Here is a 288,358-nt window from a genome sequence, read left to right as displayed (position 1 = left end):
CATACGGAGAGATTCTGAGTTGAACAATTACTTCAGGGAGTGACAGAATGGGCAACGGACGGGCCTTACTTTCGTTACAATCAAAGGTTTGTAATTCTACTGATTAATCTTGCCAACGACTTGTTTCCTAATGCTATAAAGTCGCTAAGTTATATACCGGGAAAGTTCACTCATAGATAATCCGTCCGTTCATAGGACAGGTAATTACATGTGATGGTGAACGAGCAGCGGTAAACCTATATATTGCCAAGTGTTCGTGGATAAAGGAGAGTTGGATTCGCTAAGCCAGTTAAGTAGGTTATCCCAGTTCCTAAAGAACCTATAATGGTATCTAGAGATTTTCCAAAGTATACCCATTACTTTTTCTACTTTTAAGATCACCTGCATCATTGATCGTACCTGAGGGAGTGTTCTTCATGCTCATCACAGTTACCTGGTCAAAGAATTTCTATTTGGTGTGATTTTTCTTGCTGGTGACCACGAGGCAATAAAGTATACATGATATAGTACCTTGTATATTGTAAATCGCGTAGAGTAATCTGTGCATTGTTATTCATATAGAGTAATCCATATACATATTTAGTATTCATATAAGCTGAACATGTATTCGCGTGTAAGCATCGATTATTTCATTAATGAAATGAGGTTTATCTTGCAAATGGTCATCATTGCGAGTACCAAGAAACAGGTCTCAAAGACTACAGAGAACGTATTTTCTAAAATGAAATATACAACACTTGTGACAGACGGGCGAGAAATCCTCTCTCTCTCTCTCTCTTTCTGGAAGCAGGAGTTCAACACACCCTCGCCACGCAGAGCCTCTGGCTCAAACTGGAACGTTATCCAGACCAGTCCTGGATCATCTTGAGTCTTCATGCTACTAGAGACTCGCAAGACAAGTCGTCAGTCATCATCAACTGACTTGAATCAACCGATATGTTGCTGGTTTAATTTCAAGATGAACTGCCGATATTCCTGCCGGAGAGCGGGGTCTCTGGGGCACCACTCCGGGGTTGGTCTGAAGGTGTTTCTTACGGCCTCTCAGAGTGTGGGGGCGTCGGCGTATCTCTGCTTCACCTCCAGCAGGAAGATTAGGGGCACCAGCAGCACCGCCAGCGCTGCCAGACTTATCCCAACACCTGAGACATGAGAACACGACATCGAATATATCTGTTGAAGACAACCATTCACTTACCACAAACTGTTTCCTTGTAACTGTAGGTATTCCGTGTACTGTGTAATAATCATACAACCCTTAAGATGTTTTCTTGAACTAATGAAATGCTGTGATATGAAAAGGAAGAAAAAGCTAAATGACTCTAAACTGATAAACAAGCATAAATTTTTTTGATACATAAACGATTATCTTTCTTCAAATGATTAACTATGAACTCTGTAACAGCTGAGACACTGAAGTGTTCTGGACAGTTGTGAAAACTTGGGGTGTTTCCATGATGGGTTTCTTGCAACAGACAACAAAATAGTATATCAATTCTGATAGAAAAGCACGGTCTTTCTTTTACTTTTCTTTTAAGGCTAGACACTAGGTAGTTAGGAATCAAAAACATGCATACACCTGCTGTCACCTACCTCGCTCTCAGGGAAATAAGTGAGAAAATTGGATTTTTGTTGAAAGTAGAGCGTAAGAATTCAGAATGTTGACAACAAAAATTAACCTTGGACTAAGGACCAATGATCTTAATGAGGTGGAAAAAAAAGAGAAATGTTGCTGTTGATTCTAACTCCGTATAATAATAAGTATAGTTATTCATCTTGTCGAGTGGTCTTACCTGTAGCTACGGTGCCAAACACGTATGAGCCGTAGGTGAGAGGTTTGGCCTCCAGCTGACTGTAGACAAACACAACACTCAGGAACAAAGGGTTGACGACGCCCCAGCAGATCTTCCAGTAAAGACCTGTCTTCCTCCTCAACATGAACTCGATGTCGGCTTTGAATTTCCTGATGCCATACACCCACATGATGGCTACCACTTCAAACACCATCAACAGGATGATGGACACTCCCTGTACAGGATAAAGGTCGCTGTCATATCTCGATCGTAGAACACCATCAACAGGATGATGGACATTCCCTATATAGGATAAAGGTCGCTGTTATATCGGGAGCATAAAGAAAATTACTTCATGTCTCTAGCTGTTAAGAGAGAGATAGTATAATGAATACCACGAAGGTCCTAACCATAATGATTAGTCGCTCAGACATTAGAATAAACAATACCCCAAAACCTCAGAAATATTACCATCAAACTCGCTGGAAGATGAATATGTATATCATTATCTCTTATCTGTATAAGACTACAGAAGTTGTCAGAAATTATCAGGTCATGAATCCCTGTGAATCTCTGTAACATTAGAAACGTTTTACGAAGCTCCTGAAAGATAAGCTAAGTTTGGCAAAAAATATTCAGGTGTACGCGACGAGTGCCCAAAGATCTGAAACACTGTCTCAAGTTACTGGGAAGCGTTAGAAACTATATCATCCATCCCTGGAAAGTCAGAGCTATTGCCATTAGCGACTGGAAGGTAAGAAATGCCCCCGTGAAAATAAGAAAATATTTGAAAATTTCTTGGAAGGCGTGTATTTCTTGTTTATTTGCTCGAAAAAGTCCCACAATACCATTTTGTCTGGAGGGCCAGGCAGAATCTCGAGTCTGGAAAGTTAAATATAAAGGGTTGATGTTGTCACACGAAGAAAACAAAAACATATCACTATAACAAACAAGAATTTACGACAAGCTATATATATATATATATATATATATATATATATATATATATATATATATATATATATATATATATATATATATATATATTTATATATATATATATATATATATATATATATATATATATATATATATATATATATATATATATATATATATATGTTTGCTTTGAAGAATATATGTGAGAAATACTTAGAAAAGCAAATGGATTTGTATGTAGCATTTATGGATCTGGAGAAGGCATATGATAGAGTTGATAGAGATGCTCTGTGGAAGGTACTAAAAACATATGGTGTGGGAGGCAAGTTGTTAGAAGCAGTGAAAAGTTTTTATCGAGGATGTAAGGCATGTGTACGTGTAGGAAGAGAGGAAAGTGATTGGTTCTCAGTGAATGTAGGTTTGCGGCAGGGGTGTGTGATCTCTCCATGGTTGTTTAATTTGTTTATGGATGGAGTTGTTAGGGAGGTGAATGCAAGAGTTTTGGAAAGAAGGGCAAGTATGAAGTCTGTTGGGGATGAGAGAGCTTGGGAAGTGAGTCAGTTGTTGTTCGCTGATGATACAGCGCTGGTGGCTGATTCATGTGAGAAACTGCAGAAGCTGGTGACTGAGTTTGGTAAAGTGTGTGAAAGAAGAAAGTTAAGAGTAAATGTGAATAAGAGCAAGGTTATTAGGTACAGTAGGGTTGAGGGTAAAGTCAACTGGGAGGTAAGTTTGAATGGAGAAAAACTGGAGGAAGTGAAGTGTTTTAGATATCTGGGAGTGGATCTGGCAGCGGATGGAACCATGGAAGCGGAAGTGAATCATAGGGTGGGGGAGGGGGCGAAAATCCTGGGAGCCTTGAAGAATGTGTGGAAGTCGAGAACATTATCTCGGAAAGCAAAAATGGGTATGTTTCAAGAAATAGTGGTTCCAACAATGTTGTATGGTTGCGAGGCGTGGGCTATGGATAGAGTTGTGCGCAGGAGGGTGGATGTGCTGGAAATGAGATGTTTGAGGACAATATGTGGTGTGAGGTGGTTTGATCGAGTAAGTAATGTAAGGGTAAGAGAGATGTGTGGAAATAAAAAGAGCGTGGTTGAGAGAGCAGAAGAGGGTGTTTTGAAATGGTTTGGGCACATGGAGAGAATGAGAGAGAAAAGATTGACCAAGAGGATATATGTGTCGGAGGTGGAGGGAACGAGGAGAAGTGGGAGACCAAATTGGAGGTGGAAAGATGGAGTGAAAAAGATTTTGAGTGATCGGGGCCTGAACATGCAGGAGGGTGAAGGGCGGGCAAGGAATAGAGTGAATTGGATCGATGTGGTATACCGGGGTCGACGTGCTGTCAATGGAATGAATCAGGGCATGTGAAGCGTCTGGGGTAAACCATGGAAAGTTCTGTGGGGCCTGGATGTGGAAAGGGAGCTGTGGTTTCGGGCATTACTGCATGACAGCTAGAGATTGAGTTTGAACGAATGGGGCCTTTGTTGTCTTTTCCTAGCGCTACCTCGCACACATGAGGGGGGAGGGGGATGTTATTCCATGTGTGGAGAGGTGGCGATGGGAATGAATAAAGGCAGACAGTGTGAATTGTGTACATGTGTATATATGTAATTGTCTGTGTGTATATATATATATATATATATATATATATATATATATATATATATATATATATATATATGTGTGTGTGTGTGTGTGTGTAAATTGAGATGTATGGGTATGTATATTTGCGTGTGTGGACGTGTATGTATATACATGTATATGGAGGTGGGTTGGGCCATTTCCTTCGTCTGTTTCCTTGCGCTACCTCGCAAACGCGGGAGACAGCGACAAAGCAAAATAATAAATGAATAAATAATAATAACATTACACTTTGATAATTATAACGGGCTTACAGGCTTACAGCACAGTACTCGGGTAACGGGCTTACAGGCTTACAGCAGCGGAGAACCACTTACCTCGCTGGGCTAGAGAGAGAGGCCTCTCAGCGGGTGTCATGGGTATTTATTACAAAGACGAGTCTCCGCCCTGCTCGCTATAACGCCACCCTTGATTGGCTATGGGACTAAGAGCACTTGTGGTTGGTTGGGGTATTCTAGCGTCGCACATTCTGGGCAGCTCACACTCCGTAATTAATTGACAGCTCAAGGACAAATGACCATAGGCTTCAAAATTAAATCATTAAGCCTAATGCTTAGTGGGAACAGAAGCTCCGAGCCATTCTCAGAGGAAGACATCTCTATACGCAAGGGCACACACATGTTATATACACGAACATGTGGGCACACGCGCACACGTTCGTAACAATATATATATATATATATATATATATATATATATATATATATATATATATATATATATATATATATATGGAGGGAACGAGAAGTGGGAGACCAAATTGGAGGGGGAGGGATGGAGTGAAAAAGATTTTGAGTTATCGGGGCCTGAACATGCGGGAGGGTGGGGGGCGTGCGGGGAGTGGAGTGAATTGGAACGATGTGGTGTACTGGGGTCGACGTGGTGTCAATGGGTTGAGCCGGGGCGTGTGGAGCGTTTGGGGTGGGCCATGGAGGGTTCTGTGGGGCCTGGATGTGGAAAGGGAGCTGTGGTTTCGGTGCATTGTTGCATGACAGCTGGAGACTGAGTGTGAACGAATGGGGCCTTTGTTGTCTTTTCCTAGCGCTGCCTCACACACATGGGGGGGGAGGATGTTGTTGTTCCATGTGTGGCGGGGTGGCGATGGGAATGAATGGGGGCAGACAGTGTGAATTGTGTACATGGGTATATGTGTATATGTCTGTGTGTGTGTGTGTATGTATACGTTGAGATGTATAGGTGTGTGTATGTGGTGTGTGTGGACGTGTATGTATATACGTGTGTGTGTGGGTGGGTTGGGCCGTTCTTTCGTCTGTTTCCTTGCGCTGCCTCGCTGGCGCGGGGGACGGCGACAGGGCAAAGTGAATAAATAGATAAATATATATAGGGGAGAAAGAATACTTCCCACGTATTCCCTGCATGTCGTAGAAGGCGACTAAAAGGGAAGGGAGCGGGGGGCTGGAAATCCTCCCCTCTCATTTTTTTTTTAAATTTTCCAAAAGAAGGAACAGAGAAGGGGGCCATATGAGGATATTCCCTCAAAGGCCCAGTCCTCTGTTCTTAACGCTACCTCGCTAATGCGGGAAATGGCGAATAGTATGAAAAAAAAAAAAAAAAAAATATATATATATATATATATATATATATATATATATATATATATATATATATATATATTCTTATGAGTCCACATATACATGTGTATGTGTGTGTGTGTGTGTGTGTGTGTGTGTGTGTGTGTGTGTGTGTGTGTGTGTGTGTGTAAAGAGAATATCAACAAATTGAACTGAGTAGTGACAGAACAGCGTGGCAGTGACATACAGGCATGGGAAATCTATTCGGTTACGACGCCTGAAGATAGTAGGTTAGTCGTACTGGTGTAAGATGATTTCAATCGGAATTTGAACGTAAAGAAATATTAAATACGCATACAACCAAGTTCATCTGACAAGTCATTAAGAATCAGATCCATTTCAACTTTTGTAAAGTGTGAGGATTTTAGTGCTATGAGTTATCCCATTACACCAATCATCAAAGGATCAGTAAACAAAACGGTAATACGCTTGGTTGACTCACCCCACAGTAGTGGTTGACGAGGGTGAGGACGTGCTGGCCTTGTGGGATCACATACAAGTCACCTTCCACGTCCGTACGTGAGGGAACTGGTCCATGATGATGGTTATGGCCACATTGCTGGTGTGCATGTTGCTGCCCAGACACAGTGTGAACATCATCAAGAAGAACAGGACGGAAAACACTTGAGGAACGTACTGGAACCTGGCTAAGACGTCAGGGTAGCTGATGAATGCCAGGGAGGTGCCACCACCCTTGATCACCTGCGACACCTCAACACCCAGCAGCTCTGCCAGGTGACCCAGGATGGAGAAGGTGGTGAAGCCAGCCAGGAGTGAGGTGAAGGTGTCAGCGAAGGAGATGATGGTAGCGTCGCGGTACACATCATGGCGGAAGGTGTTGTACGACGCTAGGACAGTAATTACCCCAAACCCAACAGCCAAGCTAAAGAACGCCTGCTCTACCGCCGCGTACCACACCTGCACACCACGCAAGGGAGGATACGCATCATAGATCAGTTTTCACGTAGTGTTAAAGGTTTTAATCATGATATATATATATACATATATATACAACATACAAACCTCAACAGCCAGGTTCGAACCCGGGACCCCTGCGTAACAGGCGGGAGCGCTACCGCTAAACTATGATCGCGCCTAATAGGGAAATGACTATTCGAACACTATGTACTCGAATACCCTTCCTCTGACGTTGGTGAACAGCGGGGTTTGTATGTTCTATGAAAGTGCGCGTTCATATGCACTTCGTTCATATATATATATATATATATATATATATATATATATATATATATATATATATATATATATATATATATATATATTTATATACGCCCATACACGTACATATACATACATACACATACACAGACATACATATATATTCACTTGTACATATTCATACTTGCCTCCATCCATTCCTGGCGCTACCCCGCCCAACAAGAAACAGCATCACTCTTCCCCCGCTTCAGCTAAGTAGCACCAGGAAAACAGACAAAAAAAAAAAAGGCCGCATTCGTTCACACTCAGTCTCTAGCTGTCATGTGTAATGCGTCATACTGCTCTTTGATAGCCCGCCAATAGGACACAGACTTAATGCAGTTTTGAGACAGGTGGGACACGTCGCTGACCCACCCGGTCCGATGTTAGGTTACGAAGATCAGAGAGAATCAGACGAGCCTGATCTAACCTCAATTCCACATCTGGTCAATGGTGGTATCCCTTGGCCCAACTTAAGTGTACTTAGTGATGAACTTTCTATATTCCTACCTCGCTTAACACTGTTCCTGATATTGCTTCTGTGAAGGCGAAAGCTTGATTGAAATAAAATGGATATTTTTGGACAACTGGTGTTTGAGCACCCATGTAATGGTAGAATGATACTGAGAAAATTAGAGAACATAAGAAAAATGATTAATAATTCTGAATATGGTATCATATTCAGTTCTATGTGCATTTGAGAAAACCTGCTTCCAGCTTCACTAATATTATATATATATATATATATATATATATATATATATATATATATATATATATATATATATATATATATATATATATATATATATATATAATGTATGTGAGAAATACTTAGAAAAGCAAATGGATTTGTATGTAGCATTTATGGATCTGGAGAAGGCATATGATAGAGTTGATAGAGATGCTCTGTGGAAGGTATTAAGAATATATGGTGTGGGAGGAAAGTTGTTAGAAGCAGTGAAAAGTTTTTATCGAGGATGTAAGGCATGTGTACGTGTAGGAAGAGAGGAAAGTGATTGGTTTTCAGTGAATGTAGGTTTGCGGCAGGGGTGTGTGATGTCTCCATGGTTGTTTAATTTGTTTATGGATGGGGTTGTTAGGGAGGTAAATGCAAGAGTTTTGGAAAGAGGGGCAAGTATGAAGTCTGTTGGGGATGAGAGAGCTTGGGAAGTGAGTCAGTTGTTGTTCGCTGATGATACAGCGCTGGTGGCTGATTCATGTGAGAAACTGCAGAAGCTGGTGACTGAGTTTGGTAAAGTGCGTGGAAGAATAAAGTTAAGAGTAAATGTGAATAAGAGCAAGGTTATTAGGTACAGTAGGGTTGAGGGTCAAGTCAATTGAGAGGTGAGTTTGAATGGAGAAAAACTGGAGGAAGTGAAGTGTTTTAGATATCTGGGAGTGGATCTGGCAGCGGATGGAACCATGGAAGCGGAAGTGGATCATAGGGTGGGGGAGGGGGCGAAAATTCTGGGGGCCTTGAAGAATGTGTGGAAGTCGAGAACATTATCTCGGAAAGCAAAAATAGGTATGTTTGAAGGAATAGTGGTTCCAACAATGCTGTATGGTTGCGAGGCGTGGGCTATGGATAGAGTTGTGCGCAGGAGGATGGATGTGCTGGAAATGAGATGTTTGAGGACAATGTGTGGTGTGAGGTGGTTTGATCGAGTGAGTAACGTAAGGGTAAGAGAGATGTGTGGAAATACAAAGAGCGTGGTTGAGAGAGCAGAAGAGGGTGTTTTGAAGTGGTTTGGGCACATGGAGAGAATGAGTGAGGAAAGATTGACCAAGAGGATATATGTGTCGGAGGTGGAGGGAACGAGGAGAAGAGGGAGATCAAATTGGAGGTGGAAAGATGGAGTGAAAAAGATTTTGTGTGATCGGGGCCTGAACATGCAGGAGGGTGAAAGGAGGGCAAGGAATAGAGTGAATTGGAGCGATGTGGTATACTGGGGTTGACGTGCTGTCAGTGGATTGAATCAGGGCATGTGAAGCGTCTTGGGTAAACCATGGAAAGCTGTGTAGGTATGTATATTTGCGTGTGTGGACGTATGTATATACATGTGTATGGGGGGGGTTGGGCCATTTCTTTCGTCTGTTTCCTTGCGCTACCTCGCAAACGCGGGAGACAGCGACAAAGTATAATAAAAAAAAAAATAATATATATATATGTATATATATATATATATATATATATATATATATATATATATATATATATATATATATATATATATATATGTGTGTGTGTGTGTGTGTGTGTGTGTGTGTGTGTGTGTGTGTGTGTTATAAAGTACATCATCAAAAGTACAAATATGTTCAGTCTAGAAGCGTCACTCTGTAGCTTCAAGATGAAGAAACAACCTGGCGTGAAGGGCCGAAACCCTGCCTTGATGTGCGATGCGCTACTGTAGGTGAGGGGATTATGCCTCCTGCACCGCACCACGCAACCAATGCTCTCCTGAACCAGAATGTTATGTACAGTTGAGCCAGGGTGTCGAACAGGTGTGCTGGTGTTGGCGAGGTACTGATAACGAACACTTCGCCTCAGACCAGATGTTTTGCACACGTGTTACTCCACAGATGTTCGCCACGTGCCGCACGTGCATGTGTTCGGTATGGAGAGAATTGAGGGAAGGGTAATATATATATATATGTATATGTATATATGTGTATATGTATATATATGTATATGTATATGTAAGGCATGTGTACTTGTAGGAAGAGAGGAAAGTGATTGGTTCTCAGTGAATGTAGGTTTGCGGCAGGGGTGTGTGATGTCTCCATGGTTGTTTAATTTGTTTATGGATGGGGTTGTTAGGGAGGTGAATGCAAGAGTTTTGGAAAGAGGGGCAACTATGAAGTCTGTTGTGGATGAGAGAGCTTGGGAAGTGAGTCAGTTGTTGTTCGCTGATGATACAGCGCTGGTGGCTGATTCATGTGAGAAACTGCAGAAGCTGGTGACTGAGTTTGGTAAAGTGTGTGAAAGAAGAAAGTTAAGAGTAAATGTGAATAAGAGCAAGGTTATTAGGTACAGTAGGGTTGAGGGTAAAGTCAATTGGGAGGTAAGTTTGAATGGAGAAAAACTGGAGGAAGTAAAGTGTTTTAGATATCTGGGAGTGGATCTGGCAGCGAATGGAACCATGGAAGCGGAAGTGGATCATAGGGTGGGGGAGAGGGCGAAAATCCTGGGAGCCTTGAAGAATGTGTGGAAGTCGAGAACATTATCTCGGAAAGCAAAAATGGGTATGTTTGAAGGAATAGTGGTTCCAACAATGTTGTATGGTTGCGAGGCGTGGGCTATGGATAGAGTTGTGCGCAGGAGGATGGATGTGCTGGAAATGAGATGTTTGAGGACAATGTGTGGTGTGAGGTGGTTTGATCGAGTAAGTAACGTAAGGGTAAGAGAGATGTGTGGAAATAAAAAGAGCGTGGTTGAGAGAGCAAAAGAGGGTGTTTTGAAATGGTTTGGGCACATGGAGAGAATGAGTGAGGAAAGATTGACCAAGAGGATATATGTGTCAGAGGTGGAGGGAACGAGGAGAAGTGGGAGACCAAATTGGAGGTGGAAAGATGGAGTGAAAAAGATTTTGTGTGATCGGGGCCTGAACATGCAGGAGGGTGAAAGGCGGGCAAGGAATAGAGTGCATTGGATCGATGTGGTATACCGGGGTTGACGTGCTGTCAGTGGATTGAATCAGGGCATGTGAAGCGATTGGGGTAAACTATGGAAAGCTGTGTAGGTATGTATATTTGCGTGTGTGGACGTATGTATATACATGTGTATGGGGGTGGGTTGGGCCATTTCTTTCGTCTGTTTCCTTGCGCTACCTTGCAAACGCGGGAAACAGCGACAAAGCAAAAAAAAAAAAAAAAAAAATATATATATATATATATATATATATATATATATATATATATATATATATATATATATATATATATATATATATATATATATATATTATCATTATCATTATACTTTGTCGCTGTCTCCCGCGTTAGCGAGGTAACACAAGGAAGCAGACGAAAAAACGGCCCTACCCACCCACATACACATGTATACATACACGTCCACACACGCCCATATACATACCTATACATTTCAACGTATACATATATATACATACACGGATATATATATATATATATATATATATATATATATATATATATATATATATATATATATATATATATATATATATATATATATTCTTACTTGCTGCCTTTATTCATTCCCGTCGCCACCCCGCCACACATGAAATAGCATCCCCCCCCCAACGTAGTGCTAGGAAAAGACAATATATATATATATATATATATATATATATATATATTGTCCCTGGGGATAGGGGAGGAAAAATACTTCCCACTTATTCCCTGCGTGTCGTAGAAAGCGACTAAAAGGAGAGGGAGCGGGGGGCTGGAAATCCTCCCCTCCCGTTTTTTGATTTTCAAAAATAGGGAACAGGGAGGGGAGCCAAGTGAAAATATTCCCTCGGAGACTCAGTCCTCTGTTCTTAACACTACCTTGCTAACTTGGGAAGTGGCGAATATGTATGAAAAAATAGTAAGTTAGACGCGTTGGTACACGTGTTTGTGTTTTATGATTTTCGGGTCTGGCACTGCGTCTCTCGTAAAATCTATTGTGTTCAAGACTACAAACGGTGTACAAGTTTTGTCTCCTTCAAAGGTATTTAGTTATATAGACCTTCACTGATATTCACGTTACAATTATTTGTATATCTAATAAGGGAAGATGCAATGATATTTCAGTTGATCAAAGAGGTACAGGTTATACTTGTATTAGCACTACTGTAATGAAATCAAGACAACTGATCAAAGAGTAACAGGTTATACTTGAAATATCACTATTATCATGACCATTGTATTGATTACATATCAGTACAAGTCATGATTCCTAACATGAATACACTGGGCATTAGAAACCTGTCTTGTTCTTATGCAATATTTTTGTTGCTAAGTCTAATAGAGAAAGCCTCATGAGTCAGCCCAATATCAAACATATTACAGCTTTTACAAGGTTTTCTGCAAACACAACTCGCAGAGTTTTCTGGCGAGTTTCTGATTAAGATATTCTTACCGGTATTGTTATTGCTAGAGGATGCATTTATATCAGAGGCTCTGAATAGGTTGGAGTCTGCAGTAAAATTATCACTAGATGGCAAAACTAAAAGATTCTTGGTATCAAGGTGAGGTTTGGGGTTAACTCGAGAATGAATGTGAGCAGATGTGGCCTTCCTTCGTCTGTTCCTGGCTAACGCGGGAAAAGGCGGTCGAGTAAGAAAGATAAGAGTAAACGAGAGTATCAGCAGCCTTCAGAAGATAAGGAATACAAGAGAGAACCTTACTCCTGGTTCGAGTAGCTTCTCCCATCTTGGTGTGATGAAGAAGAGGACGCCCTTGTACGCGCCCGGGAGTGTGACCCCGCGCACCAGCATCACAAAGAGCACCACGTAGGGGAAGATGGCGGTGAAGTAGGCTGTCTTGCCTGAGCTTCGGACACCCTTGACCTGCACCAGGAAGACGGCGACCCACGACAGCAGCAGACACAGTGAGAGCCGCCACTCCGGCAGTCCCACGCCGTTTTGGAAGCCCAGAGGATCTAGCTTGGTCACCTCGTTCCTGGCCAGCAGGAGGGACCGAGTCAGACACTGACAATATGTATGCCATCCAAGGCCACTGTTGTGTGTGTGTGTGTGTGTGTGTGTGTGTGTGTGTGTGTGTGTGTGTGTGTGTGGTGTGACCATATACGAACAAAACAATGCACCAACAACACGTATGACGTAAGAGGTAAAATCAGACAAAAGAATCAAGCCTGACACAGGTGGATGGTGGAAATCAAGTGCTTGAACTAAATCTTACATTCTAGAAGCAAAAGATTCTTGATAGTTTCAAAGATTCTTTGTTCACTGATGTATTTATATATCGGTTTAAGTGACAAACGCCAAGTCATTCAAACTGAATTCCAAGCATCCTCAACCACCCTGTCAGGAAGGTTACCTGTTATCAGATGACTCCAAACTTATGTGTCAGCCTCAGGAATCATGCAGGAAGGGTGATAGTAATCATCAAGTTGAAGAATCAGGCGTGAGAGTACCATGCTTACTGTACATAATACTTGTGTACACAGTGTCTTGTACGGACTGTGAGTGTACCCAGTGAGGAGTGTGGGTGAAGGGAAGATTAGCTCGCCAACTTCAGGCCATCTTACCTAAAGTAGTCCTCGGCCGCCGTGGTGAGGCCCCTGGTGTCGTTGGCCAAGCTGATGTTGGTGCTGGCGTCCACACAAGTCTCGTCGGCCCAGGCACCACACACGGCCCAGGGCAGTACACTGCTGAAGGAGGCGAAGAAGTAGAAGATAGAAAGGGCCATCAGAGGAGCACAGTACGTTGACACAGTCCATGAAACGAGCGCCTGTCCGTAACCAACACCTGAGGAGAGGCCAGTGCTTTGTGAAGAAATGTTATGAGATTGAATATTGATTTCTGTCTTTTATGTCCCTCTAAGGCTCGGGCTTGCACGTGTGGATGTAATCAAGACGAGAAGAAAGGAGAGACAGGTAATACGTTTGAGGAAAAACCTGGATGTTCAGGCTCTGAGTGCAACAAAACTCAAGGGTAAAGGGGAAGAATGAATTGGAAATGTCCTAAGAGTAATGTCAGGGATTGATGTGATTGCAAAAATTGAGGAAGGAGTAGCAAAACTGCTGAAGCAGGAGCTGTGGAAATGTGTAAAAGAGTGTGAGGAAGTGAGCTCCAGACTGATGTGGGTTAAAACGAAATTACATTGCAAGAGATGAGTGATTACTAGCGCTTATGCCCTTGGTCATACAAAGGAAGATCATGAGAGGCAAGGTGAATGAAAATGGCGAGAAGCTGAAAAATGACTAGTGATTGGGAATACCTAAATTAAAAAGAATACACGCAAGAATAGGTATGCGAGTAGGAAAGATGGTCAGTGGGCATGACTGGATTACAAACTCATAGATAGGGATGCCAAAAGAGAGAAAGTCTTGGATGTGTGGACTCCCGTGGTGTAGCGGTTAGCGTTCCTGACCGTGACGCATTTATGGGTCGCCCAGGTTCGAGCACATAGGTTCGAATCCTGCTTGCGGCAGTCGGTCCACAGTCAACCCAGCTGCTCATCCATGCCCAAGGGGTTGGTCGATAAAATGGGTACCTAGCTCTTTGTTCTTTCTCTTGACCTCCTGCCTCTTTCTTTTATACATCTCCCACTCATTTGCATTTTTTCCCTGCAAAAATCGTCCAAATGCCTCTCTCTTCTCTTTCACTAATAATCTTACTTCTTCATTCCACCACTCGCTACCCTTTCTAATCAACCCACCTCCCACAGACGAAAGAATGGCCCAACCCACCCTCATACACATGTATATACATACACGTCCACACACGCAAATATACATACCTATACATCTCAACGTATACATATATATACACACACAGACATATACATATATACACATGTACATAATTCATACTGTCTGCCTTTATTCATTCCCATCGCCACCTCGCCACACATGAAATAACAACCCCCTCCCCCCTCATGTGTGCGAGGTAGCGCTAGGAAAAGACAACAAAGGCCACATTCGTTCACACTCAGTCTCTAGCTGTCATGTAATAATGCACCGAAACCACAGCTCCCTTTCCACATCCAGGCCCCACAGAACTTTCCATGGTTTACACCAGACGCTTCACATGCCCTGGTTCAATCCATATATATATCAACAAGGATAGCGCAATATAGAGTAAACCATGTTCTGGATGTCCGTTCACATACTATGAGGAAACAGGGCGAGGTATTGCTAAAAGGATCGGCGAACATAAAGCTGATATACGTCTTCACGGGACATCGAATGCATTTGTCGTCCACTTAGACAAGTACGGACACCTACCCAAGCGGCAAGAGGCGAATATAATGCATGAGGGATTGAACAATCAAATAAGAAAAGCGTGTGGAAGCTGAGAACGGCGGAGGAATGAGAAACATGGCCAGCTGGGAATAAGGAACGCGGAGGGGCGTCCAATGGGGCAACAGTCTCTTGCTGGGATATACATAAACGTGTATCTTAGCAGTCTCTTGCTGGGACGTGTATCTTACCAAGTGTCTTACTCAGATTCTCTGAAGAAGGCTTCTGCCCAGAGCGAAACGTTCGAACAAAACTCAGAAGCTCTCTCCTGTGTTTACTCAACATCACAATTTACACATTTACACGAAGGTTGGATGTGTTTATGGGTTCAGGTGGTTGGTTATAGTGTGGACAGACTCAGGACCTGCCTAGCATGGGCCAATACGCCTCTTGCAGTGTCCTTACTTCTTATGTTCTTCTGTAGTATAGTGCACCATGATTGCTCCAGATACTCTTGTTTATCTTGGGAAATTTGTAATGTGCTTGGGTCAGGATGACGCAAAACATGGCCCCTTTTTTTTTTTATTTGTGTTCACAGATCCTTACTCGAGCATCGGGCACTCATCACTGTAAATACTGTCATAAGTTTGATTCGATACTCACTGAAGGTCAGTTTAAATTTTGTTGATTCCAATATCAAGCAATATCATCTCCCACTACCTATACTTCTTTCACTGCTCGTTGATCGCCTTGTCTGGTTTGATCTGATAGATATTGATAGATTATTGTATTATTATTACCCTATGATGATATTCCTTCATAAAGTATGAGAGATTATATGTTGACAAATTTAATTGTGCCTTTTGTGCTTTTAGGTCTTGAAACCCAATACAGAATGATCTTTGAATGTAGATATGTAAATGTTGTAGTATGAAAACAGAAGCCGTTCGCTAAGACCTTCCTGTAGTAGATAAAGTGACTCACGTGGGTGGTGAGGGAGGGTCGCGGGTGCTCATCCTTGGGCACCCCGCCAACTGGCTCATCCTCGAAGGCTTGGTTGACCGCGCCCTGCAACACACACTGTCATTATATACTTCTGCTGGGAAGAAGACGGAAGAACAACATATATTTAGACACAATACCTAATTCTAGAGCTAACATACGTTTCTACGTACAGAGGAGTTATCGATCAAGTTATAAATCATACAAATATGAAAATGTACAATTATGATCAAGGTAGGAGAATGATTAAACTTGCGACGGCGTTAGACTTACATGCCTGATGATTGCTGATAATTTCCGACTCTATGTACATTTGATACCTGTCTTATCTTTCATGACTGCTTGTATGTCATGGGTTTACTGATTATGTTTCACACTCATGTGACACGAGCGGAGGAGGTGTGAGGAAACCAAACATCCCTCACCTCTCTTGTAAGTGGAGAAGTTAACACTTGGAGAATGGAGAAACCCCTCACTCAGTCACGACGATAGTCTCACCCTGGGCGGCTGCTGTTACGACCCCTACTTCACTCAGAATAAAATCTTTACCTGATTCTCCGCGGTTGATATAAAGGACGGTACGGTGTCCGGTATAATTTGCATTGTTGTGTACCCAGCAGTGATTCCCAGCAGTAATGGTGTCACTTCTCATGTACATTCCCTTGAGATGCACTGACTCACTAACCACCAGGAGGGGCCGCCTGGTGTAAGCACCTGTACATGGAGTTGCCAGGTCTTGTTATAATAAGGCAAATCACCGCATACCGTAAACATCACGTCCCGCCTGAACAGCTGAAAAGGACGAGCGGTTGCTGGCCTTGTGGTGGATCGTAAATGTTATGGTGTTTCGTGGTAGGACGTCAACAGTAGGGAGCTGTGGTTTCGGTGCATTATACATAAGAGCGAGAGACTGAGTGTGAACGAACGTGGCCTTTGTTGTCTTTTCCTAGCATATATATATATATATATATATATATATATATATATATATATATATATATATATATATATATATATATATATATATATTATCCCTTATATATATATATATATATATATTTTTTTTTCATACTATTCGCCATTTCCCGCATTAGCGAGGTAGCGTTAAGAACAGAGGACTGGGCCTTTGAGGGAATATCCTCATATGGCCCCCTTCTCTGTTCCTTCTTTTGGAAAATTTAAAAAAAAAATGAGAGGGGAGGATTTCCAGCCCCCCGCTCCCTTCCCTTTTAGTCGCCTTCTACGACATGCAGGGAATACGTGGGAAGTATTCTTTCTCCCCTATATATATTTATCTATTTATTCACTTTGCCCCGTCGCCGTCCCCCGCGCCCTTGGGATAGGGGAGAAAGAATACTTCCCACGTATTCCCTGCGTGTCGTAGAAGGCAACTAAAAGGGAAGGGAGCGGGGGGCTGGAAATCCTCCCCTCTCGTTTTTCTCTTTTTTTTTTCCAAAAGTAGGAGCAGAGAAGGGGGCCAGGTGAGGATATTCCCTCAAAGGCCCAGTCCTCTGTTCTTAACTCTACCTCGCTATCGCTGGAAATGGCGAATAGTATGAAAGAAAAAGAAATATATATATATATATATATATATATATATATATATATATATATATATATATATATATATATATATATATATATATATATATATATATATTTTATCCCTGGGGATAGGGGAGAAAGAATACTTCCCACGTATTCCCTGCGTGTCGTAGAAGGCGACTAAAAGGGGAGGGAGCGGGGGGCTGGAAATCCTCCCCTCTCTTTTTTTTTTTTTTTTTTTTCCAAAAGAGGGAGCAGAGAAGGGGCCCAAGTGAGGATATTCCCTCAAGGGCCCAGTCCTCTGTTCTCAACGCTACCTCGCTAATGCGGGAAATGGCGAATAGTATGAAAGAAAGATATATATATATATATATATATATATATATATATATATATATATATATATATATATATATATATATATATATATATATATATATATAATATTACTTAACCGCCCTTCCCCGTGTTAGCGAGGTAGCTCCTGGAAATAGAAAAAAAAAAAAAACCAGCCGCTCACACTCAGTCTCTAATTGTCAAGTGTTGGATGTGACTCTCCGAAATTTGATGTCATGCTTCGCTGCGTTTGTAGCCGTGATAAGGCGCTTTTTTTTTATTTATTCTTTTCTTTTAATCTACTGAAATTTTGTGGAATCTTGCCGTTTAGTTTCACATTTCTCTTAGCGATCATTTCGGTCAAGGATGACGTAAGCGTTTGGCTGGTGCGCACGTCTGACAACAATCTTTCTCGTCATCGCGCAGTAGGTTCCCCGCTTACCGTAGACGTGGTGTGAGTAGTAGTCCATTCGAAGGGCGATGATGCCTACTTTTGGTACTCACCTCCTGTAGCTGTTACTACAAGGCGGGGGTTTACTGTAATCCTCCCGTCTCTATGCAATTGACATGAGTCGTCATAGAGGATTGAAATTTCCGCCTTCTCGTAAGCCTATTCATGTTTTGGGGTTAGGTGACAACTGATTCCAAGATATAGGGATTCTATCTCGTCCTCAGACAATGGTTGCCTTAAGAGATTATCAAAACTGTCTGTAGGTTGAGGGGTGGCAAGTGTGCCTTCATAGAACCTGGATAGTTCTTTCATGATGCCTCTCTGTAACATTGTGAAGCGTCTCCTCCACACGTTGTCTTTAATCGCAGTCAGTTTGAACTTCATCGCATGCCGCAGAAGCTTCCTTCAATTCTTCTTCCACTCTTACCAACTTCCTTTCTTTCAGACTGTCGTTACTGTACTACTCAGTCGTGTAGTCGTAAATTAATGAAAGTTGGGGGAGCAGGTTTTCTCTAAAGCACATAGAAACTGAATACCACAATATATTTACAGTTAATAATCATCTTTTCTTTTTTGTCTAGGTTCTATATCTTTCTCAGTATTGTTTTTCCAGTGGGGTGGGTGCTCGAACGCCAGTTGTCCAAAATGATCCATTTCATTTCAGTCAAACGTCCGCCTTCAGAGAGGCATCATCAAGGCTTCTTCCGCCGTGGATGTCATCTCTACCTTGCGCAGTCAGAGATGGCATCGCGAGCGGGACCTATCACACACACACACACACACACACACGACGTCATAAGAGGCGTTTTCATTCGCGTTATTACAAATGAAGTCACAAGCAGTTCTCTTTATTCGTAGCGTCACAGATGACGTCACAAGAGGCTCTTCCCTCCTGGTTAACGACCCCCCCCCCACACTGACCATTTATCCGGGCTTAAACACCAGGGTCGTTAGGTCACAAAACAGCCACGTACAGACGAATATTCGTGGCAGCATCCGAAGTGTTGTTATATCTGTGTATGATTCGTCTTTAAGTGGCTATTCTGCGACCGAGAGAGAAATATCATTGAATCTTCTCATGTTAAATATACAACGAATTGTAGCATGAATATTAGTGAAGGTCTATACAAACTGGATAACTTTGCTGTAGGCAAAATGTATACAGTTCCCTATCCTGTACACAGAACTCCAGCAACCGAAAACACATCTTTACCAACGGCGTCTTAGCTTCGCCTCTTCTTTGTATATAACTTGACTGTTCTAACTCTTCTATCTCACTCTTGTATCTCTACTGACGAAGTGATTATTACATGAATGTGCACTTGGGAAATTGCCGTATTTCATTTTTCCTCGTGGTAATCAGCAAAACGGTGCCCCGGGACAGCATTCTCTTGAACTTCAGCGAGGCAGTGGTCGTTCATGACTCCTCCTCATTCTCGCTCGAACCCTCGGCTTCATCTGTGGCCGAGTCGTTTCTAGCGGCAGGTACTCATGTCACCAGATCGCGTCGCCTTCTGCGTCGTTCCCAAGTAGCCTCATCCCCAGCCGACTCCTCTACGACTGATGGTTGTGACGTGACTAGCCGCAAAATCACGCACGTGGCGCGGCATGCCGTCCACCTCGACATTCTGCGCAGAGACGACCCTGTCACCGATCCAATTTAGCTCTGAATGTTGCATCTTCTGGGATGGCGGATCCACACTCGGTCGCCGACCTTGAGGCGATGCTGCACGTTCTCTGGCCGATCATGCTCGCTCTCACCGTCCATGCCGGGCAACCTGACTTCGTACCTGAAGATTCGATTTGCAGGAGCGGAGGAAGAGTTCGTCACCTCGAGGCATCACACTGTAGCGATAGACAACCTCTGCAGTAGAGCAGCGCTTCCGCACTGCTATTGTCTACACCGACCGATGCATCGCTCCGATATCCGTTGCCGAAAGGGACGTTAGCAAGCGATATATGACGTTTATTCCCCAGCGGCTGGAGAACTCGCAGAACGTCGAACTGATAAAAGCTGGTGGCGTTATCGGTCAATCATTCTTTCTGTGCACCACGCTCATAAAACACAGACTCCAGCTGGTCAATGACACCAGTCGCGTCTTGAAGTCTGAGTCTCCTCCAAATGGCATATCGTGATGGGTCATAGTTTATCAGTGTCGGATAGTGCTGGTCCTCGACGTGGGAGATGTCCATGCTGACTCTTTTCCAACAATTTGGAACTCCTAACGTCGCTCTTTCGCACCTTAGGGACACTGAGTCATTAGACTGGCACGCTTCGCACCCTCGCACGACGCTGCGCATTTGCCGTCGCATGATCGACAGAGAGAGTCTCCGACAGAAATACAGCGTGCGCTTAATGCCAGGATACCCGCTGGTTTCGTGAATATGAGCGATCTCGCGCTCGGACACGGCAGAGACAGCCACGCAGACCGACTGGATGCCTGCAGAAGACAACCACTTGTACAGCACTCTGGTCAGCGCGTCAGCCTCGTTTTCACCGGAAGTGACGAATTTGACCTCGAGCTGTAAGCCGTACTCACTAATAACTGTTTTTTATCGTCTCCAGACGCCGACGGATAAGCATCTCACTGGCAGTTTTCGTTTTCAGACGCGACCTTCCTGGCAGCGCGCCCATCAACCAGTAGTACACGGTCTTCGAATCATTCATCAACAGCCTTTTCATCTTCCAGGCACGACATCCAGTTCGGCGAGATAAATGTGTGAGCATTCGTTCTGCCGTAGCCAGCAGACGTCCTCAACGATGTTACCGTTCACCTCCAGCACGGCCCTTATCGCAAGAGAACTGGCGTCCACCCAGACGACGGTCTCGTCGGCGAGCATCGAGTACAGCTCCGGACTGTGAGCTCGCTGTCCCATGAGGTGTGACCGCGTTGGCTCTTCTTTTCAGGAAGGAGTCCGCCGCACGCAGCCACCCATAAACAGGTAAGTGACTCGTGAGGCGCCCATACAGGGAAAACACCACGCGCCTTGTCAATTTCTCCGGCACCTCAATAACATCGTTGTCTTGCTTCCAAAAAAGGCCGCATCGCTCCCTCAAGACTCGTATGCCCAACATCGAGCTCCTTCGGAAACTCGCTCAGCGGGCTTGCAGACCAGGCAGTTCTCAGGTGGTTCTCAGCATCCGTCGCAAGCGCCACCCTCTCGTCCACCGGGATGTCACCCAAGTACGAAGAAGCTGCACGATTGATGCTCTCGTCCCAACTCGATACAGTACTCAGAACTTTCTTCATTACCAAAGGCACGATGCTCAGCCATATTCCAGCCGCGTCAAACAGTACCGCCGTTCCTGGGATGCCACCGTCTGATACGGCCATAGCGACTGGCCGACGTGGATCTGAAGGTAGGCTTTACGCAGGTCGACAAGAGCAGTCTCCTCCCCACGACGACGCCACTCAAATTTTCTCGCCGCAGACGTCTGCGTCGGCCGTACATGGACCAAGATGAGAGTTCAGCACCTTCCCTTTGTTCTCTTAAACCACGGCCATCAGCGGGATCGTCCCCTTCACTGCTCCGTGACGCATCTCGTCGAGTGGAACTAGCCAGCCATCCTCAATCCATTGTGACAGCTCGCGTTCGTACTCTTGGCAAGCCTCCGGAGTAGTGTTCAATGGACGTGGCGGCTCCGTACCGTCACACCACTTCCACAAAACCGTCCTCTCTTGAGACCTGTTGCCACAGTCGCTACTGCTGAAGATGGAGACTCAACACCAAACCGCATGCCGTTCGGCGTGCGCACCGTCACACCACGGAAAACGCTAACGCCATTGATGCCAAGGACGGAGATAAGGTTCAGCGACCTTGCGACCACCACCAGCACCTCCACTGGTGACGCAACTCCCGATTGCAGCTGGACGCGCACCACACCCGTTCCGTCACACAAGTACCGTTCACCGTTGTCGTACAGTAATCCTGCCTCGTGCAACGGGAGCACATGAAGACGTGCGCGATGCCCTTCACACAGCCTGTGTCCACCAGAGCGTCGCAGCTCACCCCATCAACGATCAACCGAATCATCTGCAGAGCGCCTGTTAGTGACGAGCCGGAGAGGAGGCTGGCCGTGATCCCACGTCTCCTAAGCCTTTCCCAGGAACGACGAAGCGAGATGCCCTCGGCGGCCACAGCAAATGCAGCGTGTGTTGCCACGTCCACCTCGGCAACCGTCGCGTCAAGCTAAACAGCCACGGGCGCAGTGATTGGATTGGGCTGACCACAGTCGCGGCAGATTACAACAGCTGCTTCGACCTGTTCACCAGCACGAATACGGCGCCACAGCGAAACACCTGCTGCACAGCGCCGCCATTCTCTTCAACACGGCAAGAGCGCAACATACGCTTGTGAATCTGCCATTATTCGCTATTCTAGTATCCCCAGACATGTGAGTTCACCTATGTCCAGCAAATGTCCCCATTCAAGCATAGGTAGTATTATCTTGTCATGATGAAACTTGCGTTTTGCATAAAGTCTTAGGGTTGTATGTTACTCCAGATTCTTATTCTACAACACCTAAGGATTTAGCGAGTAGCACACTATGTAACATCATTACAAACATGGTACAAACTTTTTGATGCGAATGTTTCAAATGAGATATCTATGTATGTAAATTCTAAAATTTACTGACTGCGACATTGATGAGTTACAAGGATTGCCCTCATATTTACAGTCACATGTTCATATAGCTTGTGGCAGCATAACTCGCTGAAAGGCGACATATTGCCGGGAAACGAGAGAGAAACCTTGTAAGGAGTGGAAGATGACATTACCCTTCCATACAGCTGACCAAGTATACTCAACAACCTTAATCCTCTTGAACACTCACCTGTATCCCCCTTCTCTTTATACAGCGGTACTATACATACATTCCGCCAATCCTCAGGCAGTTCACCATGACCCATACATACAATGAATATCCCTACCAACCAATCAACAACACAGTCACCCCCTTTCTTTACAAATTCAACTACCCTACCATCCAACCCCGCGGCTTTGCCGGTATTCAACTTCCCCAAGGCTTTCACCACTTCTCTCTTCACCAAACCACTCTCCATGGGTCTCTCACTTCGGACACCATCCCGACCAAAACACTCTACACCTGCCACCCTTATCATTAAACACATTATACAGTCCCTTCAAAATACTCACTCTATCTCTTTCTCACTTCATCACTACCAGTTACCACCTTCCTCCTCCCCCCTGACCGATGTCCCCATTTGTTCTCTTGTCTTTCGCACACTATCTACCCCCTTCCAAAACATCTTTTTATTCTCCCTAAAGTTTACTGATACTCTCTCACCCCATCATTCATTTGCCCACTTTTTCAACCGCTGCATCTTCCTCTTGACCCCCAGCCATAATAGGTTTGTGTACTTTCCACTTTCACTCGTGAGGTATCGAGATCACTGCAGGTGGCCGGACCCAACTCTTGTGGTGTTTCAATTGCCACATAGCATACAAGTCACGTTCAGGCACCATGCAGCTGCATATGAGGTCACATGAATGATGAGGTCAGCAAGCTAGAAGGCGTGGCCAGCTTGGAGCCAAACCTGGCAGTGGTTAGGTAAAGAACCACGCGTGTTGTGCGTATTGTGTATTTTCATGGAATTTACTCTTTTGAAGTTTTTTCTATAAGTAAACAACTCAACTGGAGCTTGGATTTCACGTGAACTGATGATAACGCTGTCGAACGTGTGAGTTAGGACAATAAGAGATGTCCTGACATACATGTCAAATACAAACACACTGATGATTCTCCTTGACTTATTTGGAAGAAATGAACTGCTGATATTCCTGCCGGAGAGTGGGGTCTCTGGGGCACCACTCTGGGGTTGGTCTGAAGGTGTTTCTTACGGCCTCCCAGAGTGTGGGGGCGTCGGCGTATCTCTGCTTCACCTCCAGCAGGAAGACTAGGGGCACCAGCAGCACTGCCGACACTGACAGACTCATCCCAACACCTGATAAAATAAAAAACGATAATGAATAATGATGTGAAGCCAACCAGTCAGTTATCAAAATTAGAAAGATAATCTAAAATTTATTCTATGTTGAAGGCTCCAGTCATGGACGAGAGTCTACATCGAGGCCGGGACTTAATTGAAATATAGAGAGAATTATGAAACGGACAAAAAAAAAGGGCAAAGGAAAATATTTACGAATTTTTGAGAAAGCGAAAATCTGTCTTTTGAAATGTGTCAAGTCATAGTTACTGGGAAAGACATGAGAGGGCAAAGAGTTCCAAAGCTTTGAGGTGTAATAAAAGAAGCAGGTATCAAAACGGCCCACCCTTGAGTTGCCATCGGCCACACGATGATCATGTGGCGCAGCAGCTTGCCGAGTATTGCGTGGTCTAGCTATCGGTGGGGGCACACAAGCAGCAAGCTTTCGAGACCAAAAACCAAAGTAATACCTATGGAAGAGGAAAGGTGAACCAACTTTGCGGCGTAGGGCATTTGGGGTCAAGTTTGGAATTTAGCCTGGGACAGTTTATAAGTCAGACCACCTTCGACTCAACTCTACAAGTAAGGATACAAAGCTAGAACCATCCCAAATATAAGAGCAGTACTCCATCCATACAAGGACGAATCAATCCCTTGTATAAACGCAGCAGCTGTTCAGGAGAGAAGATTCGACTTCTAAACAGGACACCCAGTCTCTTAGAGGCAGACATAGCTATTCCCGTAAAGTGGGGTTACCAAGAAACAGTGGATGTTACAGTACCACCAAGTATGTTCAATGACTCAAGAGGTGGAATTTTTGAACCGTCAAAGGAGAGACGAAAGTTGTGAGCAGTCTTCGATAAGATGGGTACAAATTTTCTAGCACCTAACTGTCTTTTCCACCTTTTGCAAAGTCAAGACTCACAGATTACTCAGTCCTTTATCTTCACTGCTTCATCTGCCTTGGTTCAACCCATTGCCAGCACGTCGCCCCTATACATCACTTCGATCGACTTCAATCTATCCAATGCACCTCTAAGCAGTACGCAGAGCATGGAGTACTGCTATTGCATGAGTCCAGAGCAATGCGACTTGTCAGCTCTTTTTATCCGACCTCAAAACCTGACGCACTTGCCCTAAACTGAAGTGCTGGTTCTCTTCCCATTTTCCGTAGATATTTCTTTGGCTTCTGCTCCTCAAACCGTCTGCTTTTGATCCCTTATCATCAGCTGTGCCACTGAGTCACACGATTACTAGGAGGCCGTTAACAACTCAAGGTTTTTTTTTTTTTTTGTGTGTGTGTGTGTGTGTGTGATGTCTGTTTCTCTTCTTACGCCGCTTAACTCTGGGACTTGATTTCATCTTAAGTCAAATCTCGAAGAAAACCTCCGTCCTTGACGGGGTCTACGCATAGAAAAACTAATAAACTAGCGCCCCTTTCAGAATCGGAATCATAGACACACATATTACTTATCCCTGCAGCCTTTCCCTGAAATAAACACAATACAGATTTAGACATACGAGAACTGAGATATTCACAGTTATGAGGATTAACAACAAAAAATCACCATGTATCAATCATCTTCGATGGTCAACCTAAATCCATTCAATAAAATCTGTAACTTTTTGTGGTAAAGGCTCCAGTCACGGACAAGAATTCACATTAAGACCGGGCCTAAATTGAAATATAGAAAAAAGAGAAAACATGGAAAAGTATTTATTGATTTTGGAGGAAATAAAAAAACTCTTTTGAAATGTGCCAGGTTAGGTTAGGTTAGGTTAGGTAGAGTGTTTCAAAGCTTCGACGAGTAGGGAAAGAAAGAGGTATCAAAATGGCCCACCCTTGAGTTGCCTATGGCCACACAATAATCATGTTACGCAACAGCTTGCCAAGTATTGCGTAGTCTAGCTTGTGGTAAGAGCACACAAGCAGCCAGCTCTAGAAAGCAAAAACCAAAGTAATACCTACAGAAGAGGGAAAGTGAACCAACAATGCGGACCGCTTAACTCTTTCAAGTAAGGATACAGGGCTAGAACAACCCTAAATGCGAGAGAAGTACTCCACACAAGGACAGATCAATCTCTTGTATAAAATGAGCAACTATTCAGAAGAAAAGAAGTTTCAACATCAAAACAAGGTATGTTTCTTAGAGGCAGACTTAGCTATTCCCGTGATGTGAGGTTTCCAATAAAGAGTGGATGTTACAGTAATACCAAGTATGTTCATTGAGTCAAGAGGTGGAATTACAGAACCGTCAAAAGAGAGACGAGAGTTGCGAGGGGTCTTCGATAGAGATGGGTAGAAATTGGATCTTGGAGGTATTAAACTTATTCATCTTGTCGAGTGATCTTACCTATAGCTACGGTGTCAAACACGTATGAGCCGTAGGTGAGAGGTTTGGCCTCCAGCTGACTGTAGACAAACACAAAACTCAGGAACAAAGGGCTGACGACGCCCCAGCAGATCTTCCAGTAAAGACCTGTCTTCCTCCTCAACATGAACTCGATGTCGGCTATAAATTTCCTGATGCCGTACACCCACATGATGGCTACCACTTCAAACACCATCAACAGGATGATGGACACTCCCTGAGGGACCAAAGAAGGTAATCATAAAAACTTTAAAATAACAATTATTGCCACTGAATCAAAAAAAGAAAAAAAGGGGGGGAGGGATGTCTCCTGAAGAGAAGGGGAACAGGGCTTACCTTAGAACTCTAAAAGTTATCAGAATATTATCATGACATCCAGAAAGGCCATAACTATCATGGCAGATAGCTGAACGGCAGAATTATCGTCAAGAGATACCTTAAAGCTCAGAAATATTAGTATCAAAATCCTGGAGGATGAATTTAATTTTCGTCCATCCCTGTAATACCAAGTTAAGCCGCATGTCTATTGCCTTTACATGGACGATATATCTACGGACGCTACGGACGATGACCAGCGACAACGCCTTCGGCAGAAGATGGAGGATATCTCAGTTCTTCAACTTCACGTCTGGGAAAAGTGTCGAAAATAAGAACCCCTGTCTTGGTGTCCACGTTGACTCGTCTAACCAAGTTTTTCCCACATAAGTATACAGGAAGAAGACTGATGTAGGACGTTGCCTTAACGTAGACACCGAATGCCCTAACATAAGAACATAACATATTGGACTCCGCAAAAGGCCCACTGGCCCATACGAGGATAGTCCTTCCTACAACCGCCCCACACACGGAGCTCATATACCTATCCAACCTATTCTTAAAACATTTTCAAGGTTCCAGCGCCCATCCACTACATCTGGCAAGCTGTTCCAGAGATCTACTACCCTCTTGCTAAACCAGTGCTTCCACACATCCAATCTAAACCTAAATTTTTCTATCTTGACGACATTATTACGAATTCTAACCTGGTTGGCTATCCTTAGAACATAGCCAATTTCCCCCCTATCTAGACCTGTCATCTATCCTATCCCCTTCTGGCCCTCCTCATTTTCAATGAATGTAAATTCAGTCTTGCAAGTCTTTCTTCATGACTTAGATTCCTAATTCCTGGTGTCATTCTCGTCAAACTACTCTACACCCTCTCCACTCTATCTATACCTGATGGTAAGGCAACCAAAACTGTACGGCATAGTCCAAATGAGGTCTAATTATTGCAAGATAAAGCTTTTATATTATTTTAATGGGTTTTGTTACTAACACTTCTAATATATCCCAACACTCTATTTGCCTTGTTCTTAACTTTGATGCACTCTTGCCTAGGTTTTAGGTCTTATCAATACTCCCAAATCCCTCTCACAGTCTGATATCCCTATGAGTTTATCATAAAAATAGGAGTTTGTGTCCACCTCTCCACTTCCCACCTTCCTTACACTCAGTGTCTTACATTTATTTACGCTGAAAGCCATCTGCAACTCCCTTTCCCACAGAGACAGTTTGTACAAGTCCTCTTGTAATTTAACCGCATCACTAGGTGAGCTTATAACATTTCCTATTTTCGTATCGTCCACATATATACTCAAGTCACTGATGAGTCCACAATCCAAATCGTTGATATGAACAATGAAAAGAAGAGGACCCAGCACCGGCCCCTGGGGTACACCAGTGATTACATCGCCCCAACCCGACGAAAACCCTCTGCTTCCTGTCTGAGCCACTCCCAAATCCATTCCAATACCTTTCCTCAATACCATGTGACTCCACTTTTTACAGCAGTCGTTGATGCGGCACTTTATCAAAAGCTTTACTAAAATCCAAATATACAATATCATAAACCTTATTTAAAAAAAAAAATGTAATCAAACTGGTAAGGAATGATTTTCCTTTAGCAAACCCGTATTGTGTTTCTCTAACCAAGCCATGACTATCCAAATGCTCTTTAGTTCTGTTTACTGTTATTGACGCCAGATATTTCCCCACAATAGATGTTAAATTAACAGGTCTATAATGTGATGCATCCGACTTATTCTCCTTCTTAGAAAAGGAACAACATTAGTCGTTTTCCACTGTTCACGAACGAAATCATCTTCGACAGCTTTACTGAATATATGAAGTAATGGAGAGCAAATTTCTTCTTTGCATTCCTTCAACACCCTCGCATATAAGTTGTAGTCTGTCCCTGGTGACTTAGTTGGCTTCAAACGCTTTATCTCTTTAACAATATCCTTCTGAGTTATTTCAAAGTCGCCCACTTCCCATTTTCATCCTCTCTCTCTCTCTCTCTCTCTCTCTCTCTCTCTCTCTCTCTCTCTCTCTCTCTCTCTCTCTCTCTCTCTCTCTCTCTCTCCATTAATCCCATCCAGTCAACGGTTCAGAGATCATTTCTTAATTCCTCAAAATTTGGCCTTAAGGAAGCCGGGAACAATTACTTCACTTTCAGTCATGGAAACTTTACTTTTCAGGAAGATCCAGTTTCATAGTGATCACTATTTCCTACAACACCACCTACATCTACACTTTCCATCATGACCTCCTCATTCGTAAGAAGCAAATCCAGTTGATTCTCTTTTCTCGTCCCTACGTCATTGTGCTGATCTAAAAAAATAAAAAAAAAAGGCCACTCAACAGTTTCGATAAAAAAAAAATCCTGTGGTTCCTGACTTCGTGTATAGTTATCCCAGTTAATCCTAGTGATCACCTACTATACATAATTCATCTTCACAGGCTTTCCACAATAGCTTCCCTTAATTACTATCTAGCTTTCGTGGTCTATGTATTACTCCCAATACCATTTTTTTTTTTTTCACTATTTTCTGCTATTTGAACGCAAAGAGTTTCCGTATCTACAGCTGCCTTTGTGTCATTTCTTTTGTCACACCCAATACCCTCTTTCACATACACAGCATCGTTGCCACCTTTTCTGTTCTTCCTTTTGGTCGTAACTAGTTGGAGTCCGTTAATTAGATTCTCGGCCCCTAACTCTCTGTTTCCTGCAACTGCCCAAGTTTCTGTCAAGCATATTATGTGTATGTTTTCCGAGCTCACCAGTGCCTGTAGTACATTTATCTTACCAAGCAAACTTCTACAATTTGTATACTATACGTTATAACCTACATCCGAGGTCTCTTTATCATTCATATCCTTTAATTTTCTTACGTCCTTTCCCGCACTTTTTCTGTTTTGCATTATTATCATTATTTCCCTCACTCTTCTCATCTTCACTCCCCCTCAACGACGACCCCCCCCCCCCCTCCCAAAAAAAAGCAGCCACCCCAGAAACGGTTCCCTCTAATCCAGCCGCTACAGAACTACCTCCCAACCAGGACCAATGTAGCCCATCTCGGGCATACATGTCGTCACTCCTGCTGTAGACCGAGTCCCACACAAGTTCAGGAGCGGCACGCCCTCCCGCTGGCAACAACTGGCCAACATATGGTGGGGCGACATCCATTATGCCTAAGCGCGCACCATCCCTCCTCCCCTACCCTCACCCCAGGAAGAATGCCACATCCAGCCACCGGGATTCCTCCCTTCTCCCTGACAGATAACAAAGTTAGTGTCATCAGAGCATACATTCACCGAGCATTCAAAATATGTTCCTCCTGGTCCCTGCGACATCAAGAGATCGTGAGAATCAAGCATAATACATGCATAATACATGCACGAGCATGTCCACCAACCTTCCATTCCCAACACCACAGCCTGTACTTTCAAGGCTCTTCTACTACAGAAACACAATGTCTTCTGGATACAGAAAAATGAAAAGATACTCCAAGACATCATTAAAAAGAGAAACTGTAAAACTACGAGACCTGAAGACAAGCTCAAACTCATCATCCTCTACAACAGCCCTAAAGTGTCGTCTCTTGTAAGGAGAAACAACATATATCACAACCCTACAATGCTGAAGCAGACCAAAGTAGTGTACATGTATTAATGCATTACCGGAGACTGTGCACTCCGTCGCAACTGGTCCCACCTGTCAGGATCACATGCCTGCCACCATCAAGACGGAATACCCAGTTGACGCATGAATAAAGAAACACCATTCAACCTTGAGCAGGGAGGAGACCGTGTCAGACATCAAGATATCAGCAACGTGCAGCGACTTAAGGAAGCTGGGAACCCTGCCACTGTATGTCGACCCGTCAGCTACCACGAGAAACACGTGACTCAGCTGCACCAGGCGGTGGGGACGGACGAGGAACGTAACAGCGACCGGTCTACGCGGTAACCACAGCTCAGCGATGGCGGGCCACGGCTGCCAACGTAGACTGCTCCTCGAATTTCCCACATGGCGACCTACCTAATCTACATCATTTTTTATTGTCTCCCTCTGTATTCTTCATCTTCACCTGACGATGGCTACGAGAGTTAGGCGAAACGTTTGTGATTGTTTAAATGTCTAGTGTTTCTGAAGTTTGTCATTAAAATCGAAACTTTTGGAGAGGTTGTGTTCTAGTATCCTTCGCAAACAGCGAAGAGATTAATTAGGAAAATAGAAAACTTACATAAAAAGATAATCCATTGTAAATACGCTGTCATATTCAACCAAAGATGCAAATAGGAAAATATGTCCTTGAAATACACTAACTCATAGGAATATATATATATATATATATATATATATATATATATATATATATATATATATATGAGTCGAAGTATAGTGGTAAGGACACTCAGGATGAAGCATGTTGTACTTGAACCTCTCACTTTTCAGCCACGTCGGCTACCGTGTAAGAGAGTGAACACCAGACCAAAATGCACAACACTATCCATATACCTCACACAGTGGGTTCAGGTCCCTGGCTGGCCAGTGATACATGCATCCTCATGCCCTGCGGACCACCAATGTCATGATGAACGTGAAATTCTCAGCGTACCGGAGACAGAGAGGTGATGACGACATCGCGAATCTTACGTCTTCTGACAGTGAAAGAATAAAAATCTAACGTAGTGATCGGGTTGTATGTAAGGGCTATACGTCTATACAATGGAGACTAATTAAGCAAAGAGTTTTAACGACACTCCCGAAGCCTAAAGTGTCCAGCGAGATTAATAAACAGACTGAAAAGAAAGGGCCCAGGGGATAGGAGGAAGGCAGAAAAATCAAACGTGTAATGGAAGGTGTTTTTATCTAGTGCCGCCTTCAAAGTAAGTTAGGAGTTTGGAGAGGTTTGAAGGGAAAGCAAGTATGAGAATATCGTATGCATCAGGCACGAAGAGGAAAGACTTGGTGAACATGACATGGCGGAAGCACAAATACTGACGAAAAAAAAGAGAGAGCATAGTACTTAAAAACTCCTTGCAGTGGTCTCTCGGTTGCTTATCGTGGTAGGACTTGGCAATGAGTGGAAGTCAGGATAAGTGAACTCAGAGATGACCAAAACTGACACCGGGGATCAGGCTCGTTCGACGTCCACGCCGACAAACATGGATACCTGCTAAAGTGTTCAAGGCAGCAGAGAGGTCCACAGGTGACCAGTCAAGAGGACACATTCCTAACCGGCCTTTGGATGAAACGAAAAAGATTGAAGTATTCCTGATTCATTCTGGGATTCATTATCACCATACTTCACACACACACGCACACACACACACACACACACACACACACACACACACACACACACACACACACACACACACACCTAATAACTTTGCCCTTATAAACATTTATTCTCAACTTTCTCCTTGCACACACCCTTCCAAACTCAGTCTTCTGCAGTTTTTCACTCGAATCAGCCACCAGTGCTGCATCACCTGCAAACAATTGACTCACTTCCCAGATCCTTTTATCCCAACAGACCGCATGCTCACCCCGCTCTCCAAAACTTTAGCATATACCTCCCTAACCACCCCATCCATGATCTAATCAAACAACGATGGGGACATAACACACCCCTGCCGCAGACCGACCTTCACTGAGAACCAGTCACTCTCCTCTCTTCCTACTCGTACACATGCCTTATACCTTTGGTAAAAACTTTTCACTGTTTCCAGCAGCTTACCTTCCACACCATACATTCTTAAGACCTTCCACAGAGCATCTCTATCAACACTATCATATGCCTTCTCTAGACCCATAAATGCCACATACAAATCCATCTGTTTTTTCAAGTATTTCTCACATACATTCTTCAAAGTAAACATCTGGTCCACACATCCTCTACCACTTCTAACACCACACTGCTCCTCCCCAATCTGATGCTCTGCACATGCCTTCACCCTCTCAGTCGATACCCTCCCGTACAATTTTCCAGGTATACTAAACAAACTTTTGCCCCTGTAGTTTGAACACTCACCTTTATCCCTTTGCCTTGTACAATGGCACCATGCATGCTTTCCGCCAATCCTCAGGCACGTCACCAAGATCCATACATACACTGAATATCCTTACCAACAACACAGTCACCCAATTATAAAATTCAATTGCAATACCATCCAAACCCGCCGCCTTGCCGGATTTCATCTTCCGCAAAGCTTTCACCACCTTTTCTCTCGTAACCCAACCACTCTCCCACTTTGCACACCAACCTGACCAAATCACCCTACATCTGGCACTCTGTTATCAAACACATTCAAAATACTCACTTAATCCCCTCCTCACTTCATCATTACCTGTTACCTGTTATATATATATATATATATATATATATATATATATATATATATATATATATATATATATATATATATATATATATATATATATATATATATATATATATCCCTGGGGATAGGGGAGAAAGAATACTTCCCACGTATTCCCTGCGTGTCGTAGAAGGCGACTAAAAGGGGAGGGAGCGGGGGGCTGGAAATCCTCCCCTCTCGTTTTTTTTTTAATTTTCCAAAAGAAGGAACGGAGAAGGAGACCAGGTGAGGATATTCCCTCAGAGGCCCAGTCCCCTGTCCTTAACGCTACCTCGCTATCGCGGGAAATGGCGAAAAGTATGAAAAAAAAAAAAAAAAAATATATATATATATATATATATATATATATATATATATATATATATATATATATATATATATATATATTCCTATGAGGCCACGGGGAAAATGAAACACGATAAGTTCCCAAGTGCACTTTCGAGTAATAATCACATCATCAGGGGAGACACAAGAGAGAAATATAAGTCAGTTGATATATATATATATATATATATATATATATATATATATATATATATATATGCTATAAGTTATACCATTAAGCTGATCATCCATTTTCTAGTAAGCACAACGGTAAACAACTTGGTTGACTCACCCCACCGTAGTGGTTGACGAGGGTGAGGACGTGCTGGCCTTGTGGGGTCGCATAGATATTGCCCACCAGGAACCCCACCACACACACGCCCAGCGTCACCTTCCACGTCCGTAAGTGAGGGAACTGGTCCATGATGATGGTTATGGTCACACTGTTATATGGTGTGGCGCTGCCCAGACCCAGGGCGAACATCATCAAGAAGAACAGGACGGAAAACACTTGAGGAACGTACTGGAACCTGGCTAAGACGTCAGGGTAGCTGATGAATGCCAGGGAGGTGCCACCACCCTTGATCACCTGCGACACCTCAACACCCAGCAGCTCTGCCAGGTGACCCAGGATGGAGAAGGTGGTGAAGCCAGCCAGGAGTGAGGTGAAGGTGTCAGCGAAGGAGATGATGGTAGCGTCGCGGTACACATCATGGCGGAAGGTGTTGTAAGACGCGAGCACAATGATCATCCCAAACCCCAAGCCCAAGCTGAAGAAAGCCTGCTGTACCGCTGCGTACCACACCTGCTCACCACACAAGAATATGGACATGAATGAGTCAGTTGTTACTTACAATATCACTGTGTTTGAACTTTTGTACGCTGTCATGATTTTAATATGGACATGAATGAATCAGTTGTTACTTACAATATCACTGTGTTTGAACTTTTGTCCGCTGTCATGATTTTAATATCATAGAGAGAAAACCACTCAAAACTGGACCGTAAATATTCATGGATCAACCTACGTATATCTTGTTTTCGCATCAACAGCTGTGCCCCCCCCCCCCCCCAAGGCCTCTGTTCTGTCTTCTACGTTCCTCCTGTTCATTTAGGTTATGGGATTATAACTTCTATTTCCTGCTATGTACAATCAATATGGATCAGGTGAGGACAGACCAGCGAGACAGCTGTCTCTCCTTCGCCCATCCTCCACTCCCTCCAGCAACAAAAGCCGTCGGGGGTTAGGAAGAAACACCGAGCATTTGCGAAGTAAGCCAGCATGAAATTGAACCGGAGAGAACAGGAAAATACTAATATGCTTATCGCACTGTCCCACTTTCTGCTGCGTTACAGCACATTTCTAATGTCTGGAATTCATTTAGAAGTACATTTCCCTCTTGCATTTTATCATGAAATACCTGAACTGATGAAATGTTTGTCTCTTACCGGGTTTTGAAGGTTTTCAGGTTTTGTATCATCAACGTTTCATGGTAACTACTGTTTGTTTTATTCCAAACACAGCAACTGTGATTTCGTGAGTCACAAAACGATCTTCGTGATTAACGTTACCGAATTTATTCAACATTTTGGAAGCTTGTTTCATGTCAACGCAAAGTCTAGGCTTCCTAAAGATTTCACTTTCTTGACCTTTCAACTTTATATGGCAGATTTTGTCTGGGCTGGAGTGACTTTTGTCTCCCAGCTTTGTATTTGTTCGCTTTGCCTCATCTTTGGGAAACCAGAATTGGGCTACATATTCAAGGTGTGGTGTAAGACCAGAGTGTTAAAAAGAGTCGGGGTTGTTTCTGATGCTTAACAGTATATGTATGTCCTTAGTTACAACGACTAGCAACCAGTTTTATTTCAACTTTCTGCTTGACACTATTTAAAGCAGTATGCTTCAGCATAGAGTAAGGCTGGAAACAGAGTGTCAGAACTTACCCCTGGTTGGAGTAGCTTCTCCCATCTTGGTGTGATGAAGAAGAGGACGCCCTTGTACGCGCCCGGGAGTGTGACCCCGCGCACCAGCATCACAAAGAGCACCACGTAGGGGAAGATGGCAGTGAAGTAGGCTGTCTTGCCAGAGCTTCGGACACCCTTGACCTGCACCAGGAAGACGGCGACCCACGACAGCAGCAGACACAGTGAGAGCCGCCACTCCGGCAGTCCCACGCCGTTTTGGAAGCCCAGAGGATCTAGCTTGGTCACCTCGTTCCTGGCCAGCAGGAGGGACCGAGTCAGACACTGACACCAGCAATATCTATGCCATCCTGGTCGCTTAGACTGAATTTTCATGCATCCTAAGCTTACCTATCATCAAATGACTCGAAGCTTACCTATCATCATATAAACTCAAGCTTATCTGTCAACAAGTGACCCCAAGCTTACCCATCAAGGTACCCCAGGTCGCAAGCTTGTGCTGATGTATCTGATCGAACGAAGGTAAGGCGGTAGGACGCATAGTGTCCTCCAACCTTGGGACTGCGTCATTATTGTCATTTCTTACTCAAGTAGTTAGTGTGTGTGTGTGTGTGTGTTTGTCATCACTAGCATCTCAATTTGCACTTATAAGCAAACACATACAGTTGCTGCTACATCGTATGTACGCCCGTCACCCTGGGATCTCTCCTAGCCTAGGAACCAATCACTGGGCATCCAGTGACAGTTTTCTAGCAGTGTCGGACTAACTCTGGTGTCACTGTCCCCTGTCATATGACAACCCCCCCCCCCCCAAATCAACCCCAGCGGACCTACCTTCGGGGAGCCCTTATATGAAATGAAACATATGTACTTTACATTCTGAGTTGATCATCTGACCTCAGTAAAAAGGCCATACGAGGTATTTTTAAATGAGTACCAACACACGTGGGATGACACTGCGGGGCCTTTAACGGTGGTGAAATGGTACTGCCCAAAAATAGTGCCCATTCCCAGACTGGTTTCCAGACATTTGAATTTGAATCACAGGTTATTGTCCTCAAAGACTGAAACGCCTCCTCCATGTACACAGTGATGACAGTTACTACCCAGTGAGGAGTGAAGACTAGCTCGCCAACTTCAGGCCATCTTACCTAAAGTAGTCCTCGGCCGCCGTGGTGAGGCCCCTGGTGTCGTTGGCCAAGCTGATGTTGGTGCTGGCGTCCACACAAGTCTCGTCGGCCCAGGCACCACACACGGCCCAGGGCAGTACACTGCTGAAGGAGGCGAAGAAGTAGAAGATACAAAGGGCCATCACAAACACGAAGAAGGTCGACACAGCCCAATTTGTCAGCGCCTGTCCATAACCAACACCTGAGAAGGAGAAATGAGTGTTTTTTACGATATATATATTTTTTAAGATTGATTTACACTAATGAACTTTATATAGAGTCATTAGGAGGCGTAAAAGGAAACTAATGACCTGCTGATGACGGGAGTTTGTGAAGCAGCGATGATCAGATGTCATGGGTGCGTTCCATCCCCCATTACTTTCCTACTGATCACTCATTCATTCCACCAAATATAGCACCTTAACTCATCTAGATGAAAGGGAAATAATCTCTTATTGTGTTCGCCTACGTTTGGCTAAGTCGCGTAAACTTGGCTTCGAACCAAATCAATTTTCCTATACCAACTGTTGAACCTTCGGGTACAAGATCAGAATTCACCCAAGACAGGTGGCTATGCGTCCCCCAGCGGTAGAGGGCGATTCATGATTCTCTTGTCTTTCTATCGTAATCACTTTCTACGTAAATATTTACATCACATCCATCATCATCAGCATTTTCACGTAGTCGGGGAAAAAAGAAAAGACTTCCCCCCCCCCCTTCCCTTTATCGCCCCTGGGGGGGGGGAAGGGTAACATAGATACAGCACCTCACCACTTACAGTAGCTTACAATACGAAGAAAAAATCTTTTTTCATGAATCCGGAACATCGCTAGTCTTAAGTTTCTCACCTCGGAACGCAGGCGACAACTCCCACATCCTGACGTTGCCGGAGGAAGCAAACTGGCCCAGGCAGAACTCCAGGTAGTAGAGCGGCTTCCCGATGAAGATCAGGACCAGGATGTAGGGGATCAGGAACGCCCCGCCCCCGTTCTCTAAGGCCACGAACGGGAACCTCCACACGTTCCCCACCCCGACGGTCATGGCGATGCAGGAGAGCAGGAACTCCCTCGGGTTGGCCCACTTTTCCCTCACCGGCTGCTCTGCTGCCTCCTGAGGAACGGTGTAGAGGTCAGCCAGGCAGGTGCTGCCGCCTAGTGGCAAGAGGTACTTCAATGAATACCCGGAATGTAACCGAATGCCCTCAGGATCCTACGACAGTGTATGACCTCTCCTCAGTGCCACGCTGAAGTTTGAGGAGAGGCCAAGAATCCTCGTTATATCCTTCTCCTCCTCCTGGTAGAGCTACAGCCAGAAATCCTCCTCCGAGCCCCTATCCCGCGGAGGTCCCAGTGTTGAATGTTCCTCTAGTCATCTCAAGTTGAGCTGACGACTTACCTGCCACAGTGTGTCTAGCTATAACCCTTTACTCAAACCCTTTTGTAAATTTGCACCTTACACACTAGCTTTGGCCTATTGGAAATCATGGTCGTCGGGAAATTTTATTTCAACTTCGTGTGTTTCCATATTCCACGCTCGTATTGTTTACAAGTCAAGTCCTCTGTCGGCAGTTCTTGTCATCAGCGATTCTCTCTCTCTCTCTCTCTCTCTCTCTCTCTCTCTTCACCCCCCCCCCCCCCCATTGGAAGGTTATAACACTAATTCTGTTGTGTTGTATTTAAAGAGCCTTACTTAAGGATCTTACAGATGCAGTGCTGAGTGTGAAGGATTGTAGTTGGCGTTTTCTACGTTTTTTTCTTTTTTTTTCTAGCTAGACCCAGGAACGTGCATGCGTGGACGCAGAAACTTCAACGCACTATTGTCGTAACTTGTCTGGGTCCTCGGTCAAGTTCGAGTTAAGTTCTTAATGATTTGAAAAATCTAAACAAATGTTTTCCTAATATCTTTTTCTTCATTGGTTCCCTGAAGTTATTTTCCACCCCCCCCCCTCCCCCTCTCTTTCTCGATCGATCAAATTTGTTGAACGTAACGCTGGCAAAATTCTGAGTGATCACTTCTTTTGTGAAAAAAAAATCAATGAAGAATCAATATTTTCACACTGAGAGATCTACAACGCTCCACGTTGGTTACATGAGAACATAACTCTCGTATTAGTACCAAGGAGATCAAAGCAATTACCACAACAGTAAGTGTCGTAAACAGACTTACGTGGGTGGTGAGGGAGGGTCGCGGGTGCACATCCTTGGGCACCCCGTCAACTGGCTCATCCTCGAAGGCTTGGTTGACCGCACCCTGCAACACACACTGTCATTATACTGACCTGCTGGGAAGAAGCTGAAGTAGAGGCAAATAAGGGTACAATACATCTAATGCTGATGATTTTCTTTACGTTTAGAAACACGAGGGGTTGATGGTGAATGATAATACGAAATCATAAACGTTACGAAACCTAGAGTAGTGACTAAGCTAGGATGCAGTTATAATGATGTGAGTAACTGTCTCTCCCAGAGGGAAGTATATAGTTTTAGTTGAGGGTTTTTATTTCCAATTTATTAAGGTTTACCGACATTACTTCATCTACGGGCCAGACTGACTTGGTAAGGAAATGTACTTGACCATATTTATATGATGAGGTAAGCCATCTGACCTACATGCCTGGCCCAACCGAATATGGGAGGAACTCAGGAGAGGCTGCCTTTGGGAGGAGGTGGGGGGAGAAAACAAGATGTAGTGTAAGCATACTGATATAGTGCAAGTTTAATGATGTAGTGTAAGCATACTGATAAAGTGCATGTTTAATGTAGTGTAAGCATACTGATACAGTGCAAGTTTGATGATGTAGTGTAAGCATACTGATAAAGTGCATGTTTAATGTAGTGTAAGCATACTGATACAGTGCAAGTTTAATGATGTAGTGTAAGCATACTGATAAAGTGCATGTTTAATGTAGTGTAAGCATACTGATACAGTGCAAGTTTAATGATGTAGTGTAAGCATACTGATAAAGTGCATGTTTAATGTAGTGTAAGCATACTGATACAGTGCAAGTTTAATGATGTAGTGTAAGCATACTGATAAAGTGCATGTTTAATGTAGTGTAAGCATACTGATACAGTGCAAGTTTAATGATGTAGTGTAAGCATACTGATAAAGTGCATGTTTAATGTAGTGTAAGCATACTGATACAGTGCAAGTTTGATGATGTAGTGTAAGCATACCGATACAGTGCAAGCGTTAAATCATATTGTAGGCAAACTGAAATAGAAATAATTCAGGCATAATGATAGTGTAAGAATACTAACAGAACAGTGTAGTGAGAATGTGCTGATTTCTTCTCGAACATTTCATCTTCATAAACCTCATCTCACAATGACAAATACACAAGCATGCAGGTTACCTTGAAACACATTCAGGACCTGACTGAGAATTAATACAAAAGATTTATTCACGATCGCAGAACCTTTCAAGCCAGGGGTTAACATTTGCAGTGGTCGAGTGCTCAGTGTTTGTAACACTGAAGTATATCTTGTATCCATATATTTGTCGTAATATTTTCAAAAACCCAGAAATCGCTTGACGGCTGATGCATTCTTGTAGTTCATCACACACAAACACACACACACACTTTCCGTTCAATACAAATACGTAGCAAAAATTAGGGGTACACTCCTTCGCTAGGTTAAGGATTAATTACGCTGTAGAAAAAAAATTAAGTGGTTGAGAGGTAATTTCACAAGAGGGGCTAATAAGAACATAAGAAATAAGGACACTGCAAGAGGCGTATTGGCCCATGCTAGGCAGGTCCTGAGTGTCCACACTACACCCAACCACCTGAACCCATAAACACATCCAACCTTCGTTTAAAGCTACCTAAAGACCCACGTAGCTTCCACTACTGTACTTGTCAGTTTGTTCCATAAATCCACTACTCTATTCCCGAACCAATATTTACCTACATCCGACCTGAATCTATATTTTTCTAGTTTTAACCCATTATTTCTTGTCCTATCCGGAGGCGCCATTCTAAACCTCCCTCCCTGTGATGTACAAAAAGATGATTACACACATACACATGCTTTGTACCAACCAGTGCTCGTACAGACAGTCCTACACCTACTCTTGAGGATTCCATAAACAATCCATGAACAACTGCTCAGCTAAGCAAGCAAACAGCTTAGTTTCCTCTTAGTTATTTGTACGTTAACTACTGTATCACCGTAACGCAACCAACGTGGAAATATTCACCGCATTGTTATCGCGCTTACGGAGTTTTAGCCAAAATATTACTACAATTCAACCCAAGTGTAACTTTTCATCACTGAAATACGTTATACATTAATGATAGAAATTGCTCTATAAAACCTCCTGTACTATGGAGATACACCTCATTCATGTGTTTATCCAAACCGTAGTCGTAGGATCCAGACCCACCTTGATCTAAGATCTTTTGTGATTACTTCAGTAGTTACTATTATGAGCCCCAGCTCTGTACATTCTCAGCCGAATGGCTGCTTAATTTCAATAAAAATGTCTATCTATCTATCTGCCATTCGCTTTATTTATATATATATATATATATATGTATATATATATATATATATATATATATATATATATATATATATATATATATTATATATATATATATATATATATATATATATATATATATATATATATATATATATATATATATATATATATATATATATATATATATCACTATATTAAACTTCAGAACACCCAACGATTGACTCTGGTCTTCTTGGCAGGGAAGAGAAGCAGAGCCCCACCAACTGCCCCAGACTTCTTTCAGTCATAAACAATAGACACGCTAAGTGGGAGGGGGGGAACAATTCTCTATCATGGCACGTATGATGAAGCTTTGCACACAAAGGATTACTTGACTAGCCAACATCCCCTAGTTACCACCAGGCAGATAACTATTCTGAGATGTGTCCCTGACGCATCCGTCACCTTCACACAGAGTACATAGCTGGGTTGTGGTCGGCCGTGTAGAATGACTAAGCCTATGAGGTAAATTAGACAGCAAGGAGTCAGTGAAGGAGAAACCTGGAGTGAAGAACCAAAGCTATTACAACCAGCAGATTCCAAAGAAAAATGTCGATGGATAAACAAGAGAATAACCTCAACAGTTAGGGATTCAGTGGTGTGTGGCTAGAACTAAGAGAACTAGAAAACTTCTGCTTCGCATTTAGAATATATGAGAGACTGCATAATGCTTTTTCAAAATTCGTATCGGAAGAACCGAGCGTCCGCAATGTGGAGATAACAGAGAATTCGTCAGATTTACGTGGCTTCATCGAGACAACTGGTCACTGTTTCATGGATGAGGCAACACGTAAGGTGAACGAGACGGGAGATTGTGGAATACACACCCAAACCCGTGAGAGAAGGGGATGGGAAGGTTAATATAAAATTGTTTTATGTGGATGATGTCCTTCTGTTCGTTGGGTCAGGGGAGATGAGGTACCTCTGGGATGTACAAGAGGCGGGAAGAGGTTAAGCATACACATAAGGAGGAGCGAAGTTCATATGTGTGGGACACAAGGCTCTGTCAGGGGAGGAGTGAGGTACGGGTGGTTGTGGCAGGGAAGGATCGTGATGGGGAGGCTATGACAGTGAGACTGTGTTACAAAGTCTTTGTCTGGGTGACTGAGACAGGGGGACTATACCAGGGCGACAGGCAGGTAGACTCAGAAGGGAGATTAAGGTAGGGAGACCACAGCAGGGTGAATGAGACGGGAACTGTCGCAGGATGACCGAGGCATGGGGACTACAGCAGGGTGACTGTGGCAGAGAGTATAACAGGGTGACCGAGGCTGGGGGACTACAGCAGGGTAACTGAGGCTGGGGTACTACAGTGGGTGACTGTGGCAGGGAGAGTATAGCAGGGTGACTGAGGCTGGGGGACTACAGCAAGGTGACTGTGGCAGGGGGACTAAAGAAGGGGGACTGAGGCAGGGGAACTACAGCTGGGTGACTGAGGCAAGGACACTATAGAAAGGGGACTGAGGCTGGGGGACTACAGCAGGGTGACTGTGGCAGGGAAAGTATAGTAGGGTGACTGAGGCAGGAGAACTGAGGCTGGGGGACTACAGCAGGGTGACTGTGGCAGGAAGAGTATAGCAGGGTGACTGAGGCTGAGGGACTACAGCAGGGTGACTGTGGCAGGGAGAGTATAGCAGGGTGACTGAGGCTGAGGGACTACAGCAGGGTGAGTGAGGCTGGGGGACTACAGCAAGGTAACTGTGGCTGGGGTACTACAGTAGGGTGACCTAGGCTGGGGTACTACAGCAGGGTGACTGTGGCAAGGGTATTATGGCGAGGGCTTGGTTTTTGCCTTGGGACTGCTGGCTTGGGGGAGTGTGTGGATAACTGAACACCCTTAAAATCTTGGGAATAATTTGGAGAGGAAAAAATATCGTTCACAGGAGACTGTGTCGCCTTTAGCCTCACACGTAGCACCATAAGACTCAAGATCTACATTCTTTACCTTGTTTACCATGACTGACTCTTGAGGCGGTGCTGAGGTGGGTAGGCTTATCATAGCTGTTTACTCTGAGGGATTTAGTGCTTATAAACGAGTAATGGAGGCTTCTTAGTGGTGATTCTCAGCAGCGTTGGCGTTGACACAACATCCACCCGCCGTCTGTTGGTCCACTGACTGACCACATGCTAACAAATACTGCCGGATACAGAGGGAGTTGCCAGGTACTGCTTTAACTAATTAACACAGGGGCCCAGCCTAACAACCCCCCCCCCCCCCCTTCAATTCAGCCTCCTCAACCCCCACCCCAGCTTTCCTCATCACAATCCCCATCCTAACCTATCCCATCAAACCCTTACCCCCAGCACAACCCCACTGGGAACCCTCACCCCTATCCCCAACTCTCCCTCCCCACTCCCATATCCCCACTTCCCTTAATCCATCCTATCCCTTTTCCTTAACCCCTACCCCCTAACCTCAACCTCCTCACCCTCAGCGCCACCCCAATCATACCACCCCACCCCATACCCGCCAACCCCTAACCCCTAAGACTACTCCTTCCCCCACACACCTACCCACAGCACATACACAGTACCTACGGTATATACACAATACCAGCAGTACATACACTACCTGCAGTACTTACACAGTACCAGCAGTACACACACAGTACCTGCAGTACACACACAGTACCTGCAGTACATACACAGTACCTGCAGTTCACACACAGTACCTACAGTACATACATAGTACATAGAGTACATACACAGTACCTGCCAGTACTTACACAGTACCTACAGTACATACACAGTACCTGCAGTACACACAGTACCTGCAGTACATGCACAGTACCTGAGTACATACACGGTACCTACAGTAAATACACAGTACCTGCAGCACATACACAGTACCTGCAGTACAAACAGAGTACCTAGAGTACATACACTGTACCTACAGTACACACTACCTGCAATAATACACAGTACCTTAAGTACATACACAGTACCTGCAGTACATACACTGTACCTACGGTACAAACACTACCTTCAGTACATACACAGTACCTTAGGTACATATACAATACCTGCAGTACATACACAGTACGTGCAGTAATACAAAATACCTAGAGTACATACACTTTATATGAGGTACATACACTACCTACACTACATACACATTATCTGCAGTACATACACAGCACCTACAATAATACAGTGCCTACAGTACATACAAAGTACCTACAGTACATACACAGTACCTACAGCGCATACATATTATCTGCCGTACATTTTTGTGTGCTCTCAAGTATTCAGCTAGATGTATATCCCAGTAATGCAAAAAATGGCTGTACATTGCGAGGTAAAAGAAAGCCAAAATTACTCCTTCACGTGTGCCTGAGATACACATTGTCAGGGTTTTGTGGAACATGGAACTCACGTAAGCCTGACATAGTAAGGCAGTGTTATTTCTCTAATTTTCTTTTTTGTGCGTATTATCAATTCACTCACTTCTCAAGACGGAACTTTTGTTCATTTAATCTTTTTTTTTTGCTTGTTTGTCAATTACTTTTTTATATTTTAGTGCTGTGAAGTGACGAAAAAGGAAATACACTTAAACAAGCTTAAAAACTTGTTTAATGCTCATAAAGTCGAAAGTTCGGTGACCATTTTAAGATCTTTTAATAAGCATTACTTCCGGTGAATTATTTCTGTTAACTCCTTCAGTATGTCAACAGAGTTGTGTGTGCGGTGGGAAGTTTGGCATTGTTTAACAATGATCGTGCCCGGCATTTGTATGGACAGACGGACCTTTGGGGGATAAAGCTGATAAAACAACTGTTCTAACACAGTGTTGCTGTCCTTCGGGCCATCTTCGAATGCAGCATTTGAGGGAATCACTGATGTGGGTGTGGAGACACTTCAAAGTAATCCTTCTTTCACATGGGAAAGCCGACCCTTCCAGGTAGAGCGACGGGGTGCAAAACCCCATACGCGTTTACCTTTGATGCCAATAATTACGTAAAATCGGTGTCAGGCTTTGGACGATGTCGAAGACAACCTACACAAGACGATGTTCGTCACTATTCAAACAACAGTAGAGCTCCTCAGGGTGTTCCCTATTCTCCCTCTCTCTTTAGGCAGACTGTCTTCTGTGTTCAACTTCTAATCTTATTTGTTCTTATGCTGATGTATCCATTTTACACATTTTAGCTCATTTTCTCTCCCCTCTTCATAATACCCATTCCTTTTCTTCATACTCTATTCATATCCTCTCAGTTCAGGTTAGTGCGTCATCTCAGAATGGGGAAGCAGTAAAAAAGTTAAATTCAATAATGCTAAACGTAATTTCTCCTTACATATCTATGATTCATTTGTTTTCCACTGTTCCATTTCTGAACACCACAGTTTTATTTAGTTAATTTATAATTACCTCTGGACCAATTTCTGTGACACTGAGTCCTAATGTTTCCCAGGACATTTCTAAACCTTCCTGTAGCCTATGGCTATGCTACTTCCAGTAGCAGGGAAATGTAGACTCCTTTGGAGAGAGTTCTTTGACCAGGCTGTACTTATAATGATACAACCTTGCCAAAGTAACTTTTCACTTGCATTATAACCTACCTAAGTGGGCTGAGTCCGGAAATACCTACACTGCGAGTCAGTCCTGTTTTATAACAGAAACATGTTGGACATAACCATATCCTACACTCTATCCTGAAAACCCCACAAGTATACTTTCCAAAGCCTGAGGCTACTGCAGATGCAGAAATCATTTCTCTTAAGAGGTGATACTTCACAGCTAGAGGTATTATATTCGCCTAAGTATGGAGTACTGTTCACATATCTGGTGTCTCTTACTCCACCTTTCTTCCGGCATCACCTCTTTTCAACCATCCCTCTCAGTACACGGTGACGTTTCTGCTTTCTCTCTTTCTACAGGTTTTATTTTAGCCACTGTTCTCTTGAGTTGTCTGTATGTGTCCCTGCCCCTATGACTTGGACATGAGACATGTATTTGGCTGTTGCTGCCCAGTTTGTGTGTGGGGAACGGCCACTCAAGGACTGACAATTATAACACTTTCTCTTGAAAAGCTGAATTGTAGTATTCTCCTCCTCTTGTCTATCGCTACTATAAGCTTTTTACCTCCAAGAGTCAAGTTTACAAGCACCTGCAGGGCCATGATTAATTTCTACCTTCATTTTCACTCACTTCATCTCTCTCAATTGTATCCCTATCCTTCTAAGTATTTCTCACATTATTCATTGAAAATAAGAACGTTTTGGAAGGTAAAGATCTTACATAATTGTAGTTATGACCTCAACCAAAAATGGTTGGTTTAGCTGACCCTATCTTCAAGTAGTAATAAAACAAGCAAGACATTACTTTCACTAAGGCTGTATTACCATTACCAAGCAAAAGTAGTGTTGCTGAAGACCTTCTGACACCAAAGATATGCATCTTCACCTACTCCCTCAGGGCTCAAAAAAAACTTTAAAAGGGGTTCAAATTTTAAGTTACAATAATAACAAGACAGTCAAATGTGGATCTAAATTTTTCCCTACTGAAGATCCAGGCAAGTTCAATAGCTTAAAATACAAAAACTTAAGTATCCTCTTTCCACTTTCACAGATAACATAGGAACAAACAAACAAACAACAGCCTCATCTGCACATAACACATTTCTATCTTTTTTTCTTTGTACTTGATTACGTTTCCCACATTTGCAAGACGGCACCAGGCTGCATCCGCTCACATTCATTCTGTACTGGTCATGTGTAATGCACCTAAACTGCAGCTCGTTATCCACAACCAGACCCCACAAGACTTTCCATGGATGCTTCACATGCCCTGTGTCAGCCTGTTGACAGCAAATTCACCCCTGTATAACACATCATTCCAATTCAATCTATCCTATGCATGCCTTTCACCCTTCTACATGCTCAGGCACCAGTCATTCAAAATCTCTTTCACTCCACCCTTTCATCTCCAATTTGGTCTCCCCACTCTCCTTGCTCCTTCAACTTCTTTTCTTATTCATGTTGGAGGCTCCAGTTACAAACAAAAGTCCACAAGGCTGGGCCTTAATTGAAATATAGAGAGGATTATGAATGGGAAAAATCAGAGACAAGGAAAAGTATTTACAAATTTTAGATGTGAAAAAACCTCTTTTTAAATGAGCTAGGTCATAATTATTGGAAAAGACATGAGGTGAAGAGTTCTAAAGCTTGGAGGTGTAATGAAAGAAAGTTATCAAAACAGCCTAACCTTGAGTTACCAATGGTTACAGTCATCATGCGACGCAGCAGCTTTCCAAATGTCACGTGGTCTAGCTAGTGGTGGAGCCACACAAGCAGCCAGCTCTCGGAAGAAAAAACCAAAGTAATACCTATGGAAGAGGGAAAGTAAACCAAAATTATGGCATAAGGCAAGTGGGTCACATTCTGAAGTGAGTTTTAAGTTGAAACATATATCCTTTTCCTCAAACTTTCTTGTCTCAGTCTTACTCTATATGGCCAAACAATTTCAGCACAACCTCTTCAGCTCTCTCAAAAACATTCTTTTTATCACCGCATCTCTCTCTTACCCTTTCATTACTTACTCGATCTAACCATCTCATGCCATGTATTGTCCTACAACATTTCATTTCCAACACAACCACCTTTCCACACAGTCTTATCTATAGGCCATGCCTTGCATCCATATAATAATGCTGGGACTACTATTCCTTCAACCGTATCCATTTTTGCCCTCCCAGAGGACAATTATCTTTCCACACATGCTTTCAGAACCTTCATCCCCCTCATCCACTCTGTGACTCATTTCCACCTCCATGATTCTGTTTGCTGACATATCCACTCCCAGGTATCTAAAACACTTCACTTCCTTCAATTTTTCTCCAGTTAAACTCATACCCAGTTAACCTGTCCCTCAACTCTGCTAAACCTAATAACCCTTCTTTTATTCGCATTTACTCTAAGCTTCCTTCTTTCACACATCCTTCCAAACCCAGTCATTAAATTCTGCAGTTTCAGTCATATTTACCACCAGTGCAACATCAGCAAACTAGAAGAGACTCACTACCCAAGCTCTCTCGTCCACCAATAAAGTGCACACTTGCCCCTCAATCTAGGACTCTCGCATTTACCGCCCTCACCACCCCACCTATAAACAAATTGAGCACCAATGGTGACATCAAACACACCTGCTACAGACCAACCTTCACTTAGAACCATTCATTCTGATTTCTTCCTACTTGAACACATGCCTTTCACCCTTAATAAAATCTTCTCTGCTTCTGGCAGCTTTCCTTCCACACCATATATTCTTAAGACCTTCAACAAGGCATCTCTATCAACCCTACCAAATGCTTTCTCTAGATCCATGCCACATACACACCCATCTGGTTCTCTAAGTATATCTCACACACATTCCTCAATGCAAACACCTGATCCACACGTCCCCTACTACTTCTGAGACCACACTTTTCCATCCCAATCTGACACTCTGTACATGACTTCACTTTCTTCATCACTACTCTCCCATACAACTTAACAAGTACAATCAACCTTATACCTCTGCCATTTGAACACTCACCTTTATGCCCCTTGCCTTTACACAGTGGCAGTTTACAGGCATTCTGCAAATTCATAGGCACTTCACCATGATCCATACAAACTTTAAAAATCCTAACTAGCCAATCAACAGCACAGTTGCCAATTTTCTTTAAAAATTCATCTGCAACACCATCCACTCCAGCACCTACGCACATTTCATCTTTCGTAAGGCTTTTGGTACCTCTTCTTTCTTCACCAAACAGATCTCAAGTCTCACACTTCGCACACCACCCCCAACCCAAATACCCTACAAACACATTCAACCGTCATTCAAAATACTCACTTCATCACTACCTGTTACCACTTTATCTTTTTTCCCCTTCACTGATGTTCCTATGTGTTCTCTTGTGTTTTGCACATTATTACCCTCCCAAAACATCTTAGTCTCCCTGAAGTTTACTGATACTCACTAATCCCAACTCTCATTTGCCCTCTTTTTCAACCACTGCACTTTCATCTTTACTTGACACTTTCTTTTATACATCCCCCAATCAATTCCACTCCTTCCCTGTAAGTACCTCCCAAATGTCTACCTTTTCTTTCACTAGCAACGTTACTTCTTCATCCCACCACCCACTATCCTTTCTAATCTGCCCTTCTCCCACCTTTTACATACCACATGCATCTCTTGCACATGCCAGCAGTGCTTCCCCAAATAATTCCAACTCTTCACACACTTCCCTTTCTTCATTTATTCTCACCTTTTGCCATTCTACGCTTAATTTCTCTTGGTATTTTTGTTACACACGTCTTTCAATACACTTTCACCATTCTCGACTCAACAATATTACCTCTTTTCTTTAAACTTCTTCAAACTTCACCTGCCTCTCACCAGCTGCCCCTCTCAGCTTATTTACATCCATAAGTTCCCTTTTACACATCTATCAATTAATAAGTAAACCCATAATGCCCACTGACCATCCTTTCCCACTCACGTATGTATACTTGTGTATGTCCCTCTATTGGAATCAGGTATTCCCAATCACCTGTTCTTTTTCGCACACAACTCCACAAGCCACTCACCAAATCCATTCATAAAAATGAATACCCCATGCCTTCTAATTATACTCTTAACTACCACATCACTCGCCTTTGCATTTAAATCTGATCATTAATACTTGGTCTCTTACATCAAAACTGCCACCACAATCACTCAGCTGCTCCCAAAACACTTGCCTTTCAAGATCTTTCTTCTCATGGCCAGGTGTATATGCACAAATAATCACTCATCGCTCACCATTCACTTTCATATTTACCCACATCAGTCCAGAATACACTTCCTTACACTCTTTCACACATTACCACAACTCCTGCTCTGGGAGAAGTTCTACTTCCTTGGCTCTTGTCCTCTCATCAATCCCTGAATTTTCATGTAAGACATTTCCAGTCACTTCCTCTACCCTTAAACTTTGTTTTAATCATAGTCAGAACATCCAGGTTTCTTTCCTAAAGTACACTACTTTTCCCTCCTCTTTTCTCACCTAAGTTACATCCACACAAATTTAAAACATACCAGCCAGAGCCTTCAACGAGGGTTGGCTCCTTTGTCCTTTCCATAATTTACAAATTGAAATAAAAGAAGGGGCTGGGTTTCAAGCCCCTAACTCCTGCCCCTTTTAGTCACCCTCTACAACACACTGGGAATAAGGAGGTAGAATTCTTTCTCCCCTACCCTTGAGATATATATCTGTCAAGGCTGCCTTCCATAGTCAAACCCCACATACTTCTCCAGTTTACCTTGACCATTCCATATGCCCTAGTTCAGCTCATTTACAGCATTTCACCCCTATATGTTTAATTCATTCTATTCACTATATATCTCTTGCCCTTGTGAATGTTCAAGCACTAATACACCAAAACTTCCTCTTAAACCTTCCCCATCCTCTTTGGTCTTCCCCTCCAAACTCCCTTCACTTCTAACATGTAGATCCTTTTTGTTAATCTTTCTTTATTCATCCTCTTCAAATGTCCAAATATCTGATTGGAATGAAAAAACAAGTTCAGTATTTAAACACACTGTATTTCCATTGTGATACAATATTACCAGCAAACAGACAGCATTGTTTTTTTTACAAAAATTATGACACAGTAGCTCTTTCTTTTAAACAAAATATACATGAATTATCTGAGGACAGTAGATTACTGAGAACTTAACCATATACTCAGAGTGATTAAATGTTGCAAACACAGCATAAGAAGGCAAACAAAATATGGCGCTTGAAATGCTCACCATCATACAAACTAGCTAGCTGGCTCTGAATCAAGTAAATTGTTCCTAAAAATACTTTCATACAGACAGTGCAAATATGCACTATCATTGCAACATGCAATGAAACCATAACTTTCAACTCCCCAAAATATATGTTATAAAAACCCAAATATTGGGTTAAGCAAAAACTGCTGCTCAAAAGTACCAGGTAAAAAGAGTCTTACTGTCCATCAGGTATTCATCAAAACCACTGATGGATGGCAATTTTAAGATTCATCAAAACCACTGATGGATGGCAATTTGAAGTCATGTAACCAATCTTGATATAAAATTTAACTGCATCACCTACAATAACCACTGGTTGAAAATCAGTAATAACAATCACAGGATCAACCAAAAACTGTATTACAACAATTATTTCTGAATGTTTTCTAATGAACCAGCAAACTTAAGAGAATGCATATATGCAACTGATCCATGAATAAAGAAACTGGAACTACCTTCCACCCTTCAAATATTGTGATCTGATATAAAAAAAAAAAAAAAGCATACTCAAACTACACTCATAACACACTTTTCATGAAAACTAGTATATCTCGAGTCATACATTTTTTCCCCTTAGGAGAACAGCATACTTGTAAGAAAAAAAAAAGAACTGTCACATCCAGAAGGAATCTTCTTTCATGCAAACTAGGAAGGGCATAGGATTCAATGTCTAGAGGAACGGTGAGATGAGGATTCCCTTTCTTCTCTTGTCCTCACATCCCGCTCACGGTCCCTTTCTCGGTCACGGTCACGTTCACGTTCTCGAACTGCTTCCCTTACATCTTCACGAGCACTTCGTTCCTCAATGCGTTCACGTACAGGGCGCTCTTCAATACGCTCTCTTCTTGCATCCCGTTCCCGGTAACGTTCATCATAATACCTGGAATTCTGGTCTCTGCAATGGTAACAAAGAATACCATTAGTTACAAATATGTACCAGAAGAGTATAAAGAATGACAAGGTTTTAAAGTCAAAAACCTAAAGGGTGTTCAATCAAACATTTGCGTTACCTGCATTGCAGCACCAACTGAGGGTTAAATAATATCTGCATAAAGTTCCCTTCATCACATCCAGGTCAGCTTTCTCATTCATACTCCACTTACCACATTACCTCTCTTCCACTATCATTTCTTACATGATGAAACCACCTTAAACATCATTGTCCTCAGGCTTTTCACTTCCAACATGTCCAATCTTTTGAATTCAGGGCCCAAGAAACATCCACACACAACTGTCAGGATTACTATACCTTCAAATGTACCAGAATTTGCTCTAAAAGACCATGACCACTCCCACACAATCTTATGCATCCATTAACATAAATTCCCTCCCCCCCCTCCAACCCAGAGACTCATCCACTGTGAAGTCCAATACAAGGAATCTTATGCACTCCACTTCCTTCAAGTTTTCCACATTCACACTTACTTTCAAATAATCCCATCTCATTAAGCATCTCATCACTTTAATTTGTCTGAATTCATTCTCAACCTCCTACTTTCACACACTTTCCCAAACTGTCACCAGCTTCAAGAATTTCAAGTTTCCCACCAGAAGCATGTTATCAACAAAATGATTCACTCCCCAGCCCCCTAACCCTAACTTTGGGTACAACCCTTGCATTCACCTCATCACCCCATCCATAAAAAGATTAAATAACCAGGACGACATCACTAATCCTTGACACAGACCCACCTTCAGAGAGAACCACTCGCCCTCCTCCCTTAAAAGTTACACACATGCCTTACTATCCAGGCAAAACCTCCTCTCCATCTAATAACCTTCCAATTACCCCATATGTTTGTAGCACCTTCAACATGGCCTCTCTGCCAACTCTATCATACATTCCTCCAGAATCATAAATGCTACATACAAATACCTCTCCAAGTATTTCTCCCACCAATAATACATTCAATTCTCAGTTTTTTTTGTTTGTTTTTTTTTCCAAAAGAAGGAACAGAGAAGAGGTCCAGGTGAGGATATTCCCCCAAAGGCCCAGTCCTCTGTTCTAAACGCTACCTCGCTATCGCGGGAAATAGCAAATAGTATGAAAAAAAAAAAAAAAATGAAGAGGACCGATGTGGGTGTAAAAAGGAATTGAGCATGCTGTGGAAATGTGTCTTGATCAAGAAACCAGGAGACTTTTCTGTCACACACCTGCAAAGAATACCTGAAGGGTACAAGTCATAAGATAAATGAAAAGATCGAAGTAAGACAAAAAGAAAATTGCATAAACACCTAAAGTCAGGTATGGCAATGTTTCAAAAGTCTTAGTGTAGAGAAAGCACAATGCTGCACAAAGTCAAAATATATATGCCTACCTTTCACGGTCCCTGTCTCTTTCTCTATCTCGCTCACGGGCACGGTCATACTCCCTTTCCCGACTGTATGACCTTTCATAGTCTCTTTCACGTTCTGAACCACGTTCTGAAGTTCCACGATCCCTATCACTGCGATGGCGGTCATAATCACGTTCACGTGAGTGTGAGCGTGAACGGTCTCGGTAATCTCTATCTCTTGACCGTGACCTCTCATGACGCCGTCGTCTACTAGGTGTTCGAGATCTTTCTCGTCTTTTGCTCGAACCATAGCTCTTAGCTTCAATGCCATGAAGTGTGTCCTGTACAGGTAGGAAAAATTCATCTATTTCAGACTGCTGTATGACATATATTTTTCTTCCTTTTACACATGTTCACCTTCTCACTTAAGAAAAGTATAAAAATCTGAATATGCTGTGTACAAAAAGCCCTCTATAAATACAAAAAAGTGAGTAATACTTACCTGCAGAGAGCTTGTAAGAATCTTGCATCTGTCATCATGAGCTACCTTTGATTGCTTAATAAGTGAAATAGCAGTCACAAGGGTTTCTATTGCACTTGCATATTCACCTGCAAAACAAAATATAAAATCAAAAATCACTTCACACACCTGAGCATCCCAATACATGGCACAAAGATTCTAACCTAATACTCATTACAGAAATACATGCTGCATTTATTTTGAAAACATTACTTCCTTTGAAATAAACCAAATGATGGGAATGAACTAGGTACTGATGATGATGATCACTAAAAGGGAAGCATGTCAAAGACAAAACTCACTACAGTCCTTTCCTTCTATCAGTTCTAATGTGTAGGGTGGCTGTGTTGCTGATGTGTAGCTAGGATTTTTGATGTAAGTATGGATCATGATGAAGTGCTCAGGATCAGCAGACTGCATGTATAATGCCACTGTATAAAGTCAAGGAGGTCAAAGGAGAATGTTCGAACGACAGATGTTTAAGTTTGTGTAATGTACCTGGTATGCTGTGTGGAAGAGAGGTGACTGAGAAGGTGGGGCTTGCACAGAACATCATACTGGAGAAGAACTCTGTGGTTTCAGGAGTGGTAGGGGATATGTGGATCAGGAGTTTGCTTTAGAGAATTTGCATGTGAAAGTGAAACAAAAGGAAAAGTATGTGGCATTTAAGGATCTGGATAAAGCATTAGATAAGGCTGATAGATAAGCCTTGTGGAAGTTGTTGCAAATATACAGTGTTATAGAAAAGCATGAGAAGAAAGATCATGAGAGGCAAGTGTTTTGGGAGCAGCTGAATGAGTGTGTTAGTGGTTTTGATGCACGAGACCGGGTTATAGTGATGGGTGATTTGAATGCAAAGGTGAGTAATGTGGCAGTTGAGGGAATAATTGGTATACATGGGGTGTTCAGTGTTGTAAATGGAAATGGTGAAGAGCTTGTAGATTTATGTGCTGAAAAAGGACTGGTGATTGGGAATACCTGGTTTAAAAAGGGAGATATACATAAGTATACGTATGTAAGTAGGAGAGATGGCCAGAGAGCGTTATTGGATTACGTGTTAATTGACAGGCGCGCGAAAGAGAGACTTTTGGATGTTAATGTGCTGAGAGGTGCAACTGGAGGGATGTCTGATCATTATCTTGTGGAGGCTAAGGTGATGATTTGTATGGGTTTTCAGAAAAGAAGAGTGAATGTTGGGGTGAAGAGGGTGGTGAGAGTAAGTGAGCTTGGGAAGGAGACTTGTGTGAGGAAGTACCAGGAGAGACTGAGTACAGAATGGAAAAAGGTGCGAACAATGGAAGTAAGGGGAGTGGGGGAGGAATGGGATGTATTTAGGGAATCAGCGATGGATTGCGCAAAAGATGCTTGTGGCATGAGAAGAGTGGGAGGTGGGTTAATTAGAAAGGGTAGTGAGTGGTGGGATGAAGAAGTAGGATTATTAGTGAAAGAGAAGAGAGAGGCATTTGGACGATTTTTGCAGGGAAAAAATGCAATTGAGTGGGAGATGTATAAAAGAAAGAGACAGGAGGTCAAGAGAAAGGTGCAAGAGGTGAAAAAGAGGGCAAATGAGAGTTGGGGTGAGAGAGTATCATTAAATTTTAGGGAGAATAAAAAGATGTTCTGGAAGGAGGCAAATAAAGTGCATAAGACAAGGGAGCAAATGGGAACTTCAGTGAAGGGTGCAAATGGGGAGGTGATAACAAGTAGTGGTGATGTGAGAAGGAGATGGAGTGAGTATTTTGAAGGTTTGTTGAATGTGTTTGATGATAGAGTGGCAGATATAGGGTGTTTTGGTCGAGGTGGTGTGCAAAGTGAGAGGGTTAGGGAAAATGATTCGGTAAACAGAGAAGAGGTAGTAAAAGCTTTGCGGAAGATGAAAGCCGGCAAGGCAGCAGGTTTGGATGGTATTGCAGTGGAATCTATTAAAAAAGGGGGTGACTGTATAATTGACTGGTTGGTAAGGTTATTTAATGTATGTATGACTCATGGTGAGGTGCCTGAGGATTGGCGGAATGCGTGCATAGTGCCATTGTACAAAGGCAAAGGGGATAAGAGTGAGTGCTCAAATTACAGAGGTATAAGTTTGTTGAGTATTCCTGGTAAATTATATGGGAGGGTATTGATTGAGAGGGTGAAGGCATGTACAGAGCATCAGATTGGGGAAGAGCAGTGTGGTTTCAGAAGTGGTAGAGGATGTGTGGATCAGGTGTTTGCTTTGAAGAATGTATCTGAGAAATACTTAGAAAAGCAAATGGATTTGTATGTAGCATTTATGGATCTGGAGAAGGCATATGATAGAGTTGATAGAGATGCTCTGTGGAAGGTATTAAGAATATATGGTGTGGGAGGAAAGTTGTTAGAAGCAGTGAAAAGTTTTTATCGAGGATGTAAGGCATGTGTACATGTAGGAAGAGAGGAAAGTGATTGGTTCTCAGTGAATGTAGGTTTGCGGCAGGGGTGTGTGATGTCTCCATGGTTGTTTAATTTGTTTATGGATGGGGTTGTTAGGGAGGTGAATGCAAGAGTTTTGGAAAGAGGGGCAAGTATGAAGTCTGTTGGGGATGAGAGAGCTTGGGAAGTGAGTCAGTTGTTGTTCGCTGATGATACAGCGCTGGTGGCTGATTCATGTGAGAAACTGCAGAAGCTGGTGACTGAGTTTGGTAAAGTGTGTGAAAGAAGAAAGTTAAGAGTAAATGTGAATAAGAGCAAGGTTATTAGGTACAGTAGGGTTGAGGGTCAAGTCAATTGGGAGGTAAGTTTGAATGGAGAAAAACTGGAGGAAGTAAAGTGTTTTAGATATCTGGGAGTGGATCTGGCAGCGGATGGAACCATGGAAGCGGAAGTGAATCATAGGGTGGGGGAGGGGGCGAAAATTCTGGGAGCCTTGAAGAATGTGTGGAAGTCGAGAACATTATCTCGGAAAGCAAAAATGGGTATGTTTGAAGGAATAGTGGTTCCAACAATGTTGTATGGTTGCGAGGCGTGGGCTATGGATAGAGTTGTGCGCAGGAGGATGGATGTGCTGAAAATGAGATGTTTGAGGACAATGTGTGGTGTGAGGTGGTTTGATTGAGTAAGTAACGTAAGGGTAAGAGAGATGTGTGGAAATAAAAAGAGTGTGGTTGAGAGAGCAGAAGAGGGTGTTTTGAAATGGTTCGGGCACATGGAGAGAATGAGTGAGGAAAGATTGACCAAGAGAATATATGTGTCGGAGGGGGAGGGAACGAGGAGAAGAGGGAGACCAAATTGGAGGTGGAAAGATGGAGTGAAAAAGATTTTGTGTGATTGGGGCCTGAACATGCAGGAGGGTGAAAGGAGGGCAAGGAATAGAGTGAATTGGAGCAATGTGGTATACCGGGGTTGACGTGCTGTCAGTGGATTGAATCAAGGCATGTGAAGCGTCTGGGGTAAACCATGGAAAGCTGTGTAGGTATGTATATTTGCGTGTGTGGACGTATGTATATACATGTGTATGGGGGTGGGTTGGGCCATTTCTTTCGTCTGTTTCCTTGCGCTACCTCGCAAACGCGGGAGACAGCGACAAAGCAAAAAAAAAAAAAAAAAAAAAAAATATAAATAAAACGTATATAATATGTAAGTAGGAGAGATGGCCAGAGAGCATTATTGGATTACGTGTTAATTGACAGGCGCGCAAAAGAGATACTTTTTGATGTTAATGTGCTGAGAGGTGCAACTGGAGGGATGTCTGATCATCATCTTGTGGAGGCTAGGGTGAAGATTTGTATGGGTTTTCAGAAAAGAAGAGTGAATGTTGGGGTGAAGAGGGTGGTAAGAGCAAGTGAGCTTGGGAAGGAGACTTGTGTGAGGAAGTACCAGGAGAGCCTGAGTACAGAATGGAAAAAGGTGAGAACAATGGAAGTAAGGGGAAAGGGGGAGGAATGGGATGTATTTAGGGAATCAGTGATGGATTGTGCAAAAGATGCTTGTGGCATGAGAAGAGTGGGAGGTGCGTTGATTAGAAAGGGTAGTGAGTGGTGGGATGAAGAAGTAAGATTATTAGTGAAAGAGAAGAGAGAGGCATTTGGACGATTTTTGCAGGGAAAAAATGCAATTGAGTGGGAGATGTATAAAAGAAAGAGACAGGAGGTCAAGAGAAAGGTGCAAGAGGTGAAAAAGAGGGCAAATGAGAGTTGGGGTGAGAGAGTATCATTAAATTTTAGGGAGAATAAAAAGATGTTCTGGAAGGAGGTAAATAAAGTGCGTAAGACAAGGGAGCAAATGGGAACTTCAGTGAAGGGCGCAAATGGGGAGGTGATAACAAGTAGTGGTGATGTGAGAAGGAGATGGAGTGAGTATTTTGAAGGTTTGTTGAATGTGTTTGATGATAGAGTGGCAGATATAGGGTGTTTTGGTCGAGGTGGTGTGCAAAGTGAGAGGGATAGGGAAAATGATTCGGTAAACAGAGAAGAGGTAGTAAAAGCTTTGCGGAAGATGAAAGCCGGCAAGGCAGCAGGTTTGGATGGTATTGCAGTGGAATTTATTAAAAAAGGGGGTGACTGTATTATTGACTGGTTGGTAAGGTTATTTAATGTATGTATGACTCATGGTGAGGTGCCTGAGGATTGGCGGAATGCGTGCATAGTGCCATTGTACAAAGGCAAAGGGGATAAGAGTGAGTGCTCAAATTACAGAGGTATAAGTTTGTTGAGTATTCCTGGTAAATTATATGGGAGGGTATTGATTGAGAGGGTGAAGGCATGTACAGAGCATCAGATTGGGGAAGAGCAGTGTGGTTTCAGAAGTGGTAGAGGATGTGTGGATCAGGTGTTTGCTTTGAAGAATGTATGTGAGAAATACTTAGAAAAGCAAATGGATTTGTATGTAGCATTTATGGATCTGGAGAAGGCATATGATAGAGTTGATAGAGATGCTCTGTGGAAGGTATTAAGAATATATGGTGTGGGAGGAAAGTTGTTAGAAGCAGTGAAAAGTTTTTATCGAGGATGTAAGGCATGTGTACGTGTAGGAAGAGAGGAAAGTGATTGGTTCTCAGTGAATGTAGGTTTGTGGCAGGGGTGTGTGATGTCTCCATGGTTGTTTAATTTGTTTATGGATAGGGTTGTTAGGGAGGTGAATGCAAGAGTTTTGGAAAGAGGGGCAAGTATGAAGTCTGTTGTGGATGAGAGAGCTTGGGAAGTGAGTCAGTTGTTGTTCGCTGATGATACAACGCTGGTGGCTGATTCATGTGAGAAACTGCAGAAGCTGGTGACTGAGTTTGGTAAAGTGTGTGAAAGAAGAAACTTAAGAGTAAATGTGAATAAGAGCAAGGTTATTAGGTACAGTAGGGTTGAGGGTCAAGTCAATTGGGAGGTAAGTTTGAATGGAGAAAAACTGGAGGAAGTAAAGTGTTTTAGATATCTGGGAGTGGATCTGGCAGCGGATGGAACCATGGAAGCAGAAGTGGATCATAGGGTGGGGGAGGGGGCGAAAATTCTGGAAGCCTTGAAGAATGTGTGGAAGTCGAGAACATTATCTCGGAAAGCAAAAATGGGTATGTTTGAAGGAATAGTGGTTCCAACAATGTTGTATGGTTGTGAGGCGTGGGCTATGGATAGAGTAGTGCGCAGGAGGATGGATGTGCTGGAAATGAGATGTTTGAGGACAATGTGTGGTGTGAGGTGGTTTGATCGAGTACGTAACGTAAGGGTAAGAGAGATGTGTAGAAATAAAAAGAGCGTGGTTGAGAGAGCAGAAGAGGGTGTTTTGAAATGGTTTGGGCACATGGAGAGAATGAGTGAGGAAAGATTGACCAAGAGGATATATGTGTCGGAGGTGGAGGGAACGAATAGAAGTGGGAGACCAAATTGGAGGTGGAAAGATGGAGTGAAAAAGATTTTGTGTGATTGGGGCCTGAACATGCAGGAGGGTGAAAGGAGGGCAAGGAATAGAGTGAATTGGATCGATGTGGTATACCGGGTTTGACGTGCTGTCAGTGGATTGAATCAGGGCATGTGAAGCGTCTGGGGTAAACCATGGAAAGCTGTGTAGGTATGTATATTTGCGTGTGTGGACGTATGTATATACATGTGTATGGGGGTGGGTTGGGCCATTTCTTTCGTCTGTTTCCTTGCGCTACCTCGCAAACGTGGGAGACAGCGACAAAGCAAGAAAAAAAAAATAATAATTGTAGAAAACAGATAATGTACCTTTATGAATTATAGTTTGTATAAGACTTTCAAATTAACAAAGAAAAGTGATGGTTTGTCAAACAAATGCAAAAATCCTATGATTTCATTAATTTTGATGGGGTACCATTTCTTACTTCCATTATGTCATGACACTGTCATCAACCTTTGCTTTCAATACCTGCTTGTACTTTCAACTATCATATCAACAAGTTCATTATTGTATCAGGGAAACTTTAGGAATATTGCTTCATATTCTGAAGTTCAGCCATTGTATAAGTCACAGTGCTATTACCAGGAAAAGGAACTGAAGGGACAAGCACAAGAAGAGGTAAAAATGACTTTACTTTGGTGTACCCCTTAGCATCAGCTGGACTATTTGAGTTGGAACTAATAAAATCTTGAGGCATTATCTTCAATGCATGTCTGTATAATCATCATTGTCATATTCTTCATTACTCGGCATACTGAAGGAGGAGAATAGCGAAGACAAAAATAAACCACACATGTGCACCTCCTCTAAGAGATGATTAACTTTGAGTTCATCTGCTGAACTATCCAAGTCAAGGCTTCTCTCCTCATTAGATGAGGTATTATCTTCATTTGTGTGTCCGCATAATCATTCCAATCATATTTGACATAATCTAGCTTATCAGGGTGAAAAAAAAATGTGGAAAAGCAAGCAAAATAAGGCATACATATGCACCTCCTCTGAGATACACCTCACTATGCTGTCATCTGCAGATGAAAATAGTAATGTAATTTATAGAGAGAAATGACACCTTAAATAGTATACAGTACTGCAATCTATAGAAAGAAATGAAACCTATTATGCTCCTGTATGCTGGGAATGGTAGAAAACATATCTTGAATCCCTCCAGACTTAGCACAGGATAATTTTCTGAAGTGTGAATGGAGTTAACTTGCGATTATCTACACAAAAGTTTGGCCCAAGTTTACTTGAGATAACAGAGAAAGGGGTTGGTCACTCTGTATCTATCTTGCTGAGTTGCTTCAAGGTTTCATATATTAGTCATTATACCTTGTGCTTGTTACCAGGCACAAATTACCATATATATTTCACTGCATCTCTCTATGCTATACAGTTCAAGCTCTTTCAGTTTTTCATGTTTAAGTCCACCTATTCTATTTCAGAAATGTTTCTGAACTCTCTCTAATTTGTTTATTTCCCCTTTCATTACTGATGACTATACAGCACGGTAGTTTTCAATTTTACTTTTTCTATATACATTCAACATTTTCATTAGCTTTCTTTCCTTTGTTTTAAAGGTTCTGAATATCATACCACTCATTATTCTAGTGGATAATATTATATCATCAATATGCTCCTTAAATTAGTGATTTAACATTCGTAATAATCCCCATATATTTGACATCATTTTCACAACCTATTATTTTTCTTCAAGGGCCTTGTATGAAGGCAATAAGAAGCAATTCATTTTTTCTCAGTGTCCTTTATCTACCTACCTATTCATATCTCTGATGTCCATTCCCTACATGAACTCCCTCAAGGAGGTGGCCACAGCAAAAGAGTTTCCATTACTGGTGAACTCCAATGCTTCTTATCCTTTAGCGCCTCACTCTTAACAGGCCACTGGCAGAGGGCTACTTTAGCTATACAAAGTTAGGGGCATTACCTAGCAATAAGTAACAAATCACAACACAGATAATACTCACCAGAAGAAGCATCTGCAACAGCCCTAGCAATTGCTGAACTAGATACTGTGCGATTACGATTCATAATGTCTTCAAACTCAGCCTCAGAGAGAGGAGGTGGGCCTTCTATTCGGTGGTCACCTGCACCATACCCACCATGCTACAAGAAGAGATGGAATACATTACTTGAAGAATCCACAGTACTTAACCTCAAAATACCACTCATTGCGAGATATCTTTTCAGAAAAATATCCTTACCCACTTCTCACTATAAAGTTCCCTGCCACTGTAAAAAGTGCAGCCTTAGTAAAGGGCTTTGTTAACACCAGGACTCTTCCATAGAAGTTGGTCCAGGGGAAATTATACATAAAATAAAATGTATTAATGCTACAATGCAATTTCTCCCAGTATCTCTGACTAAAAGTTACTCTTTTTCTTATATTCAATTTGTGAACACCACAATCCAAACCTATGATAATATAAATATGCGCATAACCATATCCTCCACTCTATCCTCAAAACCCCACATAATCAATATCACAAAGTGTGCTTCCCAAAAGATAGGGGTGTTCTGAAAAGCAGCTTCTCCAAATTTACACAGGTTTTATTTGTCCTAGTATGGAGTACTGCTCACACATCTGGGGTGATCCTTCCTCCAACTCTATTAATGGGAGTGGACTCACAAGCCTTAACTTAAATCAATTCTCTTGGCATCATCTCTCTTGAACTATCCATTTCTGCAAGTCACACTGTTGCTTCTTTGTTTTAAAGCTATCATTATGGCCAATGTCCCTGTGAATTGTCTGCATGTGTCCCCATCCCCAAGGCTTGGCTCTAGACACACACACCTGGCTGCTTCTTCCTATAATTTTCATGTGAAGACTCACCGCTCAAGGAATGACCTCTATGATACCTCCTTCTTTCCTCGAACTGGTGATCTGTGGAATTCTGTTCCTCCTTTCGTCTTTACTCTTTCTTTAACCTTTCAATGTGTGGGGCTCCTCTTTACATCTCTTTTTTCTCGTGCTTTATTACTATTATCTAAGATGACTTTTGATTGGGGCATGTTTCACTCATGCTATGTCAGTCACTTTAAAAGAAAATAAAAGGATCCTCAAACATTTCATTTCCAACACATCCAGCCTCTTCCTTTTATCTTTACCCCAAACATTTCAATTCAAACACATCCAGCCTCTTCCTTTTATCTTTTCTTAAGGCCTAAGACTGGAATTCATAAAATACTGCCAGGACTGCCATACCTTCAAACATACCCATCTTTGCCCTCCCATACACTGACATCTACTACATACTATATAAAGCATTCACAACTTTAGCCCCTTCTGCCACCCTTACGTCTCACTTCAGATCTCATGGTTCCATCTCATGGTTTGAAGTACTCCAACCCCTTCAAACCATTCCATCTTAACCTCCTGCTGCACCTCATTATCTACTTTTGTTCACATTTATTTTCACCTTTCTCATTTAAAGGATGCCACCACCCTTTTGAAGTTTCTCTAAGGAAAATGCCACCAGACCAGTGTCATATACAAACAGAAACTGATTCATATTTTCACTTCCCCCACCCACAGCGTGTCATGAACCCTACATTCACTCTATGATCTTCACATTTACCTCCCTCATCATAACCATTCATAAAAAGATTAAGCAAACATGGTGACATCACACCCTTAACACAAACCCATCTTCATCAAGGCGCATTCACCTTCCTCCCTGCAAATAATCCTCAGTGCATTTGATAACTATCCGTTTACCTTATATATTTGTTATACCAACTACAAGACCTCTTGGTCAAGCCAGTCATTCAGTCTCCTGACCCATAAACTCCAAATACAAATCACTCTCTTTCTTCACGTATTTCTCACACAAAATCTTCAGAGCAAACTCTTGGTCAACACACAATATATCTCCTTAAAGAAAAAAGAAAAAAAAGAAAAAACTATCAAGTGACATGGCCAAAGGTGGAACTTGTGTTCCACACTAAGTTAAATATTAAACCTCTTATGAGGACCATAACACAGACAAAATCTAAACTTGAATTATGGAATTATGCTATTTAGTTTCTAATATGCTGGAAACAAATATCCATGCTGAGAAGGGTTTATTCCTTGCGAACAATGTTTTTCAGGACAAGATGATCCACAGGAATAAACAGTTGATAAATGATGGAGGAAAAAAGCAAAAGGGTTTGACTATGTGGTAGTGGATGAAAGGTTGAGAAAGGCTGTGCTGGATGCTTGAGTTGTGAGAGGATTCTTTGGAGACTGACCATTTTACAGTTCTTGTGGGGGTGAGGATCAGAAGGAAGTGGAGGTATTGTGTAAGGAAGAATGGAGAGGTGAAAGTGTTGGCAAGCGAGAAGATGAATCAGAAAAAATGCAAGAAGGAAAGGTGACTGAAAGTTTAGATGGAAATGCAGCAATTGTATGGATGCAGTCATGAGTGAATGAGGTGCTTAAAATGTTTAGAGAAATACAGTTTAAGGATGAAGAATTAGCAGTTCAACATAAAGCTGGGAGATATAAGAATAGTGTAAAATGCATGATGGACAGATGAGATTAGAAATGCATTGGAAGAGAGGAAAAAGGCATATGGTAAATTGCTCAAAAGGAATGTTGTAGAGAAAGTTTAGTAAAGGAGAAGGGAAGAATATAAGATGATCAAGTGAAATGTTAAGAAACTGATAGAGGAAGGCAAAGAAAGAGTAAATGAAGATCTTGGAAGAAAGTTAATGGAAAGTTTAGGGAAAATAAGAAATTGTACTAAAATTTTGGAGGTGAAAGAGCAAAGGGATGGATTTAGGGTGGAAATGTTAATGTAAGAAGTAAGGAAGGGGTATTGCTGAATCAAAAGGAGAAAACGAAAGGAAGATGGAAAGAGTATTTTGAAGAAGTGATGAATGTGGTAGAAGGAGAGGCAGCAGTTGTCATGTGTGTCTGTATACAGGATGGAAAGAAAAGGATACAAATGCAGGGGCCATAAAGCAAAAATGAAAGTAGGAAGGGAAATAATGAGGTTCAAGGAAGGAAAGGGATATGGAGTGGACAGGATTACAGCTGAATTAGGGAAGTTTGGAGAAAGTGTGGTATGGTGGATGCATTTAATATATAATTTAGCATGAAAACAGGTTATGCCTGAGGATTGGGTGAAAGTTATTATAAGTTTATCAAGTACATCAGAAAAAGTGTATGTATGAGTGTTGACTGATAGAGTGATGGAAATGACAATACAGAATAAGTGAAAAGCAAGAGGGTTTTAGCAGAGTTAGGGGATGTGTGGATCATATTCTTGTGTTCAAAATGACTTAGGAAAAGTATTTAGCATAAGATAAGGAGCCACATGCAGCTTTTATGGATCTGGAGAAAGTGTATGACAGTTGAGTGGAATGCTTTATGGGATATGTAAAGAATATATGGGGTAGGGAGACATCTGTTAAATGGTGTGAAAACTTCTAGTGAGTAGCAAAAGCATATGTAGGAGTGGATGGAAATATGAAGGAAAGTTTTGGTATACACATGTGTGTGAGGCAGGGCTGTGTGATGTCACGGTGTCTTTTTAACATATATATGGATGAAGTGATAAGAGAGGTAAAAGCAAAACTAGGGAAAGGGGGTGCAGAGATGGGAGTGTGGTAGTGAAGTATGGTGGCTAGTGATAGCCTGTTTGCATATGATACTGTGTTGTTTGCTGAGAGTGAAGAGTTGCTGAAGGTTGTAATGGTGTTTTATGATGTGTGTAAGCATACATGACTGAAGTTAAATGTGAGAAAAAAAATGCTGTTTGAAAGGAAACAGTGAGATAGACATGGGAAGAAAAATCCTGGAAGAGGTGAGAGAATTTAGGTATTTAGGACTATCTCGAGTAAGTTTCATAATATGGAAGGAGAGATAAGGAAGATAGTAGTACTGGATGGAAGAGTAATTGGGTCCCATAACAGAATAATGAAGGGTAGAGGTGTAAGTACGGAAGTGCAGAAAGGATTAAGGGACACCATGGTCCTCCCGACCCTGACCTATGCAGTCGAAACATGGACATGGAATGAGCCACAAAGGTCAAGAATCAAGGCTGTGGAAATGAGCTATTTGAGAGGAGCATGTGGTGTGACTAGATGGAATGAAGAAAGAATCGAGGGAGCGTATGAGAGATATGGTACGGCAGGGAATGCATGAGGTTTGTCATGCCACTGGCAGACCTCACCAGAACATTAGTTACATCAACTCAGTGGGGGAGAGGAAAAAGAAGTGGATTGGAAGACCATTGCTGGGAGGGAATAGGTAAGGCCAGCAGTAGGGGAGATGTAGAGTGCATGAAACATAATACTTTGAGGTGGTCTGGGCATATGGAAAGAATGCAAGAGAGGGAGTTCACAATATAAATGTATGATAGTATGATTAAAGGGGCTGGTGTGTGAGAAAGACCAACTGTGACACAGGAAAATAGAGTGGAGGAGTACTGGAGGGAAAGAAATGGTGGAAGAAGCATGGAATGGTATATGCACGAGAGGCATGTAAGGACAGGGATAAGTGGAGACTCTTTTGCTGTGGCCAACCCCTTGATGGGTACTCCCTGAGGGATATAGATAGATAGATAGATAGGCAGATAGAAAGACAGAAATGTTCAAAAATAGACAGTTTGATGCATCTAACATTATCCATTATATAAGCCAGGTGATGTTTCAGGTCAAAATTGAAACAAGAGTTTTGGACTTTGTGCCAATCAGTTCTTTAAATGCTAGGAAAACATTTATAAATTTTATAGTCTGATGCATTTAACCTGACTCATAGGATTACGTTAAAAATATCATCATTAAACCTGGGTATGATTCATGACAACAAAAAGACAGACTACAACAATACAAACATGTCTGCCAAGCTATGCAGGCCACAAAAGGAAGATTTTAGCATTCAATAAGAAACACTGAAACTATCATTATAACTCAGCTGTCTTGGGAAGTTTTTACATCAACTACTGACCTCTAAATGTACTTAATACATATCAAATATTGAGAGAACTTGAAATTGAAAATATAACTGAATTAGCCAACAAAAATTTGTCTGCTTACCTGATGAGCTGGAGGTGGTGGTGCATAGTGAGCAGGAGGTGCAGCTGCACCAGGAGGTGGTGCACTGTGTGGAGGAAAGAAGGCTGGGTTGACATGTGGGGCTGGAGGACCTCCTCCATGTGGGGGAGGAGCATGTGGTGGAGGGCCCCCATGAGGAGGGGGACCTGAAAATACCACAGTTTATTACTAAAAACACCGCATCCGCATTTAACAATCTAGTGAATAAGATAGATTCTTTTTTTCTTTTTACACCAATGACTCAGAAAAAAGCTCTTTCATACACAATGATTTTAATAAATTTCCACAATCAACATAACACTTATACAAGCATTCCCTCAGTGTCATTTAGTTTACCTCTTACCAATTGTCATATCAAGTGCCACCTGCATTCCTAAAATACTCTCAATGTTCATTTTCTCCACTTCTATGCTATCTCAGTGACCCCTCCATCCCCCATTTTTTCTTCACTCCCTCCAAACTCCAAATCTATGTTCTAAAACTGTCATAACTGTTTGAATGCTAGTATCAGTGAATCATTTATATACTCACCAAGCAACAGTATTAAAAGCACCTTTTTTGAAAAGTAATTTATCATAAATGACAATATTTCACTGTCACAAGCTTTGTCATGCCACTGACAGACCTCAACCAGAACAGCAGGTCAAATACCTTGACTCAGTGGGAGAGAGGAGAAAGAGGGAGAGTGGAAGACCATTGCAGGGTAAGGTCAAGTGAGGCTAGCAGTGGGGAAGAGGGGAGTGGAGGGCATGATGAGGGTGAAGGAGGCATGTGTGAAGGTGAGGATGGCTTTAACAGTTTGTTTACATTTAGCAACAGAATCATTATGGGAGATGCTATGCTAAACATACCATTGTTTTGATCTGTTATATCTACTCTTTGTATAACTGCAGCCTGTAAACACTTTCTCTTAATTCTATCAGGTTCTTTAATAACTACATTCTTTAATAATTAGCGAAGCATTTCTTAAAGTCCTTACAACAGCTGTGCTGGTCAGACTGAACTACACATTGGTTCTTTCCATTGTTTGTTCACCAGGTGTATCGGTAGTCACCTTCACCTACTCTCATATTCATATCCCAAGATGTCTTTCCCATGTAAAATATTGCTGCATCCCCAACAAGGGATACTATTAAAGACATCAGCAATACTGTCTCCACTTCATGTGGCTTTTCTGGTGATTTCCATAATCGGTGTGCTTGTTGGGCAGACTGTCTCTATATTACTTTTCTAAATTGTGCATGAGAGGATGGTAGCAGTGTCTCCTTTGGGAGGGTGACATTTCTCAGTCCTTTAGGACTGTCCAAGATTCCCATTGCCTTCTTTCCATATTTGTTGATGACATTCACAAATTTTGAGCAACCCTAAAATACAATGTCAAAATGTACATCACGTCCTTTGGTGACTGCAGCAGAGACATTTTGGGACATGAATACAAGAGTATGTGAACACACATGACTGATGAATACCTAACAGGAACAAGGGGATGCATATTTCATCATGACCAGCATAACCATCCTATGGACTGGAAAAATCCTGGGCTAATTGTCAGAATCACATAATTTTAGGCAGACTTAGAAGTGTTTAAAAGCAGCAAATATACAATATGTAGGTACAACAGAGTAAAACAATATGTTAATCCCTTCATAAATCTGCTGCTAAGTCTTAATAAACTTTAAAACCTGTCCTTGATTCTGCAAATACATCCTCGTCCTACCACACATTCACATCCAACCCCTTCTCCCCTACCATCAACATCACCTATCCCTACTCTGCATCAGTCTTCCTCTTCCCCACTCTTTAACCCCTTTCCCCACAATATCAGGATTTATAACCAGTTATTCTGGTGTGATCTGCCATAAGCTTGAAGCTCTAGAGAGCAAAACATTGCCATTTCTTATACAGAATCCCTCCTCAACAAGGTGATCTAATACTTCTGTCACCAACCCTTGCCTATACTTACAACAACAGTATGCTTTTGCAAAGGCAGCAATACAGGGGGAAACCAGGAGAGGTTTCTGCCTCCCACCCCCACCCATTTTCACTTTAAATTAGATTTCTAGGTGACAAGATTTTTTTGGTGTTACATCTTTTCAGCAAAAAAAAACATTTTGTACTTAGTCACCTCAGCAGATAATAATGCATAGAACGATTTCATTAAATGCTATCTATTTCATCTATAAAAGTCTCTGCAGTCTTTAGGTTACAAGCTAGGTGACCCTCACATCCGCTCAGGACCTAAGAAGTTTCTGTGCATGGCACACTGGTATCAGATATGTTATATGTTTTCTAATACAATACATTTTGAGTCAAAAATACCATTACAAAAACGATACTGAAACATATTTCTAAAATTGTTTAAATTAAAATCAATAAAGAAAAACTGATTTTTCTATATGAAAACAAGCTGATTAAGAAATACATACATATATTTATTCATTTATTTATTTTGTTTTGTCGCTGTCTCCCGCGTTTGCGAGGTAGCGCAAGGAAACAGACGAAAGAAATGGCCCAACCCACCCCCATACACATGTATATACACACACGTCCACACACGCAAATATACATATCTATACATCTCAATGTACACATATATATACACACACAGACACATACATATATATACCCATGCACACAATTCACACTGTCTGCCTTTATTCATTCCCATCGCCACCTCGCCACACATGGAATACCATCCCCCTCCTCCCTCATGTGTGCGAGGTAGCACTAGAAAAAGACAACAAAGGCCCCATTTGTTCACACTCAGTCTCTAGCTGTCATGCAATAATGCCCGAAACCAAAGCTCCCTTTCCACATCCAGGCCCCACACAACTTTCCATGGTTTACTGGAAATGAAGTGTTTTAGATATCTAGGAGTGGACTTAGTAGCGAATGGAACCACAGAAGCAGGAGTCAGTCACAGGGTGGGGGAGGAGGAGAAAGGTTCTGGGAGCAATGAAGAATGTGTGGAAGGAGCTAACGTTACCTTGGAGCAAAAATGGGTATGTTTGAAGGAACAGTAGTTCCAACAATATTATATGGTTGCAAGGCATGGGCTATAAATAGGGTTGTACAGAGGAGGGAGGATGTGTTGGAAATGAAATCTTTGATGACAATATATGGTGTCAAGTGCTTGATTCAGTAAGTAATGAAGGGGTAAGAGAGATGTGTGGAAATAAAAAGTGTGTGTTTGATAGAGCACAAGAGGTTGTGTTGAAATGGCTTGGACATATGGAGAGAATGAGTGAGGAAAGATTGACAAAGAGGATATGTGTGTAAGAGGTGGAGGGAACAAGGAGAAGCAGTAGACCAAACTGGAGGTGGAAGGATGGAGTGAAAAAGATTTTGAGCGACTGGGGGCTGAACATACAGGAGGGTGAGAGGTGTGCAAGGAATAGAGTGAATTGGAACAATGTGGTACACTGGGGTCGATGTGCTGTCAATGGACTGAACCAGAGTATGCTAAATATCTGAGGTAAACCATGGAAAATGGATGCAGACAGGGAGCTGTGGTTTCAGTGCATTACACATGACATCTAGAGACTGAGTGTGAACGAATGTGGCCTTTTTTGTCTATTTTCCTGGCACTACCTTGCTGAAGCAGTGGGTAACAATGCTGTTTCCTGTGGGGCAGGGTAGCGCCAGGAATGGATGAAGGCAAATAAGTATGAATATGTAAATGTGTATATATATATATATATATATATATATATATATATATATATATATATATATATATATATATATATATATAGATCCTTGTATTAACTTTCTAAAATGGGAAACAGAGGAAGGAGTCACGCGGGGAGTGATCATCCTCCTCGAAGGCTCAGAGTGGGGTGCCTAAATGTGTGTGGATGTAACCAAGATGTGAAAAAAGGAGAGATAGGTAGTATGTTTGAGGAAAGGAACCTGGATGTTTTGGCTCTGAGTGAAACGAAGCTCAAGGGTAAAGGGGAAGAGTGGTTTGGAAATGTCTGGGGAGTGAAGTCAGGGGTTAGTGAGAGGACAAGAGCAAGGGAAGGAGTAGCAATACTCCTGAAACAGGAGTTGTGGGAGTATGTGATAGAATGTAAGAAAGTAAATTCTCGATTAATATGGGTACAATTGAAAGTTGATGGAGAGAGGTGGGTGATTATTGGTGCATATGCACCTGGGCATGAGAAGAAAGATCATGAGAGGCAAGTGTTTTGGGAGCAGCTGAATGAGTGTGTTAGCGGTTTTGATGCACGAGACCGGGTTATAGTGATGGGTGATTTGAATGCAAAGGTGAGTAATGTGGCAGTTGAGGGAATAATTGGTATGCATGGGGTGTTCAGTGTTGTAAATGGAAATGGTGAAGAGCTTGTAGATTTATGTGCTGAAAAAGGACTGATGATTGGGAATACCTGGTTTAAAAAGCGAGATATACATAAGTATACTTATGTAAGTAGGAGAGATGGCCAGAGAGCGTTATTGGATTACGTGTTAATTGACAGGCGTGCGAAAGAGAGACTTTTGGATGTTAATGTGCTGAGAGGTGCAACTGGAGGGATGTCTGATCATTATCTTGTGGAGGCTAAGGTGAAGATTAGTATGGGTTTTCAGAAAAGAGGAGTGAATGTTGGGGTGAAGAAGGTGGTGAGAGTAAGTGAGCTTGGGAAGGAGACCTGTGTGGGGAAGTACCAGGAGAGACTGTGTACAGAATGGAAAAAGGTGAGAACAATGGAAGTAAGGGGAGTGGGGGAGGAATGGGATGTATTTAGGGAATCAGTGATGGATTGCGCAAAAGATGCTTGTGGCATGAGAAGAGTGGGAGGTGGGCTGTTTAGAAAGGGTAGTGAGTGGTGGGATGAAGAAGTAAGAGTATTAGTGAAAGAGAAGAGAGAGGCATTTGGACGATTTTTGCAGGGAAAAAATGCAATTGAGTGGGAGAAGTATAAAAGAAAGAGACAGGAGGTCAAGAGAAAGGTGCAAGAGGTGAAAAAAAGGGCAAATGAGAGTTGGGGTGAGAGACTATCAGTAAATTTTAGGGAGAATAAAAAGATGTTCTGGAAGGAGGTAAATAGGGTGCGTAAGACAAGGGAGCAAATGGGAACTTCAGTGAAGGGCGTAAATGGGGAGGTGATAACAAGTAGTGGTGATGTGAGAAGGAGATGGAATGAGTATTTTGAAGGTTTGTTGAATGTGTCTGATGACAGAGTGGCAGATATAGGGTGTTTTGGTCGAGGTGGTGTGCAAAGTGAGAGGGTTAGGGAAAATGATTTGGTAAACAGAGAAGAGGTAGTAAAAGCTTTGCGGAAGATGAAAGCCGGCAAGGCAGCAGGATTGGATGGTATTGCAGTGGAATTTATTAAAAAAGGGGGTGACTGTATTGTTGACTGGTTGGTAAGGTTATTTAATGTATGTATGACTCATGGTGAGGTGCCTGAGGATTGGCGGAATGCGTGCATAGTGCCATTGTACAAAGGCAAAGGGGATAAGAGTGAGTGCTCAAATTACAGAGGTATAAGTTTGTTGAGTATTCCTGGTAAATTATATGGGAGGGTATTGATTGAGAGGGTGAAGGCATGTACAGAGCATCAGATTGGGGAAGAGCAGTGCGGTTTCAGAAGTGGTAGAGGATGTGTGGATCAGGTGTTTGCTTTGAAGAATGTATCTGAGAAATACTTAGAAAAGCAAATGGATTTGTATGTAGCATTTATGGATCTGGAGAAGGCATATGATAGAGTTGATAGAGATGCTCTGTGGAAGGTATTAAGAATATATGGTGTGGGAGGCAGGTTGTTAGAAGCAGTGAAAAGTTTTTATCGAGGATGTAAGGCATGTGTACGTGTAGGAAGAGAGGAAAGTGATTGGTTCTCAGTGAATGTAGGTTTGCGGCAGGGGTGTGTGATGTCTCCATGGTTGTTTAATTTGTTTATGGATGGGGTTGTTAGGGAGGTAAATGCAAGAGTCCTGGAAAGAGGGGCAAGTATGAAGTCTGTTGGGGATGAGAGAGCTTGGGAAGTGAGTCAGTTGTTGTTCGCTGATGATACAGCGCTGGTGGCTGATTCATGTGAGAAACTGCAGAAGCTGGTGACTGAGTTTGGTAAAGTGTGTGAAAGAAGAAAGTTAAGAGTAAATGTGAATAAGAGCAAGGTTATTAGGTACAGTAGGGTTGAGGGTCAAGTCAATTGGGAGGTGAGTTTGAATGGAGAAAAACTGGAGGAAGTGAAGTGTTTTAGATATCTGGGAGTGGATCTGTCAGCGGATGGAACCATGGAAGCGGAAGTGGATCATAGGGTGGGGGAGGGGGCGAAAATTTTGGGAGCCTTGAAAAATGTGTGGAAGTCGAGAACATTATCTCGGAAAGCAAAAATGGGTATGTTTGAAGGAATAGTGGTTCCAACAATGCTGTATGGTTGCGAGGCGTGGGCTATGGATAGAGTTGTGCGCAGGAGGATGGATGTGCTGGAAATGAGATGTTTGAGGACAATGTGTGGTGTGAGGTGGTTTGATCGAGTAAGTAACGTAAGGGTAAGAGAGATGTGTGGAAATAAAAAGAGCGTGGTTGAGAGAGCAGAAGAGGGTGTTTTGAAATGGTTTGGGCACATGGAGAGAATGAGTGAGGAAAGATTGACCAAGAGGATATACGTGTCGGAGGTGGAGGGAACGAGGAGAAGAGGGAGACCAAATTGGAGGTGGAAAGATGGAGTGAAAAAGATTTTGTGTGATCGGGGCCTGAACATGCAGGAGGGTGAAAGGAGGGCAAGGAATAGAGTGAATTGGAGCGATGTGGTATACAGGGGTTGACGTGCTGTCAGTGGATTGAATCAAGGCATGTGAAGCATCTGGGGTAAACCATGGAAAGCTGTGTAGGTATGTATATTTGCGTGTGTGGACGTGTGTATGTACATGTGTATGGGGGGGGGGGTTGGGCCATTTCTTTCGTCTGTTTCCTTGCGCTACCTCGCAAATGCGGGAGACAGCGACAAAGTATAAAAAAAAAAAAAAATATATGCTTAGAAAAGCAAATGGATTTGTATGTAGCATTTATGGATCTGGAGAAGGCATATGACAGAGTTGATAGAGATGCTCTGTGGAAGGTACTATGAATATATGGTGTGGGAGGCAAGTTGTTAGAAGCAGTGAAAAGTTTTTATCGAGGATGTAAGGCATGTGTACGTGTAGGAAGAGAGAAAAGTGACTGGTTCTCAGTGAATGTAGGTTTGCGGCAGGGGTGTGTGATGTCTCCATGGTTGTTTATGGATGGGGTTGTTAGGGAGGTGAATGCAAGAGTTTTGGAAAGAGGGGCAAGTATGCAGTCTGTTGGGAATGAGAGAGCTTGGGAAGTGAGTCAGTTGTTGTTCGCCGATGATACAGCGCTGGTGGCTGATTCATGTGAGAAACTGCAGAAGCTGGTGACTGAGTTTGGTAAAGTGTGTGAAAGAAGAAAGTTATGAGTAAATGGGAATAAGAGCAAGGTTATTAGGTACAGTAGGGTTGAGGGTCAAGTCAATTGGGAGGTATGTTTGAATGGAGAAAAACTGGAGGAAGTAAAGTGTTTTAGATATCTGAGAGTGGATCTGGCAGCGGATGGAACCATGGAAGCGGAAGTGAATCATAGAGTGGGGGAGGGAGCGAAAATCCTGGGAGCCTTGAAGAATGTTTGGAAGTCGAGAACATTATCTCCGAAAGCAAAAATGGGTATGTTTGAAGGAATAGTGGTTCCAACAATGTTGTATGGTTGCGAGGTGTGGGCTATGGATAGAGTTGTGCGCAGGAGGGTGGATGTGCTGGAAATGAGATGTTTGAGGACAATATGTGGTGTGAGGTGGTTTGATCGAGTAAGTAATGTAAGGGTAAGAGAGATGTGTGGAAATAAAAAGAGTGTGGTTGAGAGAGCAGAAGAGGGTGTTTTGATATGGTTTGGTCACATGGAGAGAATGAGTGAGGAAAGATTGACCAAGAGGATATATGTGTCAGAGGTGGAGGGAACGAGGAGAAGTGGGAGACCAAATTGGAGGTGGAAAGATGGAGTGAAAAAGATGAGTGATCGGGGGCCTGAACATGCAGGAGGGTGAAAGGCGGGCAAGGAATAGAGTGAATTGGATCGATGTGGTATACCGGGGTCGACGTGCTGTCAATCGATTGAATCAGGGCATGTGAAGCGTCTGGGTTAAACCATGGAAAGTTCTGTGGGGCCTGGATGTGGAACGGGAGCTGTGGTTCTGGGCATTATTACATGGCAGCTGGGGACTGAGTGTGAACGAATGGGGCCTTTGTTGTCTTTTCCTAGCGCTACCTCGCACACATTAGGGGGGAGGGGGATGTTATTCCATATGTGGCGAGGTGGCGATGGGAATAAATAAAGGCAGACAGTATGAATTATGTACATGTGTATATATGTATATGTCTGTGTGTGTATATATAAATGTATACATTGAGATGTATAGGTATGTATATTTGCGTGTGTGGACGTGTATGTATATAAATGTGTATGTGGGTGGGTTGGGCCATTCTTTCATCTGTTTCCTTGCGCTACCTCGCTAACGCGGGAGACAGCGAAAAGGAAAATTAATAAATAATAAATAAATAATATATGTTATCTCTGGGGATTGGGGAGAAAGAATACTTCCCACGCATTCCTCACATATCGTAGAAGGAGACTAAAGGGGACTGGAGCGGGGGGCTGGAAACCCTCCCCTCCTTGTATTTTAACTTTCTAGAAGAGGAAACAGATGAAGGACTTACACGAGGAGTGCTCATCCTCCTTGAAGGTTCAGATTGGGGTGTCTAAATGTGTGTGGATGTAGCCAAGATGAGAGAAAAGGAGAGATAGGTAGTATGTTTGAGGAAATGAACCTGGAAGTTTTGGCTCTGAGTGAAATGAAGCTCAAGGTTAAAGGGGAAGAGCGGTTTGGGAATGTCTTGGGAGTAAAGTCAGGGGTTTGTGAGAAGACAAGAGCAAGGGAAGGAGTAGCACTACTCCTGAAACAGGAGTGGTGGGAGTATGTGATAGAGAGTAAGAAAGTAAACTCTAGATTAATATAGGGTAAAACTGAAAGTGGCTGGAGAGAGATGGGTGATTATTGGTGAATATGCACCTGGGCATGAGAAGAAAGATCATGAGAGGCAAGTGTTTTGGGAGCAGCTGAGTGAATGTGTTAGTAGTTTTGATGCATGAGACTGGGTTATAGTGATGGGTGATTTGAATGCAAAGGTAAGTAATGTGACAGTTCAGGGTTTAACTGGTGTACATGGGGTGTTGTAAACGGAAATGATGAAGAGCTTGTAGATTTATGTGCTGAAAAAGGACTGGTGATTGGGAATACCTGGTTTAAAAAGAGAGATATACATAAGTATACGTATGTAAGTAGGAGAGATGGCCAGAGAGCATTATTGGATTACGTGATAATTGACAGGCGCGCGAAAAAGAGACATTTGGATGTTAATGTGCTGAGAGGTGCAACTGGAGGGATGTCTGATCATTATCTTGTGGAGGCGAAGGTAAAGATTTGTAGAGGTTTTCAGAGAAGAAGAATGTTGGAGTGAAAAGAGTGGTGAGAGTAAATGAGCTTGGGAAGGAGACTTGTGTGAGGAAGTACCAGGAGAGACTGAGTACAGAATGGAAAAAGGTGAGAACAATGGAGGTAAGGGAGTGGGGGAGGAGTGGGATGTATTTAGGGAAGCAGTGATGGCTTGCGCAAAAGATGCTTGTGGCATGAGAAGTGTGGTAGGTGGGCAGATTAGAAAGGGTAGTGAGTGGTGGGATGAAGAAGTAAGATTATTAGTGAAAGCGAAGAGAGAGGCATCTGAACGATTTTTGCAGGGAAATAATGCAAATGAGTGGGAGATGTATAAAAGAAAGAGGCAGGAGGTCAAGAGAAAGGTGCAAGAGGTGAAAAAGAGGGCAAATGAGTGTTGGGGTGAGAGAGTATCATTAGATTTTAGGGAGAATAAAAAGATAAAAGGAAGAGAGGAAAGTGATTGGTTCTCAGTGAATGCAGATTTGCGGCAGAGGTGTGCGACGTCTCCATGGTTGTTTAATTTGTTTATGGATGGGGTTGTTAGGGAGGTGAATGCAAGAGTTTTGGAAAGAGGGGCAAGTATGCAGACTGTTGTGGATGAGAGAGCTTGGGAAGTGAGTCAGTTGTTGTTCGCTGATGATACAGCGCTGGTGGCTGATTCATGTGAGGAACTGCAGAAGCTGGTGACTGAGTTTGGTAAAGTGTGTGAAGGAAGAAAGCTAAGAGTAAATGTGAATAAATGTGGACAATCGCATGTTTATCAAATGGCGTCCTAGCTACGTCACTTCGTTGTATATCAACTGACTTATATTTCTTGTGTCTCCCCTGATGATGTGATTATTACACAAAAGTGCACTTGGGAACTTATCTTGTTTCATTTTCCCCGTAGACTCTTAGGAATATATATGTGTGTGTGTGTGTATATATATGAGTGGATAGGTCATTCTTCATCTGTTTATTGGTGCTACCTTGCTGATATGGGAAACAGCAATTATGTATAATAAATAAATAAATAAATATAGGAAGTAGGGCTGCTCTTTCCTGTGGGGCGGGGAAGCATCAGAAATGGATGAAGGTAAGGAAGTATGAAGTATGAAAATGTACATGTATATATATGTATATATGTCTGTGTATGTGTATGTATATATATGTATATGTTGATATGTATATGTATGCATATGTGCGTGTATGGGCGTTTATGTATATATATGTGTATTTGTGTGGATGAGCCATTCTTCGTCTGTTTCCTGGCACTACCTTGCTCATGTGGGAGACAGCGATCAAATATGATAAGTGAATATAAATATGCATATGTGTATATGAGAAGACGGGCCATTCTTCATCTGTTTCGTGGCACTACCTCATTGATGTGGGAAATGGCGATCAAGTATAATAATGAAAATTATAAATATTTGCTGATAAACACAAGGAAAATGAAACACAATAAATTCTCTCGTGCTCTTTCATGTAATGATCACCTCGTTAAGGAAGATACAAGAATGAGATAGAAGACGTGTAAGAATCAGTTGATATACAATGAAGAGACGTAACTAAGACACCAATGGTAAAAAAGTGTTACCGGATTGTGGTGTTCGGGATAGTGGTGTATGGGTCCAGCATCATACATATAAAATTTCATTATGTGAACCAGAAAGGGAAGTTTACAAATTTTGCCTATGACAAAGCAATCCAGTTTGTATAGACCTTCACTAATGTTAATGTGACAATTCTCTGTGTATTTAATAATAAAAGACCCAATAACATTTCTCTTGGTACAGGAGTTAGTTAACAACTGAATTAGCATTATTCAAGTCAATACAATGGTCTTAATTTTCAACGTGATTAAGCAAAGCATTTGATTCTTGTCCTGTTCTTATACTACATCTCTGTAGCTTAATTCTAATATAAAAATCTTTAACTGTCTGCACAACATAAAACATATTACGGCTTTTATTAGGGATTCTGTAAACACAGCTTGCAGAATTTTCTGGAGAGTTTTTGATTAAAGTATTTTTCAGAGCATTGTTTCTGCTGAAGGCTACCATCTACATTAAAGGATTCAAGCAACCTGGGAAGTAATGTAAAATTATCTTTAAAAGTAAGAACTAAAAGATTCTTTGTATCAGGGGGAAGTTTGGGTTTAACTCTGTAAAATGATTTCTTTGCCAAATTAAGAAATTTATCATGAATCATTTTGGATTCAATACAATATATCTCCACAAACTTGTCACCAATACATTCAGGACTGCATATACATCCATAATGCCCTAAAGAACATCAATTGGAATGATGATAATTTAACTCTGTCATGTTGAGCTGAGTAATAATGAATAGATACATAAACAAACATTTGTGGCTTTACGGTATATGCTAAACTTAAACATGTTTCTATTCCCGTGGATCATGCAATCTAAAAATAGTAACACATTTATTTTCCACTCCCACAGTAAATGTGATAGAAGGTACTAAATTGTTAAGTAAAGGGAGAAATGTTTGTAAATTTTTGTTTGTTGGCCAAACACAAAGAACATCATCTACATACCTAAACCAAATTGCCTTTGAGAGTAAGATATTCCTTAGTAATTTTGTTTCGAAGGATTCCATGTAAAAATTACTTAATAATGGTGAAAGAGGGTTACCCATCCCCATACCAAATTTCTGTGCATAATATTCTCAAGTAAATTGAAATATACTGTATCATATACATATTCTATTAATTCAATAAACAAAATTTGATACAGGTAAATTTGATACAGGTAAATTAAGATTATCCAAAACATCAACCAAACATTCTAAAAAGCCATCAACTGGAAATTTTGTGAACAAGGATGAAACACCAAAACTTATTAGTTTGAAATCAAAATCAACATGGATGTCATTAAGCTTGTTAACCAAATCTACGTTGTACATGATATCACAACGGTATTTAGGACAGGTGAGCAATGTCTTTCACTCTCACTTATCCATTCCTCAATTTCCTAATTTGTAATCCCATTGTACCAATTCGTGGCCAAGTGCCTCCATAACAGAATGACCATCATTGCAAAACACCAGCCCATCTTCAAGGGAGAAAAATCCTTTGAAAATAGCATGGCAATCACAAAACAAACTTCAGTTCCATTCTGGAGAAGATTCCAGCCCTTTAACCTGGAGCCCAAAAGTTCAACTTGCTTCTTAGACATATATAAATCGAGGACGAGATCATTAAGATCTCCTTGACTCGGCAAATGTGGTTCACTTGAACAACAGCTTGCTTCTAATGTTGGATCCATACTGTCCTCTACTTGGTCTACTTTCTCATCACCAAAGTCATCATCACTCTGGCATAGGTAATTCCTAGGTAAGTCCTAGCCTCATAGCAGATGGTAAATCAAGATATTTAACAGGATGCTTGGTTTTTGTTGTTATACCATTTATATTCATTAGACGACAGAAGTAGCAATCTTAAACGTGATCTTTGGGTTCCCTCCATACCAAAGGAATGGCAAAAGGGCATACAGCATGAACCTTTTGCCCCTGCTTTGAGAAGCCTGACAAATGTGACACAGCAAATACTGGGGGCTCAAATTTCATTCTGGTCACACACTTTATAACCAAAGTAATGCTCATGGCACTTTTTAATGAGGCTCGCGAAAGAATGTTTTGGCAATATTCACTGCAGGTGTAGCAGAAAGAATTCGGACTATTTACAGTTTCTTGGCATTATAATGGTGGATGGGGAATCAGCACAACATCTGAATACACTAAAGCACAATATGTCAACAGATAGGAAAAGACTATTCACACATTCAGTTCTCGCCTGCACCTGAAAGAGAACTGCTACTCAGGAGGATGCACTGTTTGAATGTCCCAACATTTCTAGTCATGTTTCTGCAGGCCCCTGGTGACTCATTTATCTAGGCTTGTGTTTTCAAAAAGAAGCTACTGCACTTCACAAACAATGAGAATAGTTGTTTGTTAAACTTTTTGTTTCAAATGCTCCTTAGAGCAATGGTACATATATACTGTACGTAATATGAGAGTATACTGGAAAAAACAATGGGTGATAGACAAATTCTGAAAATATATCTGGATGCAGCATGCAAAAACACATAAGAAACAGGATTTTCTTTCCATGGGACAAAATCTTTGTTGACCAGTGTAATCTACAGTACTTTTCGAAAATACAAAAATGATCTTGCAATATCAACACAGTTAACTTCTTTGTTTGAGCAAACAAAACTTTATCATAGCCTAGGGCACAAAAAGAATCCAGGTCAAGTTGTTTATTGGGAAAGGTTCACCACAAAGTAAAGGTTTGTGTTCTTACACCACCAATCTGAACACCACCATCTGGTAACACTTGTTTACCAATGGCATCTTAGCTAAGTCTCTTCCTGGTATATCAACTGATTGTTTTACATCTTCTATATCATTCTTGTATCTTCCCTGATGATGTGATCATTACAAGAATGTGCCTATGGGAACTTTTCATATTTCATTTTCCTCGTGGTTATCAGCATATAACAGATCATGCACACCACTGTGACCTCTTGATATATATATTCATTTATCTATTATAATTGATTGCCATTTCCTGCGTCAGCGAGGTAGTGCCAGGAAACAGACAAAGAACGACCCATCCACTCATATACAAATATACATAATAAACGTTCATACACGTGAATATACATACACATACATATACATATCAACATATAAACATATACATACATATACATACACATACACAGACATACACATGTACATATTCATACTTGCTTGACTTCATCCATTCCTGGTGCCATCCCACCCCAGAGGAAACAGTATCACCACTGCCTGCATTAGCAAGGTAGTGCCAGGAACAGACTTAAAAATGGCCACATTCATTCACACTCAGTCTCTAGCTGTCATGTGTAATGCACTAAAACCACAGCTCCCTATCCATATCCAGGTCCCACACACCTTTCCATGGTTTACCCTAGATGTTTCATATGCCCAGGTTCAGTGTATTTAGAGCACATTGACCCCAGTACACAACATCATTCCAATTCACGCTATTCCTTGCACACCTATCACTGTCTTGCATGTTCATGCCCCAATCACTCCAAATCATTTTCACTTCAACCTTCCATCTCCAATTTGGTCTCCTACTTCTCCGTGTTTCCTCTACCTCTGACACAAATATCCTCTTTGTCAACATTTCCTCAGTCATTCTCTCCATATGTCCAAGCCATTTCAACACACCCTCTTCTACTCTCTCAACCACACTTTTTATTACCACACATCTCTCTCACCCTTTCATTACTTACTCTATCATAACACCTCACACCACATAGTCCTCAAACGTTTCATTTCCAGAGCAACCTCCCTCCTCCGTACAACCCTATCAATAGCCCATACCTCACAACCACATAATATTGTTGGAACTACTATTCCTTCAAAGATAACCATTTTAGCTCTCTGAGATAACATTCTTTCTTTCCACACATTCTTCATTGCTCCCAGAATTTTTGCCCCTTCCCTCCACTTCCATGGTTCCATTCACTGCTAAGTCCACTCCCAGACATCTAAAACACTTCACTTCCTCCAATTTTTATCCATTCAAACTCACATCCCAACTAACTTATCCATCACCCTGCTGAACCTAATAACCTTGCTCATATTCATATTTACTCTCAACTTTCTTCTTTCATACACTATTCGAAACTCAGTCACTAACTTCTGCAGTTTCTCACTTGAATCAGCCAGCCACCAGTGCTGCATCATCAGCAAACAACAACTGACTCACTTCCCAGGCGCTTTCATCCCCAACAGACTGCATACCCTGCCCCTCTCTCCACAACTCTTGCATTTACCTCCCTAGCCACCCCATCCATAAAAACTAAACAACCATGGGGACATCACACACCCTTGCCACAGACAGACCTTCACTGGGAACCAATCACTCTCTTCTCTTGCTACTCGTGCACATGCCTTACACCCTTGATAAAAATTTCTCACTGCTTCTAACAGCTTACCTCCCACCCATGTATTCTGAAAACGTTCCACAAAAGCATCTCTATCCATCCTGTTATATGCCTTCCCTAAATCCATAAACTCAAAATACAAATCCATCTGTTTCTTTAAGTATTTCTCATGCACAATCTTCAAAGCAAACATCTCATCCCACATCCTCTACCCTAGCCTGAGCTAGTTACCCATTTTATCGACTAACCCCTATGGGTGGATGAAAAGCTAGGTTGATTGTGGACTGACTGCCATAACCTGCATCTAAATTTATGCACTTGACCCTGGGCAGCCCAAGAATGGGTCACTGTCAGGAAAGCTAACCACTACCCCACAGGAGTCCATCAATCAATACACAATCTATCAATGCCCTATGACCATCTCTCCTACTCACATATGTACACTTCTGTATATCTCTCTCTTTAAACCAGGTATTTTTAATCATTGGTCTTTTTCCAGTGCACAAATCCACAAGCTCTTCACCATTTCCATTAACAACACTTTACTGAACATTTCTGCAACTTCTACTCACACACACTCCTGCATCCCCAAAAAAGACAACTATGAAAAAACATATACACATTGAAATAACCCAACAAGCATTAAACAACCAACCTCCTAACTTATTCTTAAATCCCTAACCACCAGACATACATCCACCAGAAACCACACTCCTTAGATAAACACAAGTTACACTCTCATGCTTACAATCTGAACATCACCCATCGCTACATTCCTAAAAACATTTCATCACAACCCATAACCCTTTATGCCCACAATGCAGCTTTCCTGAAGAAACCCACAACTCAGTGTCCTGCACTCTCCACACATACACACATCACAACACTCTATGACCTATGGATGTGGCCTGCCTCCTGAGTGCTGTAGGAGCCTCCAAGAACAGAAAGGACTCCTACAGAGCAGGGAGGAAGTGAACACATAGTTAGCATGACTGACCATGAGACAAAACAGGCCCAGCCAGGGTCAGGCCCCTATGGGTTTGAATCCTGGGGGCAGTGGTTGGCCCATATCCAATCTCAGCTGTTCATCCTCCCCTCAGGGCAGATTGATAAATGGGTACTTGGCTGAGAATGATGTGTGTGTTTGTGTGTGGATGTGTGTGTGTGTGTGTGTGTGTGTGTGTGTGTGTGTGTGTGTGTGTGTGTGTGTGTTTATATATAAGGGGGAAGAGATGGTACATATACAGAGAGACAAGACCAACAAGCATGAAAAACTCTCCCCATAATGCTAAAAGTAATCACACACACACACACACACACACACACACACACACACACGTAGTACAAAATTTGAAATAATTACAAAGAATGTATTGATCAAGCAAATAAAAGAGGGACCAAGCCCACACACCACACCACACATCCCTAGCCCAGCACATAAAGGGGTGCTCAGAGCATTACCATTGCCATATATGTCTGTGGTGGGTGTACCTTGCATGATAGGCGGCCTCGCAGAGAGTGCCAAGTTGTGGGGAACCGAGGGGGGACTGCTCGTGGCCGGGAAGCCACCTGTTGACAAATAACACCATCAGTTATTTGTTCCCCTCGGTATCACTGATCCCAACTTGCAGGTGAGTCAGTAATATTTCAAAGAGACTTTTCAAGTCTCCTTATACACAACTACACGTTACGACCATTAATTTCTCCCACATATCTTTCCATATTCCATCATTTGTCACCTTTCACTGTTCCTAGTGCCACATACAAACATTCAGGGAAAGACTGCTAAACCTTAAACTTTTTTTGCTGCCATGGATTTGCATCTCAGTTTACTTCCATGATGTAGTCACTAATAGGCAATGAACAATAATTTTCACTAGTTCAATAAGTTCAAATAGTTCAATAAGAGTAACAACCTTGACGCATGGACGTAAAAACCAAGTTTATGTAGATCAAAATAAGTAAAAATACACAACAGTACTGGATAACTTGCAGAGTATTATTGGAAAAAAAGGAAATTGATAGAGTAAATAATCAATGAGTATGAAGCATGTGGAATGTGAAAAATCATGTAGACGTATGGCTGCTGATCTGCTAGTCACGGAGATATGGAGTACTACTGATTACTGTACAAGGAGGAAAGACAGATTACAGAAAAGATGGAGAGATGCAGTGCAAGAACTGATTAGGGCTATATACATTTCATAAGAGAATACCAGAGAAACAATTTGTAACCTGGATGCAATGGAAGCATTTTGCATGTAGAGGTGGTGAGAATAGAGACTTTGGTCTCATCTGATGCATCAACTTGCTGTAGAGAGAGAGAAAGTATGAGGCATTTATACAGTACTAATGAGAAAGTTCATGTTTCATCTTCATGGGTTGAAGGTATGCATAAGCGATTTGAGTGGATGTATGTAGCTGACTTATTCCAAGGAATTAGGAAATGGAAGTGATAGGTAGGGAGGTAGGTAGTAGATACATATATGCATACACAGAGACAAGCATACACACACACACACACACACATATATATATACATACATAGGTTGCACAGATATACAGACATAGAAAGACAAACAGAGACATACACACATACATACATACAAAGCATACATAAAGTGACAGAATACACAGACACACTAACAGACAGACAGACAAAACAGGTAGATAGATGGATGGATAGACATAGATAGATAGATAGATAGACAGACATACATCGATAGATACAGGTATAGATATATAGATAGACAGACAAACAGAACTTTCCATACTATGCTGCCCCAGGATCCCCTTCTATGGGGTTCATGCAACACTCAGGAAGCTAGCAACAATCACCGGGCAGATCCATAGTTCAAGGAGTGTAGTGACATTGTGTGATTGCCTTTGTATATAGTGTAAGTACAAAACAACTGAGGGGTAGGTGTTCAGTATCTTCAGTGTGGAAGCTGCATCTTGGACACTGGGGGTCTTCTGATATTCTAAATCCATATTTGTAATACCGGCGATGAATGGTGTCCAAAACGCAAACTAGAAAGTGTAACTCAAACATGTCTGGGAAGTGTAGTCTCAGATGGGTATACATCTGGCAAACTGGATTTCAAGACTGAACTAGGGAGGTCACTTAGTACTTGACAAGTCATTATAATGTGAGTGTTTTGTCAATGTTGTACTTGTTGAAGGAGTGGGAATCTATAAGTACAGGCTACTAAAGTAAGAGGCATGGGGGGGGTATTCTTATTTCTGTTTGAGAGTTGGCAGTTGGTCATAAAGTGGCTTAGGGTGCGAGGAGTCATGTGTTGTTACAAAGAATTGGGTGCTGTGCATGTTTAGGTGAGAATGCACTGGAAATATTTTTGTTTTGTTGTGCCTGTCTTGGATGTTCATGTTTTCTAGGTACCCAATGATTGTCCTGGGAGCACTCTTTTGTGTGGTTTGTAGTTTTCTTATGTGTGATTTTAAAAGGGTGGGAGATCAAACACGTGATATCAAGTTCATGATGAAGCACAAGAACTGTTAACAGAGGATGCATTTCACACTGCTTAACAACCACAAATACTCAACGTGAACAAAAGGAAAATGCTTCCAATACAATCTCACTTCAAAATGCTCACCATCCAGTTATTTGCTACCTATATATATAACCATCCATGTCTCTGATGCCAGTTCCCTCCAGACGTCTCTTAAGGGGGTAGACACACCAAAAGAATCTCCATAACTATTGAATTCTAGTGCTGCTTCTTAGCCTTTTATGCCTCACTGTTAACAAGCCACTTGCATAGGTCTCCTCTAATGCACTGCTTCCAGAGGCTCCTACCTAGTATTCATACAGGCTTACTTCTACCTAATGTCCCTGCCTAATGTACCAACCTACTACTTAAACCAAATGCTCCTGCCTAATGTTTCTACTTATTACTTCTAACTAATGCTCCTGCTTAAAGTTCCTAACTGTTATTTATATCTATTGCTCCTACCATTTTGCCAAGAGGAACGACTAGTGCATATCATTCACAACAGGAAAATCTAAAGTCACAAAGAACAAGTTGTGTGTTGAGTGTTGTCAAGTGTTATGTATGACAAGGAGAGATTTTATGTTTGTTGACAGAATGACAACAGTCCATGTGTGGGTTAGGAAGAAAGAAAAGACAGCCATCTGAGTCAGAGAAATGCATCCTGAAAACCACTGAAGAGCTGGCTCGATATGCAGCCATAACTAACTCTTCCAATACCTAGGCAGATAATGCCAGTAATATACTTCCCTAGTCGGTGACTACTGGACAAACAACTACTAGTTCTTTGCAAAAGCCCTAAACCCCTCCCACTAAAACTACACCATAACCAATCACCAACCCCCAAATATTAACAAAGAATTTACCTGTGCTTCAAACTTTAGGCCCCTGCTCCTCAACAAACATGGCACTGATTAAGCACATATACACACAGCAATGACTCAACAAATATCAAACAATTGCCCAAACAACCAAGTACCAAATTCGACTCAATAAAACCTACCTGAAACTTCTGAAACTACACTCCTTAAGCATCACATCTACGGTGAGCTTCTCAACTGCTTCTAGAAACAATTCATCTCTACAACACTACAGAAAAAGATTCATTCCATAGGACCCCATCATGTCCAAGATATAACTTCCATTGTGAAGACACTGAACATCTAGTCCTTAACTGTTCTGCATTCATCTCACATGGACAAACACATATCACCACCACACTTCTTGACCTTTCGTCTTGCCCAGTGGAGATGGTCAGCTTCTAGTAAACTTTGGAAGCTCCATAAAAGGGGTTTCTGGAGCAGAAAAGTGGGTGCAATATATATGTATATATATATAAACTAACACGGGAAATGGCGAATAGTATGAATAAAAAAAATAAAAGATATATATATATATATATATATATATATATATATATATATTTTTTTTGCTTTTTCACTGTCTCCCGCGTTTGCGAGGTAGCGCAAGGAAACAGACGAAAGAAATGGCCCAACCCACCCCCACACACATGTATATACACACAGGTCCACCCACGCCAATATACATACCTACACAGCTTTCCATGGCTTACCCCAGACGCTTCACATGCCTTGATTCAATCCACTGACAGCACGTCAACCCCGGTATACCACATCGCTCCAATTCACTCTATTCCTTGCCCTCCTTTCACCCTCCTGCATGTTCAGGCCCTGATCACTCAAAATCTTTTTCACTCCATCTTTCCACCTCCAATTTGGTCTCCCACTTCTCCTCGTTCCCTCCACCTCCGACACATATATCCTCTTGGTCAATCTTTCATCACTCATTCTCTCCATGTGCCCAAACCATTTCAAAACACCCTCTTCTGCTCTGTCAACCACGCTCTTTTTATTTCCACACATCTCTCTTACCCTTACATTACTTACTCGATCAAACCACCTCACAACACACATTGTCCTCAAACATCTCATTTCCAGCACATCCACCCTCCTGCGCACAGCGGATGGAACCATGGAAGCGGAAGTGGATCATGGGGTGGGGGAGGGGGCGAAAATCCTGGGAGCCTTGAAGAATGTGTGGAAGTCGAGAACATTATCTCGGAAAGCAAAAATGGGTATGTTTGAAGGAATAGTGGTTCCAACAATTTTGTATGGTTGCGAGGCGTGGGCTATGGATAGAGTTGTGCGCAGGAGGGTGGATATGCTGGAAATGAGATGTTTGAGGACAATGTGTGGTGTGAGGTGGTTTGATCGAGTAAGTAACGTAAGGGTAAGGGAGATGTGTGGAAATAAAAAGAGCGTGGTTGAGAGAGCAGAAGAGGGTGTTTTGAAATGGTTTGGGCACATGGAGAGAATGAGTGATGAAAGATTGACCAAGAGGATATATGTGTCGGAGGTGGAGGGAACGAGGAGAAGTGGGAGACCAAATTGGAGGTGGAAAGATGGAGTGAAAAAGATTTTGAGTGATCGGGGCCTGAACATGCAGGAGGGTGAAAGGCGGGCAAGGAATAGAGTGAATTGGATCGATGTGGTATACCGGGGTTGACGTGCTGTCAGTGGATTGAATCAGGGCATGTGAAGCGTCTAGGGTAAACCATGGAAAGTTGTGTGGGGCCTGGATGTGGAAAGGGAGCTGTGGTTTCGGGCATTATTGTATGACAGCTAGAGACTGAGTGTGAACAAATGGGGCCTTTGTTGTCTTTTCCTAGCACTACCTTGCACACATGAGAGGGGAGGGGGATGGTATTCCATGTGTGGCGAGGTGGCGATGGGAATGAATAAAGGCAGACAGTGTGAATTGTGTGCATGGGTATATAAGTATGTGTCTGTGTGTGTATATATACGTGTACATTGAGATGTATAGGTATGTATATTTGCGTGTGTGGACGTGTATGTATATACATGTGTATGGGGGTGGGTTGGGCCATTTCTTTCGTCTGTTTCCTTGTGCTACCTCGCAAACGCGGGAGACAGCGACAAAGCAAAATAAAAATAAAAAAAAAATAAAATACATAGCTCAGATATATTGTCTCTCTTCTTTTGGAAGACTGAAGGAGGGGGGTTCCAGCCCCCTGCTCCCAACCCCTTTTAGTCGCCTCTACGACACTTAAGGAATATGTGATAAGTGTTCTTCCTCCCCTATCCCTCGGGATAATTTATATTTATATATTTACTTATTTATTTATCTATTTATTTATTATACTTTGTCGCTGTCTCCCGCATTAGTGAGGTAGCACAAGGAAACAGATGAAAGAATGGCCCAACCCACCCACATTAACATGCATATACATAAAAGCCTACACATGCTTAATATGGGTAAAACTGAAAGTTGATGGAGAGAGATGGGTGATTATTGGTGCATATGCACCTGGGCATGAGATGAAAGATCATGAGAGGCAAGTGTTTTGGGAGCAGCTGAATGAGTGTGTTAGTGGTTTTGATGCACGAGACCGGGTTATAGTGATGGGTGATTTGAATGCAAAGGTGAGTAATGTGGCAGTTGAGGGAATAATTGGTATACATGGGGTGTTCAGTGTTGTAAATGGAAATGGTGAAGAGCTTGTAGATTTATCTGCTGAAAAAGGACTGGTGATTGGGAATACCTGGTTTAAAAAGAGAGATATACATAAGTATACGTATGTAAGCATGAGAGATGGCCAGAGAGCGTTATTGGATTACGTGTTAATTGACAGGCGCGCAAACGAGAGACTCTTGGATGTTAATGTGTAGAGAGGTGCAACTGGAGGGATGTCCGATCATTATCTTGTGGAGGCTAAGGTGAAGATTTGTATGGGTTTTCAGAAAAGAAGAGTGAATGTTGGGGTGAAGAGGGTGGTGAGAGTAAGTGAGCTTGGGAAGGAGACTTGTGTGAGGAAGTACCAGGAGAGACTGAGTGCAGAATGGAAAAAGGTGAGAACAATGGAAGTAAGGGGAGTGGGGGAGGAATGGGATGTATTTAGGGAATCAGTGATGGAGTGCGCAAAAGATGCTTGTGGCATGAGAAGCGTGGGAGGTGGGTTGAGTAGAAAGGGTAGTGAGTGGTGGGATGAAGAAGTAAGATTATTAGTGAAGGAGAAGAGAGAGGCATTTGGACGATTTTTGCAGGGAAAAAATGCAATTGAGTGGGAGATGTATAAAAGAAAGACAGGAGGTCAAGAGAAAGGTGCAAGAGGTGAAAAAGAGGGCAAATGAGAGTTGGGGTGAGAGAGTATCATTAAATTTTAGGGAGAATAAAAAGATGTTCTGGAAGGAGGTAAATAAAGTGCGTAAGACAAGGGAGCAAATGGGAACTTCAGTGAAGGGTGCTAATGGAGAGGTGATAACAAGTAGTGGTGATGTGAGAAGGAGGAGTGAGTATTTTGAAGGTTTGTTGAATGTGTTTGATGATAGAGTGGCAGATATAAGGTGTTTTGGTCGAGGTGGTGTGCAAAGTGAGAGGGTTAGCGAAAATGATTTGGTAAACAGAGAAGAAGTTGTAAAAGCTTTGCGGAAGATGAAAGCCAGCAAGGCAGCAGGTTTGGATGGTATTGCAGTGGAATTTATTAAAAAAGGGGGTGACTGTATTGTTCACTGGTTGGTAAGGTTATTTAATGTATGTATGACTCATGGTGAGGTGCCTGAGGATTGGCGGAATGCGTGCATAGTGCCATTGTACAAAGGCAAAGGGGATAAGAGTGAGTGCTCAAATTACAGAGGTATAAGTTTGTTGAGTACTCCTGGTAAATTATATGGGAGGGTATTGATTGAGAGGGTGAAGGCATGTACAGAGCATCAGATTGGGGAAGAGCAGTGTGGTTTCAGAAGTGGTAGAGGATGTGTGGATCAGGTGTTTGCTTTGAAGAATGTATGCGAGAAATACTTAGAAAAGCAAATGGATTTGTATGTAGCATTTATGGATCTGGAGAAGGCATATGATAGAGTTGATAGAGATGCTCTGTGGAAGGTATTAAGAATATATGGTGTGGGAGGCAAGTTGTTAGAAGCAGTGAAAAGTTTTTATCGAGGATGTAAGTCATGTGTACGTGTAGGAAGAGAGGAAAGTGATTGGTTCTCAGTGAATGTAGGTTTGCGGCAGGGATGTGTGATGTCTCCATGGTTGTTTAATTTGTTTATGGATGGGGTTGTTAGGGAGGTGAATGCAAGAGTTTTGGAAAGAGGGGCAAGTATGAAGTCTGTTATGAATGAGAGACCTTGGGAAGTGAGTCAGTTGTTGTTCGCTGATGATACAGCGCTGGTGGCTGATTCATGTGAGAAACTGCAGAAGCTGGTGACTGAGTTTGGTAAAGTGTGTGGAAGAAGGAAGTTAAGAGTAAATGTGAATAAGAGCAAGGTTATTAGGCACAGTAGGGTTGAGGGTCAAGTCAATTGGGAGGTAAGTTTGAATGGAGAAAAACTGGAGGAAGTAGTGTTTTAGATATCTGGGAGTGGATCTGGCAGCGGATGGTACCATGGAAGCGGAAGTGAATCATAGGGTGGGGGAGGGGGCGAAAATCCTGGGAGCCTTGAAGAATGTGTGGAAGTCGAGAACATTATCTCGGAAAGCAAAAATGGTTATGTTTGAAGGAATAGTGGTTCCAACAATGTTGTATGGTTGCGAGGCGTGGGCTATGGCTAGAGTTGTGCGCAGGAGGGTGGATGTGCTGGAAATGAGATGTTTGAGGACAATGTGTGGAGTGAGGTGGTTTAATCGAGTAAGTAATGTAAGGGTAAGAAAGATGTGTGGAAATAAAAAGAGCGTGGTTGAGAGAGCAGAAGAGGGTGTTTTGAAATGGTTTGGGCACATGGAGAGAATGAGTGAGGAAAGATTGACCAAGAGGATATATGTGTCGGAGGTGGAGGGAACGAGAAGTGGGAGACCAAATTGGAGGTGGAAAGATGGAGTGAAAAAGATTTTGAGTGATCGGGGCCTGAACATGCAGGAGGGTGAAAGGCGGGCAAGGAATAGAGTGAATTGGAGCGATGTGGTATACCAGGGTTGACGTGCTGTCAGTGGATTGAATCAGGGCATGTGAAGCGTCTGGGTTAAATATGGAAAGTAGTGTAGGGCCTGGATGTGGAAAGGGAGCTGTGGTTTCAGGCATTATTGTATGACAGCTAGAGACTGAGTGTGAATAAATGGGGCCTTTGTTGTCTTTTCCTAGCGCTACCTCGCACACATGAGGGGGGAGGGGGATGGTATTCCATGTGTGGCGAGGTGGCGATGGAAATGAATAAAGGCAGACAGTGTGAATTGTGTGCATGGGTATATATGTGTGTGTCTGTGTGTGTATATATATGTGTACATTGAGATGTATAGGTATGTATTTTTGCGTGTGTGGACGTGTATGTATATACATGTGTATGGGGGTGGGTTGGGCCATTTCTTTCGTCTGTTTCCTTGCACTACCTCGCAAACGCAGGAGACAGCGACAAAGCAAAATAAAATAATAATAAACATGCACATATACATACCTATACATTTCAACATATACATATATATATATACATACACAGACATATACATATATACACATGTACATATTCATACTTGCTGCCTTCATCCATTCCCATCGCCACCCTGCCACACATGAAGTGGCACTCTCCTCCCCCGCGTGCATGCTGCAAGGTAGCGCTAGGAAAGGACAACAAAGGCGACATTCGTTCACATCTAGCTGTCATGTGTAATGCACCGTTTTAAAACCACAGCTCTCTTTCCACATCCAGGCCCCACAAAACTTTCCATGGTTTACCCCAGATGCTTCACATGCCCTGGTTCAATCCATTGACAGCACGTCGACCTCAGTATACCACATCATTCCAATTCACTCTATCCCTGGGGATAGGGGAGAAATAATACTTCCCACGTATTCCCTGCGTGTCGTAGAAGGCAATTAAAAGGGGAGGGAGTAGGGAGCTGGGAATCTTCCCCTCTCATTTTAAATTTTCCAAAAGATGGAACAGAGAAGGGGGCCAGGTGAGGATATTCCCTCAAAGGCTCAGTCCTCTGTTCTTGGCACTACCTCACTGACATGGGAAATGGCGAATAGTATGAAAAAAAAATAACAAAAACAAATATCAAAAACAGATTAATCTTCACCTCATATCTCATGATAGTGATAGCTCAGCCACCAAACATGCCATTACTGACTCCCTCCCGGACCCCGGTTCTAACTCCCCTAGTACCCCCTCCCTTCCTTCCCCTATACTGTTCCCATACCAAACATGTACAATCCAAGGTTACAAGTGAAAGTGGATATGTCCATGGATCTTGTTGGTTGACAACTGCCAATTATCTGGCGGGGAAAGAATTCTACTAAGTTTCATGAACTTTATAACTTCTAGGTACAAAGCAAAACAAAATACTTTAAAAAGGAAAGATATAGACATTCTTTTTCTTCCTTAAATTTAACAGTACAACAACATCTAAAAAAGGACAGATTGTCCTTAAAAGGACAGACCTAGCAACCCTGTTACACAGTGTGGATTCGGCCATATCGGCATTAGCCAGTAACGCTTTTCAGTATCATCGTCAACTTGACAGCATTCAGTTCACTAACTTCTCTCTTACAGTCTGGTCTCTACAAGTTAACGTACAACAGTACAAGATTACAAAGGACCATGGTCCATGGAACACCAAGATGAAGTTCTCAACATTGAGACTGCCTCTGTCTCAGGCACTTCTGAGTCTCAACCCGACTATGTCTGTGGTGGTGATTTAGCCATCTGACAGTCAGGACCAGGAGCTTTTCCAAAACCCCTGCTACTTCAAGGTCATCTGTTAGGATAAGGACAACAAGGTACTCTATTTTGAGTGCTAAAAATGACAACCAACCAAGAAAATTGTGAAAGGCTATGTCAACAGCCTTGACAATTATCAAGTCCCACGTCAAGAGGACCCACCCATCCTTAGCCACCCAGTCTGAGGAAGAGATCAAGGCTAGCTCTGGCCATGGCAAGGGCATGCCACCACCACTCCTCTAGAAGCAGCAGCAGTGTGCACAGCTCTGTGGCACCACCACCCTGAGTTTAATAAATGTACTTAAATTTCAAACTTACCTTTCAGTTCCCGCTGGTAAATAAAAATTAGGTTTATGGTATTGGTTTCGTTATAAAGGATTCAAAACTACATTCTTTAATACAAATTCAAAAAATTATTAAACAAAAAAAAACTTGCAAAACTTGTAGAAAATGCTTACTTATTCTTCACTTTAGCATATATTAGCATTTTCTAAGGGTTTTGAAGCTTTTTTTTCCTTGTTTTTTAAAATTCCTACTAAAAAGGTATCATTACTGAAAATCATTAACTTCCAGTAACTAGGCATTAAAATCATCGGATCATTGATAACGGATCTAAAAACTGGGGTTAGCAGATTATCGTTATCAAAGTTAACATTTTAGTTATCGATGCCCAACACTGCAAACATGAGTACATACATTCAGCACACACACACACACATACACTGATGGAGGAGCTTATATTTATATACACAGTTAACACCTACCAAAATGTGGATGACTCATGAGATTTGCATCTAAATTATCATCTTTGAGTAAACATTTAAAACATAAATTAAGTCCTGTCCCTAAGGTAACAAGTCTATAACTGTGGGGCATTCAAGGCAATAATGGTGAAGGGTGTTGGTGTTGGGACGGCTACACAATCAACAAGTGGAGCAGTGATGCATATCCTCTGCCTGAGAGACCTGCCACACTCGCGGTACCTTAACCTAAGTCTGGCATTCACAACATTGTGTCTACGAACCACAGGTCCATGACGATGGTACTTGTGGGAACAAGGAAGAAAGTTATCATAGTGTTAGATTATACATATTCAGTTCCACACCTCTACCTCAAGGCCACACTCCAAACCTGAATGGTGAGTGCAGCAGCAGTATGTGGTAACTTCGGAGTATGCGATAACTTATCTCAATAGCCAGTCATCCTCAAACCAGTGCTAATGAAAGTACATTCTCCTCAGTTTTCTAGGAAGGAAACTAAGTGGCTGTTGCATAGACTTAGATGTCAAGGCAGATGATCCTGAATTATATTTGACAATGATGATCTGTCTGTGGATTATGTGAAGAGTGGTTTCATAGACAGTGACTCTTCCAGCACTGAAAGTTGAACAAGATGAGGCACAGAAATGTTTTGTTACAAAAGTGGAAGCAGTGTGCTAACACCCACCTAAACTTCACAACACTGTATGTGACTGGTGCAGCTAGTAATTTTACAAAGCTTTGCAGTTTTGATGTTCTGAAATATTATTAATGAATTAAATTGATTATAACAAGAGGTTATATGTATTTAGGGAATCAGTGATGGATTGCGCAAAAGATGCTTGTGGCATGAGAAGAGTGGGAGGTGGGTTGATTAGAAAGGGTAGTGAGTGGTGGGATGAAGAAGTCAGAGTATTAGTGAAAGAGAAGAGAGAGGCATTTGGACGATTTTTGCAGGGAAAAAATGCAATTGAGTGGGAGATGTATAAAAGAAAGAGACAGGAGGTCAAGAGAAAGGTGCAAGAGGTGAAAAAAAGGGCAAATGAGAGATGGGGTGAGAGAGTATCATTAAATTCTAGGGAGAATAAAAAGATGTTCTGGAAGGAGGTAAATAAAGTGCGTAAGACAAGGGAGCAAATGGGAACTTCAGTGAAGGGCGCAAATGGGGAGGTGATAACAAGTAGTGGTGATGTGAGAAGGAGATGGAGTGAGTATTTCGAAGGTTTGTTGAATGTGTTTGATGATAGAGTGGCAGATATAGGGTGTTTTGGTCGAGGTGGTGTGCAAAGTGAGAGGGTTAGGGAAAATGATTTGGTAAACAGAGAAGAGGTAGTGAAAGCTTTGCGGAAGATGAAAGCCGGCAAGGCAGCAGGTTTGGATGGTATTGCAGTGGAATTTATTAAAAAAGGGGTGACTCTATTGTTGACTGGTTGGTAAGGTTATTTAATGTATGTATGACTCATGGTGAGGTGCCTGAGGATTGGCGGAATGCGTGCATAGTGCCATTGTACAAAGGCAAAGGGGATAAAAGTGAGTGCTCAAATTACAGAGGTATAAGTTTGTTGAGTATTCCTGGTAAATTATATGGGAGGGTATTAATTGAGAGGGTGAAGGCATGTACAGAGCATCAGATTGGGGAAGAGCAGTGTGGTTTCAGAAGTGGTAGAGGATGTGTGGATCAGGTGTTTGCTTTGAAGAATGTATCTGAGAAATACTTAGAAAAGCAAATGGATTTGTATGAAGCATTTATGGATCTGGAGAAGGCATATGATAGAGTTGATAGAGATGCTCTGTGGAAGGTATTAAGAATATATGGTGTGGGAGGAAAGTTGTTAGAAGCAGTGAAAAGTTTTTATCGAGGATGTAAGGCATGTGTACGTGTAGGAAGAGAGGAAAGTGATTGGTTCTCAGTGAATGTAGGTTTGCGGCAGGGGTGTGTGATGTCTCCATGGTTGTTTAATTTGTTTATGGATGGGGTTGTTAGGGAGGTAAATGCAAGAGTTTTGGAAAGAGGGGCAAGTATGAAGTCTGTTGGGGATGAGAGAGCTTGGGAAGTGAGTCAGTTGTTGTTCGCTGATGACACAGCGCTGGTGGCTGATTCATGTGTGAAACTGCAGAAGCTGGTGACTGAGTTTGGTAAAGTGTGTGGAAGAAGAAAGTTAAGAGTAAATGTGAATAAGAGCAAGGTTATTAGGTACAGTAGGGTTGAGGGTCAAGTCAATTGGGAGGTGAGTTTGAATGGAGAAAAACTGGAGGAAGTGAAGTGTTTTAGATATCTGGGAGTGGATCTGGCAGTGGATGGAACCATGGAAGCGGAAGTGGATCATAGGGTGGGGGAGGGGGCGAAAATTCTGGGGGCCTTGAAGAATGTGTGGAAGTCGAGAACATTATCTCGGAAAGCAAAAATGGGTATGTTTGAAGGAATAGTGGTTCCAACAATGTTGTATGGTTGCGAGGCGTGGGCTATGGATAGAGTTGTGCGCAGGAGGATGGATGTGCTGGAAATGAGATGTTTGAGGACAATGTGTGGTGTGAGGTGGTTTGATCGAGTGAGTAACGTAAGGGTAAGAGAGATGTGTGGTAATAAAAAGAGCGTGGTTGAGAGAGCAGAAGAGGGTGTTTTGAAGTGGTTTGGGCACATGGAGAGGATGAGTGAGGAAAGATTGACCAAGAGGATATGTGTCGGAGGTGGAGGGAACAAGGAGAAGAGGGAGACCAAATTGGAGGTGGAAAGATGGAGTGAAAAAGATTTTGTGTGATCGGGGCCTGAACATGCAAGAGGGTGAAAGGAGGGCAAGGAATAGAGTGAATTGGAGCGATGTGGTATACCGGGGCTGACGTGCTGTCAGTGGATTGAATCAAGGCATGTGAAGCGTCTGGGATAAACCATGGAAAGCTGTGTAGGTATGTATATTTGCGTGTGTGGACGTATGTATATACATGTGTATGGGGGGGTTGGGCCATTTCTTTCGTCTGTTTCCTTGCGCTACCTCGCAAACGCGGGAGACAGCGACAATAATAAAAAAAAAAAAAAAAAAGAGGTTCATCATAGCAATATTGCAGAACATTAAAGTCTTGCAAAAGCTACATTTTTTAATGTTCATATCTTCAATTTATCATTTCCAACATTCATTTCCACTAATAATAAGATATTCAAAAATATTGTGAGTTTTTCAGTTATAATGCCTTGTATAATGATGTCAAGGCTGAATGATATAAGATTCATATCTCACAGGCACTGAAAAAATCTTACTCATGGTCACTGTATAAGAAACACCATCTTTACATTAAGCATTCTTAACATGCCTTATAAGTGAGAACTACCCAACTCTCAACCATCAAAATACATAATAATCATGCCATGATACAATTCATCTACAAAAATAAATATATCAAAATGGGTAAACTAAATTTGGCTTACAATCCTAATCTGCAAATGTTAGTACAGGATGTGTAAACAATGAATGTACTCTTGGGACACAGAACTAAACTTACCTTGGGCTTGGCTGTAGTAACAGTATCACATTGATTACACTATGGCATCATTAAAAGATATGTATCTATCTATATCTCTGACGCTTGTTCCAACTGAAACTCCCTCAAGAGGGTGGTCACGGCAACAGAGTCTCCATAATTAAAGAACTCGAGTGATGCTTCTTAACCTTTACTGCCTCACCCTTAACAGGCTAACTAGCTACTAACTCCAACCATTTTGCCAAAAGGCAGGGCTAGCACATAGTGCTTACCACAGGAAAATCTAGAGTTAGAAGAATGAGCTGCTTGAGATAAGTGTTGTCAAGTGTTACAATGACAAGAAGAGATTGTATGTTTGTTGACAGGATGTCAGTAATCCATATTCTAGTAAGGCAGAAAGAAAAGACAGCAACCTGGGTCAGAGGAGAGCAACTTGACAATCACTAAAGTGTTGGCTCACTATGCAAATGTCACTAACCCTACTGATACCCAGGTGGGTAGTAACGGTAATACCTCCCTGGTAATTGGCTGCCTACCAACTACTACCTACCTAAGAGATATATAATAACTACTGAAAATATCTTCTTTGTTTACCAGTATTCTATTATTAAAGGAAAAGAATACTAGTTCACCACATCATAAGAGCAGAGAAAATTTAATAAAAAACCAGCATTCAGTGTTGTTAACTGTGACGTATTCACAAGCCATCCAGGGTCAAGTGCCCTGGGGCAAATAATGGGGACACAAGTTTTTGAGACTGTCTACAGGAAAATGTCTTACACCAACAAATCAGTGAACACACATCACTGCTTGACCTTATTTTAATACATACTAGCAAAGATACTGAGAATGATATACATGATGCACCAAAAGAGATCATGTAATTCTCAAGTTTAACTCTGTGGTTAATAAGGAAGTTGTGAGATAAAAGGTAAGACAAAACCTAAAGAGGATATATAATTATGGAAACTTCACATACTTCAATAACTGCAATGGCTACAACCACAGAAACTCTACAAACCTATACAATTACTATGGCAACACAGACCAAGAAATGGAGTTCAGTACCCAGGAATCAGGTAACTTTGGAGAGATTCTATGAAATTTACAATGAAGGAGTTGGACCAAGGGTACATCTAACTTTAAATAAGGAGGGAATGTTAAGAAAGAGGGAAGAATAATCTTTTGAGAGATGTTAAAAAGCATAGGCTCTTCAAGATATGCAGTGACAAAGATATAGGCAATACTCCATCGAGCCAGCAGTTGCAAGGTATAAGAGAGTGAGAACAAGTATAACAGGATAAGACAGGATGGACAGGCAGGAGAAAATCGAAAACTTTTCCATAAATAAATTTATTTATTTATTTATTTTGCTTTGTCGCTGTCTCCCGCGTTAGCGAGGTAGTGCAAGGAAACAGACGAAAGAATGGCCCAACCCACCCACATACACTTGTATATACATACACGTCCACACACACAAATATACATACCCATATATCTCAATGTATACATATATATACACACACAGACATATACATATACACACATGTACATAATTCATACTGTCTGCCTTTATTTATTCCCATCGCCACCCCGCCACACATGGAATAACAACCCCCTCTCCCCTCATGTGTGCAAGGTAGCGCTAGGAAAAGACAACAAAGGCCCCATTCATTCACACACTCTCTAGCTGTCATGTAATAATGCACCGAAACCACAGCTCCCTTTCCACATCCAGGCCCCACAGAACTTTCCATAAATATGGAAATATCTATCTATAAATATATCTATATCTCTGAAACTTCTAACTGGAATTCCCTCAAGGGAATGGCCATGAAAATACAGTCTTCATAACTAGTGACCTCCAGTGCCACTTCTTATCCTTAGTGCCTCACCCTTAACAGGCCACTGGCTGAGGGCAACTCTAGTACTAATGTAGTGTTTGTAGAGGTTCCTACTTACTGCTTCTACCTTATGCTCCTGCCTAATGTTCCTACTTACTACTTCTACCTTATGCTCCTGCCTAATGTTTCTATCAATTATTTCTACCCAACATTTATACTTACTGCTCCTTCCTTCAATCTACTACTCCTACCATTTTTCCAAAAGATAGAGCTAGCGCACAGTTCTCACCACAAGAAAGTCTAGTTGCAAAGAATGAGCTGTGAGAGTTAAGTGTTGTCAAGTGATATGTACGACAAGTAGAGACTGTATGTTTTTCGACAGAATGCTGGTAGTCTAAGTAAGGATATGACAGAAAGAAAGAGACAGCAATCTGGATCAGAAGAGTTCAACTCGACAACTACTTAAGTGCTAGCTCACTAAGCAGCCATTATTAACCCTCTTGATACCCAGGTGGGTTGTACAGGATATATACTTCCCTGGCTGCCTACCAACTACTATGTGGAATAAATTACCAGATAATCAAGCTAAGGGACTCTGATGGAAGAACTGTAAGAAATGATGCAAGGACATGTGAGAAACATGATAACATATGCAGTGAGATCCAGTGGAGAGGAGGACTGGACAAAATTGAGATATCTAGAAAACACATTAACAGAGTACTAAAAGTTCTTGACCCATACAATGTTCATGAGCCTGATGAAATTTCATCATATGTGCTGAAAATGCATGCAGATACCCTACACAAGCCTCTCTAAATACTGTTCAACATGTCAAAAAAGAAAGGCAAAGTGTCAAGGAAGCAGAAAAGGCCAAACATCCAACCTATACATGAAAAAATGAGAACACGAAGAGGCACTGAACAACAGCAATCTCAATGATGAGCATGCTATGTAAAGTTTTAGAAAAGATAATCAAAAAGCATAAGGACAACTTTCTAAACACGAGAAATTACCTCAGCAAAAGAGGTCTTGTTTAACAAATTTTGTTTCAAATGGAAAAATTAGGAGGACTATTTGTATCTAGATTACCAGAAAAAATCAGACACTATACAGCATGCAAGCTGATTATGAAGCAGGATCACCAGGCAGGAATATGAAAACTCCTTCGACTGATAAATAAAATCATCTAAGCAAACAAACGATGCATATCAGATGAGCACTCTTCAAATAGGTTTAGATTACCAGTGGAATGCCAGAGATCTGTTCTTGGAACATTACTCTTTTTGATCTATGAAACTGACTTGCAAGAAGGTATATATTCCTGCCTGAATATGTATGCAGATGATCAAAGTAGTGAGGAAGTGAAATGCATGGAGAGTTACCTAAACTTGTCAGGGGATCTAGACATACCCTAAAGTTGGTTTGCTTGTTGATTAAGTTCAATATGAGTTAAAGTAATGAGGGTGGGTCACAGTATGGAAACTGCCTCAACATGATTTTCGTCTTGCAGGAAATAAGCAGCAGGAATCTGAGTGTGAAAGGGACCTGGTAGTCAACATTTTCCTTCATCTGTCCCACCTTCAGAAAATGGTTTACAAAACTAACTGCCTGCTAGCAAATATAAGGTGTAATCTCCAGCAGATGAAGTACATGTGTATGTATATTGAATAAAGAACTTGAGTATTATGAAACATGAAAAGTTCAAATGCCCTGCAGAACTTTTGGCTGAATGTGAAACCTGCAGAAACTTGAAAACTTCCAAAGCTTGAGCACTGGAAAATTCCCTAAGATTGACACTGCCCCTAATCAGTGAATTTTTCTTGCTCTTTCCATCTTTAACACACAAAATTACATAACATAGATATGGAAAAAGTTTTCTTCCCTCTGATGCTTTAAGAATTTGGTACAAAGCTCCAACTCATCAATCCAAGATACAACCCAACACTTTAAACATTAAATTACTAGTACAGCAGGCTTCCCCACCACTGCTGTTTTGTAAACTCTGAGATTATTCTAAAAGGTTTAATTGTCAGCTATCTTGTTTGTTAGATGTGGCAATAAAGATAAAATACTGAAAGCCAGTAATCTTTGAAATCAGGCACTGCTTGGATTCTAGAATCATACATGAACCATAAATTTTGGTCTGAACATGTGATAACCTTATCAGAGTGCTTTGTATACCTAATGCTGATTCCAATGTCATTTGTAATCTTTCTTTTTCTCTCATACTTCATTATTATCTGCATTAGCAAGATAATGCCAGGAACAAACAAAGAAAAGGCCTCATTTGCTAAAATCCATTCTCTAGCTGTCATGTGTTGTGCACAGAAACCATAGCACCCTTTCCACAACCAGGCACCACAGACCTTTCTGTGGATCCCCCAGCTGCTTCACATGCCCAGGCTCAGTCCACTGACAGCACATAGCCCCCTGTATACCAAATTGCTCCAATTCAAGCTATCCCGTGCATGCCTTTCACCCTCCCACATGTTCAGATCCCATGCACTCAAAATCTTATGTACTTTATCCTTCCAACTCCATTTGGTCTACTTGTCCCCATCACTTCTGACACATTACCCTCTTTGTCAATCATTCTATACTTATTCTCTTCACATAACCAAACCAATTCAGCACATCCTCCTGAAATACATTCCAACACATTCACCCTTCCCCTTCTGTACAGACTCATCTGAAGCCCAGCCTTGCATCCATACAAAATCAGCAGGAACAATATACCTTCAAAAACACCCTTCTTCACCCCCCACAGAAGCTTTGCCCCCACCTCAGATTCCATGGTTCCATTCACTTACATGTTTTTCTCCCAGGTATCTAAAACATTTCACTTCCTCTAACTTATATCCATTCAAATTAATTTGTAAAATCCTCCCCTCCTTGTATTAACTTTCTAAAATGGGAAACAGAAGAAGGAGTCACGCGGGGAGTGCTCATCCTCCTCGAAGGCTCAGACTGGGGTGCCTAAATGTGTGTGGATGTAACCAAGATGTGAAAAAAGGAGAGATAGGTAGTATGTTTGAGTAAAGGAACCTGGATGTTTTGGCTCTGAGTGAAACGAAGCTCAAGGGCAAAGGGGAAGAGTGGTTTGGGAATGTCTGGGGAGTAAAGTCAGGGGTTAGTGAGAGGACAAGAGCAAGGGAAGGAGTAGCAATACTCCTGAAACAGGAGTTGTGGGAGTATGTGATAGAGTGTAAGAAAGTAAATTCTCGATTAATATGGGTAAAACTGAAAGTTGATGGAGAGAGGTGGGTGATTATTGGTGCATATGCACCTGGGCATGAGAAGAAAGATCAAGAGAGGCAAGTGTTTTGGGAGCAGCTGAATGAGTGTGTTAGTGGTTTTGATGCACGAGACCGGGTCATAGTGATGGGTGATTTGAATGCAAAGGTGAGTAATGTGGCAGTTGAGGGAATAATTGGTATACATGGGGTGTTCAGTGTTGTAAATGGAAATGGTGAAGAGCTTGTAGATTTATGTGCTGAAAAAGGACTGATGATTGGGAATACCTGGTTTAAAAAGCGAGATATACATAAGTATACTTATGTAAGTATGAGAGATGGCCAGAGAGCGTTATTGGATTACGTGTTAATTGACAGGCGTGCGAAAGAGAGACTTTTGGATGTTAATGTGCTGAGAGGTGCAACTGGAGGGATGTCTGATCATTATCTTGTGGAGGCTAAGGTGAAGATTTGTATGGGTTTTCAGAAAAGAAGAGTGAATGTTGGGGTGAAGAGGGTGGTGAGAGTAAGTGAGCTTGAGAAGGAGACCTGTGTGAGGAAGTACCAGGAGAGACTGAGTACAAAATGGAAAAAGGTGAGAACAATGGAAGTAAGGGGAGTGGGGGAGGAATGGGATGTATTTAGGGAATCAGTGATGGATTGCGCAAAAGATGCTTGTGGCATGAGAAGAGTGGGAGGTGGTTGATTAGAAAGGGTAGTGAGTGGTGGGATGAAGAAGTAAGAGTATTAGTGAAAGAGAAGAGAGAGGCATTTGGACGATTTTTGCAGGGAAAAAATGCAATTGAGTGGGAGGTGTATAAAAGAAAGAGACAGGAGGTCAAGAGAAAGGTGCAAGAGGTGAAAAAAAGGGCAAATGAGAGTTGGGGTGAGAGAGTATCATTAAATTTTAGGGAGAATAAAAAGATGTTCTGGAAGGAGGTAAATAAAGTGCGTAAGACAAGGGAGCAAATGGGAACTTCGGTGAAGGGCGCAAGTGGGGAGGTGATAACAAGTAGTGGTGATGTGAGAAGGAGATGGAGTGAGTATTTTGAAGGTTTGTTGAATGTGTTTGATGATAGAGTGGCAGATATAGGGTGTTTTGGTCGAGGTGGTGTGCAAAGTGAGAGGGTTAGGGAAAATGATTTGGTAAACAGAGAAGAGGTAGTGAAAGCTTTGCGGAAGATGAAAGCCGGCAAGGCAGCAGGTTTGGATGGTATTGCAGTGGAATTTATTAAAAAAGGGGGTGACTGTATTGTTCACTGGTTGGTAAGGTTATTTAATGTATGTATGACTCATGGTGAGGTGCCTGAGGATTGGCGGAATGCGTGCATAGTGCCATTGTACAAAGGCAAAGGGGATAAGAGTGAGTGCTCAAATTACAGAGGTATAAGTTTGTTGAGTATTCCTGGTAAATTATATGGGAGGGTATTGATTGAGAGGATGAAGGCATGTACAGAGCATCAGATTGGGGAAGAGCAGTGTGGTTTCAGAAGTGGTAGAGGATGTGTGGATCAGGTGTTTGCTTTGAAGAATGTATGTGAGAAATACTTAGAAAAGCAAATGGATTTGTATGTAGCATTTATGGATCTGGAGAAGGCATATGATAGAGTTGATAGAGATGCTCTGTGGAAGGTATTAAGAATATATGGTGTAGGAGGAAAGTTGTTAGAAGCAGTGAAAAGTTTTTATCGAGGATGTAAGGCATGTGTACGTGTAGGAAGAGAGGAAAGTGATTGGTTCTCAGTGAATGTAGGTTTGCGGCAGGGGTGTGTGATGTCTCCATGGTTGTTTAATTTGTTTATGGATGGGGTTGTTAGGGAGGTAAATGCAAGAGTTTTGGAAAGAGGGGCAAGTATGAAGTCTGTTGGGGATGAGAGAGCTTGGGAAGTGAGTCAGTTGTTGTTCGCTGATGATACAGCGCTGGTGGCTGATTCATGTGAGAAACTGCAGAAGCTGGTGACTGAGTTTGGAAAAGTGTGTGGAAGAAGAAAGTTAAGAGTAAATGTGAATAAGAGCAAGGTTATTAGGTACAGTAGGGTTGAGGGTCAAGTCAATTGGGAGGTGAGTTTGAATGGAGAAAAACTGGAGGAAGTGAAGTGTTTTAGATATCTGGGAGTGGATCTGGCAGCGGATGGAACCATGGAAGCGGAAGTGGATCATAGGGTGGGGGAGGGGGCGAAAATCCTGGGGGCCTTGAAGAATGTGTGGAAGTCGAGAACATTATCTCGGAAAGCAAAAATGGGTATGTTTGAAGGAATAGTGGTTCCAACAATGTTGTATGGTTGCGAGGCGTGGGCTATGGATAGAGTTGTGCGCAGGAGGATGGATGTGCTGGAAATGAGATGTTTGAGGACAATGTGTGGTGTGAGGTGGTTTGATCGAGTGAGTAACGTAAGGGTAAGAGAGATGTGTGGAAATAAAAAGAGCGTAGTTGAGAGAGCAGAAGAGGGTGTTTTGAAGTGGTTTGGGCACATGGAGAGGATGAGTGAGGAAAGATTGACCAAGAGGATATATGTGTCGGAGGTGGAGGGAACAAGGAGAAGAGGGAGACCAAATTGGAGGTGGAAAGATGGAGTGAAAAAGATTTTGTGTGATCGGGGCCTGAGCATGCAGGAGGGTGAAAGGAGGGCAAGGAATAGAGTGAATTGGAGCGATGTGGTATACCGGGGTTGACGTGCTGTCAGTGGATTGAATCAAGGCATGTGAAGCGTCTGGGGTAAACCATGGAAAGCTGTGTAGGTATGTATATTTGCGTGTGTGGACGTATGTATATACATGTGTATGGGGGGGGTTGGGCCATTTCTTTTGCGCTACCTCGCAAACGCGGGAGACAGCGACAAAGTATAATAAAAATAAATAAAATAAAATAAACTGTATAAAACAGAAATGGTTTGGGCACATGGAGAGAATGAGTGAGGAAAGATTGACCAAGAGGATATATGTGTCGGAGGTGGAGGGAACGAGGAGAAGAGGGAGACCAAATTGGAGGTGGAAAGATGGAGTGAAGAAGATTTTGTGTGATCGGGGCCTGAACATGCAGGAGGGTGAAAGGAGGGCAAGGAATAGAGTGAATTGGAGCGATGTGATATACCGGGGTTGACGTGCTGTCAGTGGATTGAATCAGGGCATGTGAAGCGTCTGGGGTAAACCATGGAAAGCTGTGTAGGTATGTATATTTGCGTGTGTGGACGTATGTATATACATGTGTATGGGGGTGGGATGGGCCATTTCTTTCGTCTGTTTCCTTGCGCTACCTCGCAAACGCGGGAGACAGCGGCAAAAAAAAAAAAATAAAAAAAAAAATAAATAAAAATGTATTAAAATCGTTTACCAGAAACTCATGCTCACAGTTGGCAATAATCTTTTAATGCACTAGAACACGGACTTTGGGAGTTTATGCATTTTAGAAATACAGTTTTTCAAACTCTACCTATATGAGCTGCCTAAATAGGGTGGGGTTACACGACAGGAAGCCTAACTGTAATCATACCTGCTCAAAGTTACTAAGTGGAAGGTTCAAGTCAACTCAGTTTTTTCTTTTTCTTAAAGGCTGCAGTCACAGACAAAAGTCCCCATCAAGGCCAGGTTTTGATTGAAATATAAGGGGGATTATGAAAAGGAAAAAAAGACAAAAAAAAAATACTTATGAATTTTGGAGGAAGCAAAAAACTTATAAAGTCTGCTCTTTGTGACAAGTCACTTGAGGAAGACTAAATCTGTTAGGCAGTATAATTTTCCACCAATAAAGTGTTTATGCTGCATTTTTTTTTTTTTTTTTTGAATTTTCCAAAAGAAGGAACAGAAAAGGGGGACATGAGGATATTCCCTCAGGAGTCCAGTCCTCTGTTCTTGGTGCTACCTTGCTAGTGCAGGAAATGGCGAATAGTATGAAAGAAAAGAAAGAAGTTTTGGAGAAGTCGCATTCATCTGCCTGCAATCTGTCAGGTACAGAATATTCAGCATTTTGTGTTTCTGGGCTTTAATAATATGAACAATATGACATTTGTTATTCTGAAAATATATATAAAACTTAACAGAAATCAAAAATATCTTTGGATGTTTTTAACCACTGCTACCTATGGGGTAAACAGAGGCAATGTTTCACCTGTGGAAAAGCCAGAGTAACAAATAAACTTTGTTATGATTTCTAAACCTTGCTACTGGAACTAACAATTCATGGAGATAAGCACTGACAAAGGTTCCAAGATGATTCTGCTTAATATACTTATGTAAATAACAATAAATTAAGCGTTAAAGAAAATGAAAATCTTAATGGTAATTTTTCCATTCACAAAATACAACAAAGCATTTCAAAATCTAACATAGGCAAATCTCTCAGTGTTCTAGTATCATGACAAGAGTTTCAAATATCATTTTCAACTACAATGTGATGAAAAACTCAAGTCATCATAATAGGTAAGTTTATTCACTGCTTAATTCCTTGGTCTGATTTTGAAATCTCTCCTTCATCACTTATAAAAATGTAATATGCCTGATTTTCCACCACAATGGGTTAGCCCACATAGGTCTTTCCATTATGATGATAAAAAGGGTATACCAAACTATAACCAGGTCCTTTTTTTCATACCAATTGGTTGTTCCCAGGTTTAGCAAGGTATCACCAGGAATACATGAACAACAGCCCCACTCACGCACATCCAATCTCTTGCTGACAAGTAATATGCACTGAAACTAGAGCCCAACATCCACAGCCAAGCCTCACCAAATATTCTGAGGTTTCCTCCTGACACTTCATAAATCCTGGTTCAGCCTACTGACAGCACCTTAAAAATACGAAACAAAATACTGGACTCTAAAGAGAAAGTTTAGAAGCTGATGTCAGAATTTGGGAGGCTGTTCAAAGAAAGTTGAGTTAAAAAAAGCAATGAGGTGGAGCAAGGGGGTGAAACAATAGTTTAAGTTTAAAAGGGTGGACCTAGAGGAAGTGGAGAGCTTAGGGTCCGTAGAAGTGAATGTGGCAGTAGATGGAAACATGGGGCCTGAAGAAATTCACAAGGTAGAAGAGAGGGCTAAGGTTTTCTGTGCATTAAAGAGCAAATAATTTTTAAGGTAAAGACAGGTATGTCTGAGGGTAAAGAGGTCCTAAGCATGTTGTACTGATGTGAGTCTTGAAGACTGAATGCAAAAGATACCACAGAACTGGGTGTATTGGAAATGAATTGTCTAAGAGTGGTGCAAGGTGTCAGGAGAGTTCAACATGTAAAGAGTGACTGTAAAAGAGAGAAAAGCATATCCAAGTGTTGTTGATTGATAGTGTTGAAAGTGACAGAATGATGTATAGGTGATGAGCAGGGGGGTTTTAGAAAAGGCACCAGATTATTACAGTATGGATGATTAGAATTCTAGCGAAAGGTAAGAAGCTATACCCAGCTTTTGTGGATCTAAAGAAAGCATGTAACAGTCAAGTGGAATGCTTTGTGAAATGTGACAAGCATACATGGGGAAGAGAAACTATTGTTGGATGCCATGAAAGCCTTCTATAGAGGAGCAAATGCATGTGTAAGAGTGGATGGAGAGTTGAGCAAAAGTTTCAATATACATCTGGGTCTGAGGCATGGCTGTGTGATGTCCTGTGGCTTTTTAACTTATATATGTATGGAGTGATAAGAGAGATGAAAGCAAAATGGAATGTAGATATGAAGTTTGGTGGCTAGTGACATTCCTGTTTGCAGATGATGCTGTGTTGTTTGCAGAGAGTGAAGATGAGTTGCAGGAGGTTGTAAGTGTGCTTTATGATATGCTTAAGTGTGCTGTATGATGTGTATATGCATAAGTGATAGAAGATAAATGTGAGTAAAATTAAAGTAATGGTGTTGTGAAAGTGATGAAGTTTGGTGGCTAGTGACATTCCTGTTTGCAGATGATGCTGTGTTGTTTGCAGAGAGTGAAGATGAGTTGCAGAAGGTTGTAAGTGTGCTTTATGATATGCATAAGTGTGCTGTATGATGTGTATATGCATAAGTGATAGAAGATAAATGTGAGTAAAATTAAAGTAATGGTGTTGTGAAAGGAAAAAAAAAGTGAAAGTATACATAACACAAAGCGCTAAAGAGAGAGAGATGTATACTAAACTGTGTTATATATATGGGTGGAGAAAGACTGGAAGAGGAGAGAATTTACATATATGGGAGCTATCTTGACTAAGTTTGATGATATGGAAGGAGAGGTATGAGTGGGAGCAGTGCCGAGTAAAAAGGTCACTGGGTCCCTTAAAAGAATAATAAAGGGTCGAGGTAAGTATAAAAGTGATGAAAGGATTAAGGGACAGCATAGTCCTCCCAACCCTGATCTATGCAGCCAAAACATGGAAATGGAATGAGCCACAGAGGTCAAGAAGCTGTGGAAATGAGTTATTCAAGTGAATCATGTGGTATGATTAGATGAAATGCTGAAAGAAATGAAAGGGTGTATGAGGGATTTGGTATGGCAGGAAACGCAAAGGCAAAGATTTGTGGACGGGTAAAGCAGGTGAAACGTAATACTCTGAATGAGAGGTTTGAGCATGTGGAATACAACAGTATGACTGAAGAGGATGGCATGAGAGGAAGAACACCTCTGAAATGAGGAAATACAGTGGAAGAGTACTGGAGGGAGAGAAATGTTAGAAGACTGTGTGGAATGGTGTATGCAAGGGAAGAATACAAGGGCAAGGATAAGTGCAGACATTTCTGCCATGGCCACCACCTTGATGAGAGTTCCTAGAGGGAACAGGTATCAGAGATAGATAGATAGATAAACATTCAAACAGTGAATGGGCAACCAGGTTTTGCTGAAATACTGCAAGCATATGGAGAGGATGAATGAAGAAATGGCTGACACTGAGGATCTACATATCAAAAGAGGAGGGAGCAAAGAGAGGGAGAGATGTAAAAAGGAAACAAAAAGATGGAGTGATGCAGGCTTTGAGGTTATAAGACATGAAAATTCATGAGTGAGAGGCATGCTGTGGACAGAATGAACTTTGTTATCATTATAGATATATACTACTAAGGACCCATTCACGAGGGGTTTCTTTAAGACTGCACTAAAATCAATAGCAAGGAAAGGATGGACTCCCTTAGAATGTGAAGTTCTTTACTGATATTGTACACTGAAGGTGTACATTTGTGGCATAACCACAAGCAGGCAAAGTCTGGTAACACTAAGGAATTGAATTAGTGTGTAGTATCTGGGCAATATGATGTAGAGGGCTAAATCTGAGCACAAAGAAGGGATCAAGATAAACCATGATGTAATATGTGAATGTTAGGCACCAGTTTCAATACATTATATAAGACAGCTAGAGAATGGATGTGTGCAAATAAGGTTACGGTTCACTTGTTCTTACTGCCAAGATGTTAAACTGGGAAAGGCAATTCCAGATGAAAATAAATAATTTTATCAGTAAAACTAAAATGCACAAATTTTAAGTGGGATATATAATATACTACAAACTACAGTAAATTTCATGTTAAACATGTCACTACAAGGATATCTTTTAAGAAAATTTTCCATGCAATAAAACCTCCTCCATCTCCCTCAATCTTGTGACTGTAATGCATAAAGAGAAGCTGCTCTTCTGCAGAAGATAGACTCACCCTGTATAAAGTCTGGCCTTGGTGGTTGTGCCCTTGGGTCAATAGGTGGGGGAGGTCCACGGGGAGGTGGAGGTCCATGCTGGCCAGGTGGAGGACCTATGTTAGGTGGTGGTCCACGAGGAGGTGGCCCACCATGAGCTGGTGGTGGAGCACCTGGCCCTCCAGGATGCATGGGTCGCTGAATGTGAGCCGGAGGAGGAGGTGCTCGTGGTCCAGGGCCTGTGAATAAAAGTTATCAACAATAATGGAAATGGTCAAGAGCTTGTGGATTTGTGTGCTGAAAAAAGACTGGTGATTGGGAATACCCAGTTTAAAAAGAGATATACACAAGTATTCATAAGTGAGTAGGAGTGATGGTCAAAGGGCATTATTAGACTAAGAGTGATGGTCAAAGGGCATTATTAGACTAAGTGTTAACTGATAGGCATGTAAAAGAGAAGCTTTTAAATCTTAATATGCCGAAAGGAGCAGCTGGCGGGATATCTGATCATCATTTTGTGGAGGCAAAGAAGAAGATTTGTAAAGGTTTTCAAAAAAGGAGAAAGAATGTCAGGGAGAAAAGAGTGGTGAGAGTAAGTGACTTTGGAAAGGAGACATGTGAGGAAGTACCAGGAGAGAATGAGTGTAGAATGGCAAAAGGTGAAAACAAATAACGAGAGGGGAGTGGGTGAGGAACGGGATGTATTAAGGTAAACAGTGATGGCATGCACAAGAGATGCATGTGGTATGAGAAAGCTGAGGAGGCCAGATTTGAGAGGGTAGGGAAAGGTAGAATGAAGAAGTAATGTTGTTAGTGAAAAAGAAGAGAGGCATTTGGACAATACTTGCAAGGAAGGAGTGCAAGTGACTAAAAGATGTATACCAGAAAGTGGCAGGAGGTCAAGAGGAAGGTGCAAGGATTGAAAAAGAGGGCAAATGAGAGTTGGAGTGAGAGAGTATCATTAAACTTTAGGGAGAATAAAAACATTGCTTTTGAAGAAAGTAAATAAGGTGTGTAAAGCAAGAGAATAAATGGGAACAACGGTGAAGGGGGCAAGTAGGGGAAGTGATAACAGATAGTGATGAAGTGAGAAGATGAAGTGAGTATTTTGTAGGTTTGTTGAATGTGCTTGATGACAGAGTGGCTGATGTAGGGTGTTTTGGTCAGGGTGGTGTGCGAAGTGAGATAGTCAGGGAAAGTGGTATGGTGAAGAGAGAAGAGGTGGTAAAAGCCTTGCAGAAGATGAAATCAAGCAAGGCAGCAGGTTTGGATGGTACTGCAGTTGAATTTATTAAGAAAGGGGGTGACTGTGTTGTTGATTGGTTGGTAAGGATATCTAATGGGTGTATGGATCATGGTGAAGTGCCTGAGGATTGGTAGAATGCATGTTTAGTGCCACTGTACAAAGGCAAAGGGGATAAAGGTGAGTATTCCAACAACAGAGGCATAAGTTTGTTCATCATTCCTGGAAAATTGTATAGAAGGTACTGACTGAGAGGGTGAAAGCAAATACAGAGCATCAGACTGAGGAGGAGCAGTGCAGTTTTAAAAGTGGAGAATGACATGTGGATCAGGTGTTTCCTTTGAAGAATGTGTGAGAAATACTTAGAAAAACAGATGGATTTGTACATGACATTAATGGATCTGGAGAAAGCACATGATAGAGTTGACAGAGATGCTTTGTGGAAGGCATGTGTACGAGTAAGAAGAGAGGAGAGTGATTGGTTCCCAGTGAAGGTCTGTTTGCAGCAGGGATGTGTGATGTCCCCATGGTTGTTTAATCTGTTTATGGTTGGGGTGGTTAGGGAAGTAAACGCGAGAGTTTTGGAGAGAGGGGCGAGTATGCAGTCAATTGGGGATGAGAGGGCCTAGAAAGTAAGTCAATTGTTGTTTGCCAATGATACAGCACTGGTAGCTGATTCGAGTGAGAAACTGCAGAAGTTGGTGACTAAGTTTGGAAAAGTGTGTGAAAGGAGAAACTTGAGAGTTAATGTGAATAAGAGCAAGATTATTAGGTTTAGTAGGGTTGAGGGACAAGCTAGTTGGGAAGTGAGTTTGAATGGAGAAAACTGGAGGAAGAGAAATGCTTTAGATATCAGGGAGTGGACTTGGCAGCAAAGGGAACCATGGAAGTGGAAGTGAGTCATAGGGAAGGGGAGGGAGTTAAGGTTCTGAGAAAGATGAAGAATGCATAGAAAGAGAGAATGTTATCTTGAAGTGCAAAAATGGGTATGTTTGCAAGAATAGTAGTTCCAACAACATCATACAGTTGCAAGGCATGGGCTATAGATAGGGTTGTACAGAGGAGGGTGGATGTGTTGGAAATGAAATGTTTGAGAACAATATGTGGTGTGAGGTGGTAAATACTCTCCCTTGTCTCTTCTTTTTCCCTTTCATCAACCTCTGTATTTCAATTAAGGCCTGGCCTTGATGCGGACTTTTGTCCATGACTGAAGCCTCCAACATAAAAAATAAAAAACCTGCAGCTATAGAGCTAGTTAACTCTCTACCTGCATAAACTGCTTTTGGGCAATGGCATAAATCATTAAGATGCCCTGGCATAGAACATTTTCCTTCACCAAATTGCTTTATAGCATTAAGGTTTTTCAAAATGAGCACCAAAGATCCAAAAGTGCTGCCATCTAGAAGTACACAGAAGGAATGTACACATACAGCTCACATTGGTGAGTTGCCCTCTACCCTCCATACGTCTTGATCAATCACCATGCCTTTGACCTGAGCCATGCATCTGTCTACTACTTCCCATAGTTTCTGTGATGAGACTGATCACATAAAGTTGACAGCTATGTTACCTCCTTTCCTCATACAGCAATACTTTGGAACTCCTTTCAGTCTTTCGTCTTTCCCTCTTTTCCCATGACCTTTCCAACTAACAGTAAAATCTACATAAACACAGAAAATTATTCATTTCTTTTTTCTTTTTCTCTAGATTTTTTTTTTCATCTGAGATGGCCTTGACTGGGGCATGTTTCACCTGTACCATGTTGGTCACTGTGAAAAAGATACAGAAGGAAAGAATTTCCATTCCCTTACTTCCACTACTACACATAGCAAAAGCACAGGTTGTATTCTCTCTCACCTAATCATAGGGATATAACAAATACAAAAGGGCACACAATGACAATGAGACAAACAAACAAAAACATTTGTGGATATCATAATGAATAATGGGACCTAAGGACCCCAAATACCTCATGCTTCCTAATGTGTGAAGCCATATAGTATTCATAACTTTATTCATGTGCAACCATCTTACAAATGCTTCTGAAAATGAAACCAAAACAGATCTTAACCCTTGAGATAAAGCTAGAATGTATTACAGAGCTAGTGAATGGTAAAGGAGCCTTAGTGCTTGTCAATGCATACACCATCAACAAGTCTATTACCTATATCACCCTTTCCTCAGAAAACAATATGTACTGGTGAGTACAGCATATAAATTCATGATGTTCTTTCAATATCATTCACAGTATTCTGTCCAAGAGCTTTTTTTGTGTGCATGAAAATCTAATACAATAGAAAATCTCTGCCAAAAGCTGAACTAGGGCATCACCTAGGAATGGAGTCCACCTATATTAGTTATTTTCAACTCTTATACACTAGCCTCTTTTAGGGAAAATCCCTTGGCATAATTAGGGCACCTGTAATGTTGCTCCTGAGCTCAAGTTTAGTAATACTGGGTTAAGCAAAACCTGCATTACAAATCCTCAACATAAAGGTACAGCAAGCATGAAAACTTACCTTGCATGGTGTGTGGAGGAGGTCCACGTGGAGGACCTTGATGAGGCCCGTGGGGACCCATGCCTGGAGGCCCATGAGGTCCTGGGGGTCCACCATGGGGACCGTGGGGTCCATGAGGCCCTCCAGGAGGACCATGTGGGCCTGGAGGTCCATGAGGGCCATGAGGACCTCCATGAGGACCACCATGAGGGCCTCCATGTGGGCCACCATGTGACCCACCGTGTGGACCATGGGGACCAGGCGGGCCTGGTGGTCTATGCTCCATCCCTGGTGGAGGCATGCCACGACCTGGTGGTGGCATTCGAGGTCCTCCAGGTCCCCCTGGACCCCCACCTGGGTGGCCACCTGGACCACCAGGGCCGCCACGATGTTGATGCTGAGGACTTGCACGAGTTTTGCTCTGAGACTCAAACTGAAAGTATTAAAATATTATGATCTCAAATCATTGACTGTTCACAGTAAATTATTTACAAGTTGTAAGGGTCACTATCAAGTTATTAACAACAAGAGATACATAATGAAGAATTTTTCCCATTTCATTAGTGGGTAATAAATCTGCATCGATCTCTGACTTCACCTGTCTATTCAGGTATTTACTTATCCTGACCTGGTTAAGGGCTTGCTTGCTGGGAAAGGTGACCACAGGATTCATGCCATGTATTTCCTTACGGGGCAGTTTCTCCATTACTATACGACTGCTGGGATCTGAGCCCAGAGATATGGCACAGAAACCTTTACTCTGACCATTGGCACGGTTTTCAAAGAACTTAACATCCAAAAAGTCATTAACACCAAGGTTCTGGACAGCTGCAGCAATGTCATTATCTGTTGTCCACTGAAAATAACACAGAAGTCATTAGTATATAAGCTTGTGAAGCTGTTCTTTGAATCTAAAGAGTACTGAATAATCTATATCCATTTCTGCTCACACTTACTTAAATTCTATGTATTTCCTCTAAATCCACTGTCTCTATTTCTATGCATTAGATGCTCTGTCTTATGATCTTTCTCTTTTGGATCTACATCTCAGAAGCACATAAGAGGTGTTGCAAAACTGTAAAACCTTGCTACACCTGAATTGTCTTTTTCTTCCTTAAAGGTCCAACAGTTTGCCTCCTTTTACATGAAATATTTCAATACTTCTGCTTCAATTCCACAAACCGAGTTTACCTTCTCAACCAAAATATAAATTCAAAGTAACCTCTCTTATCTTACGCAACTCTCTGAAAGAAAACCCACTTGCATCTGTCTTTCCTACTTCCAAATTTCTGAAACAGTGCATGGAGTTCTTCTTTGGTTCTCCTATCCACAAACATCAGAACCCCTAATCATTAACTTTTTTATTATTATTGTACTTAATCGCCATCTCCCGCATCAGCGAGGTAGCGCAAAGAAACAGATAAAGAATGGCCCAACCCACCCACAAACACATGTATATGCATAAATGCCCATACATGCACATATACATACATATACATTTATATAGGGGAGAAAGAATACTTGCCACGCATTCCCCGCGTATTCTAGAAGGTGAATAAAGGGGACAGGAGAGGGGGGCTAGAAACCCTCCCCTCTTGTATTTCAACTCTCTAAAAGGGGAAACAGAAGGAGTCATGCGGGGAATGCTCACCCTCCTTGAAGGCCCAGATTAGGGTGTCTAAATGTGTGTGGATGTAGCCAAGATGAGAAAAAAAGGAGAGATAGGTAATGTGTTTGAGGAGAGGAATCGATGTTTTGGCTCTGAGTGAAACGAAGCTTAAGGGTAAAGGGGAAGAGTAGTTTGGGAATGTCTTCGGAATAAAGTCAGGGGTTGGTGAGAAGACAAAATCAAAGGAAGGAGTAGCACTGCTTCTGAAGCAGGAGTTGTGAGAGTATGGCATAGAGTGTAAGAAAGTAAACTCTAGATTGACATGGGTAAAACTGAAAGAGGATGGAGAGAGATGGGTGATTATTGGTGCCTATGCATCTGGTCATAAGAAGAAAGATTATGAGAGGCAAGTGTTTTGGAAGCAGCTGAGTGAGTGTGTTAGCAGCTTTGATGCACGAGACTGGCTTGGGTTATAGTGATGGGTGATTTGAATGCAAAGGTGAGTAATGTGGCAGTTGAGGGTATAATTGGTGTACATGGGGTGTTCAGTGTTGTATATGGAAATGGTGAATAGCTTGTAGATTTGTGTGCTGAAAAAGGACTGGTGATTGGGTATACCTGGTTTAAAAAGAGATATACATAAGTATATGTATGTAAGTAGGAGAGATGGATGGAGAGCATTATTGGATTATGTGTTTAATGGTAGGCACGTGAAAGAGAGACTTTTGGATGTCAATGTGCTGAGAAGGGCAACTGGAGGGATGTCTGATCATCATCTTGTGGAGGTGAAGGTGAAAATTTGTAGAGGTTTTCAGAAAAGAAGAGAGAATGTTGGGGTGAAGAGAGTGGTGAGAGTAAGTGAGCTTGGAAAGGAGACTTGTGTGAGGAAGTACCAAGAGAGATTGAGTGCAGAACGGAAAAAGGTGAAAGCAAAGGACGTAAGGGGAGTGGGGGAGGAATGGGATGTATTTAGGGAAGCAGTGATGGCTTGTGCAAAAGATGCTTGTGGCATGAAAAAAGGTGGGAGATGGGCAGATAAGAAAAGGAAGTGAGTGGTGGGATGAAGAAGTAAGATTGTTAGTGAAAGAGAAGAGAGAGGCATTTGGATGATTTTTGCAGGGAAGTAGTGTGAATGACTGGGAGATGTATAAAAGAAAGACACAGGAGGTCAAGAGAAAGGTGCAAGATGTGAAAAAAAGGGCAAATGAGAGTTGGGGTGAGAGCGTATCATTAAAAGATGTTTTGGAATGAGGTAAATAAAGTGCGTGAGACATGAGAACAAACAGGAACATTGGTGAAGGGGGCTAATGGGGAGGTAAATAACAAGTAGAGGTGATGCGAGGAGATGGAGTGAGTATTTTGAAGGTTTGTTGAATGTGTTGGATGATCGAGTGGCAGATGTAGGGTGTTTTGGTCAAGGAGGTGTGCGAAGTGAGAAGGTCAGGCGAATTATTTGGTAAACAGAAAAGGGGTAATAAAAGCTTTGCGGAAGTTGCAAGCCAACAAGGCAGTGGGTTTGGATTGCATCGCAATGGAATTTATAAAAAAAGGGGGTGACTGTGTTGTTGACTGGTTGGTAAGGATATTCAATGTATGTATGGTTCATGGTGAAGTGCCTAAGGATTGGCAGAATGCATGCATAGTGCCATTGTACGAAGGCAAAGGGGATAAAGGTGAGTGTTCAAATTACAGAGGCATAAGTTTGTTGAGTATTCCTGGGAAATTATATGGGAGGGTATTGATTGAGAGGGTAAAGTCATGTACAGAGCATCAGATTGATGAAAAGTAGTGTGGTTTCAGAAGTGGTAAAGGATGTGTGGATCAGGTGTTTCCTTTGAAGAATGTATGTGAGAAATACTTAGAGAAACAGATGGATTTGTATGTAGCATTTATGGATCTGGAGAAGGCATATGATAGAGTTGATGGAGATGCTTTGTGGAAGGTATTATGAGTATATGGTGTGGGAGGTAAGTTGCTAGAAGCAGTGAAAAGTTTTTTTCAAAGATGTAAGGCATGAGTACGAGTAGGAAGAGAGGAAAGTGATTGGTTCTCATTGAACGTCGGTTTGCGGCAGGAGTGCGTGATGTCTCCATGGTTGTTTAATTTGCTTATGGACGGGGTTCTTAGGGAGGTGAATGCAAAAGGTTTGGAGAGAGGGGTAAGTATGCAGTCTGTAGGGGATGAGAGGACTTGGGAAGTGAGTCAGTTATTGTTCGCTGATGATACAGCACTAGTGGCTGATTTGGGCGAGAAACTGCAGAAATTAGTGACTGAGTTTGGTAAAGTGTGTGAAAGAAGAAAGTTGAGAGTAAATGTGAATAAGAGCAAGGCAATTAAGTTCAGTATGGTTGAGGGACAAGTTAATTGGGAGGTAAATTTGAATGGAGAAAAATTATAGGAAGTAAAGTGTTTTAGATATCTGGGAGTGGATTTACTAGCGGATGGAACCATGGAAGTGGAAGTGAGTCACAGGGTGGGGGAGGGGGTGAAGGTTCTGGGAGCACTGAAGAATGTGTGGAAGGCAAGAATGTTATCTCAGAGAGCAAAAATGGATATGTTTGAAGAAATGTGGTCCCAACGATGTTATATGGTTGTGAGGCATGGGCTATGGTTAGGGTTGTACGGAGGAGGGTGGATTTGTTGGAAATTAAATGTCTGAGGACAATATTTGGTGTGAGGTGGTTTGATTAATTAAGTAATGAAAGGGTAAGAGATGTGTGGTAATAAAAAGAGCATGGTTGAGAGAGCAGAAAAGGTTGTATTGAAATGGTTTAGTCACATGGAGAGGGGGGGTGCTGTTTTTCATTTGTGGCAGGGTGGTGACAGGAATGGATAAAGGCAGCAAGTATGAATATGTAAATGTGTATATATGTATATGTCTGTGTATGTATATGTATGTATACATTAAAATGTATAGGTATATATATATGTGCTTTGTTTGTTTATGTATATACACGTGAAACTGGGTGGGTTGGGCCATTCTTTCATCTGTTTCCTTGCTCTACCTCGCTAACACAGGAGACAGCGACTATGCATAAATAAAGAATAAATACATTTCAACGTATACATACATATACATACACAGACATATACATATACACACATGTACATATTCATACTTGCTGGCTTTATCCATTCCCATCGCCACCCCACAACACATGAAATAGCACACACACAAACACACACCCAGAGAGGTAGCACCAGGAAAAGACAAAAAAGGCCACATTTGTTCACTCTCAGTTTCTAATTGTCATGTGTAATGCACCGAAACCACAGCTCCCTACGCACATCCAGGCCCCACACACCTTTCCATGGTTTAACCCAGAATTTTTACATGCCCTTGTTCAATCCATTGACAGCACGTCAAACCCGGTATACCACATCGTTCCAATTCACTCTATTCCTTGAACGCCTTTCACCCCGCTCGCTCAAAATCTTTTTCACTCCATCCTTCCACCTCCAGTTTGGTCTCCCACTTCTCCCTCTTCCCTTCACCTCTGACACATATATCCTCTTTGTCAATCTTTCCTCACTCATTCTCTCCATGTGTCCAAACCATTTCAACACACCCTCTTCTGTTCTCTCAACCACTCTTTTTATTATCACACATCTCTCTTACCCTTTCATTACTTACTCACCTATTGTCCTCAAACATTTCACTTCCAACACATCCACCCTCCTTCGCACAACCCTATCTATGGCCTACGCCTCGTAACCATATAACACAGTTGGAACCACTATTCCTTCAAACATGCCCATTTATGCTCTGCGAGATAACATTCTCACCTTCTACACATTCTTCAACTCTCCCTGAGCCTTCGCCCCTCCCCCACCCTGTGACTCACTTCCGCTTCCATGGTTCCATCAGCTGCTAAGTCCACTCCCAGATATCTAAAACACTTATTTTCCTCCAGTTTTCCTCCATTCAAACTTACCTCCCAATTAACTTGTCCCTCAATCCTACTGAACCTAATTACCTTACTCTTATTCACATTTACTCTCTCTCAACTTTCTTCTTTCACACACTTTACCAAACTCAGTCACCAACTTCTGCAGTTTCTCACCCAAATCAGCCATCAGCGCTGTATCATCAGCAAATAACAACTGACTCATTTCCCAAGCCCTCTCATCCACAACTGACTGCATACTTGCCCCTCTCTCCAACACTCTTGCATTCACCTCCCTGAACACCCCATCCATAAACAAATCAAATAACCATGGAGACATCACACACCCCTGCTGCAAACCAACATTCACTGGGAACCAATCACTTTCCTCTCTTCCTACTCGTACACATGCCTTACATCCTTGGTAAAAACTTTCCACTGCTTCTAGCAACATACCTCCCACACCATATCCTATCAAAACCATCCACAAAGCATCTCTATCAACCCTATCATATGCCTTCTCCAGATCCATAAATGCTACATACAAATCTATCTGTTTTTCTAAATATTTCTCACAGACATTCTTCAAAGCAAATACCTTTTTCAATACTTTTATCATCCTACTCCTACATTTCCTACTTTTTTCAATATTTCATCTTTCATCTATGTTCATATAAACTCAACATAGCACTGATTCATCCTTTTCTCACCCCAACTTAATTCAATTAATACCAGTCACTCTTTCTTAAAAGTGAATGCTATACTCTCTTTTAACCCTTAAAAGGCGACACCCCTCTTGTGAGTTCTTTCATGGGACTGTTCACATAAACTCAACATAACAATGATTCATCCTTTTCTCACCCCAACTTAATTCAGTTAATACCAGTTACTCTTTCTTAAGTGAATGCTCTACTCTCTTTTAACCCTTAAAAGGTGACATCCCTCTTGTGAGTTCTTTCAAGGAACTACTATGTCCCTAATGAAGACTGATGGTTCCTGCCCTCATCTAAACTCCAAGCTGATGTATGATTCTATCTCTCATCCATAAAAGTCACAAGTAACTCAACAACACAGATGGAAAAAATATTGTGCATCAGTCACCCAGAGTGACAGCATCTCCAGGATTGAAATCCAAATTTATGCATTAACCATTTTTGTCTTATTAATATAATAACAAAAACAATTTCTCTTGAATTAGTTTTTATACATTCAATGAAAATATAATTTTTTCTATCTATTCATGTAAACAATGTTCAATGTGTAAACAAAATAAATATGTAAATAATGCATGTTCAAAAATATGCAAAAGATACATATGGGATGTGTAAAATCACAGATTTTTTTTTTTTAAATATGTTTTAACTGTATGTAGAGTGAAATCATACTTGGTAAATAACCACCATCATCGTATATTTACATACACAACAAGCACACTTGCCACCAACCAGGGTTCTTCCATGACAACTCAACACTCTGCCACACCAATTGTGAGGAAAGTATACTTGTTTAAGTATTTTCTCCAATAACATGATATTCAACAATATGTAAAGGAAAAACTTTTAGAAATTTATTTTTGCAAATATGGTGAGCTTCATTTCACACTACAACTGATGCTTAAGGACTAAAAACAATTAATCCCTTAACTCCTACAGAAGCAAATACACAAAGCAATCAACATATTTCATCCCTCTATTCAAAGGTTGCCTACTAAGCCTGAGTGGCTGGCAAGCTAACAGTGCATAATATCAGATCCTCACAGTCAGTCATCCTCTAGTCATGCCAAAGAGAACAATCTCTCACAAACTTTCTTGGGAGGCAAATGAGTTGCTTTTACTCAATTTAAAGGATCAGGCAAAAGATTTTCCTGAATTACCTGACAATGAATATCTGCCTTTGAATTGGGTGGAGTGATAATCTGGACACTGACCCTTCTGGCAGAGAAAGTGACCAAGATAAGGTATCACATGATGTTCCTAGTGCAAGTAAAATTGGTGTTACCAATGGTCACTCTTGAACTAAAGCTTTATCATTTTTCATTGTTCGAAGATCATCTGTATTTTCATTTACCTCTTTCAGTATTATAAGTCTTAATTCAGTTTGTTACACAAGCATATTAAGATCTCTGAAGCCCAAACAAAGAAGATATTGATGCATGTGATGTTTCTTTGCACCCGAATTCCTGCTTCAAGGAGTATCAATTACAAACCATAACTTACCTTACAGTATCACCATAGGAATTAATCTTGTTCATTGACTATATTCTCTTTTATTCATCTGCCTCCCAGGAGAGAGACAATAGGAAGATAAGAGGTATGATCATGCAACCAAAATCATTATTTACCCCGCAGTATTCTAGAGCTGAAACATGTTCATTTTTTCACTAAAATTTCATTTAGTATTTGCCTCTGCATATTACTGACTGAGAAGTGATTCTTATTACTTTATGACATTCTCATTATTAGGTGATCAATTACATATCATTATATACCTTGCAGTATTACTGTAGGAATAAATTTTGTTCATAGATTTAATATTCTTATATTTATCAGAGAGATGTGTGGAAATAAAAAGGGTGTGGTTGAGAGAGCATAAGAGGGTGTGTTGAAATAGTTTGGACATATGGAGAAAATGACTGAGGAAAGATTGACAAAGGAGATATAAGCGTCAGAGGTGGACGGAACAGGCAGAAGCAGGAGACCAAACTAGAGGTGGAAGGATGGAGTGAAAAAGATTTTGAGCAATCGGGGCCTGAACAGTGTAAAAAAGATTTTGAGCAATCAAGGCCTGAACACACAGGAGAGTAAGAGGCATGCAAGGAATAGAGTGAATTAGAACGATGTGGCATACCAGGGTCAAAATGTGTCAACGGACTGACACAGGGCACGTGAAGCGTCTGGGGTAAACCATGGAAAGGTCTGTGGGGCCTGGATGTGGATAGGGAGCTGTGGCTTCAGTGCATTACACATGACAGCTAGGATTTGAGCGTGAACGAATGTGGACTTTTTTTGTCTGTTTTCCTGGCGTTACCTTGTTGAAGCAGGGGGTAGCGATGCTGTTTCCTGTGGGGCAGGGTAGAGCTGGGAATGGATGAAGGCAAGCAAGTATGAATATGTACATGTCTGTGTATGTATATGTTGATATGTATATGTATGTATATATGCATGTATGGGCATTTATGTATATGTATGTATGTATATATGTATATGTATGTATATATGGTGTGGGAGGCAAGTTGTTAGAAGCAGTGAAAAGTTTTTATCGAGGATGTAAGGCATGTGTATGTGTAGGAAGAGAGGAAAGTGATTGGTTCTCAGTGAATGTAGGTTTGCGGCAGGGGTGTGTGATGTCTCCATGGTTGTTTAATTTGTTTATGGATGGGGTTGTTAGGGAGGTAAATGCAAGAGTTTTGGAAAGAGGGGCAAGTATGAAGTCTGTTGGGGATGAGAGAGCTTGGGAAGTGAGTCAGTTGTTGTTCGCTGATGATACAGCGCTGGTGGCTGATTCATGTGAGAAACTGCAGAAGCTGGTGACTGAGTTTGGTAAAGTGTGTGAAAGAAGAAAGTTAAGAGTAAATGTGAATAAGAGCAAGGTTATTAGGTACAGTAGGGTTGAGGGTCAATTCAATTGGGAGGTGAGTTTGAGTGGAGAAAAACTGGAGGAAGTGAAGTGTTTTAGATATCTGGGAGTGGATCTGGCAGCGGATGGAACCATGGAAGCGGAAGTGGATCATAGGGTGGGGGAGGGGGCGAAAATTCTGGGAGCCTTGAAGAATGTGTGGAAGTCGAGAACATTACCTCAGAAAGCAAAAATGGGTATGTTTGAAAGAATAGTGGTTCCAACAATGTTGTATGGTTGCGAGGCGTGGACTATGGATAGAGTTGTGTGCAGGAGGATGGATGTGCTGGAAATGAGATGTTTGAGGACAATGTGTGGTGTGAGGTGGTTTCATCGAGTAAGTAACGTAAGGGTAAGAGAGATGTGTGGAAATAAAAAGAGCGTGGTTGAGAGAGCAGAAGAGGGTGTTTTGAAATGGTTTGGTCACATGGAGAGAATGAGTGAGGAAAGACTGACCAAGAGGATATATGTGTCGGAGGTGCAGGGAACGAGGAGAAGAGGGAGACCAAATTGGAGGTGGAAAGATGAAGTGAAAAAGATTTTGTGTGATTGGGGCCTGAACATGCAGGAGGGTGAAAGGAGGGCAAAGAATAGAGTGAATTGGAGCGATTTGGTATACCGGGGTTGACGTGCTGTCAGTGGATTGAATCAAGGCATGTGTATGGGGGTGGGTTGGGCCATTTCTTTCGTCTGTTTCCTTGCGCTACCTCGCAAACGCGGGAGACAGCGACAAAAAAAAAAAAAAAAAAAGTGTATAGGAGTGGATGGCCCATTCTTTGTCTGTTTCCTGGTGCGAAATTGCTGACGCGGGAAGGAGCGATTAAGTAAAATAATAATACTAATAATTTATTTCTCTTATTATTTATTTTGCTTTGTCGCTGTCTCCCGCGTTTGCAAGGTAGCGCAAGGAAACAGACGAAAGAATGGCCCAACCCACCCACATACACATGTATATACATACACGTCTACACACGCAAATATAATACATATACATCTTCTCAACGTATACATATATATATACACACAGACATATAAATATATACACATGTACATAATTCATACTGTCTGCCTTTATTCATTCCCATCGCCACCTCGCCACACATGAAACAGCAACCCCCTCCCCCCACATGTGTGCGAGGTAGCGCTAGGAAAAGACAACAAAAGCCCCATTCGTTCACACTCAGTCTCTAGCTGTCATGTAATAATGCACCAAACCACAGCTCCCTTTCCACATCCAGGCCCCACAGAACTTTCCATGGTTTACCCCAGACGCTTCACATGCCCTGATTCAATCCATTGATAGCACATCAACCCCGGTATACCACATTGTTCCAATTCACTCTATTCCTTGCACGCCTTTCACCCTCCTGCATGTTCAGGCCCGATCACTCAAAATCTTTTTCACTCCATCTTTCCACCTCCAATTTGGTCTCCCACTTCTCCTCGTTCCCTCCACCTCCGACACATATATCCTCTTGGTCAATCTTTCCTCACTCATTCTCTCCATGTGAGCAAACCATTTCAAAACACCCTCTTCTGCTCTCTCAACCACACTCTTTTTATTACCACAAATCTCTCTTACCCTTACATTACTTACTCGATCAAACCACCTCACACCACATATTGTCCTCAAACATCTCATTTCCAGCACATCCACCCTCCTGTGCACAACTCTATCCATAGCCCACGCCTCGCAACCATATAACATTGTTGGAACCACTATTCCTTCAAACATACCCATTTTTGCTTTCAGAGATAATGTTCTCGACTTCCACACATTCTTCAAGGCTCCCAGAATTTTCACCCCCTCCCCAACCCTATGATTCACTTCCGTTTCCAAGTTTCCATCCGCTGTCAAATCCACTCCCAGATATCTAAAACACTTTACTTCCTCCAGTTTTTCTCCATTCAAACTTACCTCCCAATTGACTTGACCCTCAACCCTACTGTACCTAATAACCTCGCTCTTATTCACATTTACTCTCAACTTTCTTCTTTCACACACTTTACCAAACTCAGTCACCAGCTTCTGCAGTTTCTCACATGAATCAGCCACCAGCGCTGTATCATCAGCGAACAACAACTGACTCACTTCCCAAGCTCTCTCATCCACAACAGATTGCATACTTGCCCCTCTTTCCAAAACTCTTGCATTCACCTCCCTAACAACCCCATCCATAAACAAATAAAACAACCATGGAGACATCGCACACCCCTGCCGCAAACCTACATTCACTGAGAACCAATCACTTTCCTCTATTCCTACACGTACACATGCCTTACATCCTCGATAAAAACTTTTCACTGCTTCTAACAACTTGCCTCCCACACCATATATTCTTAATACCTTCCACAGAGCATCTCTATCAATGCTATCATATGCCTTCTCCAGATCCATAAATGCTACATACAAATCCATTTGCTTTTCTAAGTATTTCTCACATACATTCTTCAAAGCAAACACCTGATCCACACATCCTCTACCACTTCTGAAACCACACTGCTCTTCCCCAATCTGATGCTCTGTACATGCCTACACCCTCTCAATCAATACCCTCCCATATAATTTACCAGGAATACTCAACAAACTTATACCTCTGTAATTTGAGCACTCACTCTTGTCCCCTTTTCCTTTGTACAATGGCACTATGCAAGCATTCCGCCAATCCTCAGGCACCTCACCATGAGTCATACATACATTAAATAACCTTACCAACCAGTCAACAATACAGTCACCACCTTTTTTAATAAATTCCACTGCAATACCATCCAAACCTGCTGCCTTGCCGCCTTTCATCTTCCGCAAAGCTTTTACTACCTCTTCTGTTTACCAAATCATTTTCCCTAACCCTCTCACTTTGCACACCACCTCGACCAAAACACCCTATATCTGCCACTCCATCATCAAACACATTCAACAAACCTTCAAAATACTCATTCCATCTCCTCTCACATCACCACTACTTGTTATCACCTCCCCAACAGCCTCCTTCACTGAAGTTCCCATTTGCTCCCTTGTCTTGTGCACTTTATTTACCTCCTTCCTAAACATCTTTTAATTCTCCCTAAATTTTAATGATACTCTCTCACCCCAACTCTCATTTGCCCTCTTTTTCACCTCTTGCACCTTTCTCTTGACCTCCTGTCTCTTTCTTTTATACATCTCCCACTCATTTGCATTATTTCCCTGCAAAAATCGTCCAAATGCCTCTCTCTTCTCTTTCATTAATAATCTTACTTCTTCATCCCACCACTTACTACCCTTTCTAATCTGCCCACCTCCCACGCTTCTCATGCCACAAGCATCTTTTGCACAAGCCATCACTGCTTCCCTAAATGCATCCCATTCCTCCCCCACTCCCCTTACGTCCTTTGTTCTCACCTTTTTCCATTCTGTACTCAGTCTCTCCTGGTACTTCCTCACACAAGTCTCCTTCCCAAGCTCACTTACTCTCACCACTCTCTTCACCCCAACATTCTCTCTTCTTTTCTGAAAACCCCTACAAATCTTCACCTTCACCTCCACAAGATAATGATCAGACATCCCTCCAGTTGCACCTCTCAGCACATTAACATCCAAAAGTCTCTCTTTTGTGTGCCTATCAATTAACACACGTAATCCAATAATGCTCCCTGGCCATCTCTCCTACTTACATATGTATACTTATGTATATCTCTCTTTGGTATTCCCAATCACCGGTCCTTTTTCAGAACATAAATCTACAAGCTCTTCACCATTTCCATTTACAACACTGAACACCCAATGTAAACCAATTATTCCCTCAACTGCCACATTACTCACCTTTGCATTCAAATCACCCATCACTATAACCCAGTCTCGTGCATCAAAACCACTAACACACTCAATTCAGCTGCTCCCAAAACAATTGCCTCTCATGATCTTTCTTCTCATGCCCAGGTGCATCTGCACCAATAATCACCCATCTCTCTCCATCAACTTTCAGTTTTACCCATATCAATCGAGAGTTTACTTTCTTACACTCTATCACATACTCCCACCACTCCTGTTTCAGGAGTAGTGCTACTCCTTCCCTTGCTCTTGTCCTCTCAATAACCCCTGACTTTACTTCCAAGACATTCCCAAACCACTCTTCCCCTTTACCCTTGAGCTTATCCCTGGGGATTGGGGAGAAAGAATACTTCCCACGCATTCCTCACGTGTCGTAGAAGGTGACTAAAGGGGACGGGAGCGGGGGGCTAGAAACCCTCCCCTCCTTGTATTTTAACTTTCTAAAAGGGGAAACAGAAGAAGGAGTCACGCGGGGAGTGCTCATCCTCCTTGACGGCTCAGATTGGGGTGTCTAAATGTGTGTGGATGTAACCAAGATGAGAAAAAAGGAGAGATAGGTAGTATGTTTGAGGAAAGGAACCTGGATGCTTTGGCTTTGAGTGAAATGAATAATAATAATAATAATAAGTAAATGTGGGAGTACTATATGGAGGGAGATGGAAAAGAGAGACAGAATCACATGTAAATACTGATAAACAAAGAGTGGCGGAGTCTTTTTTTTTTTTTAAGGCTCTAATCACAGACAAAAGTCCACATCAAAGCCAAGCCTAATTGAAATAAAGAGAATTATGAAAAGGGAAAAGTATTTATGTATTTTGGAGGAAGTGAAAAACCTTTCTTTTAAAATGTGACAGGTCATAGTTACTGGGAAAGACATGATAAGGTAGAAAGTTCTTATCTTGGTATGTGCGACTGTAAAACCCAGGTGGCAATGTGAGGAAACATAAACAAATGCCACCTAATGCCAACAAATACTTTTAGCTTCCTCATCAAATAAAAAAAGGAAAATTCTATGCATTTGTACCTATAACTGGTAAATGAAATATTAATTCCAGATGATGCAACCTGTGTGATCCGATGAATAAAGGGTGAAATTAAGACCACACAGATGGACAATGAGAGTTAATAATGCAGATCATAACAGACATTCATCTTAACTATGAACGTAGCCTCAAGTTTTCACAGTTATATGATGACAAACTGCACTATCACTGGGAGCTGTAACTAACTAAGCGAGTGAAGCACGCAACTCTAGATGTATTCTTCATCTCAAAATCTCCCAAACTACAGAATTAAAAAATGTGCTGCAAGTTGCCCAGAGCAATGATTCTCTCCCTCTTTATCCGCATCCTCCTGAGAAAGAAAATGCACTGCTGGGTAAAGCAAGCACTGTTAATAACCCTCCTTCTTTCCAACTATAACATCATCCCATCAGTCCACTGAAACACCAACTCACACACTCAGTCATCACTATTTGGTAAGTATAATCTGATGCAATACTTTATTATTGTCCAATATTGTCTATTATCTTTACATCAGCTTTATCATTGTTTGTAATCACCTTTATGTAAATCAGCAACATGTTGAAGGCAAATATCTTTTTACAGGAACACATCTCCATCATTACAAAGAAAGTCAATGAGAAATTGGGTCTCTTTAAGTGAAATGTCACACAACATAATGATTTCTAGAAAGAGAACAACTTCATCAAACAAAGAAATAGTGGACTCATCATCAAGCTCATCAATATTTCTTCAGCCAATACGATTACTTCAAAATATCTCAAATATTTTTGTAACCCCTATGAAAGATGAAGATGTATACTGCTATAATTTGTTCTTCCATAATGTTTACACTCACATGAAACTGTAGATGTTTACCTTCATGAAATACTCTTAAGAAATCTATAATGCACACACAAACACAAACACACACCAACTTACCAGAAAAAGAGCTCCTGGAATTGCTTCCTGTTTTCTCAAGATCTTGGAGGGTCTTCAGCCTATGAAGCCCATTATGTAAAAATCAATGGGTGAGTGGGGTGGGGAAGGGTAGAATGTGAAGGGGCTCCCGAATGATATATGCATTGGAAATTTTGTTTCAAGGTGTCAAATTTGGGGAGTTTAATATAATATGGCTTGGGAGTGGAAGTTTCCCAGGTTCAAATTAAATGCCCACGAATGCTGCTAACTTTAGTAAATCACTATGAATATTTTGCCGTTCCACCCTTTGAATGCAACAGTCCAGATCTCCCACTCTGACCATTCCCATGAGTGCAACTATCAGAAAGTCTCCATGCCTGATCATATATGTTTACTTTCATATCTCATGAACTACAGTTTTCTCTGAGTTTTGTTGTGGCTTCTAATTATCTTTGGGAAAGTTAATAAAACTAAAGGAAAAGTTGAGAAAAAATTGTGTAATCAATTCAAGGATCATGAAGGGTGTCATAAGATGAAAGAGGAACTCTATCTATCTGTATCTCTGATGTTCGTTCCCTTTGGGAACTCCCTGAAGTGGGTGGCCATGGCAAAAGAGTCTCTACAACTGTTGAGCTCCAGTGCCGTTTCTTAGCCTTTAACGCTCACTCTTAACAGGACACTGGCAGAGGGCAACTCTAGCACAGCATTTTCAGTGGCTCCTATCTAATGTTTCTACCAACTACTTCTACCTAATGTGTTCCTACCTACTTCTTCTATCTAATGCTCCTAGCTAATTCTCCTACCTACTAACTATACCTAATGTTTCTATCTAATGCTCCTGTCTCTGTTTCTACCTACTACTTCTATCTATTGCTCCTATCATTTTGCCAAAAGGCAAGGCTAGCACATAGTACTCACCGCAGGAAAATCTAGACTTATGAAGAATGAGTTGTGTGAGTTAAGTGCTATTCAGTGTTATGTGTGACAAGGAGAGACTGTATCTTTGTGGACAGAATGCCAGCAGTCCACATGTGGGTAAGACAGAAAAAAAGGTAGCTACTTGGGTCAAAGGACTGCAACTTGACAACTACTGAAGTGCTGGCTAATTACACAGCCATCACTAACCCTCCCAGGTGGGAAATACTGGTGAGAGGAAAACTCAAGAAATTAAAATAATGAGTAAAAGACCACGAACACAGATAAGCACCAAGGGAGGGAAACCAGAGGGTATATAACCAAAGGAAAAAATATAGAACAAGAAATATCAGAAGAGGATATTCTAGGTGTACTAGAGAATGCTGATTAGGTGGAACTGTCTAAAATGTCAACTAAAGACACTAATGAAAACAGTGAGCTTGGCCTTCGAGAAGGAGCAATTTCCGGGGCTACTCAACAGACTCTGAACATGATGGCTGAGGCAGTGGGACAGGAAGCTGGGGACACTGTATGAGAAAAGTCCATGGGATTGAGCAAAGCTGCATACAGAATAATATTTACTTTTTGAGATAGAAGAATTAGGAAAATTCATGGTTTCCTTCACCATAAGTTTAGAAAAGTGTAGATCATATGGGATCAGTGCTTGTTAGCAAAAAAAGAAATCACAGAGAAGGCCAGAAAAACTATGGCTGATGAAACAAGTGTATTAGATTTAGCCTTAAAGTAACCAGAGTTAGAAAGATTAATAAACCAAGAGGTTATAGCCATACAGTAGCCAGAGGTAGAAAGCCAAGAGGTTAAAGACATAATTCTTAAATCATTTTCAGACTAGATGAAGGAGATCATGCACCAGATAGACAGGAAATGGGGAAAAATAAAGAAATACTTATCAAAAAAGATTACTGTGGACTACCACATGCAGTTTCAGTGTAACTGAAAAAAGAACAAACTGTGGTGAAAATCAAGAAATAAGAGGACTTCAAATTAATGTCATGTTTGTTTTGGGGTCATCGAGCCATGACGTACGAGGGATGAGATAAGACCTTATCAAAACAGGCCAGATTCAATGGTATGTTCATCAAATGTGACAGAACAAGTGAAGAGAGGGAGAAAAGGAAAGAAGACTACAGTCTGATAGCAAAAATTGGGAGATACTTAACGAGGCAAGAGAAGGGAGCACAAATGCCAGCTCTGAACTCAAATCAGAAATGTTTGGTAATGGAAATGTAACATTGAAAGTAATGAAAACAAAAGATGGATTAGTTGTAAATGGTCAAAAACTGGATTCAAGAATTATGTTATGGAACACAAGCCTGATATTGAATTAAAGAAATAATGCTCAGTAAAGACATAAAATTGCACCTATCCCTAGGGATAGGGGTGAAAGAATACTTCCCACGCATTCCTCACGTGTCGTAGAAGGCGACTAAAGGGGACGGGAGCGGGAGGCTAGAAACCCTCCCCTCCTTGTATTTTAACTCTCTATATGGGGAATCAGAAGAAGGAGTCACGTGGGGAGTGCTCATCCTCCTCGAAGGCTCAGATTGGGGTGTCTAAATGTGTGTGGATGTAACCAAGATGAGAAAAAAGGAGAGATAGGTAGTATGTTTGAGGAAAGGAACCTGGATGTTTTTGAGTGAAACGAAGCTCAAGGGTAAAGGGGAAGAGTGGTTTGGGAATGTCTTGGGAGGAAAGTCAGGGGTTAGCGAGAGGACAAGAGCAAGGGAAGGAGTAGCAGTACTCCTGAAACAGGAGTTGTGGGAGTATGTGATAGAGTGTAAGAAAGTAAATTCTAGATTGATATGGGTAAAACTGAAAGTTGATGGAGAGAGATGGGCGATTATTGGTGCATATGCACCTGGGCATGAGAAGAAAGATCATGAGAGGCAAGTGTTTTGGGAGCAGCTGAATGAGTGTGTTAGTGGTTTTGATGCACAAGACCGGGTTATAGTGATGGGTGATTTGAATGCAAAGGTGAGTAATGTGGCAGTTGAGGGAATAATTGGTATACATTGGGTGTTCAGTGTTGTAAATGGGAATGGTGAAGAGCTTGTAGATTTATGTGCTGAAAAAGGACTGGTGATTGGGAATACCTGGTTTAAAAAGTGAGATATACATAAGCAAATGTATGTAAGTAAGAGAGATGGCCAGAGAGCATTATTGGATTACGTGTTAATTGATAGGCGCATGAAAGAGAGACTTTTGGATGTTAATGTGTTGAGAGGTCCAACTGGAGGGATGTCTGATCATTATCTTGTGGAGGCGAAGGTGAAGATTTGTAGGGGTTTTCAGAAAAGAAGAGAGAATGTTGGGGTGAAGAGAGTGGTGAGAGTAAGTGAGCTTGGGAAGGAGACTTGTGTGAGGAAGTACCAGGAGAGACTGAGTACAGAATGGAAAAAGGTGAGAACAAAGGACAAAAGGGGAGTGGGGGAGGAATGGGATGTATTTAGGGAAGCAGTGATGGCTTGGGTAAAAGATGCTTGTGGCATGAGAAGAGTGGGAGGTGGGTTGATTAGAAAGGGTAGTGAGTGGTGGGATGAAGAAATAAGATTATTAGTGAAAGAGAAGAGAAAGGCATTTGGACGATTTTTGCAGGGAAAAAATGCAAATGAGTGGGAGATGTATAAAAGAAAGAGACAGGAGGTCATGAGAAAGGTGAAAGAGGTGAAAAAGAGGGCAAATGAGGATTGGGATGAGAGAGTATCATTAAATTTTAGGTAGAATAAAAAAGACGTTTTGGAAGGAGGTAAATAAAGTGCGTAAGACAAGGGAGCAAATGGGAACTTCAGTGAAGGGGTCTAATGGAGAGGTGATAACAAGTAGTGGTGATGTGAGAAGGAGATGGAGTGAGTATTTTGAAGGTTTGTTGAATGTGTTAGATGATAGAGTGGCAGATATAGGGTGTTTTGGTCGAGGTGGTGTGCAAAGTGAGAGGGTTAGGGAAAATGAGTTGGTAAACAGAGAAGAGGTAGTAAAAGCTTTGCGAAAGATGAAAGCCCGCAAGGCAGCAGGTTTGGATGGTATTGCAGTGGAATTTATTAAAAAAGGGGGTGACTGTATTGTTGACTGGTTGGTAAGGTTATTTAATGTATATATGATCCATGGTGAGGTGCCTGAGGATTGGCGGAATGCTTGCATAGTGCCATTGTACAAAGGCAAAGGGGATAAAAGTGAGTGCTCAAATTACAGAGGTATAAGTTTGTTGAGTATTCCTGGGAAATTATATGGGAGGGTATTGATTGAGAGGGTGAAGGCATGTACAGAGCATCAGATTGGGGAAGAGCAGTGTGGTTTCAGAAGTGGTAGAGGATGTGTGGATCAGGTGTTTGCTTTGAAGAATGTATGTGAGAAATATTTAGAAAAGCAGATGGATTTGTTCATGGCATTTATGGATCTGGAGAAGGCATATGATAGAGTTGATAGAGATGCTATGTGGAAGGTATTAAGAATATATGGTGTGGGAGGCAAGTTGTTAGAAGCAGTGAAAAGTTTTTATCGAGGATGTAAGGCATGTGTACATGTAGGAAGAAAGGAAAGTGATTGGTTCTCAGTGAATGTAGGTTTGCGGCAGGGGTGTGTGAAGTCTCCATGGTTGTTTAATTTGTTTATAAATGGAGTTGTTAGGGAGGTGAATGCAAGAGTCTTGGAAAGAGGGGCAACTATGCAGTCTGTTGTGGATGAGAGAGCTTGGGAAGTGAGTCAGTTGTTGTTCACTGATGATACAGCGCTGGTGGCTGATTCATGTGAGAAACTACAGAAGCTGGTGACTGAGTTTGGTAAAGTGTATGAAAGAAGAAAGTTAAGAGTAAATGTGAATAAGAGCGAGGTTATTAGGTACAGTAGGGTTGAGGGTCAAGTCAATTGGGAGGTAAGTTTGAATGGAGAAAAACTGGAGGAAGTAAAGTGTTTTAGATATCTGGGAGTGGATCTGGCAGCGGATGGAACCATGGAAGCGGAAGTGGATCATAGGGTGGGGGAGGGGGCGAAAATTCTGGGAGCCTTGAAGAACGTATGAAAGTCGAGAAGATTATCTCCGAAAGCAAAAATGGCTATGTTTGAAGGAATAGTGGTTCCAACAATGTTGTATGGTTGCGAGGCGTGGGCTATGGATAGAGTTGTGCACAGGAGGGTGGATGTGCTGGAAATGAGATGTTTGAGGGCAATATGTGGTGTGAGGTGGTTTGATCGAGTAAGTAATGTAAGGGTAAGAGAGATGTGTGGAAATAAAAAGAGTGTGGTTGAGAGAGCAGAAGAGGGTGTTTTGAAATGGTTTGGGCACATGGAGAGAATGAGTGAGGAAAGATTGACCAAGAGGATATATGTGTCAGAGGTGGAGGAACGAGGAGAAGTGGGAGACCAAATTGGAGGTGGAAAGATGGAGTAAAAAAGATTTTGAGTGATCGGGCCTGAACATGCAGGAGGGTGAAAGGCATGCAAGGAATAGAGTGAATTGGAACGATGTGGTATACCGGGGTCGACGTGCTGTCAATGGATTGAACCAGGGCATGTGAAGCGTCTGGGGCAAACCATGGAAAGTTCTGTGGGGCCTGGATGTGTAAAGGGAGCTGTGGTTTTGGTGCATTATTACATGACAGCTATAGACTGAGTGTGAACGAATGGGGCCTTTGTTGTCTTTTCCTAGCACTACCTCGCTCACATGAGGGGGGAGGGGGTTGTTAATCCATGTGTGGTGGGGTGGCGATGGGAATGAATAAAGGCAGACAGTATGAATTAGGTACATGTGTATATATGTATATGTCTATGTGTGTATATATATATATGTGTACATTGAGATGTATAGGTATGTATATTTGCGTGTGTGGATGTGTATGTATATACATGTGTTATGTGGGTGGGTTGGGCCATTCTTTCGTCTGTTTCCTTGCGCTACCTCGCTAACACGGGAGACAGCGACAAAGCAAAATAATAATAATAATAATAATAATAATAATAATAATAATAATAATAATAATAATATTTTTTTTTTATTATACTTTGTCGCTGTCTCCCGCGTTTGCGAGGTAGCGCAAGGAAACAGACGAAAGAAATGGCCCAACCCACCCCCATACACATGTATATACATACGTCCACACACGCAAATATACATACCTACACAGCTTTCCATGGTTTACCCCAGACGCTTCACATGCCTTGATTCAATCCACTGACAGCATGTCAACCCCGGTATACCACATCGCTCCAATTCACTCTATTCCTTGCCCTCCTTTCACCCTCCTGCATGTTCAGGCCCCGATCACACAAAATCTTTTTCACTCCATCTTTCCACCTCCAATTTGGTCTCCCTCTTCTCCTCGTTCCCTCCACCTCCGACACATATATCCTCTTGGTCAATCTTTCCTCACTCATTCTCTCCATGTGCCCAAACCACTTCAAAACACCCTCTTCTGCTCTCTCAACCACGCTCTTTTTATTTCCACACATCTCTCTTACCCTTACGTTACTCACTCGATCAAACCACCTCACACCACACATTGTCCTCAAACATCTCATTTCCAGCACATCCATCCTCCTGCGCACAACCCTATCCATAGCCCACGCCTCGCAACCATACAACATTGTTGGAACCACTATTCCTTCAAACATACCCATTTTTGCTTTCCGAGATAATGTTCTCGACTTCCACACATTCTTCAAGGCCCCCAGAATTTTCGCCCCCTCCCCCACCCTATGATTCACTTCCGCTTCCATGGTTCCATCCGCTGCCAGATCCACTCCCAGATATCTAAAACACTTCCCTTCCTCCAGTTTTTCTCCATTCAAACTCACCTCCCAATTCACTTGACCCTCAACCCTACTGTACCTAATAACCTTGCTCTTATTCACATTTACTCTTAACTTTCTTCTTCCACACACTTTACCAAACTCAGTCACCAGCTTCTGCAGTTTCTCACATGAATCAGCCACCAGCGCTGTATCATCAGCGAACAACAACTGACTCACTTCCCAAGTTCTCTCATCCCCAACAGACTTCATACTTGCCCCTCTTTCCAAAACTCTTGCATTTACCTCCCTAACAACCCCATCCATAAACAAATTAAACAACCATGGAGACATCACACACCCCTGCCGCAAACCTACATTCACTGAGAACCAATCACTTTCCTCTCTTTCTACACATACACATGCCTTACATCCTCGATAAAAACTTTTCACTGCTTCTAACAACTTGCCTCCCACACCATATATTCTTAATACCTTCCACAGAGCATCTCTATCAACTCTATCATATGCCTTCTCCAGATCCATAAATGCTACATACAAATCCACTTGCTTTTCTAAGTATTTCTCACATACATTCTTCAAAGCAAACACCTGATCCACACATCCTCTACCACTTCTGAAACCACACTGCTCTTCCCCAATCTGATGCTCTGTACATGCCTTCACCCTCTCAATCAATACCCTCCCATATAATTTACCAGGAATACTCAACAAACTTATACCTCTGTAATTTGAGCACTCACTCTTATCCCCTTTGCCTTTGTACAATGGCACTATGCACGCATTCCGCCAATCCTCAGGCACCTCACCATGAGTCATACATACATTAAATAACCTTACCAACCAGTCAACAATACAGTCACCCCCTTTTTTAATAAATTCCACTGCAATACCATCCAAACCTGCTGCCTTGCCGGCTTTCATCTTCCGCAAAGCTTTCACTACCTAATATAATAAAAAATCGCACCTAATCTGCACAGAGAAGTCCATGCTAGTAAGAAGGGATTGAGAAGGCAAAGGAAGGGGAAGTTTGGCCAATTGATTATAGCCATAACTTTCAGGAAATTGGGGAAGATTGTCCATTCAGATAATACATTATGGGAATAGTACTTGTAGGAAAGAAATGCATAATGGCATTGTTATTATATAACATTCTTAAAAAGTACAACAATCTAGAACAAACTTACAAAGACGGCAATGAAGGAACAATCAACATAGTACAAAAAGCAGTAAAACACATTTTTCAAGAGATGTTAAAGCACCAATAATGTGGAATTTCAATTATAAAGAGTAAGACTTGGGGAATTTAGATTCTCATGGTGAACAGGTGTCAGACACAGTTTTTAGTGTATACAGGAAAAATATCCAATACCTACACATCAGTGAATGAGGAACTAATACACCATCATTAGTGGACATTATCTCCAAACATACTAGCATGGATACTGATGATATACAACATGCACCAACTGGAAAAAGTGATAGTATCACCCTAAATTTGACTATGTGATAAGAAAGTTAAAGCCCATGATCTAAAGAGATGTAACTACAGTACCTCCAAAATGGAAATGGATCTTGGTACCTAATAACCTGGGTACAGCCATGAAAGGTCATGTGAAATTTACAAAGGAGTAGGACTGTGGATACCTCTAGCTTCAAATATGGAGGGAACATATTCTTCAAGAGAAAAGAATGGTTTAAATTCATCTTTCACTTACAACTATTCCTAAATTCTTTATGAAATCTTCACTTTCTATTTCTTTTCATTACATATAACACCTGACTCTAGATTTTCCTGTGGTGAGCACTATGTGCTAGCCCTGCCTTTTGGCAAAATGGTAGGGGCAGTAGAGAGCAATAGTAGGTAGGAACATTTAGGCAGGAGCATCAGGTAGAAACAATAGGTGGAAGTAGTAGGCAGGAGCATTAGGTAGACACATAAAGAGGTAGTCAGTTGGATCATTAGGTTGGAGCCTCTGCAAACACTGTGCTAGAGTTACCTTCTGCCAGTGGCCTGTTAAGGGAGAGGCACTAAAGGATCAGCAGCAGCACTGGAGTCCACTAGTTAGGGAGAATCTACTGCCATGGTCACCCCCTTGAAGATTTTCTAGTTGGAAGAGGCATCAGAGATATGGATAGAATACTGTTAATTTTTCCATGCTTATTTGTTTAAACTTATCTTTGTTAAATTCAGTGAGATTTTCTCCCACCAATTCAAATCTAGTGTCCACACCACTTTGCACTGTTTCATGGTCTTCCTCATTTCCCACTGTTCTTACTCTTCCTCACTTTCCACTGTTCTTAGGTACTCATGTCATCAGGTAAGCTCCCGAAAATACTCTAACATTCTTTTATTATATTCATACTACTAGGTCAAAATTAATTATGATCACAGAGAGTATATAAGGCAACACTATTCCTCTCTCAGCAACCCAAAGAAAATTCATCAAACATACTTCCATTTCCTACCATCCTGAACTTTTTGTTGGTTAGAAATTCAATGATCTATTTCCTTATTTTCATTTCATTACTTTCTTTAATAATCCTCCATAACTGCCTGTCACATGGTTTTGCAGATTATAGAATGTATCCATTCTTTTTGTTCTCATCTGAATTTCATATAAACCATTACGGTGAGCTTGCGATTGTTTTTGCATGTTCCTACTACGTAAGAAACCATGCTGGCCTTCATTTACAAAATACCTGTTTAAGTTTCACCATGCATTTCCAAATATCTTTCTCCCATATTGATTATGTTTCATTAGGTTGACAGGTCCATTTCATGTTGGCAATAAATTAGTTTCCCTTTGTGTATTGATGTATGCTATTTTGTCTACATCTGCTATGCTAGATTGTTCTAAGCTTTGTATTCTTTTTTCTTTTGAAGGGGAAGGGTTGAGACATTACTGGGGTACATCAGGTCCTGGTGCAAAGTTCTCTTTTCGTTGGTCAACTGCCTCAATTATGTGTCGTTATTCCTATATCTGTATGTTTATCAGTCATTTAATATCCTATAGTCAATTTCTTCATTCTTTCAACCTAAATACTGACTTAAATCAGTTGCTTACATTCGACATATTTGTTGGGATTCTTTAATTTTCCACCACAGATTTTTTGTTAGTTTTCTTTGCTTATATATCCAAATAGTACTTTCAAATTTCTAAACATGACTAACAACTTTTAATTTTTGCTCTATTCTATGCAACTCTATTTTTTGGTCAGCATTTATCTTTCCTTATCATTCTACTCTTTCTCTGTCCAATGAATATCTTAGTATCTTCTTCCAATCTCTTTTTCTATTCATCAACTGTTTTCTGTGTCTTACTATCTTCCTCTTTTATTACTACATTTCTTTTGAGTGGCACCAAGTCTGCAATCAGTTGATTCATACTCTGGCTGGAAAACAAATGTATTAGTTTTGGCAGTCCTATCATTACGAACTTTTCCCAGCTTGTGGTCTCTCATTATATTATTTGCAATGTCCCATTCTATTTTGTCAGTGTAAAATTGTAGTAGTTTCTAATATTGTAGTTTCATCTTCTATTGTCTTCCTCTTATTTTGTCTTTAGCAGCCCTAAAAGTCTCATATCCTTAAAAATAAGCCTCACTGTTGCCTCTCATTCATCCATGTTTACTGGACAGCTACAGAACTGATGTGAGCAAATGAGGCCATTCTTCATCTATTCCTGATGCTACTTTGTTAACACAGGAAACTGTGGACAAGTTTGAAGAAAAATATTTATAGTATATAAAAGCAACAACCAATGTGACTGGTTGACATAGGGAGAGTGAGCAAGTGTGGCTAAGATTCAAAATGAAAAAGTGTAAATGAATAAATAATACATGATAAAATATCTACATGCAAAAGACAACAATGATAGCTGGTTATTCAAAATATTCCCTGGAGAGATTGAATTGGTTTGCTAACAAGCTATATCATTATTATTCTTGCTATTCTAGGAAAAAACTTATGATCTATAAAACCGCCTGAACCAAGAAAACAGAATACCTTACAAGAAAGCAATGGGTTTATTCCCCATAGCCATAACTGTAGGTACAGTCTAGTCTAACCTGTTATCCAGCAGTAAAAGATTTTCAATTCTCTTCATTTTTATAAGTTTAACATTTATCAGAAATGGATTAAGAGAATTATCAAGAATAGGTAGTTGTGACTAGATCCACAAGAAGAAAACTAAAGGAAAAAGACAAACCTTTAATCACCAGAGATCAATATTTTGGAGATGTGTAAAATAATACATATGATGATGAAGTACAGAAACTAAGGATGCAAGTTAATCATCATGAAAGGTGTCAAGGTGTCAAGAGATGAAAGAAGAACTTATTGATCTGAAATGAATAGTTATTGTGCATGAACAAAGATACAATTCAGTTGGGACAATTTAGATGAGAGAATTCAAAGGATACATAACCAAAAGAAAGCTTGAATTCATTAAAAAAACAAATGAGTTCTAATGGGTCTCTTCTAGGTATCCTATAGGCTGTTTAAGTAAAGAAAATGACAATAACACACAGAAGCAATTACATTAATCAGAGGGCAGAGAGGTTCAAGAAATAATTTTGGCAGCTGATCAACAGATGCAGAGCATAAAGCATGTATAGGAACACAGACCTGAGGTCTTAAAAACAAGGGTACATGGGAAATTATATGAAGCTATAGAAAGAGTATCATGCAGTTAATGATGGATCAATCAAGGAAGTTTTTGGCCTGGTGGACGAAAGGTTTAAAAAAGTGCAGAGCAAAGAGGAACAGCAACTGTAAGCTAAAAGAGAGATATTTGGGAAAACTCACACTGATGTTACCAATTCAATACTGAAGGTTCTACATGAAAAGTGGTGGCATAACTAGAAAATTTAATAAAGCTGGAGGTTGACATGCAAACCAGGAGAAAGGGGAAAGAAAGAAGGAATGCTCATCAAAAGATCACTAAAGCTTATGGAGTTGCCAGATGCAATTTCAATAATAAAAGAAAGGAGATTTGGTAATCATAATCAAGACATGGGCATGAATTAGTTATGTTATGTTTGATTTGGAGTAATCTAGCCAGAATGTATTTAGGCAAGCTAAGAAACTTAAAAACAAGGTGGAATTCAGTGGGGTATTCATCAAAAATGACAGATCAAGGAAGAGGGAGAAAAGCAAAGAATGCAGTGAAGGTAAAATATCTGAGACATCACATGAGACAAGAATAAAGACCAACCCTACTAAAACTACAGGGAATTCAGGAATGTTAGGAGATGGTAATGTCACACCAAAAGTAATGTATAAAAATTTTGTTGGATTACAAGTGAATGGTAAAGAACTGCAATTCAAGGATTTTATAGGAAAAAGTGCACCTGATACTGTTGGGGTCATATGTACACTATATTACCACTATGACTCATGTTGTCTCAGGACTGGTAAGCATGAATGTGAGATTAATACCCTTATAATCTTTCATTCTTATTATCTTTATGGTTACTTCCATCGAAATATGAAATCAACATGATAGTAATTACAGCAAATGATATGAAATATCACCAGTGATCAACATACTACAAAAGCATGAAAGCTGAGCCACTAATGAGAGAACAAACTAATGGCCATTTCAAAATCCTTCATATGTGGTGTCATATTGTTTCAAACAAAAAGAGTTGAGATAAGCTTTATATCATGTGTACATGATATTAAGAAGGGAAATGTTAGACTTTCCTAGGTCAGCAAACTAAAAGACTCTTGCCTTTCCCAGTAACTTAATTCTCTTAATTCTGGTTCAGTCTTTATCTCCCTCCTCTGGACCATCCCTACTAGCTCTCTGTGCTTCTTTAGGTTCGGTGATCAAACCTAAGAAAAGCATTTGGACTTTGTCCTGACACGTGTGAGTGCAGCTATTCTAATGCCATTCTAATATTTTCAAGCAGTCAGTGGGCCTCCTTAACTATTCTCCTAAAGGTGAGAATCTGGCAAGAGATTAAGAAAAATATCAACCACTAAATCTTTGTCAAACTCAGATTCCCGATGCTTGTTACCAGCTAGATGAAGCCTTCTTTTCACTGTGACCTATCCACATTTACTAAGGCTGAACTTCATGTTGAACTTTATCACCCATTCATCACAGGAACATTAAAGTTTCTCAAGGTGCCCTTGTAAGCTGATGCAATCTTCCACACTTTTCATTTCCCTCATAACCTTTGCATCAACATAAAACATTTTCACAAGGAGTCCATATCTTTACTCAAGTCATTTTCATTTCCCTCATAACCTTTGCATCATCATAAAAACATATTCACAAGGAGTCCATATCTTTAGTCAAGTCATCAACAAATATTAAAAAGAGTAATGGTCCCAGAACAAAACCCTGTAGCACTCCACCAATAACTGCAACCCATTTAGAGAAAGCTCCTCTGAAATACATACCTTGTTCCCTTAAACTTAATCTCCTATCCATAGAGAGATTTTCCGATTATTCCTAACTGGTGATCCAGCTTCATATAGTGCAGCGTGAGTGAGTGTGAGTGTGAGTGTGTGTGTGTGTGTGTGTGTGTGTGTGTATTTCTAACAATTCGTATCGTATGTGAAGGGAGTTCTACACTCACAGAGACCTGCCTCTTGATCATACTCAACTATCATACAAATACTGTATGCATTAACCAATATTCAACCAAATCCTCAGTCCTTTTATTACATTCATCCACCACTCTTGCACTACAAAAATTATTTTTTTACATATATTTAAACAAGTTTCTTACTTAATTTCATGTTACATCCTTGGGTTGCTCTATAACTACATCTTCTGAAGAACTGTTTACTGTCTACATAATCAATCTGTTCAAAAAACTAAGGATTTCCCATCACCATCCTCTTTCAAGATCAGCAAATTAAGAGCATCTACCCTTTCCCTGTAATTCAGCTCTCTTAACCCATTCACTACAACAGGCTGTAGATACCAAGATACCAATGTGTGGTGGGATTTCAATAAATTAAGGGGCTAAGTATATCATGTTCAACTTCTAAAATTTATTGAGAACTTATCAATGTATGAATAATCATCCCAACTATCTTGTCCCTCAATCCTACAGAACTTAATTACCTTGCTCTTATTCACATCAACTCTCAACTTTCTCTTTTCATATACTTTTCCAAACTCTGTCACCAACTTCTGCAGTCTCACACTCAAATCAGCCACCATAGCTGTATCATCAACAAACAACAGCTGATTCACTTCCCAGGCCCTCTCATCCCCAACAGACTGCATACTCATCCTTCTCTCCAACACTCTTGCATTTACCTCCCTAACCACCCCATCCATAAACAAATTAAACAGCCATGGGAACATCACACACCCCTGCCACAGACCAACCTTCACTGGAAACCAATCACTCTCTTCCTACTTGTGCATATGTCTTACATCCTTAAAAAAACTTTTCACTGTTTCTAGCAGCTTACCTCCCATACCATAAACTCTTAAGACTTCAACAAAGCATCTCTATCAATCCTATCATATTCCTTCTTCAGATCCATAAACGCTACATACAAATCCATCTGTTTTCTAAGAATTTCTCACAGACAATCTTCAGAGCAAACACCTGATCCACACGTATCCTCTACAACTTCTGAAACCACACTGCTTTTCTTCAATCTGATGTTCCGTATATGCCTTCACCCTCTCAATCAATACCCTCCCATATAGTTTCCCAGAAATACTCAACAAACTTATGCCTCTGTAGTTTAAACACTCACCTTTAACCCCTTTGCATTTGTACAATGGCACTATGCACGCATTCTGCCAATCCTTAGGCACTCCACCATGATTCATACATACATTAAGTATCCTTACCAACCAATCAACAACACAGCCACCCCATTTCTTAATAAATTCAACTGCAATACCATTCAAACCCACTACCTTGCCAAATTTCATATTAATTGATAGACATGTAAAAAAGAGACTTTTGGATGTAAAAATGCTGAGAGGGGCAGCTGGTGGGATATATGAATGCTATTTTGTGGAGGCAAAGGTGAAGGCTTGTGGAGGTTTTCGAAAAAGACGAAACATTATCAAGGAGAAGAGAGTGGCGAGAGTAAAAGATTTTGGAAATGAGACTTGTCTGAAGAAATGTCTAAAGATAATAAGTATAGAATGGCAAAAGGAGAGAGGAAATGAAGCGAGGGGAGTGGGTGATGAATGGGAGCTCTATCTAGGGAGGCAATGATGGTATGTGCAAGAGATGTATGTGGTATGCAAAAAGTGGGCGTTGGGCATATTAGTAAGGTAGTGAGGGGTGGGATGAAGAAGTAAAGTTGCTCGTGAAAAAGAAAAGAGAGGTGTTTGAGCAATACTTAAAGGGAAGGATTGCAAATAATTGGGAGATAAATAAGAGAAAAGCAGCAGGAGGCAGGTGCAGGGGTTGAAAAAAGAGCAAATAAGAGTTAGGGTCAGTATCAGTAAACTTTAGGGATAGCATAACTTACTGGAAGGGAGTAAAAATTAAGCAGACACGAGAACAAATGGGAACATCAGTGATGGGCAAGTAATAACAGGTAGTGATGAAGTGAAGAAATGGAATGAATATTTTGAAGCACTGTCAAATGTGTTTGAAAGAGAGGCAGGTGTAGGGTGTTTAATTTGGGTGGTATACGAAGTGAGAGAGTAATAGAGAGTGGTTTGGTAAAGAGAGAGGAGGTGGCGAAAGCCTTGTGGAAGATGATATGTGGCGAGGTGTCTGGATTGGATGGCACTGCTGTTGAATTCGTTAAGAAAGGGGTGACTGTGTTGTTGACTGGTTAGTAATGATTTTCAATGTATGTATGGATCTGAGGTGCCTGAGGATTGGCAGGATGCATTTATACTGCTGACGTAAAAAAGGCAAAGGGTATAATGGCAATGTTCAAACTACACAGGTATATGTTTGTTGAAAATACTTGGTAAGTTGTATGGAAAGGTACTGACCGAGGGAGAAGGCATGTACAGAGCATCAGATCTGAGAGGAGCAGTGTGGCTTCAAAAGTGATGGACGATGTGTGGATCAGGTGTTTGCTTATAAAACTGTCAGAAATACTTAAGAAAACAGATGGCTTTGTATGTGGCATTAATGGATCTAGGGAGGGTATATGACAAGGGTTGATGTGGAAAGTCTTAAGAATATATGGTATGGAAGGAAAGCTGTTTGAAGCAGTAAAAATTTTTTATCAATGGTGTAAGGCTGTGGTTTCAATGCATATACAGTATATCTTTGATCTAAAGGACTAACTGGGGGTGGGGTGTCCGTTAATGCCAAAAGTCCGTTAAATTGAAAATGTAACCTATGGGCCATTTTTTCATACAATGTACAGTTCACACACTTTCTTGTAACTCCTCTATCACTTGATGCCAATTTGAATTGTAAAGACTGCAAAAATATTTAACAAATTAACCCGCAACCTGACCACACAGCAGCTTGAGGAAGACCGAGACCAAAACAAAGCAAGTATACCCCACACTACAAAAAACAAGTGTGATATGAAATGCGCATAGTGCAGTATTTGAGATTTTATAATCTTTGTTTGATTATCATTAACTGCCCAGTCAGTTAAATCTGAAATCCATTGAATCAGGGTCTTACATCAAAGGTTTACTGTATATACTTTGTTTACCATTTCCTGCATTAGCAAGGTAACACCAGGAAGATAAATAAAATGCTTCGTCTGCTCATATCCACTCTCCAGCTGTAATGCATGATACACCATTACCATTGCCCCTATCCACACCCAGGACCTAAAAAGCTTTCTGTGATTTCCTCTGCCCACTTCATATGCTCTGGTTCAGTCCACTAACAGCACCTCGGCTTCTGCACAACATATTACCCCAATTCACTCTAACTCATACATACCTTTCATCCTCCTCCATGCCCATGCCATGAGTACTAAATATCTTTTTCACTCCACCCTGCCATCTCCATCTTGGTCTGCCACTTCTTTGTCAAATCCACTTCCAACACATATATCCTCTTTGTCACCCTCTCCTCACTAATTCCCTTCATATGTCCAAAACAATTCATCATACCCTTTTCAGCTCTCTTAAGCATACTCTTCTCATTACCAAACCTCTCTTACCATATCATTATTTACTTGATCAACACTCCTCACACCAAATTTTGAGCTCAAAAATTCAATTTCCAAAACCTCCATCCTCTTCTGTAACTTTTCATTAAAAGCTAATGCTTCTAATCCGCATAACACTGCTGGGACTTTTTTTTTCATATTTACTCTCAACTTTCTTTTCATACAATCAAACAAAGCAAACCAACTTCTGCAGTTTCTCACTTGAATCTATCTCCACTGCTGTGTCATCAGCAAACAGCAACTGACACTTCCCAGGCCCCGCCCCTCACCCACAACAGACTGCATCCCTATCCCTTTCTCTAAATACCCTTGCATTTACCTTCAACACCCTATCCATAATCAAATAAAACAGCCATGGTGATATCAACTGCCCCTGCAGCAGTACCATCTTCACTTGGAACCACTCAACTTCCTTTCTACCTACTTGCACATATACTTACTCTCGATTAAAACTACTCTGCTTCATATAGCTTTCCATCTGTAACATATAATTGTAATACTTTTCATAAGGCATCTCTATCAACCCTATTATATGCTTTTCCAGATCCATTAATGACATATAGAAATCCCTCTGTTTTTCAAGTATTTCTCACACATTCTTTAAAGCAAACACCTGATCCACACATCCTCTACCATTCCTGAAACTACACTGTTCTTCCTAAGTCTGATGCTTTGTGCATGTCACCATTCTCTCAATCACCATTCTCCTACAAATTAGGTTTGCTCAACAAACTTGTACCTATGTAAGTTGGACATTCACCTTTGTCCCCCTTACCTTTATACAATGGTACAAAATAAATATTCCTCCAGTCCTCTGGCACCTTCCCATGATCTATATAATATAAAAAATCATAAAATCTATATAAAAAATCATAAAATCTATATAAAATCATAACTAATCAATCATCTACACAGTCACCCCCTTTCTTAAGAAATTCAACTGGAATACCATCAACCCTGGCTCCCTTGCCACATCTCATAGTCACCACCTCTTCTCTCTTTGCCAAACCACTCTTCATACTCTCTCACTTCACTTAACTCCCTGATCTACACACACCTACATCTGCCATGCAATCATCAAACACAATCAACAAACTTTCAAAGTACTCACACCATATCCTTTTCACCTCATCACTGCCTATTACCACATCCTCATTTGGCCCCTTCAATGATGTTCCCATCTGTTTTCGTTTTCTCACACTTCTCCTTCCAAAACATATCATTCTCCCTAAAGTTTCCCGATATTTGCGAATCCTAAGTTTCACTTGCCCTCTTTTTCACCCTCTACACCTTCCTCTTGACCTCCTGCCACTTTCTCTTGTACATCTCCCAATCATTTGCACTACATCCCTGTTAAGTGATGCCCATACACCTCTCTTTTGTCTTTCACTAACAACTAGAATTTATCATCCAACCACTCAATACCCTTTCTCGCCTGCCCACCTCCTTCCTGCCCTAGGATTCCTGTCTGCTTTAATGAGGATCCTATAATACTTAGAAGCAGGCCAAATCCACCAGTTGGGAACACAGGTCAAATGTTTTTTCTTGTGCAGAAGGTACAGGACAATTAAGTAGTAAGTGCTGGTGTCTTCATAACAGCTGCATCATGGGCATGAAGGGTCTTAGGATATGTTGTAAGCATTTGTAGTGTTATAGGGATGAGTGATGTCCAGAATATAGTCACAAGAGTGTGACTCAGGTTTATCAGGGAAGTGTGATTTCTGAAGGGTGTATGTTTGGTGCATTGAAGACTTGCATTGATAGGCCAGCTAATCAGTGTTTGTTAGGTTATTTCAGTGTGCTTGTTATACTAGGGTTATGGTTGGTATGGATGAAGGCATTTAAGATTGCAGTTTACTAAAGTCTGATATGGGGTAAGCACTGAATTTCTACTTACAGGTTGATGATTACTTAATAATAGTTTGGGTGGTCTAGCACTGCTGAGTAGAACTAAGCAATGAGCATGTTGAGGTGAGACTGTAAAGGGAGATCTTTGTTTAATTATGAAGGTGTTCAATGTTTCTGAGTTTGTGAAATATCAAGCAGGTGAGGCATAGTTTAGAATAAAGCAGATACACTGTCTCTTGAGGTTGCTGAAGGATTGATTCTTTCTCTTGTGCAAATCTTCTTCCAGTTAGTGTTCTGAGGACATTACAGGTAAAGAGTGACTGAAAACTTCTGTCGAGAGGAAATGCAAAAATTCTGCTCTGGTTGAGCCACTGTTCCAATTGTGTAATGTAGTGCTGTGTGTCTGATGTTGCTAATGTGGTGTTAGGGTATTGTGATGTGACTGTGAGGTCATTTGCACATGAAAGAACTTTCATATTATGGTTTGCTTGGGGCAACAGATCATTAGTTGGTGAAAGAAGTTGGGGAACCACAAATAGACATGTACTCTTTTTACCATGCTTGTTCACAGTTTCCCATGTTACTTATGTTGTGCCAGGAACTGATCACAAAACAGTACTCATTTTCTCACATCAACTCTCTAGCTCTCCCATATAATGAGACAAAACTGGAGCCCCCTCTATCGACAGCCAAGCCCTACAGTGCTTTTTATGGTTCTCCTTAACCACTTCATATGCCTTGGTTCAGTCCTTATGTAGCAGGTCAACCCATGTATGACATAGCTTCAATTTACTCCATCATGCATGTGTCTCTTGTCATCCTGCATGCTCAGGCAGCAAATACTCTGAGCATCCTTCTGTCTCATCCTTTGTCTCCCCATCCTCATTTCCTTCACTTTTCATGCATACATCCCCTTAAGACAATCTCTCTTCCTATATCCTGCCCTAATGTTCAAACCATTCCAACATATCATGCTTAGCTCTCTCAAATATACTCTCTTTCCACATCTTTCCTTCATAATGTTATCCATTAATCTACCTTTCTCACACCATACATTATCCTCAAGCATTTCATTTCCAATACATCCATCCTCTACCACACTTTTGCACTTTGGGCCCACAAGCAATGTCAGGATTACTGTACCAACATACCCAATGTTACCCTCACATAGTGGCCAACATGGAACAAGCAAAATTCCCCCAATCTTTACAATTCATCAGTGCATCTCCATCTTGAATTCTGTGTTGTTTTGGTAACTTTACCCAGAAAAAAGAGAAAAAAAAAGCAGAGACAAACAGGCAGACAGGAGAGAGTACACCATCAAGCTACCAAAAATTATTCTAAAACTGAGAAACATATCCTATGACAGCAGCTTCACAACTTAAAATCTATTTAACTCTTTTTACCATGCTTGTTCACAGTTTCCCATGTTACTTATGTTGTGCCAGGAACTGATCACAAAACAGTACTCATTTTCTCACATCAACTCTCTAGCTCTCCCATATAATGAGACAAAACTGGAGCCCCCTCTATCGACAGCCAAGCCCTACAGTGCTTTTTATGGTTCTCCTTAACCACTTCATATGCCTTGGTTCAGTCCATATGTAGCAGGTCAACCCATGTACGACATAGCTTCAATTTACTCCATCATGCATGTGTCTCTTGTCATCCTGCATGCTCAGGCAGCAAATACTCTGAGCATCCTTCTATCTCATCCTTTGTCTCCCCATCCTCATTTCCTTCACTTTTCATGCATACATCCCCTTAAGACAATCTCTCTTCCTATATCCTGCCCTAATGTTCAAACCATTCCAACATATCATGCTTAGCTCTCTCAAATATACTTTCTTTCCACATCTTTCCTTCATAATGTTATCCATTAATCTACCTTTCTCACACCATACATTATCCTCAAGCATTTCATTTCCAATACATCCATCCTCTACCACACTTTTGCACTTTGGGCCCACAAGCAATGTCAAGATTACTGTACCAACACACCCAATGTTACCCTCACATAGTGGCCAACATGGAACAAGCAAAATTCCCCCAATCTTTACAATTCATCAGTGCATCTCCATCTTGAATTCTGAGTTGTTTTGGTAACTTTACCCAGAAAAAAGAGAAAAAAAAAGCAGAGACAAACAGGCAGACAGGAGAGAGTACACCATCAAGCTACCAAAAATTATTCTAAAACTGAGAAACATATCCTATGACAGCAGCTTCACAACTTAAAATCTATTTAACTTATAAAAGGTTAAGAGATATCTAACACAGGTACTCAAAGTTATCAAAAGACTTCAATAATCTAAACTTAAGCAGCTACTTGGGTGAAGGCTTGATTCATCTGATTATTCTTACAGTATTGGATACACAGTTATTGCTAAACTTTTTACCTTAAATGAGGCTTAGGACCTCTTTGTCAACAGAATTCTTTAACACATGGAAAGATCTACCAAATAAAGAAGTTAAAAGCAGTACCATAGAAACGTTTAAGAATCAGTAAAATAAATATTTCACTCTGAGTCCAAGACTACCAATATATGCACCTTCTTAGTTACACGTTTGCAGATTTTTCTTTTAGAAACACCTGTACGCCTTTCAACTGCACCATTCTGTTTGGTTCTGAAATCTTCAACTATTGCAAACAGCCTCAAAAAGACCCAATGGTCTTCCTTTGTAAATAGAAGGAAGAAATTAATCATGACTACAAGGGTTTGCAGATGAGCCTCTAAAAGGTAGACAGATTCTAATACAAGAGGGTACAACGTAAAAGGAAGTGAGTTACATAATTCCATTGTCTGAGGAAAGAAGGTGGTACCATTACAGTTAATTCTCATATGGCTCCTCTCTATGCAGAAACTATGGAAAGCAGCAGCCACACACTTGCTATCCAACAAGCTTCTATGGAAATTATATGTGCATAGAGCTCACAGGAGCATTTGCCATCATAATAATACCTGTTTAACATAGAATAGCAACATCACAGTGAACACAAAGGGATGGATGAAAAGTGGCAAAAGAAAGGTGGATGAAGAACCATCCAAGAAATGTGAGCAGTACTCCCATGAATTTTTCTATATTTGTTCACCATTTCCAGAATTACCAAGGTAGCACCAGGAACAGATGAAGAAAAGGCCTCATTTGCTCACAACCATTCTCTACCTGTCATGTGTAATAAACTGGAATCACAGCCCACAAACACAAAGACCTTTATGTGGTTTCCCCTGGCTACTTCATATGCCCTGCTCCAGTCCACTGAGAGCACAACACCCCAGGTATACCACAAATCCCCAAATCAATCTATCCTGCAAATGCCTTTCATCCTCCTGCATTTTCAGACCCCAAGCACTAAAAATCTGTTTTCACTCCATTCCAACTCCAATTTGATAGTCTCCTTTTCCTCTTCCATCGCTATTCTGGCACATCTATCCTCTTTATAAGCCTCTCCTCACATATTTTCTACACATGTCCAAACTATTTAAACATGCCCTCTTCAGCTCTCAGCCATTACTACACCTCTATTACCTTTCATTACTTACCTGATCTACCCTACTCAACCCACTTAATTTCTGTCATATCCACCCTCCTCTGCAGTCTCACCTGTAGCCCTTGCATTGCATCCACACATCACTGGAACTACTGTATCTTCACAAATACTCAATTTCACTATCCCAGATCATGACTTCTCTTCCCACACATTCTTGCATGCCATACCTCTCCAATCCACTCTATCCTGTGCATGCTTTTCATCCTCATGCATATTCAGGCCCTAAGCATTCAAAATCTTTTACAGTCCATTCCATCTCAATTTGGTCTCTCCCTTCTCCTTTTTCACTCCATTTCTGACACAATTCTGCTTTATCAATCTCTTCTCTCATTCTCTCCACATGTCTAAACTATCTCAAAATGCCCTCCAGCTCTATCACACCTCTCTTATCCTTTTATTACTTAATCTATCAACCCTCCTCACACCACTCACTGTCCTCAAACATTTCATTTCCATCACATCCACCCTCATCTGCACAGTCTCACCTGTAGCCCTTGCCTCACATCCATACACCATTGTTGAGACAATTGTATATCGTTGGAACTAACGTATTTTCACACATACCCATTTTCACCATCCCAGATATTAATGACCTCTCTTCCCACACATTCCTCGGTGCTTCCAGAAAATCTGCCCCTTCCCCACCCTATGACTAACTTCTGCTTCCATGTTTTTTTCATTTACTGCCACACACTTCCAGATACCTATATTTTCTCTTCTCACATCCCAACTAACATGTCCATATGCAATACTCAACCTAATAACCTTGCTTCAATTGACATTTACTTTGAACCTCCTCCTTTCACACACTCCCAAACTCAAATGCCACCCTCTGCAGTTTCTCGCAATGAATCTGCTACCAGAAAACAACAGCTGGCTCAACTTCCCATGCCCCCCCCCCAATACAGACTGTGTAAATACCAACTAGTACTCCATACTAGGGCAAAAAAACTGCTCTTATGGGAGCTTTTGGGAAGATTTTGTGATGGTTATGTGGGCTTTAAAGATAGAGTGAAGAATATGGCTTTGCCCAAAATGTTATGTCTTTAAAAGGGCTGAATTATGGCATTCTGAAACTGAACAGGGAGAAAAAAAATAGCACTTAGAAAGAGATAGAGAAATCATGCTAGTACTGAATTTATAATTTTACTGCTTCCCAATCCAAAGATGCTGCACTGGTCCTAATTCTGAGAAGAAATGCATTCAGATTGGAAAGAAATGGGTATTAGAATGTTTCGGAGGCAACTTAACAATTAATGAGCAAAATGGAATCATCAGTGCATGAGTGAATACGTTTGGAAGCTGGAGATCATCTATACTGAGAAGAAAAAACACTATTTCACCCCCTCTGTTTTATGACCCTCACAGGTCTAAAATGTGTTTCTCCTATGCAACTTTCAACCACTAGCTGCAGTTTTTCAGTAACCATTGCTCCTAACCCCTATCAAACTAGTATGACTTATTCAATAATGGAAGACTTACATTATTTCATGCCTCCAAGACTCACTTTCAGCCAATTCTTTGCTGTAAAACCCCCTCACAATTTTCCTATCTGTATTTATGGAACTACAATTTCACCACTAAACATAATGAATAAACAATGTCATTATAACATATAACCCACCTTGGAAATCTCATGTTACATAAACAGTCAAGTCTGCCTCTCAGAAACTGGAGGTCATTCAAAAGACGTTTTTCAACTTCCTCCTAAATATGTAAACTTTCCTTTGTCTTCTTTTCCACTTTCCTTAACCTCTCTATATTCAATTCAAGCCCAGGTTTGATATGGACTTTTGTCCACTACTGAAGCCTTAAAATTAAAAAAAAAAAATCAATCCTTGTGTGGAGCAATGCTCTCATATCTAGGGAGGGTCTCGCTCTACATACTAACAAGACAAAGCTAATTAAAGCGGTTTAACATATTAACTCTCCCAGTCTTCACCTTACAACTTAACCCACTTGCCTGAAGCTTCAATGTAACACTGGCTAACTTTCCCCCTTAAGTATACACTGGGTCTTTGGCTACAATGTGTGCCCCCAGCATTAGTTGAACCCCATATTACACAAAATTATTGTGAGGCCACTGTTAACTGAAAGGTGTGCCATTTTGAAACCTATTTCATTCCTTACACCCCCAAGCTTTGGAACTCTGTAATCCCTCATGTCTTTCATTACCTGACCATTCTGAAATTGCAGGTTCTATATTCATTCTAAAATTCTTAAGAATTTTCCTCATTTTCTTATTTCTCCCACATTAACCCTCTTCACATTTCAGCCTTAAAGCTGAATTTTGACCACAACTGAAACCTCCAATATAAAAACTAAAAAAAACTCTAGGATCAACTAACATGGAATGAGCACACACACACACATAACATAAAACAGTAATAAAAAACTCTGGATCAGCAAATATAGAATGAGTACACACACACACACACACAAACAAATGGAGACTCCATAATCCTTGACAGCAAACAAAAAATTGGGTAGCAAATGATCCCCCCCCCCCCAGTCGCGGACAAAAGCCAACATTAAGGCCGGGCCTTAATTGAAACATAAAAGAGGATTATGAAATGGAAAAAGAAGAGACAATGATAGGTATTTACAAAATTTGGAGGATGTGAAAACCTTCATTTAAAATTTGCCAGGTCACAGCTATTGGGAAAGACATGAGAAGGAAGTAAGTTCCATAGCACCGAGTGGGGAAAGTAACTGTTATCGAAACAACCCATCCTTGAGTTCCAACGGTCACAAAGTAATCATGAGACTCAGCAGCTTGCAGAGTATTGTCTTACCTAACTAGACAGCCAGCTCCCAGGAGCAAAAACCATAGTAAAACCTACAGAAGAGGGAAAGCGACCTAACACTGAAGCATAAGGCAAGAGGGTCAAGTTTGGAAGTTAGCCTGGGTGAGTTTGTACGTCGGACTGCTTTCGACTCAACTCTGTCAAGTAAGGATGAAGAGCTAGAACCACCCCAGATGTGAGCAATACTCCATACAAGGACAAATCAGTCCTTTGTATACATGAAGCAACTGTTCTAAGGAAAAACAAGTTTCAACATCTGAACAGGAAATCCAGTTTCTTTGAGGCAGACTTAGCTATTTCTGTAATGTGGAGTTTCCAAGAAACAGTAGATGTTACAGTAATAATAAGTATGTTTAAGTCAAGAGGTGGGTTACAGAACTGTCAAAGGGGAGACAAAGTTGCTAGGAGTTTTTGATAAAGAGATGGGTAGAAACTAGGTCTTGGAGGCTTTAAACTTAACCACTTTTCATCTACCCCACTGAGATATCCTGTCCAAGTCTAAGCTTATTGAGAAAGCAGTATCCAGACGAGATACAGATCAAGTGAAAGAATGTGCAGAATTGAAGGATGCAGATGAATATAGGGTTAAATCATCAGCAAATGAGTGCATTTAGTTACTTGTGGAAGAGAAGAAATAACTGATAAAAAGGAGAAAAAGTCTTAATAGAGAAAGGGGGGATGGCTGATCCATCTACACATACAGAGACAGATCAGCCAGAAAGGAAGTTAGACATGAAGGAGCAAAGTGAGGAAGGGAAGCCAAAAACTAAAGCTTAGAGAAGAGACCCCCAAATGTTCAAAGCTTTAGGTATGTCAATGGCAACCAAACAAGACTCCCCCAAATCTTTCAAGAATGATAACCAGACATTAGTAAGGTAGGAAAGAATATCAACAGGGTATCTCCTTAACCTCTCTATATCTCAATTAAAGCCCAGCCTTGTTGTGGACTTTTGTTCATCACTGAAGCCTCCAACAAAGAAAAAATAAATACATGCAATGGAATGATCCATCCTTGTATGGAGTACTGCTCCCACATCTGGAGAGGTTCTAGCTCTACATACATACTAGAGCTGAGAAAAGCATCATAACTTAAGACCCATGACTATTCTCCTTCCTCTCTTAGCAATCATCTTCTCACAAGAACTACATAATACCCTTAAAATAAGTAATGATGATACCAATCATACAAAGACAGCCAACATCCTTAGAAACAGGGGCCTTGGTCATCATCTAGTTTGACCATTCAATCTAGACTTTATATTAGAAAGTCTAAGCTGGCCAACACTGAATTGTCCCTAGGTGGAAAAACAGCTAACATTTCTATTTTGCTCTCTATTAAGCCACAACAGTTCTGAAATCAAATGAATTATACTTATGGCATACAGCCAAAAATTTATGATTTTATCAAAATGCCACCTAACCCCTTAGCAAAGGCCTTGCTCAGCCAGAGTATCCTCTGCTGCTGCTGCTCCTTATACCAGTCTGAGACTAGGATTAATTACCAGCTGAAATGCCTGATAGCATTTCTCACCCGTTCAGCTGTAACATTATCAACCATTGTTAACCCAATGACATGCTAATTTAGGCAGAATTAAACAAAACTGAAACTATAGCAAAATCAGCAGGTTTACTTCATGGAATTTACAATCAGCACCAAACATTAGGGCACCAGAGGGCCATCAACTTAACTTACAGCAAAATTCGCTTCATGTCTCTAACCCTGGCAAATGTCGTACATTGAGTCTTGCATCAACAGCACTAATCATATGACTGGCAATAATGTGATAATGCAACACAACTATCAGTCTGTCTCTAGCAACCACGAGGCTCATGTCCGTTTTGCTTGTGTCTGTGTCTTGGGTACGCTTTTCTCCATATTTGTCCACAATTACCTAGCTCTTGTGCCACCCAAGGATAGTTACAATGAAGGACACTGCAGCACTGATAGCTTTCTACAAAGCAAAAAGCATCATATGAAATATATCACTGAGAAAACAAGTGTCTATCAACTAACTGGCGAAGTGGTTAAAAATTTGGGGATTCTGTTTTACTAGCTCCTCTTCGCAAGTCTGGAAGGCCAATATTAACATCTAAAACACATAAACTAACTGAAAGACAAGTTCAGGCCTGTCCATCCCTGATACCATGTGAAATAACCAGATGAACCCTAACTTGCTTGAACATGTCTTCCTAGAAGGACTGTTCAAACGTAATTTCAGATTTAGAAATTTTCGTGCCTGACATACACCTCTAAAAACTGCCATCCAGAAAGATAAACAAGAGAAATTTTGCAAGAAACAGAGTATTTGGGACCAGGAAACACAGAGATCCATGTTGTGGGGTGATAACCAGCCTGTGACTGGAAACACCAGAGGGAAGGTATACAGGCCATCCCACTTGAACCCGCACCTGCCATAAAAAAAAAAATGGAAAAAAAAAAAAAAAAATGAAAACCCCCACTTCTCTTATGGGTCTGTGGCTGCTTCAATTACTATGGCATTGGTGATCTGATAATCTTACCCAAGACAATGTACTTACGTTTACTTACTGACTATTTCCCTGATTCTACTGAAAATGCAAAGACAAAAATATCTATGCAAGATGGGGCTCCCGGCAACACTGCTATGTCTATTGAAGTGTGGCTTAATGACAGTGAATTATTTCATGGACTGGCTAGGAAACAACGCCAACCTAAACCTAATTGAAAACGTGATATGACATGTCTTCTGTAGCAAAGCTTGAGGCAGTAATTAAGAAGCTATAGGATAGTTTTCCTTAAAACTCCTCAAGAATCATGCTGACAGTGTTCCCAACAAGCCACAGGAATTCACCAATGGAAGGAGAATCTAACAAAGTATTAATTTTGTTGGTAAGTGTTAATTATGTCTCTTAAGCCACTTCACCATAAAAAAAATTCCTTTTTCATCAGCTCACACCTAACTTTTGGCACAGACTATACAATGCCAAGCCTCTCACAAACACCTAAAACTATAAAACTTAATGGTGTAAGCTCCAAGTCCACTTTCCTGACATCTAAAATTGGCTTCTGAGAGTCTGTGCATGCAAGGTCTATGGGCACATACACTCACCTGAACATGGTCTTTCTGCTGCTTGTCAGGTAATACAGTGGAGGAAGGAGTGAGCCTACACCAACTGTTTGCAGACAAGCAGCAGGGAATAACTTTTTGACACAGTTCCAATATATTGTTTGTGGCAGCACCAGAACTACTTTAACTGATCATCTGAAAGACTTTCCATATGTTGTTGAAGAGCGTCCTAAACAAAATCCTAAGGGTATTAGTCTCCTTAGCTTACTGCCAAGCTCAGAATAGCTTTGTCAATCACATTCTGCTGCCAAGAATTCTACAAAGCAGACAGAGAACAGGAATATGTGAACTGGTGGCGAATTATACCTGAACATACTAAACCAAATACAAAATGTTCGGTGGAAAAATGCTGTTGTTCTGTAAGTGTCTCTCTACAAAGAGTGATGCTGGATAAGGATTGTTGGCAATGATTATGATTTGAATACAGAAAGGTCTGTAATAAAGCTGAGATGAAAGGCAAGAATCTGATATCTATGGCCAAGAGAAATGGAAAAAAAGACAAAGCATAAATAAACAATAATTACAAAGTCAAAAATGTGCATACTTTAGTCCTACAGTATATCCTTGAGTGTATTTTTTAGCAAGTTTTATGGTGGTTAAATTTCTGGATTATATTTTCCATCATCTGCCCTAATAAGGAAAGAAAAGCTATGTGGATGAGTGAGCTTTTTAATTCAACAGTGTATCCTCACACCAGTTAAGATGAATGAAAAACGAGGTACATCTATATAACTGGAATATATAACCAAACTCTTTTTAAGTAGGAGGATGTATGCAGATTAAAAACATAACAAAGTGAGGTACTATAACCATAAAAAAGTACTATGTTACTGTGAAAATAAAGTAGTTTACAATCACTTTTCTATATATATATATATGAAATGTGATTTTCTGAGAAATCTTTATAATATACACCATGTACAAACATGAGCAGATGAACAGCTGCTACTGGCTGTCTATCAATAACAATGAAAACAAAAACTATTGTATACAAAAATTAGGATGAATGACTTCGCAATCCTAGAGAAGCAAGACAATGCCACTGCCAATAAACTCAATTTTCATGAACAGTCCTGGTGATATCTTGATAAAAAAAAAAAAAGAAATAATTAAAGCCTACTGCATTTTACTTCACAGACTAGTATATTTTCAATCAAAATATATCTTAAGTGTTTCTGAGTATAATACATTTGAAAAAAAAAAAAAATGCTTACTATTCATAAACCAAATTTAGTATTTTGTCAAATCAAGATATCACACATGAAAAAATATATATAAGCAGCCACCTGGGTTTTAAAGCTTTTGAAACTGAAAGCTTACATGATAACACATTTTGATTTATTCATTGCATATAAACATTTGGGGAACAAACACTATAGACTTTAAGTAAAGATCTAACTTGTAACGTTATACTATTTCAATGCAACCTGCATGTCTGTGATTTTTTTCTAGTGAGTAACATGATTTCTAAAGGCACTCTCATAAAAAAAAAAATAAAATCACAATATATGAAAATAGTTTTATTTCTAATAAAACTTATTATAAATCGCTAATGAAGTGCTATTTGTTAGTTCTAGACACTGCGAATAACGGAAGATGTTTCATGGGCAAATAATCATATATTTAGCCATTTACAGAACATTTTTTTACATTTAAATAAGTGAAATTTCATATAATAATGATCTTCACAAAATATCATTTCACATCTAAATCAATATAAAAGTTTCATGAATATGACACAGTCTTAATATATCTATGGAATAAGTAAGTACATGCTTTCCTGAACTGTTACCCGAGTCAGTAATAAAACAATGACAATATTAACAAGTTTTCAAACAGCGCTAACTCACCCACGTCAAGTTGCCCACATAGAGCTGGTATTTGCGTCCACTATGTGGCACAGGGCCAGAGAAGACTGTGCGTTCTTCAGACGACACAGATCGTCCTCTCTGGGACTGAGATGATTGGCGCGAGGGGGCTGAGCCTCCATTGCGTTCTGATGCAGCTGGGGTTGGGCTAGCAGCGGCCTCTCGTTCACGTTCTCTCCCACCACCAGTGAGGACCGCGTCATACAGGTCTCCGTCAGCAAAGTCATCCTACATAACAATGGGCGATCATCCGCCATTAGACTCAGGAGGCCTTACATTCAACATTTTACAATCTTACACACATACAAAGACAAAACTTTAAAGCAAAATTTTTACATTAGGCTCAGTAAATGTCTAGACTCCAAATACTATCAATATCAAAGAGGAACTACACTCCACTGACACTATGTGCATTACTTGGCAAACTAAGATCTACAAAACAAGTGCTAGACATCAGTCAGAGCCTTTTCTTTTATAGTTATTATCATTCTGTGAAAACTGATCATACCTACATTAACTATGTCACAGGAAGATTCAAGAAGTTAAGATCTATATAGATGACAGCCTTACCCTGAGTGTGTGCATTCTCCTCTCTCTCTTTCTCTCTCTGACATCATTCTTGCAGTTACATACACACACCGTTAAGAAATTTAGTGCATATTGTACACATACAAGGACACAGTGTTTGTGTTGAGCATTACCAATGACGCATCATGCGTTACATATCAAAATCCTATATCATAAATTTATTTTATGTATAAAGCTAATATTCTATGTTAAACACTGCTTCAAGAAACCAAGTTTTCTATTTCTATTTACATACATGAGCATAATCCAGCTCTGACAAATAGTTTCTTAGCATCACATGATTAATGGACATAATAAAGCCATCCCTTTATTGCAAGGTAAAAAAAATATATGTGTATATATAGATATATATATATATATATAGATATAGATATTCACTACATAATCATTCAGACTTTTCCTGATACATCACATTAAAAAAAGTTTTAAGCAAGTCAATTTACACTCACTCAGGCTATTCAACAATTACCACAAAAAACTCAAAAAAGTTATATCATTAATGTAGATAACAGTTAAAAGGCTGGGGATACAACCCACACTATTAATCTAAAACCCAAAGATGCAGAACATCTTCTTTTAACAACTTAAAACACATGCTAAGAAGGAGCACATGTTACAACACGAGCAACTGCTTGCTTTCATAGACCTTCAAAGGCGTATTTTCCTATATACATCATGGGGTAAATCAGCCTCGTGAAGTTCTACACAAAGCTACAAAGGGATGATACTCGGTCAAATCTTAACCACTTTAGATTCCTGAAGCAGTGTTGATTTTGTCTCATTGATTAAATCACATAGAAAGCCAATTCTGATAGCTAATCATTACAAATTAAATTTGTATCAAAACTGGCTCTTTGGTCATACTTCAGTAAGCAATAGAACAGAAAAGTATAAACAGGTAGAATCTAATCACTTCTGATGAGCACTTGCAAAAAATTTCAGGAATAAAATTCAAATAAAAAACATGAACTGAGTGCTAAAAATAAGCACAAGATCAGAAGTAAATAAATCCCACATGAAAATTGTACACCATACGAAAAAAGAAAACATGGAAGACTATCATATAATTATATATAAATATATAAATATATTCAGCTGTCTTGCCATTCCTGTAAAGAACAACAATTAGACTGAAATTATGAAGAATTCTCTCTTCTTCAATGATTTTATGCCAAACTATCTACAGAATGCAGCACAACACAGGCTGAGTGAGGTCTCCTAGTAGAGTAGAAAATTCTCAAAATGGGACAAGTGTTTAATATATCAATCTAGAAAAACAGTAAACATTAATAAAAAATCATCAAAATCCAAATACTTTAATAAAATACTTCATAATACTCCTCCCCTTTACTATATCATATCCTTATCAATATTCCTCCCCTTAATAAAGTACTGAAAATAACTTATGCCATATCTAAGCCATAAATAATGTCCTTAGATATTTAAATACATACAGGCTACTGCACATGCCTTTCTACCTTCAGTGACACAGATACACTAACATTTTTCTTTAAACAGCCCTTCTAAACATATTTTGTCCAGGAAATGACAATTAAAACACACTAACTGGACAAAATATAAGACCTACCAAACTTTGCAAATTACATAAGATGTGAATCATAAACAAAATCTCTTAAAATGCAATGCTGAACTGAGCCAAAGAAGGCAGACTGGCCTTTTAGAATGTAAATAGTATAAAAGATCGCCGAAAGTTGCACAAGTACAACACAGCAGCGTCATGTACCAAATAATAAAAAAGTAATAATCAGCCCTTTATAAAATGCATAAGTAAATCTGCACTTCTACAACAATTTGGTTATTTTGCTTAACATGCCTTCCTTTGTACATAACAAGTGCCTCATCCTTGCTGGTCACGTTTAGTCCCAAAACCTCCACTACTTAACTCATTCATTCAAAGCAATTCGCAAAAAAATTTGATTAAGTTATACCTTTGTGCTATCTCACGCATAGAAACTGCATACAGTCTTTCCACACAACTCAAAACTGGAGCTCAAAAATGAACTCCACATGAAAATGTGCAGTAGTAAGGAACACATATTAGCTTACTTAAACACTTGTGATGACGTTAAAATATGTTGGCATCATTAAATGCCTTTCACAGTGGCTGGCTAACCCATAATGTGTATATCATATATAAAGATAACAACCAGCTATATTGTTATATATGCAACTCCTGCAGGGGTATTGGTCTTTTACTATCGAACTCCTATGGACAATTAATCAAGAAGATTAATTCCATAACCTATTCATATTTTTAGAAATAAATAAAATTCACAAATGAAAATTTGTAATTTTGAAGCACTGCAGAATGTGTCAAGTTACTAAATGTGTACCCACAGAGTATAAATATCTAATTATATGTCAATATATATACATCAATAACCAAAATAGCTCTGTGTTATCTCTAAATTTCTAATAAACTAAAATATTCTACGACAAAATCCTATTACCAAATTATATAATCAAATAAATTACACTTCTAGAATCAGAACATGGCAAATTCCCTTTACAACTTTATGACCTTTGTAATGCACCACACTGCTCAAATATCAACAAGCTCATCCGGAAATCATCATAAGCAGAGACAGGTTCCCTGCCTGACTTGCATGAGCTTGCTTTTGGGCATGGGTGTGATCCAACGCAAAACTTATATCTGTTACTATGTATTGTTTTCATTTTCCTCAATCAACTAATAAAGGCATTACAGTATTCTTAGATACTTCAACAATGCCTCTTTCATTTGAGGTCAAATCCAATAATTAACCTTGACATACCACTATGATATATATTTTTGCTTCATGATTTTAAGATATTAAATCCATGAAATCAGCTATATATCAAATAATAAGGTCTGCATTTTCAAAACAGATAACTGGATCATGGATAACTGAGGTACTAGTGTATCGATTACTTGTAAGCATCACAGGTTTGGATGGAAACCTTTTCACATCAACCTCACTCCCGTGTACATTACCCACTAATGTTAAGTGGGTCAAAAAAAAAATATATATAAATATATATATATATATATATATGAAATAAAGGTACTTAGTCCTCATATGTATAACATATGTTCCTGGTAGGCTTTTACATATCTACTCATGAAAAGCTTTAACAACACATGAAAACAGCAATCATTAAACAGGTGACGGATTTCCTCTGACAAATTTCATTCGTAAAATACCATAAATTCCTAATTCTTCAGATGTCAGAAGAGGCATAATCTCGGGAGATGTTCCTACAATGAAAGACAAATGAGTACCTTTGTAACTAAGGTAATCAAATCACACCTAGCTAGCTAAGAAAAAACCAGCAAGGATGGCAATTTGAAACATTTGGCCAGACATAATATCAGAAGGATCGGGTTTTCAGACATTATATAATATGCAGAATGGTGGAGGGTGCAGGACTAAACTTCGCAGGAGTTCGGTTCATACCAGCTCATTTCGCGATCCTGGAATGAACAACACCGAAACTGTCAATCTGAAGGTCACTGTAAACTCTTGTGTCATACCCCTGATCGTCTCAATTGGCACTTCATAAGCAAGTTTATAGATAGGTCTTTTAGTAAATGAATATTTAGTCATTGATCAGCACATAAAGTATAGTGTCTCAATTTAACTGCCCAGTTAACTACTCCCATAACCAAATCAAATTCTTAAAAAAATTCTGGCTCAATTTTCTTTGCTACCAAATTGTTTAAAGGCTTTTTCTTTTCATAGATGATAGCACCATTCACCCAAATTTAGTATCCAGATTTTAGAGTTCATTTGGACAGTATCAGTAGCTATCATTGTTTACTACAAAAGAACTGCAATAGCTCAGAAAATTTACTATTATCACTCCCAGAACTAAAATAAATTCATAACTGTATCAAAGATAAGCACATGAGGAGGATATATCTGCAAGATTACCAATCTCTCAAGAAGTAATTAACTTCATTAAAAATTGAGGAATACCATCAAACAAAGCTGAGCAATATCCTAACCCTCGTGTCTACTGTGCATGTAATCCATCACAAAGCCTATACTGAACAGTCTTAAACTATGCTTCTCTCTGTGTAGTCCTTACCAGGATAATCTAAATAAAAAATCTACAGCCCTCAAATTTGGTAGCAAGATTCAATTTCCTTCATTGGGCAGAAACTTTCCACTGGAAAAAAGGTAACTCATTAGCTACATACAACATTCAACAATGCAATAAAAACTGCAGGTAGTATAGAAATATGGCTCTTAAAATAATTCCACAATGGCTCTTAAAATAATTCTTAACAGTAAAAGGACGAAACAGCAAAATGTATTAATTCTCAGTGAGGCAAAAAATCTGCCTATTACTGTTAACTGGATAACAAGTATTCCTAAGTATCCTAATTCCTGTTAAAATTCCTAATTAAACCTACACCACCAAAAACTTCAAAGGCTGAGTAAACTGCACAGCACAGATGTAGAAAAAGTTAAGACGATCATGAAAGAACTTTAGCATGAAGTCCAACCTACAGATATATTAAATCTAAAACTTCTGAAAAAAAAACAAAAAAAAATATTGGCATGCAGTAAAATGAAAAACTATAAGCTTATCACTGATACCAATATATTTCTTTAATGTGAGAAATAAGTCAACCCCAAAGGGTGATGGGAGAAGATAAAGAAAATATTCTAATTAAATAACTTAGATTTATAAAGCTCAAACAATTTAATGTTATTTAAGATCCATGTTACAATGCCAAGCAATGACACTAAGGGAAATACCACTTTTATCACCACGTGAAATTCGTTTATAACCCAATGCAAAATACACAAAAACCAAAAAAATTCTTAATCATCTAAGGAAACTTTCGACACAAAAAAATAAACACTAGCTATCTTCATATTTACCAATTATGAAACACACATACCAATAATCATTACCCCTAATCTTGTACCTTAAAAATAGCATACTACTTCTATATTTGAAAAACAAATCTCATGACACTTTCCCTAATGTGGTTAATGCAAAAGGAACGATACAAAAAAAATCCAAAATCATAATCAATATCTTATCTATAACTGTCACATGACCACTTTCCTATTTAATAGGGACTCATGTTACTTCTAGACCTCCATTTCTAGAAGGTCCTACAGCTCTACGGATGAGTTACTTCTTGTGCTACTGGACTCTGCCTGCCTGTACTTACATCTTTAAGTCAAAAGTCACTTTAAGCAAAGATACACCATTGTCTGTTGACAATAGGGAGTACATGTACAGTCTTTTCAAAGGAGTACTCACTCTAATGAAGTCCATTATGTCATAATCTATATACACATAACAGCTAGACGTGAATGAATGTGGCCTTTTTTGTCTGTTTACCTGGCGCTACATACCTGAAGCAGGGGGTAACGTTGCTGTTTCCTGTGGGGCAGGGTAGCGCCAGGAATGGATGAAGGCAAGTACATGTACATGTGAACACGTCTGTGTATGTGTATATATGTATGTATTTGTGTATATGTTGATAGTTATATGTGCGTGTATGGGCGTTTATGTATATTTATGTGTATATTCCTGAGTCCATGGGGAAATGAAACACGATGAGTTCCCAAGTTCACTTTCGTGTAATAATCACATCATCGGGGAGATACAAGAAATATGTCAGTTGATATAGAATGAAGAGACATACCTAGGACGCCACTTGGTAAAAGTTTACCAAATGGCATCCTAGCTATGTCTCTTCGTTGTATAACAACTGACTTACATTTCTTTCTTGTATCTCCTCTGATGATGCGATTATTACATGAGTGCACTTGGAAACTTAGTGTTTCATTTCTACATGAACTCGTATGAATATACTTGATCACACGCTAAATTGAGATACTTTCCAATATATGTATATGAGTGAATGGGCCATTCTTTGTCTATTTCCTGGCAATAACTCAAGCATTTTACATCCAACACATCCACCCTCCTCTGTACAACCCTATTTTTTGCCCATGCCTCACAACCATACAACAATGTTGGAACTAATATTCCTTCAAACATACCCATTTTTGCTCTCCAAGATAACGTTCTGTCCTTCCACACATTCTTCATCACTCCCTTCCCCCCACCCTGAGACTAACTTCCAATTCCATGGTTCCATCCACTGCTAAGTCCACTCACAGACATCTAAAACACTTCACTGCCTCCAATTTTTCTCCATTCAAACTTACAGCCCAATCAACTTCTCCCTCAACCCAACTGAACCTAACAATCTTGCTCTTATTTACATTTACTTTCAACTTTCTCCTTTCACAAACTTTTCCAAACTCAGTCACCAACCTCTGCGCTTTCTCACATGAATCAGCCACTTAAGCTGTATCATCAGCAAACAACAACTTACTCACTTCCCAGGCCCTCTCATCCACATCAGACTAAAACTCTTGCATTTACCTCCCTATTTGTATATACATGTGTATGTGGGTGGGTTGGGCCATTCTTTCATCTGTTTCCTTGCGCTACCTCACTAACACGAGACAGCAACTAAATATAAAAAAAAAAGAATTTAAATATATATATATATATATATATATATATATATATATATATATATATATATATATATATATATATATATATATATATTGGAAGTGGAAGGATGGAGTGAAAAAGATTTTGAGGGACCAGGGCCTGAACCTACAGGAGGGTGAAAGACATGCAAGGAATAGATTGAATTAGAATGATGTGGTATACCAGGGTCAACATGCTGTCAATGGATTGAACCAGGGCATGTGAAGTGTCAGGGGTAAACCATAGAAAGGTCTGTAGGTCCTGCATGTGGAAATGGAACAGTGGTTTCAGTGCATTACACATGACAGCTAGAGACTGACTGTGAATGAATGTGGCCTTTTTTGTCTGTCCCTGGTGCTACCTCACAGAAGGGAGGGAATGCTATTTCGTGTGTGGAGGGGTGGCAACGGAATGGATGAAGGCAGCAAGGATGAATATGTACTTGTATATATGTATATGTATGTATATATATATATATATATATATATATATATATATATATATATATATATATTTTTTTTTTTTTTTTTTTTTTTTTTATACTTTGTCGCTGTCTCCCGCGCTTGCGAGGTAGCGCAAGGAAACAGACGAAAGAAATGGCCCAACCCACCCCCATACACATGTATATACATACGTCCACACACGCAAATATACATACCTACACAGCTTTCCATGGTTTACCCCAGACGCTTCACATGCCTTGATTCAATCCACTGACAGCACGTCAACCCCGGTATACCACATCGCTCCAATTCACTCTATTCCTTGCCCTCCTTTCACCCTCCTGCATGTTCAGGCCCCGATCACACAAAATCTTTTTCACTCCATCTTTCCACCTCCAATTTGGTCTCCCTCTTGTCCTTGTTCCCTCCACCTCCGACACATATATCCTCTTGGTCAATCTTTCCTCACTCATCCTCTCCATGTGCCCAAACCACTTCAAAACACCCTCTTCTGCTCTCTCAACCACGCTCTTTTTATTTCCACACATCTCTCTTACCCTTACGTTACTCACTCGATCAAACCACCTCACACCACACATTGTCCTCAAACATCTCATTTCCAGCACATCCATCCTCCTGCGCACAACTCTATCCATAGCCCACGCCTCGCAACCATACAACATTCTTGGAACCACTATTCCTTCAAACATACCCATTTTTGCTTTCCGAGATAATGTTCTCGACTTCCACACATTCTTCAAGGCCCCCAGAATTTTCGCCCCCTCCCCCACCCTATGATCCACTTCCGCTTCCATGGTTCCATCCGCTGCCAGATCCACTCCCAGATATCTAAAACACTTCACTTCCTCCAGTTTTTCTCCATTCAAACTCACCTCCCAATTGACTTGACCCTCAACCCTACTGCACCTAATAACCTTGCTCTTATTCACATTTACTCTTAACTTTCTTCTTCCACACACTTTACCAAACTCAGTCACCATAGTGCCATTGTACAAAGGCAAAGGGGATAAGAGTGAGTGCTCAAATTACAGAGGTATAAGTTTGTTGAGTATTCCTGGTAAATTATATGGGAGGGTATTGATTGAGAGGGTGAAGGCATGTACAGAGCATCAGATTGGGGAAGAGCAGTGTGGTTTCAGAAGTGGTAGAGGATGTGTGGATCAGGTGTTTGCTTTGAAGAATGTATGTGAGAAATACTTAGAAAAGCAAATGGATTTGTATGTAGCATTTATGGATCTGGAGAAGGCATATGATAGAGTTGATAGAGATGCTCTGTGGAAGGTATTAAGAATATATGGTGTGGGAGGAAAGTTGTTAGAAGCAGTGAAAAGTTTTTATCGAGGATGTAAGGCATGTGTACGTGTAGGAAGAGAGGAAAGTGATTGGTTCTCAGTGAATGTAGGTTTGCGGCAGGGGTGTGTGATGTCTCCATGGTTGTTTAATTTGTTTATGGATGGGGTTGTTAGGGAGGTAAATGCAAGAGTCCTGGAAAGAGGGGCAAGTATGAAGTCTGTTGGGGATGAGAGAGCTTGGGAAGTGAGTCAGTTGTTGTTCGCTGATGATACAGCGCTGGTGGCTGATTCATGTGAGAAACTGCAGAAGCTGGTGACTGAGTTTGGTAAAGTGTGTGGAAGAAGAAAGTTAAGAGTAAATGTGAATAAGAGCAAGGTTATTAGGTACAGTAGGGGTGAGGGTCAAGTCAATTGGGAGGTGAGTTTGAATGGAGAAAAACTGGAGGAAGTGAAGTGTTTTAGATATCTGGGAGTGGATCTGGCAGCGGATGGAACCATGGAAGCGGAAGTGGATCATAGGGTGGGGGAGGGGGCGAAAATTTTGGGAGCCTTGAAAAATGTGTGGAAGTCGAGAACATTATCTCGGAAAGCAAAAATGGGTATGTTTGAAGGAATAGTGGTTCCAACAATGTTGTATGGTTGCGAGGCGTGGGCTATGGATAGAGATGTGCGCAGGAGGATGGATGTGCTGGAAATGAGATGTTTGAGGACAATGTGTGGTGTGAGGTGGTTTGATCGAGTGAGTAACGTAAGGGTAAGAGAGATGTGTGGAAATAAAAAGAGCGTGGTTGAGAGAGCAGAAGAGGGTGTTTTGAAATGGTTTGGGCACATGGAGAGAATGAGTGAGGAAAGATTGACCAAGAGGATATATGTGTCGGAGGTGGAGGGAACGAGGAGAAGAGGGAGACCAAATTGGAGGTGGAAAGATGGAGTGAAAAAGATTTTGTGTGATCGGGGCCTGAACATGCAGGAGGGTGAAAGGAGGGCAAGGAATAGAGTGAATTGGAGCGATGTGGTATACAGGGGTTGACGTGCTGTCAGTGGATTGAATCAAGGCATGTGAAGCGTCTGGGGTAAACCATGGAAAGCTGTGTAGGTATGTATATTTGCGTGTGTGGACGGGTGTATGTACATGTGTATGGGGGGGGGGGGGTTGGGCCATTTCTTTCGTCTGTTTCCTTGCGCTACCTCGCAAACGCGGGAGACAGCGACAAAGTATAAAAAAAAAAAAAAATATATATATATATATATATATATATATATATATGGAGAAATGCATATGTATGCATGTGTGTGTGAGCGTTTATGTATATAGATCTGTAGGTGGGTGAGTTGGGCCATTCCTCTTCTGAGGAAGAGCAGTGTGGTTTCAGAAGTGGTAGAGGATGTGTGGATCAGGTATTTGCTTTGAAGAATGTATGTTAGACATACTTAGAAAAACAAATGGATTTGTATGTAGCATTTATGGATCTGAAGAAGGCATATGATAGAGTTGATAGATATGTTTTGTGGAAGGTTTTAAGAGTATATAGAGAGGGAGGTAATTTGCTAGAAGCAGTGAAACATTTTTACCATGCACCATGCATGTAAGGCACATGTGCAAGTAAGAAAAGTAAAGTAATTGGTTCCCAGTGAATGTTGGTTTGCAGCATGGTTGCGTGATGTCTCCACGGTTGTTTAATTTGATTATGGATGGGGTGGTTAGGGAGGTGAATGCAAGAGTTTTGGAAAGAAGGGCAAATATGCTGTCTGTTCTGGATGAGAGAGCTTGGGAAGTGAGTCAGTTGTTGTTCACTGATGATACAGTGCCGGTGGCTGACTCAGGTGAGAAACTGCAGAAGTTGGTGAGTGAGTTTGGTAAAGTGTGTGAAAGTTGAGAGTGAATGTGAATATAAGAAAGGTTATTAGGTTCAGTGGGGTTGAGGGACAAGTTAACTGAGAGGTAAATCTGAATGGAGAAAAACTGGAGGAAGTGAAGTGTTTTAGGTATCTGGGAGTGGACTTAGCAGTGGATGAAACCATGGAAGTGGAATTGAGTCACAGGGTGGGGAAGGGGGCGAAGGTTCTGGGAGTGTTGAAAAATGTGTGGAAGGCAAGAACGTTATCTTAGAGAGCAAAAATGGGTATGCTTGAAGGAAAAGTGGTTCCAACAATGTTATATACTTGCGAGGTAAGGGCTATAGATAGGGTTTTGCGAAGGAAGGTGAATGCGTTGGAAATGAGATGTTTGAGGACAATATGAGATGTGAGGTGGTTTGACTGAGTAAGTAATGAAAGGGTAAGAGACATGTGTGGTAATAAAAAGCGTGTGGTTGAGAGGGTAGAAGAAGGTGTGTTGAAATGGTTTGGACATACGGAGAGAATGGAGGATAGATTGACAAGGAGGATATATGTGTCAGAGGTGGAGGGAAGAAGGTGAAGCAGGAGACCAAACTGGAGGCAGAAGGATGGAGTGATAAAGATTTTGAGCAACTGGGGCCTCATCATACAATAGGATTAAAGGCATGCAAGGAATAGAGTGAATTGGAATGATGTGGTACACTGGGCTTGACGTGCTGTCAATGGATTGAACCAGGGTATATGAAGCTTCTGGAGTACACCAAGGAAAGGTCTGTGGGGCCTGGATGTAAAAAGGAAGCTGTGGTTTCAGTGAATTACACATAACAGATAGGGACTGAGTGTGAACTATTGTGGACATTTTTGTCTTTTCCTGGTGCTACCTCACTGAAGGGGGGTGGATGCTATTTCATGTGTGGCAGGGTGGCAATGGAATGGATGAAGGAAGCATGTAAGAATATGTACATGTGTATGTATGTATGTATGTATATATATATATTTCTTTCTTTCAAACTATTCGCCATTTCCCGCGTTAGCAAGGTAGCGTTAAGAACAGAGAACTGGGCCTTTGAGGGAATATCTCACCTGGCCCCCTTCTCTGTTCCTTCTTTTGGGGAAAAAAAAAAAAAAGAAAAAAAAAATTCAGTCTGCCTTTATTCATTCCCATCGCCACCTCGCCACACATGGAATACCATCCCCCCCCCCCCTCATGTGTGCGAGGTAGCGCTAGGAAAAGACAACAAAGGCCCCGTTCGTTCACACTCAGTCTCTAGCTGTCATGCAATAATGCCCGAAACCACAGCTCCCTTTCCACATCCAGGCCCCACACAACTTTCCATGGTTTACCCCAGACGCTTCACATGCCCTGATTCAATCCACTGACAGCACGTCAACCCCAGTGTACCACATCAATCCAATTCACTCTATTCCTTGCACACCTTTCACCCTCCTGCATGTTCAGGCCCCGATCACTCAAAATCCTTTTCACTCCATCTTTCCACCTCCAATTTGGTCTCCCACTTCTCCTCCTTCCCTCCACCTCCGACAAATAAATCCTCTTGGTCAATCTTTCCTCACTCATTCTCTCCATGTGACCAAACCATTTCAAAACACCCTCTTCTGCTCTCTCAACCACGCTCTTTTTATTTCCACACATTTCTCTTACCCTTACATTTATTACTCGATCAAACCACCTCACACCACACATTGTCCTCAAACATCTCATTTCCAGCACATCCACCCTCCTCCGCACAACTCTATCCATAGCCCACGCCTCGCAACCATACAACATTGTTGGAACAACTATACCTTCAAACATACCCATTTTTGCTTTCCGAGATAATGTTCTCGACTTCCACACATTCTTCAAGGCTCCCAGAATTTTCGCCCCCTCCCCCACCCTATGATTCACTTCCGCTTCCATGGTTCCATCCGCTGCCAGATCCACTCCCAGATATCTAAAACACTTCACTTCCTCCAGCTTTTCTCCATTCAAACTCACCTCCCAATTGACTTGACCCTCAACCCTACTGTACCTAATAACCTTGCTCTTATTCACATTTACTCTTAACTTTCTTCTTTCACACACTTTACCAAACTCAGTCACCAGCTTCTGCAGTTTCTCACATGAATCAGCCACCAGCGCTGTATCATCAGCGAACAACAACTGACTCACTTCCCAAGCTCTCTCATCCCCAACAGACTTCATACTTGCCCCTCTTTCCAAAACTCTTGCATTCACCTCCCTAACAACCCCATCCATAAACAAATTAAACAACCATGGAGACATCACACACCCCTGCCGCAAACCTACATTCACTGAGAACCAATCACTTTCCTCTCTTCCTACACGTACACATGCCTTACATCCTCGATAAAAACTTTTCACTGCTTCTAACAACTTGCCTCCCACACCATATATTCTTAATACCTTCCACAGAGCATCTCTATCAACTCTATCATATGCCTTCTCCAGATCCATAAATGCTACATACAAATCCATTTGCTTTTCTAAGTATTTCTCACATACATTCTTCAAAGCAAACACCTGATCCACACATCCTCTACCACTTCTGAAACCACACTGCTCTTCCCCAATCTGATGCTCTGTACATGCCTTCACCCTCTCAATCAATATCCTCCCATATAATTTACCAGGAATACTCAACAAACTTATACCTCTGTAATTTGAGCACTCACTCTTATCCCCTTTGCCTTTGTACAATGGCACTATGCACGCATTCCGCCAATCCTCAGGCACCTCACCATGAGTCATACATACATTAAATAACCTTACCAACCAGTCAACAATACAGTCACCCCCTTTTTTAATAAATTCCACTGCAATACCATCCAAACCTGCTGCCTTGCCGGCTTTCATCTTCCGCAAAGCTTTTACTACCTCTTCTCTGTTTACCAAATCATCTTCCCTAACCCTCTCACTTTGCACACCACCTCGACCAAAACACCCTATATCTGCCACTCTACATCAAACACATTCAACAAACCTTCAAAATACTCACTCCATCTCCTTCTCACATCACCACTACTTGTTATCACCTCCCCATTTGCGCCCTTCACTGAAGTTCCCATTTGCTCCCTTGTCTTACGCACTTTATTTACCTCCTTCCAGAACATCTTTTTATTCTCCCTAAAATTTAATGATACTCTCTCACCCCAACTCTCATTTACCCTTTTTTTCACCTCTTGCACCTTTCTCTTGACCTCCTGTCTCTTTCTTTAATACATCTCCCACTCAATTGCATTTTTTCCCTGCAAAAATCGTCCAAATGCCTCTCTCTTCTCTTTCACTAATACTCTTACTTCTTCATCCCACCACTCACTACCCTTTCTAATCAACCCACCTCCCACTCTTCTCATACCACAAGCATCTTTTGCGCAATCCATCACTGATTCCCTAAATACATCCCATTCCTCCCCCACTCCCCTTACTTCCATTGTTCTCACCTTTTTCCATTCTGTACTCAGTCTCTCCTGGTACTTCCTCACACAAGTCTCCTTCCCAAGCTCACTTACTCTCACCATCCTCTTCACCCCAACATTCACTCTTCTTTTCTGAAAACCCATACAAATCTTCACCTTAGCCTCCACCAGATAATGATCAGACATCCCTCCAGTTGCACCTCTCAGCACATTAACATCCAAAAGTCTCTCTTTCGCGCGCCTGTCAATTAACACGTAGTCCAATAACGCTCTCTGGCCATCTCTCCTACTTACATAAGTATACTTATGTATATCTCGCTTTTTAAACCAGGTGACGACCCACCTCTCCCCCTCCACTGACCCCGTGGTTGGTCAACAGATGCACGTTTTGGGATTGTCCTTTTCCGACATCACACACGGGTCGACCCTACGAAGGAAGAAAACAAAGCGGCTTTGTCCGCTCTGTGGGATCGGATCTCTAGGACGTGAGTCAGAGGATCATCTCGTCCCCATCACATCATTCAGAGCGATACCAGTTTGCATCAGCCTTCACTCCTGCCTGCAGTAGCATGCTTTCCGACATGTTTCATGAGCTCCTCTTCGCCAACGGAACTACCTTGGCCCACCAGTGATGCTACTACGTTTGTGAATCAAGAACCATTGCAACACAAACCTCGCCTGGTGGTAGAGTGTCCCGCAGTGTATCGAGACAGACTTCCCCAGAACATTTTTTTTTTTAAAGGGGAAGTAAATGTTTATAGTTGTGTTACTGGAGTGATAGTTTTCATACATGGTGCTTTGACAAGAAAATAGTGAAATTGGAAAAAATGTAGCTTAGACATTGAAGCTTATTGATACAGTGGTTAAATTGATGAGAACTACTATTGACGTTTGTGTAAATAAATTAAACATTTCCTTGTTCCATAGCCAGAGGTTGAACCATTATGTGACATTCATTTTTTCTTTTCATTTCAAGCTAGAAGTTTCAGTTTTCTAAATTGTTTCTTACATTTTTCACATGTATATATATGTATGTGTGTGTGTGTGTATATGTGCGTGTGTGTGTGTGTGTGTGTGTGTGTGTGTGTGTGTGTGTGTGTGTGTGTGTGTGTATATATATATATATGTATGTTATCCCTGGGGATAGGGGTGAAAGAATACTTCCCACGCTTTCCTCGCGTGTCGTAGAAAGCGACTAGAGGGGACGGGAGCGGGGGGCCAGAAATACTCCCCTCCTTGTATCTTTTTAACTTTCTAAAATGGGAAACAGAAGAAGGAGTCACGCGGGGAGTGCTCATCCTCCTCGAAGGCTCAGATTGGGGTGCCTAAATGTGTGTGGATGTAACCAAGATATGAAAAAAGGAGAGATAGGTAGTATGTTTGAGGAAAGGAACCTGGATGTTTTGGCTCTGAGTGAAACGAAGCTCAAGGGTAAAGGGGAAGAGTGGTTTGGGAATGTCTTGGAAGTAAAGTCAGGGGTTAGTGAGAGGACAAGAGCAAGGAAAGGAGTAGCAGTACTCCTGAAACAGGAGTTGTGGAAGTATGTGATAGAATGTAAGAAAGTAAATTCTCGATTAATATGGGTAAAACTGAAAGTTGATGGAGAGAGATGGGTGATTATTGGTGCATATGCTCCTGGGCATGAGAAGAAAGATCATGAGAGGCAAGTGTTTTGGGAGCAGCTGAATGAGTGTGTTAGTGGTTTTGATGCACGAGACCGGGTAATAGTGTTGGGTGATTTGAATGCAAAGGTGAGTAATGTGGCAGTTGAGGGAATAATTGGTATACATGGGGTGTTCAGTGTTGTAAATGGAATTGGTGAAGAGCTTGTAGATTTATGTGCTGAAAAAGGACTGATGATTGGGAATACCTGGTTTAAAAAGCGAGATATACATAAGTATACTTATGTAAGTAGGAGAGATGGCCAGAGAGCGTTATTGGATTACACGCGAAAGAGAGACTTTTGGATGTTAATGTGCTGAGAGGTGCAACTGGAGGGATGTCTGATCATTATCTTGTGGAGGCTAAGGTGAAGATTTGTATGGGTTTTCAGAAGAGTGAATGTTGGGGTGAAGAGGGTGGTGAGAGTAAGTGAACTTGGGAAGGAGACTTGTGTGAGGAAGTACCAGGAGAGACTGAGTACAGAATGGAAAAAGGTGAGAACAATGGAGGTAAGGGGAGTGGGGGAGGAATGGGATGTATTTAGGGAATCAGTGATGGATTGCGCAAAAGATGCTTGTGGTATGAGAAGAGTGGGAGGTGGGTTGATTAGAAAGGGTAGTGAGTGGTGGGATGAAGAAGTAAGAGTATTAGTGAAAGAGAAGAGAGAGGCTTTTGGACGATTTATGCAGGGAAAAAATGCAATTGAGTGGGAGACGTATAAAAGAAAGAGACAGGAGGTCAAGAGAAAGGTGCAAGAGGTGAAAAAAAGGGCAAATGAGAGTTGGGGTGAGAGAGTATCATTAAATTTTAGGGAGAATAAAAAGATGTTCTGGAAGGAGGTAAACAAAGTGCGTAAGACAAGGGAGCAAATGGGAACTTCAGTGAAGGGCGCAAATGGGGAGGTGATAACAAGTAGTGGTGATGTGAGAAGGAGATGGAGTGAGTATTTTGAAGGTTTGTTGAATGTGTTTGATGATAGAGTGGCAGATATAGGGTGTTTTGGTCGAGGTGGTGTGCAAAGTGCGAGGGTTAGGGAAAATGATTTGGTAAACAGAGAAGAGGTAGTAAAAGCTTTGCGGAAGATGAAAGCCGGCAAGGCAGCAGGTTTGGATGGTATTGCAGTGGAATTTATTAAAAAAGGGGGTGACTGTATTGTTGACTGGTTGGTAAGGTTATTTAATGTATGTATGACTCATGGTGAGGTGCCTGAGGATTGGCGGAATGCGTGCATAGTGCCATTGTACAAAGGCAAAGGGGATAAGAGTGAGTGCTCAAATTACAGAGGTATAAGTTTGTTGAGTATTCCTGGTAAATTATATGGGAGGGTATTGATTGAGAGGGTGAAGGCATGTACAGAGCATCAGATTGGGGAAGAGCAGTGTGGTTTCAGAAGTGGTAGAGGATGTGTGGATCAGGTGTTTGCTTTGAAGAATGTATGTGAGAAATACTTAGAAAAGCAAATGGATTTGTATGTAGCATTTATGGATCTGGAGAAGGCATATGATAGAGTTGATAGAGATGCTCTGTGGAAGGTATTAAGAATATATGGTGTGGGAGGCAAGTTGTTAGAAGCAGTGAAAAGTTTTTATCGAGGATGTAAGGCATGTGTACGTGTAGGAAGAGAGGAAAGTGATTGGTTCTCAGTGAATGTAGGTTTGCGGCAGGGGTGTGTGATGTCTCCATGGTTGTTTAATTTGTTTATGGATGGGGTTGTTAGGGAGGTGAATGCAAGAGTTTTGGAAAGAGGGGCAAGTATGAAGTCTGTTGGGGATGAGAGAGCTTGGGAAGTGAGTCAGTTGTTGTTCGCTGATGATACAGCGCTGGTGGCTGATTCATGTGAGAAACTACAGAAGCTGGTGACTGAGTTTGGTAAAGTGTGTGAAAGAAGAAAGTTAAGAGTAAATGTGAATAAGAGCAAGGTTATTAGGTACAGTAGGGATGAGGGTCAAGTCAACTGGGAGGTGAGTTTGAATGGAGAAAAACTGGAGGAAGTGAAGTGTTTTAGATATCTGGGAGTGGATCTGGCAGCGGATGGAACCATGGAAGCGGAAGTGGATCATAGGGTGGGGGAGGGGGCGAAAATTCTGGGAGCCTTGAAGAATGTGTGGAAGTCGAGAACATTATCTCGGAGAGCAAAAATGGGTATGTTTGAAGGAATAGTGGTTCCAACAATGTTGTATGGTTGCGAGGCGTGGACTATGGATAGAGTTGTGCGCAGGAGGATGGATGTGCTGGAAATGAGATGTTTGAGGACAATGTGTGGTGTGAGGTGGTTTGATCGAGTAAGTAACGTAAGGGTAAGAGAGATGTGTGGAAATAAAAAGAGTGTGGTTGAGAGAGCAGAGGAGGGTGTTTTGAAATGGTTTGGTCACATGGAGAGAATGAGTGAGGAAAGATTGACCAAGAGGATATATGTGTCGGAGGTGGAGGGAACGAGGAGAAGAGGGAGACCAAATTGGAGGTGGAAAGATGGAGTGAAAAAGATTTTGTGTGATCGGGGCCTGAACATGCAGGAGGGTGAAAGGAGGGCAAGAAATAGAGTGAGTTGGAGTGATGTGGTATACCGGGGTTGACGTGCTGTCAGTGGATTGAATCAGGGCATGTGAAGCGTCTGGGGTAAACCATGGAAAGCTGTGTAGGTATGTATATTTGCGTGTGTGGACGTATGAATATACATGTGTATGGGGGAGGGTTGGGCCATTTCTTTCGTCTGTTTCCTTGCGCTACCTCGCAAACGCGGGAGACAGCGACAAAGCAAAAAAAAAAAAAAAAAGAAAAAAAAATATTATATATATATATATATATATATATATATATATATATATATATATATATATATATTCCAAAACTCTTGCATTTACCTCCCTAACAACCCCATCCATAAACAAATTAAACAACCATGGAGACATCACACACCCCTGCCGCAAACCTACATTCTCTGAGAACCAATCACTTTCCTCTCTTCCTACACGTACACATGCCTTACATCCTCGATAAAAAGTATGAAGTCTGTTGGGGATGAGAGAGCTTGGGAAGTGAGTCAGTTGTTGTTCGCTGATGATACAGCGCTGGTGGCTGATTCATGTGAGAAACTACAGAAGCTGGTGACTGAGTTTGGTAAAGTGTGTGGAAGAAGAAAGTTAAGAGTAAATGTGAATAAGAGCAAGGTTATTAGGTACAGTAGGGTTGAGGGTCAAGTCAATTGGGAGGTGAGTTTGAATGGAGAAAAACTGGAGGAAGTGAAGTGTTTTAGATATCTGGGAGTGGATCTGGCAGCGGATGGAACCATGGAAGCGGAAGTGGATCATAGGGTGGGGGAGGGGGCGAAAATTCTGGGGGCCTTGAAGAATGTGTGGAAGTCGAGAACATTATCTCGGAAAGCAAAAATGGGTATGTTTGAAGGAATAGTGGTTCCAACAATGTTGTATGGTTGCGAGGCGTGGGCTATGGATAGGGTTGTGCGCAGGAGGATGGATGTGCTGGAAATGAGATGTTTGAGGACAATGTGTGGTGTGAGGTGGTTTGATCGAGTGAGTAACGTAAGGGTAAGAGAGATGTGTGGAAATAAAAAGAGCGTGGTTGAGAGAGCAGAAGAGGGTGTTTTGAAGTGGTTTGGGCACATGGAGAGGATGAGTGAGGAAAGATTGACCAAGAGGATATATGTGTCGGAGGTGGAGGGAGCAAGGACAAGAGAGAGACCAAATTGGAGGTGGAAAGATGGAGTGAAAAAGATTTTGTGTGATCGGGGCCTGAACATGCAGGAGGGTGAAAGGAGGGCAAGGAATAGAGTGAATTGGAGCGATGTGGTATACCGGGGTTGACGTGCTGTCAGTGGATTGAATCAAGGCATGTGAAGCGTCTGGGGTAAACCATGGAAAGCTGTGTAGGTATGTATATTTGCGTGTGTGGACGTATGTATATACATGTGTATGGGGGGGGTTGGGCCATTTCTTTCGTCTGTTTCCTTGCGCTACCTCGCAAACGCGGGAGACAGCGACAAAGTATAAAAAAAAAAATATATATATATATATATATATATATTTTTTTTTGCCGCTGTCTCCCGCATTTGTGAGGTAGCGCAAGGAAACAGACGAAAGAAATGGCCCAACCCACCCCCATACACATGTATATACATACGTCCACACACGCAAATATACATACCTACACAGCTTTCCATGGTTTACCCCAGACGCTTCACATGCCTTGATTCAATCCACTGACAGCACATCAACCCCGGTATACCACATCGCTCCAATTCACTCTATTCCTATATATATATATACATATATATATATATATATATATATATATATATATATATATACATGGAGGAAGTAAAGTGTTTTAGATATTTGGGAGTGGATCTGGCAGCTGATGGAACCATGGAAACGGAAGTGAATCATAGGGTGGGGAGGGGGCGAAAATTCTGGGAGCCTTGAAGAACGTATGAAAGTCGAGAAGATTATCTCCGAAAGCAAAAATGGCTATGTTTGAAGGAATAGTGGTTCCAACAATGTTGTATGGTTGTGAGGTGTGGGCTATGGATAGAGTTGTGCGCAGGAGGGTGGATGTGCTGGAAATGAGATGTTTGAGGACAATATGTGGTGTGAGGTGGTTTGATCGAGTAAGTAATGTAAGGGTAAGAGAGATGTGTGGAAATAAAAAGAGCGTGGTTGAGAGAGCAGAAGAGGGTGTTTTGAAATGGTTTGGGCACATGGAGAGAGTGAATGAGGAAAGATTGACCAAGAGGATATATGTGTCGGAGGTGGAGGGAATGAGGAGAAGTGGGAGAAGAAATTGGAGGTGGAAAGATGGAGTGAAAAAGATTTTGAGTGATCGGGGCCTGAACATGCAGGAGGGTGAAAGGCGGTCAAGGAATAGTGTGAATTGGATCGATGTGGTATACCGGGGTCGACGTGCTGTCAATGGATTGAATCAGGGCATGTGAAACGTCTGGGGTAAACCATGGAAAGTTGTGTGGAGCCTGGATGTGGAAAGGGAGCTGTGGTTTCGGGCATTATTGCATGACAGCTAGAGACTGAGTGTGAACGAATGGGGCCTTTGTTGTCTTTTCCTAGCACTACCTTGCACACATGAGGGGGGAGGGGGATGTTATTCCATGTGTGGCGAGGTGGCGATTGGAATGAATAAAGGCAGACAGTGTGAATTGTGTGCATGTGTATATATGTATGTGTCTGTGTGTGTATATATATGTGTACATTGAGATGTATGGGTATGTATATTTGCGTGTGTGGGACGTGTATGTATATACATGTGTATGGGGGTGGGTTGGGCCATTTCTTTCGTCTGTTTCCTTGCGCTACCTCGCAAACGCGGGAGACAGCGACAAAGCAAAATAATAATTATAATAATAATATACATGTTGGAAAGGATCACAATTTTGCATGTGATCAAAATATTCCTATGAGTCCACAGGGAAAATGAAACACGATAAGTTCCCAAGTGCACTTTCGTGTAATAATCACATCATCAGAGGAGACAGAAGAGAAAAATAAGTCAGCTGATATACATCGAAGAGACGAAGCTAGGACGCCATCTGGTAGACAATTATTGCTAAAATCATAACTGAAATGATGAAAGAAGATAACCCAGTCTCATTGTTACTACAACCTGCTGAGAGATGAATTGATGGTCAATACCTATGTCAATGATTCGTTCAATACACAGACTGTTCCTTCTCCCCTATACCTAGATACAGAATAATCTTGTGTAGAATCAATCTAATATATATTCTAAATATATTTTGTATTCTTGTTTATTTAGCATACTTCATGGTAGAAAGGTTTTGTTAAATGATAAATCAATACATTCATTCTCCTTTGATAGCTTAGCAAAAAACAAGACTGTTCCTGGGTTCTTTATAAATTAGTCTACCATAACTAAAAGATGATGGAATGAGTATTTTGAAGGTTTGTTGAATGTGTCTGATGACAGAGTGGCAGATATAGGGTGTTTTGGTCGAGGTGGTGTGCAAAGTGAGAGGGTTAGGGAAAATGATTTGGTAAACAGAGAAGAGGTAGTAAAAGCTTTGCGGAAGATGAAAGCCGGCAAGGCAGCAGGTTTGGATGGTATTGCAGTGGAATTTATTAAAAAAGGGGGTGACTGTATTGTTGACTGGTTGGTAAGGTTATTTAATGTATGTATGACTCATGGTGAGGTGCCTGAGGATTGGCGGAATGCGTGCATAGTGCCATTGTACAAAGGCAAAGGGGATAAGAGTGAGTGCTCAAATTACAGAGGTATAAGTTTGTTGAGTATTCCTGGTAAACTATATGGGAGGGTATTGATTGAGAGGGTGAAGGCATGTACAGAGCATCAGATTGGGGAAGAGCAGTGCGGTTTCAGAAGTGGTAGAGGATGTGTGGATCAGGTGTTTGCTTTGAAGAATGTATGTGAGAAATACTTAGAAAAGCAAATGGATTTGTATGTAGCATTTATGGATCTGGAGAAGGCATATGATAGAGTTGATAGAGATGCTCTGTGGAAGGTATTAAGAATATATGGTGTGGGAGGCAAGTTGTTAGAAGCAGTGAAAAGTTTTTATCGAGGATGTAAGGCATGTGTACGTGTAGGAAGAGAGGAAAGTGATTGGTTCTCAGTGAATGTAGGTTTGCGGCAGGGGTGTGTGATGTCTCCATGGTTGTTTAATTTGTTTATGGATGGGGTTGTTAGGGAGGTAAATGCAAGAGTCCTGGAAAGAGGGGCAAGTATGAAGTCTGTTGGGGATGAGAGAGCTTGGGAAGTGAGTCAGTTGTTGTTCGCTGATGATACAGCGCTGGTGGCTGATTCATGTGAGAAACTGCAGAAGCTGGTGACTGAGTTTGGTAAAGTGTGTGGAAGAAGAAAGTTAAGAGTAAATGTGAATAAGAGCAAGGTTATTAGGTACAGTAGGGTTGAGGGTCAAGTCAATTGGGAGGTGAGTTTGAATGGAGAAAAACTGGAGGAAGTGAAGTGTTTTAGATATCTGGGAGTGGATCTGTCAGCGGATGGAACCATGGAAGCGGAAGTGGATCATAGGGTGGGGGAGGGGGCGAAAATTTTGGGAGCCTTGAAAAATGTGTGGAAGTCGAGAACATTATCTCGGAAAGCAAAAATGGGTATGTTTGAAGGAATAGTGGTTCCAACAATGTTGTATGGTTGCGAGGCGTGGGCTATGGATAGAGTTGTGCGCAGGAGGATGGATGTGCTGGAAATGAGATGTTTGAGGACAATGTGTGGTGTGAGGTGGTTTGATCGAGTAAGTAACGTAAGGGTAAGAGAGATGTGTGGAAATAAAAAGAGCGTGGTTGAGAGAGCAGAAGAGGGTGTTTTGAAATGGTTTGGGCACATGGAGAGAATGAGTGAGGAAATATTGACCAAGAGGATATATGTGTCGGAGGTGGAGGGAACGAGGAGAAGAGGGAGACCAAATTGGAGGTGGAAAGATGGAGTGAAAAAGATTTTGTGTGATCGGGGCCTGAACATGCAGGAGGGTGAAAGGAGGGCAAGGAATAGAGTGAATTGGAGCGATGTGGTATACAGGGGTTGACGTGCTGTCAGTGGATTGAATCAAGGCATGTGAAGCGTCTGGGGTAAACCATGGAAAGCTGTGTAGGTATGTATATTTGCGTGTGTGGACGTGTGTATGTACGTGTGTATGGGGGTTGGGCCATTTCTTTCGTCTGTTTCCTCGCGCTACCTCGCAAACGCGGGAGACAGCGACAAAGTATAAAAAAAAAAAAAAAAAAAAAAAAAAATAACTAAAAAAGCATGGTCAACTTTGACAACACTGTCAGCAACAGGGACTCCTTGCACAAAGGCCCTGATAAACTTTTCAATATCATTCAGATAAGAAAGGCTAATAATAGCCCAATTACATTCTAAGACAAAACTGGGGTCGAAACAAATTGTGAAATTCACTGAATCTCCTCCTAGAGCCTAGGGGTGAAAAATGAAAGCTCATTAAAAAAGGTAAAATATCTATGAAAGAAAGCTCCAACTTGGGCTGCTGGGGAAAAATGGAACTAAATTCCCCAGAGGAGGAACCAGAAAAGAATATTACAAATCAGGCATGCTGGGAAAAACTTCAAACTCAGAAATACAGGCTTTTGAAGGAAAATCTCATGTCGTAATAACACTAGTCAATCTGATCTGAGGTGACAATGGGAAGAGAACTCCAAAGGTGGGGCCACACCATGAATGCAACATTGCTGATAACAACATGCTGGCAAAAGTGTTATCCATATTGTGAAAATTTACATGCAAATATTGGGAACACTGTCAGTGGTGGAAATATGTAAATGTGTTTCCCTAAGATGGCAACAACAGCACTGCCTCTCATCACATAATATAACTAGTGCAGCTCATGCTCGTATGACATCTTCACTCACCAGCATCATGTTATCAAGTTTTCTGTTTGGTGTGGATTGTATGATTATCTAAACTCTCCTTCTAACATTGCCAAAAATTTTACAACATTGTTGTGATTGCGTGGATTCACTTTATTCAACTCTGTTGCCAACAATGTGGGCAACCAATGTTCAAAATATCTAAAACATTCCCAACAATGTTGCAATGATGTGGCCTCCCTTAAGAAAGCCTAAGTCACTTCCATGCCATCAGATTCTTCAACATAGACAAAAGTATTCCAGGCCAATCTGTACTGAAGTTCCACAGTTAAGACAAGGCCAACAGTAGAGCTATGTGAGGTCCCCTTAACCAGGCAACTTGACCTATGTAAGGTCTAGTAAAGGAATATTGATATAGGCTGTCTAATCTCTTACAACTATTTACTTCACAAAATCAATTTCAGGAAGATAATTGTTCTTAGTACTCTTTACCACAACACATCTCCCTATCAGGACCCATCATCACAACTGGTATACAATTACTATTGTATAACAATCACTCTAATTTATCATCAAAACATTTCAGGCTTATGTATGAATCTTTACAATGTTTAAAATCTCCTTAACAATTGCACATTACACGTACCATTTGCCACAGCTTCCATCTTTCAACTTCCCCTATAGCATACAACTTCTACTCTGATGCAGTTTACCGATCCAAACTTTCTGGAAACAGACATAGATCATGCCAGCCTGGAAATGTAGGTTTTAAAACTAGAAAATTCTCCTCTCTATAGACTGTGCTTTGTAAATGGTTTTCAACTGAACCAAGGCAATCAGTGTCTGAAGGAAATATCAAGCTAAACCATCATACTGATCCTTAGATACAAGATGGTACTGTCAAGGAGGGTAGGTACCAGGAGTAACTGGCATGGCCCCATCATCATAAACTAATCAAAGAGCCTTTTCAAAAGATAAAAAAAGGATGCTTCTCTGACACCTAAGTAAAAAGTAACAGTATACCAATAAATCAATCCTCAATCTGCTTCAGTTATGGTCCCACAGAAACATTTAAAGTGGAGGAAACTCTGGAAAAAGGCCTCCTCGTTTGGACCATAGCAGCACCCACAGGAGAGCACATGCCTGTAAGAGAGCAGCATCAGCCCTACTCAGAAAGAAATAGGTTGAGGTAACTGAAAATCAAATTCAGAGGTCCAGCATACATTGTTCTTCAGTCCAGGAAAAGGGGAACTGCCCAATATCTCATGCTACATGATGGACTCTCAAAAGATTTGCCCTTTCTATAAAGACATGCCACAGAACAGAGTATCGAAAAGCCACAGACACAACAAGCACCTATCACAGAAGTGCCATGGTAACATTCTTCACTCCAAGGAACATTTGGCAATGCTACCCTTACAGTAAGAAATACGGAGGTCCCTTGTCTACCACAGTTTTGCTAACCTTGGTTCCAAGTATACATGCTTAGAATATTATACAGGAAACCCCCCACAAAAAATGGGTTCACACAGAAATCTTTCACAATAATATCTGAGAAATGGGGGTGAAATTCATAAAAGGACACTAAAATTTTGTGACATTTAAAGAAGCTCTTTTTCACAAACATTTGTTTCAGTTAATAATGAAGTATTTCGGTATATTGTAAGGCTTTGCAGTTACAAAGCCTTTTAGACTGTCAAAGCAAACCAATATCATATTCCATATACTGAAGGTCACTGTATAAGAAACACCAAATTTTCACATTCTGTGTGCCAAAAGTTAAATCTAACTTGAAAATATCAAAATAGGCAATCCAATGGCCAGAAACATCAACAAACATAAACATCACACAGTGGAATGGATAAACATACTTTGCAAGACTTGACAAACCACTCACTCCATCCCCACCTACATTCATCCCTCATCACCTACAAACTCAGTAATAATTATTAAAAGGCAACAGCTGGTGAATCAGGCTAATTTCCATCATAATAGGGAGTGGTATAAAGATGGTTAGCAGTTTCATGCATAGTCCATACATAAGAATTATATTGGGGAAAATTTTGGTCTGAAATGTAAACTCCCCACTCTTTATACCATGGGTTTCAATCACTCATATAATGACAATCCACTATACTAACAAACAGCCAAGAACGTAATCTGTCATACTACAAGGACACCCTCCAATCCATTTTACCAACCACGGCTTCAAGGCTTGAGTATGCAGTTTTCCATGGCTTCAACAAAATTTTGCAGCACATGAGGTAGGTACCACATGGTCACAGGCTGTTTGTAGCATAGCTTGGAAGACCACCATTAATAAGATGCTGGAGAAGCGTCATAACCAGGCAGTGTTGTTACTGTGTTGAGGTAACCCTTTGTGCAGCATAGCTGGCTAGCTGCTTTGTGGGAGTATCATTTCTTTGTATCTTCATAAAATAAGTATGTCTTTGCAGTCAGCTTGATTTTTAACCTTGAAGTGTTCGTTACGGAACACACACACACACACACACACACACACACACACACACATATACATACACACACACACACACACACACACACACACACACCGATTTCCCATTAGCTCTGTTCCTTGTCATCCAAAGGGTCTTCCGTAAAGTAAACCATTGGTTAGCTGGGTATCTCTGAGCAACATAATTTGGTCTTTGTTGCAAGGAAAGTTAACCCAGAGGGATGCCAAAAAATCAGCTTAGGAAGACTATTTAAAGGCATAAATGAGGAACATTACATCAACCAAAAAAGATGGATAGCTACTCAGGCTTCACCCTAAACTGTGTGAGGCTCCCAAATGTTACTACCTGAGTCATCAGTGGGTAATGAGTGGGTAAGCTAAAAAAAAAAAAAAAAAATAAACCTAAAGCAGTTACAACAGGAAAAAAAAAGATTCCTTGGTCAGTAACAGTCAGGTCTCAGGTGCAAGCCCACATTACAAACAACCTCAAGGGTGCAAAAACAATTCCTCTAATTTGTTCTTAGATTCTTTTGATGAAGCTTTTTTCCCATGTACCTACCAGATACAACTGATACATGATACAGACCCTGAACTTGGAAACAAAAAACATAAAACATTTTTTCATTTGTATATCAGTTTATCATCAGAAGGTTATTTCAGAACTGGAGTACAGTAAGTTTATCATGTTATCCCCAACGATGACTCCTGGATTGAATTGATCTTGTCAAATGAACTGCTTAGTGGCAAATCTAAATCACAGCAACACAAAGTTATGTGCTGATGGCTACAAACACTGGCACTTGGAAGGGTAATGATGGCCAGTCTGCCTGCACTAAGAAAGGATGGCCATGACCAAATCTCCAATAGGATATCACCAATAACCTTACAAGGGATTTTTCAGTTACATTTATGGTTCCTCAATTCATCTTACTCTTTTCATATAAATGTACTTATATCTCACTTACTTATCATATGTGGTCACCATTTCTTGTGTCAGCAAGGCAGCACCAGGAAACAAAGAACAGGCCATCCACTCATGTACAAATATATATTATTTATTTTTTATTTATTTTTTTTATTTTGCTTTGTTGCTGTCTCCCGCATTTGCGAGGTACCGCATATATATATATATATATATATATATATATATATATATATATATATATATATATATATATATATATATATGCATATATATATATATTTATTTTTTTATTATACTTTGTCGCTGTCTCCCGCGTTTGCGAGGTAGCGCAAGGAAACAGACGAAAGAAATGGCACAACCCCCCCATACACATGTATATACATACGTCCACACACGCAAATATACATACCTACACAGCTTTCCATGGCTTACCCCAGACGCCTCACATGCCTTGATTCAATCCACTGACAGCACGTCAACCCCGGTATACCACATCGCTCCAATTCACTCTATTCCTTGCCCTCCTTTCACCCTCCTGCATGTTCAGGCCCCGATCACACAAAATCTTTTTCACTCCATCTTTCCACCTCCAATTTGGTCTCCCTCTTCTCCTTGTTCCCTCCACCTCCGACACATATATCCTCTTGGTCAATCTTTCCTCACTCATCCTCTCCATGTGCCCAAACCACTTCAAAACACCCTCTTCTGCTCTCTCAACCACGCTCTTTTTATTTCCACACATCTCTCTTACCCTTACGTTACTCACTCGATCAAACCACCTCACACCACACATTGTCCTCAAACATCTCATTTCCAGCACATCCATCCTCCTGCGCACAACTCTATCCATAGCCCACGCCTCGCAACCATACAACATTGTTGGAACCACTATTCCTTCATACATACCCATTTTTGCTTTCCGAGATAATGTTCTCGACTTCCACACATTCTTCAAGGCCCCCAGAATTTTCGCCCCCTCCCCCACCCTATGATCCACTTCCGCTTCCATGGTTCCATCCACTGCCAGATCCACTCCCAGATATCTAAAACACTTCACTTCCTCCAGTTTTTCTCCATTCAAACTCACCTCCCAATTGACTTGACCCTCAACCCTACTGTACCTAATAACCTTGCTCTTATTCACATTTACTCTTAACTTTCTTCTTCCACACACTTTACCAAACTCAGTCACCAGCTTCTGCAGTTTCTCACATATATATATATATATATATATATATATATATATATATATATATATATATATATATATATATATATATATATATATATATATATATTATCCCTGGGGATAGGGGAGAAAGAATACTTCCCACATATTCCCTGCGTGTCGTAGAAGGCGACTAAAAGGGGAGGGAGCGGGGAGACTGGAAATCCCCCCTCTCAATTTTTTTAATTTTCCAAAAGAAGGAACAGAGAAGGGGGCCAGGTGAGGATATTCCCTCAATGGCCCAGTTCTCTGTTCTTAACGCTACCTTGCTAACGCGGGAAATGGCGAATAGTTTGAAAGAAAATATATATATATATTTTTTTTCAAACTATTCACTATTTCCCGCGTTAGCAGGTAGCGTTAAGAACAGAGGACTGGACCTCTGGGGGAATATCCTCACCTGGCCTCATTCTCTGTTCCTTCTTTTGGAAAATTAAAAGAAAAACGAGAGGGGAGGATTTCCAGCCCCCCGCTCCCTCCCCTTTGAGTCGCCTTGTACGACACGCAGGGAATACGTGGGAAGTATTCTTTCTCCCCATCCCCAGGGATAATATATATATATATATATATATATATATATATATATATATATATATATATATATTTTTTTTTTTTTTGCTTTGTCGCTGTCTCCCGCGTTTGCGAGGTAGCGCAAGGAAACAGACGAAAGAAATGGCACAACCCCCCCCATACACATGTATATACATACGTCCACACACGCAAATATACATACCTACACAGCTTTCCATGGTTTACCCCAGACGCCTCACATGCCCTGATTCAATCCACTGACAGCACGTCAACCCCGGTATACCACATCGCTCCAATTTACTCTATTCCTTGCCCTCCTTTCACCCTCCTGCATGTTCAGGCCCCGATCACACAAAATCTTTTTCACTCCATCTTTCCACCTCCAATTTGGTCTCCCTCTTCTCCTCGTTCCCTCCACCTCCGATACATATATTCTCTTGGTCAATCTTTCCTCACTCATTCTCTCCATGTGCCCAAACCATTTCAAAACACCCTCTTCTGCTCTCTCAACCACGCTCTTTTTATTTCCACACATCTCTCTTACCCTTACGTTACTTACTCGATCAAACCACCTCACACCACATATTGTCCTCAAACATCTCATTTCCAGCACATCCATCCTCCTACGCACAACTCCATCCATAGCCCACGTCTCACAACCATACAACATTGTTGGAACCACTATTCCTTCAAACATACCCATTTTTGCTTTCCGAGATAATGTTCTCGACTTCCACACATTCTTCAAGGCTCCCAGGATTTTTGCCCCCTCCCCCACCCTATGATCCACTTCCGCTTCCATGGTTCCATCCGCTGCCAGATCCACTCCCAGATATCTAAAACACTTCACTTCCTCCAGTTTTTCTCCATTCAAACTCACCTTCCAATTGACTTGACCCTCAATCCTACTGTACCTAATAACCTTGCTCTTATTCACATTTACTCTTAACTTTCTTCTTCCACACACTTTACCAAACTCAGTCACCAGCTTCTGCAGTTTCTCACATGAATCAGCCACCAGCGCTGTATCATCAGCGAACAACAACTGACTCACTTCCCAAGCTCTCTCATCCCCAACAGACTTCATACTTGCCCCTCTTTCCAAAACTCTTGCATTCACCTCCCTAACAACCCCATCCATAAACAAATTAAACAACCATGGAGACATCACACACCCCTGCCGCAAACCTACATTCACTGAGAACCAATCACTTTCCTCTCTTCCTACACGTACACATGCCTTACATCCTCGATAAAAACTTTTCACTGCTTCTAACAACTTGCCTCCCACACCATATATTCTTAATACCTTCCACAGAGCATCTCTATCAACTCTATCATATGCCTTCTCCAGATCCATAAATGCTACATACAAATCCATTTGCTTTTCTAAGTATTTCTCACATACATTCTTCAAAGCAAACACCTGATCCACACATCCTCTACCACTTCTGAAACCACACTGCTCTTCCCCAATCTGATGCTCTGTACATGCCTTCACCCTCTCAATCAATACCCTCCCATATAATTTACCAGGAATACTCAACAAACTTATACCTCTGTAATTTGAGCACTCACTCTTATCCCCTTTGCCTTTGTACAATGGCACTATGCACGCATTCCGCCAATCCTCAGGCACCTCACCATGAGTCATACATACATTAAATAACCTTACCAACCAGTCAACAATACAGTCACCCCCTTTTTTAATAAATTCCACTGCAATACCATCCAAACCTGCTGCCTTGGCGGCTTTCATCTTCCGCAAAGCTTTCACTACCTCTTCTCTGTTTACCAAATCATTTTCCCTAACCCTCTCACTTTGCACACCACCTCGACCAAAACACCCTATACCTGCCACTCTATCATCAAACACATTCAACAAACCTTCAAAATACTCACTCCATCTCCTTCTCACATCACCACTACTTGTTATCACCTCCCCATTTGCGCCCTTCACTGAAGTTCCCATTTGCTCCCTTGTCTTACGCACTTTATTTACCTCCTTCCAGAACATCTTTTTATTCTCCCTAAAATTTAATGATACTCTCTCACCCCAACTCTCATTTGCCCTTTTTTTCACCTCTTGCACCTTTCTCTTGACCTCCTGTCTCTTTCTTTTATACATCTCCCACTCAATTGCAATTTTTCCCTGCAAAAATCGTCCAAATGCCTCTTTCTTCTCTTTCACTAATACTCTTACTTCTTCATCCCACCACTCACTACCCTTTCTAATCAACCCACCTCCCACTCTTCTCATGCCACAAGCATCTTTTGCGCAATCCATCACTGATTCCCTAAATACATCCCATTCCTCCCCCACTCCCCTTGCTTCCATTGTTCTCACCTTTTTCCATTCTGTACTCAGTCTCTCCTGGTACTTCCTCACACAGGTCTCCTTCTCAAGCTCACTTACTCTCACCACCCTCTTCACCCCAACATTCACTCTTCTTTTCTGAAAACCCATACAAATCTTCACCTTAGCCTCCACAAGATAATGATCAGACATCCCTCCATATATATATATATGTTAGAAGCAGTGAAAAGTTTTTATCGAGGATGTAAGGCATGTGTACGTGTAGGAAGAGAGGAAAGTGATTGGTTCTCAGTGAATGTAGGTTTGCGGCAGGGGTGTGTGATGTCTCCATGGTTGTTTAATTTGTTTATGGATGGGGTTGTTAGGGAGGTGAATGCAAGAGTTTTGGAAAGAGGGGCAAGTATGAAGTCTGTTGGGGATGAGAGAGCTTGGGAAGTGAGTCAGTTGTTGTTCGCTGATGATACAGCGCTGGTGGCGGATTCATGTGAGAAACTGCAGAAGCTGGTGACAGAGTTTGGTAAAGTGTGTGGAAGAAGAAAGTTAAGAGTAAATGTGAATAAGAGCAAGGTTATTAGGTACAGTAGGGTTGAGGGTCAAGTCAATTGGGAGGTGAGTTTGAATGGAGAAAAACTGGAGGAAGTGAAGTGTTTTAGATATCTGGGAGTGGATCAGTCAGCGGATGGAACCATGGAAGCGGAAGTGGATCATAGGGTGGGGGAGGGGGCGAAAATTTTGGGAGCCTTGAAAAATGTGTGGAAGTCGAGAACATTATCCCGGAAAGCAAAAATGGGTATGTTTGAAGGAATAGTGGTTCCAACAATGTTGTATGGTTGCGAGACGTGGGCTATGGATAGAGTTGTGCGCAGGAGGATGGATGTGCTGGAAATGAGATGTTTGAGGACAATGTGTGGTGTGAGGTGGTTTGATCGAGTAAGTAACGTAAGGGTAAGAGAGATGTGTGGAAATAAAAAGAGCGTGGTTGAGAGAGCAGAAGAGGGTGTTTTGAAGTGGTTTGGGCACATGGAGAGAATGAGTGAGGAAAGATTGACCAAGAGGATATATGTGTCGGAGGTGGAGGGAACGAGGAGAAGAGGGAGACCAAATTGGAGGTGGAAAGATGGAGTGAAAAGGATTTTGTGTGATCGGGGCCTGAACATGCAGGAGGGTGAAAGGAGGGCAAGGAATAGAGTGAATTGGAGCGATGTGGTATACAGGGGTTGACGTGCTGTTAGTGGATTGAATCAAGGCATGTGAAGCGTCCGGGGTAAACCATGGAAAGCTGTGTAGGTATGTATATTTGCGTGTGTGGACGTGTGTATGTACATGTGTATGGGGGGGTTGGGCCATTTCTTTCGTCTGTTTCCTTGCGCTACCTCGCAAACGCGGGAGACAGCGACGAGGTATAAAAAAAAAAAGTTTGTTGAGTATTCCTGGTAAATTATATGGAAGGGTATTGATTGAGAGGGTGAAGGCATGTACAGAGCATCAGATTGGGGAAGAGCAGTGTGGTTTCAGAAGTGGTAGAGGATATATATATATATATATATATATATATATATATATATTCCACAAAGGCCCAGTCCTCTGTTCTTAACGCTACCTCGCTAATGCGGGAGATGGTGAATAGTTTAAAAGAAAGAAAAGAAAAAGAATATATACATATATATATATATATATATATATATATATATATATATATATATATACATATATATATATATATATGGCGAATAGTTTGAAAGAAAAGAAGAATATATATATATATAGGCATAAACGCCCATACACACACACACAACACATATACATACACAGACATAAACATATACACATTTCCATATTCATATTTGCTTGCCTTCCTCCATTCCCGGCGCTACCCCGCCCCACAGTTTACAGCATCGCTACCCCCTGCTTCAGCAAGGTAGTGCAAGGAAAACAGACAAATGAGGTCACATTCGTTCACACTCAGCCTCTAGCTGTCATGTGTAATGCATCGAAACTGCAGCTCCCTATCTACATCCAGGCCCCAAATGACCTTTACATGGTTTACCCCAGACACTTCACATGCCCTGGTTCAGTCCATTGACAGTACGTCAACCCCAGTATACCACATCATTCCGATTCACTCTATTCCTTGCAAACCTCTCCCCCTCCTGTATGTTAAGGACCAGATCACTCAAAATCCTCTTCACTCCAACCTTTCATCTCCAATTTGATCTCCCACTTCTCCTTGCTCCCTCCACCTCTGACACTTATATCCCCACTCATTCTCTCAATATGTCCAAACCATTTCAACACACCCTCTTCTACTCTCTCAACCACACACTTTTTATTTCCACACATCACTCTTGCCCTTTCATTACTTACTCAATCAAAACACCTTACACCACTTACTATCCTCAAACATTTCATTTCCAACACATCCACCCTCCTCTGTACAACCCTATTTATAGCCCATGCCTCACAACCATATAATATTGTTAAAACTACTATTCCTTCAAACATACCTATTTTTGCTCTCCAAGATAATGTTCTCTCTTTCCACACATTCTTCATCCCTCCGCCCCCTCCCCAACTCTATGACTAACTTCTGCTTCCAATGTTCCATTTGCTACTAAGTCCACTACCAGATATCTAAAACCCTTCACTTTCTCCAATTTTTCTCCATTCAAACTTACATCCCAACAAACTTGTCCCTCAACCCAGCTGAGCTAATAACCTTGCTCTTACTCACATTTACTCTCAACTTTCTCCTTTCACACACTTTTCCAAACTCAGGCACCAACTTTTAGTTTTTCAAATCAGTCACCAGTGCTGCATCATCGGTGAACAACTCACTTCCCAGGCACTCTCATCCCTAACAGACTGCATTCTCCCCCCCTCTCTCCAATACTCTTGCATTTATTTCCCTGACCACCTCATCCTTAAGCAAATTAAACCATAGAGACATCACACAACCCTACCACAGATTGACCTTCACTCGGAAACAATCTCTCTCCTCTCTTCCTACTCACACATATGCCTTACATCCTTGATAAAAACTTTTCACAGCTTCTAGCAACTTACCTCCCACACCATATACTCTGAAGACCTTCCACAAAGCATCTCCATCAACCTTATCATATGCTTCTCCAGATCCATAAATGCTAAATACAAATCCATCTGTTTTTCTAAGTATTTCTCACAGACACCTGATCCACACATCCTCTACCACTTCTGAAACCACACTGCTCTTCCCCAATCTGATGCTCTGTGCATGTCTTCACCTTCTCAATTAATACCTTCCCATACAATTTCCCAGGAATACTCACCAAACTTATGCCTCTGTAGTCTGAACACACACCATTATACCCTTTGCCTTTGTTCAATGGAACTATGTATGCATTCTGCCAATACTCAGGTAATTAACCATGATCCACACATACAATGAATATCCTTTCAAACCATTCAACAACACAGTCAAACCTTTTCTAATAAATTCAACTGCAATACCATCCAAACCTGCCGCCCTGCAGAATTTCATGTTCTGCAAAGCTTTCACTACCTCTTCTCTCTTAACCAAACCAAACCATTCTCCCAGACCCTCTCACCTCCCACATCACGCCAACCAAACACCCTACACCTGCCACTCTATTATCAAACACATTCAAGAAACTTTCAAAATACTCACTCCATCTCCTCGCTTTATAACTACCTGTTATTACTTCCCCCTTGCCCTCATCACCAATGTTCCCATTTGTTCTTGTCTTATGCACGCTATTCACTTCCTTCCAAAACATTTTTGATTCTCCCTCTCACCCTCTTTTTCAACCCTTGCACCTTCCTCCTGCTGCTTTCTGGTAGACACCTACAAGTCATTTGCACTCCTTCCTTGTAAATATCATCCAAACACTTCTCTTTTCTTTCACTTACAACTTCACTTCTTCATCCTACCAACCACTACCCTTTCTAATCTGCCCACCTCCCACCTTTCTCATGCCACATGCATCTTTTGCACAAGCCATTACTGATTCCCTAAATACATCCCATTCCTAGCCCACTCCCCCTCATGTCATTTGCTCTCATATTTTACCATTCTACACTCAATCTCTCCTGGTCCTTCCTCACACAAGTCTCCTTTCCAAGCTCACTTACTCTCACCACTCTCTTCTCCCCAACATTCTCCCTTCCATTTTGAAAACCCGTGCAAATCTTCACCTTTGCCTCCACAAGATACTGATCAGCTGCCCCTCTCAGCACATTAACATCCAAATATTTTTCTTTTACACACCTATTGGGTTGATTAGAAAGGGTAGTGAGTGGTGGGATGAAGAAGTAAGAGTATTAGTGAAAGAGAAGAGAGAGGCATTTGGACGATTTTTGCAGGGAAAAAATGCAATTGAGTGGGAGATGTATAAAAGAAAGAGACAGGAGGTCAAGAGAAAGGTGCAAGAGGTGAAAAAAAGGGCAAATGAGAGTTGGGGTGAGAGAGTATCATTAAATTTTAGGGAGAATAAAAAGATGTTCTGGAAGGAGGTAAATAAAGTGCGTAAGACAAGGGAGCAAATGGGAACTTCAGTGAAGGGCGCAAATGGGGAGGTAATAACAAGTAGTGGTGATGTGAGAAGGAGATGGAGTGAGTATTTTGAAGGTTTGTTGAATGTGTTTGATGATAGAGTGGCAGATATAGGGTGTTTTGGTCGAGGTGGTGTGCAAAGTGAGAGGGTTAGGGGAAATGATTTGGTAAACAGAGAAGAGGTAGTAAAAGCTTTGCGGAAGATGAAAGCCGGCAAGGCAGCAGGTTTGGATGGTATTGCAGTTGAATTTATTAAAAAAGGGGGTGACTGTATTGTTGACTGGTTGGTAAGGTTATTTAATGTATGTATGACTCATGGTGAGGTGCCTGAGGATTGGCGGAATGCGTGCATAGTGCCATTGTACAAAGGCAAAGGGGATAAGAGTGAATGCTCAAATTACAGAGGTATAAGTTTGTTGAGTATTCCTGGTAAATTATATGGGAGGGTATTGATTGAGAGGGTGAAGGCATGTACAGAGCATCAGATTGGGGAAGAGCAGTGTGGTTTCAGAAGTGGTAGAGGATGTGTGGATCAGGTGTTTGCTTTGAAGAATGTATGTGAGAAATACTTAGAAAAGCAAATGGATTTGTATGTAGCATTTATGGATCTGGAGAAGGCATATGATAGAGTTGATAGAGATGCTCTGTGGAAGGTATTAAGAATATATGGTGTGGGAGGCAAATTGTTAGAAGCTGTGAAAAGTTTTTATCGGGGATGTAAGGCATGTGTACGTGTAGGAAGAGAGGAAAGTGATTGGTTCTCAGTGAATGTAGGTTTGCGGCAGGGGTGTGTGATGTCTCCACGGTTGTTTAATTTGTTTATGGATGGGGTTGTTAGGGAGGTGAATGCAAGAGTTTTGGAAAGAGGGGCAAGTATGAAGTCTGTTGGGGATGAGAGAGCTAGGGAAGTGAGTCAGTTGTTGTTCGCTGATGATACAGCGCTGGTGGCTGATTCATGTGAGAAACTGCAGAAGCTGGTGACTGAGTTTGGTAAAGTGTGTGAAAGAAGAAAGTTAAGAGTAAATGTGAATAAGAGCAAGGTTATTAGGTACAGTAGGGTTGAGGGTCAAGTCAATTGGGAGGTAGGTTTGAATGGAGAAAAACTGGAGGAAGTGAAGTGTTTTAGATATCTGGGAGTGGATCTGGCAGCAGATGGAACCATGGAAGCGGAAGTGGATCATAGGGTGGGGGAGGGGGCGAAAATTCTGGGAGCCTTGAAGAATGTGTGGAAGGTGTGGAAGTTGAGAACATTATCTCAGAAAGCAAAATTGGGTATGTTTGAAGGAATAGTGGTTCCAACAATGTTGTATGGTTGCGAGGCGTGGGCTATGGATAGAGTGGTGCGCAGGAGGATGGATGTGCTGGAAATGAGGTGTTTGAGGACAATATGTGGTGTGAGGTGGTTTGATCGAGTAAGTAACGTAAGGGTAAGAGAGATGTGTGGAAATAAAAAGAGTGTGGTTGAGAGAGCAGAAGAGGGTGTTTTGAAATGGTTTGGGCACATGGAGAGAATGAGAGAGGAAAGATTGACCAAGAGGATATATGTGTCGGAGGTGGAGGGAACGAGGAGAAGAGGGAGACCAAATTGGAGGTGGAAAAATGGAGTGAAAAAGATTTTGTGTGATCGGGGCCTGAACATGCAGGAGGGTGAAAGGAGGGCAAGGAATAGAGTGAATTGGAGCGATGTGGTATACCGGGGTTGACGTGCTGTCAGTGGATTGAATCAGGGCATGTGAAGCGTCTGGGGTAAACCATGGAAAGCTGTGTAGGTATGTATATTTGCGTGTGTGGATGTATGTATATACATGTGTATGGGGGTGGGTTGGGCCATTTCTTTCGTCTGTTTCCTTGCGCTACCTCGCAAACGCGGGAGACAGAAAAAAAAAAAAAAAAATTAACACGTAATCCAATAATGCACCTTGACCATCTCTCCTACTCACATACTAATATATTCACCAGGTATTCCAATCACGCAAATCCACAAGCTCTTCACATTTTTATTCGCAAAACTGAATACTCCATGTACATCAACTATACCCTCAACTGCCACACACTGAAACATTTGCCTCATGATCTTTCTTCTCAAATCCAAGTGCATAAGCCACCAATAATCACCCATCTCTCTCCATCCACTTTCAGTTTTACCCACATTAATCTACAATATACTTTCTTACACTCTACCACATACTCTCACAACTCCTGCTTCAGGAGTAGTGCTACTCCTTCTATATCTCTTGTCCTCTTAAAAACCCCTGACTTTACTCCTATGACTTTTCCAAACCATTCTTCCACTTTGTTTCACTCAGAGCCAGAACATCCAGGTTTCTTTCCTTAAACATACAACGAGCTTTCCTTTCTTCTCTTCTTGGTTACATCCACACACATTCTGACACCCCAATCTGAGTCTCCGAGGAAGATGGGCACTCCCCGTTTGACTCCTCCTTGTTTCCCCTTTTAGAAATTGAAAAAAAGGAGGGGAGGGTTTCCAGCCCCCTGCACCTGCCCCCTTTAGTCACTTTCTATGACGTGGGGAATACGTGGCAAGTATTCTTTCTCACCCATCCCCAGTTGTATTTTCTATTAAGGTTCTTTTTGTTTTTGTTGAGATAAGCTGAAACTGCAGGAACTGTGTATTTCATGGTATATTTTCTAAAATACTGATATTTCAGATATTTTGTGTTGAGATCACCATCCATAAACATTTCATAGCTTCATTAGAAAATCTGGATTCGGTAAACTGCACGAGAGAGAATGGATGCAAGTTAATGCAGCCTTTCTTCATCTGTCCCTGGTACTAATGTTGGAAATGGCAAACAAGAATAAAAAGTCCACAAAGAATAAGAAAGGGAAGGGAATAAAAGATCAAGAAAGACCTCTAACAACCTGGTGAATGCTCTTGTCAACCTTTGTACCGTTTTCATAAAACCTTTCTTAAAAGTTTACATTTATCACTTTCTGGAATTATGTGCACTCTGGATGAATCTACCTCATATAATGTCATAAAAAAGGGGGTCTAGGTGGGTGGGTGTGCCAAGATTAAGGAAAGTATCCCTATCCCTTACTGGCTACATTAGAGAACATATACACTGTACAAAAACTTAATATATATGCTTTCCCCTTTATCAATTACTAAGATATGAGCAAATCAGGCCAAGTCTTCCTGTTCCAGGTACTACCTTACCTAAGAGGGAAATAGTGATCATGTATGAAAGAAATTAGAACAATAATAACCCTGAACTCAAATATACATTTCTAGACATTTTATTTATATCTTTGTGAGAGTATTAGACTGGAAAATCTTCCCCAGAAAAAGTAAAGTAGCTGCCACTAATCCCATTTAATCCAACTGTAAAACGTAATCCATTTTCCTGTATTTCTGTAAAGATATGATTTTTAATAATGTATCCTCAACAATAGGAAAGAACAAGGTTGTAATGGGGAGGGATATGACTTTTCCATAATATATCCCCAACATTAAGCAGGAAAAAGGTTGCAATGGGGAGGGATATGACAATCAGGAAAAATGTTCAGGATAAACTGTATAAAATTAACATGGACAACCTAACAGAACCTATAAAACACTTACCTATCATCTAGTCACCAAAATATATAGTAGAAATGTACCATATCAAAGTGAAGTAATACAAGGAACAGTGTGAAATCCCTGTTTGTGAGGTGGCATAGTTTGTTACACATTTAAATTTTTTTGAAAGTCAACACAAAGCTGAAATTGTCTAAAATCTTTCAAGTATAACTAATAAAATTAAGGAAATCTCAGTTGCTAAGTCATAGATTCTGTTCATTTCAACAAATTTCACCAACTTCTTTATTCACCCAACAATTTCTAGCCCTCCACTATATCAATCTTTATGTATTGTGGAATTAACAAATTACTCAATCATTTTTAGCAGTGCCATTCTAAATCATTTCTACGAAGTGAAAGGAGCACAATGATAAGCATTTCTACCAGTATTTCAGTGATGCTGTTCAAGTAAAATTCTACCTTTCTGGTGTAGTGGTTAGCATTTCTGACCATGACACATTCATGGGCTGCCCAAGGTTGAGCACATAGATTCAAATCCTGGTTGCAGCAGTTGGTCCACAGTCAACCTAGCTGTTCATTCACCCCCTAGGAGTTGGTCGATAAAATGGTTACCTGGCTCAGGTTACAGTATATATAAATAGCATTCATGGGATGGCCTTGATTTGGGCCACAGCTGCCCATGCTGTCTCAGCTAACATAAAAAATATGAAGGATTTGATAAAAAAAAAAAATTATGCACTGCCATGCTAAAGTGTTGGTTGAAAGCAGTATGATTAAAGAACTTTTTTTTAGTCCCAAACCATAAAACAAAAATTGATTTTCCAAAACTTTTCTCTAATTAGCACATAATTTTAATCTTGGTGTATGTCCACTGTCACATTAGCCGCTAGGTGAGGTTTTACTGGGTTCAGTTGGTATTTTGTAAGTGATTTACCTTCTTTCACATCATCCCCACATTTTATCTAATGTACATAAATTTCTAACATCATTTTAAAATGATAACAAAATCTAAGTTCTTCAAATCATGCTCAGCACCTGTTATTGTATTCTCTAAACACTACACAAGCATTGCAAAATAAAATCAATGACTATCCAAGGCTAATAGCAATGTGGGGGTAATGTACCAAATTACCAAAATTTCCTCACTTAGTCCCTTCCTATGAAAATTAGTAATACAGGAAAGGAAGATTTCCATTCCATCCCTCAATTTATCATAACACATTAACATAGGCTTGTGTACAAGTAGAAAGAGAGGAAAGTGATTGGTTCCCAGTGAATGTTATTTGTGGCAGGGAAGTGTGGTCTCTATGGTTGTTTAATTTGTTTATGGATGGGGTTGTTAGGGAGGTGAATGCAAATTTTGGAGAGAGGGGCAAATCTGCAATCTCTTGTGGATGAGAGGGCTTGGGATGAGTCTCTTGTGGATGAGAGGCCTTGGGAAGTGAGTCAGTTATTGTTCGCTGATGATACAGCACTGGTGGCTGATTCAGGAGAGAAACTGAAGAAGTTGGGGACTGAGTTTGGTAAAGTGTGTGAAAGATGAAAGATGAGGGTAAATGTGAATAAGAGAAAGGCTATTAGGTTCAGTAGGGTTGAGGGCAAGTTAATTGGGAGGTAAGTTTGAATGGAGAAAAACTGGAGGAAGTGTTTTAGATATCTGGGAGTGGATTTAGCAGCAGATGGAACCGTGGAAGCGGAAGTGAGTCACGGTGGGGGAGGGGTCGAAGGTTCTGGGAGTGATGAAGAATGTGTGGAAGGCGAGAATGTTATCGTGGAGAGCAAAAATGGGTACGTTTGAAGGAAGTGGTTCCAACAATGTTATATGGTTGCGAGGCATGGGTTATAGATAGGGTTGTGTGAAGGAGGGTGGATGTGTTGGAAATGAGGTGCGTGTACAGAATGAATTAAAACGATGTAGTATACTGGGGTCGACGTGTTGTCAATGGATGGAACAAGGGCACATGAAGCATCTGCGGTAAACCACGGAAAGTTTTGTGGGGACTAGAAGTGGAAAGGAGGCTGTGGTTTCAGTGCATTACACATGACAGCTAGAGAATGAGTGTGGACGAATGTGGCCTTTGTTATCTTTTCCTAGTGCTACGGCATGCGCTCACGTGGAGGAGGGGGGTGCCATTTCATGTGTGGCACAGTGGCAATGGAATGTATGAAGGCAGCAAGTATGAATATGTACATGTGTTTATACATGTATGTCTTTGTATGTATACGTTGACATGTGTAAGTATGTATATGTGCATGTGTGGGTGTTTATGTATATACATGTGTATGTGGGTGGGATGGACCATTCTTTCATCTGTTTCCTTGCGCTACCTCGCTAACACGGGAGACAGCGACAAAGTATAATAAATAAATAAATATTACTATAGGTAAGTTAAATGTGGGGATGGCTCTGAAACTCATGTTAAATGTTGAGTTAGTCAAAAGTAGCCGAAACAACTCTAAAAATAAAAAGAAACTTATAGAAATATCTACTACCTTCCCCAAACAGCCCAGATGCACCCAATTCTACAACATTCATAAAAACACACCAATAACTCTTTTTTCTTACCAATCTCACGAAAGAAATGTTTGTTTACGTAAGAACATAAACTCAGATAGCATTCACCCCAACAACTGTATGAAAACTTGAAACTACAATAATCATATATTTTTCAAATATCACAAACAGTTTATGCTGGCTACCTGGGTAATTTAAGTAAGACTCTCATGGGTTCTTTAGAATTCCACAGGTACCTAAACTGTTACTTTATCACACCACATTTCCCCTGAAAGGCATAAGAAATCAACCAGAAGCTTTTATGCACATAAAAAAAATGAATGATCTAAGGCAATTCTTAATAAAATTTAAAAAAAAAAAGTGATTCTCTTAGAGAATATATAAAAAACAGTCATTAAAAAGGCCAAAGAACATAAGGCCCCTTCATGAAAAATTAATAACTTCTGTTACGAGATTTATATTTATAGGCTATAACCATTAGAGGAACCAAACAAAACAATGTCATAAAGGACACTGTGATGTTTTGGTAAAATTCCAGTACAAGATGATTCTTTAATTTCTCAACTAATTTGTCTTTCTTGATACTTCAAGATATTCCTCTTCTACAAGTATCATATCAGTTAGGAAAATTAAAAGGGGGGGGGGGTTCCTGACTTACAAGTATTCATCCTATAAACACCCATACTCATGAACCTGCTCAAAAAAAAAAAAAAAAAAAAAAAAGTGGGTTCCTGACTTACAAGTATTCATCCTATAAACACCCATACTCATGAACCTGCTCAAAAAAAAGTATCTAATTCCTAGTCCAATATACAATAAATCATACTTATGAACTGCACTAATCAATATGATGTTCTATTGCTATACTTTGGAGTACAATATCTACACGATTTCAGTTAAGTACATGTATTTAGTCTAATTTTTCATATTTCTTTATATCAACCAACTTACGAACAGATCAACTGATGCCAAGGGTTGAGGAACCTAATTCATAATCTGGAGACCCCCTGCACTATAATTCTGGTTTGGTCATTTAGGCCTTTGAAGCAAAATTACCTGCAAAAGTAATGCGTAGCTAAACAAAAACACTAGGCTTTAGAAAATGACCACTTTTCTATTTGTTTTGGTATATAAAAAGCAAATGTAAAAAAAGAAATAGAATATCCTTCCTAGATTCAATACCAAATAACTGGAGAGGAGTTATGAAAAGGAGAAAAATTAATAAGAAAATATGTAGAAATCAATACCACCTTTGAATACTCACCTAACTTTAAGCATAAGTCAATATCAATCTTAATTTTCACAACTCACAACATACCCAACACCCTTGATCTCAACACGAAAACATTGCAACAGTTAACATAGCACCCGGCAGCAACCTCTCCCAAAAATCAGTCATCCACATTCAGTATCCCTAATCAACAAAATCCATGAGAACTGCAACTGAATCATAAAAATACACCTGTATTTTGAAGGAAGACCTGATGACATAAAATTCAACCCTATATTGGAAATTTTTGGTTTGATTTAATTAGATTAAGTTTGTTGGATATGTTGTGTTAAACACATCTACACAGCAAGATGTATGGTTAGTAGGCAGATATTTTGCCCATCGATAGAAATTTTTATCATTACCTAAATCTAAGTTTGGTCATGTTAAAGTAGGTTTAGGTAGTTTAGGCTGAGCTAGGTTTGGTTAGGGTAAGTTTGATCTAATTAGGTAAAGTTATGTTTAGCTTCATATAGTTTGGTAAGGTTAAGTTAGTTGGGTTAGTATAAGTTAGGTTTGGATTAGTTAATCTAAATGTTAGATTTGGTTTACTGACAATAAATTTCTAAGGAAAAACTGTCAATGGGGGGTTAAAATGGAGAACAAGGTATTGCAATATCATACTGGAGATTGCATCATAAAGTCAAGATAAACAGAGAAAAGCAACAAACTGCTATAAACATATTTCTTTGTTCATTTAGTCTCTTGCAATATTTCAAGTACAATTTATCAATCAAACTGCAATATTGGCCCAAGCATTTCTTATTCATGAAGACCCCAACACATCACCACCAATACACTTATACTATGTATTGCTGCTGTAAAGGGAAATCAGTTGAGATTTTAAAAAGGTCCTAATGTTTTCAATGTTCATCCTGCTTGAAATCAGCTCACATTATCACTTCTTCCTAACCCTCCCTACAACTAGTGAATACGTATCAAAGAATAGGAAAGAAAAGTCCTCCATCAATGCCTTCCTAATATGCAGCCAATTCTAAAACGAAATTAGTAATTTTCAAAAGCTTATTTCGTCAAAAAACGCCATCTAAGTATTTTTTTTTAAATACCAACTGTAAGTTTACTTTCCGTGATGATCCCCTGAAAAAACTGAACCAAGGAAAAGGTTGAAACTGATATCAAAATACCAATAACCAGTAAATTTCCGTATTCCTAAATCGTGGTATAAAATGTCGAGGTAAATCTATGAACACCTTGAAAGAAGCAACACTCTTCAATCAAGATAAATAACACTTCTTTCCATTCGACCTACCCAGGACTAACCCATCTATGAAGTCACTGAAAAAACTAATGTTTCCATTAAATGCTACGGACCAGAAAACCTACACAATATTATGAGCATTTACTAGTAACAACACGGTGCTCGATAAGATTGTCTAACCTGTGTGAAATCCTGTTCCACGTCGCCGTAGAGATCAATATCCACGTCCGCCATGTTGAGCCCCTGACGCTCACACCAACGCTGGGGGGTTTACCTTACTCCCTCACACCTGTAACACGACAGACAACGTCAACCACTATCATCGCTCCTGCTCTACCAATACACCGAAGTCATGGGTCTTTATAACCATAATAACGGATCTAATACTTAACTTTTAGATAAGAATGTAAACCGTTAATCTCCAAACAACAAATGGCGTCCGTCGGCTTCAGTGTTGATGCCGCTGGCTCAAATCTTTAATGTCAAATTCCCGCTAAGATAGACCGTCTGTGATGTAAAAGGATCACTTTCTTTGCCAACCATATTCCCCGAATATTTCTTCGAATATGATTTCAGCAATGATACTAAATCATTCAGTTGGCTATGTATTTATAGATATATATGCATATATGATTCTTAGTAATGAAATATTGCTATTGCATATATTAAACTGAAACGAGAAATTTTGATAGAAAGCTTTTCAGTTACTAAAGGTTTTCATATTTCACTCATGATATCATAAACTTTCAAATTCAAATTATATTTAATCCCGCACCCTCAATTTTATGCAAAGCTCACAATAAATTTTGAAATCTGAAATCTAATAAAATTGCCAACTGCGGCTGTCTCAGGTCTGCATTCTTCAACTATTATGGAATTTATTGTATGTTCATTGAGTACATGATTGTATTCGTCACGTTTGGATATTTGATATTATTCTCAGAAAAAGGACTGTTGTGTAAAATAATAAAAATATACCCTACGTTGATAGAAAAATATAGAATTCATCTCGTTATTTCTCCGAAAATTCTAGTACATAAACCACAGAATACGTATATGAATGAGGTTTGCATGTGGATATCAAACCATGCGGTGGATAGGAAATATTCAACGTGATCTCTTTATCATGACTATAGTTGCTGTGCTTTGGTGTCGCTGAATTATATATGTCAGCTTAAGAATGGATGTGAGCAAATTGTGTCTCTGGCGATACCTTATCAAAAAGGAAAGAATAATTGCAGGCCATAAAAACAATTTTAACTAATCTTCTTTTATTTATAAGGAAATATTGCCCTTGTCCTCTTGTCTACGTTGGATGAATCTTATGGTATGAAGTCGTAACTCACTGCTGTTTGAACCTGATGCATCATTTTACATATGTCCCAATGCTAATATGTACCACTGTTATCCTTACAAATGTCACTCAGGTCCTTAAAGAATTTTCATTCGATCCCTCCATCTCGTTCCTGCTTCCCTCATAATGCTCCACTTATGCCGTTTTGATGTTCTTATCCTTCTTCGCTCAACTTCTTTATAGATCCTTAGAGCTGCTGGCAAATTCAAGTGAGAAACAGCTGAATTCAGTGTCTGGGTAAGGTATAAGTGAGCGAAAGAAATTTGAAAGAAAATGGGAACAAAAGGCAAGGTTATTGCGTTTCTATCTCGATCTATATCTCTGACGCCTGTTCCAGTTGGAACTCCCTCCTGATGGTCACGGCAATAACTGGTGAACTACATTACCGCTTCCTAACCTTTAGTGCCTCACCCTTAACAGGCCAATGGCAGAGGGCAACTCTAGTACAGTGTTTGCTAAGGCTCCTACCTAATGTTCGTTCTGACTACTATCCAGTGCTCCTACCAACTACTTACTAAAATTTCTACCTAATGCTCTTTCCTAAATGTTCCTACCAACTACTTCTGTCTACTGCTCCTACCATTTTGCCAAAAAGGCCAGGCTAACGCATAGTGCTCCACAGGAAAAAAATAGAGCTATGAAGAATGAGCTGTATGAGTTAAGTGTTGTCAAGTGCCACTTATGACAGAACACCTGCAGTGCAGGTGTTAGTGAGGCAGAAAGAAAAGACAGTTACCTGGGTCAGAGGAGTGCAACTTGACAACCACTGAAGTGCCGGTCATTAAGCAGATATCACTAACCCTCCTGATACCCACGTGGGTAGTACTGGTAATACTAGGTTTAATAGTATAAAGCTTGAATAAAAAAATGGATAACTGGAAAAATGTTTAAGCACCCACGTAATGGTAGAATGATACCAAGAAAATTAGGGAACATAAAGATTAATAACTCTAAATATGCTGTCATATTCAATTCTATGTGCATTACAGAAAATCTGCTCCGTTTACTCTAGTATATATACATATATACACATGTACATATTCATACTTCCTGCCTTTATCCATTCCCGTCGCCATCGCGCCACACGTGAAATGTCACCTCCTCCCCCGCGTGCGCACATGAGGTAGCACTAGGAAAAGACAACAAAGGCCACATTCATCCACACTCAGTCTCTAGCTGTCATGTATCATGCACCAAAACCACAGCTTCCTTTCCACATCCAGGCCACACAAAACTTTCCATGGTTTACCCCAGATGCTTCACATGCCCTGGTTCAATCCACTGACAGCACATCGACCCTGGTATACCACATCATTCCAATTCACTCTATTCTTTGCATGCCTTTCACCCTCCTGTATATTCAGGCCCCAATCACTCAAAGTCTTTTTCACTCCATCCTTCCACCTCCAATTTGGTCTCCCACTTCTCGTTCCCTCTACCTCTGACACATATATCCTTTTTGTCAATCTTTCCTCATTCATTCTCTTCATGTGACCAAACCATTTCAACACACCCTCTTCTGCTCTCTTAACCACACTCTTTTTATTACCACACATCTCTCTTACCCTTTCATTACTTAATCAAACCACCTCACACCACACAATGTCCTCAAACATTTTATTTCCATCACAATCACCCTCCTCTGCACAAACCTATCTAAAGACCATGCCTCACAACCATATAATATTGCTGGAACTATTATTCCTTCAAACATACTCATTTTCACACTTTGAGATAATGTTCTCTCTTTCCACACATTCCTCATCGCTTCCAACACCTTCGCCCCCTCCCCCACCCTATGACTCGCTTCCATTTCCATGGTGCCATTCACTGCTAAATCCACTTCCAGATATCTATAACACTTCCTCCAACTTTTCTCCACTCAAACTCAAATCCCACCTAACTTATCCCTCAACCCTGCTTAACCTAATCACCTTGCTCTCATTCACATTTATTCTCACTTTTTCCTTTCTCCTTTCACCTACTTTTCCAAACTCAGTCACCAACTTCTGTAGTTTTTCACTCAAATCAGCCACCAGTGCTATATCACTGGCAAACAACAACTGACTCACTTCCCAAGCCCTCTCATCCCCAACAAACTGCATACTTGCACCTCTCTCCAAAACTCTTGCATATACCTCCCAAAACACCCCATCCATAAACAAATTAAACAACCATGGGGACATCACAATATACAAGGGTGAAAAAGCCCAATTTGGCATATTACCAAGATATATCTCTCAGTACTCATGGGACAGGCCACAAAGGGAAGTAAACAGTAAATTAACCCTTACTAAAGCCTTATAATTGATTCCATCAATCAAGTATCATCTTTATGAACATCCTTTAAGTAATCATAATTCTGTTATTTGCAGTATATTAACTCAGGCAATGGTCAGCTGATGACTACAAAGACAGTGATAAAAGAATAATGCAAAAACATCACTATTAATGATGACTTCCCAATATTATGTCCTCAGTGTCATGCACAACTCGTGACCTGAGATATCCCCTGATCCCAGAATACAGTCCTGTGGCCTCCCAATTTGACTTAAAAATATGTATACAGCTTAATATTTCATATTCCCGACCAAACTTTGAATTGAAAGTAATACCTTTAACCCCAAATTGTGTCTTCCTTTCTGTTTCATCCCAAGATGCTGTTATATGGAGCCAAAAACACATGGATTCCTTCATACCTATTAATGCCCTTAATTTATAAATTTTTCTCACAAATTATGTCTTCCTCTCTGTTTCATCTAAAGATGCTGTCGTATGGAGCCAAAAAAAAATGGATGCCTTCTTACCTTTTGATTCATTCATAACTATTCATGCCCTAAATTTCTAAATTTTTCTCAAACTGACAATTATCCTATGCTCCACATTTCAAGAAACAAATTTTAGGAAATATACAGGCAAGACTATGACTCTACAAAACATACATTTACTAGCTTTGTGGAGGTCAGGGAAATAAAAACAGACTAATTTTGATAACTGTGATTATATTATATGACATTCCACCATGTAGCATCCAACAGTCAAAGTAGCTATTCAGGTATAACTTTGCCACCACAGTGATGCACATATGATTCCTTCATTGGTTTGGATGAACTTAATCTAAAAATAGATTAGGAATTAATAATTTAACTCATGTTTCTGTGTGAGTATTTTGCAGCTTTCACTGCTTACTGGTAGAACAACATGATATTTCTATTACCAACATGGCATGATAATTTTCTTATTCACATTATCTCAAAATTTTTGGAAAGTCTATTAGTACTTATGTAGGAGATACTGATATCTAATACAGTTACTTGATCACATGACACCAGATACTGGCATCTAATATGGTTACTTGATCACATGACACTATTCAAGATATTTTTGTCATTGCTCTATGCAGTGATTCAAACAGCTGCAGTATCACTCCTTGTGGCATGGCCTGAAATGGGCATCTGTTGCACTAACTTCATCACTTTGTCAAGAACAACCTCATTGGTGCACTGTACAGACTGAGGCTCATATGGTGGTGTTATCACTGCGACCTGCAACACCTGATGGTATGAAATAAAAATTAGTGGTAACATTATAAGTTTATTGAGTCCTTTCAAATCAGTCATTACAAATCAATGTTCATTTACATTTGATCTTATATTTTTGATGTCCTTTTGGTTTACCTTTTTTTTTCCCCCAATCCCTCCATTGGCACAGATCTTGCTAAAACTGCAGTCCTACAAAGTTCATTCCATTCCTACACTTATATACTTCAATCTTATCAAGCCTATCTGCCTTTCTCCATTATCCATCACATCATTTCAGTCAGAGGTATCAAATTTTTCATCTATGTACCATTTTTCATTACCACAAAAGCCCTACACAAAATCTTCAGGTATAATCTTTCTTCCACTTTTTGCACATTCATCTATTTCTTGAAACATTTCTTACTGTATTTCAATCTTCTCCACTTACCTTCTTCCCTCAAGTACAAGTATCCCAAGCAAATTAGCAAGGATGCAGTAAAAAACATCTCAATAACTCTTGAAATTGTTAACTTTTGAAGTTAATTTCTTATGCTGAAAACTGAATTACATAAATATTGGCCATAATTAACCCTAATTTTTTTTCCCATAACTTTTTCAATACTTTTCCTTACATATAAGATATACTTTCCTTTATGCACATGTTGATACTTCATCACAAAAAAGATAGGAAGAGGTTTTGGGAAAGAGGAAATGATATAGGCGAAAAGAGGGGTGGTGAAAGTAAGTGAGCTTGGAAGAGGCTTATGTGAAGAGATGCCAGGAGAGAATGAGAGTAGAATGGCAAAAAGGTGAGCGTAAATAAAGTTATAGATGCCAAGAAAGAATGAGAGCAGAATGGCAAAAAGGTGAGTGTAAATAAAGTTAAGGGAGTGGGTGAGGATTGGGAGGTGTTTAAGGACTCTGTGGTATGTGTGAATGGGCAAATGAGAAAGAGTAGTGACTGGGAGGGATGACAAAGTTGCTTGTGTATGAGAAAAGAGAGGAATGAGTGTTACAAGGAAGGAGTGGCAGGCGTGCAAGAGAAAGAAGCAGGAGATCAAGAGGAAGGTGCATGCACTGATGAAGAGGACAAATGAGAACTGAGATGAGTGAGTATAAGAAAAAGTTCTGGATGGAGGTTAACAGTGTTAGAAAACCATGAGAACAAAAGGGAAAATCAGTGAAAGGGCAGATGGGAAAGCGGTAACAGGCAGATATGAGGTGAAGAGGTTTCAATCGTTGCCATGTGCCACCTGCATAGTCTGCTGGATTTAATCATTGATTTTCTCTTGCACATTATAATCAAGCATCTCTATTTTGTTTCCTTGGGTGTTGTGCTCTAGTTTTTACTGCTTTTTTGTTAGCAAGTTTCACAAGAAAAGTTTCACCACAAGAACAACTGTGCACCAACAATCCAGCAAACACGAGCAATTTCATGTAACAGGTACCTAAGCCAAAGTTAAACTGAAACTGAAACAAGAAGAGCATGTAAGGAACCAGTGGGCCCTGCCATTCATCAGCAGAAGGAAATTTGATTTAGCCTTACTAATCTGGAAAGTTTTTATTTTTTTTTTTTTATTATCATACTTTGTCGCTGTCTCCCGCGTTTGCGAGGTAGCGCAAGGAAACAGACGAAAGAAATGGCCCACCCCCCCCCATACACATGTATATACATACGTCCACACACGCAAATATACATACCTACACAGCTTTCCATGGTTTACCCCAGACGCTTCACATGCCTTGCTTCAATCCACTGACAGCACGTCAACCCCGGTATACCACATCGCTCCAATTCACTCTATTCCTTGCCCTCCTTTCACCCTCCTGCATGTTCAGGCCCCGATCACACAAAATCTTTTTCACTCCATCTTTCCACCTCCAATTTGGTCTCCCTCTTCTCCTTGTTCCCTCCACCTCCGACACATATATCCTCTTGGTCAATCTTTCCTCACTCATCCTCTCCATGTGCCCAAACCACTCCAAAACACCCTCTTCTGCTCTCTCAACCACGCTCTTTTTATTTCCACACATCTCTCTTACCCTTACGTTACTCACTCGATCAAACCACCTCACACCACACGTTGTCCTCAAACATCTCATTTCCAGCACATCCATCCTCCTGCGCACAACTCTATCCATAGCCCACGCCTCGCAACCATACAACATTGTTGGAACCACTATTCCTTCAAACATACCCATTTTTGCTTTCTGAGATAATGTTCTCGACTTCCACACATTCTTCAAGGCCCCCAGGATTTTCGCCCCCTCCCCCACCCTATGATCCACTTCCGCTTCCATGGTTCCATCCGCTGCCAAATCCACTCCTAGATATCTAAAACACTTCACTTCCTCCAGTTTTTCTCCATTCAAACTCACCTCCCAATTGAAAGTTTTTATATTACTACAAAAAAAAACAATGGAATGAAAAAACCTTGCTAACTTATAAATCACAATTCAGCTATCACTAATTTAAGGAGGATACCTGTAAATCTAAATCCACTTACATCACTAATCAACTTTCCCTTAGTCATTCTTTTCTCATCTCCTCTGTATTATGTGAATCCTTATATAGCTAAGTTGTTCTAAATAATCAGAGAAATATATATAACAATAGAGTGCTCTATACAAAGGATCTATTTAATTCATACATTCATTCTCTTTTCACACTAAGCAATGCTCTACCTCCAATCAACTTTTCAACCAAGATATATTCAGTCTCTTTTCACACTAAACAATGCTCTTCCTCCAATCAACTTGAATACTGTTTATCAATTAATTTTATTTTTGTTTTCTTCCCATACTATATCCAAAATACTGAAAGTCCCTGTACTTTACACAAAAAGATTTAATGAGTCTGCTAACATGCAGTTCACCTCTGTATTAACAAAGGATGGTATTAAACCTTGGTGAAATGAGTACAGAGAGGCCCAGAAACTACCAAGAAAAAACATAGCTTTCTGAATTCATTTCTAATATTTGGATAACAGGTCTTCAAGTTGGATACCTGTCAGAGGCAGATTATTTTGGGGTGGCTAATTTGGAACTATGTTGCAATACAAATCCATGAAATGTGTAAAAAAAAATTCTAGGCCCTGTTCTTCACCAATGAGTACATACTTAACAATAAACCCCTCTGCTCCATTTCCCTTATCAATTCCTTCCTTTACCTTGCTTCCAACCTATAAATATGGCCCAACAAAATACTCAAAATACTAAAGGTATTGCTCATATCTGCATATTTCTAAAAACTTAAAACAATTTTTTTTTTTTTTTTTTTGCTTTGTCGCTGTCTCCCGCATTTGCGAGGTAGCGCAAGGAAACAGACAAAAGAAATGGCCCAACCCACCCCCATACACAATGTATATACATACACGTCCACACACGCAAATATACATACCTATACATCTCAATGTACACATATATATACACACACAGACACATACATATATACCCATGCACACAATTCACACTGTCTGCCTTTATTCATTCCCATCGCCACCTCGCCACACATGGAATACCATCCCCCTTCCCCCTCATGTGTGCGAGGTAGCACTAGGAAAAGACAACAAAGGCCCCACTCGTTCACACTCAGTCTCTAGCTGTCATGCAATAATGCCCGAAACCACAGCTCCCTTTCCACATCCAGGCCCCACACAACTTTCCATGGTTTATCCCAGACGCTTCACATGCCCTGATTTAATCCACTGACAGCACGTCAACCCCGGTATACCACATCGATCCAATTCACTCTATTCCTTGCCCGCCTTTCACCCTCCTGCATGTTCAGGCCCCGATCACACAAAATCTTTTTCACTCCATCTTTCCACCTCCAATTTGGTCTCCCACTTCTCCTCGTTCCCTCCACCTCCGACACATATGTCCTCTTGGTCAATCTTTCCTCACTCATTCTCTCCATGTGCCCAAACCATTTCAAAACACCCTCTTCTGCTCTCTCAACCACGCTCTTTTTATTTCCACACATCTCTCTTACCCTTACATTACTTACTCGATCAAACCACCTCACACCACACATTGTCCTCAAACATCTCATTTCCAGCACATCCACCCTCCTGCGCACAACTCTATCCATAGCCCATACGCAACCATACAACATTGTTGGAACCACTATTCCTTCAAACACACCCATTTTTGCTTTCCGAGATAATGTTCTCGACTTCCACACATTCTTCAAAACAATTTATTTAGAATCAAATATTTTGGCTTCCTTTAACAGATAATTAAAAATTATAAACTATAGATATAAAATGGTTTCCTTTAAAAATTCCTGTCTACTGATATTCACATTATTGTTAAATTTCTCCAGTACTTTTAATCTATTCACTGTCATGATATAATTCATATATGACCCTGAAACTCAAATAATTTTAGTATTCTGTTAGTACATGTTCCATGGTAATAATGCTATTGCAAGCGTCATGCTGAAGAAGGTCTTCTCCGTATTTAATGACCATGAGTCAACACAGTTCAGTATGACCAATCCTCCACCGCCAAAGAATGCTATACTTCAACACCTTTCTTAACCCCTGTAGTTTGTATTCTTTTGGGCTTCCAAGTCCCATCTACTTTGCCATTTACATCCAACATAATTTCAAGCACAAAATGAAATGTTAAATAAAATAGCAGGCCTAGATAAGTTTGAAAAGTGAAAAGTTTGATAGGTAAGCCCTTCCTGTTCTTTTTAATAAGACATTTGATATGGGGAAAGTACCAGAAAACTAGAAATTTTCCAATGTAACATCAATACTCAAAGTGGTAATAAGTCCCTTTCTGGAAATCAAAGTCCAATTTTTACATCATTTAGAGGATCCCCACTTGATAAATGATTATGTAATTGGTCTCAGCAAATAAATTCATTTCTGACAAATCTGCTTGATCTCAATGATATCAATGAATAAAATAAAAGTAAATCAGGTGATGTCCCCTATCTAGATTTTCAAAAAAGCATTAAAGTTTTGTATCAAAGGCTACTAGCGAAAGCTGTCATACGGTATAGATGGGGTTGTACTTCAGTGGTTATGAAACTGGTTGACAGGCCATAAAAAAAGCGCAGTGATCAACTGTCAAGCTTCACAATGGTTTGATGTAACAAGTAGTGTACCACAGGGATCAGTCTTAGGACCAGTTCTCTTTCATATATATATATATATATTAATGATACTGATAATGAGCTGTGTCATAAGATATCAAAATTCTCAAGTAATATGAAGCTGGGAAATATATCTACAATAGAAACAGAATGTCTACAACTTCAAACCAACACGAAAAACTGATAGACTAGGCACGCAGGTGACACATGAATTCAGATATCGACAAGCACAAAGTTCTACATATCAGTAGTACAATTGAGAACACAAACTACAGTATGGATTCTGCTGAGCTACAAATAGTAATTGCAGAAAAAGACTTTGGTGTAACAATCTCAGGTGACTTAAACCACTTTAACTTGTACAAAGAAGCACTAAAAAGGCCAAAAAAAAATTAATGCTTTCATAGGCAGGGCTTTCAATTTAATTCTGAGAAAATCATTTTCACATTGAATTTTATGTTCTTTGTCATCCTACATAAAAAGACATAAACTGAGTGAGGAGAGTACAGCAGCAAGCTACTGTAATGATTCCCAGATTGAGAAACAAATACTATGAGCCAGTGAAATGACATAAATTTATTTCATTCTTCTTCAATAACAATCTCAAAGCCTACACCTTCATCATATTTTGAGCCAACAGTAAATATCTTTATTCTGTCTGCATGAACAGTATCATGCTCAAGGATTATAATTCTTTTTTATTACTGGAGCAATGATGCTTTTGTATACTTTCATCTAGTCCCTGCAAAGTGTGATATAAGGTACCTTCCAAGGAGAAAACAAACAAAGCCTACTTCTTTAACTAAAATCATATCCAATCTACTCAAAAGAGAGAGAAAACCATCACCTAATTGACCATATATGTGCTTTCATTGTTAAGTTTGACCAGTGAAAGAGAAATGTGGACATTGGGCATACATGTGCATTCCACAGTCTCGGAGAAGTTCTTAGTGACAGCTGTAGAACTAGATTTGTGAAGCATTATCTCAAAGAATCTGTTTTCCTTGTGAGATGAGTTCAAGTAGGTGGATAAAACAGTCATCTCACTCACAAAATCATTTCCCATGTCAGGTAGATAATTTGCAGGAAGAGTTCTTGGATCTTATCAGTGATTGCACCATCAAGGACAGGTTTACAAAGGAAGAACTCAGCACATTATGAACAGAGACCAGTACTGTGTTGCAAGGTTGCAACTGTGCCTTCACCCCCTAAACATGCAAAGAATGGTCTACATACCAGGTGTGTGAACCTAAGAGATCCACGTAGAAAAAGGTATTACAATCCCCTGACCAAGGTTCCTTTTTTCCCCCATTAACTTCGCCTTCTTCTTCAATGTCTGATAGTGATTTAAGTCCTCCTTCAGTCCATCTTAAAACAACAAGTACCTGAACAACAGACGGATTAACATTACCTGTATACTCATGTCTTCTCTCACTGTGTACGGTACACGGTTTTCTGCCAGCCACACACAAAGGGACTCCCGTCTTGCAGTTAACTCTTTGTTGCTATACCGAACCTGTAATAGGATCATAAAATATATCCTTCTAGTACACCATAAAACATGAAACAAATTTGTTAGCAAAGGGAAAAATTTAGGTTAAGAAAACTGGAACACCTTTTCTGAGGTGTTCCCAGGAGCATGAGAGATATTTGGTAGGCTATTTTTAAGAAAATCAAGGTTAGGACCTTCCAATCCTTAGTTTTTCCAGTGCCAAAACAATGATATCCCTCACTCTTTATTAACCACTTAACCATAGTGGCAATACTTTGCTTATTTCAGCCCATCCTTGTTAAATCTGTGAATGCCACAGAATTGACATTAATGACCCATTCAGTTGCATGTGCTAGCAGCTCAGAATTCACAGATCATGGGCATCAACCTACAAATGGTAAAAGCTGGTAGAAACAAAGGTTTAGAGAGAGAGAGAGAGAGAGAGAGAGAGAGAGAGAGAGAGAGAGAGAGAGAGAGACAGAGACACACAGAGAGAGAGAGAAGGGTAACTCAGGAAAAATGTTCAGAGACAATAGTTTTTCAATCTTCAAAACCAACATTTCACTCCTCTGCAGTCTGTCCCACAAGTATGACATCATACCCACATGAAGGAAAAGGGCTTACAGAAAACTTTCTGATAGGAAAACTAAACCAAAAATGAAAATTAATACAAATAAATACCTACAGTGGTAACTTTGAAGCACTCCGGAATCTGTCTCTCCTGAAGGAGGAATCCCTAGAACCACACTGGGTGGATTTGCCATGACTAAATTAAGGTACCATCTGACAAAGATGCTAGATGAGTGCCAAAGACTCCTTGACTTGAATTAACCCAGTGATAGGTTTCTGAAGAAGGATAAGGTAAAGGCCACTTACCCCATATCATGGGTTCTAGCAGAAACCTAGTTTGAGTCAATAAAATGAGTTTCTTAATCTTTCCATTTTTCTCTAAGGCCCAAACCTGGCATTTATACAGCACCAATGAGACTATTATACTGTGCCATCAAACATACCTACCTATCCCCTTGAAGACAGTGCCCTCCCTTTCCATACATTCCTCAATGCACCCACGACCTTTGCCCCCTCACCTTCACCCTTCATTTCAGCTCCCATGATTCCATTCAATGCCATATCCACTCGTGAGTATCTATGATCCACCTTCTATAAGTTCTCTCCAAAAAACCTGTCTCTATTCACTGCTAAACCTAATAAACTAACTCATTCACATTTCCTTTAAAGTTTTCCTTTCACACACTCTCCTATACTCAGATATCACAGCAGTTTCTCACTCTAATATGCCACCAGAGCTGTCATCAGCAAACAACAACTGACTTACCTCCGAGGCCTCCCATTCCCAACAGCCTGCCTCTATGCTCCACTCTCCAAGTATATGTATATGAATAGTCACTATAAGCTTCAGAAACTTTAGTAGAAATTTATGGAAAACTTGAGCTGTAGGTTAAATTTAAAGTGGTGCTGCGGTGCAGTGGAGTAAGTGTATCGAATAAAAATAAGAAGAAATAGCATGAATGAAATGAACAGCAATGATGAAATGAAAGATACAGAGTCATTAAAGTTAGGAATCAAGCATACCATGTAAAGATAAAGACAACTGAGTTACTGGGAATATGCAGGGAAATGAATTCAAAGCTCAAGGTCATAAGGTTTAATGTCAATGACAGAATTATGCACAAAGGTCTGCAACATAGAACAGAACTGATGTTACTGAAATGCTATACATATATGTTTCACTTATGTCTTGATCACTAAACTAGACGATTATTTTTTCTTTTTCACCAACCAGAGTGAAGAGACTAATATGAATGAAAGGATTGCCCCCATAAAAACCTCCTTTGGAATACCTGTTCCTTCCTGAAAATGTTGTCAATGGCAGCACCAAGGCCTGCAGGTGGACTGCTGTCAATAACTCTTATGGTTTTCACATTGTAGCCAAACACAATGACCACCTCCTTGCCACCACTATCATCAAACTCTACCAAAATCACACTGTAAATAAAATAAATAAAATAGGGTTGGGTACAATACAGAATTAGATACGAGAAGGAAAATTTTTCTGAAAAATCATCCAATGATTACAGTTTTGATAAGAACATGAAGATTAAAACCTTCTTAAACGGAAAAAAGGTGAGTTGTGAAGAATGAGAAAAACGGTTTCTCTCTGGGGTGGTGTCCCATGAACTTTTAGAGAATTCCTAACATCCCTTGGGATTAAAAACTTGGCAAGGTAAATGCCTCTTAGCCATTAAACATCTCTTTAGCAGTTGCAGCCTAACCCACTCCAGGTTCATGCCTATACCAATCACTTAGCTTCACACTGTGATGACATCATCATCCCCTTTGCAGACACAATGGCTGCCTCATAATTTTTGGAACACAAAATCTACCCCAGTGGTGATTACCTGTATGAAGAGGTTCTTTATAATTTCATAAGCAGAGTCTTCATAAATCATGGTATGGATGTATAGTCTACATCCTCAGAGAAGTGAATATGAATAATTATTCATAGTAACAATATCTGTTATACCCGAGCATCCAGAGCATTGTCAGGGCCAGCACAACCAGTGTGTCTACCAGCGGTCACTGCTGAGTAGAAATAGCTGAATGGTAGAGGGGAGGCCCAGACTGAGCAGTATGATCAACTGCTCAACATGCAGTTAGTGAGGGGTGACAGGCATTTACCTCACCAGAGAACAAAGGGTTCAATGTTTCTAAACCCTGAACAGAAACATTAGACTTCCTTATTGAAATGAAAAAGCATGGAAAGTTTTGTGGGGCCTGGATGTGGAAAGGGAGCTGTGGTTTCAGTGCCTTACAAATGACAGCTACAGACTGAGTGTGAACGAATGGGGCCTTTGTTGTCTTTTCCTAGCGCTACCTCGCGTGCACACAGGGAAGGTGGATGCCATTTCATGTGTGGCGAGGTGGTGGCGGGAATGGATGAAGGTAGCATGCATGAATATGTACATGTGTATATGTATATGTCTGTGTATGTATGTATACATTGAAATGTATAGGTATGTATATGTGTGTGTGTGTGTGTGGATGTTTATGTATATACATGTGTGTGTGGGTGGGTTGGGCCATTCTTTGGTCTGTTTTCTTACGCTACCTCGCTAATGTGGGAGACAGTGACAAAGTATAATAAGTACATAAATAAATAAATAAATAAATAAATAAATAAAAATATGTTTAATAACAGATGAAAGCTCAATAACCATCTGGCTGTATATCAAAAGGTATAGGAGAAATAATCAGTGCAAGCATTATTTAGAGAGTATAATGAAACTTTTACATTCACTACAGATCTGGCATAGTATTCTTAACAATAAAATAAAAATAACCTTACCAACCAGTCAACAATAAGGTCACCCCCTTTTTTAATAAATTCCACTGCAATACCATCCAAACCTGCTGCCTTGCCAGCTTTCATCTTCCACAAAGCTTTCACTACCTCTTCTCTGTTTACCAAATCATTTTCCCTAACCCTCTCACTTTGCACACCACCTCGACCAAAACACCCTATATCTGCCACTCTATCATCAAACACATTCAACAAACCTTCAAAATACTCACTCCATCTCCTTCTCACATCACCACTACTTGTTATCACCTCCCCATTTGCGCCCTTCACTGAAGTTCCCATTTGCTCCCTTGTCTTACGCACTTTATTTACCTCCTTCCAGAACATCTTTTTATTCTCCCTAAAATTTAATGATACTCTCTCACCCCAACTCTCATTTGCCCTTTTTTTCACCTCTTGCACCTTTCTCTTGACCTCCTGTCTCTTTCTTTTATACATCTCCCACTCAATTGCATTTTTTCCCTGCAAAAATCGTCCAAATGCCTCTCTCTTCTCTTTCACTAATACTCTTACTTCTTCATCCCACCACTCACTACCCTTTCTAATCAACCCACCTCCCACTCTTCTCATGAGTATGTATGACTCATGGTGAGGTGCCTGAGGATTGGCGGAATGCGTGCATAGTGCCATTGTACAAAGGCAAAGGGGATAAGAGTGAATGCTCAAATTACAGAGGTATAAGTTTGTTGAGTATTCCTGGTAAATTATATGGGAGGGTATTGATTGAGAGGGTGAAGGCATGTACAGAGCATCAGATTGGGGAAGAGCAGTGTGGTTTCAGAAGTGGTAGAGGATGTGTGGATCAGGTGTTTGCTTTGAAGAATGTATGTGAGAAATACTTAGAAAAGCAAATGGATTTGTATGTAGCATTTATGGATCTGGAGAAGGCATATGATAGAGTTGATAGAGATGCTCTGTGGAAGGTATTAAGAATATATGGTGTGGGAGGAAAGTTGTTAGAAGCAGTGAAAAGTTTTTATCGAGGATGTAAGGCATGTGTACGTGTAGGAAGAGAGGAAAGTGATTGGTTCTCAGTGAATGTAGGTTTGCGGCAGGGGTGTGTGATGTCTCCATGGTTGTTTAATTTGTTTATGGATGGGGTTGTTAGGGAGGTGAATGCAAGAGTTTTGGAAAGAGGGGCAAGTATGAAGTCTGTTGGGGATGAGAGAGCTTGGGAAGTGAGTCAGTTGTTGTTCGCTGATGATACAGCGCTGGTGGCTGATTCATGTGAGAAACTGCAGAAGCTGGTGACTGAGTTTGGTAAAGTGTGTGGAAGAAGAAAGTTAAGAGTAAATGTGAATAAGAGCAAGGTTATTAGGTACAGTAGGGTTGAGGGTCAAGTCAATTGGGAGGTGAGTTTGAATGGAGAAAAACTGGAGGAAGTGAAGTGTTTTAGATATCTGGGAGTGGATCTGGCAGCGGATGGAACCATGGAAGCGGAAGTGGATCATAGGGTGGGGGAGGGGGCGAAAATTCTGGGGGCCTTGAAGAATGTGTGGAAGTCGAGAACATTATCTCGGAAAGCAAAAATGGGTATGTTTGAAGGAATAGTGGTTCCAACAATGTTGTATGGTTGCGAGGCGTGGGCTATGGATAGAGTTGTGCGCAGGAGGATGGATGTGCTGGAAATGAGATGTTTGAGGACAATGTGTGGTGTGAGGTGGTTTGATCGAGTAAGTAACGTAAGGGTAAGAGAGATGTGTGGAAATAAAAAGAGCGTGGTTGAGAGAGCAGAAGAGGGTGTTTTGAAGTGGTTTGGGCACATGGAGAGGATGAGTGAGGAAAGATTGACCAAGAGGATATATGTGTCGGAGGTGGAGGGAGCAAGGAGAAGAGGGAGACCAAATTGGAGGTGGAAAGATGGAGTGAAAAAGATTTTGTGTGATCGGGGCCTGAACATGCAGGAGGGTGAAAGGAGGGCAAGGAATAGAGTGAATTGGAGCGATGTGGTATACCGGGGTTGACGTGCTGTCAGTGGATTGAATCAAGGCATGTGAAGCGTCTGGGGTAAACCATGGAAGGCTGTGTAGGTATGTATATTTGCGTGTGTGGACGTATGTATATACATGTGTATGGGGGGGGGTTGGGCCATTTCTTTCGTCTGTTTCCTTGCGCTACCTCGCAAACGCGGGAGAAAGCGACAAAGTATAAAAAAAAAAAAAAAAATATATGCGTATGAGGAATTAGACTAATTATATAGCTTTACAGCTTAATTTCATCATTTTCTAACAACAAATGTGATGATTATTAAGTGAAGGGAGTTCATGGAGGGAACAAACATCAGAGATATAGATAGATGGATAGATAAACAGATTCATATATTACCAAAAGTAAAAATTTCCACCTCTCAAAAGAGTTCATAAATCATAACTCCTTATGATATGTCAATTGGTTGACAAACTAAAGCTGTGAAAAGACTGAAGCATAAAGTGTGATCAAGCTGTCCTGTTCAGATGTCGAAACTTCTAAACAGCTGCTCTGTTTATACAAGGGATGGATTCGTCCTTGTATGGTGTACTGCTCTCATGTTTGGGGTGGTTCTAGCTCTGTATGCTTACTTGAAAGAGTTGTCAAAAGTGGTCCAACTTATAAAGTCCCAGGCTAACTTCCAAACTTGACCCCCTTACCCTATGCCGCAATGTTGGTTCACTTTCCCTCTTCTATAGGTATTATTTTGGTTTTTGCTCCTGCGATCTGGTAGCTTGTGTGCCCCCAACACTAGCTAGACAATGCAGTACTCAGCAAGCTGCTGCATCGCATGGTCACGGTGTGGCCATCAGCAACTCAAGGGTGTGCCGACTTGATACCTGCTTCTTTTCCTACACCTCAAAGCTTTGGAATTCTAAACCTTCTTGTGTCTTTCCTAATAACTATGACTTAGCACATTTCAAAAGATAGGTCTTTCACATCCTCAAAAATTCATAAATACTTTCCCTTGTATTTTCTTTTTGTTTCATAATTCTCTATATTTCAATTAAGTCCCAGCCTTAATGTGGACTTTTGTCCATGAGTGTAGCCTTCAACAAAAAATGAAATATATATATACATACATATATATGTATCTTTCTTGATACCAGATCGATGTTGCCTGGGTTAGTGAGGCAGTGCCAGGAAAAGACAAAGAAAGGCCACATTCGCTTACTGCCATTCTCTAGCTTCATGTGCAATGCACCAAAACCACTGCTCCCTATCCACAAAGTCTCCACAAACATTTCCATAGTTTATCTGACCACTTCACATGTCCTGATTCAGTCAACTGACAGCAAGGTGACCCCTGTATACCATATCAATTTAATGTATCCTATGCACTCCCTTCACCCTACATGTTCAGCTTCTGGTCAATAAAAATAATTTTCAAGCCATCCTTCCACCCCAATTTAGTTTAACCTTTCTCCTTATTCCCTCCACTTCTGACACATGCATCCTCTTTGTTAATCTCTCTTTACTCATTCTCTCCATATGTCCAAACCATTTCTATGAGTATCAGTGAGTATCAATGATTTTAAAATAAAAATTTGCTTCCTGAATCTTCAGTTCCAGGGAACACTCTGTTTAACACAGATGGGGGAAAAAGGAAGGCAGTGGTATCCTGCTCTTTGTTACAGCACCTTTAAATCCCTTAGAAAAATGATTTCTGGCCGTTGAGAATGTCAACTTCATTTATGTGGAAATTAAGGATGAATTTCATAAGAAAATAACATTAGGACTAGTTTATAGGCCCCCCAACACAGCTACCTGAGGTAGATGAAAGATTTTATGAACAGTTAGCAGAAATCTGTTTTGAACAAGATACTATAACAGCAGAAATTTCAACATAACAGTATCTAAAAGGGAAGAACCCTTTTCTAAATATGCTTGATAGTGCCCTAATCCAATTAGTCAAGAAACCTCCTCAAGACAAGAATTCAGATTTCGTTCTAACTACATTATAATAAGGATCTTTCTAATAATGTTGAAGTTGGAGAAAAGTTTGGGACAAGTGATTACATGCAAGGAATAGAGTGAATTGGAACAATGTAGTATACCGGGGTCACCACGCTATCAATGGACTGAACCAGGGCATATGAAACATCTGGGGTAAACCATAGAAAGGTCTGCTGGGCCTGGATGTGGATAGGGAGCTGTGGTTTTGGTGCATTACACATGACAGATATAGACTGAGTGTGAATGAATCTGGCCTTTTCTGTCTGTTTCTCTGGTGCTACATTGTTGACACGGGGTAACAATGTTGTTTCCTGTGGGGAGGGTGGTGCCAATAATCGATGAACACAAGCATGAATATGTACATGTGTATATATGTATATGTTTGTGTATGTATATGTGTATATGTTGATATGTAAATGCATATGTATGTATATGTATGTGTATGTGCATGTATGTATATATGTAGGTATATGAGTGTATGGGTCTTTGTCTGTTTCCTGGAGCTACCTCGCTAACACGGGAAATGGCGATCAAGTATAATATGATAAAATAAATGAATACATAATGATGTTCTGATAACTCCCCTGACCTTGTAGAAGGGTTAAACTTTGCTTATACATGGGGAAGATTCCTGTTAGTACTGCCAGACATGTGCATTCATCAGAGTTTTCCCTGTCTACATTAAGATTTTTTTGCTTTCTTGATGCTGGTACATCTGGTTTCTTTAGCATTTGCATCAGCTCAAATTTGTCTGATCATTTGTTTACTGTGAATACATATTTCCTGTGATATGTATTTAAAAGATTTTTCCAGGAAAGTTATTTCAGACCACATTTTCTTTTATTAACTTTATGTAAGTCCTAGTTATCTGCCTTGTGGTTTTTGTACTATATACAATAAGTGACTACATAAAGAAAAAAGTATATTGGCAGAAAAAAATAAAGGATAAAGCCATGATTATTTCATAAATACTGTACACTGTTTGCATCTCCTAACAATACGATCTACACAGCCAATGCCAGTTGATCTCCCGTTTCTGTTTTCATTTACTGTGCATCATATGCATAGTCAGTTTAAGAGCTGTCACTGTCTTCACTTTTCTCTTCATCATATTTTACCTCTGAATTCAACAGACTCTTATCATTTCTAAGCCCTGGGTTTTAGATGGGCCATCAGAGGTTAGAGATGGTCTAGCATGGAGTGGATATTGTGCTCTTTCCTCAAAGACCCTGGTGGCTATTGACCCACATGCTCAAAAACAATTGGCTCATCGTCTAGCATCAGTTTCATATTTTGCTGTTTCTTAATACTGTTACCATCTCTCTTCCCACCAATACCTTAAGCATAAAATTTAAGAGGATGCTACTATAGCTACTCCCCACAGCTGGTGTAAATCTCCATTGGTGTTGATGTTCATAAATCCCACAGTGAAGGGGTTAAACGAAAACATTTTGAGTATCCTTGGTTCTCATTCAAACACCAACCCTATGACGAAAATGAACAGCTAGGTTACACTTTGTACTACATTTCTTTTATAGGTATAGCTCAGCAACCAGTCAATAAATCATAACAAAACATGCTTTATAAACTCTTCTTAAGGGCGTTAATGTCTTTTTTAGTAGTTTCATAAAATTTCACCATATCATATTTCAGGCAATCAACAAAGAAATTCAAGTATGATCTGCACTTTCTATTGTGATTATCTGTTTTATCATTTCCTATTCAACTACTACATATCTACATACCTCTCAGACACTGGATCAATAGTGTGGACCCATCCAGTGTGTTCTTTATGACTGGTGGTTGTGACCACAACTCGACAATGGACCATGGAATGATGTTTAACAGGATCATTGTTGAACACTGTGTGACTCTTATTCACAGATGACATAATCTATTACCTATACCTGTAACAGAGAATCATATACATGTTAGGTGAAAGGACTGATCACATAGTACTCTAAGTTCTCTAAAGTTTGTCATTCATATTTTCTGCAATGATAATCAAAAAGGATACTTTCAGTGTTTAAATGCAGATTTCTTTAATCTTAGTTAGATACAGTTCTCCTATATCAAACTTTCATACATACGAGGTCCACAAAGTGAAGTTTAGGGATTTTGTATATCAACATTTTCAAAAGCACAAATGAAAACTTTCAAAATAAAAGCCAGTCGTTGGAATTTTGATGATGATCAGGTGGGCAATACAACAGCATTCTCTCATTGCTTAAAAAAACAAAAGCTCAATCACTGCAGCTCAAAGACCAAAATGTTAAGAGTGTGGTGAGAATTTCTATGATTCTATTTTGCAATCTCTATCTCCATGATGTGATGCCATATTTTGTACCATGTCGCAGTAAGTATTACAAAGGTAGTTTTGGCCTACCCCATGAATTCCAAAGAAATCCAATGAATTCGTAAGTTAACTGGGTATCCTTCTTCATTATAGGTGTATATCATGAACCCCATTACACTCCTCTTGGATATTGTTGGACCAGCAGAAAAAAATTATGGTACAATCCTTTTGGATTTTAGTGAAAAATAAATCATAACAATCCATGCATAAAGATTAAAAAATTGCTAACATAAACAAGAATCTCATTAGCTGCTGGCTCTCCTATAGTCTTATAGGATTAAAGTACTTCACCAACCCTCCTAATGCAATGCCGTACTTCCCACCAAAATCCAAGAGCAGTAATACTTTGGCCTCTGTTGACAGTTTGTCCCTTCATGTTTATTGTCATTTCAGCCCCTACCAGCAGTTCATTTCCCCTTCCCCCATATCTACCAACACTCTGGCCCTTACCAGCAGTTCATCCCCTCCAATTCAAAGACACTTCAGCCCCTACCAACTGACACTTCCACCCCCAACAACTTGACACTTTGTCCTCTCCTGCTATTTTTGCCTCATATATGTTCCACAACCACATAGAAAGTATGTGGTTTTGAAAAAAATCTTTAATGCCTGAAAAAGGTCTCAAAGATTTTTCATTTGTTGGTTGTAACTTTTAAGACGATGGCCTTAAAGACACTGACAGTTGACTGGCCTAAAGCCTAAATAATCAGCCAACTAATTTCCATTTTTTCTCAAGATGTGTATACAATTTCATTATGACATTTATCATGGTGTCATAATACAAATTTTTCAATCTATCTTCATTGCTAATCTTGACCATTGTGGATCTCGGTTCATTCTTACCATAATCTTTGTTAAGTCAGAAAGAGAATACCTGACAGTTTGTATGATGATTCATTCAATGTCAGAATATGCACAGATGCAAAAAAAATTGCTCAGATAAAATCTAAATTCAAGTGAAATGACTAACAAATGTTGTTGGTCCAACAGTATCAGCCCATACTTATTATTTGTGTGACAGTCATTAAGCAATCATGAGACAATGATAGCTTGTTCAGTGATTTATCTAATATCCTTGCATACAAATGCCAAAAAAAATTCTGTTCATACAACATTTACTCAAGTAAAATGAGAGGAATACAGGTATTGTCCCAACAATCTCAGCCTACCCTTATAATCAATATCATCATTGTCGAGTAACAGTTTATGATAACTAATATTAGAGACAGTGTTTGTAGTACACATATTCATTTATATACAATAATTCACAAGTTCTATCCATCATCAATCATCAGTACACTTGTCAATAACGTGTACTTATCTACCAAAGGTGAATATACCATTGAACAAGCTATCAATCCTCACTAAATATATTGTATCAAATAGTACAAGTGGGCCAAGATCAACATTGACTGACATAATTTCTTCTCCTGTGCATGTCTACGAATATGTTAACTATTTATGTCGAATAAATCACTGAACTTATTATCAGTCACTGAATGAGCCGAGACTACAGACTAATGTTTTTTGTGTGTGTTGGCATATACTGGCAACCCCAACACAAAGCAATGTTTTGTGAGAGCAACTTTTGAATATCAGGGTAAAAATTTGAAGAATGACACTGTGTTTTCATAATTTCAACAGATTAGAAGAAAATTCATATTCTTTTCATATTCTTTCCAATAAATGAAGAAATGTTCAATTATATTGTCTACATTCATACATTCTGTTACAATGCCTTTTAGAATATCAAAACAAAGTGACATTCAGTTCTTACTGTATTCCAGTCACTAAAGGTCACCTTTTAAAGATCACCAAGTTTTCACATTCTTAATGTGCCATAGAAGTGAGATTTACCAAACAAGAAAATGTTAACATAGCTAACATAATCGTTAAATACATCAACAACATACAGAACACATACTGAAATATATAAACTTACTTTGGAGGGTATAATAAACCATTCCAACCCCATCTCACTCCATTATGACCTATCTTACTCCCTCATCACCAGCATTTTCAGTAAGATAAGAATCATTTAAATTCATCTCATTTACTAATGAAAAGGCAAAAGCTGCTGAACTAGAGTTTAATTTACATCATGATAAAGTGTGGTATTATGACAGTAAGCTACGATGTTTCAGATATACTGAAGTTCATGCAAGAGAATTAGATTGGGGAAATTTATGGTCAGGGGTGCATACACACACACACACACAAATAACCTAGGTTTCAATTACTTACTTAACAACACTCGACTATAACAACAGATTTCCAGAAATGTCACCCTGTCGTTTTGTAAGGGCCCCCTATATTGACTATTGAAGTCATACATCATCAAGTAGGATATCAAAGTTAAATAAATTATTGAAAAAGCTATCAGTCACCATCATTTCATCAGTGAACAAAATTACATTCAAAATATACTTTGGCCAATAACGACACTGACTGAGATTGTATTTTTTCTTATGTATTAATTACTTACATTGCATAAATCATTGAGCAAGTTATCACTCATTATCACTCAATGACAGGGGGCAAAGTTTGCTAGGTTCCTGTGTCAGTCATTTCACTTGCAGATCTAATCTGAACATGTTTCTATATTTTGCAAGGTTCCTGTGTCTGTCATTTCACTTGCAGATCTAATCTGAACATGTTTCTATATTTTGTCTTATTACATAATGAAGTTGATGAATCATCACACTAGTTACCAATGACTGAATCATCAACACTTATCGATAAACATAGTAATAATAAGACTGGGCTCATGTCCACAAAAGCCAAGATCAATAATGAACATCAGTGAAGAGGGGAAGTGATAATAGGTAGTGATGAAGCGAGAAGGAGATGGAGTGAGTATTTTGAAGGTTTGTTGAATGCGTTTGATGACAGGCAGATGTAGTGTATTTTAGCTGGGGTGGTGTGCAAAGTGAAAGAGTCAGGGAGAGTGGTTCATTGAAAAGAGAAGAGGCGGTGAAAGCCTAATGGAACATGAAATCCAGCAAGGTGGCGGGTTTGGATGGTATTGCATTTGAATTTATTAAGAAAGGAAGTGACTGTGTTGTTGACTGGTTGGTAAGGATATTCAGTGTATGTATACATCATGGTGAAATGTCTGAGGATTGGCAGAATGCATGTACAGTGCCACTGTACAAAGGCAAAGGGGCTAAAGGTGAGTGTTCACACTACAGAGGCATAAGCTTGTTAAGTATTCCTGGAAAATTATATGGGAGGGTATTGACTGAGAGGGTGAAGTCATGTTCAGAGCAAAAGATTGGGAGGAGCAGTGTGGTTTTAGAAGTGATATATATATATATGTGAGAAATACTTAGAAAAACAAAGCATTTATGGACATGGAGAAGGTATATGATATGGTTGAGAGAGATGCTTTGTGGAAAGTCTTAAAAATATATAGTGTGGGAGGTAAGCTGCTAGAAGCAAAGAAATTCTTATCAAGGGTGTAAGGCATGTGTACAAGTAGGAAGAGAAGAGAGTAACTGATTCCCAGTGAAGGTTGGTCTGCAGCAGGGTTGTGTGATGTCCCCATAGTTGTCAAATTTGTTTATGGATGGTTAAGGAAGTAAATGCAAGAGTTCTGGAGAGAGGGGTGGGTATGCAAACAGTTGGGATGAGAGGGCCTGGAAAGTGAGTCAATTGTTGTTCACTAATAGTTAAAGCATTGGTGGCTGACTTGAATGAGAAATTAGAAGCTGGTGACTGAGTTTGGAAAAAGCATGTGAAAGGAGAAAGTTGAGAGTAAATGTGAATAAGAGCAAAGTTATTAGGCTCAGCAGGGTTGAGGGACAAGTTCGATGGGATGTAAGTTTGAGTGGAGAAAAATTGTTTTAGATATCTGGGAGTGGACTTGGCAGTGAATGGAACTATGGAAGCAGAAGTGAGTCATATGGTGGGCAATGGTTCTAGGAGCAATGATAAATGTGTGGAAAGAGAGAGCTTTATCATGGAGAGCAAAAATGGGTATTTTTGAAGGAATAGTAGTTCCAACAACATTAATTGGTTGTGAGGCATGAGCTATAGACAGGGTTGTACAGAGGAGGGTAGATGTGTTGGAAATGGATTGTCTGAGGACAATATGTGGTGTGATGTGATTTGAATTAATAGGTACTGAAAGGGTAAGAGAAATGTGTAGTAATAAAAAGAGTGTGGTTGAGAGAGCAGAAGATGGTGTGTTGAAATGGTCTGGACATATGAAGAGAATGAGTGAGGAAAGGTCGACAAAGAGGATATATGTATCAGAGGTGGAGGGAACAAGGAGAAGCAGGAGACCAAATTGGAGGTGGAAGGATGGAGTGAAAAAGATTTTGAGCAATCAGCGCCTGAACATGCAGGAGTGTGAGAGGCATGCTAGGAACAGAGTGAATTGAAATGATGTGGTATAATGGGATCAACATGCTATTAATGGACTGACACAGGGCATGTGAAATGACTGGGGTAAACCATGGAAAGGCCTGTGGGGCCTGAATGTGGATAGGGAAGTGTGGTTTTGGTGCATTACACATTACGGCTAGAGACTGAGTGTGAACAAATGTGGCCTTTTTTGTCTGTTTACTGGTGCTACCTCATTGATGCAAGGGTTGGCGATACTATTTCCTGTGGGGTGGGGTGGTGCCGGGATTGGCAAGTATGAATATGTACACATGCATATATGGATATATTTGTGTACATATACGTATGTATATGTGTATATGTTTATATGTATGAGTATGTAGATGTACGTGTATGTGCATGTATGCATATAAGTGGATGGGTCTTTCTTTGTCTGTTTCCTGGTACTACTTCAGTGGAGAGAAACAGCGATGAAATATAATCAAATAAAAAAAATATAGATATAAAGTTAGGGAGAAATTATTTCAGTAGTGCTAAAGTGAACTAGATTACTGTTCCCTATTTTGAGATAAATACAGATCCAAAAGGAATGGAGCTTAAGAAGCAAAGAGATCTGAAACACTCTATCAAACGCTTTGGAGATGTTGAGGGTTATTACAAGTTTCACAAAAATCCCCATCAGAGGAGGACAAGAAGCAAGTCACACAGGAGAAAATTATCGGCAGATAAAACACTATAATATTCATACTGGTGATAAAAAAAGGGGAAGGTATTCTATGTGTTTACAAAAGAGGGGGTTAAGGAGAGTTTCAAAGACTTTGGAGACAGGAAAAAAGTCAGGAATGAGGTGGTTAACTAGTTAGTGATTATAGTAGTATCCTTTCTTAGGGATGGGCATGCTTCTAAGAAGGAAGATCAGGGTTTTTAGGTGAAGATGAAAAAGGAAAAAAAGAATCAGAACTATTTCAGAGACACTCCTTTCAGACTCAACAAGGTATGCTATCTGGGCCATATGCTTTGTTTACCATAAGCTGAAAGAGCCTTTGGAAGAACCTGCATTAGAAGAATAAACGAGATGGGATGGATTCAGTGGGAGGAGATGGGGTAGAGGATTGGAAGCAAAGTCATCCACAGCTGAGTTAGAGAAAAATGAAGAACCAAAAGCAGCGGCTTCATTAACTGGAGAGTCAGGCTCAGCATGAGTTTACATGAGGTTTTCATGGGTTCTCTCGATTTATAGTAGTATTTCAATTCATCATGCATTTTGCCTGATAACCAAAAAATCACATTCTCTAGAAGGAAAAATTTATAAAAAAATAATGCACCCCACGTCTAAAATGTTTTTACTAAGTAAAAAGAGTTCATCTACATGCTTTTCATCAATATCCACCAAACTTTTGTGGTGCCCCTAAACTGACACTTTATGAAATATTTCATTATTCAGATCTCAAATCAATGTGCAGCTCAACTGATATTTTACCATATGAAATCTACATTAGATCTAGACTGCTTAAAAGAGTAAGATGGGACCCCTATAAATTCTAATAATTACTACACATGACTTTTTAACATTTTCCTTTAACTTCATTACCCTACCAACTCTCGAATTATTCTCACAGAATAAGAAATAATACTCCAAATCAAGCAGTACCAGTATCAATCATTTCTACAAAATGAATGAACCTCAATGATGTGACTTTTTCTATATCCATGTTATTTTTGTGGTGTTCCTAAGGTAAAGTGTTTAGCAGCTCATGTTACTTATAAACACAGCACCTTATCTTAATTACTTATAAACACAGCACTTTTTTCAATCATGTTAAGTTCTGATCATTTTCTCACAAGAGTAACACAACAAGCAGGTTATAGAAAATATCACAAGATATATGCTTAATGCTCCAGTGAAAGCTCATTTTGGTTTTGATCACCTCAGTACAGTTCATATTCGACCAGTTGAATACCAAGCAGAATAGTTGAATAAAGGATATATGATGTCTCAAAAAGGTTGTCCCAAAATATATGGGATGTAACGTTAATACGATTTATAATCAGCACATTGGAATACCTGTAATTAAACGTGTTATCACGCCAAGAAAGCTTAACTTACACTAGAGCAGAGGTTTTGGTAGGGATCCTTCATGAATACCGATATAATCTTATGAAAAAATACCTCATTGTTAATTTTTCTTTTTAATAAGGAAAAACGTTTCCATGGAACGAGTGCTAATCATCTTGAGCAATTTATATCAAAATCTATATTGGTGCTCATGTGTTCAAAACATGGCATACATTTTCATTCAATGAAGTTAATTTATCATATATCTAGTTCAAATGTATTTCTCTACTTATTATGATCTTATACTTGTGCCATTGTTTTGGATGCGTTACTACCACATTGGAAATCATGAATTCGTATATAATTTCTGTGCTGTCCTTGGGGATATAATCAAACAGGTTCGCTGTTCATGTATTTTGTTCAAATAAACTGACAGACAAGAGAAATATTCAACAAGATTAATAATGTTTGCAATTATTTGCATAGCTGTTAATGGTGTAACAAAAACCCGAAATGTATTGAAATATGCCAACATGCCGAGAATTATTGAAATATAAAAGATTATAACTGTGATGGCCAGCCATATGACGTTAATTTTGTTCAAATGAGATGGTACAATGAATGTTTGTCATAATAGGATATCATTCGTAGCCAATGAAAGATAATAATAATTATTCCTATGCAGTCCTCTCACTAGATCGGTCTCCTAAACATCGACATGCATCGCATTTACACTATACAATATTTCTTCCTTATAAATAAAATAACAGAGGTATAAGTTATGATAATAATAATAATAATAATAATAATAATAATAATAATAATAATAATAATGATAATAATAATAATAATAATAATAATGATAGTAATGGTTTCAGAAGTGGTAGAGGATGTGTGGATCAGGTGTTTGCTTTGAAGAATGTATGTGAGAAATACTTAGAAAAGCAAATGGATTTGTATGTAGCTTTTATGGATCTGGAGAAGGCATATGATAGAGTTGATAGAGATGCTCTGTGGAAGGTATTAAGAATATATGGTGTGGGAGGAAAGTTGTTAGAAGCAGTGAAAAGTTTTTATCGAGGATGTAAGGCATGTGTACGTGTAGGAAGAGAGGAAAGTGATTGGTTCTCAGTGAATGTAGGTTTGCGGCAGGGGTGTGTGATGTCTCCATGGTTGTTTAATTTGTTTATGGATGGGGTTGTTAGGGAGGTAAATGCAAGAGTTTTGGAAAGAGGGGCAAGTATGAAGTCTGTTGGGGATGAGAGAGCTTGGGAAGTGAGTCAGTTGTTGTTCGCTGATGATACAGCGCTGGTAGCTGATTCATGTGAGAAACTGCAGAAGCTGGTGACTGAGTTTGGTAAAGTGTGTGGAAGAAGAAAGTTAAGAGTAAATGTGAATAAGAGCAAGGTTATTAGGTACAGTAGGGTTGAGGGTCAAGTCAATTGGGAGGTGAGTTTGAATGGAGAAAAACTGGAGGAAGTGAAGTGTTTTAGATATCTGGGAGTGGATCTGGCAGCGGATGGAACCATGGAAGCGGAAGTGGATCATAGGGTGGGGGAGGGGGCGAAAATTCTGGGAGCCTTGAAGAATGTGTGGAAGTCGAGAACATTATCTCGGAAAGCAAAAATGGGTATGTTTGAAGGAATAGTGGTTCCAACAATGTTGTATGGTTGCGAGGCGTGGGCTATGGATAGAGTTGTGCGCAGGAGGATGGATGTGCGGGAAATGAGATGTTTGAGGACAATGTGTGGTGTGAGGTGGTTTGATCGAGTGAGTAACGTAAGGGTAAGAGAGATGTGTGGAAATAAAAAGAGCGTGGTTGAGAGAGCAGAAGAGGGTGTTTTGAAGTGGTTTGGGCACATGGAGAGAATGAGTGAGGAAAGATTGACCAAGAGGATATATGTGTCGGAGGTGGAGGGAACGAGGAGAAGAGGGAGACCAAATTGGAGGTGGAAAGATGGAGTGAAAAAGATTTTGTGTGATCGGGGCCTGAACATGCAGGAGGGTGAAAGGAGGGCAAGGTATAGAGTGAATTGGAGCGATGTGGTATACCGGGGTTGACGTGCTGTCAGTGGATTGAATCAAAGCATGTGAAGCGTCTGGGGGTAAACCATGGAAAGCTGTGTAGGTATGTATATTTGCGTGTGTGGACGTATGTATATACATGTGTAGGGGGGGGGGGGGTTGGGCCATTTCTTTCGTCTGTTTCCTTGCGCTACCTCGCAAACGCGGGAGACAGCGACAAAGTATAATAAAAAGAAATAATAATAATTATAATAATAATAATGATAATAATAATAATAATTTTTTTTTTTTTTTTGCTTTTTCGCTGTCTCCCGCGTTTGCGAGGTAGCGCAAGGAAACAGACGAAAGAAATGGCCCAACCCACCCCCATACACATGTATGTACATACGTCCACACACGCAAATATACATACCTACACAGCTTTCCATGGTTTACCCCAGACGCTTCACATGCCCTGATTCAATCCACTGACAGCACGTCAACCCCGGTATACCACATCGCTCCAATTCACTCTATTCCTTGCCCTCCTTTCACCCTCCTGCATGTTCAGGCCCCGATCACACAAAATCTTTTTCACTCCATCTTTCCAACTCCAATTTGGTCTCCCTCTTCTCCTCGTTCCCTCCACCTCCGACACATATATCCTCTTGGTCAATCTTTCCTCACTCATTCTCTCCATGTGCCCAAACCATTTCAAAACACCCTCTTCTGCTCTCTCAACCACGCTCTTTTTATTTCCACACATCTCTCTTACCCTTACGTTACTTACTCGATCAAACCACCTCACACCACACATTGTCCTCAAACATCTCATTTCCAGCACATCCATCCTCCTGCGCACCACTCAATCCATAGCCCACGCCTCGCAACCATACAACATTGTTGGAACCACTATTCCTTCAAACATACCCATTTTTGCTTTCCGAGATAATGTTCTCGACTTCCACACATTCTTCAAGGCTCCCAGAATTTTCGCCCCCTCCCCCACCCTATGATCCACTTCCGCTTCCATGGTTCCATCCGCTGCCAGATCCACTCCCAGATATCTAAAACACTTCACTTCCTCCAGTTTTTCTCCATTCAAACTCACCTCCCAATTGACTTGACCCTCAACCCTGCTGTACCTAATAACCTTGCTCTTATTCACATTTACTCTTAACTTTCTTCTTTCACACACTTTACCAAACTCAGTCACCAGCTTGTGCAGTTTCTCACATGAATCAGCCACCGGCGCTGTATCATCAGCGAACAACAACTGACTCACTTCCCAAGCTCTCTCATCCCCAACAGACTTCATACTTGCCCCTCTTTCCAATAATAATAATAGTAATAATAATAATAATAATAATAATAATAATAATAATAATAATAATAATGATGATAATGATAATAATAATAATAATAATAATAATAAAACCATAGTCTTTGAAGAAAAACAGCCAGGAACTGAATGATACAAGACAATTTATCCAAGAAGAATGATCTGTAGGGATCGTACTTGTAAGAATGGTAAACGCGAAAATACATGATGTGACATGTTTCTCAGGCTGCGGTCTAGTGCCACGTCATTATCTATAGTGTTTTGGTGTTACTGCTTTTTTTTTTTATTGAAGAGTGGGAGTCTGGATCAAGGGATGGGTGTCATGAGGGGTGCTGGACAAAGAACGGGGTGAACGGAGCGTTCTGGTCGGGTTTTGGAAGTTGGACTTTTGGTGAACGGGGAATAGATTGAACATGGTCCCAGAACCGAACCCTGATGCACATTACTAGTGGATCACCTCAACCCATTCGGAAAAGGTTCTTCTGACATGCGCCCTTTGTTCTCTACCGCTTAGATAATTTTACATTTAACGAAGGAGATTGTTCCCCCTTATTCCTCTTGAGTGATTCAGCTTCATATCAACGCTCCTGTGTGGTATAGTGTCAAATGCCTTCTACCAGTCCAAGATACATACAGTACATTGTTCTAAAAGTATTAAAGCGAAGTTACACAAAAGAAAATTTCTTATCAATGTTCTACAAGTTACACTGAAAGAAATATCGTTTTCTTTTATCAATTAAGTTCCCTTATACGTGGGATAACTTCTACAAACTGTTATGGCTGCAGTTAATGAGGATGTGAGATCGCTAGCTAAATGTCGACCGGTTCTGAAGTGTTAGTCATTCATCAAGTAAGCAATCTGGACTGTATACACTATGTTGCTCTGGTGTATGTTGATAATTCTGGAATAAAATTAAGAGCACCAAATCACTATGTACACAACCAGGTGGCACAACCGCCATGGAGACAGTGGCGGGAACACGTTCTAAGCTCTTTATCGTTATTTTACAAATCCGTTCCCTCCGTGATTATTTTATCGTTCTTGGGTAAACTAAGACCTTTATCACTTCTTCATTATCTTTAGTCATTCTCTTTGTTTTATCATTCCATAAAACAGACTTAGTGCATCGTACAAATGCGATGAGTGTCGATTTTGGGCTCTCTCTCTTTATATATATATATATATATATATATATATATATATATATATATATATATATATATATATATATATATATATATATATATATATATATATATTCTTTAGATCTTAACATTGCCCTTTTAAACCTTATTTGAATAAGCCACACTGAGTTATTAAGATAATTTCGCGTCAGTTGCCATTATGCTGAAAACGAGGACAGGATGACGCCCTGATAATACATCAGCCCTTCCCCCATCCTACGATCTAATTATGTCTTAAGTGAACCCGAGAGGCCGAACGGCTTTAAAGATCAAGAGTCTTAAAGATCAAGAAAAATCAGGGGTTGAATATCACGAATGTCATACAGATATGGCTCAAAGTGTGCTGTCCCCATCTATCCCTAGTCACATATGGTCTAAACTTAATATCCTCAGAAAAGATATTTCCTGATAACACTACATGATATCGACCGTAGAAAATGTAACTTTACCTGCCATAGTACCCTGCTAATCGATAGTTAAAATGAGTATGCTCATGATATGATTGTATTTACAATAAAGAATTGCAAATAAAAAGCACAGGGCTTCATACTTTATCTGCTACAAAACCAGCTCTCAATAGTTCACATGATACAGTGGAAGAAATATTGTTTTACAGTTACAGAAATATACTTTTAGGCTTACATTGATACAATGTTGCAAAATATTTACATAAGCATTTGGAACTCAAAAATTACATACCGCAAACATCGAAAGTCAACCATCCACTTCGGTCACAATAGATATACACTAATGTGACATCAATTTTTCCTTGAAAACTTGCTAATGGGAATAACAATAGAGCAGCCAACAGAAGCTCACCATTGATTGATGATAAAATAACACACCTGCAATTGATTAATGTAAGTTATCTGGTGCTAAATAAAAAAAAAAAATCTAATGCTTCGTCGCTCAAGACAGATTGGTTTGATCGGATGAAATGTAGCAAAATACATAGTGAACCAACTTTAATATTTTACATAGGATAGAACTTGAACTTTATACAAATTCCATTGTGAAGCTCATAATACATACAAAATGAGTTACGGCACAGAGTAAATAATAACCAAAGTGGACAGAACTATAACTGAGCTAAATACAAAAAAATAGTGACTTCATAGTCACTAAAATGATATTTACTAAAGAGCTAATCGTAGTTAATAGCACCAATGTTAATTGAAGAATTGACAAATAGTTTCAGACAAATTAAAATCATTAGCATCTAATCTTTCCACATGAGACATTTGTTTCTAAGAAAAACATTTCTATTCCGATATGGATTGACAGATAGATCACTCGATAAGACTATTCATAATAAATCTCTTACCAAATCCTCTTGGTCAATCTATGACTAATTTTTAATGTAACTCGCAAATTTAAAAGGTAATTCATGATGAACAAGATGAATTCACAATATGTTGTGGCCTCCGTAATAGAAGGCATAAATTGCTTACATGCAAAGATTTTTACTACTCAGGTAAAATTCTTGATCTTAGAAAGAATTTTCTTTTGTATCATCTGTAAGCAAACATTTTCAGCTTGTTTTTGTGACCAAAATTTCAGTTTAAATGTTATACATGGGTAACAATAACAGGGTTACTAACAATAATACTTAACTTTGGAGTAAAAATAACGTTAGGGGGTGGGGGTAAAATGAAACTTTAATGTAGAATCTTATTTTGAAAACTCTGTTAAGTGAACTTTGATATACTGATAAGAAATAATTATATTTTACAAGTAATTCAATTTTCGACCAATAGTTATTTTGCTTTACATTGTATTTGCTTCAATTCCACTGTGAGAGCAATGGCGGCTCCATTGTAAACAAACAATTGACTACAGGAGAGTTTGCATTACGTCTACCCTGTTCCTGTACAGTCTACAAAGATGTCTAAGGTAAATTTGTCTAATAACTTTTATTGTGAGAGGAGATGAAAGAGAGTAGGAATATTCATTTGGTTAAAAAAAATTCATGTGTTAAATCGTTGGTCTGACTGCCCAGTGCCCTAAGACTAAATGTACATCTTACACTTCATGGTCAGTGGGGTTCTATAGGTCTTAGCATAATCTTTACCCATATGTAGATGATTCTTATCTAGTCTGGCTTTAAACTGACATGGGTATTAGTATATTTGGATGCACGTAAAATCTTCATGCTAAATACTGGTGAGGATTGTAATCATATACATATTACATGACATCTGAAAGGAGTGCAATCAAACACTCGATAAATTGCCTTGAGAATATATTTAAATGCAGTTTCCAATTGCATTCCAAACATATTATCATCAGACATCTGGATAAATAAGAGCTGCATGGGTACAGTGGAGGCATACCAGTGGACACTACGGGAGGTGGTGGTCGCCACTGACGTGGCAAGTCCCCAGAAGAGGATCCCTTCCGCCCAGCCTGGTTACTAGTGGGTTACTGAGGCCTCCAGGTAGCTCAAATAACTCATCCTTTTATTGGGCTGTCGTCTGTGGACAGCCAACAAAACACAGCATTCAATTTGTGGCTTGAAAGCATGTGCATCATTTGAGTATAATTATCCCGAAAGGGTTAAACTGCAATTGAAGTTTTTGGCTACCTTGCTTTCCTCAGAAATATAGTCCTTAAATTACTTCATTTACCTCATGGAAATTATAGTTTGCAAAACAATATGAAGTGGTACTTACTTCTTAGTGGCACTGACTCATAAAGTTGCTTCCACTGCTGAATGCCATGTGCTAGCTTTTACCTCTAGCACATCCCTTCTTCAAGGAAGTAAGGCATTGTAGCTGGTGTGTATTTCCTCTTGCACATTGTAATGGTGTTCCAGGACACAGCAGTATTGTAAAGAATCTTATAGTTCAGTTTTTAGCACACATTAGTGTACACTTAAATGAAAATACACCCATGGTTTTTCAGCCCATGGATCAGTATCCTTTTTCTTTTGTTGTTATACTTATTTAGTCAAGGGGACCATTCGTTTGTGCACTCTGGATCCTTGAAACACCTTTTGGTAAGAAATATCTCCACTTGGATGTAGAAACTAATTTCTTTGGTTCATCTTGGAGCTTACAGTAGAGCACATAATGTGAAAGGGTGGTTTAAAGCATCTTTGGCACTTATTTTCCACCTTTAGCACACAGAATTTTAGTTTTGATGTTATGGATCTGCCCTATGTGACTCTGGGGATTCCTCCCTCACAAGACTTAGGTGCCAGTTTGTGTATGATTCAGTTTTGATCTTATTCGTACCTAAATGTTTCTTCTTAATCCTCCTTCTTCATATAGGTATATTCTCATGCTTATTGGATAGATCTCAGAGGAGAAAAATGTAGAATTTGAAAATTGATAAACCTTTTCTTTCCAATCAGTACTTCATGAGCATATTTTCCTGGTTTTCTTAGTTTGCCATGCTTTTATTTTTTTTTCTGTATCCTCTATGAACACTCTGGATTGGTGCTGAAGATCTGTGAGTAGTGAGCTGTGATAGACTGGGAGTAGGTTGATGATTTCATTCCAATGGTGGTCACTGATTGACTGAGGATGGGATTGAAATAAGTGAACCACCCCAAACATGATTAAGAGGTTGGTGAATGGTAAGTAAAGGTTAGTGCTTCCTCATCATAAGTACCGAGTTTGAAGGTCCTAATCCATATATTCTTCAAGAATACTTTTCATGCTTGTATGATCCTACCTTACAAAGAAATGGTTTATCAATTTTCAAAAGCTACATATATGTCAACTTTGAAATTGGGCTGCTTTTGATTATATTTTTCTCAACAGTCTGAGATTGCCCGTCAGTTTGACCTCCCTGAGCGTCAGAGCAAGCTCAATACCATGCTGCGCGAGGAAGGTCTCAAGGATGAGCAGGTTTACTGTATTTGTCGCACAGCTGATGTTTCTAGGTTCATGATGTAAGTACAAATGCTGTGAAATGTAATTTTCCTTAAGCTTTTTTTCCTATAATTCTTTTCATCTTTGTACATTGAAATTTAAGTAATTCAGAAAGAGTGGAGTCTGCTTTCAAAAAATGGAGGAAATTCCAAAACACAAAAGTTGTATATAAAATTATTATGATAATGATAGTGATAATGAAAAAATAATGATTGAATGGATGTTCAGAATGATATTGATGGTATAAGTGTTAATACTTTTATTTGGGGTAAAAGGAAGGGAAATAGGAGCAGATGCTACATTGTAGTAATCTAACAAATATAACAGCACAGTACAATAGACACATTCAGTTACAGTATCATATATTTATTTATTATACTTGAACGTCACATCCGGCAACATCAAGGTAGCGCCAGGAAACAGATGAAGAACGGCCCATCCACTCACATACACATATATATACATAAACACCCCTACACCTACATATACATATCAACATGTACACATATACATACATATACAAACACTTAGACATATACATATATACACTTGCACATATTCATACTTGCTTGCCCTCATCTACTCCTGGCAAGAACCCGCCCCACAGGAAACAGCATTGCTACCCCCTGCATCAGCGAGGTAGGGCAAGAAAAACAGACCAAAAAAAGGCCACATTCGTTCACACTCAGTTTCTACCTGTCATGTGTAATGCACTGAAACCACAGCTCCGTATCCACATCCAGTCCCCACAGACCTTTCATGGTTTATTTCAGACGTTTACATGCCCTGGTTCAGTCCATTGACAGCATGTCAACCTCAGTATACCACATTGTTCTGATTAACTCTTTCTTGCACGCCTCTCACCCTCTTGTATGTTCAGGCCCCAATTGCTCAAGATCTTTTTCACTCCATCGTTCCACCTCCAGTTTGGTCTCCTGCTTCTTGTTCTCTCCACCTCTGACACATATATCCTCTTTGTCAGTCTTTTCTCACTCATTATCTCCTTATGTCCAAACCATTTCAACACACCCTCTTCTGCTCTTTTTACCACTCTTTTAATTACCACACATCTCTCTTACCCTTTCATTACTTACTTGATCAAACCACCTCACACTATGTATTGTTCTTAAACTTTTCATTTCCAACACATCCACCCTCCTCCGTACAACCCCATCAATAGCCCATATCTCACAACCATATAATACTGTTAGAACTACTATTCCTTCATACATACTCATCTTTGCTCTCTGAGAGAGCATTCTCTCTTTCCACACATTCTTCGTTGCTCCCAGAACCTTTGCCCCTTCCCCAACCTTGTGACTCACTTCTACTTTCATAGTTCCATTTGCTGCCAATTCCACTCCCAGATATGTAAAACACTTCACTTCCTCCAATTTTTCTCCATTCAAACTTACATCCCAACTTATTTGTCCCTCAACCCTGTTGAACCTAATAACTTTGTTCTTATAAACATTTACTCTCAACTTTCTCCTTTCACACACTTTCCCAAACTCAGTCACCAACTTCTGCAGTTTCTCACTCAAATCAGCCACCAGAGCTGTATCATAGGCAAACAACTGACTCACATCCCTGGCTCTCTCATCTCCAACAGACTGCATACTCAACCCTCTCTCCAAAACTCTTGCATTCACCTCCATCCATAAACAAATTAAACAACCATGGGGACATCACCTACCCCTGCCGCAGACTGACCTTCATTGGGAACCAGTCTCTCTACTCTCTTCCTACTTGTAGACATGCCTTATATCCTTGATAAGAACTTTTCACTGCTTCTTGCAGCTTACCTCCCAACTATTTATTGCCTGCATTTTTAGATATTTTTCTTTGATAATAGATTTGTTTCAGAACCTCAGTATAGCACCTGTTCTTCATGTTGAATATCATATTATTGTAAATCACTATAAAATTATATATATGTTTGCAGGGAGAGTCTCTGGTTGTTTGCAAAGTAAAGAGAAAATGCACAGTGGTGATGCTTAACAGGCTGTCATATGTTCTCGAGATCCTTCGTGTCCCAGATGGAGGTTGAGAACTAATAGACAATTCCATTACACCTCAGACTCAGCCTGATAGGTGCTTAGCATACTGGACTAAACTTGTGATGCAGTGGACTTTTACAGAAATGTCCGTTAGATCCAAAGGGTCTATTAGAGGCTAAATTTTCATACATTGAAGTCTGTTAGAACAAGGGGTTTAGTATGCTGAAAAATGAAACCTATTTTAATTCACTTCAGACAGTTGTTAAAATACACTCGAGGGTAATCTGATGGAGTTGAACATACCTAATTTACTAAAGCCAGTTTCAATGTTTAGATTTTATTATATATCTTTTGGTTTACTTTTTACTTCGAGTATTACAAATATCAGAGAAAAGTATGATGGAAAAGTCCATTAGCAAATTGCTAGTTGTTAAAGTATTTGTTAAAAATGGCATACTTCAGAGTTTATATATGTTTTCAGCTTGTTATATTATGGAAATATTAACCCTGTCAGAAAACTGTAAATGATTTTTTAGAGGCCTGTGGATTTTGATATTCAAATGAAAAAAAAATTATAAAGTACTCTTAACCAGTAGAATGATCAAGAGATTCTTTTATGAATCCCAAGTCTCTATCCCAGTTACTTTTACTAATATCTGATTATATCCCAAAGAGTTAAGTGAAAAGTAGAGCTGATACTATAAGAGGTATTTTCATGTTGACTATGCTTTCAGTGGATGTGATAAGTGTGAGGAATGGTACCATGGCGACTGCATTAATGTCACAGAGACTGAAGCCAACAAAATCAAGAAATTCTTCTGCCAGGTGAAAAGCCATATTCATTTGTAGAGTTTTTTTCTTTCCATGTGGTCTGTCTTGTGTGCTTGAGAGATGTTTTATAGGATATCTCCTAGAAGACCAGAATCAGGACCTTCCAACCCTCTTCATTCCATTGAGGAATCAATGGCCTTCCTCATCCTTTGCTTACCACTCTGCCATGGTTACTGCAGCTCACTTGTTTCAGGCCCACCTTCAGATAATCAGAGAATGCCAGAGAGATGGTGTCACTCATGCATTCAGTTCCATATGTTACAACACATGGAATTCTATGAGATTCCATGTTGTCAGCATACCTGCTTCTTGCTACCAGACTGGCTTCATCCCATGGATTAGTATTCATATTTTTTTATGGGAGGGTATTGATTGAGAGCATGAAGGCATGTACAGGGCATTAGATTGGGGAAGAGCAGTGTGGCTTCAGAGGTGGTAGAGGATGTGTGGATCAGGTGTTTGCTTTGAAGAATGTATGTGGGAAATACTTAGAAAAGCAAATGGATTTGTCTGTAGCATTTATGGATCTGGAGAAGGCATATGATAGAGGTGATAGAGATGCTCTGTGGAAGGTATTAAGAATATATGGTGTGGGAGGCAAGTTGCTAGAAGCAGTGAAAAGTTTTTATCGAGGATGTAAGGCATGTGTGCGAGTGGGAAGAGAGGAAAGTGATTGGTTCTCAGTGAATATAGGTTTGCGGCAGGGGTGCGTAATGTCTCCATGGTTGTTTAATTTGTTTATGGATGGGATTGCTAGGGAGGTGAATGCAAGAGTTTTGGAGAGAGGGGCAAGTATGCAGTCTGTTGTGGATGAGAGAGCTTGGGAATTGAGGCAGTTGTTGTTCACTGATGATACAGCGCTGGTGGCTGATTCAGATGAGAAACTGCAGAAGCTGATGACTGAGTTTGGTAAAGTGTATGAAAGAAGAAAGCTGAGAGTAAGTGTGAATAAGAGCAAGGTTATTAGGTACAGTAGGGTTGAGGGACAAGTCAGTTGGGAGGTAAGTTTGAATGGAGAAAAACTGGAGGAAGTGAAGTGTTTTAGATATCTGGGAGTGGATTTGGCAGCGGATGGAACCATGGAAGCAGAAGCGAGTCACAGGGTAGGGGAGGGGGCGAAAGTTCTGGAAGTGTTGAAAAATGTGTGGAAGGCAACAACATTATCTCAGAAAGCAAAAATGGGTATGTTTGAAGGAATAGTGGTTCCAACAATGTTATATGGTTGCGAGGCGTGGGCTATAGATAGAGTTGTGCGGAGGAGGGTGGATGTGTTGGAAATGAGATGTTTGAGGACAATATGTGGTGTGAGGTGGCAATCAAGTATAAAAAAACATATATATTCACCATTTCTCTTGTTACTGAGTTAGTACCAGGAACAAAGGAAAAAATGGCCTCATTCATTCACATCCACTATCTGGTTGTCATTTATAATGCTCCGAAATCAAGGCCCAGCTATAGCTTGCCTAACCTTTGAGTATCAGGAGTCCCTTCTATCCTTATGAGGCTTCTGCGGCACTCAGGAAGCTGGCCATATCCAATGGTTAGGACCACAGGTCATAAAGTGTTAAGATGTTTGTGCATCTGTTTACAGAAAGTGCTAGGCAGCTGAGTTGTATCTGTATCTATATATTTCTATATCTCTGATGCCTGTTCCCTCTGGGAACTCCCATCAAGGGATGGCCATGGCAAAAGAGTCTCCACTTAACCCTGTTCTTACATGAGGACCCCTAGAAAAAAAAACATGCATTAGAGACCATGAGTGACTGATGTGGTGATATGAATAAACACATTGAATTAAGATGAACACATTGCATTAAAGATGGGACTTCAATTCTTCAGAGAGCTGTTGAGGGTGTGTTGAAATGGTTTGGACTTTTGGAGAGATTGAGTGAGGAGAGGTTGACAGAGAGGATATATGTGTCTGAAGCTGAGGGGAAAAGAAGAGGGAGACCAAATTGGAGATGGAAGGCTGGAGTGAAAAGGATTTTGAGCAATTAGTGCCTAAGGATGATGGGCGAGAGATACAGTAAAAGTTTCTTACTAAGATTGTGAACCACTGTGTAGGAGACAGAATAGGATATTTATCCATATGTAGTGTTTCACTGTTGTGTAACCCACCCACACAGTTGATTAAGTTTGTTTTAGGTTCAAGATGTTTCAGGACTTTTGAAGAGTGATGGAATTTTGGATTCACAAATTTCTCCTAATCTGAGCAATCTGTACCCCTGTCACTAGTGTTCTTATTGCACAGTAATAATCCAGGCTACTAGCAATTTGAATATTGGACTCGATTGTTTTTGAATTTTGAATGTATAGTTTGGGATGTTAAGAAATTTGCTGAAAGATGATATCTCAGCAGCTTTGAATGAAGAAAATATTAGAAGGGGATTTGACTTGAGTTGTGGTTGCATTAATGATTATGGTAGCTTTTCCAATTTGCCCTTGCACAAAGTAAATCCATTAGATTTGACTTGGCATAGAAGAAAGTCAAAATGTACAGAATTTTTCTTGTGTCACTTCCACACCTTGGAAGGTGGCTGCATTACCTGACCAACTAAAAACCTCTGATTTTGATGGATATCACTGTCATTACAGTGTAACTGGTAAAATGTGTGTCATCTTGTATTGCAATCAGCTCAAACTGTAAAAGAGTACAGTTTTTTGTTGTTATCCATGCCTTAGAAGTAATGGGATAGCTTTGGAGGTCTGTCATGTGATAAGCAACTTCAATATATGCATGAAAAGGTGCATCTCAGAATACATAAAGTTGATAATTCAAAGTTTCATGGGCTACCATTCTAGGAAATCTATACGAGTCAAGTCTTTGAATTCTTCAGCTAGTATAGATCAGTCATTTATGAAGAATAAGGATGATGGCTTATCCCAACTTCATTCCATTCCCATAGCTTCTCAGATAAGTGCTTTGACAGTATTAGGTGATAGCATGGGGTAATTACTTGAATCAACTTAATTTCAGTTCCTAAACTTCTCAAATCATATAGTAATGAGGTGTAGCATGCAGGTGAGACAGGGTGGTTTGAGTTTAAGGTTGAATGGGGAGAACCTGGAGCACTTTAGGTACCTGGAAGTGGATATGGCAACAGATGAAACCATAGGAGCTAAAGTGAGATGTAGAATGGTATCCTAGGTGTGTTCATTAGTGTGTGGAAGGAGAGTCCATTGTCTCTTCAGGAAAAGTTATGTATGCCTGAAGAGAAAGTAGTTTTTACAGTATTATATGGATGCTGATGAAAGCAAATGAACAGAAGAGGGTACATATGTTAGAAAGTAAATGCCTGAAGACAGTATTTGGTGCGAGGAGGATTGGTCCAATTAGAATGACAGTGCAAGAGTGAAGTGTGTTAGTAAGAGCATTCTGATTGACGGAGCTGACCAGGGTGTGCTGAAATGGTTTGGGCATAAGGATTGGATGGATGAAGAAAGACTGATTAAGAACATCCATTTGACAGAAGTGGAGGAAGCAGGGGAGGGGTTAAGGGGGAGACCAAGAAGATGAAAGGATAGGGTAAAAGATGAGGTGCTTAGGCCTGAACTCACAAGACGAGAGGCATGCATGGGATACTGAATTGGAGTGATACAGTGTATAGGGGATATTGTGCTTGCCTGAAAATCAGGAGTAACCGACTTTAAACATTTCTGCCAATTCCCGACATGTATATTTAAATTTGTCAAAGTGTAAAGGAATTATATCCATAGTCTTATTCTTATGATTACCCATTTACACTCTGTAAAGAATATGTGTCATCTTAGATTGATAGGTATCAATTAGATATTTCATTAGAATAATGCCTGGAAAGATAATGTTCATGAATGAAAAAAATATATATTTTTTAATATTAGCATGAAAATGTGTGAAAAAAAGGAAGTTTTTGAATAGTATATATGCCTTTAAGGGATAAAGATGCTGAAATTATTCATGAAAAATTTCTTTAGAGCTGATGGTAAACCAAAACAGCACTCTGAGCTGTAAGAACATCAACTTCAAGGACCTTCGACTATACCAGTTGATTTTTTGTATTATTACATGTAATTTAGCTATTTTCCAGCATACTGTAAGGTAATTTAGCTATTTTCCAGCATACTGTAAGGCTTTATAAACATGATTATATACAGACATAATTTATAGATTGTCACAGAAAGTAGATTCATTATGCAAAGAAACAGGCAGTGTAGGTTGGAGAAAAGAATTGCATTTTGTTATTCATATGTAAACTTGACACATTTGCTGAAGGTTGTTAATCTTGTGAAAAATAGATTGTATGATTAAAAATTTATTCCTAACTCTTTATTTATCAATCTCAGATAGCTTAACATCTTTGTGATTAATACTGAAAAAATAATTGAAGAATTTAATTTTTGCTGATAAACTGTAGCAGTCAGTAATTAGTTTTTCATTGCTGAGGAAAAGATAAGGAAGTTTGATATGATAATTCCTAATATGAAATGGTTATGAATGAGCTTGTCTTATCATGTCATTTTTTCTCTCATTAAAGACTTCTTGAATTTTATTCACAGAGGTGCAGGTTGAAGGATTCATCACTTGAAATTAAGTACAAGCAGAAGAAACCTCATCATCATGACCATGATAATAGCAAGCATCACAAGGACAAAGATAAAAAAGATAGGGAGAAGAAGGACAAAGAGAAAAGGGACAAAGAAAAAAAAGATAAAGAGAAGAAAGACAAAGAAAAACACAAACATGAAAAACACTCAAGTAATAATTTGTCATATTGTTACTAATGGTCAGCATATCTTAGCTGGTGTTATCTTTGTATATATATCAGTCGAGACCAAACGTATTTACACTTCTTAAGTACAATCACTTGAAGACAATGTTGTTTAATTTTGTTTAACTTTTATTGAAAGAATTTCATACCTGTTATCATTATTCATCAAGCTGAACTAGACCAAAGAACAGAGTGAAGGATATTGTATACTTTTGTGTACTAGTGTCTTTGTATTAGTGCAAAATCAAGTAAATTATGATTGAGATTAGATTCTGCAGGTGTTACTTTGCTTGGGAAATGGAGAATAATAGAACATTAGAAGGAGGTGGATATACCTTTATTGCTGTAATATTTCTTTGTATAAAAAAAAATCTTAAAAAAATTTCTACAAAGTTTATGTTTAACATTATTACTTCTTGCTTGACTCTGATATTCTGTGTACAGCCTCAAGGAGCAAGAGCAGCAGTAGTAGGAGTGGCAGCAGCAGCCATCGATGTGGTGAGTGTGAGGCATGTTACCAACAGGAAGATTGTGGCCGTTGTGAGAACTGCAAAGACATGCCCAAATTTGGAGGTCCACATAAGTTGCGACAGAAATGCAAGAAGAGACAGTGCCATAATTTTGTGAGTTTAAGTTTTTTGTGAAGCTTTGGGTACATTTTTATTATGTGAAAGAACCTGGAGGGATATGTTTCAATTCATCTGTATTTTCACATGTGGTAGGTCAGGTTTAAGACCTCAAAGTTCACATACGCTGAACATAATTTTTAGCTGCGTAATTGTGTTCATTTTTCATTCCCTATTACCTTTTCAGGACTGCATAACATCCAATTGCCATATATTAATCTTCTTATTTTAGCCTTTAGTGTCATTTTCATATATTGGTATGGCCTAAAGTCTTGAAAGCATTTCAGGTTGAATTTCCTCAGTTGGCTTACTCAGTACTGAAAAATCTTGTGTGTAATGAGTCTGCATCCTGCAGGTCTTCTGCCACAAATTAGCTTTCTCTACATAACCCATTTTAAGTTGATATTGGATGCCACAAAATATGATAACTACCTTGATCCTTATGCTTATAGTACCAGTACCAGCCTTTGTTCCTATCCTGTAGTGCTAAATGTATTTCATGTAGTGGAAACTGATAGCACTTGTATGTTTATTTTGAATATTTAGAATTTATTCTTCTCTACCTAATAGCATCTCCCACCTTGGCAAGGTAATATCAGGAACATATGAACAATGGCCTCTTTTGTACCCATTTACTCTCCAGCAATCTTTTCAACTGTACTGAAACAAGCACCTAGCATCTGCAACCAAGCCTCACAGGGTTTTCCATTGCTTACCCTGACCACTTCAGTTGCCTTAGTTCAAGCTACTCACAGCCTGTCATGCATTCATACATCATATTGATCCAGTTTAAACTATCATATGCACACCTCTCACTCTCCTGAAAGTTCTTGCCTAGATACTCCCAAGTTTCCTTCACTCCATCCCTCCATCTTGTAGGTTTTTCCTCCTCTTTTTCTTCCTCCACTTCTGTTATGTAAATCCTTTTGGTCAGTCTTTCTTCACTAATCCTTTCGATATGTCTGGGCCATTTCAGCACACCTTGGTCAGTTCTCTCAGTCAAACTGTTTACTACCACACCTCTCTCTTACACTGTTGGTCTTAAAAGTGATCCATCCCTTTCACACCACATTAGTCCTTAGGTATTCCATTTCCAACACATCACCCTCTTCCTTTCTTTTTCATTTAGGGCCCAAGATTCACAGCCATACAACACTTTTAGTATTGCTATACCTTCAGACATACCAATCTTTGCACTACTACACACAGACCTCTCCCTCCACATAATCATATACCCAAGATCATAGCCCCCCTCTCTCACTGCCTGATTTACTCCAGTTCCGATGGTTTCATCAGCTTTCTTCTGTCTAAAGCAGTTTACTCCATTCAGGTCCTCTCCACTAAAACTTTCGATGACAATTCGGTCTCATCCTCCTGCTGCACCTCATTACCTTACTTTCATTCACATTTTCTTTTAAGTCTCTCCTATGAGACACTTTCCCAAGTTTTGTCACCATTGTCTGGGGTTTCTCTTTGGAGTTTGACACCAGAGTCCTGTCATCTGCAAACAGCAATTGATTCAGTACCTGTGCACCCACATCCCCATTGTACCATAGACCTGTCACTCCCTCCACGACCCCTTCCACCAAGTCCATAAACATAAAACAACAATGATGACATTTCATATCCTTGATGCAGATTCACCTTAATTGGGAACAAATCACAGTCTTCCTTCCCTACTCACCCATATAATGTTCTGCCTCAGACAAATTTTTCATTGTATTTAGTAACTTTCCAGATACCCATGTGTATTCATAGCACCTTCCCCAAGGCCTCTTTGTCAATACTATCATATGCTCACCCTTGATCTATAAATGCCACATACATTTCACTCTGTTTCTCAAAGTACTTCTCACACAGTTTCGTTAAAGTATATGCATGGTCCACACCTTGTCTCTTCAGAAAGCCATGTTGATATTCCCAAGTTAAATATTCTCTGCATGCCTCCACCTCCCTCAGTCACCACTCACCTAAACACCTTACTAGATATACTCAAGTAGACTTATGCTTCTGTAATCTGAGCATTCCCTTTTGTCCCCCTTGCCTTTATATAATGGCACTTAGGGATCTCAATTAGGTCCATACATAGAGCATGTAGCTTGACTAATGAGTCAACAACACTGTGTCCCCCGTTCTGAGGAACTCAACTGCAATCCCATCCGCTCTTGCTGTTTTCTAACACTTCATTGCACTCAAGGCTTTCATTACCTCCTCACTTTTTATATTATTTGCCAGGAATCTTTCACCCCACATGCCCCTTGTCCCAAACACAGCACACCCACCACCTTAGCATCCAACACACTCACCTGCCCTTGAAAATACTCCATCTGTTTTCCCATCTTTCCCCTTTACTACTTTCCCATCATATGATTTCATATGCTTCTATTTGTTCTGTTCTCACTCTGCTCACCTCATTGGAAAAAATTTTCTTATTCTTTTAGAAGTTCATTGATACTCTCCTCCCATTTTTTATTTGTCATCTTTTTCAGCTTTCTTTTTTCTTGATCTGCCAATTTTTGTGTAACTCATTTCAGTCACTTTCACCCTTTCCTTGTAGATGCTAGTATCATACCTCTGTCTTCTCCTTCACTAGCAATTTAACTTTGTCATCCCACCCTTTCTTGTATATTCAAATCCCATCATCTGCATGCCACATGCTTCACCAGCACATGTAAGCATTATTGTATTTATTTATTTATTTTGCTTTGTCGCTGTCTCCCGCGTTAGTGAGGTAGTGCTAGGAAACAGACGAAAGAATGGCCCAACCCACCCACATACACATGTATATACATACACATCCACACACGCAAATATACTTACCTATACATCTCAACGTATACATATATATATACACACACAGACATATACATATATGCACATGTACATAACTCATAGTCTGCCTTTATTCATTCCCATCGCTACCTTGCCACACATGGAATAACAACCCCCTCCCCCCTCATGTGTGTGAGGTAGCACTAGGAAAAGACAACAAAGGCCCCATTCATTCACACTCAGTCTCTAGCTGTCAAGTAATTATGCACCAAAACCACAGCTCCCTTTCCACATCCAGGCCCCACAGAATTTTCCATGGTTTGCCCCATATGCTTCACATGCCCTGGTTCAATCCATTGACAGCACGTCGACCCCAGTATACCACATCGTTCCAATTCACTCTGTTCCTTGCATGCCTTTCACCCTCCTGCATGTTCAGGCCCCGATCACTCAAAATCTTTTTCACTCCATCTTTCCACCTCCAATTTGGTCTCCCACTTCTCGTTCCCTCCACCTCTGACACATATATCCTCTTGGTCAATCTTTCCTCACTCATTTTCTCCATGTGACCAAACCATTTCAAAAACACCCTCTTCTGCTCTCTCAGCCACACTCCTTTTATTACCACACATCTCTCTTACCCTATCATTACATACTCGATCAAACCACCTCACACCACATATTGTCCTCAAATTGAAATGAGATGTTTGAGGACAATGTAAGCATTGTCTCTAAAAATACCTTCTACTCCTGCTTTACTTCCACTGTTTCAATTACTCTCATTGTCACTATCTTGGTATTTGCTGATAGGCCTCTTTTGTTTGTTAACATACCTTTATGTTTTTTTTTTTTTTTTACATTTAATTACTTCTTCAAAAGTACCTCATAAACATTCTTGCCTCTGCTGGGATGGGATCAAATATTCATTTTGCTGTCTGTCTCAGCAGGATCACACTTGATATCATCTACTCTGCACGTATGTTGAATAATACATAATCCATTAATGCCCATTGACCTGTAGCCTCACTCACCCACATGTACTTACTGAGAGGTAGATAGATAAATTGATGCTAATAGAATCATTACTAGCAATGCATCTAAGTAAGCATTCTTTAGACTGAAAGTAATGTAACTATTCTCTTCATCAGATTATGGTAAATTGAATTACTTTCCTTTTCTTCTGAATTTGGTCTTTTATTGACCTTATTAAGATCAGCTCACTGATGTTTTATCAAAACTTTATGAAAAGGATTTGACAAAACAGGCATTTTTTTTTTTTTCTTTGAAGGTTCAACTTGCTCAGAAATCCAACAAAAACAGCACGATTGGTGTCAAAAAACATAGAGAATATGAACCAGAGAAGCCACCAGAGCCACCAAAAAGGACCAGTGAATCTGTTGATGAGTATATGACTGTTCTTAAGGACAAGAATGAGTGTAGTGATGAAGATACATTAGAACTGGGTAAGAAACTTATTAGAGATCCTGCAGCTGTGGAGCGCAATAAACCCAAGGAAAAGGAACCCAAGTCCCATAACCGAAAAGTTAGTAAATGTTTTGGATTTCATCATTAGTAGTCTAAATTGTATGATATTTCTAATGAAGATAGCTCCTTTTTAATTAATGTCAGATAGTTTTTTCCAAATTATGATGGTTAGTTCCTTATTGCATTGTTTTGAGGCAGTATCATGTCATTTTCTATGGAGTATTTAGTTAGCAACTGGCCAGAATTCCTTGTATGCCTTTTACTGTTGTGTTTGCCAATGTAGAAGGTATGACATCGCTTACTGATGGCATGGTAAGTAATATGACATCATAGATGTCTTTCCAAACTATAACTTGAATTTCTGTTAGTGAGGATGATGTCTCCTCTGCTAGTTTGAGAAATGTTGATTTTTTTTCATACTTGATTGTTATTTTACGTTAATGAATGTTGTTGTATATATTATTTTTTTATATACTGAAATGCTTTTCCAGCTTTAGTAAGGTAGTTTCAGGGCCAGCCTAAGAATAGTGCATACCATCCACATCTGAGCTTCACAGATTATTTCATAGTTTAATATGACAGTTTCATATGACCTATTTCAGCCCACTGAAATCACATTGCTTCCTCCCATATGCCACATTGATCCAAATTTATTTCCTCTGATGCATGCCTCTTACCCTCCTGAATGTTCAGGCCCCATTACCCCCAAAGGCTCCTTCTCTACATTGTTTCATTAACTTAGTCTCCACAAAAGCATGCATGATTTTTTTTTTTTTGGCTTTGATGATTGCAGACAGCAACTCATTGACCTCCCATGCCTCCTATGCTATCCTGTCCATAAACAGTTTGGGCATCTAAGTGACATCATGCATACTTTAGGTAGACCCAGTTTATGAGAGATATTGTTAACTTAAACACATGCAGGGGGAGGGGGTTATTTCATGTGTGGCAGGGTGGCGACAGGAATGAATAAGGACAGACAGTATGAGTTATGTACATGTGTATATATGTATATGTCTGTGTGTATGTGTGTATATATTTTTATTTATTTATTTATATATATATATATTTTTTTTTTTGCTTTGTCGCTGTCTCCCACGTTTGTGAGGTAGCGCAAGGAAACAGACAAAAGAAATGGCCCAACCCACCCCCATACACATGTATATACATACGACCACACACTCAAATATACATACCTACACAGCTTTCCATGGTTTACCCCAGACGCTTCACATGCCTTGATTCAATCCACTGACAGCACGTCAACCCCGGTATACCACATCGCTCCAATTCACTCTATTCCTTGCCCTCCTTTCACCCTCCTGCATGTTCAGGCCCCGATCACACAAAATCTTTTTCACTCCATCTTTCCACCTCCAATTTGGTCTCCCTCTTCTCCTTGTTCCCTCCACCTCCAACACATATATCCTCTTGGTCAATCTTTCCTCACTCATTCTCTCCATGTGCCCAAACCATTTCAAAACACCCTCTTCTGCTCTCTCAACCACGCTCTTTTTATTTCCACACATCTCTCTTACCCTTACGTTACTTACTCGATCAAACCACCTCACACCACACATTGTCCTCAGACATCTCATTTCCAGCACATCCATCCTCCTGCGCACAACTCTATCCATAGCCCACGCCTCGCAACCGTACAACATTGTTGGAACCACTATTCCTTCAAACATACCCATTTTTGCTTTCCGAGATAATGTTCTCGACTTCCACACATTCTTCAAGGCTCCCAGAATTTTCGCCCCCTCCCCCACCCTATGATCCACTTCCGCTTCCATGGTTCCATCCGCTGCCAGATCCACTCCCAGATATCTAAAACACTTCACTTCCTCCAGTTTTTCTCCATTCAAACTCACCTCCCAATTGACTTGACCCTCAACCCTACTGTACCTAATAACCTTGCTCTTATTCTCATTTACTCTTAACTTTCTTCTTTCACACACTTTACCAAACTCAGTCACCAGCTTCTGCAGTTTCTCACATGAATCAGCCACCAGCGCTGTATCATCAGCGAACAACAACTGACTCACTTCCCAAGCTCTCTCATCCCCAACAGACTTCATACTTGCCCCTCTTTCCAAAACTCTTGCATTCACCTCCCTAACAACCCCATCCATAAACAAATTAAACAACCATGGAGACATCACACACCCCTGCCGCAAACCTACATTCACTGAGAACCAATCACTTTCCTCTCTTCCTACACGTACACATGCCTTACATCCTCGATAAAAACTTTTCACTGCTTCTAACAACTTGCCTCCCACACCATATATTCTTAATACCTTCCACAGAGCATCTCTATCAACTCTATCATATGCCTTCTCCAGATCCATAAATGCTACATACATACATATATATATATTCATGTGATTCATGTGAGAAACTGCAGAAACTGGTGACTGAGTTTGGTAAAGTGTGTGAAAGAAGAAACTTAAGAGTAAATGTGAATAAGAGCAAGGTTATTAGGTACAGTAGGGTTGAGGGTCAAGTCAATTGGGAGGTAAGTTTGAATGGAGAAAAACTGGAGGAAGTAAAGTGTTTTAGATATCTGGGAGTGGATCTGGCAGCGGATGGAACCATGGAAGCGGAAGTGAATCATAGGGTGGGGGAGGGGGCGAAAATCCTGGGAGCCTTGAAGAATGTGTGGAAGTCGAGAACATTATCTCGGAAAGCAAAAATGGGTATGTTTGAAGGAATAGTGGTTCCAACAATGTTGTATGGTTGCGAGGCGTGGGCTATGGATAGAGTTGTATGCAGGAGGGTGGATGTGCTGGAAATGAGATGTCTGAGGACAATGTGTGGTGTGAGGTGGTTTGATCGAGTAAGTAATGTAAGGGTAAGAGAGATGTGTGGAAATAAAAAGAGCGTGGTTGAGAGAGCAGAAGAGGGTTTTGAAATGGTTTGGGCACATGGAGAGAATGAGTGAGGAAAGATTGACCAAGAGGATATATGTGTCGGAGGTGGAGGGAACGAGGAGAAGTGGGAGACCAAATTGGAGGTGGAAAGATGGAGTGAAAAAGATTTTCAGTGATCGGGGCCTGAACATGCAGGAGGGTGAAAGGCGGGCAAGGAATAGAGTGAATTGGATCGATGTGGTATACCGGGGTTGACGTGCTGTCAGTGGATTGAATCAGGGCATGTGAAGCATCTGGGGTAAACCATGGAAAGTTGTGTGGGGCCTGGATGTGGAAAGGGAGCTGTGGTTTCGGGCATTATTGCATGACAACTAGAGACTGAGTGTGAACGAATGGGGCCTTTGTAGTCTTTTCCTAGCGCTACCTCGCACACATGAGGGGGAAGGAGGATGGTATTCCATGTGTGGCGAGGTGGCGATGGGAATGAATAAAGGCAGACAGTGTGAATGGTGCGCATGGGTATATATGTATGTGTCTGTGTGTGTATATATATGTGTACATTGAGATGTATAGGTATGTGTATTTGCATATGTGGACGTGTATGTATATACATGTGTATGGGGGTGGGTTGGGCCATTTCTTTCGTCTGTTTCCTTGCGCTACCTCGCAAACGCGGGAGACAGCAACAAAGCAAAATAAAAAAAAATAATAATAATATATATCTTTTTTTCTTTCAAACTATTCACCATTTCCCGCATTAGCGAGGTAGCGTTAAGAACAGAGGACTGGGCCTTTGAGGGAATACCCTCACCTGGCCCAATTCTCTGTTCCTTCTTTTGGAAAAAAAAAAAAAAAAAACCCGAGAGGGGAGGATTTCCAGCCCCCCGCTCCCTCCCCTTTTAGTCGCCTTCTACGACACGCAGGGAATACGTGGGAAGCATTCTTAATCCCCTATCCCCAGGGATAATAATATATATATATATATATATATATATATATATATATTTTTTTTTTTATACTTTGTCGCTGTCTCCCGCGTTTGCGAGGTAGCGCAAGGAAACAGACGAAATATGTTGAGATGTATAGGTATGTATATGCGCGTGTGTGGACATGTATGTATATACATATGTATGTGGGTGGGTTGGGCCATTCTTTTGTCTGTTTCCTTGTGCTACCTTGCTAATGCGGGAGACAGCGACAAAGTAAGATAAATAAATAAATATGAATACTTATAAAAAGAAAAATATCCTTTTGGTGTATATTTGGCCTGGACAAGAAATTGATAGTGAAAGTCCTTAAGCCATTTTATGTAAGGCAGAAATGTTTTGTACAGACCTATTGTAACTTTTCATATGATTTTTATAGGAATTTAAGCTACTTCCTCAGTAAGTTTATGGTATCTTGGCCTTGAATGTTCCTCATTTGAAATAAACCATTGTCATTTCACATTTTATCCATAATTGTTATGCAGAATATATTATTAATTTGCTATATGTATTATTAATTTTTCATCAGAGGAAAGAACAGAATAGCGGAGCCAGGAAAAGAAAAGGTCATCATGAATCAGCTTCTTCTGATACAGATTCTGATGGAGGCTTTCCCAAGGGTGAGGGCATTACTTTGAGTCAATGCTTTGGACCTCAGTGCATCAAAGCAGCTCGGCCAAATAGTAAATACTGCAGTGACGAGTGTGGACTCAAGTTGGCTGAGGCAAGAGTGTACTCGGTAAGAAAGAATAGCCAATAACCAAATGATATTTTATGTTTACACAGAACTCCAGAGATATTAGCTAGATTGATTTATTAGCAAAGATCATCAGGAAAGAATTATTTATCATTTGAAAGTCAGACTACTGAAGCAAAGTGGCCTACCCTTTACTGGGCAACATGCTTCTAAAGTCAGCATATGGGGAATCAAGCTGGCCATCATCAGTCAGTTGCAGAGATGAGCAAACAAAAACAGTCAGTTGTATATTAAAGCAACACTGAAAAGAGGCAGTAACTCAATTCCTTTACATCAGTCTTCTCCCTGCTTTGGTAGACCAGAGTGGCATATATGATCTGAAAGTTTACGGGTGAGTCAGGATGTAATGTACTTCATGTGCTCTATGTCTTTGTGTAAGGGTTATGTAAGATAAGGTTCTTAGTGGCAAGCTTTTGTGGTTGATTTGTTTATCATGTAGGTCTAGATGCATCCTGCAGGCTTTTATGCAAATGGGACTTGTTGCTTTTCAGATTAGTAGGATTTTGCTTTTGCTTTTCAGTATATCTAAATTAGAGAAAGCTAGTCAAATCCTAGTTGTTTTAGGAAGCCTGAGTTGCTTTTTATTATATCTTTGCCAACTCACAGTGGTTTAAGTGTATCCATAGTTAACATTGTGTTTTCCACTGCATAAGGAAGACTGAAGTCACTGAGAATGGTGAGGGGAATGATATGGGAGATAATGATGAGTGAAAATGTAAGAATATGTGGTTAAATTCACTTCTGAGCAGTATTTATCATCTGCTTATTGTAAACACACGAAAATACACCCTAGTCATGCACCACAGTCAAGGACAGAAGTGGGCTCTGAAGCTGGATAAAAAAAAAAGACTGCCAAGTGGACGATCAGTAAAGGAATAGAAATAAACACGTCAAAGTAATTATTCAGAATGAGCTTCTGTTACTATTTATAGTCATATCTTTAGGGATAGAGGAGAAAGCATATTACCCCGTGTGTCACAGGAGATGACTGAAAGGGGCAGAAGGAGGGGGCTGGAAACCTACCCCTTCATGTACTTCAAGTTCTAAAAGTTTGAACAGAAGAAAGAGCCAAGCAAGGGGTGCTCGGCCTTCTCAAAAGCTTTGGCTGGGATGTGTGAGTGAATGTGGATGTAACCAAGGTGAGAAGAAGGAAGAGACAGGTGGTATGTTTGAGGAGACAAACTTGGATGTACTATCTCTGAGCAAAACAATGTTGAGGGGAAGAATGGTTTGGGAATATCTTAGGGGTAAAGTCAAGAGTTAAAATGCAAGAGCTAAGGAAGGATTGGCACTGCTGCTGAAAAAGGAGTTGTGGGAATATGTGAAAGAGTTTAAATGAGCCCCAGACCTCCAATTTGGTCTCTTGCTTCTCCTAATTCCCTCTATCTCTGACACATATATCCTCTTTGTCAATCTTTCCTCACTCATTCTCTTCATGTAACCAAACCATTTCAACACACCCTCCTCTGCTCCCTCAACCACACTCTTTTTTTCCACACATCTATCTTACCCTTTCATTACTTACTCGATCAAACCACCTCACACCACATATTGTTCTCAAACATTTCATTTCCAACACATCCACCCTCTTCTGCACAACAACCCTATATATAGCCCATGCATCACAACCATAGAACATTGTTGGAACCACTATTCCTTCAAATATACCCATTTTTCCTCTCTAAGGTAATGTTCTCGCCTTCCAAACATTCTTCAACGCTCCCAGAACCTTCGCCTCCCCCCCCCACCCTATGACTAACTTCCATGGTTCCATCCACTGCTAAATCCACTCCCAAATATCTAAAACACTTCACTTCCTCCAGTTTTTCTCCAATCAAACTTACCTCCCAGTTAAATTGTCCCTCAACCCCCAATGAACCTAACAACCTTGCTCTTATTCACATTTACTCTCAACTTTCTTCTTTCACACACTTTACAAAATTTGGTCACCAACTTCTTCAGTTTCTCACCCGAATCAGCCACCAGTGCTGTATCATCAGCGAACAACAACTGACTTTCAAAGCCTTCTCATCCACAAGAGACTGCATACTTGCCCCTCTCTCCAAAACTTTTGCATTCATCTCCCTAACCACCCCATCCATAAACAAATTACACAACCTTGGAGACATCACGCACCCCTGCCGCAAACTGACATTCACTGGGAACCAATCACTTTCCTCTCTTCCTACTCATACACATGCCTTACATCCTTGGTAAAAACTTTTTACTGCTTCTAGCAACTTACCTACCACACCATATACTCTTAATACCTTCCACAATGCATCTCTATCAACCCTATCATATGCCTTCGCAAGATCCATAAATGCTACATAGAAATCCATCTGTTTTTCTAAGTATTTCTCACATACATTATTCAAAGCAAACACCTGATTCACATACCCTCTACCACTTCTGAAGCCACACTGCTCTTCCCCAATCTGATACTCTGTACATGCCTTCACCCCTCTCCATGAATACCCTCCCACATAATTTCTCAGGAACACTCAACAAATTTATACCTCTGTAATTTGAACTTTTACCTTTATCCCCTTTGCCTTTACACAGTGGCACTATGCATGCTTTCTGCCATTCCCCAGGCACTTCACCATGATCCATACATACATTGAATATCCTTACCAACCAATCAACCACACAGTCACCCCCTTTTTTTATAAATTCCCCTGCAATACCATCCAAACCCACCGCCTTGCTGGCTTTCATCTTCCGCAAAGCTTTCACTACCTCTTCTCTGTTTACCAAACCATTCTCACTTTGCACATCACCCCAACCAAAATACCTTACATCTGCCACTACATCAAACACACTCAACAAACCTTCAAAATACTCACTCCTCACTTCACCACTACTTGTTATTACCTCCCCAGTAGCCCCCTTCACTGATTGTTCTCTTGTCTTACGCACTTTATTTACCTCCTTCCAAAACATCTTTTTATTCTCCCTAAAATTTAATGATGCTTGTGGCATGAGAAGAGTGGGAGGTGGGTTGATTAGAAAGGGTAGTGAGTGGTGGGATGAAGAAGTAAGAGTATTAGTGAAAGAGAAGAGAGAGGCATTTGGACGATTTTTGCAGGGAAAAAATGCAATTGAGTGGGAGATGTATAAAAGAAAGAGACAGGAGGTCAAGAGAAAGGTGCAAGAGGTGAAAAAAAGGGCAAATGAGAGTTGGGGTGAGAGAGTATCATTAAATTTTAGGGAGAATAAAAAGATGTTATGGAAGGAGGTAAATAAAGTGCGTAAGACAAGGGAGCAAATGGGAACTTCAGTGAAGGGCGCAAATGGGGAGGTGATAACAAGTAGTGGTGATGTGAGAAGGAGATGGAGTATTTTGAAGGTTTGTTGAATGTGTTTGATGATAGAGTGGCAGATATAGGGTGTTTTGGTCGAGGTGGTGTGCAAAGTGAGAGGGTTAGGGAAAATGATTTGGTAAACAGAGAAGAGGTAGTGAAAGCTTTGCGGAAGATGAAAGCCGGCAAGGCAGCAGGTTTGGATGGTATTGCAGTGGAATTTATTAAAAAAGGGGGTGACTGTATTGTTGACTGGTTGGTAAGGTTATTTAATGTATGTATGACTCATGGTGAGGTGCCTGAGGATTGGCGGAATGCGTGCATAGTGCCATTGTACAAAGGCAAAGGGGATAAGAGTGAGTGCTCAAATTACAGAGGTATAAGTTTGTTGAGTATTCCTGGTAAATTATATGGGAGGGTATTGATTGAGAGGGTGAAGGCATGTACAGAGCATCAGATTGGGGAAGAGCAGTGTGGTTTCAGAAGTGGTAGAGGATGTGTGGATCAGGTGTTTGCTTTGAAGAATGTATGTGAGAAATACTTAGAAAAGCAAATGGACTTGTATGTAGCATTTATGGATCTGGAGAAGGCATATGATAGAGTTGATAGAGATGCTCTGTGGAAGGTATTAAGAATATATGGTGTGGGAGGAAAGTTGTTAGAAGCAGTGAAAAGTTTTTATCGAGGATGTAAGGCATGTGTATGTGTAGGAAGAGAGGAAAGTGATTGGTTCTCAGTGAATGTAGGTTTGCGGCAGGGGTGTGTGATGTCTCCATGGTTGTTTAATTTGTTTATGGATGGGGTTGTTAGGGAGGTACATGCAAGAGTTTTGGAAAGAGGGGCAAGTATGAAGTCTGTTGGGGATGAGAGAGCTTGGGAAGTGAGTCAGTTGTTGTTCGCTGATGATACAGCGCTGGTGGCTGATTCATGTGAGAAACTGCAGAAGCTGGTGACTGAGTTTGGAAAAGTGTGTGGAAGAAGAAAGTTAAGAGTAAATGTGAATAAGAGCAAGGTTATTAGGTACAGTAGGGTTGAGGGTCAAGTCAATTGGGAGGTGAGTTTGAATGGAGAAAAACTGGAGGAAGTGAAGTGTTTTAGATATCTGGGAGTGGATCTGGCAGCGGATGGAACCATGGAAGCGGAAGTGAATCATAGGGTGGGGGAGGGGGCGAAAATCCTGGGGACCTTGAAGAATGTGTGGAAGTCGAGAACATTATCTCGGAAAGCAAAAATGGGTATGTTTGAAGGAATAGTGGTTCCAACAATGTTGTATGGTTGCGAGGCGTGGGCTATGGATAGAGTTGTGCGCAGGAGAATGGATGTGCTGGAAATGAGATGTTTGAGGACAATGTGTGGTGTGAGGTGGTTTGATCGAGTGAGTAACGTAAGGGTAAGAGAGATGTGTGGAAATAAAAAGAGCGTGGTTGAGAGAGCAGAAGAGGGTGTTTTGAAGTGGTTTGGGCACATGGAGAGGATGAGTGAGGAAAGATTGACCAAGAGGATATATGTGTCGGAGGTGGAGGGAACAAGGAGAAGAGGGAGACCAAATTGGAGGTGGAAAGATGGAGTGAAAAAGATTTTGTGCGATCGGGGCCTGAACATGCAGGAGGGTGAAAGGAGGGCAAGGAATAGAGTGAATTGGAGCGATGTGGTATGCCGGGGTTGACGTGCTGTCAGTGGATTGAAGCAAGGCATGTGAAGCGTCTGGGGTAAACCATGGAAAGCTGTGTAGGTATGTATATTTGCATGTGTGGACGTATGTATATACATGTGTATGGGGGGGGGTTGGGCCATTTCTTTCGTCTGTTTCCTTGCGCTACCTCGCAAACGCGGGAGACAGCGACAAAGTATAATAAAAAAAAAATATAATAAAATTTAATGATACTCTCTCACCCCAACTCTCATTTGCCCTCTTTTTACCTCTTGCACCTTTCTCTTGACCTCCTGCCACTTTATACATCTCCCAGTCATTTGCACTACTTTCCTGCAAAAATCGTCCAAACGCCTCTCTCTTCTCTTTCACTAACAATCTTACTTCTACATCCCACCACTCACTACCCTTTCTAATTTGCCCACCTCCCACCTTTCTCATGCCACAAGCATCTTTCATGCAAGCCATAACTGCTTCCCTAAATAGTTCCCATTCCTCCCCCCACTCCCCTTACGTCATTTGCTCTCACCTTTTGCCAGTCTGCACTCAGTCTTTCCTGGTACTTCCTCACACAAGTCTCCTTTCCAAGCTCACTTACTCTCACCACTCTCTTCACCCCAACATTCCCTCTTCTTTTCTGAAAACCTCTGCAAATCTTCACCTTTGCCTCCTTAAGATAATGATCAGACATCCCTCCAGCTGCCCCTCTCAGCACATTAACATCCAAAAGTCTTTCTTTCACACGCCTGTCAATTAACATGTAATCCAATAACGCTCTCTGGCCATCTCTCCTACTTACATATATCTCTTTTTAAACCAAGTATTCCCAATCACCAGTCTTTTTTCAGCACACAAATCTACAAGCTCTTCACCATTTTCATTTACAACACTGAACACCCCATGTACACCAATTATATAAACCCTCAACTGCCACATTACTCACCTTTGCATTTAAATCACCCACCACTATAATCCAGTCTCATGCATCAAAGCTGCTAACACACTCACTCAGCTGCTCCCAAAGTACTTGCCTCTCATGACCAGGTGCATAGGCACCAATAATCACTCATCTCTCTCCATCCACTTTCAGGTTTACCCATATTAATCTAGAGTTTACTTTCTTACACTGAGCTGCTCCCAAAACACTTGCCTCTCATGATCTTTCCTCTCATGACCAGGTGCATCACCAATAATCACTCATTTCTCTCCATCCACTTTCAGTTTTACCCATATTAATCTAGAGTTTACTTTCTTACACTCTATCACATATTCTCACAACTCCTGCTTCAGGAGTAGTGCTACTCCTTCCTTTGCTCTTGTCCTCTCACAACCTCTGACTTTACTCCAAAGACATTCCCAAACCACTCTTCTTTACCCTTGAGCTTCATTTCACTCAGAGCCAAAACATCCAGGTTCCTTTCCTCAAACATAATACCTATCTCCTGGTGTGAGGTGGTTTGATCGAGTAAGTAATGTAAGGGTAAGAGAGATGTGTGGAAATAAAAAGAGCGTGGTTGAGAGAGCAGAAGAGGGTGTTTTGAAATGGTTTGGGCACATGGAGAGAATGAGTGAGGAAAGATTGACCAAGAGGATATATGTGTCGGAGGTGGAGGGAAAGAGGAGAAGTGGGAGACCAAATTGGAGGTGGAAAGATGGAGTGAAAAAGATTTTGAGTGATCGGGGCCTGAACATGCAGGAGGGTGAAAGGCGGGCAAGGAATAGAGTGAATTAGATTGATGTGGTATACCGGGGTCAACGTGCTGTCAATGGATTGAATCAGGGCATGTGAAACGTCTGGGGTAAGCCATGGAAAATTCTGTGGGGCCTGGATGTGGAAAGGGAGCTGTGGTTTTGGGCATTATTACATGACAGCTAGAGACTGAGTGTAAACGAATGTGGCCTTTGTTGTCTTTTCCTAGCGCTACCTCACACACATGAGGGGGGAGGGGATGTTATTCCATGTGTGGCGAGGTGGCGATGGGAATAAATAAAAGCAGACAGTATGAATTATGTACATGTGTATATATGTATATGTCTGTGTGTGTATATATATGTGTACATTGAGATGTATAGGTATGTCTATTTGCATGTGAGGACGTGTATGGGGGTGGGTTGGGCCATTTCTTTCGTCTGTTTCCTTGCGCTACCTCGCAAACGCGGGAGACAGCGACAAAGCAAAATAAAAAATAAAAATAAAAAAATAATCCTTTTTTCTCATCTTGGTTACATCCACACACATTTAGACACATTAATTTGAGCCTTCAAGGAGGATGAGCACTCTTCGCATGATTCCTTCTTGTGTTTCCCCTTTTAGAAAGTTAAAATATGTGTATATGAGTGAATGGGTCTTTCTTTGCCTGTTTCCTGGCACTACCTCGCTTACATGGGAAATGGCAATCATGTACACTCCCTTCCCAATATGTATCCAAGCTCTGTTCTGACTGACTGGTCGGAACTCAAAATGGATGCAAGTCAGACATGTCAGCATGGCATGTCAAATTCTTATACATTTACAGCATTCTTTTATCCTACTCAATTTTTGTCATGATTATCACTTTTTTTTATTAACCAGCTTTATTTTATGATTCTGTAGTTCCTTTTTATTTAAGATTCTTTAGTTCATATTTCAAATTTTTTTTCTTCATATTTTTCTGGTTGTATGTATGGATGATCATAAGTCATATAGGTCATAAGTAGAGGAGAGCCCTACATATACATATGCATACACAGACATATATACACATGTACATATTCATACTTGCTTGCCTTCATCCTTTCCCGGCACTACCCCCGCCCCATAGGAAATGGCATTGCAGCCCCCTGCTCCAGCGAGGTAGCACCAGGAAGACAAAAAAGGGCACTTTCATTCACACTCAGTCTCTAGTTGTCATGTGTGATGCACTGAAACCACAGCTCCCTATCTACGTCCAGGCCCCACAGACCTTTTCACATTGTACCTCAGACGTTTCACATGCTCTGGTTCAGTCCATTGACAGAACGTCAACCCCGGTATACAACACTATTCCAATTCACTTTATTCTTAGGATGCCTCTCACCCTCCTGTATATCCATATTTTTCATACATATTCACTATTTCCCACATTAGCGAGGTTGCATCAAGAAGAGACAACTGAGCCCCAGAGGGAAAAATCCCCATTTGGCTTGCATCTCTGTTCTTTCTTTTGGAAAAGTAAAACAGGAGGGGAGGATTTTCAGCCTCCCCTTCCATCCTCTTTTATTTGCCTTCTACAACATGCAGGGAATATGTGGAAAGTATTAGAGAGAGAGAGAGAGAGAGAGAGAGAGAGAGAGAGAGAGAGAGAGAGAGAGAGAGAGAGAGAGAGAGAGTTCTTGTAGATAATAGAGGTAAGCATATGTATAGAGTTATTTATGCATACATTATGTGAATTTAATGGATGTACATTTTTTTCAGGTTTTACCACAGCGTATACAAGAATGGAAAATGAGTGAATGTGTGTCTGAAAATCGGGACATTCGACAATTGGAGAAGATAAGACGGCAGCAGTTAGAGGCAAGAGAGGTGCTTCGACAACTGGATCAAAGGCATCTGGTTAGTTTAACATTTAGGATCATTTGACAAGTATGATGATAAAGTTCTTGGACTCGACTAGAAATATAGAGGTACATGACAACCTTAACAAGTGGAAAGTTATATTATGCTTATATACCAACACAGATACTGATGAAGATGTTTCTGATTGTTGTATACATAGATTTATTACCAAAGTTCTTAATCCTTTTTAAGATGATTTATTGTATAGTAATTGATAAAATAACAGTAGTTTTTTTTTTTTTTTTTTTTTTTATACTTTGTCGGTCTCCCGCGTTTGCGAGGTAGCGCAAGGAAACAGACGAAAGAAATGGCCCCCCCCCCCCCCATACACATGTACATACACACGTCCACACACGCAAATATACATACCTACACAGCTTTCCATGGTTTACCCCAGACGCTTCACATGCCTTGATTCAATCCACTGACAGCACGTCAACCCCTGTATACCACATCGCTCCAATTCACTCTATTCCTTGCCCTCCTTTCACCCTCCTGCATGTTCAGGGCCCCGATCACACAAAATCTTTTTCACTCCATCTTTCCACCTCCAATTTGGTCTCCCTCTTCTCCTCGTTCCCATCCACCTCCGACACATATATCCTCTTGGTCAATCTTTCCTCACTCATTCTCTCCATGTGCCCAAACCATTTCAAAACGCCCTCTTCTGCTCTCTCAAACCACGCTCTTTTTATTTCCACACATCTATCTTACCCTTTCATTACTTACTCGATCAAACCACCTCACACCACATATTGTTCTCAAACATTTCATTTCCAACACATCCACCCTCTTCTGCACAACAACCCTATATATAGCCCATGCATCACAACCATAGAACATTGTTGGAACCACTATTCCTTCAAATATACCCATTTTTCCTCTCTAAGGTAATGTTCTCGCCTTCCAAACATTCTTCAACGCTCCCAGAACCTTCGCCTCCCCCCCCCACCCTATGACTAACTTCCATGGTTCCATCCACTGCTAAATCCACTCCCAAATATCTAAAACACTTCACTTCCTCCAGTTTTTCTCCAATCAAACTTACCTCCCAGTTAAATTGTCCCTCAACCCCCAATGAACCTAACAACCTTGCTCTTATTCACATTTACTCTCAACTTTCTTCTTTCACACACTTTACAAAATTTGGTCACCAACTTCTTCAGTTTCTCACCCGAATCAGCCACCAGTGCTGTATCATCAGCGAACAACAACTGACTTTCAAAGCCTTCTCATCCACAAGAGACTGCATACTTGCCCCTCTCTCCAAAACTTTTGCATTCATCTCCCTAACCACCCCATCCATAAACAAATTACACGACCTTGGAGACATCACGCACCCCTGCCGCAAACTGACATTCACTGGGAACCAATCACTTTCCTCTCTTCCTACTCATACACATGCCTTACATCCTTGGTAAAAACTTTTTACTGCTTCTAGCAACTTACCTACCACACCATATACTCTTAATACCTTCCACAATGCATCTCTATCAACCCTATCATATGCCTTCGCAAGATCCATAAATGCTACATAGAAATCCATCTGTTTTTCTAAGTATTTCTCACATACATTATTCAAAGCAAACACCTGATTCACATACCCTCTACCACTTCTGAAACCACACTGCTCTTCCCCAATCTGATACTCTGTACATGCCTTCACCCCTCTCCATGAATACCCTCCCACATAATTTCTCAGGAACACTCAACAAATTTATACCTCTGTAATTTGAACTTTTACCTTTATCCCCTTTGCCTTTACACAGTGGCACTATGCATGCTTTCTGCCATTCCCCAGGCACTTCACCATGATCCATACATACATTGAATATCCTTACCAACCAATCAACCACACAGTCACCCCCTTTTTTTATAAATTCCCCTGCAATACCATCCAAACCCACCGCCTTGCTGGCTTTCATCTTCCGCAAAGCTTTCACTACCTCTTCTCTGTTTACCAAACCATTCTCACTTTGCACATCACCCCAACCAAAATACCTTACATCTGCCACTACATCAAACACACTCAACAAACCTTCAAAATACTCACTCCTCACTTCACCACTACTTGTTATTACCTCCCCAGTAGCCCCCTTCACTGATTGTTCTCTTGTCTTACGCACTTTATTTACCTCCTTCCAAAACATCTTTTTATTCTCCCTAAAATTTAATGATGCTTGTGGCATGAGAAGAGTGGGAGGTGGGTTGATTAGAAAGGGTAGTGAGTGGTGGGATGAAGAAGTAAGAGTATTAGTGAAAGAGAAGAGAGAGGCATTTGGACGATTTTTGCAGGGAAAAAATGCAATTGAGTGGGAGATGTATAAAAGAAAGAGACAGGAGGTCAAGAGAAAGGTGCAAGAGGTGAAAAAAAGGGCAAATGAGAGTTGGGGTGAGAGAGTATCATTAAATTTTAGGGAGAATAAAAAGATGTTATGGAAGGAGGTAAATAAAGTGCGTAAGACAAGGGAGCAAATGGGAACTTCAGTGAAGGGCGCAAATGGGGAGGTGATAACAAGTAGTGGTGATGTGAGAAGGAGATGGAGTATTTTGAAGGTTTGTTGAATGTGTTTGATGATAGAGTGGCAGATATAGGGTGTTTTGGTCGAGGTGGTGTGCAAAGTGAGAGGGTTAGGGAAAATGATTTGGTAAACAGAGAAGAGGTAGTGAAAGCTTTGCGGAAGATGAAAGCCGGCAAGGCAGCAGGTTTGGATGGTATTGCAGTGGAATTTATTAAAAAAGGGGGTGACTGTATTGTTGACTGGTTGGTAAGGTTATTTAATGTATGTATGACTCATGGTGAGGTGCCTGAGGATTGGCGGAATGCGTGCATAGTGCCATTGTACAAAGGCAAAGGGGATAAGAGTCAGTGCTCAAATTACAGAGGTATAAGTTTGTTGAGTATTCCTGGTAAATTATATGGGAGGGTATTGATTGAGAGGGTGAAGGCATGTACAGAGCATCAGATTGGGGAAGAGCAGTGTGGTTTCAGAAGTGGTAGAGGATGTGTGGATCAGGTGTTTGCTTTGAAGAATGTATGTGAGAAATACTTAGAAAAGCAAATGGATTTGTATGTAGCATTTATGGATCTGGAGAAGGCATATGATAGAGTTGATAGAGATGCTCTGTGGAAGGTATTAAGAATATATGGTGTGGGAGGAAAGTTGTTAGAAGCAGTGAAAAGTTTTTATCGAGGATGTAAGGCATGTGTATGTGTAGGAAGAGAGGAAAGTGATTGGTTCTCAGTGAATGTAGGTTTGCGGCAGGGGTGTGTGATGTCTCCATGGTTGTTTAATTTGTTTATGGATGGGGTTGTTAGGGAGGTACATGCAAGAGTTTTGGAAAGAGGGGCAAGTATGAAGTCTGTTGGGGATGAGAGAGCTTGGGAAGTGAGTCAGTTGTTGTTCGCTGATGATACAGCGCTGGTGGCTGATTCATGTGAGAAACTGCAGAAGCTGGTGACTGAGTTTGGAAAAGTGTGTGGAAGAAGAAAGTTAAGAGTAAATGTGAATAAGAGCAAGGTTATTAGGTACAGTAGGGTTGAGGGTCAAGTCAATTGGGAGGTGAGTTTGAATGGAGAAAAACTGGAGGAAGTGAAGTGTTTTAGATATCTGGGAGTGGATCTGGCAGCGGATGGAACCATGGAAGCGGAAGTGAATCATAGGGTGGGGGAGGGGGCGAAAATCCTGGGGACCTTGAAGAATGTGTGGAAGTCGAGAACATTATCTCGGAAAGCAAAAATGGGTATGTTTGAAGGAATAGTGGTTCCAACAATGTTGTATGGTTGCGAGGCGTGGGCTATGGATAGAGTTGTGCGCAGGAGAATGGATGTGCTGGAAATGAGATGTTTGAGGACAATGTGTGGTGTGAGGTGGTTTGATCGAGTGAGTAACGTAAGGGTAAGAGAGATGTGTGGAAATAAAAAGAGCGTGGTTGAGAGAGCAGAAGAGGGTGTTTTGAAGTGGTTTGGGCACATGGAGAGGATGAGTGAGGAAAGATTGACCAAGAGGATATATGTGTCGGAGGTGGAGGGAACAAGGAGAAGAGGGAGACCAAATTGGAGGTGGAAAGATGGAGTGAAAAAGATTTTGTGTGATCGGGGCCTGAACATGCAGGAGGGTGAAAGGAGGGCAAGGAATAGAGTGAATTGGAGCGATGTGGTATGCCGGGGTTGACGTGCTGTCAGTGGATTGAAGCAAGGCATGTGAAGCGTCTGGGGTAAACCATGGAAAGCTGTGTAGGTATGTATATTTGCATGTGTGGACGTATGTATATACATGTGTATGGGGGGGGTTGGGCCATTTCTTTCGTCTGTTTCCTTGCGCTACCTCGCAAACGCGGGAGACAGCGACAAAGTATAATAAAAAAAAAATATAATAAAATTTAATGATACTCTCTCACCCCAACTCTCATTTGCCCTCTTTTTACCTCTTGCACCTTTCTCTTGACCTCCTGCCACTTTATACATCTCCCAGTCATTTGCACTACTTTCCTGCAAAAATCGTCCAAACGCCTCTCTCTTCTCTTTCACTAACAATCTTACTTCTACATCCCACCACTCACTACCCTTTCTAATTTGCCCACCTCCCACCTTTCTCATGCCACAAGCATCTTTCATGCAAGCCATAACTGATTCCCTAAATAGTTCCCATTCCTCCCCCCACTCCCCTTACGTCATTTGCTCTCACCTTTTGCCAGTCTGCACTCAGTCTTTCCTGGTACTTCCTCACACAAGTCTCCTTTCCAAGCTCACTTACTCTCACCACTCTCTTCACCCCAACATTCCCTCTTCTTTTCTGAAAACCTCTGCAAATCTTCACCTTTGCCTCCTTAAGATAATGATCAGACATCCCTCCAGCTGCTCCTCTCAGCACATTAACATCCAAAAGTCTTTCTTTCACACGCCTGTCAATTAACATGTAATCCAATAACGCTCTCTGGCCATCTCTCCTACTTACATATATCTCTTTTTAAACCAAGTATTCCCAATCACCAGTCTTTTTTCAGCACACAAATCTACAAGCTCTTCACCATTTTCATTTACAACACTGAACACCCCATGTACACCAATTATATAAACCCTCAACTGCCACATTACTCACCTTTGCATTTAAATCACCCACCACTATAATCCAGTCTCATGCATCAAAGCTGCTAACACACTCACTCAGCTGCTCCCAAAGTACTTGCCTCTCATGACCAGGTGCATAGGCACCAATAATCACTCATCTCTCTCCATCCACTTTCAGGTTTACCCATATTAATCTAGAGTTTACTTTCTTACACTGAGCTGCTCCCAAAACACTTGCCTCTCATGATCTTTCCTCTCATGACCAGGTGCATCACCAATAATCACTCATTTCTCTCCATCCACTTTCAGTTTTACCCATATTAATCTAGAGTTTACTTTCTTACACTCTATCACATATTCTCACAACTCCTGCTTCAGGAGTAGTGCTACTCCTTCCTTTGCTCTTGTCCTCTCACAACCTCTGACTTTACTCCAAAGACATTCCCAAACCACTCTTCTTTACCCTTGAGCTTCATTTCACTCAGAGCCAAAACATCCAGGTTCCTTTCCTCAAACATAATACCTATCTCCTGGTGTGAGGTGGTTTGATCGAGTAAGTAATGTAAGGGTAAGAGAGATGTGTGGAAATAAAAAGAGCGTGGTTGAGAGAGCAGAAGAGGGTGTTTTGAAATGGTTTGGGCACATGGAGAGAATGAGTGAGGAAAGATTGACCAAGAGGATATATGTGTCGGAGGTGGAGGGAAAGAGGAGAAGTGGGAGACCAAATTGGAGGTGGAAAGATGGAGTGAAAAAGATTTTGAGTGATCGGGGCCTGAACATGCAGGAGGGTGAAAGGCGGGCAAGGAATAGAGTGAATTAGATTGATGTGGTATACCGGGGTCAACGTGCTGTCAATGGATTGAATCAGGGCATGTGAAACGTCTGGGGTAAGCCATGGAAAATTCTGTGGGGCCTGGATGTGGAAAGGGAGCTGTGGTTTTGGGCATTATTACATGACAGCTAGAGACTGAGTGTAAACGAATGTGGCCTTTGTTGTCTTTTCCTAGCGCTACCTCACACACATGAGGGGGGAGGGGATGTTATTCCATGTGTGGCGAGGTGGCGATGGGAATAAATAAAAGCAGACAGTATGAATTATGTACATGTGTATATATGTATATGTCTGTGTGTGTATATATATGTGTACATTGAGATGTATAGGTATGTCTATTTGCATGTGAGGACGTGTATGGGGGTGGGTTGGGCCATTTCTTTCGTCTGTTTCCTTGCGCTACCTCGCAAACGCGGGAGACAGCGACAAAGCAAAATAAAAAATAAAAATAAAAAAATAATCCTTTTTTCTCATCTTGGTTACATCCACACACATTTAGACACATTAATTTGAGCCTTCAAGGAGGATGAGCACTCTTCGCATGATTCCTTCTTGTGTTTCCCCTTTTAGAAAGTTAAAATATGTGTATATGAGTGAATGGGTCTTTCTTTGCCTGTTTCCTGGCACTACCTCGCTTACATGGGAAATGGCAATCATGTACACTCCCTTCCCAATATGTATCCAAGCTCTGTTCTGACTGACTGGTCGGAACTCAAAATGGATGCAAGTCAGACATGTCAGCATGGCATGTCAAATTCTTATACATTTACAGCATTCTTTTATCCTACTCAATTTTTGTCATGATTATCACTTTTTTTTATTAACCAGCTTTATTTTATGATTCTGTAGTTCCTTTTTATTTAAGATTCTTTAGTTCATATTTCAAATTTTTTTTCTTCATATTTTTCTGGTTGTATGTATGGATGATCATAAGTCATATAGGTCATAAGTAGAGGAGAGCCCTACATATACATATGCATACACAGACATATATACACATGTACATATTCATACTTGCTTGCCTTCATCCTTTCCCGGCACTACCCCGCCCCATAGGAAATGGCATTGCAGCCCCCTGCTCCAGCGAGGTAGCACCAGGAAGACAAAAAAGGGCACTTTCATTCACACTCAGTCTCTAGTTGTCATGTGTGATGCACTGAAACCACAGCTCCCTATCTACGTCCAGGCCCCACAGACCTTTTCACATTGTACCTCAGACGTTTCACATGCTCTGGTTCAGTCCATTGACAGAACGTCAACCCCGGTATACAACACTATTCCAATTCACTTTATTCTTAGGATGCCTCTCACCCTCCTGTATATCCATATTTTTCATACATATTCACTATTTCCCACATTAGCGAGGTTGCATCAAGAAGAGACAACTGAGCCCCAGAGGGAAAAATCCCCATTTGGCTTGCATCTCTGTTCTTTCTTTTGGAAAAGTAAAACAGGAGGGGAGGATTTTCAGCCTCCCCTTCCATCCTCTTTTATTTGCCTTCTACAACATGCAGGGAATATGTGGAAAGTATTAGAGAGAGAGAGAGAGAGAGAGAGAGAGAGAGAGAGAGAGAGAGAGAGAGAGAGAGAGAGAGAGAGAGAGAGTTCTTGTAGATAATAGAGGTAAGCATATGTATAGAGTTATTTATGCATACATTATGTGAATTTAATGGATGTACATTTTTTTCAGGTTTTACCACAGCGTATACAAGAATGGAAAATGAGTGAATGTGTGTCTGAAAATCGGGACATTCGACAATTGGAGAAGATAAGACGGCAGCAGTTAGAGGCAAGAGAGGTGCTTCGACAACTGGATCAAAGGCATCTGGTTAGTTTAACATTTAGGATCATTTGACAAGTATGATGATAAAGTTCTTGGACTCGACTAGAAATATAGAGGTACATGACAACCTTAACAAGTGGAAAGTTATATTATGCTTATATACCAACACAGATACTGATGAAGATGTTTCTGATTGTTGTATACATAGATTTATTACCAAAGTTCTTAATCCTTTTTAAGATGATTTATTGTATAGTAATTGATAAAATAACAGTAGTTTTTTTTTTTTTTTTTTTTTTATACTTTGTCGGTCTCCCGCGTTTGCGAGGTAGCGCAAGGAAACAGACGAAAGAAATGGCCCAACCCCCCCCCCCATACACATGTACATACACACGTCCACACACGCAAATATACATACCTACACAGCTTTCCATGGTTTACCCCAGACGCTTCACATGCCTTGATTCAATCCACTGACAGCACGTCAACCCCTGTATACCACATCGCTCCAATTCACTCTATTCCTTGCCCTCCTTTCACCCTCCTGCATGTTCAGGCCCCGATCACACAAAATCTTTTTCACTCCATCTTTCCACCTCCAATTTGGTCTCCCTCTTCTCCTCGTTCCCTCCACCTCCGACACATATATCCTCTTGGTCAATCTTTCCTCACTCATTCTCTCCATGTGCCCAAACCATTTCAAAACGCCCTCTTCTGCTCTCTCAACCACGCTCTTTTTATTTCCACACATCTCTCTTACCCTTACGTTACTTACTCGATCAAACCACCTCACACCACACATTGTCCTCAAACATCTCATTTCCAGCACATCCATCCTCCTGCGCACAACTCTATCCATAGCCCACGCCTCGCAACCATACAACATTGTTGGAACCACTATTCCTTCAAACATACCCATTTTTGCTTTCCGAGATAATGTTCTCGACTTCCACACATTTTTCAAGGCTCCCAAAATTTTCGCCCCCTCCCCCACCCTATGATCCACTTCCGCTTCCATGGTTCCATCCGCTGACAGATCCACTCCCAGATATCTAAAACACTTCACTTCCTCCAGTTTTTCTCCATTCAAACTCACCTCCCAATTGACTTGACCCTCAACCCTACTGTACCTAATAACCTTGCTCTTATTCACATTTACTCTTAACTTTCTTCTTCCACACACTTTACCAAACTCAGTCACCAGCTTCTGCAGTTTCTCACATGAATCAGCCACCAGCGCTGTATCATCAGCGAACAACAACTGACTCACTTCCCAAGCTCTCTCATCCCCAACAGACTTCATACTTGCCCCTCTTTCCAGGACTCTTGCATTTACCTCCCTAACAACCCCATCCATAAACAAATTAAACAACCATGGAGACATCACACACCCCTGCCGCAAACCTACATTCACTGAGAACCAATCACTTTCCTCTCTTCCTACACGTACACATGCCTTACATCCTCGATAAAAACTTTTCACTGCTTCTAACAACTTGCCTCCCACACCATATATTCTTAATACCTTCCACAGAGCATCTCTATCAACTCTATCATATGCCTTCTCCAGATCCATAAATGCTACATACAAATCCATTTGCTTTTCTAAGTATTTCTCACATACATTCTTCAAAGCAAACACCTGATCCACACATCCTCTACCACTTCTGAAACCGCACTGCTCTTCCCCAATCTGATGCTCTGTACATGCCTTCACCCTCTCAATCATTACCCTCCCATATAATTTACCAGGAATACTCAACAAACTTATACCTCTGTAATTTGAGCACTCACTCTTATCCCCTTTGCCTTTGTACAATGGCACTATGCACGCATTCCGCCAATCCTCAGGCACCTCACCATGAGTCATACATACATTAAATAACCTTACCAACCAGTCAACAATACAGTCACCCCCTTTTTTAATAAATTCCACTGCAATACCATCCAAACCTGCTGCCTTGCCGGCTTTCATCTTCCGCAAAGCTTTTACTACCTCTTCTCTGTTTACCAAATCATTTTCCCTAACCCTCTCACTTTGCACACCACCTCGACCAAAACACCCTATATCTGCCACTCTGTCATCAGACACATTCAACAAACCTTCAAAATACTCATTCCATCTCCTTCTCACATCACCACTACTTGTTATCACCTCCCCATTTATGCCCTTCACTGAAGTTCCCATTTGCTCCCTTGTCTTATGCACCCTATTTACCTCCTTCCAGAACATCTTTTTATTCTCCCTAAAATTTACTGATAGTCTCTCACCCCAACTCTCATTTGCCCTTTTTTTCACCTCTTGCACCTTTCTCTTGACCTCCTGTCTCTTTCTTTTATACTTCTCCCACTCAATTGCATTTTTTCCCTGCAAAAATCGTCCAAATGCCTCTCTCTTCTCTTTCACTAATACTCTTACTTCTTCATCCCACCACTCACTACCCTTTCTAAACAGCCCACCTCCCACTCTTCTCATGCCACAAGCATCTTTTGCGCAATCCATCACTGATTCCCTAAATACATCCCATTCCTCCCCCACTCCCCTTACTTCCATTGTTCTCACCTTTTTCCATTCTGTACACAGTAGTGTAAGAGGGAATTTTGATGGGCAGGGATATTTTGAATTATTATTGTAGTTTAAAAATTGCAAAGTATATTTACAATAATTGCAGATAATTACAAGTTTATAGTATTGCTATATGTGCATCTAGTTGTATTATTTGACATCAAGTATAGAATACAAGACTTATAGTTTAAGGCAAGAAGCTGCCAGGTTTTGGGTTAGAGCATTTGGTATTATTCCTTAATGTGCATGAACCTTCCACATGAAACTTAGGAGAAAAGATAGAGTGAAGAGTGATGAAGTTCAGGGGAGATATAAACCTGGGCATGTATTTTCTATGTGGGAAGTAGCATTACATCAGTATTATCCTTTTATTTTGTAATGAATTAATATTCTTGCCCTATAGGAAATAGACAGACTAGTTGAGCGTGGAAAAAAAGCAGAGATTAATCCCCATGCTGATGACGGGGGTGAAGAAGAGGGTGGAGATGTATGCATCTACTGTGTCACCTGTGGTCATGAGGTGCAAGTCAGACGAGCAATTAGACATATGGAAAATTGCTTCAATAAGGTTAGCTGTTCTTTACTTTTTTATGTAAGTGAGATTACTCTCTTGTAACTAAGCCCCTCCTAAACTATTTTTTTTCAAACATGTTCATAATTTCCTGTGCAGTGAGATATGGCCAGGTGCAGATGAAGAAATGACCTTATTTGTTCATCATTTCCTGTGCCATGAGATATTGCTAGGTGCAGATGAAGAAATGTCCTTATTTGCTCACATCCACACTCTTGTAAAGTATAATGCTTTGAACCAGAGCCACCATATTCACCTAGGCCCCACAGACCTTTCTTTGGTTCCCTTCAACCACTTTATGTGCACCGGTTCAGTCCATTGACTGCATATTGTCTCTTGTATACCACATTGCTCCAGTTCATGTACTCCTCTGCATGACTTGCACTTGCTGCATGTTCAAGCTCAGAGCCTTCAAAGCATCTGTCACTCCATCCTTCCACGTCTGCTTAGGTTTCTGCTTGTGGTTATTCCCTTCCCTTCAGACATGTATACCTTCTTAGTCATTATCTCCTCTTTCATCGTATTCATATGTCCAAACCATTTCAGCATATACTCTTCAACTCTCACTTTCATACTCTTCTTACTACCACACCAGTCTCACCCTATCATTTCTTGTTCAGTCAATCCTCCTCGCACGACATCTTGTCCTAAAATGTTTTGTTTCCGAAACATTCACCATATCTTTTATTTTGTCTAAGACCCATGCCATGCATCCTTGTAGCACTGTCAGCCATTCCTAACTTTGCCGTTAAAGACAGTGACCTCTCTTTTCACACATTCCTCAGTGACTACAGACCTTTGCATCTTCTCCCACTTTGTGGCTCCCTTCAGCTCTCGTGGTTCCATTCATTGCCAGGTATCTAAAAGACTCCATCCTCCTTATTCTTTCCATTCAAACACACCCAAGCTAACCTGGCTCTTTTCACTGCTAAAGCCTAGAACTTTGTTTTTATGTACATTTACTTTCAACGTTTCCTTTTTACATACACTCCCAAACTCAGACACTAGCCTCTGCAGTTTATCATGTGACTCTGCCTCCAGCACCATTTCATCAGCAAACAACAACTGGCTCATCTCCTTGGCCCCCAACCCCAGTAGACTGCATACTTGCTCCTCTCTCAAATATCCTTTACTCACGCCCCTCATCACCACATCCATAAACTGATTAAACAGCCATGGCAACATCCCACACCCCTGCCACAAGATCCACCTTCACCATGAACCGCTCACCTTCCTCTCTACCTACTTGCACATACCTTACTATCTCTTGATAAAACTCCTCACTGCTTCTAATGGTTTTCCTCCCATGCCATACATCTACATCACCTTCCACAGAGCGTCTCTATCAACCCTATCATATACTTTCTTCAGTTCTATAAATGCCACATATAGATCCTTCTTTTTCTCAAAGTATTTTTCAAACACACCTGATCCACACATTCTCTACCACTCTTGAAACCACATAGACCTTCCATAATCTGATTGTCTGTGTACACCACCACCCTCTCAATCACAGCACTTCCATACAACTTACTACATACACTCAACAAACATATAACCTCTGTAATTTGAACACTCACCTTTGTTTCACTTGCTTTTATACAATGGCACTGTTCAGGCATTCTGCCAATCCACAGGTATTTCACCACAATCTATACACATATGGAGAATCCAAACTGCCTAGTTAACAACACAGTCACCACCTTTCTTAACCCATTTTCAGCTTCCAGAACCTTCAACCCCTTGTTTACCCTCTTCCACTTCCACTTCCATTGTTCCATTCACCACCATATCACTTCCAGGTATCTAAAACGGTTCACTTCCTCCAGTTTTTCTCCATTCAAACTCACAACCCCAACTAACCTGTTCCTCAGCCCTGCTAAACCTAATAACCTTGTTTTTATTCATATTTACTCTCATCTTCCTTTCATACACTCAAACTCAAATCACCATAGCTAGGAAAAAAATCCATTTGAATCTAGTTATACACTTACAAGAAAATCATGAGTGGAAACAAAACATCTTGTTGCTACATTGGGTGTCTAGCAGGAGAGAGAGAGCTGCATAACCTTGTTAATTAGCACATGTTGACGAAGAAAGGACTGCCAAATCCAGCTGAGTCCTACACTGTTGCCATTAGGAGCAAGTAATCTATTCATTTTCATTACTTAATATGCTAAACATTTTTAATTTTCATTATTACTGCAGTATTGCAGGGTAGGCCATAAAGTTAACAAGTCATAGCAAATGGGTGAAGAAATTCAGATGCAGTATTATCCACTTCCACTGCCTTGCCACATTTCATCATATGCAAGGCTTTCACTACCTCTTATCTTTTCACCACACTACTTGCCATAACTCTGTCACTTCATATACCTCCTTAATTCAGGCACCATACATTTGCCACCCATTTATCAAAAATATTCTACAGTCCCTTATAGCACTCACTCCATAACTTTATCATCTTTCTTTGTAACCACTTCCCCATTTGCCTCCTTTACATACATTCCCATTTTTCTGTTTTTCTCACACTATTAAACTTTCTGAAAAATTTTTTTTATTTTTCCAGAAGTTTGTTGATTCACCCCTTTTTCAGCTCCTGCACCTTCCACTTGACCTCTTGCTACTTTTCCATTTACATCTCCCACTCCTTCCCTGTAAATAATGTCCATACACCTGTCTTTTCTTTTCCATTATTAAGTTAATTTCATCCTCCTACTACTCATCCTTTCTCACTTGTCCACATACCACACAGTTTTCTTACATATGCTAATATTGTTTTCCTTAATGCCCCCCATTCCTCATCCACTCCCTAGCATTGTTTACTCTCACCTTTTGTCATTCTACACTCAATCTCTCCTGGTATCTCTAAATACAAGCCTCTTTTTTAGGCTCACTTTCACAACCCACTTTTTACTCATGTCATTTTCTCTTTTCCCAAAGCCATGACAAATCTTCACCCTTGCCTCCATCAGGTAATAATGATCAGACACCCCCACCTGCTGCAGCTCTTAGTACATTCACATGTAGGAGTCTCTCTTGCATGCCTGTCAATTAGCATGTAATCCAATAAAGCCTGCTTACCGTTTTCCCCACTCCACTTATAATTTTGTCCCCCTTCTTTACCCAAGGTATATCCAATCAGCAGTCTTTCATCAGCACATAACTCCAGTAGCTTTTCACCATTTCCATTAACATCACTGAATACCACATGCCCCCCTCCCCATTTATACCATCAGCTACCACATTTTTCACTTTTGCATTCAAATTTCTCATCTTTATTACACTCTTTCACATTCCTACAACTGCTTCTTCAACAAGAGTGCTACTCCTTTTGTAGCTCTCACCCTCACACTAACCTCTGACTTTACCCCAAATACATTCTCATATCATTCTTCCCCTTTACCCTTGAGCATTGTTTCACTGAGACTTATAACATCCAGATTTCTTTCCACAAACATACTTCCAAACTTTCCTTCTGTTGGTTTCATCGAAACACATATTTACTTATATTGTTTTTAATCTTTGGCTAATACAGGGAATGATGATCAGGTATGAAAAAGAAATAAGGATCACATGTGGTTATTATTTTTCAATCTTGTTCCACTAATTGTTTTTTATTAAGTGGTTTAATCTACTTGTAGAATTTTTGACACAGTTTAACTTATTTTCCTTGTTTATTTCAATTTTAGTTGGAGAGTCAAACGACATTTGGGTCAATGTACAAGACAAGAATAGAGGGTAACAACATGTTCTGTGACTTTTATAACCCTAGCAGTTTAACATACTGTAAGAGATTGCGTGTCATGTGCCCAGAACATACAAAAGCCCCAACAGTGTCTGATACAGAGGTAAGTGAAAGCACTTTTCATATATCTTTAGCTACACACAAAAGTGATGTGATTTGTAGCTTTACTGGCAAATATAAAAGGGGGGTGAAACTAAGCTTACTGAGTTGAATATTTGAGTAACTTTGATTTCGTACATGGCATGCTTCATAATTTGACATGGATCTGTGTCAATTAAATGTTGGTATAATAAATGAAGTATTGAATTTGGTTTTATTTTATATTTCTATATCAGGTTTGTGGAGCTCCACTGACATCCAATGTATTTGATGAAACTGGAGAGATATGTCGTGCATCAAAAAAGAAATGCCTTCGTCATTACTGCTGGGAAAAGCTACGACGTGCTGAGATAGACATGGAAAGGGTCAGACAGGTATCAAGTCACCTGATAATTAAAGACTTTAAAGTACAAAGTGTTTTGGTTTTAAAAATTTTGGAAGGGATATATATGAAAAGATTTACATCCAAACTATTGGGTAAACTAAGAGTTTCATTAATGTTCTGGCTGAGCCTCATTAAGATATTTTTATTTATTGTATACTTAACTACTTTTCCAGATATTTTCATTTATATTTGACAGCTTTTCCCATTTTCACAAAATAGTGTCAAGAACTGACAAGCAGTGGCTTCATTTGCATACAGCTACTCTTTATCTGTCTTACATGTATTTATGTAATGTTTTACTTTGTTACAGTGGTTAAAGCTGGATGAATTGCTAGAACAGGAGCGTTTAGTTCGTCAGGCCATGACCAACCGTGCTGGAGTCTTAGGCCTTATGCTTCATTCTACATATGACCATGCTTTAGCTGAAAAACTACAGCAATCTCAGCAGTATCATCAAAATGATCACCAATACCACTCTGGCCACAAGTATCAACGCACTAATAGTGTCTCCAACCAGCAAAAAAGCACTAGTACCACTACACAACAGAAAACACAGCAGCATCGCCAACAAACATCACAGCGGTTTAGTAATGATCACCATTACCAGAGTGAACCACAGTACCATCAGAGTGACCATCAGTACCATAGTACTAATCGTAAGCACCACCATAATGACCATCAATATCACACTAGTGACCGTAAACATCATAGTGATCACCAATATCATAATAGTGAGAGAAAACATCACAGTGACCATCAGTATCATTCTAGCCGTGAGCGAAAATATCAGGTAGATCATAAATACCATAATGACCATCAGTATTACTCAAGCAAGAAGCACAAGTGAGTTGGCACTATATCTTTGTGCCACCATTTACCCCATATGTCATTATTTGTACCACATTTCATGGGAGTGATTTGCATAATTAAAAATCAAAGTTTGAAGTGTGTTTCTAATTTCTTATATTTCTACAATTAATGTAATTATAAATAGAAACTTTTATACCTTCTGTGAGGTAGTATCTTGTATTTAGGAACTTGGAGAAAAAAGTTGGTTCTTCCTCCTCTAGTGAATTGATAAAGTATTATTGTACAGTATAGAGATGTATTTTGTAAATGTATGGAGTACGACAGAATAATGGATTTTATAGTGGTCATGTAATTACCCATAACTTCTTATTTGTTCAAAAGACGTAAATATTTGGAAAAGTGCTGTACTTTTGTATTACACACAGCTTTATACCACTAATTGATTATCTATATTTATAGTAACCAGTGGTTTGTCTTTCTTTCAATTTTTAACAAGTTTAAAGATTCAGATGAGCATATTAAAGCAACGTGATGTTCATTATTGTACTCTCTCAGTGCAAATGAGTATTTTATTGAAACTTTTATGGTTATATTAGATTTTAGTCAGTATACTAATACTGCATATCTGTCATATCTAAGTACAAACCGCATGAAATTATAGATCCTTTGGTATTGTTTAGTTTCAGCAGCCTTGAAAAAACCACGCTGTCATATGCAAGTTGAGACAAAACTGGTAACTATTTTACTTGTGGCAAAAACTACAGTGCTTCCATTGCTGTACGATGGATATATTTTAGAGCTACTTGCTATGAATGAGTCTGATATGAATCAGTCCTTATAATGCACATTTTCACAAACCCAAAATATATATCTGTATCTATCATGTACATTTTTTTTGTGTTCTTTCATGTTTTGTTTGAAACTTTGTTGTATTAAAACCTCTTCTCTTTCATCACATACCACAAACAACTTATTCCTTCTCATTGCTCCATATTTTATTGTACCATGTACAGTACTATCATTTCCTTTGATTCATTAGAATTTACATCTTCATATCTATATCTCATTTTTATCACCTCTGGTTTTGTAGATATTCCTCTCTTCTCTTTCCCCAAATATACTCATGATGTCACCTAACAGAAATCAAATATAATGGATGACAGTTGTCACTTTACTCTGGTCATAGATGATATGAAAAACAGAAAGTCATTCACCAGATGCTTGGAATTAAGCAACAAAAACAAATGTGCTATCAACAGATGCATAATATATCTTCAATGCATCGTGACTACATGAAGATGTAAAACATATAGGTTGGAATTTTGTAAAACCTTTTCTCTTGGAGGCAATGTCCTATACACATGAAACATTTACTTTAGGAATATCAGGGATAAGACCCTCTAACCATCAGTCTTTCTGGGTGGGGAACATTGACTTTCCCACCTGATATGGTGTTTCAACTCATTCATTCTGGCCCTGCCCTCAGCTAATGAGACACCACAGAAATGTCATCGACCCACTTGCATTTGATCACAAAAAATGCACATTTTGTAGGTCGAAAAACATCAATCCAAAAGCAGTCACCTGAAGGAAGAGCTTCTACAGGATAATGTTTAGATAAGAAGACTACAGCCAAAGGTTAATAAGTATCTCCATTGGCGAAACAGTAGCAAATGGAATCTTGTCTCTGTTGAAGGAGGAGTCCTCAGAGCCATGCAGAGAAGGTCCACAATGGCTTGGCTAGGGTACTGTCTGATGAAAATAGAGGATGAGTACCAAAGACTCCATAGTTAGCTTTCTCTTTTTAATGTAAACTTTCTTAAGAAGGTCAATGAAAAGGCCAACTGTATCTAACATAAAGGTTAGGTCAAGCTAATCTAGAGATGCTCTATGATGAAGTCCAAAAGTCAAGATTTTCAACTGAGCATATTGCGTGAAGCTCTCCTGTGATGTCTCTAGCGAGTTGACAAAGGACTTCTTAATTAAACTGTGAGTGCAAGTCGCATGAAGCTATCCTGTAATGTCTTTAGAGGTGACAGAAAAGCTATTCTATATTCGAATTTCACTCTTAGCCAGGAATCTGGTTTTGGATTATTTCAACCCATAAGAGGATGTCAGCAAAGAGACTGTAGAAGGCTACCACTTGGGTTGAGTGGAAAACTTAAAGGATTCATTGGAAAGAAAGATTGGGAAAGTTAATCCCAAACAGTGTCTGATAAATTATGCTAAAAATCCAGAGATAGGGGTTCTTCATAGGTAGTCTTATTTAAGGCAATGGCATTACTAGCCCTATTCTGTTGGGAAAAAAAGCAAAAGAAGAGCTTCAAACAGATGGCTTCAGCCATGTTCGAGACATCAGATACTTCAAGGAAGGACTGAAAGGTTTCTCAGACCAATGGTATTCTTTAGAAGGAAGAATGTAGTAAAAAGGTCATATGTATTCTCCAAACATCTGTCTAAAGAATTGCTAGACAAACCACTTGTGTAAATTTTAGAAACCAGGACTAAGAATGAGGGATTCTAAAAGGCTGAGTTGATGTAAATGATCCTGAGATATAATCTGAAGTGTCATATTGCTGAAGGAGTCTCGTTTCTGGTGCCAAGGTTTTATTTTCACTTTTAGTGCTACCATCAATGCTGAAACCCAGTTAGTTTAAAAGATTTTCTCCCAGAAAATATACTGGGGAAAAGGATGAATATGGTTGTACAAAACAGGTCAAAGGACATTGTGTCTGAATCACCCTATGTTTAAAACTGGAAAAATATACATCAGTAGTAATGCATTTAAGTCATGGGCTCCGGATGTTTAAAGTGTCCTTCCTTTTTATGCACACACACCTGTGAAATTCAAAGACAGTAATTTACAGTGTCATATTTGCCATGCAAGTATGATTTTATTCCCAAGTGTAACTTGGGAACCATACTTTCTAAAGTTTTCCAGACATATATGATGATGCACCTCTCCCACCTATGCCTCGGAGATTTCAGCTATTCCCATTTAGGTTGTTTACTACAGCCATATGGGCTGTGAAAGATCACTTAAAACTTTCTAACTCTGCAGTTTCACCTACCTTACAGGGCAATGTTAGAATACAACAATATTCAATTTGTAAAAGAATTAGTACCTTTAATATCATCATTGGTTTTTCTTCTTCACTCTTGAAAATTTGCAAGATCCAGCCCACTATGCTTCTGGAGGGGGCAACCTTGTTTTGTAGGTCTTCTCAGCATCTCCACAGCGATGTCTGTGGTGAAGGGATCTGGGGAAGCAAAGTCAACAAAGGATAAACAAGAGGTAATGTCACCAAAGATAAGCAATGTTGAACCTATGCAAGCAACAGCAGCAGGAATGGTTCAGATTTAAATCTTTTTATCAAAATCAGATCTCAAGAATCATTACAGGGGAAATTCATAACTAAGTTATCCTTTAAAGGCATTTTATATATGGGGTGAAGTCATGGATTATTTAACACCATGGTTCAGCCTTTATGAAGCATTTTATCCCAAGTAGTCAGTACATGGGGTATATTAAAATTTCACTGGATAGTGAAAAGTATACCTTAAATTAACAATAAATTGGTCTCGCTTTTGCAAAATACACATAAATCAGGGTAACTATCTCAACAATTGGCAGATTGTTACTGAGAACCATTTTACTGTCTAAAGGAAATACTCTTGCCTCATCCAAGATGATCTTGTCTTGGCCTGTGCTGCCAGTTACCGTAATACATGAACATAATGTATTTGTGTGTGTGACTGTATCCAATTTACCAACCTATAAGTACAAAATTTAGTTTTCAAACTTACACAGAACTAAGAGTGTTTCACTAATGCTTAGACCTAACTACGGAAACCTCAATTGAGCGTCATATGATTGCAATGCATGGCAGTCATTCACTACACTTATTGACCTAAGTGAATTGAAGTTGAGGAAATCAAAGCAACTTATGGTATGACTGGTTGGGTGCAATTGCCGGGGACCAAGTAATAATGTAAAGTTAGTAACTTGCTCCTTTATGAGGTGTTGAGGTAGTTCCTGCTCTTAAACTGAGAACGAAAATAGAGTCAGTCTCTGCAAATTTTGAAAAGGATATAATCAACCATTAATCATACATATAAGATCATTCTTTACAGATCAGATACTCTTATCATGTCAGTTAAACAAAGTGGTCAAACATTTAACACAAAAATCATCATGCACGAATAAAGGTTAATTACTAACCAAAACTGTGGCAAAGCAGTGTTTGGACTTTGCTGTACCAGTCCTCTATTGTCCCTCAAGCTGGTCTTGTAGGAGAGAGCAGCTGCAGACGACTTTCACCCACAAACGCTACCAAGAACTGGTGGAATATCCTGGCTAAACAACCCGACGGAAAGCATATTAGCGGGGAATTTATTAGGTGGGAATTATATAAAATGAATAATACTAATTGAAAGAAGTGGTGGGATACATACTGAGGAACTGGAGGCAATCACAATAAATGAGAAAGTTTAGAAGGAAACATGATAGGTGAAAGAAATGGTGGGAACACTCTGAAGATTGAAGTGGAAAAAAAAAACGTTGCCTGAAAGAACTGAAGGATGTATTCTGGCTTAAATAATGTGTGGGAAACGTACTGGCAGGATTACCAAGAAATAAAAGCTATAAGATTTGTGAGGAAACCTGCCACCTGAAAGAACTGCTAAGAAACTCTGGCTAGTAAGACTGGTGGGAATCATACTGGCTAGAAAAAAACAAAATCCAGGAAAAAACTACCTTCAGGCACTGAAAGAGTTGGCACGAATGGTACTAGTTAAATGAGCTGATAAAAAATCTTGATGGAAAATACTTGAGGGGGCGAAATGATCTGTCGATTTTGTGGCAACAAAGGAAGAGAACTGGGGAGAAACAATAATCGGGAAGAAACGTTAATAGGAGAGAGAGATAGCGAAGGCGCCTTGGTTTATTCAATTTTTCGAACGCTTGCGCCACTGTGATAATTAATGAGCCATTTTCAAATTGTAAAAGTAGTCCTATACGTTACAAAAATTCATAATTGCAGTCAACTGTTGAGAATCATTTACGTTTCACGTATATTTGATTGACGTATTGACTCCAGCTTTTCCACTAGTATTAGTACAAAGATAAATAAAATATTTCAAATTTCTGTCAATACAGCGTGTTTGTTTTTTTGTTGAGAAGAGGTAGCAGTTATTTATGTCATCAAAAGGTTATTTTAATACACAATGTGGTGATTTTCCACCTACGTACATGGGAAAAGAGTATACGGTGAACAAAGATGTACGGCTTTTCTGCAAACCTAATGCAAAAGAGCTAAAGATGTCACGAAATATGTAAAGATCTAAAATAATGTTCATAACAGAGTATGAGAAAACACAACCAGGATACAGATCGAAAGCAATATATTCATACCCAAGACTCGAGCCGTTTTGTTCAAGAGGTTAACCTGAAGTCTTTAACAGAAATATACAGTGGACCAAGTAGGTCAATGTACAACATATTATTACCAGACATTCGTCCATACAGGTCAGAGCTCTGCTAAGAGTTCAACGGAACAAATTAAAGAGCGTTCTCATTAGAAAGATATATAATTTAAAATGTGAAAAGTACGGACAGCTGAGGAAAAACAACTTGAAACTGTAAACTACACATACGCAATAACTTCTTTTTTCACTATTTCCGGTCCTTTTTTATGGGGCTCCTGCAGCTCAAGGCTGCGCTACAATCAGTTGTTGGGAAAGTATTGGACTCCTTCGAAGTGAGAAGTTTTCTCCCTACCTCTCTCCTCCAATAACTATAATACAACCCCACCAAAGGTGATTTCACCCGCGCGGACTCCCATAAACAAGCGGAGATGACGATCCTAATGTAGATCAGTGACATTTTCTATTCAGACCACCTGATACCTCTTCAGCCATGTTTCCAGACGACTGAGGCCACCCGATATATCACCTACTATGGTTTGGCAACATAATTAGGAAGATAATTTCTAAACATCGTATATAAATACTTTGGCCTTGCATTGTACAGACGTCTTGCCTTTCACTTCGCCCTAAGACAGGAAAGGAGTAATCTTCGGTGATGAACCCGGTGATTAATGTCTGCTTGTATTGTTCCTGGTGAACGGGTCGAATGCTGTTTCCGGCTTGACCAACATCGTTGGGTTAACCGAGAAGGATTCATTGGGGAGGATGGTTTCCGAACTATTTGTTGTTTTCTAAAGAAAAAAACTGAAACGTCAGTGCTACTGTACAAGAAATCATGTCTTAATCAAGGTAATGAAGAATGCTTACCTTTTTCCATACATGTTACCCGCATGTTGATAAGACCATACATTGGAATAAGCAATCTCGAGTATTTGTTGAAGCTGCGTTTATTGTATGTTGCACTTTCATTTTCAAAGGAATGGAACTTCGTAATGGTTCTAGCTAGAAGCAGGCATAATGCGTTCAGAGGAAACATATCACACCGATGTTTATCATGACCGTCAGTTTGACGCCATTGACAATCAGCTTGCATATCCGAATTGCGTTTCTGTGATACATATGTGACAGTCGTTGTAAGGATCCTACGAAAATTATCATCTAACATTCAATAACTGTTGAATCTAACAAAGGCATACCTGAATATGAAACTTCAAATTCGTGGTAGCTCGAGTTAAGCTCCACCCACCAGGTTACTACGGTTGGAGCGCCGCCGCGCAGTTGCCAACTGAGCCTTTTCACGCTAGATCTAGCTTTTTTATAGCGATGTAGCGCCTAAATTCTTTATTCAGCGGTCTAGCAGCGCGTTTTTCGGAGCCTTTTATCTTTTTTTGTATTTAGCAACATACTTAGTGTTATTTCAATGTATGAGGAAATTCGAACATTAATCAAAATATGTTACTGTGATTACGAAGTCTAATCGAAACCTATTAAGATAACAAGGAAAACAATACAAATATTGTATGTAATTCATTTTCATCGAAATGAGCATGTTCAATTTCTTTAACAGGTTCAGTTCCCCTTCCTCGAATCCCCTGTCCAGTTCAGGTTCAGTTGGACTCTCGGTACTGACAGAATTATCCCTAGGCCATGAAGGACAATAACATTGCTGGTCGTGTGCGTGCAGGCCATTACATTTAACGAACACAACAATGAGTAAGAAATATACTCAACATCTTAAAGCATATTGTTTTAAAGACCCGAAA

General features: G+C 40.5%; 5 protein-coding genes and 1 long non-coding RNA gene across 13 annotated transcripts; 1 reads left to right on the top strand and 5 right to left on the bottom strand.

Moving 5' to 3' along the window:
- Positions 1-331: 331 nt before the first annotated feature.
- LOC139750710 (sodium-dependent nutrient amino acid transporter 1-like) lies at positions 332-13,583 on the bottom strand. Its single transcript, XM_071665384.1, has 6 exons — positions 13,422-13,583; positions 12,559-12,832; positions 6,470-6,883; positions 1,791-2,025; positions 923-1,170; positions 332-433 (listed from the first exon to the last, which is right to left on the bottom strand). The coding sequence occupies exons 1-6, from the start codon at positions 13,580-13,582 to the stop codon at positions 332-334; spliced, it is 1,434 nt and encodes a 477-aa protein (XP_071521485.1). The 5' UTR covers position 13,583.
- A 10,416-nt stretch (positions 13,584-23,999) lies between these two features.
- On the bottom strand, positions 24,000-43,511 carry LOC139750744 (sodium-dependent nutrient amino acid transporter 1-like). Its single transcript, XM_071665449.1, has 8 exons — positions 43,337-43,511; positions 39,028-39,111; positions 37,710-37,971; positions 36,844-37,063; positions 35,714-35,987; positions 34,062-34,574; positions 26,717-26,951; positions 24,000-24,380 (listed from the first exon to the last, which is right to left on the bottom strand). The coding sequence occupies exons 1-8, from the start codon at positions 43,388-43,390 to the stop codon at positions 24,187-24,189; spliced, it is 1,836 nt and encodes a 611-aa protein (XP_071521550.1). The 5' UTR covers positions 43,391-43,511; the 3' UTR covers positions 24,000-24,186.
- A 7,433-nt stretch (positions 43,512-50,944) lies between these two features.
- Cpsf6 (cleavage and polyadenylation specificity factor subunit 6) lies at positions 50,945-204,270 on the bottom strand. Of its 2 annotated transcripts, XM_071665447.1 has the most exons (11): positions 204,135-204,270; positions 203,922-204,032; positions 158,973-159,218; positions 114,818-115,045; positions 114,211-114,622; positions 110,469-110,687; positions 66,899-67,062; positions 61,840-61,978; positions 53,978-54,084; positions 53,518-53,816; positions 50,945-52,094 (listed from the first exon to the last, which is right to left on the bottom strand). In XM_071665447.1, exons 2-11 carry the CDS (start codon positions 203,973-203,975, stop codon positions 51,863-51,865), a joined length of 2,100 nt encoding a protein of 699 aa, XP_071521548.1. In that variant the 5' UTR covers positions 203,976-204,032; positions 204,135-204,270; the 3' UTR covers positions 50,945-51,862. The 2 variants fall into 2 exon arrangements, with proteins under 2 accessions (XP_071521548.1, XP_071521549.1); XM_071665448.1 differs by lacking the exon at positions 158,973-159,218.
- Positions 204,271-208,077: 3,807 nt separating this feature from the next.
- Positions 208,078-236,656, bottom strand: LOC139750739 (gem-associated protein 6-like). 5 transcript variants are annotated; one of them, XM_071665444.1, is made up of 5 exons: positions 236,514-236,656; positions 224,270-224,431; positions 217,081-217,225; positions 215,138-215,242; positions 208,078-208,649 (listed from the first exon to the last, which is right to left on the bottom strand). In XM_071665444.1, exons 2-5 carry the CDS (start codon positions 224,413-224,415, stop codon positions 208,503-208,505), a joined length of 543 nt encoding a protein of 180 aa, XP_071521545.1. In that variant the 5' UTR covers positions 224,416-224,431; positions 236,514-236,656; the 3' UTR covers positions 208,078-208,502. The 5 variants fall into 5 exon arrangements, with proteins under 5 accessions (XP_071521545.1, XP_071521543.1, XP_071521541.1 ...); XM_071665442.1 differs by lacking the exon at positions 236,514-236,656 and adding an exon at positions 231,590-231,661; XM_071665440.1 differs by lacking the exon at positions 236,514-236,656 and adding an exon at positions 231,335-231,639.
- Positions 236,657-237,548: 892 nt separating this feature from the next.
- LOC139750740 (CXXC-type zinc finger protein 1-like) lies at positions 237,549-281,840 on the top strand. The gene is made up of 12 exons (XM_071665445.1): positions 237,549-237,707; positions 239,582-239,712; positions 242,427-242,517; positions 247,060-247,258; positions 247,716-247,894; positions 251,958-252,212; positions 256,546-256,755; positions 265,163-265,300; positions 275,959-276,123; positions 279,819-279,977; positions 280,210-280,347; positions 280,669-281,840. Exons 1-12 carry the CDS (start codon positions 237,699-237,701, stop codon positions 281,203-281,205), a joined length of 2,211 nt encoding a protein of 736 aa, XP_071521546.1. The 5' UTR covers positions 237,549-237,698; the 3' UTR covers positions 281,206-281,840.
- LOC139750742 (uncharacterized) lies at positions 242,524-287,897 on the bottom strand. 3 transcript variants are annotated; one of them, XR_011713209.1, is made up of 4 exons: positions 287,792-287,897; positions 285,391-285,525; positions 284,294-284,428; positions 242,524-244,250 (listed from the first exon to the last, which is right to left on the bottom strand). It is a non-coding gene; the product is annotated as an uncharacterized lncRNA (long non-coding RNA). The 3 variants fall into 3 exon arrangements; XR_011713207.1 differs by lacking the exon at positions 242,524-244,250 and adding an exon at positions 247,592-247,818; XR_011713208.1 differs by lacking the exon at positions 242,524-244,250 and adding an exon at positions 282,651-284,006.
- Positions 287,898-288,358: the final 461 nt, after the last annotated feature.

This window comes from Panulirus ornatus, chromosome 10 (assembly GCF_036320965.1).
Source record: "Panulirus ornatus isolate Po-2019 chromosome 10, ASM3632096v1, whole genome shotgun sequence".
In the NCBI taxonomy this organism is placed as follows: Eukaryota; Metazoa; Arthropoda; class Malacostraca; order Decapoda; family Palinuridae; genus Panulirus; species Panulirus ornatus.
This window is presented reverse-complemented; position numbering and strand designations above follow the sequence as displayed.

Bases quoted from the DNA above. Each gene is read 5' to 3' on its own strand.
- LOC139750710 (XM_071665384.1), bottom strand. From the start codon at position 13,582: ATGGCCCTTTCTATCTTCTACTTCTTCGCCTCCTTCAGCAGTGTACTG. The intron at 6,884-12,558 runs GTAAGGTTCTCT...CGTGGTGTGCAG, and splicing joins AGAAGCTACTCGAACCAGGA to GTGTGGTACGCGGCGGTAGA. The intron at 2,026-6,469 runs GTGACTTGTATG...TATCCTGTACAG, and splicing joins CTCACGTACGGACGTGGAAG to GGAGTGTCCATCATCCTGTT.
- LOC139750744 (XM_071665449.1), bottom strand. From the start codon at position 43,390: ATGATAAGCCTACCCACCTCAGCACCGCCTCAAGAGTCAGTCATGGTA. The intron at 37,972-39,027 runs GTAAGTCTGTTT...ACCGTTCCTCAG, and splicing joins GACCCTCCCTCACCACCCAC to GAGGCAGCAGAGCAGCCGGT. The intron at 24,381-26,716 runs GTAAGATCACTC...TTATTTTATCAG, and splicing joins GTTTGACACCGTAGCTATAG to GTGTTGGGATGAGTCTGTCA.
- Cpsf6 (XM_071665447.1), bottom strand. From the start codon at position 203,975: ATGGCGGACGTGGATATTGATCTCTACGGCGACGTGGAACAGGATTTC. The intron at 114,623-114,817 runs GTCAGGATAAGT...TAATACTTTCAG, and splicing joins GCAAGCAAGCCCTTAACCAG to TTTGAGTCTCAGAGCAAAAC. The intron at 67,063-110,468 runs GTGAGTCTATCT...TGGTATTTTCAG, and splicing joins AAGGCCAGACTTTATACAGG to GTCCCCCTCCTCATGGGGGC.
- LOC139750739 (XM_071665444.1), bottom strand. From the start codon at position 224,415: ATGTCATCTGTGAATAAGAGTCACACAGTGTTCAACAATGATCCTGTT. The intron at 217,226-224,269 runs GTATGTAGATAT...TTTTATTTACAG, and splicing joins ATTGATCCAGTGTCTGAGAG to TGTGATTTTGGTAGAGTTTG. The intron at 208,650-215,137 runs GTAATGTTAATC...TCATACCATCAG, and splicing joins GAGAAGACATGAGTATACAG to GTGTTGCAGGTCGCAGTGAT.
- LOC139750740 (XM_071665445.1), top strand. The intron at 242,518-247,059 runs GTGAAAAGCCAT...TTTTATTCACAG, and splicing joins TCAAGAAATTCTTCTGCCAG to AGGTGCAGGTTGAAGGATTC. The intron at 265,301-275,958 runs GTTAGTTTAACA...CTTGCCCTATAG, and splicing joins AACTGGATCAAAGGCATCTG to GAAATAGACAGACTAGTTGA.